Genomic DNA, 288,358 nt, shown 5'->3' with positions numbered 1-288,358 from the left:
TGACTGGGATGCTGTCAAGAGAAAGTGGAGTAAGAACAAGAGCTGCTTTGGGACAAGAGGAAATAGGATAGATCTGTTTCACAATCATGTGAATGTGCTTAACACTACTGAACCATACACTTAAAAATAGTTAAGATGGGAAATTTGATGTTATGTGTTTTTTACCACAATTTTTTTAAAAAAGAGGAAATAGGATAGAGGGAAGAGTATTAAAGGCAAGCCATTCTGTATCAGCGACAGCAATCTGTTAAAGGACAGGCTGGAGAGAAGACTGCCTTAGTTTGGTGAATTGTAGGGCAAGTCGAGGAGACAGATGGCAACCATTCAGCTTAAGTCTGCAAGAGTGAAACATGATGTCTAGTGACCACACGAGCCTCAAAGCCAGCCCTCCAAGAAACTCTCTGGGATTTTATTTTACTCTGGACTTCTGAAGAAATACGTTTCATATTTTTAAAAAATGAGCGCCAAGTAATACACAAAGTTGTTCCCACCCAACTGCTCATACCTCTGCTAATGTGCTAGGCGGCCAGTGATGAAATTACACCCCACTGATGGCTATAAAATGGCTTCTTGCCTGACCATTGTCTTTATTGTTTAGCCCCCTAGGTTTCCTGAGCACCAGCAGGGAAGGCTCCCTTTGCGGGTGTTTTATTGGGGTGTTTCCCACCAGGCACAGTTATCTATTCCTCATCAGTTGTTCTCTAGTCTCTTTTTTTTTTTTTCAATTTTATTGAGGTGTAATTGACAAGTAAAATTGTAAGGTATTTAAAATGTACATCCTGGGGCCGGCCCCGTGGCTTAGCGATTACGTGCACGCGCTCCGCTACTGGCAGCCCCGGGTTCGGATCCCAGGCACGCACCGACACACTGCTTCTCCGGCCATGCTGAGGCCGTGTCCCACATACAGCAACTAGAAGGATGTGCAATTATGACATGAAACTATCTACTGGGGCTTTGGGGAAAAAAAAAGAGGAGGATTGGCAATAGATGTTAGCTCAGAGCCGGTCTTCCTCAGCAAAAAGAGGAGGATTAGCATGGATGTTAGCTCAGGGCTGATCTTCCTCATAAATAAATAAATAAATAAATAAATAAATAAATAAATAAATAAAATGTACATCCTGACGATTTGATATATGTATACATTGTGAAAGTCTTCCTCCCATCTAAAGTAACACATCCATTGCCTCACACACATATTTATCTTTTTCCTTTTTCTTCTTCTTTTTTTTGGTGAGAACATTTAAGTTCTACTCTCTAGCAAATTTCAATTATACAGTACAGTGTTATCAACTTCTACCCCTCCCCAGTTTCCCATCCCATTTCCAAACAACCACTGATCTGCTTTCTATCTCTGTAGATTAGTTTGCATTTTCTAGAATTTTATGTAAATGGAACCATATAGTATATAGCCTTTTTGTGTGGGTTATTTCATTCAGTATAATGTTTTTTGAGATTCTTCCAAGTTGTTCATTTATCAACAGTTCATTTCTTTTTACTAGGGAGTAGTATTCCATTGCATGAATTTTGTTTACCCATTTACCTGTTGATGGTCATATGGATTGTTTCTAGTTTTTAGCTATTACAAAAAAAGCTGCTATGAACATTTGATATAAGTCTTTGTATGGACATATACTTTCATTTATTTGGGGTAAATATTTAGAAATGGAGTGGCTAGTTCATATGGTGGGTGTATGCTTAACATTTTAAGAAACTGCCAAACTTTTCCAAGGGGGTTATATCAATTTATGTTCCTATCAGCTGTGTACCATTTTACATTTCTTCTGGCTAACTGAAACACTGACAACACCAAATGCTGATGAAGATGTGGAGCAACAGGAACTCTCATTCATTGCTAGTGGGAATGCAAAATGGTACAGCCACTTTGGAAGACAATCTGGCAGTTTCTTAAACAAAACTAAACACGCTCTCCCATATGATCCAGTGATCATGCTCCTTGGTATTTACCCGAAGAAGTTGAAAACTTATGTCCACACAAAAACCTGCACACAAATGTTTTTAGAAACTTTATTCATAATTGCCAAAACTTGGAAGCAAACAAGATGTCCTTCATTGGTGAATGGATAAATAAACTGGTACATCCAGACAATGTAATATTATTTGGCACTAAAAAGAAATGAGCTATTAAGCCATGAAAAGACATGGAGGAAACTTAAATGAATATTACTGATTGAAAGAAGCCAATCCGAAAAGATTACTTACTGTATGCTTTTGGCTATGTGACATTCTGGAGAAGGGAAAACTATGGAGACTAAAATCAGTGGTTGCCAGGGCTTAGGAGGGAGGGATGAATAGATGGAGCACAGAGGACGTTTAGGGCAATGAAACTACACTACATTATGCCATAACGATGGATACATGTTATTATACATTTGTCCAAACCCAAAGAATGTACAACCCTCAGAGTGAACCCTAATGTAAAGTACGGACTTTGGGTGATTACGATGTGTCAATGTGGTTCATCAATTGTAACGAATGTACCACTCTGGTGAGGGATGTTGATAATGGGAGACACTATGCATATGTGGGGATGGGGAGTATATGAGAAATTTCTATATCTTCCTTGTAATTTTGTTATGAACCTAAAACTTCTCTAAAAACATAAAGTCTTGAAAAACAATCATTTAAAAAAAAAGGTAGAAGACAGACTATCCTGGTATTAGAAATAGATACGGGCAGAGATAGATTTCCCATAAGGCTAAATTTAGGGCCCCTTGAACTGCCGTATGTTTTTGTAAGATTTACAAAAATAAGACATTTTGTATTCTTTTTCTTAAAAAGGGCTCCCCCAATTGTATAAACTGTAGGACCCATAAAATCTGGGTCAGTTCAAGATATATAGGATCCTGACCCATGTTACTCTCTTCATCCGGAGTGTTCTTTTTTTTTTTTTTTTTGTGAGGAAGATCAGCCCTGAGCTAACATCCATGCTAATCCTCCTCTTTTTTTTTGCTGAGGAAGACTGGCTCTGAGCTAACATCTATTGCCAATCCTCCTCATTTTTTTCCCCAAAGCCCCAGTAGATAGTTGTATGTCATAGTTGCACATCCTTCTAGTTGCTGTATATGAGATGCGGCCTCAGCATGGCCAGAGAAGCGGTGCGTCTGTGCACACCCGGGATCTGAACCTGGGCCGCCAGTAGCGGAGCACACGCACTTAACCGCTAAGCCACAGGGCTGGCCCCTGAGTGTTCTTTTTTAAACCAGCTAGAGGAGACATTTCCGAGGAAAGGGGAATTTGGGTTCTAATCAGTGAAACAACTTCAAGATCACGGAGTGAACTTTTAATCTTTTTAGTTTAACTAAAAAGTTAAAAATTTACATAGTTGTGATCTCTCCCAACAATGAGAGTATAGAACTCTCATTATCTGTATGTTGGGATGTTCTTATTTTATCTTCAATATTTGTCACTTTCTCTTTAATCTCTTTTATTTCTTTTGGTTTTTAAAATTTCCCTCTTTTTCACCTTCTATTTCTCTCAAGTCATTATCCATTGTGTTTATTCACTCTGGTGTTCCTGGTCATTTGGTCTTTATTTCTGAATTTTTTCTTTTATTTTTAGTTCTTTCATGAGTTCTGTCACTTTATTTCTGAGTTTTTCTATTTCTGATTTCTATTATTCTTTTATGTCTTGTATCATTTAAAAACGTTTTTCAGGGGCTGGCCCCATAACATAGTAGTTAAGTTCGGCACACTCCATTTCATTGGCCCAGGTTCGTGGATTTGGATCCCAGGCACAGACCTGCACCACTCGTCAGCCATGCTGTGGCAGTGACCCATAGATAAAGTGGAGGAAGATTGGCATAGATATTAGCTCAGGGCTAATCTTCCTCAGCAGAAAAAAAAAAAAAGCTTTCCAGTTTGTTTTGAAGCAGAGTGTAATAGTTTTAATCTATTTCTGGTGTGCTTTCATTGTCTGTAAAAACGTTATTTTGCTTCTTATTCTCCTTTTCCTTATAATAACTTTTGTTGGATTTAACCTTGATACTTCTCTGTTTGCTTATTTTTGCGTGATGTTAGTTTCCTGAAATTTTAGGAGATGTGAGGGTAGTGTTTAAAAATGTGGTGGCTTGCTTTCTGCAACTTCCTGATGTTGTTCCCTCACTTGATCCGGACCTCCTCTCTTCTTGGCTCTTAATTTTGATCATACACTCGGAAGTTTCTCCTCGGTGTGTGGCCATGTCCTGGAATGGAGCTCTGGTTGGTCAGTTTTCAGAGTTTACAGGGGCTAGATTGCTCTAGCCACTTCACATTTTACCATGGGCCCCAGGTGCTCATCCACTAAGAGGATGAGGCCAAATTCCTCCAGTGTTACTTCTTGTTCTCTGATTGACTCGCCTCACTTTCCTGTTGGCTATTTTGGGGTTTTCCAGTTTGGGGTTCTGTCACACGTCCTGCTGTTTCCTCTGCTTTCTCCCACACAGATGCTGGAAGTATGCAGGTGCTGTGATTTGCTCTCGCCTGCTTGTATATGGGGTTTGTGGGGATATCCTGTCACCTAGTTTTGCAAAGTGTGGTCCATGGATTTTGGTTTTGCTATCTGTTGCTCTCTCAGTTTTTATGTGGGGATTTGCAGAGATTAAATAACTATGTCATCATCACTGCCATCTAATATCCGTATCTGATTTTTGAAAAAGAAGTGTACAAAAATGATACATCCTAGTTGTTTTAAAAAAATTCAGAGCTATATAAAATAACAAGGAAATGCTCTCCTCTCCCCGATTCCATCCTCCAGAGATATTTACTTTTAAGAGTTAGATATATATCTTTCTAAACATTTTTCTAACTTTCACTATATATATAATTTTTTTCTATCACTTTACTATCTACATTTTTCCTGCAATTTGGTTTTTCCACTTAGCGATATATTGGGGACATCTTTAAGAACTAATACAGTCTGATAGTTCTTGTTATTGATCACCATTACCAGGTGGATAGTTCTCTCAGGAAGGATACAAACTCCTTCTAGTTGCTTTGAAAATAAACATTTAAACAGGGTTAAGGTCCATCACAAAATAATTGATGGTACTTGTCTGTGGTTTGAGAGATCTTGGCACTTAGGACCACTGAGAGAAGACCTCCTCTGTGAACTCTAGACTGCTTTGCTCTAAGAAAATTCTGTTTGGGGGAATAGTCCAGACTAACATAACCCTCGGAGCTGGGCTCTTTCAATGCTGTTTTCCTTCTTCACCAACTGGGTATGAGATTTAGTCTTGAGCCAAAGAAGAAGGAGGCTGCTGACTTCCACTCGTGAGGCTGTAATGCGGCGTGGTAACCAGGGCATTCACAAAGCAAAGCTCTAGGCCCAACTCTACCGCTACTCAGTAACATCAAGCAAGTCATTTTACCTTTCTGGGCTCAAAGACAATTTTTTTTTTTTTTTTTTTTTGGTGAGGGAGATTGGCTCTAAGCTAACATCTGTGCCCATCTTCCTCTATTTTATATATGGGACACCACCACAGCATGGCTTGATGAGCAGTGCGTAGGTCTGCACCTGGGATCCGAACCCGCGAACCCCAGGCCACTGAAGTGGAGCGTGCAAACTTAACCACTATGCCACCAGGCCAACCCCTCAAAGGCAAATTTTATTTGTCTGTCAAAATGGTTCAAAATGCATTATAATTTAAATTTAAAAAGAAAAGAAGACATGCAGGTCGTGCACTTTCCAGTTCCCTTTGGTAAGCATCACTCCATTTTTATCTGCTTCCCTGCCCCTTCATACATGTGCGTGATCTGCTTGGGGCCTGAAAGCTTTTGAGGTTGGTATCCCGGGACTAGGTAATTTTTAAGGCCATATTTCTCAAAGTGTGATGTAGGGGTTTGTTCAAGTTAAGGTTCCAGGGCTCCACACGAAGTTTACTTCATCAGAATCCTGCAGAGTGGCCTAGGAAACTGCACTTGCAGTATGTGCTCCTGATGACTCTATTGCTCACCCAAGTTTGAAAGCTCCTGCTACAGTAAGTTCCAACTATGTCATTCTAACATTATAGCTAGAGAGAGGGGTGGGGAAGGGGAATTAAGGACTGATAAATATATTTATTTTATCTAATAAATAAAGTAAATTTATTTTATCTGCTACAATTCTGGGGAAAGAAGGACACTTTCCTTTCTTTTTTTTTGTTTTTGTTTTTTGGTGAGGAAGACTAGCCCTGAGCTAACAAACCTCCTCTTTTTTGCTGAGGAAGATTGGCCCTGGGCTAACATCTGTGCCCATCTTCCTCCACTTTATATGGAACGCCGCCACAGCATGGCTTGACAAGCGATGCGGCGGTCCGCGCCTGGCATCCGAACCTGCAAACCCTGGGCCACCGAAGCAGAGCGCGGGCACTTAACCACTGCGCCACCGGGCCAGCCCCGGACACTCTCCTTTCTTTACAGGTCATTGGAAGCAAGGCCAAGGAATTCTCCTCAAAGCAGGGCATTAGGACTTGGAAAGACCATGTGCATAGAGAGTCATTAGATTACACAGGTGCTGGAGAGAAGTTCTAGAGATCAAGGTGTAGAAAAGATGATAAGGCTAATGTTACTGCTATTAATAAATAACAGCTATTGAACATCAGGTGCCAGGCAGGATGCTAAGGACTTTAAATTACCTCATTTGAGTCTTATAACAGCCTTCAGAGGCAGGTATGATTATCTCCTATTGTAAATAAAGATTCAGAAAGGTTAGGTAATATTTTTATGTCCCATAATTGAGTCGTTAAGTTAGGATTCAAGCCTAGTTCTTTTACTTTTCCCCCTTTTTCTCCCCAAAGCCCCAGTAGATAGTTGTACGTCATAGTTGCACATCCTTCCAGCTGCTGCATGTGGGACGCCACCCCAGCGTGGCCGGACAAGCGATGCGCAGGTGCGCGCCCAGGATCCGAACCCCGGGCCGCCAGCAGCGGAGCGCGCGCACCCAACTGCTAAGCCGCGGGGCTGGCCCCCTCAAGCCTAGTTCTGAATGATGCCAAAGATAGCCTGATCACCCTGTTCCCTAACTGGGACAATCAGTACCCAGAGGGAAGATAGTGGGGTCTGGTACTAGGGAATCTGTCGGGTCACAAAGTCTTTGCCCAAAACGAGCAGGAGAAAACACTAAACAGAGGTCTGTTTAGTGAGCTCCTAAAGGATATAGATGGGCTTAATAAAATGTGCTCTTATTTCCTAGAGAACAAAATAGATTCTGACTACGTTCATTGTTATTGATTTGAGAAATGGAAGTTGATTTCACCAAGTCCTGCAAGGACTGAGCCCCCTTCAAATACTTTTTTCCTTCCAAATCATGTAGAAGCAAAACACTAATGATCTTTGGGAGAGATTTTAAAAAGACAGATAACTGGGTCTCTCCCTAAATTTACGAATCAGAGTTTCTTGGGGGTAGAATCTGGAAATCTGTATCTAAAAAAGTTCCCCTGGTGATTCTGTTGGTCAGCCAGGTTTGAGAACGATTGGATTAAATGATCCCAAAATGAATTACTTGGACTAGGGGGATAACTTCCCTAATTGCAATGGGTCTGATTTGGGGAGCTAGGGAAGCCCTATCTGGCAGAAAGAGCCGGCTTTCTTCCTTAACCTCTCCCTCCTCCTAATTCCCTTGCACCCCCTCCCTATAGCTTCTCCTTGCTGTCACCGTGTCTTTACCATCCTAACTGGCTGTAAAAATGACGTTTAGAACAGCAGTGCCACAGTGTGGAGAGAAACGATATAGTGCTACAAAAAGTCCAGGACACTGTTCTAACAGATCACTGGGGCTGCAGTGGCCGCTTTGTCCTGCAGAGTGCACCACTGCCTTATGTTTTTAGGTTGAGGAAGTGGCTGCTTTACCTACTTGGATGATCTTAGTAAACATTAAAAACCTCTATGCTGTGAAACTAGAATAAACTGGCGAAGAGACTAAGTGCTTAGGCATGCACAAGCCTGCTACAGAGGTTAAAAGCCAATCCCTGTGACAGTCTTGGTCAGGGTAAGACTATGGTGGTTCCCAGGTCAATGAGTGACCTTACGAAGACATCAATCTGGGGTAGTAGCTGCTGTCAGGGATGTCTTGGAAAGAGTTACTTTTTTATATGGTACTCATGAGTCAGGCATTAATTCATAGATCTGACCTCTCGTGTGGTGATATTTCTACCCAATGATGCATTGGTTTATGTTGGTGGAGCAGGTTGGGTCACTGTAGCATTGTTGTGATTATGCATCTTTTGATTGATTACCACCTGGCTAAGTCTCTCTCTCTCTCTCTCTCTCTCTCTGTCTCTCTCCCTCTCTCTCTCTCTGACACACACACACACACACACTCACACTTTTCTGATGTTTGTACCTGGACACCGTCTTCAATGGCCTAATCATGTTTAGTGATCCAGCTAAATTAACACAGCTAGAAAGATATATTCAAGTTTACATAAATCCACCAGTCTACCTGGTTGCATTCTCTTCTTGTTTTCTAATAGCTGCACATAGGCCCCTAAGTTGGGAGGCAGCACTGAGAAGGACGTACATCTCTGCAGATTTGCATAAGGTTTCCTGGCAGGTGGTTGCATGGCTTTGCTTCTCTGCTTTGAGTCTTCTAGCTGCTTGGTTTTCTGAACTCTGGAGTCACCCTGGTTGTCACAATCACATGGCAGTGTAATGGTTTCCTCGTGGTTTTGTTTGCTCTGACATGTTTGCCATCTCCCTAACTATGCTGTAAACCCTTTGATTGCTGCCTCTGACCCTAGATTACATCCCTCCAGCACTCACCTCACACTTTGTTGGACATGCACGACTTGCTCAATACAAATGTTTAGGTTGAATAAGGAGGAAATGTTTTTTAAAAGAATGAAGAGTAAAGGAGAGTCAGGAGAGAAAAAAGGATAAAAAATAATGTTTTTAAAAGACTGACTTAACTGACCAGTGAAAGGATGTAGTTGAGAAAAGCAGAATGGAAGAGAAGGTCTAATCAAAGGCAACATGAAGGGAGGAAATTAGAGTCTAGTTTTTTCAAAAAATGGAAATGCTATTTTGGACAATAATAACTTCTGAGGAGATATCCATGGTCAATATAGAAAGAAATAAAATTTCCTCTCTGATTGAAGATAAAAATGAATGGTACAAGGGGTATCCTGTGAAAGAAAGTTGTAATTTTGGAATGAGTTCAAATTGATGAATTAGTCTACAGATTTAAGACAATAGGCCAAGCTTAAAATTCTCCCTGAATGCCACAATCAAATAGTGAATACCAAAACCATTTTTAAGTTTTGCTTTATTACTCTATAGAGTTGAGCTAGTTTGTGTTTACTAAGATTTCAAAGAACCCTGCTTTAGCTTTAGCTTCTTAAATACGGTGAACAAAAGAGGAGTATAGCCTAGCTTTTCCAACACTCAGTCTCATCAGTGAGGTACATTTTTCAGAGACCCTTATTTAGCATATTTTAACGCTTATAGATATTTAGAATTTAGCAAGGATTAAGGTTTGTTGAAAGAAAAGTATACTTGGAAAATAGATGTTTTATTTCTTATTTTTTACTTGCTTTTTAATTGCCCGTATACTTAGTAGAATACATTTGGAGTGTTTTAAAGCAAAACTCAGAATTTTATCACTTCATTCCTATCTACTTCTTCCTTCTTCCCTTCCTTCCTTCCTTTCTTCCTTCCTTTCTTCCTTTCCAATGGAGGAGAGCAGGAGTGTATGTTTTTCCTTCCTAACCAGGCCGTTGACAAACGACTCCTTTATCCCTGCCTATTTACTAAACGTTCTCAAACTCCAGCCCATGCCTCTTTAAATGTCTTCTAAGCTTGCCTCTAGCCTCCTTAAAATGTCCTGCTCTTGAGCACCTACCATTTTAAGTGTCTTCTGTCTGCCGAGTTGTCTCCTCAAGTGTCTGCTCTGTCTTGGGCATCTATCCCTTTAAACCCATCTCTTGGGCACCTATCTCTTATCCTGGGCCTTGGCCTCTTCATTTCTTAAAAAGCAAAACTCAGAATTTTATCACTTCATTTATGTCTCTTTTTTTTAAAATAATTGCTTTTTCTCTCTCTGAAGTGATTGTTTTGGTGGTAGCATTTCATATTGTTTGAGGGAGAAATAATCCATTGATTTTGGTGGTGTAAATGTGAAATGGCTGGGATCTGGATCAGTGATTTGGTCATGGTTGTAAAGAAGAGTAAATAAGTCTAAAAACAGTAAAGTCTTGAAACAGAGCATACCAGTTAATTGGGTTTCTGATTAACTATGAATTAATGAAAAGACACTTTTCGTTTGAAATCTCTCTAAATTGCCTCAGTGCATTTTCCTGCTTTAATAAGTAGTCTAATGAACATAATTAAATCTTCTCTTACTGACTCAGCATTCTGTAATGCCTCAGGATCATTACTCTGAACGTAATATATAATTCTATATTGTATTGTAGCTACAGAAGGGATAGAAGTTTAAGATGACTTGTAGACATTTCTATACTTTTAAGAAATAAATCCCTATAATCTGTGCATTCATGGTATGTTTCTTTACCTTAATTAAGTAAATGCCTATCACATATCATAGAATAATAGACTGTTCAATCCAGAAGAAACTTTTGAGATTATGAAATTCAATGCCACTATTTAACAAATGAGAAAACTAAGACCCAGAAAATAACAAGGGGAATTAGCACAGCGAGACTACAATCAATGTCTCCTGATTGCAAAGCCAGTGGCCCTTTGACTCCAGCTTGCTGCAACCTTCAAATGATTTGGGATTCTTGTCATTTGTCTCCCTTCCCCCGTAAAAGTAAGAGTCCATTCTCAAAACTGGTTATTTGGAATTTTTGGTTGAATGTAAGCTCTACTAAAATGTAAGCTCCCTCGGGTCAGGGAATTTTATCTTTGTTGTTCATTGATGTATGCTCGATACCTAGAACAGTGCCTGCCCCTTAAGAGGGATATTTCTTGGAATATTTACTCTGTACCAGATAACTTGATTTTGAGCTCATGGGCTACCTACAGCTCTATGTTAATCTACTCAGCATTTGTTAAGACTGACAGTATACAGATTATGGGTTAGAATCGCTATTGTCAAAACGTTGAGTTCATAATTAGAAAACGAAAGGAAAAGGATAAATATTAAATAATTGTTGTGGTAAAACATGGTGAACTTTTGTCTCACTTTGACCATGTATCTCAGTTTCAAACACCAAATGTTTGAAGTGAGGAGCCCAGATATTAAATTTTAAAACGCTCTTCAGATAGTCAAATGAATCAGCAAAATAGAAAATGTCGGGGGCCAGCCGGTGGCATAGCAGTTAAGTTCGCGTTCTGCTTCGGCGGCCCTAGGTCCGCCAGTTTGGATCCCAGGCGTGGAGGTACTCACCACTCATCAAGCCATGTGGAGGCAGCGTCCCATATAGAAGAGCTACAGCTCTACAACTGTGATACACAACTATGTACTGGGGCATTGGGGAGAAAAAAGAAAAAAGAGGAAGATTGGTAACAGATGTTAGCGCAGGGCCAATCTTCCTCAAAAAAAAAAAGAGAGAGAGAGAGAAAGAAAATGTCACAACTCAGCTTTGCAAAGCTGTTTGTTAAATATGAATTCTATGTAATAATTAAACATGTCTCTTTAAACAAGGCAAACAAAGCCATCAAAACTAGGGAGAACAGAAAATTCTTGGACACTGTACCCTGTGCTTATTATCAGGTATGCCCTTTGACTCTCAAAATTGGTAGGTATGCTTAAATCGTCTGATAAGTGCTTCAGTATTAAGAAATACTCAGAAACAAACCCAAGAATGAATGAATTGCAAAAGCCCTCTACTTAAGGACCAGTTAAAAATTTAACAGTGTAAACATCTAAGGTTATATGCATACACAGGTGTATTTAGACTTGGAGTCATGGTTTCAGTAATACAGAATCAGAAGATGGTACTTATCTACAAAAGTAGACTCATGTATTATCACCTTTATATTCCAGAAAATGCTTTAGATCACCAGAATTCTTTGGATTTTTTTTTCTTGAATCACCACTAAACCATAAATTCCTTAAAGTTGAGGATCATGTCTAATTCACATTTGTATCTGCAGTGCTTGGTGCAATGGTGGAAAATAAAAGGAATTTAATAAGTATTTAGTAAGTATTTGTTGAATGAATGAATTTTAGGCACAGACTTAAGGGCCCTCTTCTAAATTGTAATGCTAGATGGAAATATTAATAGAAAAGAGTTTATAGTATCCAGGAAAACTTAAAACTGGAGTAAAAGAGATGGGTAAAGATTGAAGGAAATGAAGACTTGTCTTTTTGGAGCTCCAATCTTGGGTATTTTTGAGCTTTGCCTCTAAGCTCCTTAATCCCCATTGTGGCAAATGTCACTGGGAACAGAGCTTTGTGAGAAACACATACACAGAAAAACATGTTTGCTGTTACCAAAGTACATTGAAAGGACAGTTTTCCTATAATTTCTTTATTCTTAATTTTGCCTAATTTCTGAACTAACACCCCTATTAATAAGAGTCTTATATGTTCCATGGGGATGTTGTTTTCTGGGTAGAAATTTGACTTTCTGCACTCTCTGCACTCAGATTTCTATTCAAATCAACTTTTACCTCCTCTAAACAAGAAGTTATATGGTAGGAGAGATTACAAGGTGGTGAAAATGATTGGACGTAGAGAATTCAGGGAAGAGGAGACTCCTCCCAACCCCTTAAAGTGGGAAGATACAGGCTTTAGGAAGCAAAAGAGCTGGGAACTGGCTAGCCAGGCAAAGCACAAGCAGTGTGCATTCTCCTAACTGCAAGTGCTATTGGGATCCAATCTCACGTGGAGGTCAGTTTGAGACCTCAGAGGTCAGGGCTGCTGTGAGGGTCGTTTTCTGTACTTAAAGCTTGGAGAGGCATTTTTCATGCCAACTTTTCCTGATCTTGTAATTCTACAAATTTCAAGATCAGGGTCGGAATCTGTACTTCATCTTTCCATTTTTCTAGTTAGCAATTGGGCTGAATGTGTAAACCTCCAGTAGTAAATGGCACTTTAGGTTAATGTTTAATTTATTAACCCTTAAGAAAGGAAGTGTCACCTTGTATTTTTATTATTGACTTTAAGGTTTTAACCATTTCACACAAATGGTTTTATTAGTTCTCCCGACATACCTGTAACTAGATAGGGGGCAAGAATGATGATACACAACTGATCAAATCACTGAACTGAAAAAAGAAGTTAGCTAATTATTAATCCTGATTTCTCAGCTAAGAGAGGTTTTGTTGTTGTTTTTAAATATTCTTTATTATCTCCACTGGATAGCTTCTTTGCAGAGGAGAGCTTGAGAAGCTTAGAGAAATGTCCTAAAATTTCTCAACAGAGCTTTATCTTCTTGCTATTTGAGTGAGGGCCTTAACAAAGTCTGTGAGAGGTGGAGTTCCATTGGTTAACTGAATCCTGACAGCAAATCCTTGACCTTCTTTAAAGGTGATGATTAGGGCTGACCTAAGGCAAAATGATGAAATAAAGTTATTTACCCTACTGTCCTCCCATTTATAGGTACTCACCCTGGAGACCTCTTCCTTAGCCCTGGATCTCCATGTTACCTCCTCATCAAGAGCTTGACTTGGGCCAGCCCGGTGGCATAGTGGTTAAGTTCACATGCTCCACTTCAGTGGCCCAGGGTTTGCAGGTTTGGATCCCGGGTGCAGACCTACCCACCATTATCAAGCCATGCTGTGGCAAGTGTCCCACATATAAAGTAGAGGAAGATGGGCACGGATGTTAGCCCAGAGCTGATCTTCCTCAGCACAAAGAGGAGGATTGGCAACAGATGTTAGTTTAGGGCTAATCTTAAGAGCTGGACTACACTCAACGCTCTATGCTCTTTTTTTAAAATTCAAGTTCTCGGTTTTATCCTCTCTGGAGCAAACATTGTTTTTAAAGATGACAATTAACTAGTCTGATAAGTTAATTAGTGAGCTGCTTACATTTGCTCAATCCATTTTCTCTTTCCAGTTTCACCTTAATTCCTCTGGCTTTTGCCCATCACTATATAGAAGCTGGTTACCAATTACCTCCATTGTTTGAGTTCTCAGAAGCCTTGGACACTGTTGACTCCTCCTTCTTTCTTAAACATATCCTTTCCAGGCCGGCCCCGTGGCTTGGCAGTTAGGTGCGCGCGCTCCACTACTGGTGGCCCGGGTTCGGATCCCGGGCGTGCACCGATGCACCGCTTGTCCGGCCATGCTGAGGCTGCGTCCCGCATACAGCAACTAGAATGATGTGCAACTACGACATACAACTATCTACTGGGGCTTTGGGGAGAAAAAGGGGAAAAAAGGAGGAGGATTGGCAATAGATGTTAGCTCAGAGCCGGTCTTCCTCAGCATAAAGGGGAGGATTGGCATGGATGTTAGCTCAGGGCTGAGCTTCCTCACAAAAAAAAACACAAAAAACAAAAAACATTTCCGTTCAAACTCAGACTCCATGTTCTCCTGGTTTTCCTCCTCCCTAGACACTCTGGCCACTCCTCAAACCCCTTTGTTGGCTACTACTCCTCTGCACAACCCTGAAATGTCACTTCCTCAGAGTGCCCTCCTAGGTCTCTTTTCTTATTCTAAACCTTCTCATTAGGCAATCTCATACCCTCCATGGCTTTGATTGCCCTGTCTATGCTCATGACTCCCACATCTGTCCAGCCCATCTCTCTCCTGAGGTTTAAACTTGTATTTCCAATTGCTTCCAGGACATTTCCTCTTGGATGTTTCACAGGCACCTGCAACTCAGCATGGTCAAAACTCATCCTCCAAACTTCTCCTCCAAGTCTGTAACTCAGTGAATGATACCACTATTAACCCATTTGCTTATAACCAAAAACATAATTTAACCAACAAATAGTTTTTATTTTTAATTGTTTTTGCAAGGAAGGATTCGCCCTGAGCTAACATCTGTTGCTGATCCTCCTCTTTTCTTTTTCTTCTCCCCAAAGCCCCAGTGCATGGGTGTATATCCTAGTTGTAAGTCCTTCTAGTTTTTTTTTTGTGTGTGTGTGAGGAAGATCAGTCCATCCAATCAGCTAACATCCAATGCCAATCCTCCTCTTTTTTGCAGAGGAAGATTGGTCCTGAGCTAACATCCTGCCCATCTTCCTCTACTTTATATGGGACACCACCACAGCATGGCTTGACAAGTGGTGCATCGGTGCGCACCTGGGATCTGAACCTGTGAACCCTCGGGCAGCCGAAGTGGAGCGCATACACTTAACCGCTACACCACTGGGCCAGCCCCAGGTGAGTTCTGTGTGAGCCACTGCCACAGCATGGCAACTGACAGACAGGTGGTTTGGTTCCAAAACCAGGAAACGAACTCAAGCTGCCGAGGCGGAGAGCACGGAAGTTTAACCACTACACCATCAGGGCTGGCCCAACAAATAGTTTTTAAACACTGTTATGTACCACACACTGTGCTAGAGTATGTACACTAGGGATAAGGTATTGAATAAGATTGGTCTCCGTCCTTGGGTTGCTTATAATCCAGTGGGGAAGGCAGACATTAAATAAATAATTGCACAAATAATTAGTCGTAATTGTTATAAGCACTACCAAAGAAAGACAAAGAATCATCTTTGACTCTTCCTCCTTCCTACATTGTATCGCTTATCAATTCTATCTATCCTATCGATTCCAACTCCTAAATATCTCTTCTGTTTGTCGCCTTCTCTCCATGCCACTGTCACCAATATCTCTCACTTGGACTACTGAAGAGCTTCCTAACAGATTTCCCCGTGTCTACCCTTGCACCTGCAGTCTATTCACCACACTATATCCACAGTGATCTTTAAAAGGTGCCAATCTGCATGTCACTTCCCTGTTTAATACCCTTCAGTGGGATGAAGTCTATACTTCTTATCATGGATTACAAGGCCCTCTGTGCCTGGCCCTTCCCTGCTTATAAATTTACCTTATCTCTGGCCACCCTTCCTCCTTGCTCTCTAGCCCCATGATACTCTACTTTTTGAGCCCTAGCACATTTCTTCCCTCTGCCTAGAGCACTCTGCTGCCCCTCTCCCTTCTCCCATTAACCTTTCATTTAACTAATCCGCAGTTTCACTTTCCGAGGTTTCAGTTACACGCAGTCAACCACAGTCCAAAAATATAAAATGGAAAATTCTAGAAATAATTCATAAGTTTTAAATTGTGTGCCGTTCCAAGTAGCATGATGAAATGTCAGGCCATCCCACTCCGTCCCGCCAGGGGCGTGAATTATGCCTTTTTTTAAAAAAATTTTTTGTTTATTGCAATAACATTGGTTTATAACATTGTATAAATTTCAGGTGTACATCATTATACTTCTATTTCTGCATAGATTACATCATGTTCACCACCCAAATACTAAATACAACCCATCACCACACGCATGTGCCAAATTATCCCTTTCGCCCTCCTCCCTCCCCCCTTCCCCTCTGGTAACCACCAATCCAATCTCTGTTTCTATGTGTTTGTTTGTTGTTGTTATTACCTGCCACTTAATGAGTGAGATCGTACAGTATTTGACCTTCTCCCTCTGACTTATTTCACTTGAATTATGCCTTTGTCCTGCGTATCCACGGTGTATACGCTACCCGCCTGTTAGTCACTTAGTAACCCACTTAGTTATCAGATCAGCTGTCAGAGTATCACAGTGTTTATGTTCAAGTAACCCTTATTTTACTTACTAACGGCCCCAAAGTGCAAGAGCAGTGATGTTGGCAATTTGGATATGCCAAAGAGAAGCCTTGAAGTGCTTCTTTTAGGTGGAAAGGTGAAATTTCTTGACTTAATAAGGGAAGAAAAAAAATCGTTATGTTGAGATTGCTAAGATCTACACTAAGAATGAATCTCCTATCCACTAATTGTGAAGAAGGAAAATGAAATTTGTGCTTGTTTGGCTGTCGCACCTCAAATATGTATGTATAGGAAAAAACACAGTGTATACAGGGTTTGGTACTATCCACGATTTCAGGCATCCACTGGGGATCTTGGCTTTGTCCCTGGTGGATAAAGGGGACTACTGTAATTCCTATTTTCTTCAAGTCTCCAGAAAGTTTATTCAGGTTAGCTTTCCATATTATACCCTCTCCAAGCCCCCTGTGGTTTCTGTTTTTGTGACGTTCATCATTTTTGTACTGTGGTGCTCCCCAGCAGTACCTGGCCCCGGGGGTGTATTCAGTTGGTATTTGTTGCACTGAACTTTTGCATAAACAACAAATAGGAGATGTTTAAAGGACTGTCTCTTTAAAGTCTGCTGTTTCTTGGGCAATAAATGTGCATTTAAATGAAGACTTCCTGGAAGCTGCATCCTAGCCTTTTTTTTTTTTTTTTGTACTTCCCAAAATGTGTGACAAATCATGTGAATTTCACGTCACACAGAAAGGGAGAGTGGAGAATGACAGATCAGTGGGGAATATTTTTTCCGGTAGATATTTGGGACCTCACGGTAGCCCTCAAGTCACTCTGTATAGGACACTAACTCTACCTGTACTTTCTATACACAAGGCAGGAGCTAGCCAGGTGAAAGTAATAGAGATGAGGTGGTGATAGGCTTACTCTGCAAATTTTTTATCCTAGTTCAGTAAATGTTTGCCATATGACCTAGAGAAATCTCTTTCTCAGTTTTTCCACATTAAATGAATATCACCGTACAAGCTTACCTTGCCAATGAGGGAAAAAGAATAATAATTAAAAGTTAGTGTAAGAAGTAAGCACTTATCCTAAAAGAAGTATTTTCTAATGTTGAATTAATATTAATTCAGATTATTCTCATGCTTACCGTAATGAAAGTAAATCAGAATGGCTCTTTCTCTTCTCCCTCCTCTACTTGTTTTCCTCCCCTCTTCCTCCTTTCTCTTCACTTCCCTTCCTTCCCTTCGTAAACAATTTCAATCCAAAAGCCATTGGGTAAGCAAGTTAGGTGTCTTCATGGTGAGAGTAGTTGGGGGCAGTGGTGCCTAGAGTGGGGTGTTGGAGTCTAAGCAGGTGAGGGGGGCGTCCATGCAGGGGGCTGCCTGACACTGGATGTTGGATCCCAAGTGCAGTGAGGAAGGCATCCATTTGCTGAGAAATGGGATATTTAAATAGTCTCAAAGTATTTCCCCACAGAATAATTATTGAATACTACCTTTCCTTTGCCACCTTAACCAAAGGAACAAAATTAACATCCCTAATAATGGGACAGTTCTAAATCATGTGCCACCTGAAAGGGTGCAATGAGAACACAGCATAGGACTCTTGTGATACTCCTGCCAAAGGTGCATAACCTGAATCTAAGCATGAGGAAATATTAGACAAACCCAAATTGAAGGACATTCCAAAAAGTAAATGGCCTTTAATCTTCAAAAATGTCAAGATTATGAAAGTCAAGAAAAGAATGTTCCATGGGGCCAGCCCAGTGGCGCAGCAGTTTAGTGCGCACACTGCTGCGGTGGCCTGGGGTTCGCAAGTTCTGATCCCGGGCGCGCATCAACACACTGCTTGTCAAGCCATGCTGTGGCGGCGTCACATATAAAGTAGAGCAAGATGGGCAGGAATGTTAGCCCAGGGCCAATCTTCCTCAGCAAAAAGAGGAGGATTGGCATCGGATGTTAGCTCAGGACTGGTCTTCCTCACAAAAAAAATAAAAAAGAAAGAAAGAAGGAAAAGAATGTTCCTGACTGAATGAAACTAAAGAGACATGATCACTATATGCAATTCATGATGCTAAATTGGATTCTTCTGCTAAAAAGACATTATTGAGACACTTGAATGGGGTCTGAGGATTGATGATTGTGGTGTGGTTATTTAGGAGAATGCCCTTGCTTGTTGGAAATACACACTAAAAAAATGCAGGAGTGATGGGGTATCGTACTGGCAACTTACTTTCAAATGATTCGGGAAAAGAAAAAGTTCTTTATACTGTACTTGCAACTTTCCTGGAATTTAATATTGTTTATATAAAAAGGTAATGTCTAAAGTTGATAAATTAATAAATAGAGATGAAGCCATAATCTAGGTTTATTGAGGTAAATCCTAGAGGTGGTTCAAAGAGGCTGCCTCTGACGAGTGGTTGCAAAGAGGGAGGGAGAGTTGACTTCCCATTATAAACTAGTCTTTACTATATGAACTGTTTTACATACATATATTACTTTAATAAAAATAAAAGAAAAAAATCGAAAGTTAGTATACCCCTGGACCCAGGCAAGAGGAGCCCCTACCCTGAGCACCAGGCTTTAGGGCCCCCTTTGACCTTCTTTCGGCATGTGGAAGCATCCGTAGGACCAAGGGGATGTGTGCACCCTGAATCTGTTTTCACCCCCTAAGCTCTGGGGACCTGGAACCCCAGCATTTCTTGCTCAGATGGCCCCAAGCCCTCTTCCAGAGCTTGCTTGGGCCTCTTCCCTGGGTCTGGCCTCCAAGGGTGGACTGCACCACCTGTACACACAACGCCAGCCCCCATGGGTGTCTCTTTGAAGGGTGTGTGAGTTACAGAGTTCACCTGAATGAACATGAGGACCCTCCCTCCCAGTGTGGAACAGAGCTAGGGTAGGGAGAGAAAAGAGCTAGAGGCTGGGGTCTGGGTGCGGCTCTTCCCGCACCATCACTTCCTTGTGTGGAACTCCGAGGCGTTTGAGAATTCTAAATCCAAATCTAGCCTTCTAGAATATAAAGGCATATGTGTCAAGGCAAATGGAAAGAATCCATCTTTATCCTATTTTATTTAACAGTTTGTTAGTGTGATAGCATGATTTATAAATTTAAATATTTAAACACAATGTGTGGACCTTCATTTGTTCTCTTGCCATAGCTCTGCAAATGTTAGGGGCAAACCCGTTGAAAATCCTCCCAGTAACCTTTGTTTCTATCTCATCATTTTTAAAAAAGAAATTAGGAAAGTGTGGTTTCAAAGCTCTCTGGACCTGTCTGTGCCGTTCATCACAATATTTTAAACTGCTTGTAAACACTTCATAAGCCAAGTTGGCATGGGAATAATTCAGCTATGGGAAAGCCAGATGTGCCAAGCAGCCACTTTAGAGAACCCAAAGGTCAGTGACTGGAGATGACCTGACCCTGTTAGACGAGCCACAACTCCTTCTAACATTTCAGGGTGAGCAGGTCACTGGCTTAACTCTATTCAGATTGAACCTAACTGCTCTGGTTGTATGTGACCTTTGAAATGATTTACCTTGTTCTACAAAAACAAAGATATCATGTTCACTTTACTGAAGATTCATATTTTCAAACTGGACCAAGTTTGTATTTTTGTATAAGGTTTGAATGTGAAACTACTCTGATTCTCTCTCTCTCCTTTCCTTCTTTCCTTTCTTCCTGAAGACAAGGTCCATACACATTTGTTCCCACAAAAAGAATGTTACTGAGAATTTCTTTTCTTCTGGAAAATAGATAAGCTGTTTATAGGGAAGAAAGCAAACTAATCTATGGACCCAGAGTCCAGAACTTTGACTTTTCATCCTACACCCAAGAAAGTCCCCTCATGTGCTCTTAAGCACGTTCTAGAGCTTCCTCATGCCTCTTTTTATTAATCTTTAGCTACACAGAGCTGACACTTCTCTCCTACTGCCCAAAGGAGGTGGTTATCTGCATAAACTGAATAAGGAAAGAAAGTACAAAATGTCATGTGAATATGTTTTATTCATGAGAAACAGTATGAAAGCAGAATACAGTGAAGAAAGAACTATTGGTCACAGAGGGTATTTTTTTCTAGCCACACCCACGTACTGACACAATCTCAGCCAGTTGTGTTTTCTCTGATTACAAAGAGGTAATAGACAAAAAACTCTGGCTGCACCAGAGTCCCACTTCACATAAGAGACATTTTTGGAGGCAAGACTCATGGGTAGCAAGACTGAGGGGTAGTCACAAGGACAAAGGTCCCTTCCAGTTCTAAGATTCTAGAACTTTAATTTTTTTGAGAGTTTGGGAGTAGGGATGCTCAGCTGAACAGTAAAAGCTCCACTTTTCTATGTCAGTGTCAAAATTCTGGCAGAGCCCAGTCTATCTGAGGTTGAATTTGACACTTTATCTTAATCCGGGCTTAAGTCAATTGTGGCTTCACTGGATTACAAGTATAGGATTTTTAAAAATTTCTTAGCTTTGTTGGAGGAGTACAAAAGATGAGAAGGTGTACCTTTTACTGACATTGATAAAACCTTGACCAGCAGCTTTTTCTTTTATTGAATCATTCATTTAATTACCAGGCTGGGGAGAAGGAAGTATAGATTTCCAAAGTCAAAAATAATTGAAGGTAAGCTCTTCGGTGTTATACCAATAACAGGGCTGTGAGGCGTCCGGTGTCCATTTCTTTCCAGACAGAGGGTGGAGAGGGGTGAATATACTGAATACTGACAGAGATGTTGATGTCTTACAAAATGGAAAGGAAGAAGGACTGACAGCAGGAGCAGAGGCAGCTGCCATTCATTCCTGCCCTAAGCAGTTATTCTGCCCTCTGGCCGGCACCAGCCTATCACCACTGAATCTTAGAGCCTACACCTGGCTGAAGAGAGTCACCATCCTCTTTATCGCACGCTACATCCTTATAAAGTCCCTGAGTGAATAAAATGTGAAGAGGTTCACTTTCTTCATACAAGTCCAGTAACTGACGGAAGTGTTATACTCATCTTGAAGTTTGGAAACATATTTGTAGATCGTGTATACTGGTCCTCCATCAGCCGAGTGAAATGAGTGAATTCCTGTGTGTTACCTCCTAATTCTTGTGGTAACAAAATCATTGCAAAAATAGCTTTTTCTGTGATATGTTTAAAGAAAATAAAAAATATTGCAGTTGTTATTGCAAATGTCTTCATGAAAAGAATCTGTTTTTCCTAGAGTCTCCTATCTCGGTCCTAAGACTAGATGCAAATGGAATTTTCCTCATGAAGGAAATCTAAAGATTCTTACTACCATATGCAAGTACTTGCCTCTTATCTTCCTTGGTGAAAGATCACCATTTCCCATTGCAATTCTTTGTAAGGGCTCCTAGGGAGACTTGTTAGTAGATTTTGACTCCAAATCCAGCTTTCTCAGATACATCCAAGTGACTAGTGTTGCTCAGCTGGCAACAAAGAATCTAAGGGACATCTTTGGTGTCTGCTCTATCTCTCTGCCAACCTAAAATCTGGGAAGGATGCAGGTTAGTTTTTAACACAGAGGACTTATAAGCCAATATGGAAATATTTTCACCTAAGTTTCCATAGCTTTCTGATTTCACCTATATAGGTAATATCATTAGGTAGATATGTATAAAAAGCTATGAAAAAAACTTATTTCATAAAGATCTGTTAGTTGATGGCTAGTATGTCTTTCTCACAAAATCCTGGAGCAGAATCACACTCCCTACTTCCATATGGAGTGGGAGCTCAGTTTGGAAAAGAAGGAGGAAGCCTCATTATAGAGAAAGCATAAAAGCCAGCAGCTCTCTGGGCCGGCCAGGTGGCACAAGCGGTTAAGTGCTTGCGCTCTGCTGAGACCGCCCAGGGTTCGCCGGTTTGGATCCCGGGCGCGCACTGACACACCGCTTAGCAAGCCATGCTGTGGCGGCATCTCGTATAAAGTGGAGGAAGATGGGCACGGATGTTAGCCCAGGGCCAGTCTTCCTCAGCAAAAAAAGAGGAGGATTGGCAGATGTTAGCACAGGGCTGATGTTCCTCACACACACACACAAAAAAGCCAACAGCTTTCAACCTGAATTGCTTCCAACCTCATTTCCCCATTGCTTTACCAAAGAGACATGCAAATATTTTTCATTCTGCTGATGGGTACAGTGGCAATGAATTAATGTCGCCAAGATCTTTTGAAATGAGAATGTAGAGTTTACTAAAGAAGCAAGAAACAGAAGACTAGATAAAGCTCTCTTCACTGGCCGGATTTTACAATGTTACATAACATGTTTTTTGCACCAAAGGAATAGGGCAGATGACTTTAAAAAGAGTTTGTTTGTTTTTAAGTCTTCCTCTTACTTTGACAATAGCAAAAAGCAGTCCAATTTATACTTAAAATGTTTGAAGGGTCAGGCATCTGGGAGAATGGGAGCCAAATGTTGGAGCCCCTACTGCTTTGTTTTAATCTTTCGTTCAGCAAGCACTTACTGAATACACAGTATGTGTCAGTGATATTCTAGGCTTTATGAAAGATATAAACATGTCTAAGAGGGCAACACCTTCCACTAATGAGTTTATAATTTAGTAGAGGAGGTAAGATATACATATACAAATACGTGTAATACAAGACAATGTAATATAGGCTATCAGAAAAGTGCAAAGTACTTTCCTGGGGTGATTGGGACATTTCGTGGGGAGTTGGTCTTTGAGCTGGCCACGAATATTATGAGATCTTCCAGGCAGAGATAACTGCCTGGGTGAAAATCTGGTCAAACTACCTCCTCTGTGAAGTCTTCTCTGACCCTCTCCCCACTCCTTTTCCCTTCGCTGTACCAAATGGAGGTAGATTTGTGTGCTCTTTCTGCCTTACTGCATACTGTCACTTGTATAGACTTTCATTGTGACAATTATATTTGAATTGTTTGCAAGTCTGTCTCTCCAGGAAACTATAAAGTCCTTTAGGACAGGAACCATGTCTTTCATATTTGTTTTCCTAACATTTAGCAGGGTTTCTGACATAGGGTACCTACTCAATAAATACTGAGGGAGAAGGGAAATAAATTACAGAATACATTTGGGGATCAGTAAGTACTACAATTTGGCTGGAATCATAGATTCATGAAGGAGAGCAGTGGGAATTAAAGGTACAAAAGCTGGGTGGAAAGCAGGTCTGATGCTATCAAGGGTTTGTGAGTAAGGGGAGCAACAGGGACTCTTCTATGCTGCTGGTGAGACTGTAGGTTGGTGCAACCATTTTGGAGAACAATTTATCAGCATCTATTAAAGTCAAAGATGTTCATATCTTGTGACCCAGGAATTCTAGTTCTAGAGAAACTCTTGCTCGTGTATACAAGGAGACAGATATAGAATATTCATAGCAAAAATTGGAAACAAACTCAATGTCCATCAGCATGAGAATGGATTAATAACTATAGATATATCAATAATGAATAATAAATAACTATAATATTAGTTATATATAATGAATAATAATGAATAACTATAAATATACCAACATGGGTGAATATTATAGATACAATGTTGAGTGGAGAAAAAACCTAAGGCTGCAGGAGAATTCCTACATTATCTTTTATGTAAAGATTAAAATACTGTAGAACAGTATTATGTGTTATTTAGGGGCATATATATGTATATACAAATGCCTGGGCAGGATGAATACCAAATTCAGGACAGTAGGGAAGGAGATGTGATCAGGGAAGTCTATGTAAGGTTTTCAACTCTGTTGACCATGTGCCATTTCTTAAATTTGATGTAAGATGTATGGATGTTTTGTTGTATTGTTTTTAATATAGTCTGAATATCTTAAATATTGCATAAAACATTTTTTAAAAGTTAACTGGACTCATAGGGCTGGAATATCATGCTAAGAAGTTTAGATATTGTTTGATAATTAACAGAGAACTCTTGCAGGCTCTTGAGAAGGAAAGAGATATCATCATAGGTACTCTTCGAGTCAGCATAGACTAGATAGATAGGTGATAGAAAGATAGATAGATAGATAGATAGATAGATAGATAGATAGATAGATAGATAGATAGATAAAATAGATATCCTGTTGGTTCTTTCTCTGGAGAACCCATACTAATACACCTACTAAATAAAATGGGATTTTATTTTCATAAGCTTAATTTGCTCACATTTCAAAAATGCTTCAATTTACTATCTCTGTGTTGGATGAATCATAAAATGTTCTCAAATGCAACTCTCGGAGAGTATCCTAAGAAGGCAGTGTGGTGTGCAGAAAGGGCTTGTTCTTGGGAGTCAGACTGACGTGAATTGAATTCTGGTCATGCCACTTATTAGCAGTGTGACTTTAGACAAGTCATTAAATCTTTGAGATTCAGGTTCCTTATTTGAAAATGGGGCTAGAAACGTATGTCTCATCGGGTTGTTGTGAACATCAACAGGTAAAGCATAGTGCTGGGCACATAGTACTCACTTAAAGTTAGTTCCTTTGATTATGACCCTGAACAAACGAGCATTACCTGGGCATCTGATTATGAAGCCAGCCTGCAAGAATGTGGGATGGGGCTGGAGGAATGGGTGAGTGGGAATAGTAGGTCAAACCAGCTTCCCTCAGTATACCCCAAAGTAAATCTAAAGTCCAGAATAAGTTGAGTATTTTCTCCTTGCCAAAAAAATGTGGGCTGCGTCACTCATTTATCGTTAAAAATGTCATGATAATACCATGATTTTCATTGTACTTTTAGTAATCTTAGAAGCTCATGGGTACTAGCTTCCAGAAAGAAAATGAGGTCCAGCAGTTTACCATTATTCCCACATAAAATGAAGAAACTGAGATTTGGGAATGACGTCTCACCCAAAAGAATATGGCAAGTCAGCCCCTACGTTCAAATATCTCTCCAGGCACACAGGCAGTCAGTGATGTCAGGTTCTTTGTAGAGTTACATGCCAGGTGCAGTGAGAGTAGGTAAAATAAAGAGAAGACATTGGTCTACCTTCAATGGAAGAATAAAGAGAGGATAAAACTTGTGGAAAACACGTAGAAAAACATCCTATTAGGAATATATGTATTGGGCCGGCCCCGTGGCTTAGCGGTTAAGTGCGTGCGCTCTGCTGCTGGCAGCCCAGGTTCGGATCCCGGGCGCGCACTGATGCACCGCTTCTCTGGCCATGCTGAGGCCGCGTCCCACATACAGCAACTAGAAGGATGTGCAGCTATGACATACAACTATCTACTGGGGCTTTGGGGGAAAAAATAAATAAATAAAATTATTAAAAAAAAAGGAATATATGTATTTATGATCGCAATTCCTTGAAGTCTTTGCTCAGATTTTACTTTCTCAATGCCAACTACCTTGATCACTCTATTAAATACTTCAGCCTACCTCCCTGCCCATTACTTCTGATTCTCCATTTCCTGCTGCACTTTTTACCTTACCTGTATAATACCTATGATATAATCTACATATTTAGATTTATTTTTTATTATCTCTCCCTCCAAACACACTCTAGAATATAAACTCCATACATGCAAGGATATTCTGTTTTGTTCACTGATGTATGCCAAGTGTTTAAATGGTACCTAACATAGATGAGGCAGTCGATAAATATGTGTAGGCTAAACAGGTTCTGAGAAACAACAGGGGAGTTTCAAGATAAAGAAGACATTTTGAGGGCCGGCCCCGTGGCTTAGCGGTTAAGTGTGCGCACTCCACTGCTGGGGGCCTGGGTTCGGATCCCGGGTGCGCACCGACGCACCGCTTCTCTGGCCATGCTGAGGCCGCGTCCCACATACAGCAACTAGAAGAATGTGCAACTATAACATACAACTATCTGCTGGGGCTTTGGGGAAAAAAAAAAGGAGGAGGACTGGCAATAGATGTTAGCTCAGGGCCGGTCTTCCTCAGCAAAAAGAGGAGGATTAGCATGGATGTTACCTCAGGGCTGATCTTCCTCAAAAAAAAAAAAAAGACATTTTGAACACATGCATTTGCTCCCTCCCAAACCCTAGTAAAATAATAGTAAAGGGATTTTTTTTAAGAGACATAATCCCACAATAACAAAAAGAATGGGGGAAGAGACCATGGTAAGACTTTGGAAGCTGGAAAACAGATGGATGAATGATAACTGTCATAGTAGAACCTGGGAAGCTGAAACTTATGCAGGCAGTGGGGATAGCCAGGAAACAATGTGATTTACACTGAAGAACCCACAAAGGTTCTAGATTTGGTGGCACCAGCTACCTTTTTGGAATGGGGGGATGAGGGTATGGCTAAGAACAGATAAACTATTCTGTTGTGAGGAGATCCCTCCAACTAGAAAGACACTAAACACTGGAGGTTTATTCATCGGAAGAAGTAAAATCAAAGATCTCTCTCTTTTTTTTTTTTGGTGAGGAAGATTAGCCCTGAGCTAACATCTGTTGCCAATCCTCCTCTTTTTGCTGAGGAAGACTGGCCCTGGGCTAACATCTGTGCCATCTTCCTCTACTTTATATGTGGGACACCTGCCACAACATGGTTTGATAAGCAGCACATAAGTCTGCGCTTGGGATCCGAACCCGCGAACCCAGGGCCGCCAAAGCAGAGTGTGCAAACTTAACCACTATGCCACCAGGCCAGCCCCCCAAAATCAAAGATCTCTTGACTGAGGAAAACCAGATTCAGTTAAGGGCAGAGTTATTGTATCAGTTTGAGTCCAACCAGGAGACAGAAACTACACAGTATTATACAAAAAGTGGAGGTTAAGTAGAATATTTACATACTGAAGCTTAGACCCTTCTCTTTCAACTTCTAAAATGCTGGCAGCCAGGACTGAACTATTCAAGCAGGAGATTGGAGGAAGCTTCTTTGCAGACTCTGATAGCCTAAAAGGAAAAACCTATGATACTGACAACATATGTCCCACTATTATATATGAACAGACAGCCAAGGATCTTCAGTTATCTGTGAAAACAAATCTGCCAAAACAGAAAACAGGGGGAAAAAACTTGGAGAACAAGAAACTATGCAGAGATAAGAAAAATATTCCCTCAAGCTATCATTAATATTCTTAAAGGAATAAGAGAAAATATTGCATCCATGAAACAAGACAAGATGCAATAAAAAGGAAAATTCCAAAGGAACTTTTAGAAATTAAAGTATGATAGCAGATCTTAAAAACTCAATAGAAAGTTTGTAAGATGGCGTTGAGGACACCTCCTAGAAAATCAAGCAAAAGAAAAAGACATGGAAAACAAAAGAGAAAGATTTAAAAAATAGAGGATCAATTCTGGAGATTCTAGACAGAGAGAGAAAACCAAGAAAATGGAGGGGAGGAAATTATTAATTAATCCAAAAAACATTCTCAGAACTGAAGGACAAGCATTTCTACATTGAAAGAGTCAATCAAATGTTCTTGATACTGGATAAAAATGGATCCATACCAAGGCACATCATCATGAAATTTTGGAAAACTGAGGACAAAGAGAATATCTTATGAACACTCTTTTGCATGAGACTAATAGAGAATGAGTTTCTTCAAAACATGGAGAAACACCAAGGATCTAGAAGCAGGGAATCCAACCTAGGAGAGAAGAAAAGGGAATCTCTAGAATGATGCTGAAGAGAATTCCCAGGACAAGAGCTACGCAGCAGGCTTACAGAGCGACCAGTCCAGCTTGGAGCAGGTGAGAAGGCTCCAGGAGAGATTTCTTCCAGAAGATGAAATTGATAGAATACCCAATGTGAACAAATGTATTGAGAAGAGATATAGACAACTGGTGGGGAGGTTGGGTGGAATTAATGATTAGTACACAGAAAACTAAAAGAAAAAAAAAGACAATCATGAGGTCCAGAGAAAACAAAAAGTTGTGCAAGAGAGAAATCGTGGGTATATTATATGGCTATGTGTGAGCAATATTTATATAGTCAGAGTAATATAAACACTGAATATTGCTATAACCAAAAATTACAACACAACTGTATTGGGAGGACAGGGAAAGTAAAGCATGCACATGCCCGAATGAGTGAGCATGTGGTAGTGGTGGTGGTGGTGATGGTGAAGAAGATGAAATTCTCACAGTGGAAAGTCAATAAATAGTGCATAAAAATTTTAAAATCAATAAGTAGTCATATAGGCATATCATTTAGAGATATAGAGGTAAATGCCAAAAGAGTCAGCTAAAAAGAGTTGAAAATGGTTACCTCTGAGCAGTATGAAAATGGGGAGCAGAGGTGGATGGGGTGTTGCTATTTTCAAAAAAGCCTTATAGGGCCGGCCCCGTAGCTTAGCGGTTAAGTGCGTGCGCTCCGCTACTGGCGGCCCGGGTTCGGATCCCGGGTGTGCACCGACGCACCGCTTCTCCGGCCATGCTGAGGCCGCGTCCCACATACAGCAACTAGAAGGATGTGCAACTATGACATACAACTATCTACTGGGGCTTTGGGGAAAAAAAAAAAAGGAGGAGGATTGGCAATCGATGTTAGCTCAGAGCCAGTCTTCCTCAGCAAAAAAAGAGGAGGATTAGCATGGATGTTAGCTCAGGGCTGATCTTCTTCACCAAAAAAAAAAAAAAGCCTTATAAAACTATTTGACTCTTTAAACTGTGTCCAAGTATAACTTAGGTATAAAATAAAAACAAAATGCAAAGAAACTATAAAAGACTTTTCAAGTGAAAGAGCCCATTGCGACATTCCCCCTGCCCTCCCAATCTATTACCACGACATGGTCTTATCTCATGTCTCAGCAACCTCCCCTCTATCCCACAACCACCTCAACACCCAAGCCAGGTTACTGAGAGAGGAAAGGGAGACACTGGCTGAGTGTAGGATTTGCTCTGCCAGGATCTAGTTAGGAGCCTTGGGTCTTTAGTCCATTATCAGTAGATAACTTCTCCCTAGGCAATTTAAAGCTTTTCTACTGAAGTTACAAATATCAAAACCAGATCATCTCTCCTAATGTATTTCCTCTTCCTTAGATTTCACTGAATATCTTGATTTCAAAACCTGTGACTCTTTTTTTTTTTTTTTTTGTGAGGAAGATCAGCCCTGAGCTAACATCCATTGGGTAATCCTCCTCTTTTTGCTAAGGAAGACCAGCTCTGAGCTAACATCTATTACCAATCCTCCTCCTTTTTTCCCCCCCCAAAGCCCCAGTAGATAGTTGTATGTCATAGTTGCACTTCCTTCTAGTTGCTGTATGTGGGATGCGGCCTCACCATGGCCGGAGAAGCGGTGCGTCTGTGCACGCCCGGGATCCGAACCCGGACCGCCAGTAGCAGAGCGCATGCACTTAACCGCTAAGCCACGGGGCCAGCCCAAAAACCCTTGATTCTAAATGCACATTCTACTTCTTTCCTTGGATTCTCCTGCTTTAGAGGCAGGAATGGCCTCAGGGTCCATCTGCTTTAGGCAGGTACTCACACTTGCCAAGTTTTTAACATTGGGTAACAGATTAATTATGTTACCTTTCCACCTCGCTGTGTTGCCTTCACCAGGGATAAAAGATGGAGGTACTATTAGCTGTGGGGTTTTTTTTTTATACAGAATATTGCCCTTAACCTACCAAATTCTAGAATATTTTTCCTTTCTCTTTCACTGGCTATTCTACTGGCTCTGACTCTAAGGCTGATCCATAACATAAATAAGGGAACTGTTTAGAGGACACACATACCAGCGACCCTGGTAGATCAGGTGAGGTCATCCATTCACTGCATAGTACTCAGAGGAGAAGAATGTCTCCTTTTAGATTAGTGGAAAACAAAACAAAACATTTCTCACTGTCCTTGACTCTGACCTAGACAGCCCTCTTATCTGCATAGAAGAAGGCGTGCTTATCCTATTTTCAACTAAACAAAGCTAGAAGAGATACCTTGGAAGAAAGAACTGGGATGCAAAAAGCTCTCAATAGCTTCCAAGGTCAAGATTAACAAATAAATGAAATTTACCTGGCATACTTTTAAAGTCCCATGCTTCTTGCCTGAACTCTGCAGGAGTTACGATGCTGGGGATGATGTGTTCAATAAAAAAAATGCCCTTGAGGAACTTAAAATCTGGTTAAGGAAATCATTATATTTTTTAAAAATGTTTTCTGTTTACAAAGATGACATATATTTATTGCAGGAAATTTGGAAGACATGTAAAAATACAAGGAAGAAAATTTAAATCACCCATATACAACCACTCAGAGATAAACTAAAACTAAAGAGTCTAAACTGGGGCCAGCCCCATGGCGTAGCGATTAAGTGCGAGCGCCCCGCTTCGGTGGCCTGGGGATCCCCGGCGCACACCGTCGCACCGCTTGTCAAGCCATGCTGTGGCGGCGTCCCATATAAAGTAGAGGAAGATGGACACGGATGTTAGCTCAGGGACAATCTTCCTCAGCAAAAAAGAGGAGGATTGGCATCCGATGTCAGCTCAGGGCTGATCTTCCTCACAAAAAAAGAAAAAAAGGAAAAAAAAAATGCCGCTCCCAAAGTCATGCATCTAGTAAGTAGTGAAACCACTGCTTGAAACTAAGGCCTACTGACCCCCAGTCTAACAGTTTCTCCATTGACCATAGAATGCCAAAATGAGTGACACAGATATGAAGGATAATGTGAACTCATATTAAAACCAAATAATTAAATTTCTACCAGAGGCCTAGTTAGAAATGCAATTAGTGGTTATCAGCCAGATATGATCATTTTAAGCTCATCCATTCCAGGTCATAAAAATAGCTTAAATGGATGTGCTCAGAACCGTGAAGAGATGGGATATAGCTAGACAATCAAAAGAGACAAGGTTGACATCCATACCGTAGACTGAAAATAACAAAACTTAACTCTTTATCACCTTTGGAAAGGGCTTTCATGTACTTGGAATCATCGAGTCTTAAAACTAGTTGGAACCTAAGAGGTAATCTAGTCCATTATCTCATCCCATACAGGAACCTCCTCACAACATCTGGGACAGGTTGAATAAATATGGTGAGAGGTGGCTTACCCCTCCCAACAGCTCAGGTTATTTTGGCTTAAAATCAGTCCCAGCCCCGGCCCCAGCCACAGTCTCATTCCCATAGTTTCACTCCTTTATTCAGCCCTCCAGAGCGGTAAAGAATAGGTCTATTTCCTTTTCTGTGGCATATTTTAAGTCAGCTACCAAGTCCCCTCTTACATCTTCCCCTTTTCAGTCTAAAAGTACTCCTACTTACAACTAAAATATACAACTATGTACTGGGACTTTGGGGAGAAAGAAATTTAAAAATAAATAAAAATACTTAGTTTCTCTCATTTTCTTTTTTGTCTGGACCCACTACAGGGTTTTTTGTTAGTTTATTTTTGGTTTTGTTTTGGAGGGCTGGATGTGGTCTTCACTCATCCCTCCAGGCCTTGCTTCCAGTCTCACCTCCTCCCTGCAGTGGTCCTGGGTTACCCTTCCTTTCTCCACTGATTGAGCTCTTCTTGTGTTCCAGGCACTGTGCCATTTAATTCCTGGAACAACCTTATGAAGTAGGTACCATCAGCTGTGCCTGTCCTTTTTTTTAAAGCATCACAGTGTGAGGATTTCTGGTAATTGTATACAGCTATGTACCTACTACCCCAATCAAGATATAGAACAATTCCCTCACCCTAAAATTTCCCTTATGCCCTTTTGCAGTCACATATGTAATTTTTTTAAAATGGAATAATTTTGTACCTTCTATTTTTTAACCTGAATGTTTCTCTCAACAAGATGTATTAGGGCCGGCCTGGTGGCGTAGTGGTTAAGTTCTCACGCTCCACTTTGGTGGCCCGGGGTTCGCCGATTCAGATCCTGGCCGTGGACCTAGGCACCGCTTATCAAGCCATGCTGTGGTGGCGCCCTACATATAAAATAGAGGAAGATGGGCACAGATGTTAGCTCAAGGCCAATCTTTCAATACATCTTTTGTTTTGTTTTTGTTTTGGTGAGGAAGAGTAGCCCTGAGCTAACATCTGTTGCCAATCCTCTTCTTTTTGTTGAGGAAGATTGGCCCTGGGCTAACATCTGTACCTATCTTCCTCTACTTTATATGTGGGACACCTGCCACAGCATGGCTTGATAAGCAGTGCGTGGGTCCATGCCCAGGATCTGAATCCACGAACCCAGGGCCGCTGAAGTGGAGTGTGCAAACTTAACCACTACGCCACTGGGCTGGCCCCATGTATTGAACAACTTTTGATGGCAATTAATGTAGTTTTACAAAATAATTTTGGGCTGGCCCCGTGGCATAGCAGTTAAGTGCACGTGCTCCGCTGCTGGCAGCCTGGGTTCGGATCCCAGGCGTGCACCAACGCACCGCTTGTCAGACCACGCTGTGGCGGTCTCCCATATCAAGTGGAGGAAGATCGGCACGGATGTTAGCCCAGGGCCAGTCTTCCTCAGCAAAAAGAGGAGGATTGGCATGGATGTTAGCTCAGGGCTGATCTTCCTCACACAAAAAAATAATAAGAATTTTAATGTCTGCATAGTAGTCCATTAAATGAATGTTTCATAATTTATTTACCAATGTCCTTTTGTCAGATATCTGTTTTTTTAGATACCTGCTCCCTCTTCCTGGAATTCTTTTTTTCCTTCTATTACACCACTCTAGTTTGTTTGTTTGTTTCATATCTGACACTTCTTAGTCTGTCCTCCTTCTTCCTAAGTGTTGGTACTTCCCAAAGTTCTGTCATTGAAACTTCTTACTCTGTAATCCCTTGCTAGGTGATCAATCTTCTTTCCAGTTTCACTATTAACTCCGGATCTCACATCTATTTCTCTTCTGAACACCAAGATCCTTATTCCCTACTGTGGACTGGGTATTATTTCCATGTGGATAGTCTTCGCGTAACTCCAACTCCACATGTCAAAAATTGAACTCCTATTCCAAAATCTGCTTCTCTCTCTCTTTTTTTTTTCCCCTCTCCCTATTTCTGTTAGTGGAGGTGCTACCCTTCTGATCACTCAGAAGAGAAACCTCAAGGCCATCTTTGACTCCTCTCCTCCCTCATCTCACGTATCCAATCAACAAAGTGCTATTGATTTGACTTCAAAATGCCTCTCAGCCTGTGCCCTTCCTTTCATTTCCACCATTGCTATCCTAGATTTTAGGTCCTCTGACCTTCTAACTGATCTTCCAATCCCTCATCTGGGCCTTCTTTGATCTGCTCTTTATGTTGCCACCAGAGTTAACCTTCCGACACACAGAGGAGATAATTTTCCTCTCCGAAAATACCTGATGGCTCCCTATTGCTTACACAGCAAGTCTAAACTTCCCAGGCCGGCTTTCAAGGCCTGCTTTCCACTTTTCCCTCCTACTCCTTCATGCTCAGGTTACATCAGCCATGAACATTCCTGAACACGTTCCTGCCTCTGCTCTACCCTGTGACTCTCCAATCTTTAGGCTGTTTTGCTGATTCTTTGCTCTCTGCCTCTTACATGATAGGTGTTTGCACTACTGCAGATGAGAATAAAAATTAGCTCTGCCTACTGGCCTGTCCTGGTTAGCAACGTCTAACACCACCTGAAAGGCAGCTGTGGATTAAGAGCCCATATCAATAATCCTGAGTGAGGGAGAGGCTGGCAATGCGGGAGGCGAAAATCTCTTTACATTTCTGTGCAGCAGAAAAGCATCGGATCTGTACTGGGAAGGGACAGTGTTCTCCATTCCTATGTAAAATGTCTCCCCGACCGAACGGTATTTCAGTCTTTTCCTCATTCCAGAGAATGGCAGACCGACGTCTAAGAGAGCAGAGTCTGAGTCAGGCTCCCCTCCCCAGAAAAGGCGACAGCCGACCTGTGATTCAAAGAGAGACACGCTATAACGATAGCACCTCCTGATTGGAGCAGACGGATCAGACAAGCTTGGGGGCTGCTGATTGGCTCTGGCTCGGTCAGGCGCTGTTGGGCTGTTGTAAATGTAAATAGCTCTGTGACCGGCAGTAACCCCGTAAGAGGGGGTGGAGAGGGAGGCTCTTCCTCTTCATTCATGTCTGCTGCCAGCCAGGCCCAGACAGGCAGGCCGTTTTGCGGAGGGGGCTGGGCAGGACAAGGCTATGGGTTGTGTCTTTGGAGATCTTAAGCTTGAGCTGACAGTTAAACACCCGCCCGCAGGTCTGAGCCAAGGCTGGCAGCGTCCACACAGAGCTGCTTCCTTTCTGCACTCAGCTTTGACTGTTTAAGTGGGTTTAGTGGAATGTTCCGTGCGAGGACGGAGGTGTTGGAGGGCGCCAGGAGGGTAGTTTTATCGGGTAACATAAATGGCTGTAATGGGTGTGCCACAGGTCGATAGGAGCCTATCCTCGCCTGTTCCTGGTCACAGGATCCTATTTGTGGAGAAGGCAAGAGTGGTTGCAGAGGATAAGGCCAGAGGGATTCCTGCTGCTCAGCCATGCCTGATGATAGTCTTTCTACTAGAGGTGCAACTTCTCCCACCCTCTACTCCAAAGGAAAGGCAAGTCTAGGGGACTTGCTCTCTCAGACGTAGGGAGAAGGAAAGGAACAAATGGGACATGTTCAGAATAAAGGGTGACCCTCACACATTGCTGGTGGGAATGTAAAATACTGCAGCCACTGTGGAATGCAGTTTGGTGGTTCCACAAAAAGTTAAACATAGAATTGCCATATGTCCCAGCAACTTCACTCCTAGGTATATACCCAAATGAATGAAAACAGGTACTCAAATACTTATATACCAGTGTTCATAGCAACACTGTTCACAGTAGCCAAAAGGTAGAAATAACTCCAAAGTTCATCAGCAGATGAATAGAAAAACCAATTGTGGTATATACACACAAGGGAATATTATTCGTTAGGCAAAAAAAAAAAGAAATGAAGTACTGCTACATGCTACAATGTGGATGAACCTCGAAGGCATTAATTCTAAGAGAAGGAAGCCACAAAAAGTCACATATTGTATGATTCCATTTATATGAAATACCCTGAATAGGTAGATTTGTAGAGACAGAAAGCAGATTGGTGGTTGCCAGGGTCTGGGGGAAGGGAGAAGATGGAGTGTGACTGTTTAACAAGTACAAAGTCTCCTTTTGGGGTGATGAAAAGGTTTTGGAACCAGATGGAGGTGGTGGTTGCACAACATTGTGAATGAACTAAATGCCACTGAATTGTTCACTTTATTTAATTTTATGTTATGCAAATTTTAGTTCGATTAAATATATGTGTATATATGAAACAAACAAACAAAAAGACTAAGGGGTGAATCCTTACTGCTCTCCAGAATGCTCTAAGAAAGGAATAGGACTGTAGTAATGAGCAATTCTGTACCCTCCACTGCCTTTCATTTTCGCTTTCCTCTCATTGCTCATTTCCTCTAGCTGGTTACAAAGTTTTTTAAAGCCTGGCATGGCCCTGCCCCTATGGGAAACGGCCAGGAGGGAGAAGGCCCCTTTGGCCCCTCTGAGGCAGAGCTAGCCTGGACTGAGAACCTCTGTGAGTCAGCCCAGCAGACACTTCGCCTTTGTGAGCTCTCTGTGGCCTGGGTGTAACAGGCTGGGCAGGACTGGGTGGGGGAGGGGCAGGCCTGGGTCCCAAAAAGGGGAAGGCTCTGCCTCCAGCAACCTCCGTATAGAATCTCAGCTCCTTGGAGCCTGCAATTAAGGCTTCTGGCATTTGCCCCAAAGTCAGTGTATAAGAATCAGCGCTTTACTTGTGGCATAGAAAGTTAACTACAGGTCACAGAATACAATTCCCACTCCCTGTGACATTTCACACAGTTTGTCACAGAGACAGAATGTAAAACAAAACATGAGATCTTTCAATAATTTTATCAAGCACTGATTGTTTAGGTGCAGAGGACATTTGCAAAAGAAGATGCCCTTAAGGATCTCAAAATCTGAGGGGAGAGGAGGGTGCTGTATGGTTTGGAAAAGTATAGAGAAAATGTTAGGTATGTTTCCATGGTTTGAGAGGATAACTTAAAACTCAGGTGTGGTTGAAGGTTAAAATGGGTCACAAGGTGGAGTGAGTTGGGTTCTTCTGGAACAGAAGACGCATCTACAGTTTAACTTCGTATAAATTAAGCTCCCTGCCATTACAACCAGGCTTTGCCTCAGTCTAACTCAATATCACCAGGCATATACTTGAATATGTGAGAGATTTACGCACATTCTGGGTTTATCTGGGTTGTCATCTATTCCACGCCCAAGATAGAGAGCAGTTAATAATAACCATAGCTCTGGAGTCTGGATCACAGCACCATTATGCTCTTTCACGGCTTACCTTCTCTCCAAGTGAACTCAGTTATCTCATCAGTAAAATTGGGGTAATAATAACACTGGCTTCCGATACAATGAGATGATGCGCTGTCAAGTGCTCGGTATGATACCTGGCTAGAGTCAATGTTGTTGTTGTTATCATTGCATTCACAGGTCTGGTGGACTCAGAACTTGGATTTCCTGCATCAAAGGGTTGTTAGATTTGTGTTCATGTAGTGGCCTCAACCCCTCTAACTAATGTAGAACATGGTATATGGATTTTTCCAAGGAATTTGGTGTTGCGAGAATATCATCCTAGACTCTCTTGTTGATAGCAGCTGCCTTTTCTCCTGTGGCTGGTGTCTTTGTCTCCTTGCAGTTTAAGAATAAAGACCACATCACTATATAATTAGAGAATATGGATTGCTTCTTTTGATCATATTTGGGTTTGAATCTCAGATATTTACAATTAATGGTAAAAACATTAAAACAGAGGACAGTTTTTTCTCATGCATTTTTTATTGAGGTATAATTCATATACCATAAAATTACCCTTTAAAGTGTATGATTCAGTGCTTTTAGCATATTCACAGAGTTGTACAACCATCACTGTGATCTAATGTGAGAACATTTTCATCGTCCTCACAAAAAACTCATGCCTACTAGCAATCACTTCTCATTGCCTCCTCCCAGCCACTGGCAGCCACCAATCTGCTTTCTGTCTCTGGATTTGCCTGTTCTGGACGTTTCATGTAAATGGAATGAGCCAATATATGTGGTCTTTTGTGCCTGGCTTCCTTCCTTAGAATAATGTTTTCAAAGTTCATCCATATTGTAGAGATATCAGTACTTCATTCTTTTCTGTGGCTGAATTATATTCCACCATATGGCTACACCACATTGTGTTTATCTGTTCATCTCTTGATGGACATTTGGGTTGTTTCTATCTGTTGGCTATTATATTATATAGCATATAAGGCTGCCATGAACTTTCATGTACAAGTTTTTGTGTGGACATATGTTTTCAGTTCTCTTGGGTATATACCTGGGAGTAGAATTGCTGGGTCATATGGTAACTCTAGGTTTTAACCTTTTGAGGAACTGCCAAACTGTTTCCCGAAGCAGCTGCACAATTTTAGATTCCCCCCAGCAATGTATGAGGGTTCCAGTCTCTCTACCTCCTCACCAACACTTGTTATTAGCTGTCTTTTTGATTGTAGCCATCCTAGTGAGTGTGAAGTGTATCTCATTGTGGTTCTTTTTTTGTTTTTTTTAATAATTTTATTTATTTATTTATTTCCCCCCAAAGCCCCAGTAGATAGTTGTGTGTCATAGCTGCACATCCTTCTAGTTGCTGTATGTGGGACACGGCCCCAGCATAGCCAGAGAAGCGGTGCGTCGGTGCGCACCTGGGATCCTAACCCGGGCCGCCAGTAACGGAGCGCACGCACTTAACCACTAAACCACGGGGCCGGCCCTCATTGTGGTTCTAATTGGCATTTCCTTGAGAAGTAACAATCTTAAGCATCTTTTTGTGTGCTTATTGGTCATTTGTGTGAGAAATGTCTATTCAAATACTTTGCCTACTTTAAAATTGGGTTATTTTTTTATTGTTAAGTTGTAAAAGCTCCTTTTATATTTTGTACTAATCTCTTATCAGATATATGATACGCAAATATTTTTTCTCATTCTGTGAGTTGTCTTTTTACTTTCTTGACAGTAACTTTTGAAGCACAAATTTTTCAATTTTGATGAAGTCCAATTTATTTTTTTCTTTTGTTGCTTACACTTTTGGTGTCTTATCTAAGAAACCACTGCCTAACCCAAGGTTATAGAGATTTACACCTTTGTTTTTTCCTAAGAGTTTTACAGTTTTAGCTGATCCATTATGAGTTAATAATAGTATAGGATGTGAGGTAGTGGGCCAACTTCCTTCTTTTGCATGTGGATATCCAGTTGTCCCAGTACCATTTGTTGAAAAACTATTCTTTCCTCATTGAATTCTCTAGGCACCTTTGTCAAAGTCAATTGACTATAAATACATGCGTTTATTTCTACATTCTCAATTCTATTCCTTTGGTGGATGTGTCTGTCCTTATGCCGCTACTGCATTCTCTTGATTACTGACCCTTTGAAGTAATTTTGAAATCAGGAAATGTGAGTCCTCCAACTTTGCACTTCTTTTTCAGGTTTGTTTTGGCTATTCTGGGCCCCTTGAATTTCTGCATGAATTTTAGGATCAGCGTGTCAATCTCTGTAAAAAAAAAATGGCCGCTGGAATTTTGATAAGGATTGCATTGAATCTGTAGATCAATTTGGGGGGTATTACCAACTTAAGTCTTCCAATCCATGAACATGAGATTTCTTTCCATTTATTTAGGTCTTCTCTAATTTCTTTTAGTAATGTTTTGTAGTTTACAATGTACCATTCTTATGCACTTCTTTTGTTAGATTTATCCCTATTTATCTATTCTTTTAGATACTGTTATAAATAGAATTCTTTCCTTAACTTCATTTGCATATTAGTCATTGCTAGTTTATAGAAATACAATTGATTTTTGTATATTGATCTTGTATCATGCCACCTTGCTGAATTTATTAGCTCTAATAGTATTTTGTGTGAATTCTTTAGGATTTTTTAATATGCAAAATAGTGTCATCTGCATACAGAGATAGTTTCACTTCTTCCTTTCCTATCTGGATGCCTTTTCTTTCTTTTTCTGTCAGACATTTTTAGGGACTAGCCTGGTTTTTCCTCTAGCGAAGAGGGAGAAAACTGGTGTCCATTGGGCATCAGGAATTTTATTTCTATGCTCTTCTCCATTATTATCTTAAATTACTTTTTATCCTTTTGTCCCATGGTTAAATCTTGATCATTAAATAGAGCCTTAACCTCTCTCTTTTTTTTTTTTTTTGTGAGGAAGATCAGCTCTGAGCTAACATCCATGCCAGTCCTCCTCTTTTTGCTGAGGAAGACTGGCCCTGGGCTAACATCTGTGCCCATCTTCCTCCACTTTACATGGGACACTGCCACAGCACAGCCTGACAAGCGGTGCGTCGGTGCACTCCCGAGATCCCAACCGGGCCGCCAGCAGCAGAGGGTGCGCACTTAACTGCTATGCCACGGGGTCGGCCCGAACCTTAACGTCTTTAATACCTTCCCATACAAAACAAGTCAAAAACAAGAGTTCATTACTTTGCCCCTAGGAGCTCTTATTTTACAACTCATCCTTACAGGTAAGCTCACTACTTATTCTTGTTCTCTCTCAATCTTAAATTAAACTGAACCTATTGATCAGGCTCTGAGAGCTCTCCCCTTTCCTCTTCCTTCTTAGAACTTTCACAGATAGGAATAAGAAAACAGCCACAGGAGGAAATAATATACAAAATACAAATTGTTTGGAGGAAATATAGAAGTGTATATATATTATTTTGGGGAGGGGTGAGGAAGATTGGCCCTGAGATAACATCTATGCCCATCTTCCTCTATTTTATATATGGGACACTGCCACTGCATGGCTTGATGAGCAGTGCATAGGTCCACGCCTGGGATCTGAACCTGTGAACCCCAGGCCGCCAAAGTGGAGCGCACACACTTAACCACTACACCACTGGGCCGGCCCCTAGAAGTGTATTTAATCAGAGGGAGCACAGCCAGGTATAATACAGGAAGAAATGAAAAGTAACAGAGCTTACTGAGGATCAACTGTTTATTTATTTATTTTATTTATTTATTTTTGGTCAGGAAGATCAGCCCTGAGCTAACATGTTGCCAATCCTCCTCTTTTTGTTGAGGAAGATTGGCCCTGGGCTAACATCTGTACCTATCTTCCTCTACTTTATATGGGACGCCGCCACAGCACTGCTTGACAAGGGGTGCGTCTGTGTGCGCCCAGGATCTGAACCTGCGAATCCCGGGCCACCAAAGCAGAGCGCGGGCACTTAACCGCTGCGCCACCAGGCCGGCCCCTCAACTGTTTAAATTGGATGCCAGTTAATGGGAAACAAAGCAGAGACCTGAAAGGAGAGTGCAGTTATAGAACTGAAAAATAGTCCAGCTTGAACATTTTAAACAAAACAGAGGGAAAGGGGTGGAAAGCCAGATGTTAATTGATGCAGAAAATGCCACCATCAACTTGAATTATTAAGGTCTGGCAAGGCCTCAGTAAATATAGACTTGATTTTGGATGCTCAGAATTACTCCAAGAGAATCTTGCTTTTTGTTCAAGGTGAGGGCAACCTTACATGAGAAAGTGAGGTGAGCTGGTTCCAGGGAACTCTTAGAAGCCTAGGTACTGGTGGCTCCTGTTGGAAGATGGAGCTTTTTCAAGCTGTAAAAAGTCGGCCTTCTCCTTTACACTTGAGGATTCTCAGTAAAGCCTTTCCCACCTTAGGGTCATGAAGCCCTCTCTAGTCCAGGAATTTACAAACCTTCCCTGGGATTGTTTTTCCTTTCTTCCTGCTGTTGTTAATCAGCATTTTCAGAAAGCCACTTTACTCCTGGGAGGGACTACATTTCGGAGGAATGACCTGGACTGCCCAGGCTGGGTTGCAAGGTAAAGAACTGCTTTCTCAGAGTGCTTCTCCTGCTGCTCTCTACCTCTCGGTATCTCTCTCTTGGGTCCATGTGACCACGTGACACACAAGAGATCTGGCATTTCCCCAGGGCCAAGGTGCCAGCTGGTGTTAATGTGTTTGATTTAATGGCAGCAGACTCCCGGTTTCCTGCTGCCAAGGCTGAGTTTAACCTAAAGTTACCCTTAGGAAGGGCAGGGCGGGTTACTGGGGTATGAGTCAACCACTGTAGCTTCTACCCTTTTACTCTTAAAGGTGCAGGAACAGGACATAGATAGGGTGGTGGACCATAGAGATAAGTCCCAGGACACTGAATCACAGCCAAAACACTCCCAGACACAGTGCAATCAGATTCACTTCACTTTTATTATGAACAAACACAATTTCAGATCAGTACCACTAGCTTCAGAATTGATATTAATAGAAATTATTCCAAAATTACTCTTAGGTCACAAATAACTACTATCCCACATAAAAAGGGAAAAATCTCACCCAATCAAGGAAAAGTATCCTGTATGTTTCCATGGCAATGAGTTTATGCATTCTCAAATTTTGTCCAGCTAGTTATCCACCACTTATCCAATGGATTTACTCAATCTCTCAGAGCGAACCATACAGATTAATGATAGCATCCGGGACACATGGTTCATGGTGGACACAAGTTCATGGTGGATACTGCTACTATAAAAATATTCAGGACTTCAGAGAATTCCTCTGCTGAAGGATCCCCAGATGCTTTATAAAAAGCATTAGTCACGCCTCAAAACTGCCCTTTGAGGTAGGTCAGTATTATTAACCCCATTTTAACAGAAGGAAAACTGAGGCACATTATAGTTAAGTGACTTGCCCAGGGTCACATAGCAAGTCAGTGGCACAGTGGTAGGAGAGGCCCTGGCCTTAACCACCCGCGTAACATTCTTTAACCTTTCACACTGACCCATTTGAGCTACACTTACAGAGAATACACTCAGGATACTAGCAAACCAAGGAGAAAAAGGTTCCATTTTAAATGCTACAACCATTTTTTAATCTAAAAAATTACAAATCAAATACATTCAAATTATTTCCACCCTCCATCAAATGTGGGCACTTAATAAAAACAGCCCTAAGAAAAGTTTCCAAAATGAAGCCCGGAAGCGAATCCTGCAAATAGCTATACAGATAATTCTCCAGCCCGGCCCCCCCTTTCTACCAGCCACTGCTGTAGGCTCTCAGGTGCAAAGGGACTCCACAGTGGGAGTGAGAGCAGGCTCATATGCAACACAGATTAGGAAAGATGTAAGGCACCCACATAAGTTGTCAGCACACCCACAAAGCAAGGACTTTTAGAAATTCAGACTTGATCAGATCTGAGTTTCTGGATCATTAATGTATCATTTGAATTCAGCTTTAGAATCTTGAAAAAAGTGTTCCTTACTCAGCAAACACCCCTCCACCTATACCCAGGGGCCCTCAGCCTGAGGACCCCATCCAGTGTAGGGTCACGGTTTGGATCAAATCCATGGAACATGATTACAACAGAAAGATAAAGTTGTTTTTGATCATAAATTATAAAGCAGGCATCTGACGATCTGTGGAATTAAAACTACCCAACAGGACAACAGATCTAAACTACAGTGATCTTCCATTGGATTCTTTTCTACTGAGAAGAACAGCTCAAAAGACAAGGATGCCTTTAGTCCAACCTAGCCCCTGTAGCCTCTATTCAATTAATATAGGAAGAAAGGCCCTCTGCCCTTCCACCATTGGGGCTCAACAGTAGACAGAGCATTTGGTATTGTACATTTCCTATCTGAATAGAGTAAAGCCAGGCTTCAGCAGTGATAACTGAGGCACAGGGACAGGAGTGGTCCAAGGTCCTCAAAATACTTTTTCAGACTTCTTCTATACTATTGTCTGCCCTAGGCTGTGCTATGGGGAATGCTGGTTAGTTTGCTAAACAGAGACACTGTTCAGCAAAGTTCGTGGCATCTCAGATCCCAAGTCTCAGCCAAAGCTTTGCAGTGCACCCTGACTCCAGGGAATGGGGCCTCCTTTTGAGTGAGGCACTTTGGAACTTGCCTTTGCTTCTTGTGCTTCCCAGTAAAGACGAGGCTCCCTCCTACTTCTACAAGCATTGCACTGTCAGCTGGGAGCACTGACTCAGGCTGGGCAGGGTGACTGAGTAAGCAGGGGGCATCCGGCATGCTCTCTGGTTCTGACCCAGACAGAGGAGACTGAAAACCCTCTTTTGCTCCATGGCTGGCTCACTGGCACAGTGTGAGCATTTGGCTTGGCTGTGCCTCATGAGTGGGAGTACCTGTGCCAGGGATGTTTTCAGTAGGGTTTGCCAGCCGTGTCTTGAGTCATCAGTGTGGCAGGGGAGCACAAGGGTGTAGGTGGAGAGACTCTGGAGGCCAAGTGAAAGTGGCAGCTAGCTCAACTTTATAAAGAGAAACAGTGGTTCAATGACCCTGAGCATTCTGTCTGCAGGAGAGGGAGCTGCCTGGACAGCAATAGCCATCACTGCCTCTGAATACACACAAAGGAGGCTGCCTATCCACAGAAACAAGAAAACATCAGGGAGGAGATAGGACCAGCAGGAGAAAATGGACAGATAGGGTAGAGCCAGGAATCAATAACCAGGGTAGTTAAGAGATTCCCACCTCGCCCCCCAGGCAGTCCTATACTTTAGACTAGATGCTAACAGAGAAGGAATGAGTGAAGGGTTTTGACGCTCCGGAGAAGCCTTCTAGTTTTTACTGATTCCAAGGAAAAGTTGGAATTAATGAATGAACCTAACATCTAACTTGTGTGTGTAACCCGCTTCCACATTAGCATACCCAATAACTTACTCAGTAATCTCGGAATCCCCTGGCAATGTGTTCTCAGAGCGCTTCTTTTGTAAAGTGATCTCTTAGGAACTGCCTACGGACCCTGCCCCTCAACCTCTCCATCTCCTGTCCAGCAGTGAGGGGAAAGTAGACAACCCATCTAATCCTCCTCTTCTTCAAGCATCCCTTTTTCAGACAGAAATACTCTAAGTGAATTATTTTAATATTCCAAGCAAAGCATGTATGTATATATATATTTATGTTTGACACAACTCCATCTCCTAAAAGCCTTCCTTTTTTGGAAGGCAGCTATGCTCACCACTCTACCACCAACACATTCCTTTTTTCGATGTCTGGAAATGCTGCAGCCATCTTATTGCTATGAGAGGAGCTGACCAATATCCTGAAGATGGCAGAGCAGAAACTTGAAAGAATTTTAGAATTCTGATGATTCCATGAGCTGCTGGATTTACCAATTCTGGAAACACCAACCTCAAGACTTCTTGTTATTTGAAATAAGAAATTTTCCTGTTATGAAAGGAAAAATAAATCCTTCCCCAGCAGAGACCACTTTTCCTACAAACTAAATGCTTCTTTATCCCCAGCCTAAACTATATTGGGACACTGAGATTTGCTTTTGTGTTCTAGCATTGCCAAGGTCCATGGCCCTTCCCTACTCAGTGAGGAGAGAAAGGAAGCATGCTGTGTGGTGGGGCTCAAAGTCCTCAGTAGGCAGGCAGCTGTGTGTCTGATCACAGCAGGAGCTTCTTGCCTTGTTTCCCACCTCACTCCCCCCTTACTTGTCAGTCACACCATGCATGCTAACTCTCTCCCCTGGCAATTTACCTGCTTTAGAAGCTTCATGCCAAATAAAGTTATTTCTCCATTTCATCTAGCAAAAGCCTGGGCTGAAGGTAATTAACAGGGGCCTTCTCAGAAGATTTTGTCATATCTGGAGCTTGAGCCACCTTCCTTGAAGTTCAGAACAGCTCAAGGAAAGAGTCATCTGGGGCAAAGACCACTAGTTTTGGACTATAGAAAGGCTGTCGAAGCTTTGGAAGCTGCATACTCACCACTGAGTGACCAGCTGCTTGCCTGGGAGGCAATGGAGAGGGGAAGAGAAAGGAAGGTGATAGGAACAAAGCAAAGAGAAGAACAATGGGACCAGAAGAGAGAAGATACATGAAGAAATAAGAATATCAGCTTAGCATCATGAAGGCAGGGTTGTTGGCTTTCAATACTTTTGCATTTTAAAAGAATACTGTACTGGAATGGGTTAACGTCATCATCTTTAGCATCCTGGTAGCATTATTCAGTAGTTAATAAACAGAACATTAAACCTCTGCCCAGCTGGCTTTTGAAAAAGGAACCCAAGGGACCCAAAACTCAGCCACTCTTGTAGCTTTCATCTCCAGTTCTTTTAATCTTGGCCAAGATGGCAGCTTTGGATACTTTCTTCCGGTCATAAGCCAGACCGAGGGCAGCCATGCAATCGATGAAGAATGTGGTAAAGTTGATATGCCAGCGATACTCACTGGCAGAGTAGTCATAGGGGAAGGAGTGGTGGTAGTTGTGGAAGCCCTCACCTGGAAAAAAGCAAGGAGAAAAGTTATGGTGCTACATTGTGGATTGCTGTCTTCCTGATCTCAGCACACCAAGGTTATTTAGCAGAGTATTTCAAACCTAGTAAAAACTTGCTGTTGTTGAGTGAATGAATGAATCCAGTCTCTTCTACTCTGAACCAAATAGATCCCCTGAGAGGCGTCTTAAGAAACAATCAGGGAGGCCCTGGTCACCCATGGCTCTCTGGGGGCCTTTGTGGAGAGATTGGCAGTTTCTCCCAGAGGATGACTAGGAGAAACAGCTATGGCTGGGAATGGATTTCAGATTGGAAAATCCCAGAGCTTTAAGAAATACTGATCTGAGACCCTAAAGGCTCTGTGTGTATATGCATGTGTCAGTTAGGGTGGGGAGAGGAGAGAGTCCAGAATGAAGAACTTTTGCTGTGTTTCTTACAAAGGTGAGCAAAGGAGTACACCTTTCCCCACTGCACTGGTTCTGCCTCTAAGGGTGGAAGGTACCAAGAGAGTTGGGCAGCAACAGCCAACAGGCAGAAGAAAGCAGGCCTAGACCACTGGTCCGAGTTACCTCAGACACTACTGGTTCAGAGTGGATTGCTCTGACTTCGAATTCTTTGAGCTTTGACCCTGGTGTGGGGGTGATGCTGATAAAACAGAAGCTCTCTGAGGGAATAAACATCAAAATGCTTGGATGTTCCCTCTAACCTCTGATATTCTGAGATGAGCATTTCACTTTTGCTGGAGAGAGGAAAAACAAATTGCTGGATAGAGGAAAAACAAAGAAAGTCTGGATTCAAGATAATTTCTATAATGAGTAACGCTCTGTCAACTCCACAGATAGAGTTCTCCAACCCTTCGCAGGACTCGTCTTTCTGAACCGCATTCTATAATAACCATCCTAACCCTTGTGAGGCCGGGAGAAAGCTAGGTGAAGGATAGCTAATAAAAGAGTGCGTTGAAACACAGGGCCAGTGGCGCAATGGATAATGCGTCTGAGTACGGATCAGAAGAGTGCATTGAGCCCTTTGAAGATAAAAGAACCCCAGTAGAGGAGTAATGATATGAATAACAAGCAAGTGAAGGAAGTCCTGCAAAGTAAATGACACTATCCAGAGCACCGCAAGGTATGTCCTCTCTCTGTGACACCTGATTATCCTGTGTGAACTGAGTAGGAGGATGGGATATCCCCAAGGCTGAAGGTACTGACAGAGCATTACGAATTTCCATAAATGGCTCTGCAGCTAGGCTCTGTGTGACTACTAACCAGGCCTACGCTTATCAGATTTAAAACTGAATCAGGGCCGGCCCTGTGGCTTAGCGGTTAAGTGAGCGCGCTCAGCTGCTGGCGGCCTGGGTTCGGATCTGGGCGCGCACCGACGCACCACTTCTGCGGCCATGCTGAGGCCGCGTCCCACATACAGCAACTAGAAGGATGTGCAGCTATGACATACAACTATCTACTGGGGCTTTGGGGGAAAAAATAAATAAATAAAATTAAAAAATAAAAATAAAACTGAATCAGACACACACATAGCCAAGGGAGAAAAAAAGAGGAGAAAGGTCAATGGGTAGAAGAAGGACAAGACTTTGCAACTAGGGCAGCAAGATACAGCTCAAGAAAGGCTCCAGGGGGGAGGTCAGCTCTGGTAGACAGAAGATGAGCATGTGACTGTGGGGGAGGTAGTTCAAGCGGAAAAAGATTAGAATGGCAGGGAAGAGAGCTACAGGAGAACAAAGGGTGAGGTGAGAAGGAGCAGAGCAGCAGGTAAGGAGAAATGACTGAAACAAAGTAAGATTTTGGCAGCCACTTTGAACTGATGGTCACAAAGAAGCTGGAGTTGAGGAAGCCCACTATAGATCCATTTGCAGTAAGAGGACAAATCTCATTCCAGAAATTTCCATTTCTATGAAAATCTCCAACGTATACAGCCTAGGTGATTTATTTCAAATATGGCTCAGAATAAGAACATGCACAATGGTAGAAGATGCCTGAAAGGAGAGGGGAGATGCAGGAAAGTTAAAAAGAGATAGGGAAAAAGGCCTTTAGTACAGATAGTAAAGATGGTCAGAGTTGAGAATATAAAGGAAGATTTTAAAGAGGAAAAAGTGAGTGTTAGGCCATGGTGTGCATAAATATGCGGGACCATGAGGGTGCCTGCATACACTGGAATAGCAGTGGCACCGGTCGCTGGTGAGGAAGAAGGGGCACTGGGTCTGCTCAAGGAAAACTAATTCCAGGCCTTAGTCAAAGTCTATATTTAGTTGAAAAGAGTGACAGAAAAAAAATGGAGACAGATGGTAGAACCCTGTTGTCTTAGACTCTGGCTACTGGGACCAGAATAAGAGAGAGAAATAAATTCATGAATAGTCAGCATTAGATCAGCGAACAGGTACTTGTAATCAAACTAACTGCTTTCTTGGGGGTTCCCTAAGCCACTTTGGGGGTGAGGGTATTCCTATCACAGAATATAAGTAGAAGAGAGAAAAACAGGAGACAAAAGACAAGAGTGGTAGGTGGCAGTACAGGGCCACCAGCAGTGGCCTTGATGTCCTTCATATTGGCATAGCCAAGCAATAAGGCTTGGCATACACTTCAAGTATCGCCCATCTGATATGGTGAGGAGATAAAAGAAGTTTATTGAACTAAATTGTAATTACTTATTCTACATGTTATATAGTATGTTTAAATATAAAACACCAGGCTTATGGCCACCCAGATGACACTATCGTTCATTTATGCATTCCCTGCCCCAAGCAAGACTGTAGTTTAGCCCAGAGGTGCCCAGAAAAAGGAAAATTCAATGGGGCTCATTATACATAGCCTTTGGGAATTGTTTTAGAACCTGTAATCAAAGGGATTGTTAGTTTTCACCCTTTCATTTTTACGTAATACTTGTTGCCTGACTCTCAAACGTTTTCTAATATATTGCCCCTTAGTTTTAGAGTGGAAAAACAGATAGATAGAGGTCATAAAAACAGGTTACTCTGGTTTTTCTGGCCCCTAGCCTAATACCCTAACCAGCAGACCACTAGATGTGGTCTTCCCGTGGACTGCTGACTTACCCACAGCTCCCAGTGAAACCAGGATATTCTCTCGGGGGTTAATGTTCTTGTCATAAGGGCGATATCCGTAGAGGTGGGCAGCACTGTTCACCAGCCAAGTGGCATTTAGCACAGCAGCGTAACGCAATAAAGTGGCAACAAATAAGCTGTGTGGAAAAGTTTCACCCCAGAAATACCAGGGCACAAGTGTGGGCAGGATGAAGCACATCAACAGAATACCAGGTTTGTAGTACCTACGTGGAGAGATCATAGGCTGAGTCAGTGGAGAGGACTCTCAGACCTGCCTGCTTTTCCACCATCACTGGGTTGGGCTGTCTCTTTCCTTCTACAGTGTGAGTATAGTGTGGCAGAAGATAGAACAAAGAAAGGGGATGGGAAATCTTTTGAGAATGTAGTGTTATTATCTCACTTTTTAGTTGAGATAATAAGGAGTGAAATGACTTTTCTAGGATCACATCACCAGGAACAGGTGGAACGAGGATTGGACTGCTTGTCTCCTGACTCTAAATCCATTGCTCTTTTTCACTATAGCATCATACCCTGTTGGTGAAACAAGTGAGGTCCAAATTACAAACTAATAAACTGAGTTGTCCTTCCCAGGCTGGTTTTCCATTCTGCCTCTGGGCTCCTTTCTCTTTCCAGTCAGTGCTCTTTGCAGAGTTGATGTTTAGGGTCTTGCCTCCATTTCCTGCCAGCCACCCTCTAATTCTTCCTCTTCTCCTTCTTCAGAGAGGCATGCTGAGTGTCTTTGGTGCCTGCAGGTCTCTGTCCCTCTGGAGGCCCTGTTCTGTTCTTCATTCTCTCAAGTGTAGACCAGGCCATTGACTTTCCAAGGAAATTGATTTCCTATATCCCTTCAGCAGTCAAGTCTTATACTCCTATATCATTGATTTTCCCTGCATCCAACTCCTTTCCCTTCCTGCCACTGCTTTCCTAGCATGGAGCCTCATTACCTCCTAACTTGTGGTCCTGCCTCTCGTCTCTTTGGCTTGATGGTTTCTTTCACCTGTTCTGAGAATGACCTTTTTAAAGCATACCTCTGACCATGCCACATTCCTGCTCAAAAAACTTTTAATGGTTTCCTATTGCCTATTGAATTAAATCCTAAGACTGCTTTTAAGACTCTGCAAGAATGGCATCAATCTCCCTTTCTTGTCTTATTTCCCACCACACCCTATACTTCAAGCAAAAGTACTGTTGCTGAAACATGCTTCATGCTTTAGCTCATTCTGTTCTTTCTGTTTGCATAGTCCCTCCCCACACACACCTGTGAAAATCTCTATCCACCAGTGGATTCCAAAGCTTCTTTCTTCGTAAACCCTTCCTTGATATTCCCCACGATGCAATCTCCCTCCCCTTAGTGCCTCTCATTGGTATAGAAAATATTTTGCCTTGTTTCATAGTTATTTGGATACTTGGTTTTTCCCTCCACCCAACAGGCTACAAACTGTTGAAGGTAAGGGCTGTGACACATTCGTCTTTGTATCCATGACTGTCCTAGGTCACTAAACATTTGTTGAATTTAATTGGTTTATTTAAGATAGCTCAGGGAGAAAGAAAGAGTAATAATCTATGCTATGGGCTGTTAAAAATTAGGGTTTTAAATTATGATTTTGAACATGCAAACCCAGTAAGTTCTCAGCTTACATTTATAAGTCCTAGGAGAAAAAAGGGGGCTCCCCAGACACTGAGTACCCAGCTCCATCATGACTTCACTCACCTCCTCTGGAACATCACCAGCTTCTCAGCTTTTAGGTCAGACAACTCTAGCAAAGCACCTTTCTCTTTGACTGCTGGGTGTTTGCGCACAAGCAGCCAACCCACGTGAGAGAAGAAAAAGCCACGTTGGGCATTGTGGGGATCAGCATCTGTTTCTGAAAACTTGTGGTGGACACGGTGATCTCGGGCCCATTCAAAAACGTCATTCTGGAGGGACAGAGAAAAGGAATTGAGGCCTGAGGAGAGACGCCCTCTTAGGGGAATTCCAATGGATAGGCATTTTCAAGAGTCCATGGCTCTCAGCCCAACATCATAAAATACCCAGGAGTCAGGGCTCCAAAGGAGAAGCCATGGAGTTGCCTCCTCTTTTTCCCCAACTTGCCACTGAAGCTTAAGTGGAAAAGCAACTTAAAGTCCCAGGACCACATGAGTAGGACTGGCTGCCTCCTGAAGGTTACATGGTGGACAGAATGGAGGTAGATCATACAGAGCTCAGATAGTTTCATTAGGAAAGAACATTGCAATTCTTCAAGCAAGAAATGTTGGAAAAGGTCCTCAGGGGGTGCCTAATCCCTGGGCATGGAGAACATGAGGCAGGCAGCCTCGTGTTCTAGGGTCCTAGTTGGTGGGTGAAGCTGCAGGAAGCTCCATTCTGATGCCTTGGCAAAAGACAGCTCACACAACTCAAGGCCAGGCATGGAAACCATAATCTTGACCACATTTACAAATGACCTCTGGGTTCCTCTGGGACTCTTTCCATCCATTAAAGAATAAGCCAATATCTTTTCTTTCCCTTTGCCCTACAGGGACAACATCAGGAGGCTTCAAGGTATAAAGTACTATGGCAGAGATGATATGCTTCCCAGGAAGCACCTGGGATCATGCCATGAGGATGGGGACCAATTTGGTTTTCTTCTTGCTTCTTGCTCCAAGCTAAGCCCCACCCCACATGCTATCCTTTGCCCCTTGCTACCACTTAATAACTATGAATTCCTTTTCCCCAATTCCCTTCATTCTATCGCTGCTATAAACTTTCTGCCTCAACAAACCTCAATACTTAACTTAGCCAACCTGGCAGCCCATGATAGGACCACGGTGTCAGACCTCTCAGTGACACAATTTCCTCACCTATAAAATGGGGATAATCATAGTACCTACCTCCTAAGACTGTTGTGAGGATTTAAGGAGGTACTCTACGTCAAGTGCTTAGAACAGTGCCAGGCACACAGTCAGCACTATAAAAGTGTTTGCGCTTATTACCTGAAAACAACAGAGTTCATGAATCTGTAAAACATCAGCTTCAATCCCACTGTGGTGGAGTCCTAAGATATTCATCTAAAATAGTGAATTTATTGTCAAATGTCTGCCCAGGAAACCAGAGTCAGTTCCTGGCTCATGCTTTGTGGCCCTTTACGATGAAAGACCATGACAGCCGGACTGTGTGATAACAGAGGGACCTTAGGATCAAAAATAATCCTATGCACAGAGAGTATTTCCTATTTATCTCCTATGTCCCTTTTCCAGTGACTCAGAAGTATCCTCATGCTTTGTGGACTTAAGCACTGAGCCTGCACTTGAAGTGACCATACGGAGAGAGAACAGTGAAATGGCTGGACAGGTGTTGCTGCTCTTTAGGTGCTGACCGCTATTCTGCCCCCAGATCATTGATAGAGTGGAGAAAAAAGAGCCGATATCTTACCTGGAATGCCATCGTGTTGGCAATGATCAGGAAGAGTCGCAGGGGCAGCCGAGCTTTGTAAGTTCGGTGACTCCACAGGCGGTGGGCTCCTGCTGTTATGCCCAGGGCACTGATCAAATAGTAGAGAACCACTGCCAGGAGAAGACAGTTGGGGGGAGTCACTAATCTGGGGAAGCGTTCACGTGATGTTCTCATGTCAGAGTCTGTGTGTTCTTTAGGCTTTGAGTGAGGATCTGCTTTACCCTGAACTCCAGGGATACCTTGGTCCCTTAGGCCTCTTTGATTTTACCACTCGAAAAATATCATCGCCTCCCATCCTCTCAACCTAGGAACTGGAATAAGCTAAGGAGGCCCAGGAACTTCAGATAGGTAGGACATAGAAGAGGGCTCTCATCACAGAGCCATTTGTCATTCTCAATTGTGAGGGACGTTATTCCAGGTTCCACCTCCTTTGACCTTCAGCTAACCTTCTCCAAGGTTTTAAGGACCACAGACTACTCCTGTAGAGCTTAGGACCCATAAGCATGGGTGGTATTAAAATATTTAACAGCCGTGGGCCAGTCCCAGTGGCCTAGTGGTTAAGTGCAGCGTGCTCTGCCTCAGCAGCCCAGGTTCGGTTCCCAGGTACAGACCTACACCTCTCATCTGTCAGTGGTGAGTGGTGGCAGCTCACATACAAAAAAAAAAGACGAAGACTGGCAGCGGATGTTAGCTCAGGGTGAATCTTCCTCAGCAAAAAAAATAAATAAATAAAAATAAATAAATAAATAAAAATTTAACAGCCAGTATGGCCTGGGCACTGACCAATTCAAAGGGCCTTAGGTTCTAGGGGACACTCAGAGGGCTTGGAACTTTTTACCAACTGGTACAAAAGAATTCCAATATTTTAACAGGCAGTGTGGCTATATCAAGGGAAAATCCACCCTGTACGTAAGTCATAACTACACAATCTCTTAAGCTTTGACAAGGATTTTATATTCTGATTCACTGGATACCCTGAATGGGGTTTAATATCTTCACTTTGCAGTTGAAGAAATAGATGCGCAGAGAGGTTACGTGTTTATCTATGGTCACATGGCTAGTAAGGAATGGAGCCATGGTTTGAAACTAGGTGTTCTGTCAATAAGCAGTTCGTGTTCCGGCTATACGATCCACCTCCCGAAGATAGGCACACAGTTCCTGTCTCTCCTTTCCTCGTCTCTGTCCACCCAAACTCCCTCTGGTAAGGCCAGTTCTAGACAATGGCAGGATGGGCTCAGAGCTGCTGGTGGAACACCCCAACGTGTCCTGCCTCACCTTCCTGGAGGCCTGCAGGTTCAGGAGGTGCCAGATCTAATCTCTAACTGGGAAGTGGGTTGAGGAGTGTACTCATCTTCCTCTATTCCAGGAAGCAGGGCTGAGGCCTTGGTAGAGCAGCAACTATTGACAATGTTTCATAACTAGGGAAACAGCTAGAAACAAAGGATCCTTAGTGGCCACAGAACTTAGTTGCAGTTGGAGACACTACACATTGTAACAAATTGTCCTGTGTTTTTCTCTCCAGCCATAGATACCAGTTTCCTAAACAGCCCCCTCCTCTCCCCTACCCTGTCTTCCTCTACCCTATCCTATTCCTTCTACAGATCCCAAGGAGAGCCATGCAGCTGGAGTCTGTCCCAATGAAAGTTCTATCCATAGTCCCTCTGCGCTGGGATTAGCGCCCCAGGTGATTTGCTGGCCTCAAGCCATGTGGTGATATCTTCCCAGATGCAGTATCTGCCCGCATCTGCACCTGGAAAAATGACAGTTGAGCCACAGCCCACCAATCACCAATGAGGAAGAAAAATGGCTTTGGGCATGAAAGCAGAAGCACTCAGCTCAGAACCAAAGAAGTTTCTGGGGTTGTTTCATGCCACAGATGACTCTGGCAAGTTGACTCAGAAAGCACACAAGATTCTAGTGTTAACAGGGAATTGGGCAAAGAACCCAGGCACTCTGGTGCCTTTTTCTATCAACACCTCCAAGCCTATCAAATGGAAGGCCTTACGTCAGTTGGAAAGTCATTCTCTATTAATGTCCAAACTGATGGTTAAGCAAAATCTCATAGCTTTGGCCCTAAGAAAGAGACTTGAGAAGTTTTGTCCCCTGGCCCTCAGAGGTACCTGAGATATCTCTTCAGCCTTCCCCTAAGGGCTCTTCTGAGAGGCTCTCAAAAGTGCTCAGAGGCAGGAGAAATGCTGGAATCTCAACCAGTTGCTAATTTAACACTGTCCTTAGGGATAAAACAAGAAAACGTGAAGCCAAGCTCCTAAAATCTGAAGGTGGGGCCTCTGACCCTCCCCCTCCCCCTCTTGCTCCTTAAGACAGAGGAGTTCTGATAACCCCTTATCAAGCTGGTCATTCCATCAGCTAAGCCATCCGCCACAGGGCCCAAAGACAGGAGTGAAACAAGTCACCGTCCAGTCTCTGGGTGCCACGTTTCTCTGTCCAAAGGCACAGCACACACCCATGGGCAGGGCACCAAAAAGGTATGGGTGAGCCTTGGTTTGGGGATAGCTTTCTGCCCCTGCACTAGCAGCCGAGGGTGAGGAGCAAGCAGCAGCAGTCTGGCCAAACTCTGGGCTTCACGAGGCCTACAGGGAGTGCTGAGGCTGGAAAGGGCTTGCAGGTGACAAAACTACCTGTGAGGACTCCTCTATTTGGGAGAAGGGGTGGAGAGAGGAGCCCACAGTCTCCCTGGGGAATCCTTATCCTTGCTCTTGATTCTTCATGCTGCAGCTGAATTTCTGCTGGGTTCTCAGAGGAGCTAGAGAGCAGATGAACTGACTTCTGCACCTGGCCAGCTCCAGCAATGACACACATGTAACCTAAGGAGCACTAACTTTCTAATCCTAAAAAAGTACTGTTGTCCCCAGTTTGTACTTGGAAAAATGGAGATCACAGGAGAGGAGATCTACCCAGTTGCATTTCTCTGTCTGTGGCACCCAGAGGATTTCCCAAGACAAAGCTCCAGGCACCAGATCCCACCACCTTTAGACCAAAGAGATCCTGGGGGAATCAGCTAGAACTGGGCCTACCAGGCCTTCTACATAACTACCCTCCAAGAGTGTAGCTGTCAGCAAGCACCCCACACCCAAGACTGCTCTGAAAACTCACAAGTTGTTTTCTGGAGAGGGAGTTCTGGCTCACCCCTCTCAGAGAGTGGCAACGTGGGGCCCCTGGGTCTTTAGAGCTCCCTGCTCCCCCCCGTCCCAAGCCAGGATTATGGTGGCAGAGGTACAGATGCCTGCAAAGCGCATGTGTGTATCCAGGGGGCAGGGCCCTGCTATCAGCCCAGGCCCATGGATCTCTGCAAGAGCTGAGCTAGGGGCAGGTCAGGGACAAACTGGGAACTCTCTCCCTCACTGCAGCAGCATCAAGGCCAGGGCTGCTCAGGGCTCTCTTTTCTTGCCTGGCCTGGCTGTCCCTGGCAAGGATGGACTTCATGGCATCAGGAGAGAAGAGCTGGAGCAGGCTAGATGGGGAATGGGACATAAAACATTTCTTCAACCGTATTTCATTCTGAGAACATTTCGTTGAGTGGCATGTATGGTTCCTACATGGGGTCATAGAGCAGTACATCTGTGTAACTTGAGTTATCCAGGACCCTTCCTCATCGTTCTATATAACAAGGGAGCCAAGGGTCCGGCCAAAATAATTTTGTGGATCAGCACCTCTCCATTCCTCCCTCTTCTATTAACTCTCTTCTGGAGCAGTTTCTCCAGCTATCCCACGACTGTGCTCAGCATGTACCCCCTAAAGCCAGTGGTCTAGTACCATGATCCCATGCCTTCCAGGTAGGGGTCTTGATTCTTTTGTGGCTAACAGAGCTGGGACAAGCAGCCAAGCAAATAGCTAAACAGAAAAGCTCTTTCAGGGAAAGCTAACTCTCTGACACAGGTCTACTCACTTCAAAGCCCACAGCACGTGGTCTCAGGGCTCCCTCCCCAACACCCATGTTAAAGGACCCCCAGAATCGACACTCCTGCATCCCGCCCCCCCCCGCCCCCCCCTCCCCGGCCAGCTGTGTTCCTAGCCCACTCCTGTCAGGCAACCAGAGAGAGATGGCTAGGAAACCTGAGCCCAGAGGGGTTGGTGGGTGCCTCTGCTTTATGTAAGATCCTAGCTTGTTAAAAGAATGGAAGACCTGGGGTACTGGGTCAGGAGGACAAGGGAACATCTTACCCCAGAGCCAGGTGTAGACCTTGCAGGTGGGGATCAGTGTGATCCCATACAGGGCTCCCAAGTGTAGCAGAGACATGAGGATGATGTTTCTCCAAACATACTGAATCTTGGGCCTTGGGCCCTCCTTATCCTTGTAGCTTGGGTCATAGATGTCATCTTTTATTTCAGGGCGGATGTCTTCTTCCAAGTACAGCGACGTCTTCTCCAACTTGCCTCCTCCATTCTGCAGGACCCTGGAGGGAGGCGCTGTGATGGTGGTGGTGGTAGTGTAGGAGCTAGACATCTGGGAGGGAGAGGAAGCAGAGTCAGGAGAGAGGAGGCTGGAGAGGACACGTGGAGACAGCAGGGGCCACTTCACTCTCTCATCAAGCTGGGGGAAGGGTGGAATATGGGCACAGACCCTGCCTCAATACCCAGGCTACCTGAGGGCCGGATCTACCCCGGATGAAGAGAGGGACGTTCCCAGGAACTGTGCAGATAGACTGGGGAGGAGGGGGAAACCTCAAGGTGAAGAGGCAATAAGAAGGAGGAGTAAAATACCGGCACCCCTACCAACACACAAAGGAAAACCCACACGCATACGTACATAAAGGTACCGGCACGTCCGGATTTTTCCTTAAAGCTTAAGAAACAAAAGTTGGAGAACCAAGTCCCCAAATTACAATCCACATTCCCAAGAAACTGAAGGCAGTACAACTCGCAAAAGACGGCTATGTCCTCCGCGGAGCTCTCAACTCTCTCTTCCACCATCGGAGTCACCCAGAAGCCCAACCAGAGCCGGCGAACCCGCGGTCTGGGGGCCGTTGCTTGGAAGCTCACCTCCTCTTGCAGCAAATGGGCCGGCATCTGGGCTCTCTGAGGCTAGGATCACTTTCTCAGGGCTGAGGCTGCGGAGCAGAGTTCGGGACAGCCCGGACAGAGGGTAGACTTCAGTCTCCGAGCCCGCTTTTGCGCGGGGATCCGCGGCGCTGCGCTCGGCACCCTTCCCTCGCGGGTTGCGCTGGATCCGTGTCCAGACCCGACCCGCTGTGCGTGATCTTCCCAGGCTAGGGATTTAAATACTAGAGCTTTAGTGGGTGACCGTGTCCCGTATTTCTTCAGACCCCTTTTATCCGCTGCCAACAAGGGGCAAAGTGCTCAGAGTTGGCTCTCCGTGGTGGCCCCGCATGGGCGGGAGAGGGGAGGAGACAGAGAGCCGAGGCGTGCTCGAGCCCGAGACTCGGAAACTGGATGCTGCAGACACACCTCGGCTCCGCCGCCGCAGCCCCTGCCCCTGCCCCTGGGGAAATGCTAATGGGCTTCTGTAGACTCTGGCGCGTCATTGGCCGAAGGGAATTTGGTGCCACCTCGTCCTGCCGTTGCCATTGGCTCGGCGCAATCTGCTGTTCCCTCTGCCGCGAGCTCTTCGCTCCCCCTCCCCTCCCTTTCTCCTTCTCGGCTTCTCTTCCACCGGACGCTGGGTCTCTGCCCAGCACCCTGCGTCCTCGGAGGTGCTCGGGAGTCTTCTCTCTGGAAGAGGGAGAGGACTCGGTCCGGGAATGGGGGGTGGGTACCAGCCCAGGACTGGCCTCGGGCTCTTCGCGGACGGTTGGGCACTGGGGAAGTTGCACAGGAAACAGTGGGGAAGCCACGGGGGCGATCACTAGGCACAGCTCCATCCTGCCTCCCGTTTCCCAGAGACGCGTGGGAAGGGAGACGTGGCTTTAAACCTGGGGTCGGGAGCAGAGGGGGCTGGTGAAGCCGGGTCTCAGTCCCCAGCGAGCGCGGGTGGCTCGGTCAGCTGCGGAACAATGGCTCTGCCCCGCCCACCCCCTACGCTACACTAACCTGAGACTGCTGAACTCGCCGGGCCTCCAGGCGGACGGTCGCGCACCCGCACGTAGATCCACATATGTGTGCTCCTGCACGCGCGCACGGTGTTAAGCCGCTGGGCACGCCCAGCACAGGACGTTCACTGCCAGGCGCCAGTGGGTGATACCATCCCTAGGCCCACGCCTCCAGAACGTGTGTGGGATGTTTTGGATATTCAGATTGTCAGGTTGTAATTTTGGAATACCCTTCACGGAAAAATGCAGCAAGTACAGACATGTGCTTTCACCCAGAGGCAGGGGAAAGGACTTGTATGTGGCACAAGAATAGCTAACAGGTATTGAATTATTACTGCAAGCCATTTCACAAGAATCATTTTGTTTAATCCTTACTGTGACCCTATGAAGCGAGTAGTCCATTATTCCCTTTTGAAGACAGTGAGATATGGAGAGATTAAAAAGCTTGACTATGGTCACAGGAGCCAGTAAGTGGTGGAGCTGGGAGTTGAGCCCAGAAATGTGATGCTAGAGCCCAAACTCTTAACCCCTGCTCAGAACCCTGGCTCGTTGAGATGCTCTAGCCTGGCTGACCTGCCTCTCATGCCGCCTGTCTTTTCTGGGCCTGTGGGAGCCTTACCAAGAGAGTAAGCTCGGAACCAGGCAGGCTATGCATTCTCCCAGCCTCCTTCCACATCTCTGCCTCCCCAGCTATTCTCCCAGGAACCTTCCTCTGGGAAGAGGAGAAAATAAAAACTTCTGTGCCAACGACTGGCTTCTCAGGAAGAGAGGCACCTGGGATTGCCTGGGAGGAGGACCATGGAACTCCCTTATGGGCCATTGGTCTCAGGGTCAGTCCAACTCCCTAGACAGTACCAGGCACTTCCATTCCAGTCCCGGCTCCCTGTCCAGTGCAAGAGTTTGGAATGAGCCTAGATATTTTCAGATATGGACAACGTATCATGGCTCAGAAGCGCTCGGCTTGTGGAAGAGAAATCCATGCCCATGCTGCTCTTCAGGCTCTCTGTACAATGTCTGATTTGCTTAATTCCTCTGCCAACTACAAGGTTACTCTTCAAGGGAGCAGATTCAGGGTTTCTTTTGGGGTGTACCCTTAATTGTGGCCGAAGGTAGCTCTACCGTTGAGACCAGCTTTCTTTCTCTTTAACTGCCTAAGTATATTTGACCTTGTTTCCTCCAGATCCTGGGCTTCATCAGGGAGCAATCTGAAAAATCAGGGTCCCCTGGAAACTGCCCTCCTCTTCACTATTTCTGCTGGTATTACTTAGGGCTCGCATTACTACTTGGGCCAGGTGCGAGATCATTCGTTTTTTTGGCCAGAGAAAGGAGAGGCCTGCCAAGACAAAAATGTGGAACTGGAGTATCTTATTCCTCTCTAAAGACAAGATGCTACCCTGTGGAGGAACATTTGGGAATTTAGGGAAGGTCTGGATTAGGGAGAGAGTTTTAGGGAGAAATTGTCAGAGCCCATCTCATTATTGATAAGTATGTAGAAAGGTGACTGGTTCCCTAGCTTGGGCTTCCTCCCTGAAGTTCATCTGGGGCATATCGTGTGGTTATGAGTGTGTCACGCACTATTTTAAAACTCTCAGTAGCTTTCTGCTGCCCCGAAAACATGGCTGCATGGTAGGAGTAATATTATGGGAAAAGCATGAGCTTTGGTATCAAGAAGTATTAGGTCTGGGCTGGCCCTGTGGCTTAGCAGTTAAGTGCACACGCTCTGCTACTGGTGGCCCAGGTTCGGATCCCGGGCGCGCACCGACGCATTGCTTCTCGGCCATGCTGAGGCCGCGTCCCACGTACAGCAACTAGAAGGATGTGCAACTATGACATACAACTATCTACTGAGGCTTTGGGGGAAAAAAAAAGGAGGAAGATTGGCAATAGATGTTAGCTCAGAGCTGGTCCTCCTCAGCAAAAAAAGAGGAGGATTAGCATGGATGTTAGCTCAGGGCTGATCTTCCTCAAAAAAAAAAAAAAAAGAAGTATTAGGTCAGTGGCAAATTAGAAGTTATAAATAAGTATGTGATCAATATTTGTATACAATAGAGTTTACATATTGATTAAGATCATCGATATTTTAGCATATGAAAGGAAACTATAAAGTATGCTTGGGAGATGGAAATTGGAGCTATAAACCTTCGTCTGCGGAAAGGGGCACGAGGCACCACGGCAGTTTTTAAACTTCATTTCTGATTCTTCAACTCAAGAGAGCAAGAACAAACTCCTTTTAGCCATTTTAGGTAATAAGGTGTCGATAGCAAGCAGTCAAAGAAAACGATGTCCCTGTTTATTCAGCCCTTTTCAAGTGTTCCTGGATCTGGTTCTTAGAGGTAAGGAATTGTTCATATTCAGGACAGGGTTGAGAATGCAAATCTGTGCTTGGAAAGGCTCTCTGATTCACCCTCGTTTCTTTGGGTGTCCTGGTAGGAAATCCTGAGGTCCCTCTACCCAGCGCAGCCAGGTTACATAATGGACCCAGAGGGGTATTTCAATGCAATAATTCGGCAGAATTGTAATTGTCCCTCAGCCATGCCCTCGAGAAATTGTCAGTACTTTTGACATGACCCTGATGAGAACATAATTTAGAACCGAATGATACAGTGTTAGTGTCTATTTCAGCCACCACTCTATTCTCCTTTGTCAGCATAAAAAATTTAGAGATGCTTACACTAGAAAAAGAAAAAGAAAAAAAAGAAGCTACCTCAAATTAATCATCTGAGAACGTTTTTATTCTATTTCCCTAACTGGAAATTCATTTCCCCTTGGAGCAGAGAACACCTTCACTCCTGAGGCCCTGGTCATACTATGGCTGTCGAGTGGCAATGGCCAAACCAATACACTGACTTAGATTCTAAGTTTGTTTCTTGGTCAAGGGGGCCTAGTGCAACAAAAGAAACAAACTGTCTCAACAATTTTGACAGCGAAAAGTTAACAGCCTTTCTATATAAAGGGCTCATACGGACTGATAAACTTAACTGAAACTCAAAATGAGAAAGGAGCTGAACAGGTGTTTCGTAAGAGGAGACTTGAAAAATGTTACACTTTACTAAATATTCAATACAAAATAATAGTGATATATAATTTATCACTACCAAAGACTTAAGTATAAATTGATTCACAACCATATTCATCACAGTATTATTTATAATATTGAAAATAATGTTACTGGGGCCAGCCCAGTGGCTAGTGGTTAAGTTCGCGCACTCAGCTTTGGCGGCCCAGGTTCGCCCGTTCGGATACCGGGCGTGGCCTTGTTATGAGAGGTTCGGGGATTCGATCAGAGACGTAAAAGACACTTTCCACTCCAAACAAATGGACTGAAGGTATATTTTATTATATAGAGGATAGTAAAGGTGACAGTCTGCAAACAGATCCAAATAGGTCAAATATTAAGAGGGAAAAAACATCAGCCCGACTGGAAAGGGAAATCACCCACATCGGCTGAAGAGAAATGACACAAATCAACCAGAAAGAGAAACACCAGGTTGACCGAAAAGAGAACACATCAAATCAATTACTTCATATCAAATCAATTACTTCACATCAAATCAATTACTCACAACATCCACTCCCCACTGCCGGGAGAGCCCTGTCAATCAACGCGGCTGGGCAAGGATCACACGTCCTGGGCAAGGTGTCCCTTCCACAGGTGGAACTCTCACCGGGGCTCAGTTTCCAGCAGTTTTTATACCATCAGTAATTTTCAGAGTAAGCAATTACAGAGTTTGCAGAGCAAGCATTTAGTGTTCCCATGCACAAAATGGTTATCAGTGGCGTACGTGCACTGAGCTCCCTGGCTAACGTCCCAGCACAGTAGTTGTGTACGTGCATTGTTCTCTTTGGTTATCGTCCTAGCCCGGCACAGATGGCCAGTCCATCCCGTGCTACGACGCTCCAAGAGCCTTGAAATGTTACAACTTGCAACTCCCTCCGTGAGAGAAGGACCAGTTCCCACCACGCAGAAGGCAGCTTTTATATTTCTTTTTGTGCTGGTGGCTGTAGGTCAATGGAGCGGCCAAACATGGCTGTACTCATGTCAAGACAGACCTACACACCACTTATCAAGCCATGCTGTGGCAGGCATCCCACATATAAGGTAGAGGGCACAGATGTTAGCCCAGGGCTGATCTTCCTCAGCAAAAAGAAGATTGGCAACAGATGCTAGCTCAGAGCTAATCTTCCTCACCAAAAAAATAAATAAAATAAAAATAATGTTACAATACTATAATATTACAAAATATTATACAAATATTACAAAATAATATTACAAAAACTATAAACTGTGATAAGCATCATGCAGCCAACACCAATAAAAATATAGTGAAAGAGGCATTTCTAACGACTGGGAAAATGTTCATGCTGTAATGTTAACAAAGTAGGACAAAAACTTATATATTTATATGATCACAACTATGGAAAACAATGCTGTAGAGGGAGGAAGAAAAGGAAATATTAGGCCGAGACCCTTGTTCTGAAATTTACTGAGACAGTAGTTCACCTTGGGCAGTTTACTTTGTTCTGTGAGCTTCAATTTCCTCATTTGTAAAATGGGGATAATAATGTTTGTTTTGCAAAATTTTTGTGCATATTAAATAATGTAAGAAAGTGATTAATACATTCTTGGACACGTAGTAAGTTACTATTAGAATATTCAAAGTGCTCCATGATTTGACCCCGAGCTTCCTGTCCCAGCTTTAGTTCTCACGACCTGCTTGGTATAACTTACACCTTCATCAAACTGCATTCTTGCTGATTTCTAAACCTGCTCTATCTTCCCAACTTTTTCTTCCCCTCAACTCTGCCTGTCAAAATGTTACTCATTCTTCAAGCCCAAATTCAAGCTCCATCCCTTTTGGAAAGCCTCCCCTGATCTTCACGACTGCTAGATATGTTCTGTCTCTCAGCTGGGGCCTCCAGAGAGCTTACCCTGTTATTTATGGCACTTCTTACAAGGACTTAATAACCACCTCCGTGTATCTTATTTTTCTTATCAAACTCCAAGCCCCTTGAGATAGGGCCCTTGCTGCCTTCTTCCATGGGGCCTAGTAGGAGGTAAATGTATAGGAAGCCTTTGACTCTGAGCTGGTTGCTAAGAGTAAGGGAAGCAGCTCTGCATTTGGGTGATACTGATGTGGCAGAAGGAAACGCTAAGAGGGCTCAGCACTGTTGCTAAAGCCGAGGGGAAAATCTCTCAGATACAAAATAAAAATATCTTGGAAAACTAGGAATTGAAAGGAACCTCCCTAACCTGATGAAGAACATATACAAAAAGCCTGCAGCTAATATTATACTTAATGGTGAAATATTAAATCCCTTTTCCCTAAGATAAAGGAAAGCAGGACTGCTCTTACCACTTCTATTCAACATTCTAGCTAAAAATTCAACATAGCTAAAAATTCTAGCTAGCGCAATAGGCAAGAAAAATAAATGAAAGGCATAAAGACAGGAAACAATGAGGTAAAGCTGTCATTATTTGCAGAAAACATAATTGTGTATATGGAAAAACCCTCTGGAATCCATCAAAAAAATGTGAAAATTGGTAAGTGAGTTTAGAAAGTTCAAGGATCGGGGCTGGGCCGGCCCTGTGGCGTAGTGGTTAAGTTCCACATGCTGTGTTTCCACGGCCCAGGTTCACAGGTTCCTGTCCGGGGTGCGGACCTACATCACTCATCAGCCATGCTGTGGTGGCAACCCACATATGAGATAGAGGAAGAAGGAGCCACCCGGTGGCTCAGCGGTTACGTTTGTGCACTCCGCTTCAGCGGCCCCGGGTTCGCAGGTTCGGATCTCGGGCACAGACTGATGCACCCCCTGTCAAGCCAAGCTGTGGCAGCGTCCCATATAAAAGTAGAGGGAGATGGACACAGGTGTTAGCCCAGGGCCAATCTTCCTCAGCAAAAAGAGGAGGATTGGCAACAGATGTTAGCTCAGGGCTCATCTTCCTCACACATACACACACACACACACACACACACACACGTAATAATAATAATAAATTCAGTTATTTAAAAAAAAAGATAGAGGAAGAATGTTAGCTCAGGGTGAATCTTCCTCAGCAAAAGAAAAAAAAAAAAGAAGAAAGGTCACGGATACAAAATCAATATAAAAATTATTTTGTTCTCCATACTCTTAAAGAATGATTTGAGAATGAAACTTAAAAAATACTGTTCGAAATAGCATCAAAATATCACATACAAAGGAATAAATGTAACAAAACATTTGCAAGATCTCTACACTGAAAACTACAAAACATTGCTAAGAGAAATTTTAAAAATTCTTAAAGAAATGGAGATATACTATGTTCTTGGATGGGAAGACTCCATGTTGATCTATAGACTAATTTAAGCCCTATAAAAGTCCAACAGGTTTCTCTGAGGAAATAGACAAACTGATTCTAAAATTTCAATGGAAATGCAAAGGGTCTAGAATACCCAAAATCAATCTTGAAAAAGAAGAACAAAGTTGGAAGAATTAAACCATTTTATTTCAGAACTTACTGCAAAGTTAGAGTAGTCAAGACAGTGTGGTGTTAGCAAAAGTAGAGACAGATCAATGAAACAAATTAGAAATTTCAGAAATACACCAACACATACGTGATTAACTGATTTTTTTACAAAGTTCCCAGGTCAATACAATGTGGAAAGGAAAGTCTCTTTAACAAATATTGCTGAAACAACTGGATATCCATATAGAATATATGAACCTCAACCTCTAGCTCTCTCTATACCCAAAAATTAATTTGAGAGGGATCATAGAGCTGAATGTAAAACCCACAACCATAAAGCTTCTACGTAAAACCACAGGAAAGAATCTCTGTGACCTTGAGGTAGGCAAAGTTTCTTTGGACAGGACACAACAGCACTAATCACAAGAAAAAAGTGGATAAATTAGACTTCATGAAAGTTAAAGTTTCCTGCTAACAAAAGGAACAATTAAAAAAACAAATAGACAAGCCAGAGAATGGGAACATATGTCACAGCACATAAAAAGATAAACAACTCAATAAAAAAATGGCGAAAGATTTGAGCAGACACTTCACAAAAGAAGATACAAAAATGGCCCATAAGCACATGGAAAATTGCTCAACATCACTAGTGTTACATAGGATACCCAAAGAATAAGCCGCTGCAGAAAAAGTAGATAAATTGGACTTCATCAAAATAAAAAATTTTTGTGTTTCAGAGGATATTATCAAGAAAGTAAAAAGACAACATATAGAATGAGAGAAAATGTTTGCGTATCATATATCTGATAATGGACTTGTGTCTAAAACATACAAAGAACTCTTACAACTCAATAATAAAAAGACAACCTAGGGCCAGCCCGATGGCCAAGTGGTTAAAGTTCCATGTGCCCCACTTCAGCAGTCCAGGTTCACAGGTTCTGATCGGGGTGCAGACCTACTCCACTCATTGGTCATGCTATGGAGGCATCTTGCATACAAAGTAGGGGAAGATTGGCATAGACGTTAGCTCAGGAACAATCTTCCTTAAGCAAAAAAAAGAGGAAGATTGGCAATCGGTGTTACCTCAGGGCAAAACTTCTTCACCAAAAAATAAAAAGACTGAGAACACTGAATGTTGGTGAGCATGTGGAACAACTGAAACTCTCATACAATGCTAGTGGAAGCATGAAATGGTACAACCACTCTGGAAAGTTTGGCAGTTTCTTATAATCTTAAATGTTCATCTATCCTAAGATCCAGTAATTCTGCTCCTAGAAATTTCCTCCAGTGAAATTAAAATGGATGTCCACAAAAAGACTTGTACAAGAAAATTCATCATGTCTTCATTCATTTGGCCTCAAAAGGGGAAAATCCCAAAAGTTTGCCAATAGAAGAACGGACAAACAACTTATGGAATATTCATAAATGGACACTCAGAATCAAAAAGAATGAACTACAAATACACGCAACAGCATGGCTGAGTCTCAAAAACATACTTACCAAAGAAGTTAGACACCGAAAGTACATACTGACTGATTCCCTTTGTATGAAATCCAATAACAGAAAAAAACTAATCTATAGTGAGAGAAGTCAGAACATGGTTGCCCGGGAGAGAGGATTTCCACTTCCAGGAAAGGGGGTCCTAAAATTTGCTTCATTCATTCCTTCCTCCCTTCCTTCCTTCATGCAAAATTCAATAACTATTTCTTGAGCCCCTACCATGGAACAGGCACTGTCCTGGGAGCTGGGACACTGGTGAACAAGCTCCATGTTCTTGCCTTCACAGAGCTTACATTCTGGAGGGAGAGGCTGTTAACAAAATAAACAGACATATAATGTCAGTTGTAGAAAAAAAGGGTAAGGGGATTTACAGTAAATTATTCTACTAAATGCAGGAACTTTGGAGACTATGGGTAGCATCTTTGCTCAAGAGGAACCCAAAGCTCATTTCTTCTTCTTTTTTTTTAATTGCTATCCATTTGCCCTATAGGCCTGGTGCTTCAGTGTTTGTACCTAATAATATTCCTAGCTGAGTTCCCACTTGGTAACGACTTTTCTGGCTCCCTTGTGGAGCACAAATATTGTAGTCAGGACTTGCAGTCATGGATGGATGTTTCCAGGGCTGGGCCCAGAGCAGACAGAATCTCCCTCAGGTGAGGTTGATTTCTAGACTGCAGGTAGTTGCAGGTAGGGGACAACCTGAGGGCAGAGGGGCCTGTGTGTCTTCACCTGGCCTCTCCTCCCTTCCTGACCTCTGCCAGGGGTCAGGATCTTTCTGCAGGGGAATTCCATGCCATGGCTCTTATTTGATCTTGCTTCCCAACAGAGTCCTAGCAGCTGAACTATCACCAGCTGTTGCAGTTATCTGAACTTCGTCTCACAGGGACGCTTGACGAGCGGGAGGACAGTTCAGAGGATTTCTATGCCTCTTCCCACTGCTGAGAGGGCAAAGATGTCGATTGTCCTGTCAAATTTCCTTCTACCCACAAAGAAAGGACATGACCCCAAGCAGGTCACTGTCGAGAGAGATGAGAGAGAGTGCTATGTCTCTTGAATGAGTGGCATCAGCCCTTCCCCTCCGCTTGTGTGGAGGCCTCTCTTTAGTGACCTCGCTGTTCCAACGTGGCCTTGGGTCTCCCAGTCTAAGTAGCCCAGCCACAATGCAGTAAACTTCCCTGGGAAGCCATGATCTCCCTGGAAACGGAGTCCTCCAGGTGTGGGGTGTGGGCAAGGTGGCCCGCTCCCAGAGCTTTCCTGGGCTTTCAGGAAGAGGCAGACTTGTGGGGCGTTCTTGCTTCTCCATTTCTCACCTCCAGTGGCTGTGAGTTGTTGGCTGCAAAGTCAGCTGCCACTTCTGTTAAGACAGTCCCTCTGTGGATTTTGACATGGCTTGGACAAGGCTTTTGAAATGTATAGGCACACTCTGCGTCCTGGTTGTCCTGATAGTTATTAGCATCGCTGCTTCCTGGATTCGTATTCAAGGGCCCAGAGCCCTGGGCATTATGATACTGACTCGATAGTGCTTTCTGACCTACTAAAATCACACGCTTTGTAGGTTTCAGTTTCTTCCGCTACGTCACAGTAAGCAAGAGGGTGACACTGTAGCCCACCATGCTCGGAAAATAATCTGACACTTGGGAGGTTGGAAAATAACAAGATTCCAGAGCCTGCTTCTCTTCCAACTCTAGTCCCAGCTTCATCTCTGACTTGCTCTTTCAATGCTTTGTCTCTCAGTTTCTCTTCTGTGAAATGGGGACAAGCAGACTTAAAATAGCGTGTATCTAGTTCTGATATATCTAGTTCTGATCTCCCAGGTAGTTTGGGGAATGGATGAGGGTCACTGTGACAGGCTTTCTGTACATGGGTGACCTTTATCCCAGGAAATCATGTGATTCTCATGAATGCCTACTTATGATATGGACAGGCCCCAGCACTGGGGACAGGTTTGGCCTCCCTTTTATCTTTTCTTGACATGTTTAGGGAGAGGGAGCTTGGGGACACATGCCTAGGATTATGGCACATTAGGCTGCAGAAAAAAAGGAAGATGGATTTGTAGCTCAGTGGTAGGGACTGGTCATTGGGTAACACCTACCTTGAGAGTCTGTGACTGTCCTCTGCCAAATGTCAAACGGGGGCTGGGGGGTGGAGAGGGGAGGTATGTTCTCAGATCTTCATGCAACCTGGATAGCCCACTTGACATGCCCTTCCTTTTGCCCTTGGGGCTCCCTGCAAGGAGAGGCCAGCAACATCCATACAGCTCTGAGCCTGGGGAGGTAAGGCTTACAGAATGACTGCTGTGAGCCCCATAGGTGCTCGGGGACCTAAGCACTGCCTCCCACCCCAGCTGTCTTCGAACTCTGTCTTTCCTTACTGCCACTTTCCTCACTCTTTTACACTTTTTAACATATAGCTAAGCCAAACTTTGGGTGGACATAAGTACAGATAATACATTTTCTTGATCTAAGCCCTACCCCATGAGTGACGAAATTAGGCCCATCGCCTTCCCCATGACTGACAGGTACTGAACCCAAGCCTCCCCCCAGCCACTGTTGCTTCAGCCCCTCCAGATCCTGAGATTAAAGAGTCAGCTTGCCTAAAGAAATGAGCACACCGAGGCAAGTGGTGCCAACCAGCCCCATATATCCGCCCATTCACATAGCCCGTGGCATCCAGGCATCAGGGCAAGAGGCCAGAGCTGTACAAACTGTCCTCATAACTCTGACCTCAGGCTTTCCCATGGGACACAGGCAATATGGAGAAGGGACGGAAGCCAGCTCCCACCTCTGGCCCAGAGTTTGGCCCCAGCCAGTTCTCTGTGCCAAGAGAAGAGGGCAGGCCCCTCTCGGGCTGGGGGCTCCTGCCTGTCTCCTGGTCCAAGCTGAGTCACAGGTAGCAGACATCCAGGAGAGCTAGCACGAATGGACTCCTTTTCTCCTGCCCAGAGGAGAGGAGATGAGGCTGGTCTGCCCTTCTGAAGCCTGTCTGGACACTACTGGCTTTGGAGGAGATTGAGTAAAACAAGGGATGGGGCCCCTGCACCTCCCCTCCAGGAGTATATTGGTTCACTCATTCAGCAAACATTTATGGAACACCATGGGGTCCCAGGCACAGTGGTAAGTGCTGAGGCATGAGGAGGTCCTGACCTTGGGCAGTTCGCCATAGGGGAGGAGATCCTTAGGGCTCTGGATGGTAGAGCTTAGCACAGGGTGCTATGGACTGCAGAGGAGAAACGCACACCAGACAGCTTGGGAGGATCAGGGAAGACTTCCTGGAGGAGATGGTGGTCTAAATCCCAAGGGACCATCAAGGGAGGATGTGGAGATGGGCAGGTGACAAGTTTAGAGGCCCAGAAGAGACTCTAAACGGATGATCTGCTGACTAAGATCCTTGAACATGGCTCTTCCTGGGCCCTAGGCCAGAGAGATGGTGCTATAGGTCTTCTGCTGAGTGACCCTGGTGGAGAAGAGGCCAGTGCGCTTGTCCAGCCAGCTCCCTGTGTTACCAGACATCCGTGTGTCCACATTATCCATGACCTAGCTCTCTCCAGCCCTTCTCCCCCCGGTTCTCCCCTGTCAAGCACAGAGCAGCTGGACTGTGTATGCATGTGCAGGTGTGTGCGTGTGCACACATGCTTGTGTGCACAGGTGTGTGTACCAGAGGAGGGGCCTCTACCAGGTTATTACTACTTCTCTCTGGGACCTGGAGGTATGTCTGCAGATCAGATGGTGAGTGTGGCTGGGAACAGTTAATGCCTCAGGGCAGAGTGTGTGACCTGGGGACTGACAGTCTGGGTAGGTGAGACCTGGGGACAAAGGTCTCAGGACCTGGGCCAGGACCAGGGATTTCACTGATAGCCTGAGTGGGTGAGACCTGGGGACAGAGATCACAGGACCAGGGCAAGGCTGGAGATTTCTGTGGTGGCCTGACCCCCTGCAGGGGATCTTTCCCTAGCCTGGGAAGGCAGCCCTACACCCGAGCATTCCTTCTAGGATGGACAGCAGAGAGGACAGGCAGATACAGGCCCAGGGCCTCCAACAACAAGTAAATGAGCCAAAAGGAAAGCCTGTCTTGCCCTGACTCTGCGTGGAGCCAAAGTGGGGAGAGGGGCCCTGCCCCAGCCTTGCTTTTGTGATCAGAAAGGTATACCTCTATTTACTTCCTGTCTTTTCTAAGAGTGCCCCGAAGGAGGTCACAGCTGTTTCCCAGAATTCCAAACCAGGGCCTCCCTCTATCCCATAGGTGAAAGGTAGGGGACCTTAGCCATTCCTAGCCCTTCACCTCCTCTCTCTTGCTTCTCTCCTCCCCTCTTTCCCTCCCTCCCTCCCTACTGCTCCCAACAGGCCCGGCCAGAACTCCACCTCCACAAGGCAATCTTTCCCCAATGGATCTAGCCACCTCGTGATGGGAGTACAGACTGTCAGCCCACTCTCCCCTGGCCTTCCCTTTGCCTGACAGTAACCTCTTCCACAGCTGATGTCACCCCTGCTTTGCACTGACACAGCAGCTGAGTGGGCACAGCACAGCTGCAAGGTCCAGAGGGCAGTTGGCTGTGTCCAGAGCCAAGCTTCCCTCTGTATTCCACACCGCCCCCCCGCCCCCGCCCCAGCCTTTCCCAGCCAAGCGTCTGCTGCTCTCCCATTCCGTCCCTCTGAGCCAATGTGTCCACCTGCGGACTGAGTGTTGACTGAGCGTCCCTGTGCCCAGTGGAATGTCCATTCTCTGCTTTGTGGCAGAGAGAATGGAGCCAGAGTTCTGGTCCCACCCTGGGGAACTCACAGTTTTCTAAGAGAAACAGGACAAAGCACGATAGCCAACTGGGCAGGATAGTATCTGATGATGGCAGAATGTAAACATACCATATTAAGTGGGGTATGGGTTCAGGGAATGGAGAGGGGCCCTTCCTAATAGAAGTGCCCCTAGAATTGGTTAGGGGAAGAGAATGGGTTTAAAACAGACTCATTTAGCAATTTTTTTAGTATCTACTTGTGTGCATTGAGCTAAGTATTTTGATAATCTGTTAATAACTACCCACATATTTAACCTTATTTTGCAAGGCTTAGAAAAGTTGTGCTAGCCTGGGGTTATTGGGGTGGGACATGATGTGGTGGGACTATATCAGGTACATGTGCTAGGTGTGTGTCGGTTCTTCATAGATTTTGTCCAGCAAGTAGTTCTTTCCAAGCACAGAACAAATATGCTAAACAGAGAATTGGAAGGAGACTGGCTGGGTCCTGCTCCTCCCCTGTCCTCCCACCACCACTGCCCCCATGGTCCTATCCAGGCTCCATAAACCCTGGCACCTAGGGTCCTGACCACCGAGGAAGTTACAGTCTGGAAGGCCCCCTGGGTCATCTTCTTTTTACTCCACTCCCCAACTCCACCTTTCTTCTCCGTCTCTCCCTGCCTGAGAGGGAAAAGGGAAAATCCCACAGCTTGCCCTCAGCTTCGTCTTTGACATCTAAGTATAAAATAATGCAATCATGGTGGATTTCTAAGCTATTTCTCTGCTGCTCCCACCCCAGGGGTTGGCTGGATTCCTTCTAAAGCCCAGAGTTATTTCCTTCTATTTCTCTAGGGGATTCTGCGTTTGCAATGTCATCTGGCCCAGGCATGCTCTTGCAGAATCCACGGTTTCCCCATGTCCTTCTTCAAGCAGCAACCCCGAGAGCCAATTGTATTCATCCCATCCCTTCCAAGCCTGCTTTTCAGCTGAGAACCAGCCAGCGGGAGAGAGGCACCAAATCCAGAGCCGCATGCACAGCGGGCCCCTCAGGGAGGCCCACAGGGACTATTGACCCATTCAGTCCCTGCCATGCTGGGCACCCAGCAGTCTTGTCCCCTAACACCCTCCTTACAAAACCTCTGCTTCCCCCAGGCAAATGCCAACTTCTCCTTCTTGACCCTCAAAAGCTACCTGACCCTTTGCCACCTGGCAAAACTATGGCTGCCCTATCATGTGCTGTGCCTTGGCTGAGGCCAGAATCACACCACAGACTCTAGACTCTGGTGCCAGGGAAGAGTCACCCGAGATAGCAAGATACCAGGAAAGGGATGGGGCCTGGTCCTGGCCAGCTAGCTTCCCGCCAGGGCAGGCTGGCACCTGGGCCTGTGGCTGGGGCTGAAGCTAACACCCAGTTATTCCCATTACCTCCTTCATGTTTCAAGGTTTATAAGAAGGAGCCAAAGGCAGAGGCATGGAAAAAGTAGGTCTTGCTTGGGAAGGTGCTCATCCCTGGATTCATCTAGGAGAGCAGGAACAGAATCAGGTGCAGGGGATGGGAGGATGCTGCTCTCTGGTCACTGAAATCAGCACAGGAGGTGAGAAGTGGGAATTGAATTGTCCCCCTCAGAGGTGGGGAACACACATGGCACTTGGCAGAGACTCTTGAGGGCTGAGGCTGTCCCTTATGCAAATGAAGGTGTGGAGGCCATGAGAATGGGCCTCATAGATCTCCAACTACTGGTGGAATAATTGACCGAGAGCATTCCCCTGGGCCACACTTCCAGGTGAGCAGCCTGGGAACTTCTGCTCCCTAGGAGCAGCCCAGCCAATAATTGAGCTTAGTAGGGATACTAAAGTAGGCCCCTTCCTGGGAGACAGAACTCCCCCGATGGTTTACTTTGGCTCCCTGAAGGTCTTGGCAAAACTTTCTTAGACTAACTACACTGCAGAAATCCACCCAACCTTCCTACCCTCTCTCCTTCACTCAAGGTCAGACCTACATCATGGTCTGACAGCTCTTCCAGCCTTCCTTGACTCCCTCCCTATTTTCTCTCACAGGTGTACATACTCCCCCTCAAAAAGACTGGCACCATTATCCAGTCTGCTTCTCAGAGGACCCAGATTATCACAGAAGGCTACTAGGCCTCCAGAATGATAAATCCCTGTGGGTTAGGACTTGTTAGGAGGGCCAGACATGAACCTTTAGAGTTATCCAGAAGAAAAGAATAAGAAACAGGAAGGAGCTAGGGAGAGAAACGGTTCCTAGGTTGGGTACCCCCTGAGGGCGCAGCACTCAGAACTGGTTCGTCTGCTTTCACTGACAGTGACAGGGCAAGGGTCCTGCTGCCACCTGGTGGCCATTGTAGGTAAAGCATTATTGTTGCTTCCCACTTATGATTCTGCTCAAAAGAGGGGGAATGGAAAATTTATTCTGGTGTTTGTGGTCCTCTCTCTCCCTCATTTATAGCATAAATTATGGAAATTGATTTCCAAACTTTATGCCCAAACATTGCTCCTTTAAAATCAACACCATGGTTGCACATATCCGTGAATATACTAAAAACTATTTAATTGTACACTTTAAATGGATGAATTGTATAGTATGTGAATTATCTCTCAATAAATCTGTTTTACAAAGTCAGCACTAGTGACGTCAGCATCATGGCAGAGTGAGCTTTCCCCATAGACTCTCCCCAACTAAGATACAACCAAAAGGACGTTCGTATACCAACAGAGGATGTTCACACAACACAAAAGACGTCTGAGAGACCCACACAGCCATAAGTCTGAAGGTGGAGGTGCTGGAACCCCTGGAGGAAGTGGAAGGAGGTAAGGAGAACTCCTCTCCTTCCTAAACAATAGCAACCCTGGGACCAGGTCCACGCGGCTCTTGTGGGAGGAGGGAGGGGCAGCCCTCCACAGGAAAACCGTAGCTCTCCTAGTTCTGCACAGCCTGGGGGAAAGTCTCATATAGAGGAGACTGAACTATTGCAGGGCTGCCTTCATCAAGCTAGCACCTCAGGAGAGCAGATAGCAAGGGAAGCCTGAGAAGCCCCCTGGGATCAGGCAGGCAGAAGAAAGAGCCCCTCCCCCCGCCCAGTGCCCCAGCACAACCTGTCGGCCAGAGCACCCGTGGATCACAGCAGGCTCAGAATAAACAGCTGTTGACCCCCACCTAGTGGTGGCAGGCAGAAGCTATGACCAGATATTTTTCAGAATGAGGAAAAATAAGCCCATGCCCTCGAGGAGTATGCACAAATATATTAAATCTCCAGACCACAAGGAAAATGACAAGCACCCAGAAATCAATCCTGAAGGCACAGAAATTTATGACCTAAGAGACGGAGAATTCAAAATAGCTATCATATGGGCCGGCCCCGCGGCTTAGCAGTTGGGTGCATGTGCTCCGCTGGTGGCCCAGGTTCGGATCCCAGGCACGCACCGAGGCACCGCTTCTCCGGCCATGCTGAGGCTGCGTCCCACATACAGCAACTAGAAGGATGTGCAGCTATGACATACAACTATCTACTGAGGCTTTGGGGGAAAAATAAATAAATAAAATAAACAAAATAGCTATCATAAAAAAGCTCAATGAAATGCAAGAAAACACAGATAGACAATTCAATGAAATCAGGAACTTCTTCACCAAAGAGATTGAAACTATAAAGAAAAACCAATCAGAAATGTTGGAGATGAAAAACACAATGGAGGAGATAAAGAAAAATCTGGAACCTTTAAAGAACAGAGCTGACAATATGGAGGAAAGAATTAGCATTATTGAGGATAGGAATGCAGAAATGCTCCAGATGGAGGAGGAGAGAGAACTAAGACTAAAAACAAATAAAGACAATCTCCAAGAAATATCAGACTCAATTAGGAAATACAACATAAGGATTATAGGCATTCCAGAGGGAGAAGAAAGAGAAAAAGGAGCAGAGAGCTTGTTCAAAGAAATAATAGCTGAGAACTTCCCAAACCTGGGGAAGAAGCTGGAAATACAAGTGACTGAAGTCAATAGATCTCCTAAATATAGCTACATAAAAAGACCCTCTCCAAGTCATATAGTAGTAAAACTGGCAAAAGTCAATGACAAAGAAAAGATATTGAGGGTGGCAAGATAAAAAAAAAATAACGTACAAAGGAATCCCAATCAGGCTCTCAGCCAATTTCCTGGCAGAAACTCTACAGGCTAGGAGAGAGTGGAATGATGTATTCAAAATTCTGAAAGACAAAAACTTTTAGCCAAGAATACTCTATCCAGTGAAAATATCCTTCAGATATGATGGAGAAATAATAACTATCCCTGATAACAAAAGCTAAGGGAGTCTATCGCCACAAGACCCCCCACTACAATAAATGCTCAAGAAAGCCCTCATGCCTGGAAAAATAAAAATAAAAAGAGAAAGGGGATATAAAGCTTTGAGCAAGGAGAGAAATAGGTAGACAAAAATCAGAAAAATTGCAGCTATCAGAATAGGTTAGAAAACACTTAATTATAACATCAAAGATTAAGGGAAGGAAAACACCAAAAATAAATGTAACCTCATAACTTTAAACAGAAACTCACAACACAAGATGGAATAAATTGTGACAATAATAACTTAGAAGGGGAAGAGGAAAGGGATGGAATCAACTTAGTCTAAGGAAATAAGAGGCCATCAGAAAATGGATTATCTCATCTATGATATTTTTTATACAAACCTCATGGTAACCACTGAACCAATAAACAAAACAGAGACACACACAATAAATAAAGAGAAAGATAAGAAAACCATCATACAGAACTACCAAACTGAATTGGTAGTCTGAAACACACGGGACAAGAAACAAAACAAATGCAAAAGAACTGGAAAATGAGTGATAAAAGAGCAACATTAAGCCCTCATATATCAATAATCACTCTAAGTGTAAATGGATTGAATTCTCCAATCAAAAGACACAGAGTGGGGGGCCGGCCCGGTGGCGCAAGCGGTTAAGTGCGCGCGCTCCGCTGCAGCGGCCCGGGGTTCGCTGGTTCGGATCCCGGGCGCGCACCGACGCACTGCTTGGTAAGCCATGCTGTGGCGGCGTCCCATATAAAGTGGAGGAAGATAGGCACCGATGTTAGCCCAGGGCCGTCTTCCTCAGCAAAAAAAGAGGAGGATTGGCGGATGTTAGCTCAGGGCTGATCTCCTCACAAAAAAAAAAAAAAAAAAAAAAAAAAAAGACACAGAGTGGTGGGATGGGTTAAAAAACAAGATCCAACAGTATGCTGCCTCCAGGAAACACATCTCAGCTGTAAAGACAAACACAGGCTCAGAGGGAAAGGATGGAAGACAATACTTCAAGCTAATAGCAAACAAAAGAAAGCAGGTGTTGCCATACTTATGTCAGACAAAGTTGACTTCAAGATAAAACAGGTAATGAGAGACAAAGAGGGGCAATATATAGTGATAAAAGGGACACTCCACCAAGAAGACATATCACTTATATGCACCCCACACAGGAGCACCAAAGTACATAAAGCAACTATTAACAAACCTAAAAGGAGATATCAACAACAACACAATAATAGTAGGGACCTTAACACCCCGCTTATATCAATGGATAGATCATCCAGACAGAAAGTCGATAAGGAAATAGTGGACTTAAATAAAAAACTTGACAAGATGGACTTAATACATATATAGAGAGCACTCCATCCAAACACAGCAGATTACACATTCTTCTCAAGCACACATGGAACATTCTCAAGGATAGACCAAATGTTGGGAAACAAGGCAAGACTCTATAAATTTAGAAAGATTGAAATCGTTAACGAGCAACTTTTCCAACCATAATGCTATGAAACTAGAAATCAACTACAAGAAAAAAACCTGGAAAGTGACAAAGATCTGGAGACTAAACAACATGCTACCGAACAACAAATGGATCACTGAAGAAATTAAAGGAGAAATAAAAACATATCTGGAGACAAATGAAAATGAAAATACACCATACCAACTCATATGGGATGCAGCTAAAGTGGTCCTGAGAGAGAAACTCATAGCAATACAGGCCCACCTGAATACACAAGAAAAATCCCAAATAACCACCTTAAAGTACACCTAACAGAATTAGAAAAAGGAGAACAAACAAGGCCCAAAGTCAGCAGAAGGAGGGAAATAATAAAAATTAGAGCAGAGATAAATGAAATTGAAACCAAAAAAAAAAAAAACAGTAGAAAGGATCAATGAAACAAAGAGCTGGTTCTTTGAGAATATAAACAGACTTGACAAAACCTTAGCCAGACTCACTAAGGAAAAAAGAGAGAAGGCTCAAATAAGTAAAATTAGAAATGAAAGAGGAGAAATTACAATGGACACCACAGAAATACAAAAGATCATAAAAGAATACTATGAAAAACCATATGCAAACAAATTAGACAATCTAGAAGAAATTGATAAATTCTTAGACTCCTACAACCTCTTCAAACTGAATCAAGAAGAAATAAAGAATCTGAATAGATCAATCACAAGTAAAGAGATTGGAACAGTAATCAAAAACCTCCCAAAAAATAAAAGTCCGGGACCAGATGGCTTCTCTGGAGAATTTTACCAAACATTCAAAGAAGATTTAATACCTATCCTTCTCAAACTATTCCAAAAAATAGAGGAAGATGGAACACTTCCTAACACATTCTATGAGGCCAACATTACCCTGATACCAAAGCCAGACAAGGACAATACAAAGAAGGAAAATTACAGGCCAATATTGCTGATGAACATAGGTGCAAAAATCCTCAACAAAATATAGGCAAACCAAATACAGCAATACATTAAAAAGATCATACACCATGATCAAGAGGGATTTATACCATGGACACAGGGATGGTTCAACATCCACAAATCAGTCAATGTGATACACCACATTAACAAAATGAGAAGTAAAAACCTCATGATCATCTCAATAGATGCAGAGAAGGCATTTGACAAGATACAACATCCATTTATGACAAAAACTCTCAACAAAATGGGTATAGAAGGAAAGTACCTCAACATAATAAAGGCCGCATGTGACAAACTCAGAGCTAACATCACACTCAATAGGGAAAAACTGAAAGCCGTTAAGCTGAGAACAGGAACAAGACAAGTGTGCCCACTCTCACCACTCTTATTCAGCATAATTCTGGATGTTTTGGCCAGAGCAATTAGGCAAGAAAAAGGAATAAAAGGAATCCAAATAGGTAACGAAGAAGTGCAACGCTCACTGTTTGCAGAAGACATGATTTTATATATACAAAACCCTAAAGAATCCATCAGAAAACTATTAGAAATAATCAACAACTACAGCAAAGTTGCCAGGTACAAAATAAACTTACAAAAATCAGTTCCATTTCTATACTCTAATAACAAACTAACAGAAAGAGAACTCAAAGAAGACAATCCCATTTACAATCGCAATGAAAAGAATAAAATATCTAAGAATATTTTTTATTCCTGCATTTTTCAATTAATTTTTTAAATTGATGTCATAATAGTTTATAACATTGTGAGATTCCAGTTGTACGTTATTATTTGTCAGTCACCACATAAATGCATCCCTTCACCCCTTATGCCCACTCCACAATCCCCTTCCCCCGGTAACCACCAAACTGTTCTCTCTGTCCGTGTGTTAGGTTATATCCCATGTATGAGTGAAGTCATACAGTGTTTGCCTTTCTCTGTCTGGCTTATTTCACTTAACATAATACCCTCCAGGTCCATCCATGTTTTGGATGTCCCAATTGCAAATGGGACAATTTTGTCATTTTTTATGGCTGAGTAGTATTCCATTGTATATATATACCACATCTTCTTTATCCACTCATCAGTTGAGGGACACTTGGGTTGCTTCCACTTCTTGGCTATAGTGAATAATGCTGCAGTGAACATAGGGGTGCACAAGCATCTTTGGATTGTTGATTTCAGGTTCTTTGGATAGATTCCCAGTAGTGGGATAGCTGGATCATAAGGTATTTCTACTTTTAATTTTTTGAGGACTCTCCATACTGTTTTCCATAGAGGCTGCACGAGTTTGCATTCCCACCAGCAGTGAATGAGGGTTCCCTTTTCTCCACAACCTCTCCAACATTTATTATTTTTTGTCTTGGTGATTATAGCCATTCTCACGGGTGTAAGGTGATATCTTAGTGTTGTTTTGATTTGCATTTCCCTGATGATTAGTGATGTTGAACATCTTTTCATATGCCTATTGGCCATCTGTATATCTTTCTTGGAAAAATGTCTGTTCATACCCTCTGCCCATTTGTTGTTCAGTTGTGTGACTTCTTTATATATTATGGAGATTAACCCCTTGTCGGATATATGCTTTGCAAATATCTTCTCCCAGCTGGTGAGTTGTCTTTTCATTTTGATCCTGGTTTTCTAAGAATATATTTAACCAAGGAGGTGAAAGACCTATACAATGAAAATTATAAGACATTATTGAAAGAAATCAATGATGACATAAAGAAATGGAAAGACATCCCATGCACATGGATCGGAAGAATAAACATAGTTTAAAGTGCCCATACTACCTAAAGCAATCTACAGATTCAATGCAATCTCAATCAGAATCCCAATGACATTCATCACGGAAATAGAACAAAGAATACTAAAATTCATATGGGGCAACAAAAGACCCTGAATAGCCAAAGCAATCCTGAGAAAAAAGATCAAGGCTGGAGGCGTCACAGTCTCTGACTTCAAAATATACTACAAAGCTATAACAATTAAAACAGCATGGTACTCGTACAAAAACAGACACACAGATCAATAGAACAGAATTGAAAGCCCAGAAATAAAACCATACATCTACGGACAGCTAATCTTCAACAAAGAAGCTAAGAACATACAGTGGAGAAGGGAAAGTCTCTTCAATACATGGTGCTGGGAAAACTGGACGGCCACATGCAAAAGAATGAAAGTAGACCATCTTCTTTTGCCATACACAAAAATTTGGGCCAGCCCCGTGGCTTAGCGGTTAAGTGCGCGCACTCTGCTGCTGGCGGCCCAGGTTCGGATCCCGGGCGGGCACCGACGCACTGCTCCGGCCATGCTGAGGCCGCGTCCCACATACAGCAACTAGAAGGATGTGCAGCTATGACATACAACTATCTACTGGGGCTTTGGGGGGGAAATAAATAAATAAATAAAATCTTTAAAAAAATATTAACTCAAAATGGATCAAAGACTTTGAAGGTATGACCTGAAACTATAAAACTCCTAGAAGAAAATATAGGCAGTACACTCTTTGACATCGGTCATAGAGGGATCTTTTCGGATTCCATGTCTACAAAGACAAGGGAAACGAAAGAAAAAATAAACAAGTGGGACTTCGTCAGATTAAAGAGCTTCTGCAAGGCAAATGAAACCAGGATCAAAATGAAAAGACAACTCACCAGCTGGGAGAAGATATTTGCAAAGCATATATCCGACAAGGGGTTAATCTCCATAATATATAAAGAAGTCACACAACTGAACAACAAATGGGCAGAGGGTATGAACAGACATTTTTCCAAGAAAGATATACAGATGGCCAATAGGCATATGAAAAGATGTTCAACATCACTAATCATCAGGGAAATGCAAATCAAAACAACACTAAGATATCACCTTACACCCGTGAGAATGGCTATAATCACCAAGACAAAAAATAATAAATGTTGGAGAGGTTGTGGAGAAAAGGGAACCCTCATTCACTGCTGGTGGGAATGCAAACTCGTGCAGCCTCTATGGAAAACAGTATGGAGAGTCCTCAAAAAATTAAAAGTAGAAATACCTTATGATCCAGCTATCCCACTACTGGGAATCTATCCAAAGAACCTGAAATCAACAATCCAAAGACGCTTGTGCACCCCTATGTTCACTGCAGTATTATTCACCATAGCCAAGAAGTGGAAGCAACCCAAGTGTCCCTCAACTGATGAGTGGATAAAGAAGATGTGGTATATATATACAATGGAATACTACTCAGCCATATAAAATGACAAAATTGTCCCATTTGCAACAACAAGGATGGACCTGGAGGGTGAAATAAGCCAGACAGAGAAAGGCAAACACTGTATGACTTCACTCATACATGGGATATAACCTAACACACGGACAGAGAGAACAGTTTGGTGGTTACCAGGGGGAAGGGGGTTGTGGGGTGGGCACAAAGGGTGAAGGGATGCATTTATGTGGTGACTGACAAACAATAACATACAAGTAAAAGTTCACAATGTTATAAACTATTATGACATCAAGAAAAAAAGAAATCAGCACCATAAAAGGAGTTGGAATGGACTGAGGCTTTTAGAACACAAAGATGAGAATAGTTGGTTTCAGTTTCTTGGGACATCCTCAAACGGATATGCAAGAAGGTCACACAGAGGGCCGGCCCTGTGGCTTAGCAGTTAAGTGTGCACGCTCTGCTACTGACGGCCTGGGTTCGGATCCCGGGCACGCACCAACGCACCGTTTGTCCAGCCATGCTGAGGTGGTGTCCCAAATACAGCAACTAGAAGGATGTGCAACTATGACATACAACTATCTACTGGGGCCTTGGGGAGAAAAAGGGCAAAAAAGGAGGAAGATTGGCAATAGATGTTAGCACAGGGCCGGTCTTCCTCAGCAAAAAAGAGGAGGATTGGCATGGATGTTAGCGCAGGGCTGATCTTCCTCACACACACAAAAAAAAGGTCACACAGTAGGTGTTCAATAAATACTTACTAAGTTACTTGTGCAGTTAAATGGAGCCACTTCTTTCATTGCCTCACTACCCATGCTTTAACCTCTACACCTCACTCCCCCAAAATCAGGCATCGATAGCCTTCTCACTTTCCAAGGTCACCTGAGAGATTCTAGTCTAAGCATCCAAAGACTTTTATCAGAACCCTTGACCTTTCAGCACCATTTGATACTGTCGATCACCATCCCTTCTTAAAACACCCCTTCTCTGACTTTGGTGCTTTGAAAATCCTTGGTTCTTCTATCTCTTATGACTCTTTTTCTCTTTTTCTGGCTCCTTTTCCTTCTGCCAACTCCTTAAGCTCTTTTATCTCTTCGTTCAATCCTTTGACAATCTCAACTGTTCCTCTGGCTCCAATAAAACTACATGATCCCCACATCACTCTCCCCAGTCTTTGTTACTCTCTGAAGCTCTAGCCCAAATTGTCCAACGGCCTCTCAGATTTCATCATCTAAGTGTCTCATTAACAGTTTAGACTCAAACATACTGAAAGCTGAATTTATCACCTTTCTGCTGAAACCTACTTCTTTTGATCCTTCTCCCCTCCTCCACTTTTAATAGCATCATTACCCTTCCAGTTGCCCAGGTTTGAGAAGCTCTACCTTTGATTTCTCTCCACCTTGCACCCTACATCCAACCAGGTGCTAATCCCAGCAGGTTGTACCTATGAGGTGTCTCATGTATCTTTCCATTCCTTTCTATTCTTATTCAGGCTTATTTGCCACCATAATTCAGGCTTTCATTATCTGTCCCTGAAGTAGCACAGCAACCTTCCAACTAATTTCCTTGCTTCCAATTTCCCCCCAAACCAACCCATCCTATTGTTAGACTATTTTTCATAAATATAGCTTTGATTTCATTACTCTGTTCAGAAGCCTTCTTTGTCTTTCTATTGCCTCATAAATTAAATGTCTGGCATTTGAGGCTTTCCATATTTGCTCCCAACGCTATTTCCAGGCTTCCTTCCTATTTTCCAGCCAAAGTGGGATTGTTCTTCCAAATGAGCATACACTGTTCCCACTTGCCTGCCTTTGCACCTGCTGCTGTCCCTGCACGGATGACACACAGGAAGTCATTATCACTGTAGTCAGATAGACCTGATTCTGAAGCCTGGTTCCACCATTAGTTATCTCTCTGATCCTCAGTTTCCTCACCTGTAAAGTGGAGATAGTAAAAACCTACCTCATAGGATTGTATGAGAATTGACTGAAATAATCCAATCTGAGTGTCTCGCATGTGGGTGGTTAATAAAATATAGCCAGACTTTATTTCTGTCTCTTAAAATTTATCCATCCTTCTAAGTCCTTCTCAATACCATTCCTTTCAAAATTCCTTTCTTGGACTTCCCACTTCCAAACCCAATCACCTTCTTTCCTCTGAACCGCTGGATGCTATACTCCGCATTGCATTGCTTCTCGTTGTAGCTGTTTTCATACTTGTCACACGTTTCACCCATATTCTTTCCCAACTGTAACCTCCAAGGAACTAGCAAGTAATGCAATGCAAAGTCTAGAAGCAAGCAGGTGATGAGCAAATCTATTGCGTGGGCGACTCCCCCGTCAAGAAATGAACTGTAATGATTTCTTGCTGACGTAGGGAGCTGGTGTGCTGAACGTAATCAGCCAAGAGGTTCTCTCAATCTGAGACGAAAAGGAACCTCAAGTCTTTTTGAACATAACTACTGACTACTGGCTTTTTGAAATAGTTATTTTTCTGAATATGAAAGTACTCATAGTCATTGTAGAAAATTTTAACAAAAGTCATCTGTAATCACATGATCCAGAGGTATCACTACTAAATTTTTTATTCTTTAACATAGCCCTGTTTTTCTATGCATCTAAGTACAACATATACATAAAATTTGGATTCTCTAGATATACATGCCAGAATTTTTCACATAGCGTGTGGTGAGTGTTTTTTTATGACATTAAATATTATTCAGAAATATTGTTAATTTCTGCCCAATGACCCTTCATGTGAGTGTATCCTAATTTAGTTAATCTTTTTTTCTATTGTTGGATATCTGGGCTTCCTATTTTTCAGCTTTTTTTTTAGTCTGTTATCAGTTATGCAGATAGAAACATCAGGATAGTTGCTAGATTTGAGATTATAGGGCCAACAGAATAAAAGAAAATAAAACTCTTGGTTCTGAATTCCTGTTCAGGAAATTAAAAAATTTTTTTCAAATATGATTGACCTTTATTGAGGTATGATTGACATACAAAAAGCTGTACATATTTAATGTATACAACTTGGTGAGTTTGGAGATAAGTATGCACTTGTAAAACTATCACCTCAGGAAATTTTTAATCAATTTGCAGTTTCACCAGCTACTCCAGCTATTTTATTAACTTGTCTCTTTTTCAGGTTTTGAGGAGATAACCAATCTCAGGATTGAAAAAGTGGTTGGATTCCATGTCTTTGGAAAGAAGCTAATGTAATAGTTCAAGCCAAGCTCAAGTCACATTCCCGTGACCAGGAAGGATAAAGATTACTGTAATCTTAACATTTCTTGCAGTGTTGTAGCTTTCTGCTTGTTTGGTCTTTTAAATTAATCTGTTTCCTTGTGCATATTAGTGGTAAAATATTTTTGAATCTCAGAAAACCTTGTTTGCTGCAGGGACAAGAAGAGGGAAGGGAGATAGAAATCACCATTCTGTTCCTCATTAGCCTCAGAAAGTCGGGTCTCCTGCCATATACCCTCAGAGCAGCCTATGCTTCTCCCTTGCAGCACTTTTCATGATTATAAATCATAAATTATTTGTGTATTTGTTTAATGCCTATCTTCTTTTTTTTTTAAAGATTTTTTTATTTATTTAGTTATTTTTCCCCCAAAGCCCCAGTAGATAGTTGTACATCATAGCTGCACATCCCTCTAGTTGCTGTATGTGGGACGCGGCCTCAGCATGGCCGGAGAAGCGGCGCGTCAGTGCGCGCCCGGGATCCGAACCCCGGGCCGCCAGCAGTGGAGTGCGTGCACTTAACCGCTAAGCCACGGGGCAGCCCCTAATGCCTATCTTATTCACCAGAATGTAAGTTTCATGAGGTAGGGGCCCTGATGGTCTTATTTTGCCGCTTCGTCCCTAGAGTTAAGCACGGTTCCTACCATATAGTCGGCACTTAGTAAATATTTATGGAGTGAATTATAACTGCAATGAGGACGCAGAGTGTAAAAATATGTCTCCTGTAATGGGGTCCTCAGAGGCTGGGACAAGGAGGTGTCTTGGGTGATTGCCCTGAGACCCTGAAGTAATGCTGGAAGACTGAGCACCAGGAGGGTCTGCCAATCGTGGGACATTCAGGCTTGGGACATTCAGTCAGTCGTGTGTCATGTGAAATTTGGTGAGTGGCTCTGAGGGAGGGAAGAATTGTGTTCTCTCAGGTCCTCTTCCCCAAGCCTCTCTGTCATACATCCTCTTTCTCTCTCTTGCCTCTTTTTTTGTGTGAGGAAGATCAGCCCTGAGCTAACATCCATGCTAATCCTCCTCTTTTTGCTGAGGAAGATCGGCTCTGAGCTAACATCTATTGCCAATCCTCCTCCTTTCCCCCCCACCCCCAAAGCCCCAGTAGATAGTTGTATGTCATAGTTGCACATCCTTCTAGTTGCTGTATGTGGGATGCGGCCTCAGCATGGCCGGAGAAGCAGTGCGTCGGTGCCCGCCCGGGATTCGAACCCGGGCCGCCAGTAGTGGAGCACGCGCACTTAACCGCTAAGCCATGGGGCCGGCCCTCTCTCTTGCCTTTCTTTCTCTTCCTCTCCCCTTTCTTTCTAGCCTGGGGTCTCACACTCACATGGAGTTCTTTCCTTCCCCATTCCACCCCCTCCAGCAGGTGGCCTGACTAACACTCAACATTAGCTACAGAACTCAGCCTGCCACAGCTGGAGCTCTGCCTAGAAGCGATAATGTTGATGGGTTACTTCAGGACCACATGAGCATTCGACATCTGGACTATACTCAGCAAGGGAGCATGATCATGGCCTCAGACCAAATTTCCAGGGGCTTAGGCAACTGAAAATCAGCTTCCTTATTTTTATTGATGGCATTATCTGTCTCCTACCACCTCGGTTTGATTGGTTCCCTCCCTCTGTCCAATCTTCTGAAGAAGACATGGACAAATGGACGTAGATGTCCGGGAGGGTCCTCTAGAAATGAAAGGAAAGCTGAGGGTCTACTCAAAATGGTTCTCTTTGGAGAGATGGAAGATGCAAAATGTATTCCAGCAGGACTCGTGAAATCAGGGAGGCGATAGGAAGGAACCAAAGGCTAAAGTCGGTCGTTTTGATGAGGAGGTAGGTCACCTCCAGCTTCTCTGTAAGCCCCAGATGAAATAGAATAAAAGCTATTTTCTTGGTTTCCTGGGCTGGGAGAGCTGCAACAGGACTTTATATTTCTGAACCTTTCCATGGATCTGGCTTGTCTATTCTGATGTAGTGAGAAGCTTGTGGAGGCCCCTGGTGCAGTGCTGCAGTGTTTGTTACATAAAAACAGGTAGGCGAGGACTCCCTTGGGCTTAACCTACTCAGATCTGCTTGCTTGGTCCGCCATGTTTGTTACTGAAAACTTGAGCTACTCAAATTTCAGTATTTTTGCCACGCAGACGACTCTGGTGGTATATCGGTGAAGGTTAAACTCTTATACCCAGGGTTCTTTCTTATAGATAAGTGATTTCCAATGTCTTCCATTAAGAATCATTGCCATAGTAATCCACTGTTACTTATGGAATGTGTCCTACTATTTACGTTTATTGGGGTGAAAAATGTTGAGAGTCACTATGTAGGATACAGAAGGTGGTTTGCAGCTTGCTTCTCCCTGTAGAACCTGGACTATGCATCACCTCAGGGTTCTTTTCTCCAGAATATGAAAGGTGACTCATCCCAGGGGAACTTATATGGAGAACTTACAAGGAGATGGGCCCCAAGTTTCCATCCCATAGACTTTGATGCCCCTGGGCTCTTTGTAAAGGCCTGGTACTTCAGGGCAGCACTGAAGAAGCTGGCTGGGATGGGCATGTTGTGAAAAGGGAGCACACTGGTGGCAAAAATAAGGTAATCCTCCTCCTGGTGTCTGCACTAGGATAGCATGTGACCAAAAAATTTACCCCAGTGAAGCAACGAGACCAATTCACCAAGTGGCTAAGAGACATCATCATGAGGAGGTGCTTTTGGTTTTGATGAAACACAAGACTTGTTATGTGGCTATCAAACTCTTTTAAGAGGTGCATTCTTTCAAATACCACAGTTATAATCCTCTGCAGTTGAAATGCCATCATTCCATTTTGTTGGTGTCAGCTGAAATGGAATGGGACACAGAGAGTTCTGGGACCCTTGTCCCTCAGATGCAATGCCAATAGAGTCCTGGCTGAAGGTATCTATCTTAACAATGAAGTGCTGCATATGAGTGGAGTGCACAAGGATGGATGCTATGGTAAGATAATTAAATTTGTTTTGTGCTTTATAGTAGACAGTTTATAAAGACTTCTATATTCTACTATTTTAATCCCAAAACAGTCCTTAAGGTCAGCAGGGCAGGCCTCACTATCAACACTTTGCAGATAGGTAAACTAGGTCTCAAAAGGGACCCAGAACAGTACAGTTAGTAAGTTGCTGAGCCAAGAGTTAAACCCAGGAGTTTTGGTTTTGAGTTCGAGCTTCTTGGGTTTTGCTGAACTGGTAAGAGGCAGTCTGAGCTACAGGACTCCCCTGAAATTGGTTACCATTTTTGACAGGGTATGGTCACTCAGGAGAAGTCAAGTGCCAGTAGAAGCTTGAGGACATGGAGAACTCTTGGACACAAAAATCATCAGGAGATCCCACTTGATTACCACATTTGCAACTCCTCAAGAAAGATTAAACATCCTAGGTATGCAGAGTACCTGTTGAGAACATTTCTCAAGCTGTGTTGTATAACCTGTGCTCTTGTAGGGAGTGCTCAAGACTGAGCAGGAAAAAGCAATGTTGTCCAGGTAGGTGACCATGAATAAAGCAGTCCAGCTCTGACCTTAAACTCACAGGGATGTGGGACCTATCACGTGACGAACCTCCTAGAGTCTATCCAAGACCCTGCTGATAACAGGCCACCCTCAGAATACAAAATTACCCCTAAGGAATCAGAAACCATCTCCTGTTCCTCTCCCCGCTTCTCTGGACTATACCGCTAGCTTCTTGTTCATCACCTCTGTGCCAGTGTTCTGTTTTGCAAGCTGGGGGTCTTTTGGCAACTGTTTGAAAAGCTTGTGGGTGAGACAGCAGCTCCTGTTCCTTCACTCTCAGATGATTTCACACAAAATGGTCAATAGTGGCACAGTTCCGTCCTTATTCTTTGTCTTCTCAAAGAAAAGAAGCACCTTGGACTGTGTCTCACTAGCGAATAAAATGGAGAGATGGGAACTCCTCCAACTAGGAAGGTTCACAGAGAGGCCTTGGCTCCAGCACAGACACAGAGTTAATTCCCTTAACAACATCTGGGCCTGGGGCGGGAGATCCATGCAGCAGACCCAGGGGTAGGACAGCTGCTGCTTTTTCAACCCTGTCTCAAATGTTGGGGTACACTTGTTTGTGAAGGAGCTGAGCCCCACCCTGGGTTGTCTGGGGTCAAGATCTCTTTATGGGGACGCTCAAGACTGGTGACTTCTGCCAGGCTGATGTTTTAATGAGTGTGAATGTGGGCTTCAGGCCAGTGCAGGAACAGAGTAGCCCAGATGGGAAGCCAGGAGTTGGAGAGAGGGCAGCGCCCACTCCAGCCATCACAGAGGATGTAACCACTTGCACTTGTGAGGCCAGCCCAATTCTGGGCCACAGCACATGCCTATAGGTGAGCCAGGGCAGGTGATCAGAGACTGGAACTGGACATAGGCAGGGATGTGCTTGGAAGCCCATGGCAGGGTTTTACTTCAGAGACTGAGATTGGAAAGAAAGCAGATCAGTCTTGGTATATCTCATATTTTCATTTTGTGCTCATGCTTGCAGTGCTACGTCAAGTACTAAGCAGAGCCATAAGATGAGGTCAGCTGAACTGGGTCCAGATATCCACTCTCCTTAAGGAGTCCCAAGTTACGCTGTCCTGCCCTTTGCTCTGATGCATCCTCCCAATCGGGGCTTAGCATTTTCCCTAGGCCGAGCCCCATACCCTTAAGGAACACCTTGCTTTTGGTGTAGCTCACTCATAAGCCATGAGAGGGCAGACCTCAGAAAAAAGGACACAGACAATCTGGAACTCTGCATTCCTTCTCCCCTCTTCATCAGCAGTCAGAGACCCTGTCCCTTAAATATCTGAAACAGAGCTCCTCCCCACTATCCTTTTCCCCCAGCTATGGGGATGGAGTGAGCGACAGGAGCCCCCTTCTCCACCTCACCAGGGGACAGCTCAAGGTGAGACATTAGAGGAGCCTCAGACACCGTTGGCTGAACCTTGTAGGGAGGCAGCACTTTTCAGTCTCCATCCCTGGCCTTGGTCCCTACCCCAACCCATGTCAGCCCTTTGAGGAGCTTTTAGTGGAAATTAGCTCAGATCCGCAATGAAGTCCACCAGCCTCCCTCTTCTCCCAGCTCCTCCCATTGCTCTTTCATAATCTCTTCTTTCCAACTCAGGACTATCCCTCCATCAGGCCCCATCTGCAAGTCTCCCCCCAGCATTTGCCCCTTTCACGCCTCCTTCCTTCCACCCCCAATCTCCATATCTTCCTATATTCCCCTCACTCTCCTTGTCAAACCCCTGTCTCCCAGTTCCCTCCCAACTCCTTTTTTCTTGTCCCCTGGGACTTGCAGCAAGCAGGAGAGAGAGAGCTCCTGGCAGGATTGATGGCCGTTCACCACGCCCCTCCTCTCCATCTGCTCCCTCCCCAATGCAGGCGCAAATTTCCCCCTACAAAAGGCAGGAGGAGAGGCTGCGTGAGACCAGCTGCTCTCAGGCTCCCTTTCCTTTGCCCTCTGCTGGCTAGGCTGGGCTGGGCCTTTGCTCCCTCTTTCTCCAGGTGAGAGTGGGTACCTGAGGTGCCTGGTCCCACACCTCATTCCCCATGAATGCTGTGGAAAGTCCCGAGGGGCAGGAGCTGCAAAAACTGGGGAGCGGAGCCTGGGACAACCCCGCCTACAGTGGTCCCCCCTCCCCACATGGGACGCTGAAGATCTGCACCATCTCCAGTGCGGTCCCCCCTCAGCTCCAACCCAAGAAGCCTAAAGATGGACCCCAGGAGAAAGTACACAGGACCCTGGTGTCCAGCTGCTGCCTCCAGATCTGTCGTGGTATCAGAGGTACCTGGTGGAGGGATGGTTCTCCTGGGAAACAGGAGAAGGGGGTCACCAAAAGCTTTGTCGAAGGGGATGTGATCTGAAGAAGAGGTGGAATCTCAGTGTCTCTTTGGGGTTTGTGAATTGTCTGTTAGAGCTGAATGCCCCAGAACACAGAGGCCAGTCTAGTGGTCTCCCAGAGGGAGAGCCTGGCATGGCCATCTCTTGGGGGCCAGAAGGGTATGTGCGAGCTAGTTTGAGGGAGGACATGGATGTGATGATACCTTGGACTGCCCCACCTGGAACAAAGACCTCCTTTCCATGCATGCCTTCATTATGTATGACCTGAAGCAGTCAGTCCCGTCTACCTCAGGGTGCTGGATGGAGGAGGGCAGGCACGGGTGTGGTTAGAGTAGCCAGATTCAGCGAGGGATAAGGTGATGGGAGAGGAAAGGGGCTGGGGTGGAAATGGGAGTAAATTCCAGGGACTGATGGGTGGGGTAACTGAGAGGAATCTTGCTGCTGGGGATCCTGGGCATCTCTCCAATGCCCCTTAGGACTTTGGGGAACAACCCTGACTGAGAACACAGCTGAGAACCGGGAACTTTATGTCAAGACCACCCTGCGGGAGCTTTTGGTGTATGCCGTGTTCCTGGTGGACATTTGTCTTTGTGAGTAACATCTGTCTCTGTGTACATTTGTCTGAAAGAAGCATCTATGTGTACAACATCTGTGTACACATCTATCTACGGACAACATCTGTGGGGACAAGCATCCCTCTGTGTGAGCAGGCTGTGTCCTGGGATCTTTCAATATCAATAACAAAATTCTCTTATTACCTTTTCAGCTTAAGATATTTTGATGAAAAAGAATTTGTCTCTGAGTTTAGAAGAAGGCAGTAGATTGTTAGAAAGCTGTTAATAAAAGTTGCTTTGTCAAGAGTTACAAGGGGAATCCAGTTTTTAAGATCAAGTTCCCGACATCCACTCAGCAGCTACTGTTTTCTATTGGCAGGTGGAAGTTTTTACCCTTCTATAAAGAGTGGAAGACCACTCCTTTCTGTTCATAAAAAAATAGCTTGGTGGGTTTCATATAGTTACTATGCTATGTCTGATCCATGTTTCTTTAGAGTCAGGAATAAAAGGTTCAGCAGGCCTTAGAGCTTGGATCTCTGATAAAACAGTTAAAGATGCAAATGGTGCGGTGGTGGTCAATGCAGCTAAGTTTCCCCCAAGTGGGTGATCACATGTCACAGACACCAAGGGAAGATTATCTGAAGCTCTAGCTATAGACACAAACTGGGAAGTTTTGGCCTCTAAGTTGTGAGAAGGGAGTGAAAAGATAGAACAGTGAACCGTGGAAGCATGGACTTAAAGAATTGTAGATAATAATAAAGGTGGACCAACAGATGCTATAGGGCCTATAGATAAGGGTGCTTTGTACTTAGTTAATAGCTTCTTTAAAAACTTGTACAACAAGTGGATTTTGGCTAGTTTCACAGAGTTGTATATGTAAGTGTGTGTTGGTTAAAGCTGCAGCTTGGACCATACAGCTAAGGTGCTTCCATTACTAGGTGGCCTTATACCCCACAGAAGGCTCTGTTCTCTTTTGGATGCATGAATCTTTTGTAAGTAGAATCTGAAGGTCTGATAACATACGTGTTGATGGAAAATTTCATTATCTTTGTGAGCCACCCACGTTTGTGTGAGCCCTCTAGGCAAGCTGAGCAGAAAGCACTTGCTTCTGGCTGTACTGTGTTGGGACTCATTCTGTGTGGATAGAGGGAGCAGTTCTGAATGTTTACCATGGGCCGTCAGCATGGAGTGAAAATAGACAGTGAGTGTGGGGAACAACAGTCGACCCAGTGTACATTTTGTGAGGCCCATTTGATTCCTTTCAGCAAATGACTGTCAGAATTCATTTGTTGACATATTGATTTTTTGTCTTAACCATCTGCTAGGAAGGAGTGTTCCTCTCCTTTTTCAGATCCCATGACAGCCGCGGAAATCCGCAGGCAGAGCCTTTTTCTGTAAATGACTCAAATGTCTCTATTTCCACATTTGCCTTTGGAGCAATATTGGGAAGTTTCCAGCTTCCCAGAGTTATGGTGGACCATTTCTGACTCTTCTGTATGGAGCTGGAGGGAGCGGAATCTTGGATTCTGGAAGCCCAGAAGTCCCATCCACTCACGTTCTCCACTGTTTGAGATCTCAACGCACTGATGAATGCTAGATGGTCTATGACTTGCCAAAGTCTGAGTCATAGACTCAGTCAATTAATTGCAGAACGCTTGGGCAGCCAGGACCTTTAGAGGTCACCTAGTTCAAGGATGCAGAAATCTCTTCTCTATGATCCCTCCTGCAGTGCTCAGTCAGGTGACCACCCAGGCCCATCCTGGAGAGTATTCCTGGGGATTTCACTGTTTTGGGGGCAACCCATTCTACTATTGGGCAGCTCTATTTCCTTCCATCTGTGGTGCCCCCTCCTCTGTGCCAGACATTGGACTGAGGGATAGAGAGATGACTGATTCTTCGGCCTTTCAGGGGCTCACTTTCTCCTTTTTAGAACTTTCTTTCTACTGTTGAGCCATTTACTTCCCTAAAACTCTCTGAAGTGACAACCCTTCAGTTGTTTGAATGAACATGGCTATTGCATTTCTCATTGGTCATCTGTTCTCCAAATTAAATACCTAATTTCTCACTAAACCAGTCATTATAACACAGTTTCCAGAGGTGATATTATGCAGAGATTGAAGGCATGGGCTCTGAATTTACACAGACTTGGGTTCAAACACCAGGTTCTACCACCTACCAGTCCAGTTGAAGGACCTTGAGAAAGCTGCTTAACTTCTCTGGATTTCAATTTCCTCATCTGTACCTACCCAATCCAATAGAATTATGTGAGGTTTACATAAGATAATATCTAGGAAGCCATTACCTTAGTGCCTGGCATATAGTAAAAAATATTCCACAATGCTCACCATCCTGGTTACCTGTCTCCAGACCTCATCTATATGATGCCCAGTACCAGACAAAATAATCCTTGGGCGATCTGACTAGTGCTGAGCTCCGTGATGCTACTACTTCAGTTGTATCCAGATTTGGGGAATCTATGAGGACACGCAGAGAAAGTGATGTTTGAACTGAAACCTGAAAGATGAGGAGGATTTAGCTCCTTGAAAGAGAGATGGAGAGAAGGGAAGTTTCTGGGAAGTGGGAACAACATGTGCTAAGCCCCAAGAGGTGACAGAGGGCCCTGTTTAGTGAGAGTGTATCCTTGTGGCTGGAGCAGAGAGTTTGAAGAGCAAAGTGCAAAAAGATGATGTGGCTGGCCATATAAGCAGGAGCAGGTCATGAAGGGCCTTATAAGGTATAATAAGGAATTTGGATGTTATCCTGAGGGCTCTAGGGGAACCATTGTAGGGTCATAAGCATAGGACTGACATGATAAATTTTGAGTTCTTCTAATTCTTGGAAGAGGATAAAAGCCTGGATCTTGGGTCAGAGAATATCTCTGGGAAAGTTGAGTGGAGAAGATGATAGTCTTGTGCTAGGCGTATTAATGGAACATATTATTTAACCCACACAACCACCTTATCAGGGCCACTGAATCAATTTAGTGGCAGTATAGCATACTGGTTAAGCACTAGGGCTCTGAAACCCTAGCAGGTTCAAGGCCTGGCACTTCTAATTATCAGCTGTGTGATCTGGGTCAAATTTGCTATCCTCTCTTACTCTTGGATAATGATCATACCCACTTGATAAGATTGTTGTGAAGGTTAAATAAAATGGCCCACTAGTATGCTTAGCACAGTGCTTAGCACGTGACAAATAATACCTATTATTATTTTCAACTCACAACAGACACTATAAAACTATACTTCAGTGTCATGAATCCAACCAATAATGGAGGGTGAGGGAGAATTAACCTGATACCTTCAAACCTCTGAAATCCTCATGCTCCTATAGAGTTGGGCTTTTAGTAAAGATCTTAAAATCTTTAAATTACCTGAAGATGTGCCATTAATTGCCTTTGTCTTTGAGAATTGAAGTCCCTATCCAGAAAGTGCCAGCCCCCTCAAAGACTTTCTTATGAAAGAGAGTTTGGAGGCCTTCACATTCTGATGGTTCCTACAGCATGTAGTAAACTAGTAGTAATACTAGTTTCCTAGCCCTCATCCTCTCCCAGCCTCTTCCTTCTTTCAGGCAAAACTTCAGGCAACATTGAGCCTTGGACATTGTCTCAGGAGGGCTACTTTGGTGCTCTCCAAGGTCCTGACCTCACCTCCTTCGCATCTCAGCTCCCTGTCAGCCTCCCTGAGCTCTGGCCATCTGCAGCTAGACTGTGTATTCTCAGTGGGGATGATATAGCCTCCAAGGGGGTGGAAATGGTTTCTTAGAGGGCAAAAAAACCCCTTAGATATTGCAATAGCTTTTGGCCCTCCAAAAGGCCACACTACATAAGCAAATATAGAGTATATATATGGTATTAAAATTCAATTGGGGTGGGGGGCGATTAGGAAGAAAATGTCTAAAGAGGCTTCTGGGTTGGGGAATTATGCAAAAAACGTTAAGAAACACTGAACTAGACCTACCTAATTTTTCTAGTCAGTGTGCTAAGTAAGCTCTCCTGCAAGTCCTGGCCACAGAATCTGGTACAAAGCAGGATGGCTGTTGTGTTGTTCTATCAGGATGCTGTCTTCTAAGAACTGCAGTAACATGTGGTTGGATATGCACCTTTTTATTATTAGTGCCACCGAGCCGATTCCAACTCCTAGAAATCCTCTGTGCAGCAGAGCAGAACCCTGCCTGGTCTTTTTGTGCCATCCTTTCACCTTCCGGTGCTAGGTCAGACACTGCTCTGCTGCTATTTGTAGGGTTTACCTGGCCACTTTTTTCAGAAGTGATAGCCAGATCCTTCTTCCTAGTCTGTCTAGTCTGGAAGCTCCACTGAAACCTGTCCACCATGAGTGACCTTGCAGGTATTTGAAATACTGGTGGCATTGCTTTCAGCATCACAGCAACATACAGCCACCACAGTATAACAATCAAACGACGAGTGGTGTGGTTCCCTGACCAGGAAACAAACCTGGGCCACGGTGGTGAGAGCACCAAATCTTAACCACTGAACCACCAGGGCTGGATACACACCTTTACCAGTGTGCTCTTCCCTGTCAGTTCCTGTGACTGAGTTCAGATGCTCCAGGACCCATATTTGGCAGGGTAAATACCGTGCATAATGGAAAGACACGAACATTGGAGACAGACAACCTGGATTCAAATACCAGCTCTACTACTTACTGGTTTTGTGACCTTGGGCACTTCCTTGTTGATAGAACAAAGATAATAAGACTTATCTTATGGAGATAACATGTATAAAGAATCTAACACAGTCACTGGCAGTAATTATCTTCATATTATCTAGTGGCATTTCAAAATACTCACTTGATTCTCTAGATTGGCTGTAAAAAACACCTTTCAAGAAAGAAGCAAATCTGAAAAGGCTACGCACTGTATGATTCTAACTATATGACATTCTGGACAAGGCAAAACTATGGAGACAGTAAAAGGATCAGTGGTTGCCAGGATTCCAGTGGAGGGTAGGTAGGGGATGGGAGATGAATAGGCGGAGCACACAGAATGTTTAGGGCAGTGAAACTACTCTGTATGACACTATTATGGTAGATACAGGTCATTATACATTTGTCCAAACTCATAGAATGTACACCACCAAGAGTGAACCCTAATGTGAAGTATGGACTTTGGATGAGAATGACATGTCAATGTAGGTGCATTGATTATAACAAATGTACCCCTCTGGTGTGGGATTTTGATAGTAGAGGAGATTGTGGGCTATGTGGAGGCAAGTGGGATACGGGAAACCTCTGTACCTTCCACTCAATTTTGCTTTGAACCTAAAACTGCTCTAAAAAGTAAAGTCTATTTTTTTTTAAGAAGTCTATTAAAAAATACGTTTCAAGGTTTGCAGTTGGATCCACATATAGGAATAGTATCATTTGAGCAGCATCTACTTCTGATGTTAAACCTTTAAGTTAAGGCATTTTCTCCAGACCTCAGTTTATCACTACCACCACCACCATCATTATTATTAACAGCACAAACAACAAACCTTTATCGAATGATTTTTCAGTGTGCCTAGAACTACACTATGTGCATTATCTTATTGACTACTCCCAATGATTCTATGAAATTGATTGTGTTATCACTTCCATTTTACAAATCAGGAAAGGTTGTGATGTGTGTCCAATAGCTTGCCCAAGGCCACGCAGCAAGCAAGTGGCGGAAGCAAGAATCCAATTCAGCGACTGTTGGCCAGGCTCAAATTCTGAGACTTTTCACCACTAGAGTCTACTACAGCCTCTCTGCACGCAAATATGATATACTTTAATTTATTCACACCCATCAACATCTTAGCAAGGATAACTCCCTACCCTACCCCAATAGAAGCAGAGTCTTTTTTATTTATTTATTTATTTTCCCCCAAAGCCCCAGTAGATAGTTGTATGTCATAGCTGCACATCCTTCTAGTTGCTGTATATGGGACGCGGCCTCAGCATGGCCTGAGAAGCAGTGCGTCGGTGCATGCCTGGGATCCGCACCCCGGCCGCCAGCAGCGGAGCGCGCACACTTAACCACTAAGCCACGGGGCCGGCCCTAGAAGCAGAGTCTTGAGAGAATTCTACCAGCTGATTACTTTTCTTTCTTTTTATTGCTGTATTTAAAAAATGATATAAAAACATTTTGAAGTATAATTCACCACCACAACACCAAAGATATTTTCACTTTTTCACGTTATCAGTTCTTATCCATATATTTACATATTTTACCTAGTTGTATCATATGGTACATTTCCATTTACAATAACATTGTAAACATTTCCTCATGTTTTAAGTAGTCTTTATATTTTCATTTTAGTGACTGTAGTGACACCACAATTAACTAAAACATTTCTCTTATTATTTCAATATTTGCCTTTTATGGGTAAATATATCTATACTTGCTGCCTTTTTTCACTTATGTTGAATTATTTCCTTGAGAATGTCCAGGGAGGGAGATTACTAGGCCAAAATATAGGAAAATCTTCTTAGTACTTGCTATGTGTTGTCATTTTGCCTTTGTAAGGGACCATGCAAATTTATTATGCTTCTAGTACTGTAAGCTCACACCAATTTTGTCACAACCTCACCAACACTGGATATTCTCATTTATAATTTTTATTATTAAATAGGCATAAAATGGTACAATTTGTCTCAATTTGTTTGTCTTTGCTCACCAGTGAGGATGAACAGTTTTCTCATGTTTTGTTGTATGTATTTATTTCTGTGTAAATTGCCTAAGAAAGATATGTTTTAAGAGGGACACAGGAGGGGATCATGGGTGAAGTTTCAAGCATTAGACCCTAGGTGAGGGACTAACCCCCAGGGCGCTCATTTCTAGAATCTGGGTTCCTGGTGCTGGAAAGAATAGCCAACAAAATTAGGCATCACCTACCCGGCAATTTGGCTTGGGAATGGGCCCTAGAAAACTCTAGTGGTCATCCATAAGGACCACATTTCTTCTCCATTATGCTTTATTCTAGGAACTGGATGGAGCTAGACACCAGGGCTATTTGGAGTCTCATCTGGGTAAAATAGAGCTATCTTTTTTTGTCGTTGCTGCTGAGGAAGATTGGCCCTTGGCTAACATCCGTGCCCATCTTCTTCTACTTTTTATGTGGGACGGCTGCCACAGCATAGCTTGATAAGCAGTACGTAGGTCCACGTTTGGGATCCGAACCTGCAAACCCCAGGCCGCGGAAGCGGAGCACGCTAACTTAGCCACTATGCCACTGGGCCAGCCCTAGAGCTATCTTTTTTATGCAGGCAATGGAGTGAACCATCAATCTTCTCATAATAACCATATCAGTTGCGCAGCCCTTTAAACCTTACAAAGAGCTTTCACACCTATTATCTCATTTGATCCTGACAGCAATCCTGTAAGGGATAGATATTATTATTTCCATTCCACAGATTAGGAAGCCGTTATTATTGTCATTATGAATAGTTCAGGAATGATCAGTAATTCAGAATGGTCCCTGTCCCTGATGGGTGGAGTTGGTCCTATTCTTCAGCTGAGAAAGTGCTGGAGAATGATCGTCCTGCCTTCACCCCTCCCCTCCACCGTCATGATATCTATGAAAGGGCTTCCAGCCCTTTGTCTTCTTGGCGGGATGGCTGTAGCCTTTTGTTGATGGAGGAAACATTGAAGGTCTTTGTGTGGAAATAATGGCTGTTTGTTTTAGGAGACAGTATTGTTATCTCAAAGGTGCACCTGGAACTGGCCCTGTATAGGAGTGGCTCTGAGCCAGGCCCAGGTTGGGTCTGGTCACCATGGAGTTGGGGAGGAGGGCAGAGACCCTCAGCCTTTGGTGATTTGTGTCTACATGCCAAATAATGTCAACTGGATGCTCTTTATCCATCACTAGTTGTAAAGAATTGCCTGCCTCTGTTCGCTCTGCCTTCTTTTAGCGGCTTTCAAGGTTCTGTCCATAGATTGGTGAAATCTTGCATCAACAAGAGAGGTTGAAGTAAACTTGGAGATTGGGAAGAAGATGACTTGCCCTTTTTTTATTGAGATATAATTGACATATAACATTGTATTAATTTTAGGTGTGTAACACAATGATTTGATATATGTATATGTTGCAAAATGATTACCACAATAAGTTTAGTTAACATCTGTTGCCACAGTTACAATTTTTTTTCTTGTGATGAGAACTTTTAAGATTTAGTCTCGTAGCAACTTTCAAATATACAATACAGTGTTGTTAATTCTAGTCACCGTGCTGTACAGTATATCCCCAGGACTTATCTTATAATTGGAAGTCTGTCCCTTTTGACCACCTTCATTAATTTCACCCACTCCCTCACTCCCCCGCATGTGGCAATGATGCATCTGTTCTCTGTATCTATGAGTTTGGTCTTTTTTGTTTTAGATTTCATATATAAGTGAGATAATAAAATATTTGTCTTTCTCTCTCTGACTTATTTCTCTTAGCATGATGCCTTCAAGTTCCATCCACGTTGCTGCAAACGGCAGGCTTTCCTTTTTTATGGCTGAGTAATATTCCGTTGTATATATACCATCTTTGCTTTATCCATTTCTTTGTCAGTGGACACTTCAGTTGTTTTCATGTCTTGGCTACTGTAAATAATACTGCAATGAACATAGAAGTGCAGATATATTTTTGAGATAGTGATTTCATTTTCTTCAGATAAATACCCAGAAGTGGAATTGCTGGATCATATGGTAGTTCTATTTTTAATTTTTTGAGGAACCTCCACAGAAGATGTCTTTGCAATACATTGGAAGTTCAGGAAATGTCTGTGGGTGAGCTCCTATACCATATGTGGCTATAACAATGGCAGAAGATAACTGATCACACAGAACCATGACATTAGTGAACACACAGTGGTAATGGAGACAGCATGAGACCTGGAATAAGATTCAAATGATGGTGCAACCAGTTGTTAGCCATGCACCTTTGGCAAGATAGGTCAAGATACTTAAATCTCTAGAAGCCTCGATTTCCTTATGTATTGAATGAGAATAATATCTGCCTTTGTGAGATTGGTGGAAAACAAATAAGGTACTTAGTACAGTGCCTGGCATATAGTGGGCTTTCAACAAATATCAATTTCCATTCCACATCAAGGTATAAATTAGGAAAACATTGAAATGTAAAGTTTAACCTGCTGTAAGACAGATCTGTTTGAAAGCATCAGGATAATGCTTATCAAGGATCAGAAAGATGAGGCCCTCTAGAAGTGGTTGCCAGGGATTAAGAATGGCCATGGGATGATGATTTTATGCCTTTCCTAGCATGCTTAGTTGTCCATGGCCCATCCCGACACAGAGAGTTACAAAGTCTTTTTAGTACTAGGGCGAGGTGATCTGAGCCAGGTCAACCTAAATAATAGGGATTTAGGCTCTGCCAGCAGGCTTTGGCCTGTACTTGCTGTGCAGAATTCCCTCGTGCTCTAGAATTCCAGGGCCTGGAACGCTGTTACAAGACTGGTGGGCCTGAACATATCCTGTTGTCCAATGCTGAGTGACAGTCTGTCATTTAGTTTTCCCCGTTGTGGGGCTATCATTGGTCTCTAGAAATATAGTAGTACCTTTAAGTGCCAGATCTCGGGATCAAGGAAAGGCTCTTTACCAATACCTGTGCTTCGATCAAGTACAGAAGAGCAGGCAGCACTAGCTGATGAAATCTAGATACTCTGGATTTTTTTAAAATAACATCAGGCCAAGGCACCTCTGGTGTAAGTGGCTAGAGAAAGAACACATAGCTTGTATCCATAAGGCGTGAGTCTAAGCACTGACTCTGCCTCTTGCCAGCAGAATGCCCCTGAGCAAATCATGTAAACTGAACATTATGATTCACAGGAAACTGCTCATGGATAAGGTGAAATAATCAGACCATGTCTGACAGGCTGTTGGGAAACATTACATAGGAAAGCTCTTTGAAACCTGTGAAATGTGCTACACAGGTAAGGGATCATAATAATATTGACAATAACCTCTTTATGCTATTGGGTGGTGGCAGCAGGAGTCTAGGGTTTTATGCTCAGGCAGATCCTCAGGACTGGGTGGAGGTTCTAGTCATGGAAATAGGGCAATGTTCTCAAAGATGTGCTCTAAGTTTACCCGGGGTTTCCTGAGACTCTTTCAGGGAGTTTGTGAGGTCCTCCCTGACCCAATTCCACATTTGTGAGAGGTCATATTTTCTTCATATACTTCAACCAAAACAACGTATTGCAACAGATTGAATGCTGAAGCAAATACGGGAATCCAGCTGTCTTCTTTAAGCCAGACATTGGAGAAACTTGCAAAAATGTAAAACAATGCCACTCTTCTCACTAAACTTTTGTTTTGTTTTAGAAAATATAGATTTTTCATAAAAATATGTTATTATGTTTACATGTATTGGGTTTTTTATCATTATTTTTAAATGAATGTATTAATAAACATTTAAATTTTTCTCCAGTTTTAATTTCTGTAAGGTAATTATTGTTAGATGTAACCCAAATAAACAAAAACTTTTTGGAGTCCTCAATAATTTTTAAGAGTTACAAAGGGGTCCTGAGAACAAAATGTTTGAGAACCACTGGCTTAGAGAATGAGTCTGAGCTGGCCAAATCAGATTATTTCACAGCATGGAGGAAGAGGACAAATGAAATGTTGAGAGCTTATTAGCAAAAGATCCAAACTAAGGATAAGATCCTGGGTATCCACACATTCATTCATTCAAACATTTATGAGGTTCTCCTACGTGTCAGACCCTAGGCCAACTGTTAAAGGCACATGAGACACATCCTCTGCCTTCAAGGAGCAAAGGAGGCTGACGTGTGATGAGTGCTATGGTGGAGGGGTGCTCTGGAGTGTGGCAAGATGTGGGGAGCAAAATGGTCAAAGAGACCTGGGAACTCTTGCAGGTCCCCGAGGCAGGCAACCATTTACATCTGAGGAGGTCCAAAGACATTGCTGTTTGCTTGCTTTTTTGTTTTAACACTATTGGCTCTCAGCCTGGAGGAGGCAGGGGTTGGAGGAGGTAGCAAGAGCCAACTAAGGCCTCAGGCTATGAATGTGCAAGAACTTTGCTGTAGTGCAAGTCTGGCAGGGCGAGTATGAGAGGAAAATGTGAAAACAGTTTTTCTCCTCATTCTGTTATGAAAGAATTCTATCTCCTCTCCAAAAAACCCTGAGAATATCTTTATTAAAATTTTAACTAATACATAGTCCTTGTTAAAAGAAAGTCAAATAATTTCAAGAATGTTAAAGGCCACTGTTATTAACCACTGTTTATAGTCTGGTGTATAATTTCAGCTGCTTTCTAGGCACATATAAATATGTATGAATTTTAGATAAGGGGCTTTGGTTGGTTTACACTAGAAGGCTGATGTGAAGTCATACAAATGCCGTCTGGGAGATGAAATGTCTGGTGCTGATGATTAAACCAGTATAGGAGGCTCTCTTGATGCACGCTGTGGAAAATAACATACTTCAATATTGCTGCAAGGAACTGCTGGCTTGCAAGGAAGACCAGCATCAGGAACAGTGCTTCTTGCTGGGTGTTTCTAAGTCCTAGACTGCCTTTCCCAGCACCTCCTTTCTTCTCTTTCTCTCTCCCCGGGAACCGGTCCACTTGGCTTTCTTCTCAGCTACATCTGCCCACAGTTTTGGACTCTTCTTTACTCCCCGGTCCACCGTCTCAAAGCCGTTTCCCTGTCCTCCTGCCCCTGACACAGATTCTTGAGAGTTTTTTATGGGCTCTCCCTGCTAGGAACTTCGGAGAAACATTTTTGACTTTTGAACCCCAGGGAAAGTTAGATAATGTGTTTCAAGGAGTTCATGTCCTTCAAAGTGGTAATGACATCGCTTCTATTTAAATTATTTAAAAATCAATCAATATGTTGTTAAAAATAAAAATTCAACCGAGCAAATTTAGAGATCTAATTGGCTTTATTCAACCACTCATGAATCAGGCAGCATCCCATCTAGCAAATAGAAAAGAGCTCTGAAGAACTGTACAAAATGGGAGACTCTTACAGGCACAAGGAGGCAGGACAAAGAAGTTATTCTAGAAAAGAGCTGATTGTTTCAGACAAGGCAACCTTTGGGGGATAGCAGGAGTCTATCCAGAGGATTAACACACTTGTGCAGACCAGGAAATTCTAGGCTGATTGGTTAAGATTACATTCCTGGGAGAGGCTGAAACTGCAATTAGGATAGGTATTAAGCCTTGGTTTGGTGACTCTATTTTGGGCCTATTATCTCTTCTTTAACAATGTTAATTACTTAAATTACTTAAATAGGTCTTCCCTACATATAGCATGGTCATCGCCAAAAGGAGTCCTCTATTTGCTGCAAAGACAAGCCAACAGGCAAGAGGCAAGGTAGTAGGAGAGAAAGGGTCTTTTTATTACAGCTTGCTAGCAAGGGGTAAGATGGCGGATTAGTGTCCTAAAGAATCATCTTAAAACTACAAAATTTTGAAGCAGTTATGTAGGGCAAATGGGCTGAAAGAAAGGGGTCTCAGAATGTGACCATCTGGTGTTGTAGTCCTTGAAATGCTGAATCATCCCTTTTTCTTCTCATTGGTGATGGATACCAGCATAGGGCTCCTTTCTGGAGGTTGTTACACTCCTGGGAAAACTTAAAGAGTAAAGTTACTGCCGTATCGCAATAGGGAGTTCTACGTATAAACCAGGGCTAAGGAAATAGCAGAGTATGTATATTTCTAACAGGCAGATGTGTACTTATCTAGGCTGCGTGCAAACTAAAGCATTGCTGACAAGCAAAGGGAGTGTCTTGTGGATCAAGGGCATTTATAATTCCAACATGGTTCCCCTCTACAAGATGGCTTCCCTTATGCTAACCTATGCTAACCTTTGGCTGTATTTATCTTACCTATTTAGGCAGTGCTAACAGAATGATTTGAGAGCTTCCTGTTGTGTGTTGAGTAAGCATGCCTTATAGTAAAGGAGGTGATGCATTTATTTAGGTGACTAATGCTGTCTTAGCACATTCTTCCAGGGACTGCCTTTATTTTGCAATATCTCATGGGCCAATCAATGATAAGGCTACCCTTAACAGACCCTGTAACTCCAGAGAGAATTGATTCTTGGCTTCGGATGAACATATGGTTTGGTCATGGTATTGATGATTCTATAATCTTCACAGAATCATTGATGCATGTAGCTCGGGCTGCAAAATTACAGGTAAAGTCCAGGCCTTCTATATAGTGAAATTGCTCATTACCAACTCTACTACTTTAGTCACTTTTCTCTGATCATTTAAGACAGTGCATGAAATGGTGGCATCATAATTAGGTAATCCCTATATATATATATGCAGTTTTAGGTCTGTCTTGCCTGGTTTCCTATCTTTCCTGGGTCCACATTTTCAAGGACTCTAGCCATGGCACTCTTTAACATCAAAGGCTTTTCTTCTGATGCTTCCTTAGTTTCTAGTAGTAAATATCTCTTTGGCGCAGCTAGATATAGGCAGCAAAATTCTTTAAACCTCAGCTCTAAACTACTCACCTTGACCTTAGTTTTTCCAAGATGATCAGTCTCTGGGAGATCTCAGGCAAATCATTCAAGGAAACATAAACAGAGCAAGTGCACTCTTCCTCTGTAACCTTCTACAGGAACATGTGTAGAACCACTTCTGACTCATCAGCCAGGAAAAACCCCCCTACTGAGGGAGATCTCTGTGTTGTATTCCAGTTGGCATCTTCAGCTATTTTTAAACAGTGTGCCCTTTTTCTTAGAGACCAAAGCTATATTCTATGTCTCATATATCTCTCATGACATTGGCTGAAGTTCACGCTATGTCTTGAGGTTTCGGGACAACATGAGAACTCAGGTATTTGGAGGGTAGTACTCTTCTTTCCAGGATGGCTCTGAAGAAGACCATCCATTTTCCTCAGGACCTTTGACCTCCTCGTTTGACTGCTGTCTTAATAAATTCTTCAAGTAGGTCTGAAACCATATAATAGTTTATAAACCATCAGCTAAGATTATACTAAATCTATAAGAATCAATTGCTTTGCTCTTTTTTGCATCTGCACTAGGAATTGAATAGAATAAAGAATTCCAGCAGCTAATCACAGGTGTATCCTTGTGGCCTGTTCCCTTGCCCCATCTCCAATCATCTAGGTATCTGATTTTAGTATTTTATCCTGTAAGATAATCTGTTTCATTGATTCAGGTGGACAAGTATTTATAGGCCTTTTCTTTCTCCTGTCCTAAGATCTCAGAGCTACCAGAAACTTCAGGGGGATCGCTAAACAGTTCTTGGATTCGTTTTCCATTTCTCAGAGTAATCACCTTTAGCCTGATTGAATTCTCTTCAATAGCAACTCAAAATTCTTTGGCCCTGAATCTTATTTCCTAAGAAGAAATTGGTCACATATAGTCATATATGGTTTTCTAGAATCCTCCAGTGAACGCTCTGAGAATTTAACTTTTCTCTCATTTCCAGGTCCCAACTTTCTTCTGCCAGTTGTCCATCTTAAGAAACATGCATTTGGAATCCAACTTTGAATGACTCAGTAACGTTAATCAGAATGTGTGGGTGGGATAGCAAGGAGAGAAGAGACTGGAAGGAGGAACTGCCCAAGAAGAAAAACAAAACAAAAGAATTTCTTAATAGGGGACTTTCTACTAAGAAAAGGAAAAGGGTTCTGTATATCCAGTAAATGGTTTTAACCAAGACATCTGTGATTAGACTTGACATTTCTTAGGATAGGAATTTTGTGTTATCAGTTTGTTGATTTCAACTCTATCTTTTTTCCCTCTATGACTATCCTAATTTTCTTAGAAAAATTCCTTTTGCAAAGTACATATCTGACATGGATGTATTCATAAGAAATGCTTCAGTTGGGATATTGATTTAGTTGCAATAACAGTGGCTTAAATAAGATAGTTTATTTCTCTCGCATAACAAACTGAGGTATAAGAAGCCCTGGAATAATATGGGGCTCCACAATCACGTGGGGCCCAGGCTCCTTCTACCTTATTGCTTTGCCGTCCTCAACTATCACATGCTCCAGCTCCTGCTATTATGTCCATACTCCAGCTAGCAGGAAGTAGGAAAGTGGAAAGGGAAAGAAGATTCTTTCCTTTTAAGGACATGAGCTGGAAGTTGTAAGTGGAAGCATATCACTCCACTCATATTCCATTGGCCAGAACTTACTCAAATGGTCACCATACCTAGCTGCAAGGGAGGCTGGGTAATGTGGTGTTTAATTGGGCAGCCATGTGCCCCTAGATAAAATTACATTATTATGTAACAAGGGGAGGAAAGGTGTTGGGGAATAACTAGCAGTCTATGCCAGATAGGGGGAGAAGAAATCTTGTCCATAGTTTGGCATGGGAGCAGCAACAATTAATGGAATCTGGAGAAATCAAGATACTTATAACCTGCCTGATACAAGATCACTGGGGAGGCTGATGATACCTGATTCTTTTCCACAAGGAGTGGGTATTAAAGTGTTTAGCTAAGCTATTGTGAAACTATTATCAGAAGTTGTTGGGGAGAGGTTGGGGGGAATTATCCCATAAGAAGGGATAATTTCATGACGTATTTTATTTCACAAGAAAGTAGAATCACCATGTGAGGATAACCATAGAACTTCCCTTCCCCCCAAATTATTTATATGACCAAAGCCAAACTGGATGCAGTGTGTCAAGAAGTAGGTAGTGATGTTTCAAAGAGTTTCTCAGCGAGCCAGGGGATAAGAGGTGCGCAGGAAGAGGCCATCAGAGGAGCTGCATGGTATATTTACAGAATTGGTAAAGCCCAAGGAACTTTCAACTCTTCAACAGTTGAAGGACTGATAGAATGGTGGAAGTTCTATCGACATAATGACTGTCAGAGCTGGGAGTGGGGGTGGAAGAGACCCCTAGGTTTCTAGAGAAGTATCTTCATTGCTCTTCCTCAGAGCTATCCAGCTTAGGATGAAGCAGTTGCTTTTGAGTTTCAAAAACTTGAAGGCACAGTTTTTAACAGAGGAGTAGTGTAGACACATAGAGGAATTAAATACTTGCTGGCAGAAGCACCCCAGCTCTTCAAGGCTCTTTGTCAATTAGTTGAGAGACGAGATCTCATTCCTGCCCAAGGAGAGTGCTGTTAGAAAAGGACAGCTATGTTTCCTTAAACAGTAATTAGGAACAGAGAAGGAGCTCAGTAGCATACTGATGGCCTATATGGCAATCACCTGGGAAGGGGGAAGCACAAAGCAACTACTGACTTCTTCTTATTGCTCTGAGCTGGGGAGGTCTTCCAGCAGTTCAAGAGAAGACAAGAATATTCAGCCTCTACTATTAACATTGGGATAGATAAAATCAAGTTATTATCCAAGATCACAACAATGGTGATGATGATTAATAATAATTATTACAGTCATGATTCTTATCACAATATGTTTATGCCCCACCTATGTCTAAAAGGGATCTGAGCTAGCTTACATTAAAAAGCACAGATACACTAAAATACAGCCAATTCGAACTATAATAAAGAAAACTTAGCTAGAGAAGTGGGAAAAGATAGGGGAGGAAGATAACTTGTAGCAGAAAACTTAAGATAAACAAAAGTACTGCCAATGAGAACAAAGCTTGAGGTTCCTGGCAGCCAAAGCAAAGAAGAAAACACAAATAGATTACATAGTTCTCATTGCTGAGTAAGAAAAAACACACCAGTTAGTAAGGAGAGGCTAACTCTGTGAAGAATTGGCTTTGTTGGATTTTATTTGAGACATGGAATATCATAATGGATAAAAGCAATGTTAAAAATTGAAGCTACTTTTCTTTTGACTGTTTCTTTATCTACCGTCCTTAAAATCCATATTAAATCTTCATTTTATAAGGGCAATTTTTAGGAGTAGGGATATATATGTGTGAGTATACATACATATATACATACATATATGTGTCTATGCATACAAAAATACATATATATGTGTGTGCATATATACATATATATGTTTATAAACATATATATATATATGTATGTGTGTATATATATAAATTTTCATTATATTCTAGAGATCTGGCTTTACCCAGAAATAAAGCTTGGAGAGCCTTGAGAAATTAGTGGTAAGTATGTTCCTAGAATATCATCATCAGTTGGCTTGGTTAGCAAGCCCCCCCCCTTTTTTTTTTTTGTGAGGAAGATCAGTCTTGTGCCAACATCTGCCAATCCTCCTCTTTTTTTTTTTGCTGAGGAAGACTGGCCCTGGGCTAACATCCGTGCCCATCTTCCTCCACTTTTATATGGGACACTGCCACAGCATGGCTAGACAAGCCGTGCGTTGGTGCGCGCCCGGGATCCGAACCGGCGAACCCTGGGCCGCTGCAGCAGAGTGCATGCACTTAACCACTTGCGCCACTGGGCTGGCCCCTAGCAAGCCCCCTTTAATATAGGATAATAATGTATTTTAATTAATATAGACTTTGGTACAGATATACTAAAGTCACTACTGCCCTCTAGAGATGTTCAGATAGTAGCAGAAGCTTTTCTAGCTCTATTTTCCTCAGAAATAATGCAATCTTTTTGAAAATGTCATGGTTTTCATATAACTAAAGACCATGTTACCATGAAGTAAAACCCAAGAAAAACTGACTTAAACCATAATGGATTTATTGTCTAGGTAATGAAAGTCCAAAGGAGGGCAGGGTTCAGGGCTGATCAATCCAGTGGCTTAATGACATCATTGAAGACCCATCTGTTTCTGTTATTCAGTTCTGCCAGCTGCACACAATCAGTTTCATCCTAAAGCTGGATCCTCTAGAGAGAGAAGGTCCTAAAAGGTTCCAGAAATCTCTCTTCATGACTCCTTGGTCTGAAGTGGGTTAAACGCTCTTCCCTGAACTTGTAATGTTGTGGGGCGGGTGGGTCATTTGTGGGTTAGCTTAGGTCTAAGCTTCCTGTCCAAGTCTTAGAGCCAGGATTGGATTCAGCTTCTAGCAACATAGGTGAGATGATCTGGAGAGGCGTGACACCTCAAATAAAATCACGGTATTAACCAAGAGAGGATCTTAGGGAAGTGGTCACAAAGTCAAGCGCAGCATCCAGCACCTGGAAATTTCAGCCTGTAACTTGGACACAAATAGGTGGAAAGATTTTTTTAAATGATTTTAGTATTTTTATATTCTATTATTATTATAGCATTAATTGAACTCCATGAGAATGAAGAGAAATAAAATCCACCTATTATACTACACATTCATAAAAAAGTCCATTTTTCCTTCAAGTTTTTACACACTTAGTATTTTTTAAAAATATTTAATTGTGATAATAGCATGCAAACAATTTTGCATTCTGTTTTTATTACCATTTCAATGGCTGTATTATACTCCATTAAATGAATCGATGATATTGTAATTTACTTCACCATTGCCTCTCTGTAGGATATTTAGGTTGTTTGCAATTGTTTGATATTATAAATAACCCAGGTGACATTTTTATGCATGTGATTTTTGCCTTCTTTGGGACTCATCTATGTCAGAGTATGATCCTTGATACAGATTTATATACAATTACCTATTTACACAAGAATGAAGAAACTTGAAGCTTCTTTTAAGATGGTGGCCTTTTGAGTTTATCAAAAGCTTTTGCAATTCACCTCCTGACTCAGATATTAAACTCTTCAAATAGAGTTTTCTTATAAAGACATCTTATAAACTTGCACAATCCTAATTGTGTGGATTAATTTTTGGAAAGAGAGTCAGAGTCCCTAATCAGAAGGATTTTGAGTGGGAGAGTGGTATATTAGTATAATGTAGAGTGGTGGCTAAATTCCTGGTCTTTGGAGTAAGGCAGACCTGAGTTTGAATCCAAGTTCTATATGATCTTTGAACAAGTTACTTAATAACATTCGGGATCTCAGTAATCTGCATAAAATGCAGATGGTACTTCCTACTTGATGAGGTTTTTTCAGGATTATGGGAGACAATGTACGAAAAGCCTGGTGAATTATAAGTGTCAGTAATGGTGGTGGTTATTATTATTCAGCAACTGTGAATTTGATCTGAGACCAAGGTTAAAAGGCATGATATAGTATGTGTAGGAGAACTTAATTTCTGTTTAAGAGAAAAAAAAAATCAGATATTCTGTTTTGGATGGTGAAACCATCACCTGGTCTCTGAATCCCCTTCATTGCATTCTCATGCAGTCATCGTCCAGTGCCTGAAAATTTCCTGGGATGAGGCCCTCACTCCATCAAAAACGTAGTAACTGACATACTGATATCTGATATACTAACTCAAATTCTGACTCCTTTCAGCTCCCACCCATTCTCTGGTCTAATGTCACCTTTTGAAACACACAGAGCAATTCCACTCCTTCACTGCATCTTAAAGGAAGGAATCAAAAGGCCAGCCAGGGCAGGAATCCCTGCCACGTGATCCTCAGCAGGCAGTCCTTTGCTGACACGCTCAGAGGTGAAATGGATGTTTGTGAAATGGTCCATTTCATAACTGAAAGCACTAGGAAGGTCTGCCTTTTATGGAGCTTAAGTTTCCCCCCTATAACTTCTACCCCTTGGATATAGTTCTGTCCTTGGAGATGAACAGAATTAGTTTACTGTGGAGGCCAACAGATTTGCATTTGAATCCTGGTTCCATTAGTTGTTCACCTTGGGCAAGTTACTTCAGCTCTCTGAGACTGGAAAATAGGGCTAATAATAGCACCGAACACTTAGGGTTGTTGTAAGACTAAATGAAACTGGCATATCAAGCAATTAGCACAGGGCGTATAACAGGTGTTCTGAGGTAATAAATGGCTCCTCTGGTTGTTTCTTTCTGAGATGGAGAAAGTTGATGGTGGAATGGATAGGCTGAGTCCCTGTCAGATTCAGAAATCTCTGAACCAGGTGTTCCAGTTAGATAAGCTGGTTCTTCCTAGTAAAGTCCAATGATGATCCTTAATACCTGAAAAGAAATTAATAGGATGGAATGAGGGGAGGGAGACACCAGGAAAGACTAAGTCATTTTCAATCTTCTTCCACCATAATACGCCTGAGGAATGTGATCCCCTCCATGAGTGCCAGTGGTTCACGAGGGTAATGAATTCAGTGATTTTCCCCTGGGGTGAGAAGGGGTGCTCTAAGAGGTCTTTGTAGTTTGTAAAGCTCTACCAATCCCAGGGAGGTTCTGAGAGCCCCTTGGGAGAGATGTTATTCCTTCTTCCCCACTCCCAATCTTGAGAATCACTGAAATAGATGCTGAAAAATCCCCTGCCTTCTTGACAACTCTATCCAAGACAGGTAGGATGATATTGCGACAGATAAAGGCAGTGGTTCTAAGTGTGGTCCCACGGGCTGGCCCCGTGGCTTAGCGGTTAAGTGCGCGCACTCCGCTGCTGGTGGCCCGGGTTCGGATCCCGGGCGCGCACCGATGCACCGCTTCTCCGGTCATGCTGAGGCTGCGTCCCACGTACAGCAACTAGAAGGATGTGCAGCTATGACATACAACTATCTACTGGGGCTTTGGGGAGAAAATAAATAAATTAATTAATTAAGTGTGGTCCCAAGACCACTAGCACCAGCATTACATGTGAACTCATCAGAAATGCAAATTATTGAGCTTCATCTAGACCTACAACAGTGTTGTAACAAGCCTCCCAGGTGATTCTGATGCATGCTAAAGTTTGCATATCAGTGGGCTTATGAAAGGAGAGAGAGACGTAGGAGCTGGAATCATCACCCCATCTAGCAATCTCAGGTTTCCTCCACTCTGCTTTTAGATTCAGACTGCTGCAGCCTCCAAGCCTGATACCCATCTGATGTACTGGATAGATGACTTGTTAGGGAGATTCAGTTCTGCCAGCACCATTTCTGCCCTCACACTGTGTAAGGGTTACTGGTTGACCGTGCTTGCTCCTTAGGCAAGCCAAGGATTAGCTTTGTTTCTCTTACCCAAGGCCTATATAAACTTGTTGTTCTCCTCTTTGGACTAGGGAATATTCCAGCCTCTTTCCAACATCTACTAGGTAGAAGTTGTCCTTGACTATTTTGATGACATTGCTGTTATGGGTCAAATATGGAGTCATACCACTCTGCTCAGTTTGAAAATGATTCACTTATTTCATTCCACCCTGTATCAGTTTTTTATCTTTCCACTTTTGGTTCAGCCCAACGAACCAACTGAGAACCTATTAAATACCAGGCACTATGCTAAATGAATAAAACACAGTCCCTGTCCCTTGAGGAGCATACAATGGGATGACTAGGACTACTTGTTGAGCATCTACTGTGTTCAATGCATTCTAAAGACATCATCTTTAATCTTCACAATATCACAAGAAAGGTATTGTATTCCCCACTTAACAGATGCGAAATCAGAGACTCAGAGCCCAAGTCTATACTATAAGTGGCAGAGCTGGGATTTGAACCTTGGTCAGTCTGGCTTCAAAGCTCGTGCTCATTCTACAACAATAAGTTCATTCTGGGACATCTCTTCCTCAATAGAAGTTTTTGAGAATAGAAACCAATGACACCTAGGAAAGTGTTTTGCACATAATAGGCTTTGAGTAATGTTTATTTAATGAATATAAAATGTGTCTTTAGAATAATCAGGTTGATAGACTGATAATATGGCCTACTAAGTGTCAATTTGGGATATGAGAAATAGTCGATTTTCATAGAATGGTGGGAGAAAGCACCCCTCATTTCGTGAGACAAAGTATAAAATTCACAGAAGTAAAAATTAAGAAGGAAGAGAGGGTATTTGGATGGAAAGGAAGTATTAAATACGAACCAAACCAGGTTTAGACCCTAACTTAGAAGGTTTTTAAGGTGGCTTTTTGGTTTTTCTGTATGTATGTACTTCAATTAAAAAGTTACAAAGAACAGTGAATATTGAATTTCTGAGTGTCAGCAGACATTTGAGAAGGTGAAGCCATTTTTCTCAGAATACATAGTCCTTACTGTCTTGGATAATAATCAGAGATGTTATGCCTCCATAAAGGGTTAACAACGAGTTTGAGCAATGTTAACTCTGGGCAGTAACTTAGAATTGGAAGATTGGAGAAGAGAAAAAGCTATAGCAACGAGTTCCACCTAGTGGCCATTTAGAAGAAGTCAGCCTGTCATTAGGAAAAGTTCTGCTCACTGGCCATCAGTTCTGTGTGATGGGCTCTCAACAGTTAGAAGTTTGATTTCCAGCCCGTTTTCCAGATCCAGAAAAGTTGAGCCTGAAACCTCCAGATACTAAGGACAGGTAATCACAGATTTGAGTTAGAGAGAATTAAAGTCGTTTCTTGGACTTAAGAGAGTAGGATGGAGAAATGTAAATAATGCTTCCTTCTTTGCTGATTTCTCTCCTGGAAAAGTATGATGTTGCTTGGGCCTAATATGGGACTACTCATCGGCCCCTCTTTCCTCTAAGACCACGGACATGCTCCAGTCCACCCCAAGCCATTCCCTCTCCGGATGGGTGGTGGAAGAAAACATGGCCCAAGATCTGAAAAAGGAAAATTCTTAAAAGGAATTGCTCTCAAGAGGCTGACAAATCCTACTTAAAATTTGTTTTCATTTGTTTGTTTGTTTTTTGAAGAAGGGTGGCCCTGCGCTAACATCTGTTGCCAATCTTCCTCTTTTTCTTTTTTCTCCCCAAAGCCCCAGTACATAGTTGTGTATCATAGTTGTAGAGTTGTAGTTCTTCTATGTGGGACACTGCCTCAGCATGGCTTGATGAGCGGTGAGTAGGTGCGTGCCCAGGATCTGAACTGGTGAACCCCGGGCCGCTGAAGCAGAACATGCGAACTTAACCACTACGCCACCGGGCTGGCCCCTACTCAAAACTTTTATGTAATTACAGACTTACAGAAAAGTTGCAAGAATAATACAAAGAATTCTTATATACATTTCACTCAGGTTTCCCAAATATGAACATTTTACCATGCTTAATTTTCCTCTATCACTCTCTCCCTCTCTATCTCCACACACACACTACTGTTGGAGAGTAAATTGCAGGCATAATTCTCCATTACTCTTAAATAGTTTAACGCGTATTTTCTTTTTTTTTTTTAATAATTTTATTTATTTATTTATTTTTCCCCCAAAGCCCCAGTAGATAGTTGTATGTCATAGTTGCACATCCTTCTAGTTGCTGTATGTGGGACGCGGCCTCAGCATGGCCGGAGAAGCGGTGCGTCGGTGGGCACCCGGGATCCGAACCCGGGCCGCCAGCATCGGAACGCAAGCACTTAACTGCTAAGCCACGGGGCCGGCCCCTAATGCGTATTTTCTAAAAACATTGATCCAGTACTATCATCTAATAAACAGACCTTATTATAATTTCACCAATTATTCCATTAATAACCTGTATAGTAAAAGAAAAAGAAAAAAATTACAGTCCAGGATTCAATCCTAACTGCGCATATTGCACTGAGTTTTCATGTCTCTTTAGTCTCTTTTAATCTGGAACAATTCTTTAGTCTGTCTTTATTTTTCATGACCTGGCTAAAATTTTGAGTAACAAAATAAATCATAACATTAACAAGTCATAACCTATAGAAAAAAAACAAGAATTCATACTGACATACATAAATTAATAAATAAATGAGAAAAAAAGGAGAGCTCTTGCTGAAGAGAATGCCAACTAATAAATGCAGAAGAAAGAATGGAATGAGAAAAATCACCACTTGATAACCATAATAGTAATAATTATAGGCAAAAAGTCATCAATGGATGCTAAAACTAGTAGGTGAAAGATTGATGAGTAACAGGATGTTTACATAGCTTCAAAGTATCTCCCCACAATATACGTATTAATTACAAAGAGAAAAATAATAATTTTACATTGAAGAAAGCTGGAAAACACCACCTTAACAAGGGATCTGAGTTAACATCACGAGTAATGATGCAATTAGACAATATGTGCCTCCTGCTAGCATGCCCTGAAACGGACATACATCACTTCTTTGGTATTCCTCACCAAAATGCATAACCTGAATTTAAAACAAGGAAACATCAGGCAAATCTGAATTGAGGGACAATCTATAAAATAAATGGCTTATACTCTTCAAATTCTGCCTTTTAACTAGAAAACGTATAGCTTCCCTTGACAGCCCTACTTTAGACTAGATGTGTATGTTAGAGTGGTTGAGGGAGATCCAGTTCTTCAAGGCAAAGGCCAGGTCTTTTTTGATCTGGGGATGCTCTGAATCCCTCTCAGGAGACAATGGTGCCCATCAGGATGCACCAAGGCCAGAGATGCCACCCTTACCTCTTACTCCCATGGCTGCAGAGTCACTGATTTTAGGGTCCAAGACATCACATCTCCATTACAAAGTGTTTGGCCAGGGCCTTGGAGTACTCTTTGGAGGCGTTTTCCCAGAGGCATAAATATAGGACAAATAAAAGGAAGCACTACCTGATGCACAAGGCAGAAATTTCTTGGCTCTGGGGAGTAAAAACTAGGAAGTTAAGCTGATTCAGGAAGAGGAAAGTGGATTTTCAGAACGAGAATGTCAAGAGACAATTACTGGGTAGAGTTCAGGTGGTGTCAGGAGGTGAGGAGGAGACGTTGTAGCTAGAACTCTTCCATAATGCATCCTCTGGTTTCCCCAGTGCCACCATCAGCCTCCCCAGCAAACTCTAGGGGGTAGGTCTAATGGGATCCCATCTAGATAGTACCTCTGGCCCCAGGGCAATGTGCTTTCCTGTGTCCTCTGGAGAATGGAGATGGGAACAGTGAACAGGACACAGCCTCTGGTGTTGGTTTCTAGTGACCTATGGAATGACAAGCTCCAGTGCCTATTACTACACCAAAGTGATGTCTGAGCTCTTCTTACATACTCCATCAGACACCGGAGTCTCCTTCCAGTCCATCAGCAGCATGGCAGACTTCTGGGATGTGAGTATGAGATCTCTTCTATTCCTCCCTTCCCCTTCTCAATGGGCTGAAGCCACAGGCCAGGGATCAGAGATGTCAGACAGTGGATCAGGCTGTATCCAGAGACCAGGTCAGTCTAGGATCAAGATGAGTCAAAGGGGTCAGACTAGAGTTCAAGTGGAGGAAGGTGAGTGATCAGGATTTTGATCAGGGAGTCAAGCCAGTAGTTAGACTAGTACTGGGAGTTGGAGCTCAGGCTGAACTTCCAAATGTATTTTAAATAAAGAGGTCAAGATCAAGATATGGTCAAGGTTCATGGGTCAGCTGAGGAGCCCAACAGAAATAGACTGGAGATAAACTGGGGGTGGGGGGGCGGTCAGGGAATGAGGGCAAAGCTCATTCTAAGGGTAGGGGTCAGGATAAGGCTGGGTCAGGCCCAACCCAGCTCGTGGTCCAGTTTGCCCAGGGGCCACTACTGGACAGTTTGTATTGGACCAAATGGTACAACAACCAGAGCCTGGGTCGCGGCTCCCACTCCTTCATCTACCATGAGAACCTGCTACTGGGGGTTCCGAGACTGCGGCAACTGAGGGTCCGCAATGACTCCTGCGTGGTGCATGAGGACTTCCGCGAAGATATTTTGAACTGCTACGACGTCTACTCTCCGGACAAGGAAGAACAGCTCCCCTTTGGGCGCCTCAATGGCACAGCGTGAGTGAGTCCCCCCACCAATGTCGCAAGGCTTGCCCCTCTGAACCTGACACCATCCCAATGATTAGGAACCACTTCCACTGAGCCTTAAAGAGCCATGGAGGCACTCAGGGGGCTGGGTGGGGACATCTCTCCAAGTCTTATCTATGACTGTTTGGAGATCTCAGTCTGGGTCACTCAGGAACACAGAAGGTACAGAGCCATAGCCTCTGGACTTGTTTCCACACACAGGTCATAGTCACATTTGCCCAATCTGGAGATAGTCCTGCCAGAGAAAGCATTCTTTCTTGCCCAGAAGTCCCTCAGGGGTATGGAGAATGGACGAAGCATTGATGCTGCCACATGAGTCATGGTTGGAAGAGTCTGACCCTTGGAACTTATTTGGGGAGCAGCAAGGGGTCGAGGATGGATGAGAAGTTAGGGAAGAAAGAGAAAGAGGGTAGATAGGATAGGAAAGAAGGGGAAGGAAATAAGGGTCCAGGGAGGAGAGTATGTGGACAGAACAGAGAATCAAGGGGTTTAGCAGCTAGGTGCACAACCACAAGAGCAGAAAGGGTCTCTTCTGGATTGTGTGGGCCAGGTGCTTCCCTCATCGGGACTACTCAGACTGGGGTCAAAAGTGGGGCTTTGGTTTCTCATCCATAGTCTTGGGTGACATCGTGAACAATTAGGATATTTACATTTGAGTTTCAGTTCTGCCACTAACTAGCTGGATTATCTCAGACATCTGAGTCTTAGTTTTCTCATCTGCAAAATGTGGATAATATTTAACCTCCCTTCTCAAACAGTTGGTAGTATCAAACAAGATAATATATGTGAAATATATACTGTATGTGATAGGTATAGATAATATATGTGAAACTGTAAAGCCCAGACGATCATAAAGTGTTGCCATTGCCTTGGGAGATCAGCTTTTGGGTTGGCTCAGACCTCTCTGTTCAAATGACTTCTTCCGTGGCAGGTGGACATACCACTCACAGGATGAGCTGAGGGGCTCCTCTCACTGGGGCCGGCTCACAAGCTACAGTGGAGGTGGCTACTACCTGGACCTTCCAGGATCCCGACAGGCCAGTGCAGAGGCACTCCAGGACCTTCAGGAGGGCCTGTGGCTAGACAGGGGCACTCGGGTGGTCTTCATTGACTTTTCAGTCTACAATGCCAACATCAATCTTTTCTGTGTTTTGAGGTAGGTCTCCTTTCCTTACTGCATCCCTCCATCCATGGTTCCTGGTTCCCTTCTCCTCTGCTTGAACAATTCTTTTTTTTTTTTTTTTTGCTGAGGAAGATTGGCCCTGGGCTAACATCCGTGTCCATCTTCCTCTACTTTTATATGTGGGATGCCTGCCATAGCATGGCTTGATAAGTGGTGCTTAGGTCCGTGCCCAGGATCCAAACCTGCGAACCCTGGGCTGTCGAAGCAGAGCACAAACTTAACCACTTTGCCACCGGGCCAGGCCCTTCTCCTCTGCTTGAGACCCTTCCCTAAACTTGTGCCCTATGGCAGGGGTGGAGAGCGGAGGGAAAGGGAGGAACTGTTCCAGCCCAACCCCACCAGACATCTCCCCCTCCTCCCACAGACTGGTGGTGGAGTTTCCAGCTACAGGAGGTGCCATCCCATCCTGGCAAATCCGCACGGTTAAGTTGATCCGATACGTCAGCAACTGGGACTTCTTTATCATTGGCTGTGAGATCATCTTCTGCATCTTCATCTTCTACTATGTGGTGGAGGAGATCCTGGAGCTCTACATCCACCGGCTTCACTACCTCAGCGGCATCTGGAACATTCTGGACCTCGTAGTCATCTTGGTGAGGGACAGATATCTTGGACTTGGGACATTTTGGGAGGAGGAGGGTGATCCATCCTGATAGGTGCTCCAAGTTCTTCCTTCTGGAGTCCCAAGTCCTCCTTATGACTTCTGGTCAAATTACTGTGTAATTTGCTCCCTAAGCAAGAGGCTATGTTCCCTTGGGAAACATAGGGAAGCTGTGGGAAAACACTGTCTCCCAGATCCCCTCTCCCTCTGGCCTGTAATCCAGGCTCTGCTCTTTTCCTTATGTACTTGATATTCTGTTCCTCTCTGTCTCATGCCTTTATGACCCGTCCCCTTGAAATTCTTGCCTTTTCTCTTCTCTTCTAAAATATTCTGCCTCTTCATCTTCATCTCCTTCCTATTAACAGGACACATTAATTTCCTGACCAAGGCTGGGAAGTGGTGGGGGAAAGAAAATTACTTGGCTCCAGTTCTCTATAGTCCTTCACAACCTACATATTTACCACTTCAAAGCCCTCTCTTGGGCTTTAAGACGTTCCCCAAACATCCTATCCAGTTTCATTTGAATGTGAGATAGTCAACAACTCAGCAGGGAAGGATATTTTTCTCACTTGTCTTACCTACCCCAGCTCTCCCCTGGGACCTCATTGTTGAACTTCCCATGAGATCCCCTTGACTTCTCTGACACCCCTGTGTTGACAGCTCTCCATTGTGGCTGTGGGCTTCCACATATTCCGAACTTTAGAGGTGAATCGGCTGATGGGGAAGCTCCTGCAGCAACCTGACATATATGCTGACTTTGAGTTCCTTGCCTTCTGGCAGACACAATACAACAATATGAACGCCGTCAACCTCTTCTTTGCCTGGATCAAGGTACTCTGGGACTCCTCACCCCCAGCTCCACCTCAGGGCACTCATTCTCTCTTCCTCACTTGTCTCATTTTCCTTGTCTGGTCTGGCAACTCCTGTGGCCTCCATAGGCCCCTGGAGTGGACTGTTCAAAGCTTTTCTTTTTTCTTACTTCATCACTTGTTTCAACATGGCCCTTCCAGATATTCAAGTACATCAGCTTCAACAAAACCATGACCCAGCTCTCCTCCACACTGGCCCGCTGTGCCAAGGACATCCTGGGCTTTGCCATCATGTTCTTCGTCATCTTTTTTGCCTACGCTCAGCTCGGCTACCTGCTTTTCGGGACCCAAGTGGAAAACTTTAGCACTTTCATCAAGTGCATGTGTGTGTCCTGCCCCCTTCACTCCTCCCTGGCCCCTCACCCTCCAGCTCCATGGGTGTATGTATCCTTAGGGAAGTTGGGCATATGCGTGCGTGCATGTCTGTGCTTAAAGCGTTGGTGTGAGAGTCTCCTGAAGCCCTGGTGTGTGTGTTCAAGTATCTGTGCACTTCACTCTGTATCAGATTGAGTTGAAGGTGCAGTGAGGGGTCTGCCTGACTTCACTGAAGAGCGGTAGTTAGGAAAGTGGGGTGGGGGTGTGGATTGGGGTCAGGGTTATGGTTAGGCTTTGGGCGAAGCCAGATCCTGGTCTCTCAGTTTCACTCAGTTCCGGATCATCCTTGGAGACTTTGACTACAATGCTATCGACAATGCCAACCGCATCCTGGGACCTACCTACTTTGTCACTTATGTCTTCTTCGTCTTCTTCGTGCTCCTGGTGAGCTTCCCTCTGTGGGGTGGAAATTGAGGAACCTGAGGGATGGAGATTTGGAGGGCCTGCAGGGTGGGGTTTTGATGCCCACCTCTCCACCATGTTCTAGATTATGATGGGTTTCTCAAATCAAGGATGGAGAGTGACGGAGGGTGCTTCTGGACCTTCTGAGAGCTGGCTACTGTGGTCAGTGTGGTCAGCACAGTTGGGCAGTTTGCAGAGTATAGGGGAATCTGTAGGCTCCCTCACTAAAATCAACCCCTATCCTCCGAGGATGGAAAGGGAGAGAAAAGTGCCCCATGAGGACAAGTAGCTGCACCTGGAAGCTTCTGCACTTGTTCTCCAAGACTCCCCTTCCTCTGGGGATCCCTGGCTGTTTCTACTACCACTGCTTTGTATTTTCTCTCTCCTTGCCAACCATGAAAGATTGGGTTTGATTTTTATTAACAAAGCCAGCAGGTTTCCTTATTTGCTCAATGGATGCGGTTGCAGACAGGGATGAAAGATAGATGGTAAAGAAAGCACAATTATACTCTCACCTTGAAAAGTTTCTGGCTTCAGTGATTGCTGGGCCCCTACATGAAGGAGATCTGTGGCATACATTGCGGTATCTTTGTGGTCAGGTTACTGCAGCAACTGAGTGAGGACACCAGGTTGATGAGGGAGCATAACTCATTCCTAACAGGATTGTGCTGAAAGGCTGGGCCCTGGGGACCCTGAGATATGGGGGTTAGCGAGCTGCAGAGCTGGGGTTGAAAGCACTGGCCGCTTTAGAACATGTGTCTGGGACATTAATAGGGTCAGTAGGCTCCATGCTGCTAGTGGGTCTGGGGGTAAGCACCCAGGTCCCTGCTTTATCCTCCAGAACATGTTCCTGGCCATCATCAATGACACATACTCAGAGGTCAAGGAGGAGTTGGCCGGACAGAAGGATGAGCTGCAGCTTTCCGACCTCCTGAAACAGGTGACTAATCAGTATCCTTGAGCTGTACATCTGCATCAGGGCCCAGGTCCAAGGCTCTGTGCCCTGGTCTGTTCCTGACTGGTATAGAGGCCTGTGCCCTTGTGTGCCTTCAACTTATCCTTGGATGCCTGGCACCCCGTGGGTGGCGGTGGAAGCAAGGGATGATGAGGAGACTGTGGGAACTGGTGCCTGTTTCCTTCCTCCTTCCAGGGCTACAATAAGACCCTACTGAGGCTGCGTCTGAGGAAGGAGCGGGTTTCAGATGTAAAGAAGGTCCTGCAGGGTGGGGAGCAGGAGATCCAGCTCGAGGATTTCACCAACACCTTGAGACAGTGAGCAATCAGAGATCCAACTTTCTCTGACATTGGTCTATAAGCCCTTGGCCCTCAACCATATACCTTTTTCCGATAACCCTCTGACCTTGGCTTACGGGCCCCTGATCTTGGCTAATAGGCCTTTGACCTTGGCCTGTAGGTCTCTGATCCTGACCTTCAGAATTGTGCCCGTGGTTTAATGGTCTCTGACCATGTTCTATAACGTTCTGGACCTTGTTGAACAACTCTTAGGACAAATGTAATAATATAATTCCCTAATCATTGTATACATCCCTCACCCCCACAAAACTCTGATCTTGGTTCTATGCTCCCCCACAAACACTGGTCTATTCCTTTATCTATTCTCTCCTTGCTTGCCAGTTAAACATATTAACAAATATTGAACAAATATATTGTGATACCAGCTGGGGGCCAGGCAACGAGTAGGACACACAATTAAATGAGACAAAGTCTTTGTCCTCCAAGAGTTCATAGACATGTAAGCAAATAAACTGAATCATAGAACAAGTTCAACAAAAGAAGTGACTGGAAGACAGAGCATGGAGTAAAAAGAGTGATCAGTTCTATCTCTGAGCTTAAGGGAAGGCTTCCTGGAAGAGGTGATGTCTGAATAGGGTTTTGGAGGATGATAACTTACACATGGAGGAGCAGCAAAAGTCCATTCCAAGAGAGATAAAAGCATATACAAAGGCATAGAAGTCCAAAATTGAGCAACATATACAGAAGTAAAAAGTAGTTAAGCATCGTTAAGGTATCAAATGAAAGGTGGGTCATAGCAGGAGATGAGGCCAGAGAAACAGGCAAGGGCAACATTGGGAAAGACCTCAAACACCACTACTCTATCCAAAGAATAGGGTGCCTGGGAGGAATTTTAAGCAGGGAAGGGGTATATTTAGACCAGCACTTTAGAAAGATTAATTACTCTAGTTGCATTATGCAGGATGGATTTCAGGGGGAGGAAGTGAAGGGGAAGCTGGGTGAGGGGCAGGTTATTTAGAGGCAAAAAGATTTTTCAATAATCCCTGTAGGAGATCACGAGGGCCTGAACCTAATCAGCAGGAGTCAGTGGGGGAAGAAATAGATTCAAGTGATTTCTTGGCGGTAACATTGCTAGACCTTAGAGATTCTGGCTTTCCTATGTGGTCCCCTTCTTCCTCAGAGAGCAAGACTCTTGCAGAGTCTAGCAAAAGGGGGGGTCCATAATTGAGAGATCACAGCCACGGCATGCCAGAAGTCATTTCATCATCCTGTTCTCCTCAGACTGGGGCATGCAGAGCATCTCACTGAGCTCATGGCCACCTTCTCCAGATTTGACCAAGATGGGAATCGCATCCCAGATGAGAAGGAGCAGGAACAAATGCAACAGGACCTGGAAGGGGAGAGGGTGAGCCCAGCTGGTTGGTGGAGAGGCAGCATAAAGAAATTACTCACCCTCCCCTCCCTGCAACACACCCAGGACACAAACCCAAACTGAAAATCCTCTTATAGATGGGCAGGAAAGAGCTCTCTAGAATAGTGGTTCTCAAACGCCTGTACGTTATAACACCTTGGTGGGGTTTTTTAAAATCCTCATCACAAGTCACATACCCTAGACCAGAACTGCTGGGGGTTTGGGGCATCCAGACGGCAGTACTTTAAAAAACTCCCCAGGTGATTCCAATGCATAGCCAAGGTTGAGAACCATTGCTCTCAAACAGTCTTAGGGGTAAAGGATCAACTGCCCAAGAAACCATGACAATTCCTCCTGAGGACTTGCCTTCTCCTTTGAATTTTTAACTCTGATCCTTAGCTGCCTTTGCTATGCGTGCTTCATCCCTATCCAGTGTAGACCAAGAAGTCAAGGGCAGGAGGGAACGTGCCGGGAATTCTGGTACTGTCCCTCTTCTCCCAAACTGAGTTGGCTTCTAGTGAGTGCCTCACTAGCGAAGACTTCAAGGGGCTCGTGTTTTGTTTCCTTGGGAGGTGATTCCCTCCCAGAGGTTGGGCCAGCTTTGTGTCCAACACCACCACTTTGATCCCTTTGTCCCCTGAGTTTCAGAGGGAAGGGGAATAGCAAGAATTGGAGCACAAGGCCTAGACCCGAGAGCCCATTAGAGCAGGTGATGGAACAGGAGCTGATGGCTTCTCAGAGTCATCTTCTTCTCTCTGACTTCTGACTTCCTAATCAGGTGGCCCTCAACACTGACATTGAGCACCTGGGCCGGTCCATTGTGAGTAGCCCACCAGGCGAGTCAGGTCCAGAGGCTGCCAGAGCAGGTGGCTGTGTTTCAGGAGAAGAATTCTATACGTATGTGCCACCAGGGGCCCAAGGCTGATTGTGTTTATAATACCCTACCTTGAGCTTTTTTCCACAACCTTCCAATTCCCTATCCTTATCCCAGGGAGAACCTCTGCCCCCGCTTTAATTCTCCCTACAAGGCTAGGCCTTACCTTCCTTGCTCCCATCCGGACACACATCATTCTACCCTCCCTGCCCCTATAGATCCCTAGCCCCTCAGACACATATTTCTGCTCCCTTGGTCTCTCTCAAATTCTGCACAGGCTCACAAGGAGAGTTCTGCAGCTGGAGACTATCTTAGAAGGAGTCGTGTCCCAGGTTGATGCTGTGGGCTCAAAGCTGAAGATGCTGGAGAAGAAGGGGCAGCTGGCTCCTTCCCCAGGCATGGTGACTAGTCCTTCACCTGGGTCCTCTTGGCTCCCCACAGCTGAACTCTACCATCTTTTCCACTCAGTGGGTAGAGGCAAAACATGTTTTCAGGCTCCTGAAGCAACATGTTCTTCACAATAGTCAGTGTATCAGGGGAGATGGGAGGTGGAGGGAAGGCCTGGGGTTAGTTGCTTTGGCCTGAGGGCTGCCTTGGCCTCTAGGAGATGGTCTAAGGTTGGTGAATCAGATCCAGATTTTCCAGGTAAAAGGAAAGTGGGGCACGAACTCTTCCTTCAAATGACCTGTCCCTTTTTCTTCCAACAGGGGGAACAAGGCATTTGGGAGCACATGCAGCCGGTTCCAGCTGTGACTCCAGCCCCCTGGGGAGTCCAGGGTTGGCAGGACAGTGGTAGGGGAAGGGTCCTAAAGCATCAGGCAGCAGACTCCTCTCTCACTGCCTCCCCAGAAACTCCCTTGGCACATGCCCTCCACTTCTAGGGTAGTAGATCCCACCACTGCTGCTGTTGAGTCCCACCCTATGTCTGGCCTTTTGAGCCAATGTTTCTGTGTGTCGCTGGGCATCACACTTAGGCTTGTGACTCAGTGTTTCTGTGTGTAGCCATGTAGCTCTGTGAAATAACATTTCCCACTGGGCCTCTCACTCCCTGTGCTCCTAGCTCTGCAGTGATGTTTAAAAGAAAAAAAGGTCAATAAACAGAATAAAGGAAGGAAGGGAGGGTAATGACTTTCTCTAAGCACCTGGATAGTCATGATTTGTGAAAAAAGTAGAAGCCGAGAGAGTAGCATAATCTAGATGTCTTCCTACTTGCCAGTGAAACCTATTCTTTGTGCATCTAGAGATCTGCTACTAGCACCCCTGGGATTCTTGTCTTTCCCACAGAGTTTCCCTGTGAAAGAGAAGGGGAAGCCTTAGAGGAGAGGAGACTTTCTCCTGCCGGAAGGTTACAATGTTGCAGAGGAGTTGGAGTGACACCCCCCCAGGGCAAAGTTCATGAAGGCTCAGTGGAGGGGCTGCTCTGGACATTCCACTGAACGCTGGGAACTGGGGGGCCTGAAAACCAGGAGATGAAGATGGAGCCTGAGGAGAATCCAGCAAAGAAATGACCTCAGGATTCAGAGATCTTTGGACTAAAATGTGGTGGGCTCTGAATCTACCCTTCCATACCAAAATGTGGGTTTCCCTGGTGACGATCAATAAAAATCCTTGGGAGAACCAGGACTTTGCACTTGCTTCTGGGACTGTAGGGGGAAAAAGAGAGGCTGGAACTGTGAGCCATCCTTGTACTTGGGCTGGGAAAAGCTCATCCCCACTAGGAGGTGTAGAGTGAGGGCAGTGACAATGTGAAGGAGCTGGGCTGCCCCAGGAGTCCTGAAGTAAGAATTCCTGGCTGGTAAGAACGGTTTGAAATGGTGAGTGCTATGATTGTACCATTGGAGAGAGTGGAGACAGTGACCTAGGAGATTTGGTCCTCAGGGTGAAGAGAGTAAGGTAGTCCTTACTCTGGGGTGGTGGGTAGCTGTTTTGTGTGTGTGTGTGTGTGTGTGGTGTAGGGTGTGGGAAGTGAGAAAGTGCAGATGGAGGATAACCAGAGATAAGTCAAAAAACTCCTACACCAAGATTTTTGGTGTACAGGTCTGCATCCGGAGTCCTGCTATATATTCCCTCTCCCTTCCCCTGTGACCTTTATCCCTTCCTCATTTTGCACCTTCCGTTGCTTCCCAGTCGCCTTTTCTCCTCCATTCCCTTCAGCCACCTCTGTTCTCCCACCCCATGAAGTACACTCTATACACCTAGGGGACTTGTGAAACAGCTGAGTGCAATTAAGATAACCAGAGTGTATCCTAGCCCTAAAAAAGTTATCATCTAAGCTTTCTCAACAAAGGCTGTATCAATCGAAGAGAAGTAGGTGCCAGCCTACAGTTTAAGAAAAAGGGGCCAATATGTTGGTCTTAATCTAGGACATTGGAAGGGAGAGTATTTCTGCTCAAAGATCAATGCCTGAAGGTTTCCCAAAGCCTGGATGAGACTATCTTCGAAAGCATGGATTCACTCAGCAGTCTTTTGGCCACTTATACCTGCCGGGGTGCGGATTCTCTGGGGAGGGTGTGAGCTGTTTCCGGTGACTGTGGTCAGCAGGCAACCCCGGGCTCAACCCGGACAAGTCCTGGGTCTTACTAGACTAGTGACCCCTCCAGTGAACGGCCGCAGGAAAGAGCGCATTCTCAGTTTCAGACGTTGAGACTCTTGGCGGCGACTCACGATAGCCAATCTTAGCTTGGATGTCGGCTTCGTGCTCACACTCTGCTGTTACTCAACATCTGCGACAGGATTTCGCCTAGAGGCGGAGGATCCCTGGTTGCGAATCCAGGGCAGGGAGGGCGGGGCGCATCCGGTGCGCATGCGCAGGCATCCCAGAACAGGAAGCCGCGCAGTACCAGGCATGGCGGCGGCTGCCGAGGGTGTCCTCTCCACCCAGCGGGAGGAGCCGGTTCGAGGTACGCTGAGTGGGTGGGGATGAAGTGTCCAGTGGGAGGACTGGGGCTCCGGGATGCCGGGGCTCACCTGGCAGGAGTAGGCAGGTCAAAGGGGCGCGCCTGTGTGTGCGCGAGTGTTTGTCCTGTCAGGATGTCTGAGATGGTTTGGCTGCGGGATCGGGTGTGAGCCAGGGGCCGGGGCCAGAAAGCAGAGCTGGCGTGCCAGTTGGGGCAAGGACGAAGTGAGGGACTTGAAATTATGGCACATGGAGAATGGAGCCGACTTGGTGGAATGAAGACAGGTGGAGGGAAGTAGGGAGAGGCTGCTGTGGCTGTATTGGGACCGGGTATAGGGCAGGACACTTACTCGTTCTTCCTTGTCCCAGACGATGCCGCGGTGGAGACAGCTGAGGAAGCAAAGGAGCCCGCTGAGGCTGACATCACTGAGCTCTGCCGGGACATGTTCTCCAAAATGGCAACTTACCTGACTGGGGAACTGACGGGTGAGGATTCCGGCAGGGCTGTGCACCACTCGCTGGAGCTCCGGGAGACCAGTGAGATGCTTTAGCAGCATCAGTCTGCGGCTCCCTCCCTAACCCCGCGTGCCCTGAAATAAACTTGTCTCTTAGAAGTTTGGGGAGGTCGTGAATGGGAAGGACAGAGGTCCATTCCTCTCTGGAGAAATTCAGGAACTGCTTTCAGAAACACATAAGAATACTTAATACAACTCTGCAGGCCTCCGTAGTGTAGACTATTGCAGAGAGAACAACAACAAAAAATTCATCAAGAAGTGCTTCCTTGGGCGAGGTGTGTTTTGAGCAGGGTTGTGAAGCGAATAGTTGGCTGAAAAGGGGGAAACGACTGGTAAGTGAGGTGGTATAAGCAAGCAGTTTGTTTGGCTAAAGCAGATGTATTTACTGAGGCAAAGAGAAATGAAATTGGGGAATGGGCAGTGACCTGCAGATTTAGGGACCTGTTAGGTTGGTCTGAGGGTTTGGTGACCCATCCTTTGGGACACAATTAATTTTATGGTCTAGCGTGTGTTTCCGGGTGAACACATGACCTACGTGTGGAGGAGGGTCTAAAAAGTGAAGTTGATCCAGTGTGGCCTCTTAGAAGCATTTATTACATTGTTTCACTTCCCCAGGAAATTGCTGTGAGCTAAATTGGGAACTAGAATCTATAAGAAAAGGCTTGAGGCAGAATAGGAGTGGTTGTGAGTCTCTAATTTATTTACTTATTTATTTATTTCGGAGCAAGAGACACCAAGTAACAAAATCTAGATTTTTGGCTTCTCTTTAAAAATTCCAAAGATTTGGCAATACTAGCCCCTGTTCTTGCAAAGCTATAATTGACTATAGTTGAGCAGCTGTCTCTTTTAAATAGACTAGTGCTACACAGTTTGTCCCCAGCACTCGGTTTTCTCCCTTTTATTTAGACCTGGTGTCAGTTGCCATTTATCACTATTCCTATACTCTTGCTTTTTTCGTAGTGGTACATAAATGGTTTTTTGTACCAATATTTCAAAATTGGTCAAGTAAATAATAGATTAAGAGCACTGCATGTGCCAAGAAGTGGGAAAAACCATATTTCTTTGTGGAAGTGAATAATTTTCTTGTATGTCTAATCTGCGTACACCTGGCTTGCTTCACTCATTTACATTATCTTGCTGGCTCATAAGTATTTGAGTGTGTGACCTTTGTTTTAGAGAGATTAATTTTTTTTTTTTTTTTTTTTGATGAGAAAGATTAGCCCTCAGCTAACATCTGTTGCCAATCCTCCTCTTTTTACTGGGGAAGATGGGCCCTGGGCTAACATCCATGCCCATCTTCCTCTACTTTATATGTGGGACGCCTGCCACAGTATGGCTTGATGAGTGGTTCGTAGGTCTGCGCCTGGGATCCGAACCTGCAAACCCCGGGCCGCTGAAGCGGAGCGCATGAACTTAACCCCTACACCACTGGGCCAGCCCCTAGAGAGATTAATTTGATAGCAGTGAGAGTATGGATATGGAGGAGAGAGACCAGAGACAAATGAGCAATATTTCAGATGAAAAATAATGATAGTCTGTGACAGACTGATGAGAAAAAGAGTGGGAAGGAGAGCATGGGTGCAAGAACATTACAGATGTGGAATTTATAGGACTTGTTGAAGTGGGTATTAAGTGATAGAGCAGCCTAAGACGTGTCTGAGGTTTTAAGCTTGGGTGGTGCCATCAGCCAAAATAGGGAAGTTGGAAAGAGGAACCAGGTTTAGTGTCAAAATAATATTTTCAGTTTTGGCTAGGCTGATTTTAGAGATTACCAGAACATGTGACTTGTACATGTGAGTCTAGAGCTCAGAAAGGGATCAGAGCAGGAGAAACAGATTTGGGAGTTACCCGCATGATGGTGTGAGTTGAGGCTGTGCAGGAGGAGATTGCCAAGAGAGAGCTTAGAGGTAGATAAGTGGGCCTAGACTAAAATCTCAGGGAATGCCTGTATAGGACAATTAATTTTTCTTTAATAACAGTACTTAAAGAACCTAGGCTTCCAAATGATTTATTTATTATAAAATTAATTTTAACAAGATTGTAATTTCCCTATAATTGTCATTCTTACTTGCACAAATGCTTTTTTCAGTTTGAGAAGAAGCTAGCATAACGCTGGGAATGCCGATGGGAATGTGCCACCTAGGTAAACTTCAGTCATGTGTCACAGCTGAAGAAAAGTTGAAAACTGATAGTTAAGGGGGTTGGATGAGAAAGGATCTGGCATAGAAACCTAAAAAGAGCAGTTTGAGAGAGATTAGAAAATGCTATAGCAGCTAAGGGAAATGAACATTTCATGAAGAGAGGGAGATTAGTAGTGTCAGATACAATGGAGAGGTTCAAGAGGATAGAAATTGAGAAAATGCCAAGGATTTGGTGGTTAAGAGAGCACTGATAATTTTGGAGCATGTAATTTCTCTGGATGGTGAGGGCAGAGGCCAGACTGCCAGGGTTTACATGAGTGAATGGTGAGGAAGAGGAAGTGGTGAGCGTAACCTACTCTTTCAAAAGGTTTAGCAGTGAAGCGCCTTTGCTTTACTGAGCAGAAGATGTAGGTGTAGCAGAATAGATGGAGTACTTTGGGGCTGGAGGAAACCTGAGTATATTTCTAGATAGAGAGGAGGGTGCCAGGATGGAGAAAGTTTGGAAATTCAAGAGAAAGAAGATGATTGAAGAGAGGCTCTGAAGAGGTGGAAGGGTTTGGGATCCAGAGCACGGTAGGAGGAGTTGTCTTGGCAAGAGTAGGAACACTTCTGCCTCTTGGGAAGATATTAAGGTACAGAGGAGTTTAGAAGTGAGGCAGAAAGGTTGAGCTTATGTAAGTGGACTTGGCTTTCAGGAAAATTGGAGTAGGGGCCATTTGCTTTGAGTAGGGCTAGGGAAGGGAATAGAGTATATGAGAAGGTGGCAAATGGTTTGGAAAAGTCAGTGCATAAAATGTAATATAGAATCACACAGTAATAAATGAGATACTAAGAAGTGGTGAGGTCCTAGTTGATTTTATATATATATATATTTTGATATATATATATATTTATGATGCCATCTCCCAAATTACGTGTTTTCATGCTGTAGAGGTACCAAGACTATTTCACCTTTCTTTTCTTGGGACATGAGGTTATCATTTCCCTTTCCGACTAAGCTCCTGGTGCTTCTAGATCTTATTTGGTTTACATAGTTTGCTAATTGTTGCCTGAGTTTCTACTTAGACATTCAGAGTCCACAGGCTGAATATAAATGTCGTAAATCAAAAGTGGCCCGCTCCTTTAACATTCCCTAGGCCCTGCCTTGAACTGCCATTTGGCCTGTAATTCCACATTCCACTGATCTAATACAAGTCTTAAAGGCATCACATCTTCTGTTTGTTTTAAAGCCACCAGTGAAGACTATAAGCTCCTGGAAAATATGAATAAACTAACCAGCCTGAAGTATCTTGAAATGAAAGATATTGCTATAAACATTAGTAGAAACTTAAAGGACTTAAACCAGAAGTGTAAGTAATAATTTTTATAATTAAACATGTTTTATTTAATGTTCTTTTGTGCTTGGGGCCGTGGAGAAGGGAAGGGAACATGGCCCCTGTCCTCAATGAGCTCATTTTCTGAAAGTGAATTACAAAGTTCAAGTGACTTTCTTTCATTCTGAGGATTAGCATGCTTTGGTGATATGGTTATTTCTGCTTCTGAATCTTGATTTGATCAGAATCAAATTCCTGGAAAGAGATGGGGCTGAGGAAGGGTGGCCAGATTCTGGTGAATTGATTTAACAGTGAAATCCGTAAAGGACCACTCTGTAAACAGGAAACTAGAACATCTATAAATGGAAAATGCTAATTTAGAATATATGTTGCATCGACTTATATTTGTGTTCCCTGTCTTGAGGGCCCTCTTTCTTGGTCTGGGAGTACCCAAGAAACTGAATCAGTAATGGAAAGGTTGCTTGAGGAGCAAGGAATTTAAAAGAGAGGAAAATTAGTAGATGAGAGAGACTTAACTTTGTCTAGGTCATGGTGAAGCCTGATCAGCCAGCTGCTGTCTTCTAAAGCATCTGCCCTGTTGGTGATCAGAATCACGTCACCCTACCTAGTCTGTCTTAGGCAGAGCTGGAGAGACACTAGCATTCTTCCTTTTCCGCTCTTATATATACTCCTTGTTGATGCCATATAAACCTGTGGTCTGTCTTTGTTTTTAAAGATGCTGGACTGCAGCCTTATCTGGATCAGATCAATGTAATTGAGGAGCAGGTAGCAGCTCTAGAGCAGGCAGCCTACAAGCTGGATGCATATTCAAAAAAACTGGGTAAGCATTTTTATTGCTGTTTTGATTTGATAAGAGTACCTCCCTGCCAATATAACCTTATCTAATATGATAGTTCATATTTATGGTGTGTGTACAATGATCTATTTTAATCTTCACAAAAACCTCTTGAGAGTAATTTTTTATTAGTAGTAGTAGTAATAAAAATAACATTTCCTGAGTACTTAAAGATATATCAGGCACTGTTCTTAGTGTTTTGCATGTACTGTGTTTTTTATCCTCCCAATAATCTATGAGGTAAGTACACGATTTTTATCCTCATTCTATAGAAGAGGAAACTGGATGAACGGGTTAAGTAACTTACTTAAGGACACAAAGCTAGTATGTGGAAGAGTTATATTCCAAACCAGGTCTGATTGATTACAAAGCCCAAGCTCATAATTGTGGTTCAATAGGCTGAAGCATCTTTAATAACGTAGATATATGTCTTGAAAAACAGAATAGTCAATCAAGGGTTTTCTTGAAGGGTTACTTTTCCTTTAAGGAGGAAACTGGTACTTTTAGTGTTAATTCCTTGCTAACTGGCTCTGGCTTTTATATCTATGGTTAAAAATAATGAAGCTGTTTTTATCCTAAGTATAATTTACAGATTACTTTATTTTCATCACTGACAGTTGTTGACTACTTCATGAGAGTGGTTTGTAGCACACTGAGATTTGACATGGGTGGTGATTAACAGTTTCATCGTCCACAGTTAAATTTACTAAATGGTGACTGTGAACCTTATGTAGAAGGCATTGTACTAGGCGCCTTCAAAGTTTTAAAGAAAAAGGGAATGTGTAACATTAAGAGGCTTATCTGATGGTTTTTTAAATTTCTGTATCTTTCAAAATTGCTTTCCTAGAGTGAGGGGTAGGGATAAGAAAATAAAAGGTGAAACATACATTTACACTTACTGAGAGTTCCAGTATGGCTGGGTGCCTGGGACAGTGCCTGGACAGGCAATTTCCTGTGCTTAGTAAGGCTCTTGTTGGCTCAAGTGCCCATAGATCTACTTAATCCTGGTGGACCCAGTGAGCAGGTGCTGATGACAGGGTTAGAATTTAGTGAACTTGTGTTGGGTTCTTAATTCTGTGTTTGTTTGTGTTTGATTCCAATCCTAAGTTGTGCACATCGATGATATCTGGACAGATATCCAAATATCTGTTCTTAGCTAATATGATAGTTAACATTTATGGTGTGCATACAGTTTGGGCACAATTTGGACAGCTGATGAGATTGAAGCTAATAGAATTTTTTGTTGTTGTTTTTGAGGAAGATTGGCCCCTGAGCTAACATCCATTGCCCGTCTTCCTCTCTTTGCTGAGGAAGATTAGCCCTGAGCTAACAGCTGTGCCCATCTTCCTCTATTTTATGTGTGGCACGCTGCCACAGCGTGGCTTGATGAGTGGTGTGTAGGTCCACGCCCAGGATCCAAATCTGTGAACCCTGGGCCGCTGAAGCAGAGTGTGTGAACTTAACCACCGCGCCAGTGGGCTGGCCGTGCTAATAGATTTTTTAAAAAATATAATACAGACATTTTTGAATTTGCCTGGAAATGCTGACTAAAAAGTATCTTTGTAAGAGCTAGTTTTAAAAAATATAACTTCCTCTCTCTCTCCCCCCTGCAGAAGCCAAGTATAAGAAGCTGGAGAAGCGATGAAAAATTGATTCCTGTGGGACCAAGTTTTTTTTAATGTGGAAGAATGTTTTATAAGACCTGAATCCTGAGGTTGATGAATTGTCAAAACTCCTCAAAAGGAAACTATGCTGGTCGTCCCAGAAACATCACCACATTGGAGTAAACTGGAGGACTATGGCTACTCCTGAACTTTTTTGAGGCAGTATCCGTTGGAAACTCACACTTATAGCTCCTTACATTTTACTTGAATGCTTCATCATCCATTCAGGACAGAGAGTCTCTCAAAGTTTGGGATAAACCTGGGCTTGCCAATAGAATCAAATGAGAGGACCTATTTTCTCTGGTCATAGTTGATCACTACATTATTTTCTTAAATGGCTGGATTTTGAGTTACTCTGTACATGGTTGTTTTTTTCTATTAATGACACTAATGTATTGCTAACAAGATTCTAAATTAAAAAAGGAAAACAAAACAAACTTGTTCTTTACAGTCTATCACCTTGTGAATGTCAGTAATTTACTTTTCCATAACATTGCAAACTACAAAAAATCTTAATTTCAGGCGGAATCTTCTAGACTGAGCAAAAACAGAGAAAGAAGTGTGATAGCTTGGTGTATCTGATGGGCCCCTCCTGTCTCTTCTCTGTGTGAGTCAGATGTCTGGGGATGGATGACATTTTGACATGTACTCCCTTTTGGAAATGTGGTCAAGATAAAGACAGGATGTGTATGTGTATGTATGTGTTAGGTGGGGAAGTGAGGCTGCCACTCATAAGCATTTTCTAAAATATCTTCCTACTTGTGCCTGCAGAGTCAGGGTGGCTCCTGGGGAACTGATCATCTTCCTTTCAGACTAAAGATATTAGTGGATGGAGGATACTAACTGATCAGTCTAGTTTGGAAGACAGGCAACCTTATCCAGAGTTGAGTGTTAACAGCTAGGAAGGTGCCTGAGGTCCCCAATTCCATCTCCAAAAGAGTTCTTAACTCTGTTTTTGTCATTTCCCACTGTCTCTGTTCCACACCACCATTGTTTATCCTCTGCTCCTTTGGACTATTGCTGTGGTCTCTTCTCATCTTACCCATCCCTCCAACTTAACCTCCAAACCGCTGCCAGAGCAATCTTTCTAAAATGTGAGCTGGCCACATTACTCCTCCTACTTAGAATCCTTTAGTGCCTTCTCATGGCCTCTTTGAAAAAGCCAGACTCTTTTTTTACTTAGAAACCAAAATTTTAATGAAATATTTCAATTCACTTTTGTGTTTCTAAGGATGAAGTACTCTAATATAATTCCCTTTGGTTCTTTATTAAACTTTCTGTAACTGTTTTTCATACAAGATTTGAAATATTTGGCCAGATATAGATCCTGACACAGAAACTAGCATTTTGAAATTGATATATTTATATATATATAGTGGACAACCTCCCCAATTACATTTGGATATAGGTTTCTCCCAAGATAGAGCTGAAAATACCATAGCTTTTTCTGAGTATATGTGTGGGGAGGGGGTGTAGTTATTTTATTTTTTTCAAGCTTTATTGAAATATAATTGACATATAACATTGTATAAGTTTAAGGTATATAATGTGATGATTTGATATATATTGTGAAATTACCACAATATGGTTGGTTAACACATCCATCAACTCACATAGTTATCTTTTGTGTGTGTGTGGTAAGAACATTTAAGATCTATTCTCCTAGCAACTTTCACATATACAATACAGTATTGTTAACTATAGTCACCACACCGTACGTTAGATCCCCAGAGCTTATTCATCTTATGACTTGAAGTTTGTATACTTTGACCTGCATCACCCCATTTTCACCTGGCAACCACCAATCCGCTCTCTGTTTCTATGAGTTCAGCTTTTTCAGATTCCACATATAAGTGGGATCATATAGTATTTGTCTTTCTCTGTCTGATTTATTCTACTTAGCATAATGCCCGTAAGGTTCATCCATGTTGTTGTAGATGGTAAGATTTCTGTATTTTTTATGGCTGAATGATATTCCATTGTATATATAGGCCACCTTTTCTTTATCCATTCATCCATCTGTGGACACTTAGGTTGTTTCCGTGTGTTGGCTACTGTGAATAATGCTGAAATGAACATGGGGGTGCAGATATCTCTTTGAGATAGTGATTTCATTTCCTTTGGGTATACACCCAGAGTGGGATTTCTGGATCATATTGTTATTCTTTTTTTTTTTTAATTTTTTTTCTTTTTTTTGTGAGGAAGATCAGCCTTGAGCTAACATCCAATGCCAATCCTCCTCTTTTTGCCAAGGAAGATTGGCCCCGGGCTAACATGCATGCCCATCTTCCTCTACTTTATATGGGACGCTGCCACAGCATGGCTTGACAAGTGGTGCGTCAGCATGCGCCCAGGATCCGAACCTGTGAACCCTCGGGCCACAGAAGCAGAGTGCACGCACTTAACCGCTATGCCACCGGGCTGGCCCCCTCATATTGTTATTCTATTTTTAACTTTTTGAGGAATCTCCATACTGTTTTCCATAGTGGCTGTACCAACTTACATTCCCACCAACGAACATTCCCAGTGCACGAACGAAGGTTCCCTTTTCTCCTGGCCAGCACTTGTTATCTCTTGTCTTTTTGATAACAGCCATTCTAACAGGTGTGAGGTGATAACTCATTGTGGTTTTGATTTTCATTTCCCTGATGATTAGTGATGTTGAGCACATTTTCAGGTACTTATCGGCCAATTGTATGTCTTTAGAAAAATATCTGTTCAGGTTCTTTGCCCATTTTTAAATTGGATTGTTTGCTTTTTTGCTATTGAGTTGTTTGAGTTTCTTATATATTTTGGATATTAACCCTTTATCAGATAGATGGTTTGCAAATATTTTCTTCCATTCTGTAGGTTGCCTTTCCATTTTGCTGATTGTTTCTTTTTTTTTTTTTTGTGAGGAGATCAGCCCTGTGCTGACATCTGCCAATCCTCATTTTTTGCTGAGGAAGACTGGCCCTGGGCTAACATCCGTGTCCATATTCCTCCACTTTATATGGGACACCGCCACAGCATGGCTTGCCAAGCAGTGCGTCCGTGCACGCTTGGGATCCAAACTGGCAAACCCCGGGGCTGCCGCAGTGGAGCGCGCGCACTTAACCGCTTGTATCACTGGGCTGGCCGCTTGTTGATTGTTTCTTTTGCTGTACACCTTTATAGTTTGATGTAGTCCCATTTGATGTTTTTGCTTTTGTTGCTTGTACTTTTGGTGTCATATCCAAAAAATCATTGCCAAGACCAACGTCAAGGAGCATTTTCCCTGTTTTCTTCTAGAAGTTTTACAGTTTCAGGTCTTACATTTAAGTCTTTAATCCATTTTGAGTTAATTTTCATGAGTGGTATAAGATAGGGATCCAATTTCATTCTTTTGCATGTGACTATCCAGTTTTCCCAATACCATTTATTGAAAAGACTATCCTTTCTCCATTGAGTATTCTTGGCTTCCTTGTCAAATATTAGTTGACTGTATATCATGGGTTTATTTCTGGGCTCTAGATTCTGTTCCATTGGTCTATGTATCTGTTTTTATGTCAGTACCGCACTGTTTTGATTACTATCACTTTGTAATATAGTTTAAAATCAGGAAGTGTGATACCTCCAGCTTTGTTTTTCTTTCTCAAGATTGCTTTGTCTATTCAGGGTCTTTTGTGGTTCCATATGAATTTTAGGATTGTTTCTCTATTTCTGTGAAAAATGCCATTGGAATTTTGATAGAGATTGCATTGAATCTATAGATGGCTTTGGGTAGTATGGACATTTTAACAATACTAATTCTTCTGGTCCTTGAACATGGGATGTCTTTCCATTTGTTTGTGTCTTCTACAATTTCTTTCATCAATAGCTTATAGTTTTCGGTGTACAGATCTTTCACCTTTTTGGTTAAGTTTATTCCTAAGTATTTTATTGTTTTTGATGCTATTGTAAACAGGATTGTTTTCATTATTTCTTTTTCAGATAGTTCGTTGTTAGTGTATAGAAACACAACTGATTTTTATATGTTGATTTTTGTATCCAGCAACTTTACTGAATACATATATTAGTTCTAACTGTTTCTTGGTAGAGTCTTTAGGATTTTCTATATAAAAGAACATGTCATCTGCAAACAGACAGTTTGCAGTTTACAAAGAGACAATTTTACCTCTTCCTTTACAATTTGGATGCCTTTCATTATTTTTTTTCTTACCTAATTGCTCTGGCTAGGACTTCCAGTACTATGTTGAATATACGTTGTGAGAATGGGCACACTTGTCTTGTTCCTGATCTTAGAGGAAAAGCTTTCAACCTTTCACTGTTGAGTATGATGTTAGTTGTGGGCTTGTCATATATGGCCTTTATTATGTTGAGGTACATTCCTTCTATATACAATTTGTTGAGAGTTCTTTTGTCGTGAAAGGATGTTGAATTTTGTCAAATGCTTTTTCTGCATTTATTGAGATGATCATACAATTTTTATCTTTCATTCTATTAATGTGGTGTATTACATTTATTGATTTGCATATGTTGAAGAATCCTTGCATCCTAAGGATAAATCTCACATGATCATGGTGTATGATCCTTTTAATGTGCTGTTGAATTCAGTTTGCTAGTATTTTGTTGAGAATTTTTACATCTATATTCATCAGAGATATTGGCCTGTAGTTTTCTTTTTTTGTAGTATCCTTATCTGGCTTTGGTATCATGGTATTGCTGGCCTCATAAAGTGAGTTTGGAAGTGTTCCCTCCTCCTTAATTTTTTGGAAGAGTTTGAGGAAAATTGGCATTAAATCTTCTGTAAATGTTTGGTAGAATAAACCAGTAAAACCATCTGGTCCCAGGCTTTTCTATGTTGGGAGGTTTTTGATTACTGATTCAAACTCCTTACTTATTATTGGTCTGTTCAGATTTTCTATTTCTTCATGACTCAGTCTTGGTAGATTGTATGTTTCTAAGAATTTATCAGTTCCTTCTAGGTTGTCCAATTTGTTGGCATATAATTGTTCATAGTACTCTCTTATGATCCTTTGTATTTCTGTGGTATCAGTCATAATGACTCTTCTTTCATTTATAATTTTATTTATGAGAGCTCTCTCTTTTTTTCTTGGTTAGTCTAGCTAATAAAGTTTTGTTAATTTTGTTTTTCTTTTCCAAAAACCAACTCTTAGTTTCATTGATCTTTTCTATTGTTTTATTATTCTCTATTTCATTTATTTCTGTGCTAATCTTTATTATTTCTTGCCTTCTGCTAACTTTGGGCCTAGTTTTTTTTGTTTTTGTTTTTTTTTTAGTTCTTTTAGTGTAATGTTAGGTTGTTTATTTGAGATCTTTCTTTTTTCTTAGTATAGGCATTTATAGCTATAAACTTTCCTCTTAGAACTGCTTTTGCTGCATCCCATAAGTTTTGGTATGTTGTGTTTCCATTTTCATTTGTCTCAATAATTTTTGATTTTCCTTTTCATTTCTTCTTTGGTCCATTGGTTGCTCAGGAGTGCGTGGTTTAGTTTCCATATATTTGTGAATTTTCTAATTTTCCTCCTGTTATTGAATTCCAGTTTCATACCATTGTGTTGCAAAGATACTTGATATAATTTCTATCTTCTTGAATTTGTTGAGACTTGTTTTGTGGCCTAACCTATGATCTGTTCTGGAGAATGTTCCATGTGCACTTGAGAAGAACGTGTATTCTAAAACCAGACTTCTTAGCATGCATCTTCACCCCTATTTTTTTTCCTTTTTTCAATTTCATTTCCTGTTACTCTGACACTTAAACTGTGTTCAGCTATCTTGAGCTAACTTAAATTCCCATGGATAGGTTTTCTTTTCATAAACTTTATATTTTAGAATAGATTTAGATTTGCAAGAAAGTTGTAAAAACAATACAGAATTCCACTGATGAGTTTTCATATCTTACTGTTGTTTCTTCTTCCTGAAATTATTACCTGCATGTTTGGCAAAACTCTACTCTCCTTCAAGATTTAGTCTTGATCTTCACTCCTGGGCTGTGCCGTATTACCCAAAAAGTAGAAAACACCTGTTCTTAGTGTGCCAGCAAAGCAGGGGCATCATTGAGGCAAAGAACTTAATATTTCCCCAAAAAGCATTGCAGAAGTTGTGAAAAAACCCAGAGCTTTGTGGTTCTTCCTTAAAATTATTTATATTTTAGTTAATTTTTAATTACTTGACTGCCCTTAGTGAGTCTTCCCTCCCCCTCAGTTGTCAGGAACTCTCTCCTTTGTTTCCATTTCGTTATACACTGTTGTCTCCTACCAATTGGCCTGAACGCTCCAAAAAAGTCAATATCATGAAAAACAAAACCAAAAATGAGGTGGACTATTGCAGATCAAAACAAACTAGAGACTGAACAGAATGCCAGGGTGAAACTTGATTGGATCCTGAATGAAAACAAACCCCAAGTATAAGATAAATTTTGGGGGACAAAAGGAGAACTTTAAATATGGATGTGTATTAGGTGATATTACTGAGTTAATGTTAATTTTCTTAGGTTTGTTAGTGGTACTTTGCTTATACAGGGGGATGTCCTTAGTCTTAGGAAATGCATGCTGAGGTATTCCTGAAGTCTGCGATTTACTTTTAAATGATTCAGTGAGAATAAAAGCGCTTGTGCACCTTGAAGGAGAGAGAAGGAGCGCACGAGTAAATCTGGCAGCATGTTGGAACTCATTGAATCAGGTGATAGCAACTATTCTTTTAATTTTTTGATAGGTTCAAAACTTAGAAAAAGCATGTGTGGAGGAGTCTGCCTTGCCCACTAGAGTGATATAGTTAGGTTAGGGCCCAACATTGTACCGGGAACTTTCTAGCAGCTCTTCTATTGCTCCGAAATAAAAAATCATAATTGGAATCCTTTTGTTATTTCCCCCTCTTCCCTCCACTGCTCTCATTCCTTGATTCCTTCTTGAGGCGAAGCAACCTGAGAGAGGTTTCTGTCCCTCGGCGCTCTCCGTAGATAACTGAACTCTTATTGGCTGGCGTGCGCTGACGTCTTATTGTAGCGCGGCCGCAGTTTACCTAGGAGCGCGGGTGGGAATCCTAGTATTTGGTGGTCCTCACAACCCAGGCTGTTGAGAGTGATGGCGCAGAAACCGCTGCGCCTGTGAGTGAGCCTTGAAGGGGAAGTCTCTCTGTCTCTCTCTCTCTCTGCGCGCGTGCACTGGCGGGGGTGTTTCTCCTGACTAGAATGGAAGAGGAAAAGGCGGGGGTCGGAGCTGGGGCAGCGGCTGGTGAACTCGGATCACGTCTTTGCCTAGCCGGAGCCGGCCGCTTTTCCCAGCTGTTTTCGCTTCTGAGCGCGGAGTCTCTTGGCGACACTCGCTGGGAGAGGCGGAAGCTCACAGCGTCAGGCCTCCTCCATCTTAGGCTGGCCGGGCCTCTGACGCGTAATTTCCCCTTCATTTCTCCCCGCACCCCATTTATTTACTAACGAACATTTCCAGGTATGGGGCCCATTGATTGGCCCTGGTCACTGGTGGACAGGATGGATAGGGCTCCTGCGCTGGCTCACGTTCTTGGGAGGAGGGGGCGCTGGGGTGGTGAATAGAGGACTTCCATTCATTTCGTTCACCAGATATTTATTGAACAGTTGCGGTGTGTCATGCACTGTGCAAGGCGTTGCACAGATGGAGTTGCTGCCTTAATGGAGCTTATAGTCTAGAGGAACAGATATTAATCAAAGAATCCCAGTAAATGTAAAATCATAGTAGTGATGAATGTCAGTAAGAAAAGGTTTGTGGTTCTGGGACGGTGTACAGTAGGGGTGTTTGGCTTAATGTGAGGAATCAGCGGAGTGAGGATTGAGCCTTGATTAATGTTTTTGTTTTTATTCTAAAAAAGTCACTGAAATGTTTAAGAAAGGCTTGGCATGATCAAATTTTCATTTTGGAAGGTGACTTGGGCTACAATGTGGAGAACAAATTAGAGCCAAAGTAGAGGACAGCTGGGATTAGGTAAAGTGACAGCAGAAGAAAAGAGCAGGGATTCAAGGTTTATTAAGGAGATGAAATCAATAGGTGCTTGGAGGTGATTTGATTGTGAGTGAGAAGGAATCCGGCACTGTCAGGGTCCTAGATTTGTATCTTTCTTCAGTGAAATAGGAAACACTTGAAAACGGCCTAGATGAGGAGATGATGAATTTTGAGGTGCCCTATGAAGTACAAACTGGACGATGGCACGCCCAGAAACAATTAAAATTCCATGTGATAGCTGCTATGATTGAGGAAGAGCAGGATCCTGTGGGAGCACCAGGGATTGGTGACTGATAGGACTCGAGAGCTTTCTAGAAGAGGTAGTGCTCAGAAGATAAATAAAAATGCTTGATAGTTTATTACAGCGCTTGCTCTGAAATGCTATATGGGTTTCTGAAGTTTTGAAAAGAGAGTGACTTTCAGAGCCAGTCAGGAAAGCTTTAGAGATGTGCTAGGCCTTTAAGGATGGGAAAAATTTAGACTCAGGATGGGTAGGGTGGGATTGTTAGAAGTAACTACCCAGGGAATGGCAGAGGCAGAGAGTGATCCTACTGACAGTAGGGAAGGTTTCTGTTAGGGAAACTTGGAGAAAGCACTGGGAAGAGAGATCAGGGACTTGTGGAAGGCTTGGTTCTGCCACTAGTGGGGTTCTCTTAATGTTTTTGAGGAAAGAACATTAAACTGTTGGCTTTATGTAGGATGGATAGGAAGAAGAGAAGGCATTAGAGGAACTGTAAGCATATTCTCTACTTTGTATCCAACACCAGATTCCTTATATTTGTCTCTGATTCTGTCTCCCTGGGACCCTCAGTTGCTCAGCCTTGCAGCTATCCTTCATTCCTCCTTCTCCCTCATTTCCCCTTCTACTTCCCCACTCCAATTTGTGTTCAAGTGTTCAGAATTCTAAATTTCTCATCTGTTTCTTTCCTCACCATCTTCATTTGACATTGCCCTTCTTTGCTGATATTTTTGCTTATAGTCACTTATTCATCCAGACCGTCTTTCACTCTGTTACTAAAATGATCTTTCTAAAACAGATATGATCATGTCACTACCCTGCTTAAGAACGTTCAGTGGTATGGACAATAACAGCACTCCAGAGAGACATACTGACAAAAATATAAGACCTGTAATATTTCCAGATAGGTTAAAAGACATTCAGAAAATGATGTGAAAAGTGGAAAAACCATATAAGTCAAAATTATAAAAATTCAGCAGTGAGAGGCTAGAACAAATTACTTCACAATTTGAGGCCGGTCTGCCTTACGAACCTCAGCTCTTGCCACTTTCCATCTCTCTGCCCCATGACACTTTATACGTACCTCTTATTTAGTCCTTTTCATATGAATTTATAACTAACAGGTTGATTGTTCTTTCCCTGATTGTAAACTCTTCAAGGCTTAAACTGAGTCTTTGTCTTCTTCGTGCTCCTAACATGTTCTTAGCACGGGACTCAGCATGTTGCACCTAGCATATTGTAGGTGTCCAGTACATGTTTGTTGAATGGATGATTGAAGCCCTATACTAAGAGAATGACAGTAGAAGTAAAAAGGATGGAATGGATGGATAAGATGTTTGGATTGATGGGACTTGGTGACTGGATGGGGGAGTTTTGACTCTTGGTGACCAAGTTGGTGATAGACCCATCCACAAAACTTGGAAAGTGAGGAAAAGAAGTTGGTTCAATTTTGGAGGAAATGGTAAGTTGAATTTTAGATATGGTGAGTTGACGGTGTTGGTAAGACCTTCAGGTGGAGATACCTGGTGGTCAGCCATAGTTCACATGCACTGAACCTCTCAGGTAACCTCAGAAAGACTGGCCACACAGCTACCTCATTCAGGAAGACTAGTATGTACCAAACCCGGCAGGCCGGTTCGTGTTTCCTAAATTGCCTTAATGCTTATTTCTTGCCTACAGCTTGGCTTGTGGAGATGTTGAAGGAAAGTTTGATGTTTTATTCAATCGAGTTCGAGCAATTCAGAAGAAAAGTGGAAACTTTGATGTAAGATGTTTGTTTTTACTAAATTTAATTTTACTGTTATAGTCAAACATACTGAAATAAAGTTTGGGCTCCTTTATTCATTTCTTGATTGAACACATACTCTCCTTTTTTGTTAGATTGAGTTCCTTTTGTGAGCCTAGGAACTTAGGAGCTGCGGAGTGGTGAGGGAAGGGAGACGTGTTTACCTTTTTATAGTTGTTGAATTTGAATTTTCTTTATTGCTGTACACAAAACTGAAAACAGACTAGCAAAACCTCCGTAAGTGATTCTGACCACAGGATTTGGAAACTGCAGATCTGTTTCATGGGCGTATGGTATTGATTAAGTCAGATAACATATGTGCAAATGCTTCAACTAAAGAGCCCTATATAAATGTTATGTGTGGGGGCCAGCTCCGTGGCTTAGCAGTTAAGTGCATGCGCTCTGCTACTGGTGGTCTGGGTTCGGATCCTGGGCGCGCACCGACGCACCGCTTGTCTGACCGTGCTGAGGCGGCGTCCCACATACAGCAACTAGAAGGATGTGCAACTATGACATACAACTATCTACTGGGGCTTTGGGGAGAAAAAGGGGAAAAAAAAAGGAGGAAGGTTGGCAATAGATGTTAGCTCAGGGCTGGTCTTCCTCAGCAAAAAGAGGAGGATTGGCATGGATGTTAGCTCAGGGCTGATCTCCCTCACAAAAAAAAAACAAGTTATGTGTGGTTGCCACCTAGACTGTGAACTCCTAGAGTACAGAAGGGTATTCTAGGTATGGGGATAATTTGTTCACTGGGTGAAAGGTTGAGTAAAGACAACAGGCAGGAAATGTGTCTTTTATGCGCTGTATCTCTCAGGGTATCTAATATTTAAAGTTTTGTATTTCACAGAAGTGCTCTCCAAGGTCCATTTCTCCATCTTTCCCTGACCTCCTCTTCCCTATCCCCAACTTGAGTTTGACAGCCAGTGAGCCAAAATTTAGTAATTATAGAATCAGAGTAACCACTACAATTGCTGTTAAAGAATTATGTATTGAAATTCTGCAAATTGATTAAGGAAAAAACCTGGTTTGAGACGGTTAAGTAGGATAATTAACTGAATAATGTTACTATCAATTATGCACTGTTTGATATAAAAACAAAACTCATATCTGTTTAAAAAACTCATTTTAGCTGCTGTTGTGTGTAGGAAATTTCTTTGGCTCCACTCCAGATGCTGAATGGGAGGAGTATAAAACTGGCATCAAGAAAGGTACAGATATTATTTTTATTTAACAAATAATGACTTCTAACAAAGTTTCAAGGCTACACAGAGTTTGCTGGGTTGTTTTTTACCCATGTTAATTACTTAAGAATTTCTCTTTTGGCTCTATATTAAGCTGGAAAGAATGCCTATGCATCTAAATGTTCACATTCTGAATTTGGTTGGATTTAGTTCCAGAAAAATAATTCTCTTCTAAGTAGGCAGGAAGTGAATAAATGCAACCATATGTGTTGTTTCCTTTTTCCAGTTTCGGTGTTTTTTAATAAGCTCTTTAGGGTCTGTGTTTTCCTAATTATACATTGAACATCCTCTTTAAGATGTCGCTTCTTCAGCCTAGTGATACCATTTAATAGTTAGGCCACAAGGTTGGGTGTGGTATATCCTAAGTGGTGAGCATGTCCACATATAGAATTGCAGACTCTTTACTTTTGCTGTGAGTATTTTTCTTATGGGGAAGCATTTTTCAAGTTCCAAAGCAGATCTGGTAACTATACAGTGTCATGTCTGTTTCTCTCACTAGTTCCTATTCAGACATATGTCCTGGGTGCCAATAACCAGGAAACAGTAGAGTATTTCCAAGATGCTGATGGGTGTGAATTAGCGGAAAACATTACTTATCTGGGTAAGTTGATATTTTTTGTGTTTGTAATGCTCATAATAAAGTGTCCTCAGGAATTAGTCTCCCAGGATGTTTGTGGCTGGATTCTTCTGCCATTACTGCCTGAGAGAATGGGGGTCAGGGGGTTCTTTTCTAAAATCTATGTCTATACCCTTAAGATGATGGTATTTTTTCCTTTGTTGTGTCCACCTCCTCCCCAATCTACTTGTATTTCCACAACCCAGTATATACTCTTTTAGCCAACTAGAGGAGTAAATTACTTGACTACAGTGTATGGAATACTTAAAGTATAAATTATGTTAAAGAAAAAATTCCATGTATGTGGTTTCACCATATAGCATTGCTGGATGTATACAGCTTACTTATTAGTTAGACTCCTAACTAGCTATAGCTCTAGGTTTCGCTAAGGTTTTGGAAACTTGTTTTTAGTACTGATACTTGAATTTTTCATTCCCTTTGTCCTTTTTCTGGTTCCAGGTCCACTTGTCAATTCTGGGTTAAAGTTGTTTCCTCCACAATGCCCTGAATCTCTTTTAGTGGTTCTTTCACTGTCTGGCCGTTTTAAAAGCCAGTATCAAATCTTGCTTTTGTTGCCCCTGCACCCCCTGCTGTCAGTCTGCTGCTTCTTGGATATTCAACTCATTTTTTTCTAAAATGGCTCTTCTGCTCTCACATTTCCTCTCTTGTTCTTTCATTTGTCTAGAAAGCTTCTGCATTTCCTTTGCTGTAAATGCCCTCCCTACCTTAGTCCATCTTGGCCTTTATTCTCTACATCTGGCTGTGGTCCTCATGTAAGCAATCTCATCTCATCTTGCTTCAGTCATGTGGGACTCCTTTAGGCAAAAAACTGAGGGATGGATTTTTGTTTTTTGTTTTTAACCACAGTTGCGAGATATAGATTTTGAAATCCTCTTCTTATAGATCTTAACATGGGCCTGACTTGTGGCAGTTCTCATTGTAGTTATTAGACTTGGATTAAGACCACTGCTGTAGATATTTGACAGCCATTTTACCATATGAATTTAGTGCCAGGAGTGGAAAGAGCAGCCAAGGTATTGGGGTTATTTCTATGAAAGAGATTTTTTGAGATCCAGTAGGAAGAGCAAACAAGGAACTTGATAGTGAACATGTGATAGTGAGCTTGAAGTGCTGGCAGAAAATCCTACATATAGACGGAAGTGATAGTTCTTTCTAGAGTATATAACTATCTAGAGTATATAAAGGAGGTCAGTGTTGAAGAGTGTGGGTTTTGGGGAGTTGGTTCCATAAAGATGAAAAATAAAGCTGAGGATCAAGGGCAGAAGTATGAGAAGGGCAGCAGACAGATGATAGTACCCTGGGGTGGGGGCGTATATCTTCATCTAGAGGGTTGGCAGAGAGAGGTGAAAGTGATTAGAGGAGTGTTTGGAGATGTAAAGATATTGTCAAATTCATAGAACCTAAGTGAAGAGAGCATAGTTTCAGGAGAAGAGACCTTGGGCAATTATCGGGTGATTAGTGACCTTTAAGAGAATAGTGGAGAGGGAAACTAGGTTGCAGTGGGTTAAGGAACTAATTAAGAGTGAAAACACAGCATGGACTGCTCTTTTGAGAAGTTCAAAACTGAAGAGGATGTTTCTGTGTTAGTTAGTATGTGTGTGACTCTACTGCTCTTCACATATTCTCTTGGCTTGTTATTTGTCTAGAAAGCTTCTACATTTCCTTTGCAGTAAATGTTCCTTTATTAGTTTTTTATTAGTATATGCATTCTTCTTTATTAGTATGTATATTCCTTTATTACTTTATTTTTCTTTGTTAGTATGTGTTCCTTTATTAGTTAATATGTGTGTTTGTTTATTAGTTACTATGTGTGTTTATTTATTAATTAGTATGTGGAAAGAGTCATTTGAGAAGAAGAGACTCAGTAGATGAAAAGGAGGTGAAAAAATCTTTTTTTTCTTTTCCCTTTTTCTCCCCAAAGCCCCAGGAGATAGTTGTATGTCATAGTTGCACATCCTTCTAGTTGTGTTTGTGGGACGCCGCCTCAGCATGGCCTGACAAGCGGTGCGTCGGTGCGCGCCAGGGATCCAAATCCGGGTCGCCAGTAGCGGAGTGCACACACTTAACCGCTAAGCCACGGGGCCGGCCCCAAGGAGGTGAAAATTGATGGAGCAAGGTGTTGGAGACAACCAGAAGGAACAGAATAAAGGGCACAAGCCAGGAATAAATTGAGAAGAGGGTGGAGTCTCTTAATTTTTCCCAAGCAGTTGCTCTTTCCAGTTGTTTTCCTTTTTTTTGGAAGCTGCTACCTGCCTGAAGTGTACATCTTTTCTAGACTATAGCTTCCTCAGAACTACAACTATTTTTTTTTCTCATTGCCTCTTCCTGTGTTCAGGTGTCTTGATTTCTTTGAGTCCATGTAGAGTCTCCTCTAGAAGGCAGAAAGCCCTTTTCTTAATCAGGGCTTCCCAATTTTTTTCATTTGTATGGCACCTGGGGTAAACAGACTCGCCCGTGGGCTCCAGCAGCCTCCACATGTGGGCTGCTCTTACTGCACAGGAATACTGTTGTAGCCATCCACCACTGAGACCTAGCAGCCAGAAGTGGGGCTCTAGGAGAGTTTTCACTCATTCAGGCATGTAGAATGGCAAGGAGGTAGGAGAGTTGTGGCACGGGGAGAGAGATTCATCACCATGATGACATTTCATTTTGCAGTTTTAACTACAACTTATCCATTTTTCTTTGAACCCAGGTCGTAAAGGTATCTTCACTGGAAGTTCGGGGCTGCAGATTGTGTACCTCAGTGGGACAGAGTCCTTAAATGAGCCGGTCCCAGGTTACAGTTTTAGTCCCAAGGATGTGTCTTCCCTGAGAACAATGCTGTGTTCAACATCCCAGTTTAAAGGTGTTGATATCTTGCTCACATCCCCATGGCCCAAGTATGTGGGGAACTTTGGGAATTCTTCTGTGAGTAGTGCTTGTTCAGTTGGAATTTCTAAAAGCAAATTATACTGGCTTAATTTGGGCTTTCTTTGCTCTTTATATTGAGCATTTTAGTTCTTAGTACCTTGCAGTAGAAGTCTTTTGTGAATTTTTTCCAGAATACTTAAAGTCATATCAACTGACCAAAGCAAAAGTTGATTTTAAGAGAGCACAATTCACAGATGAGATTGCTAAAATCTTAATTATAAATGAATGGTTCTTTAAATTATATTCTCTGCTTCAAGTGCCCTCTGTCAAGCTTCCTTTTAATATGTTTTGACTGTTCACTAATTTTCAGTGGAAAGATTTATAGCTAGCAGCAGTGCTGCAATTATATTTTGCCCCTTCCATTCCAGATTATAGCTTTTTGGATCAGAATATTTTTTTTATGGAATCGTTATGGGATCAAAGATAGTGATCTAGAGATCTAAAGATGTAAAGATGGGAAATGAGATGTTGAAAACTTGGTACTTCTCTAATATGAAAAGTTTAGTTGGAGTGCATTGGAGCTCACCATTGCCTTTGATCTGAATATTTTTATAAGCAATCTAGAAGATGTACACCCGGTTGATGAGTGACAGCTATTGTGGGTTGTGAAATACTACATTGGTGGAAATAAGCCTAGTGAAGATCTTGAAAGGTTGCATGTGAGGGCAGAACGCATCAGCTAAGCTTCAGTGAAGGGAAATGTAAGAATGTGTTTAGGGACAAATATCAATGAATAGTTGTAGAAGTATCAGCAATGATCCAGAAGGGCCTTGTAGACCACTCTCTGTCAACTTCAGCACAATGTGTCTATGACCAAAAGGGCCAAGAAGATACCACACATTGTCAGGGAGGATGTTGAAAGGAAGAGGGACAGTGCTCTCTTCTCCTTCCACAAACCCATGGTTCTTCATCTAGAGCAAAAGGGGCAATGCTGGTTACAGCGTAGAGAAGATAGAGCAAAGCAAGGGAAGATCCAGAGGACTTTTAAGGTGATGATGGAAGGGAGAGACACATGTGATGCTCTGTAAGGAAGGATGAGAAGAATTAGGCCTCTTCATTTTGGGGGGGGCTAAAAAAGGATTTTGATTAAAGTTTATAAATAACTATACAAAATATTTGTAGGAGAGAAAACATATAGTTCACCAGTCCCTAAAATACTACAACTGACCTCAAGGCCAATTCCCTGCCCTTGAGCAGAAACCTGAAGGAGACAAGCATAAGACAAAAGGAAGTTCTTGCTTTACTTAGTGGGAAATTAACTTTGGTAATTTCTTTATTTCCAGCTAATACGTTCTCTTAGAATAGAGTACATAAGTAATGTTATGGCTGAGAGGTCACACAATTTGTTGTTAATGGAAGCTGGGGATGTTCTGGGAACAGGCCTAACTTTTGACAAACTTTATGTTACAGACTTTGTGACAAGCGTGTGGTTATGCCCTTCCACAAACCACGCCTTCCTTTACTGAAGCAAAATAAAGGATTGCATGCTTATGTGAGGAAGTCCTTGAGTATTCCATAGCAAATATGCTTTGGAGCCCAGAGGCCCTGAAAGTTAGCTTTTTTTTTTGCTTTCCACATGGACTTTGTCTGCATTGTCAGAACTGTAGGCGGACAACAGAGCAAATTATAGAAGCACAGTTTGTGGGCTCCAGAGAGAGAGCTTACTTTCCAAAAAAGATTTTAATAAACCCTGTTTTTGGTATTAGTGGGGAAGACTTACCTTACCTTTTAACCTCTGGCTTCCAGCAACTGTTCCTATTTCTGCATTCATAATACCCCAGTTCTCCTTATGTGTTTGAGATTTCTCTGATTGCCTTAAGTATGGAATTCACTCTGCTAAATGCTACTACCCACGTTTGTATCCACGTTTTAGGGACAAAGATCAATTCAAAGTGTCTTGTTATTTCTTTGCATTTCTTAGTAACTCTTAGATCTGTTATGATGACTGAGTTTCTGTTTACTAGGGAGAAGTGGATAGCAAAAAATGTGGCTCTGCTTTGATCTCCAGTCTTGCCACAGGCTTGAAACCAAGATACCATTTTGCTGCTTTGGAAAAGACCTATTATGAGAGGCTTCCATATCGGTGAGTAGCATTTTGTCCTTTTGGCGTTTTGAAGACTTTACCTTGCATCTTCTGTGTAAACTTCTCATGTTCATTTTAGCGGTATAATATCTTGGTTCCTTTTAGTTACTCAGGCACTGAAATTAGTGACTCTCAAATCATTCAACTTCTCTGAATTTGTTTCGTAATTTGGAATACAAGGGATTGGACTATATAGAGCCCCTTAACGGTTGAGGGTCTGAGGTGACAGTACTTTTTAATCATCATAACTTAAGGTAGCACAGTAAGTCCTGTTTTGATCAAGTCAAACAATACTCTGTGTATAGTCTTGAAAACTCAGTATAATCACTTCAGAAGTATTTCAGTTTGGGAATTAAGAACTTGTATCAATTTTTTTTGTTTTTTTTTTTTTTTTGAGTTTAGAAGTAGAATTTTTAAAGGATGTATTACAGAGAAAAAGAGAAAACCAGTGTTTCGTAAGTGGTAGAGTTAACTCTGAATTATCTTCACTGATAAAAGGCATGGATAATCCCTAAAATAATATATAAAAACTTTTTTTTTTTTACACAGAAGTAATATATGTGTTGTTGAAAGTTCAAAAAATATAGGTGAGCAAAAAGAAAACAACTTGCCCTTCCCTCATAATCCCATGGCCTAAGATACAACCATAAGTAATACAGATTTTTCTGTTGTATCTCCATATACACATTCCAGAAATACCTGTTGTTCTCTTAAAACCATGCGCTAAAAAACAGAGGTTATAGAAACAAGCCGCTCAAAACCTGTTTAACTTTTAAGGATCTGAATACATATTTCTCTGAAGAACGTATATCAGTAGCCAATAGGTACATGAAAAGAAGCTCATTAACATGATCATTATTAGCCATTAGGGTAATTCAAATCAAAACCACAATGAGATACCACTTCATACCCATTAGGATAGCTGTAATCAAAAAGAAATTATAACAGGTGTTGGCGAGAATGTGAAGGAATTGGAACCCTCATACGTTGCTGGTGGGAGTGTAAAATGGTACAGCCACTTTGCAAAACTGGCAGTTCCTCAAAAGGTTAAACGTAGAGTTACCATTTGACTCAGCAATGCCACTCCTGTTCCAAGTGAAATGAAAATAGCTCCAAACAAAACTTGTACACAAATGGTCATAACAGCATTATTCATAATAGCCAAAAAGTGGAAACAACTCAAATGTCCATCACCTGATGAATAGATAAATAAAATGGTATATCCATGCTATGCAACGTTATTCAGCAAGACAAAGGAATGAAGTACTGATACATGCTACAACATGGGTGAACCTTGAAAACATTATGCTGAATGAAAGAAGCCAGACACAAAAGATTATATACTGTATGATTCCATTTATATGAAATGTTCAGAATAGGCAAATCCATAGAGATAGAAAGTAGATTAGTGGTTGCCAGGGGTTAGTTGGAAGGAAATGGGGAATGACTGCTAATAGGTATAGGATTTCTTTTTCAGGTGATGAAGTTGTTATAAAATTAGATTGTGGTGGTGGTTGCACAACTCTATGAATATACAACTATTGAATTGTATGCTTTAAGTAGGTGAATTGTTTGGTATTTGAATTAGATCTTAATAGAGCTTTTAAAAAACAAAAAACCCTGTGCAACTTTTTAACTAGAGCTGTAACAAAAACTCTGTCATAATAAAAATACTAGCATAATTAAATCTCTACTAATGTATGCACCTAGATTTACAGTCAGTCTATGCTTTGCATCCCTACACTGTGAGTCTTATGCTTTCTCTTTTGGGGAGTAATTTATCATAGTTAAAAACACCATTCAGGGGTAGCATTCTTCACCAGTCATTTTTATTTTAAAATGAATGTGGGAAACATCTTCACAGTGTCTTTATCTATACATGCGGTTTCCCTGTGGTATTACTGTTCTATTGCTACTGTAACAAATTACCACAAACTTTGTAGGTTAAAACAATACAAATTTGTTATCTTACAGTTTTGTAAGTTAGAATTTTGACACAGATCTCACTGAGCTAAAATGAAAGTATAGGTCAGATTCTGTTTGTTTCTGGAGGCTCTACGGGAGAATCTGTTTTCTTGCCTTTTTCAGCTTCTAGAGGCCACCTGTTTGGCTCCCTTGGTTCATGGCCCCGCTTGCTCCATCTTAAAGCCAGCAACTCGAGTTGAATCCTTTTCACCACAGTGACCTTATTCCATTGTCACGTTTCCCTCTGACTCTCTTCTCCTTCCCTTCTCCACTTTTAAGGACTCTTGTGATTATGTTGAGTCTACCTAGGTAATCCAAGAGCATCTCCCTATCTTAAGGTCAGTTGAGTAACCTGTCACCTTAATTCCCCTTTGCTGTAGCTAACATTCACAGGTTATGGAGATTAGGACATGGATGTCTTTGGGGGGGGGGGCATTATTTTGCCTACCACACCTGAATAGCTTAAGAGTGGAAAGTGTTAGCAATTCTTGAGGCCACCGCACTGGTCACTAGCATTAAAGAGAGACATTTCTACAGGCTATTCAACTGTTTTTCCTTAATGTCTTCATATATTGTTAAAGCTTCCTTTTAATTATGAGTAAACTTGTTTCATTCATTTTAAAAGTTGGAGAAAGTTGCATGTGAAATGGCACGACTTTCACCTTATACTGATGTCAGTCCCATTTACCAACTATGAATGTACTTACTCTCTTTAAAAAGTCAGGTTGTAGGGGCTGGCCCCGTGGTGTAATGAAGTTTGCTCTCTCTGCTTCAGTGGCCTGGGGTTCGCAGGTTTGGATCCCAGGTGCGGACCTACACAGCACTTATCAAGCCGTGCTGTGGCAGGCATCCCACATATAGAGTAGAGGAGGATGGGTATGGGTGTTAGCCTGGGGCTGGTCTTGCTCAGCAAAAGGAAGAAGCTTGGCAACCCATGTTAGCTTAGGGCTAATCTTCCTCACCAAAAAAAAAAAAAAAAAAAATCAGGTTGTAGCAGACAGACTATATTTTGGTTTATTTCCTCAATATGAATGTAAAATATGTATTTGTGTATTTGTTTATATAAAATGGTATACTAGATTTTATAAAAATAAAATTATATTTTGTGGCAGATTCAGGAAATTTTTGTAGCATAAGGATAGTAAAGAACTCTAAGGATTGGTTTCTGTATCTGGTCAAGTCACTAAAAATGAAAAATATGTATAATGCCATAACTTTTTTTTTTAATTACAAATAATAGTTGCTCAATGTAAAATACTTGTAAAACACAGAAGAGCTCAAAAGAGTATTTTGGTATATGTAGTTCCCATATTTTTTTATATGAACTATAGACATTCATATATTTTTACATTTTTCTTAGAAAAATGAAATCATTTGTTTTTCCACTTAAAACGAATTTCTTTTTTGTTTTCATTATTTAGATTTTTATTACACAAGAGAGGATAGTATAACGAACACTCCTGTACCCATCACCTAGCTTCAGCAATTATCAACATTTTGCCAATCATACAACTCTTTTAAAACCGAAAGTTGAAGTTTTTGTGCTTTTCAGATATGTGATCTCGTTTTTTCCTAACAACAGCCATGTGAGGTAGGGATGATTATCCTGCTAGATGGACAGGTAACATCTGAGATTGTTACTTGTGGTGATGGACTCAGGATCTGTGCTCTTTTTGTGGTCTCATAGAGTCTACGTATTTCATAATTGTACATCAGAAGTAGACTTTGTTGGTAACCCATTATCTCTCAAATATGTTATAGAAACCACATCGTTCTGCAGGAAAATGCACAGCATGCCACCAGGTTCATAGCTCTGGCAAATGTTGGAAATCCAGAAAAGAAAAAGGTAAAGATTTGAGTATTTGGTGGTAGGTTAATATTTGTTATCTGCCTGATAAATGTTTGTCTTGCTCACTTTAGCGTTCAGATCTTCTCTTTTACCCAATTGCAAGGTCCCGGCATCTCAGTGACTTTTTTGTAAAGGTATGGTAACGAAAGGTCAGGTTTCCTTGGGTCCTTTGTAGGAGGTTTTAGAGAAGGGTTTGGGAAAATAGGCCCAGTGGAACAAAGGCAAAATTTCAAATGAAGGATATTCCTTTCTTCCCACATCTGTGTGGTTGTCTCTGTGGGTACGCATGAGGTTGCTGTCAGAAGGTATTCTTGCTTTGCTTCTTTTAATAACTTCATTTAGCAGAAATAATGAAATCCTCCCAAGGATTTACCTAAGCCCTCCTTGGCTTTGGGAAATCTTAGCGATAGCTGGAATCTGTCTTTGTACTGGAAAACAGTGCAGCTGAATGAAAGAGTATATATTAGAAAAGTGCATTATTTTTCTCACTTCCCTGAGAGCATTCCTTATTCGCTAGGGCCAAAAGCAGGATATGGTGGATTGAGACAGCTAAAGTCTGAACAATCAAGTGGGAAAACAGGCAGATAAATAATCTGAAGATTATTCTACTTTAACATGCCATAAACAGTGTACATTGTTAGCCTCAGCCCTAAGCAACTCATACTTCAAAGAGTATGCACATTATTAAATTTGGCAAAATTCATCTCAAAGTTTTGTTCCAATTTATACCCCCACCAGCAGTGTGGGTGTATGAGGTTTTTTTTTTTTTCTATCCACATTCTCAAGTAGGTAGTGTCAAATTTTTATTCAAGTTTTTGCCAATCTGATAGATGAAAGATGGTGTGTCATTGTTAATTAGTTGCATTTCCCTAATCAGTAGTGAGGTTAAGCATCTATTCACATCTCATCTGATGTTTTCAATATCTGTGCCATTAGTCTGAGCTTCTAGATACTTTATGAATATTTACTTCTTTGCTACTAGTCCCTAAGAAAATTTATCAGCATGTACAGCAGAAATTGTATAATATCAGAGAGTAACACTAAGTTGTCCAATTTAGTTTTCATTAGGAAAAAAAGAATGGCAGTGCCGTGATTCTTTTGACAGAGTACACAAAGATAAAGGACTCAGAGACAGAAGCAGTTTGTGTTCAACGGTTAAGGAGCAAGTCTCTCTGGGCCTTGTATTGATGGTTGTTATGTTTTTTTTTAAATTTCAAGTGTACATCATTATATTTCGATTTCTGTGTAGATTACCTCATGTTCACCATCCAGTGGTTGTTTTGTGTAAGGGCTGATTTTTTGGGGGGACTGGGGCTTTGATCTGTTGCTTGTTACTTCATCAGCCCTTGGTTAGCCACCGCAGAGATCACTGAATTGGCTTTTGATTTACTGTGTGTTCTCTGAGCACAGACAGGCCAGTTGCTGCTCTTTTAATTTGGCTCAGTTTCTGAAACTTTCTGTGAAATCATTGCAGAAAATAGGTTGAGTACATTTGGATAAATGGTATTTCCCCTAATGTTATTATGTTGTTTTTTTCCAAAGTATCTTTATGCATTCAGTATTGTTCCTATGAAACTAATGGATGCAGCAGAACTGGTAAAACAGCCTCCAGATGTCACTGAAAACCCTTACAGAAAATCTGGGAAGGAAGCATCCGTAGGAAAGCAAATTCCTGCCCCTGAGGTATGTTCTGATTGAGAGGTGGCATTTTCTGGGCAAGATTGCCCAGGTATACTTTTCCTGGTTATAGTTTAGTTCATAAGACAAGTTTAATCCTTAGAATCTAAATCTTTTTTTTTCCTTGGGAAATCATGGTGATGTTTATTTTTAGAAAGCCTTAGTAGATTTCAAGTAAGCTCTGTGTTTTTTATTGTAGTTTGGGGTTAATAGTTTCATATGTTATGTTTTGCTTTGTCTAAACTTGATTCATGTGTTGGGGTTATCGTATCATATGTTAAGTCATCTAAAGTTGATTATCTATTCTTAGCTTTTCAGGCAAGGATCCAACTACTTGGTGGCAATGTAGTTTGTGATTTTATAATGAGTGCTAGTAGGTGAATAAGACTTATTCTGAAGAAATTTCTTAATAGCAGACTTTTCTGAAGTTAATTTTTCCTTCACTAAAGCAAGGACTATCAGGTTCTCTTACTAGTATGCATGGTCTGCTTTCTCAGACTTGTTTTTCTTTATGAGCAACCTTCTCATCTTTTTAATTAAAGCTCAGTTAGACTTGTTTGACCTGTGAAACTGTAGGACTGTGCTATGGCCCTATTGAGAGAGAAAGGAAAAGGAATTTGAGTGAGTTCATGTTGTTCTGTTTTAGGCAAGAATTGCTCTATAACTTTCATTTTAGCTTGCTTTTCCAAAGAGATGAATTTGGTAGCTTGGATAAGTGTTGAGAAGTAAGACTGAGTCTTGGCTTCAGGACTGGGAAGATATTTTTCTTCTCTAGAATAGGCAGAAAGGGCTGGGAGGAAAGATAGATATGACCTGGCAGGAGTGTTCCCTTGTATGTGAATGGTGGGCTACTTGTCTAAAGGTTAGTTTAATTACATTTACTCTTCTACCTTTGGCCATTCCAGGAAGAAGCAGCCTGTCAGTTTTTCTTTGATTTAAATGAAAAGCAAGGAAGGAAGCGTTCATCTACAGGCAGAGATAGCAAGTCTTCTCCTCTCCCAAAGCAGCCTCGCAAACCTCGTAAGTACCTTGGTTCCAGAGGTCTCCTGTGTGAGTAATAACTGTTACTTCAGGTCTTGTTTGGGAAGTGGCATTGCTAAGACAGCCTCTTCTGACAGAGGGAAATTGTACAATGAGTCATTAGGACCAATAATAAAAATACGATAATACAAAGATGGCCTGACTTTGAGGCTGTCTGAGGCTATTCCTGTAAGAACTATGGAAAAAGCTCCTTTCCTTCATATCTGCAAAACATATGAGGTAAAGAGCCTACAAAACCAATGAGGGTTCATAAAATAATAGAAAAATCAAACTGGTGGAAAGGACTTTAGGGCTATTTCATTGAGATCCTCTTCTCCATCTCTTTGTTTCAAAGATGAGGAAGCTGACCTTGGGAGGGTAAACTTCTTACCCAGGGTCATGTGGCTAGCTAGTGGCATAGCTGGGACTAGAATTAGGGCTCCTGACACCTGGTTCAGCGTTCTTTTGTTGCAGCCTGTTGCCAGTTACATGCTACTTTAGTCAATGTGTGGTTATCTACTTGTGGATCAGCTACCTGTGGATTGGTTACAAATTCAGAACTTTTCGAATAGAGGGTTTAGTTTCATTGATAATGGTGATTTGGGGGTGGTGAGGGGGGGTCACAGTGGGAGCACAACAGGCCTAGCCCATTGTGGCAGTGCTGTATACCAGTCTTTGCAGGATATAAATATCAGACAAGGCTGAGTTCTGTTGGGTGATTATATGCTAGAGTGCTTGGACCATAGTAACATCTGCTTTCTTCCATGTGAAGCTCAGCCTCCAGGACCCTGCTGGTTTTGCCTTGCCAGCCCTGAAGTGGAAAAGCATTTGGTGGTCAACATTGGCACACATGTGAGTTATTTCCATGAACCTTTTACAGAGAAGGAGATATCTGTTTGTTTTCTATTAACTTTATTGAGTCATAATTTACATATCATAAAATTTACCCACTTAAAGTGTACAATTCAGTGATTTTTAGTAATCTTACTGAGTTATACAACCATCACATAATACAGGTTTAGAACATGTCCGTCACTCCAGTAAGATCCCTCATGCCCAGTTACGGTTAATCCGTGTTCCCACCTTCAGCCCCAGGCAACCACTAGGCTACTTTCTGTCTCCATAGTTTTGCCTTTTCTGGACATTTCATATAAATGGAATCATATAATATGTGGTGTTTTGTGTCTGGCTTCTTTTACTTCGCTTAATATTCTTGAGGCTCATCTGTGTTGTAGCATGTATCAGTATTCCATTCCTTTTTATTGTCAGATAGTATTCCATTGTATGGATATGCCACATTTTGTCTGTACATTCATCAGTTGATGGAATTTGGGTTGTTTCCACTTTATGGCTATTAGGAATAATGCTGCTGTGAACATTTGCTTGCAAGTTTTTGTGTGGACATATGTTTTCATTTCTTTTGGATAGATACCTAGGAATGGAATTGCTGGTAAATTTATGTTTAACTTTTTAAGAAACTGCTAAACTGTTTTCCAAAATGGCTGTACCATATTATATTCCCACCAGTAATATACGAGGGTTTCTGTTTTTCCACATCTTCACCAACATTTGTTAATGTCTGTCTTTTTGCTTGTAGCAATTCTCCTGTGGTTTCGTAGAGCCAGTTTCATAAGATTGCTCCCCCCTTCCCTCCCTCTTTGTCAAATAGGTATGGATCTCCTATGGTGATGCTTTTATATGCTTCTTGAACTCTCTATTTTTACTCCATACTACTTGGAGGTGATGAGTTGCTTTTATTACTCACTATTTAAAACGGATTTTCTTTGTCCTAAAAAGGGAGACCTCTGTTGCCTGTTTACCTATATTGGGTTAAAAATGTTGATATTCTTTTTTTATATCTTTAGATTCAGAAACTTGAGCTTATTAATTAATTTTTATGTAGAATTATGTGATGCTGGGAACTGATTTGCACAAATTATATGAAAAACTAAAGTGATAAATTCTCAGTTTTGCCTAATAGTAGAGGATATAGCTTCCTAATGACAGGAATACCCATATCCACATTCCTAGTGTGGGGATCTGGGAAGCCAGGATAATAATTAGAAGTTTGCTTGGTAAGCACTGAATCAGACTGTGAGAACTGGATGATCTTGTGGGTGATTTTATTCAAGCTTTTGGAAAACCATTATGAACTATGTGTGTCTCACAGTAAAGTCATCCTATTCCAGATTTCCCCAGACGCTTTTCCTTGGGCAAGGCTCAATTAGGCACTAAATAATACTGCTCTTTGATCCTCAGTTTTTTTTTGGCTCCATATAGACCATTATCCTTCTTTGTCATTCACTTAGAATGAAAAAAAAAACTTAATTTTCAGGGTTATAGTTTCACCCTAGTCACCTGTGACTAGAATTAGCTGTTTCCTAAGGCTCCTGAGGGAAATATTTATAAACCATTTCTTAACGTGTGGTGCTTCTGCAGACAGCAACTTTCATCCATTTTCATTGATTTGTTATAATTTTGGTTTCTAAGGGTGACCTTTTCCTTAACTTCTGACAATCTGAGGGCCCTTTACTGTGGCCTCCTATAGACTGTCTAGAGTCTCAGTTTCATCTTAGATTTTAAGTCACATCCTTCTTCTGCCTTTGTTGTTTCAGACTGAAGAGTCCCCGTCTTTTACATTTATTTTTATGTCTTGATTGTTGGCACACTCATGTCTCTAGAGGGAGCACTCCTGTCTCTAATGGGGTCAAGGCCTGTGACACAATTGAGCCATGGAGCCTGTGGATCAACTCTTCAGTGGGAAGAAGAGCAAACTTGAAACGCTCTTGCTTTTATAGGAATGCCCTTTTGGGATTATCTCTCTTGGACCTTGTTTTCATCTTTGGGTTAGTTTATGCCATTCTTCTCTCCCATACAACTTGTGTCGTAAGGCAGACTTTGGACTGCCTTCTGTTCGGGAAGCTTCAACAGGTTCAAGAATGCCATGCAGGGGAGAAGAGATTTGGAATGGGTGACTTAGCTCAGTGCTGCTCTAGGCCTCTGGGAGAAATGACCTTTTCTTTCCATTTACCCTTCTATTGCCCAGGGTATGTAGCTCAGGGTATGGGCCTAGAGGATGATCAAGGAAGCCTGTTTGTTTCTCATCTAGGCCTGAAGCTAGAAGGGCAGAAAGCATCTCAGGTCCTGTTTATGGCCCAACCCCAAGTAGGAGGCCACATGAGGATTTTAGCCTAGAGCCTGCCTAATAATCAAGTCTGTGCTTACCTGCACTGTCCTTTTTCTGGTAGAAATCTCTTGGGATCGTCTGGTGACCTTTGGATGTCTTGCAAAGGGTTTGGAATCCTCCTTGCAACCATTCCTCATGATCTCCTTTTATTACTTTTTTTTCCTGGCTTTCTCTGTCTTTGCCATGCCTTCCTCAAGGGATATACATAGAACTATGCTGATGGCCCATGGCCACAAATTGGTAAAAGGAGAGAAAGACTGCTAAGAGTCCAAAATAACTTGCAAATCCATGCATTTTACTTAAGGGGAAACATTCATTCCAGTCCTTTTTATACATTGTTAGAGATAATTCAAGTATAGAACAGATTAGAAGGTGAGAGTTTGAAAGGATTTGGCAAGTGGATTTGGGCATTTCCATGAAGAACTGGAAGGTACTGCATTGAGGGGGGGTGCTACTTAGTCCAGACTAGAAACCTTCAGTAGCCTCAGTGCACATCACAGTATAAAAACTGATGTTTGTGGTGGTGACTCTCTGCCATAAAGAAAAGGCTGGAAGACTCAGGTTTCTAGAGTAACTTTTTAAAACAAATATGGTCCAGAATGGTTATTGTGTGTGGGGGGGGAAGTTATTGTAAAAATTTAAAAAATGTTTTAGTGCTTATGTGGTTTTGATGAACTTGAGTCTCCTGGAAAATTAACTTTGTAGATGTGCTCGGTCCTCTATGCCAAGTAAATCAAGGATGATCATCCTTTAGTTTGTTTCCAGTACCTATCCTGTCATTCTGTTGGACTTTTTCATTGTAGATGAGAAATAAACGACTCCTTCCTTCAGCCTTAACTTTGAACCCACAACACTAAACGTATACTTTGGGTTGTGTTTTTTCTAAAGCTCTTGTGCCTTCATTTGCCTGCTTTTGATATTCATTGGCCCTTTCTCTACTCACTCATAGTGTTTTCCCTTCAAAGAGTATCTTGAGTGTAGCGGTCTTGCATGTTTTGGTTTTGATGGCAATATTTTTAGTTGCTATTTAGCTGCTGACTTCCATTGTTGGGAACCATAGTTTTCTACCTCTTTGGATGTATCTGAGTTTGAGGTTTCTCCTTCCTTCCACCCCATTAGGTTTTATGTTTACTTTCATTTTGTAGAGGTTAGTCAGCCGCTTAGGGCTGTAGGGACATTGGATGCTAATCAGGTCACCTTAACTTTTTTTTGTGAACCCAGGGGGTGTATTTAGGGGTGGGATTGGATGTTACTGTAGGGAAAGTGGTCATTTTTGAAATCAGGAGTAGTATCTTTCTGTGGCTGAAGGTGATAGTAACTGAAAAATTGTTTTCAAGTTTGGAGCCTGGGAGGGAAAACCAATTGTTATTCCAGTCTCCTTTAGTTCCGATGTGTGTGAAGCCAAAAGACTGTTTATATGCTGCTCATTTGCTCCCAGTTCATTTGATACTTACATAGAAATTTGTTGCATCTAATGTCCTTCAGCAGGTACTTGAGAACATTGTTGTTATAACCTCTAGAATCATATTTTTAAAAGTCAGAGAATTTCTATTGATAGCCTCTTGAGCACTTTTTTAACCCCCTCAGGCTCACTCTTTGTATGGGCTTTTCTCCCTGAAAAACCATAGTGCAGTATTGATGTCTCAATTCTGTGTGCTTCCTCTTCAGTGCTACCTTGCCCTGGCCAAAGGAGGCTTATCTGATGACCATGTCCTCATCCTGCCCATTGGACACTACCAGTCAGTGGTGGAGCTTTCAGCAGAGGTGGTAGAAGAGGTGGAGAAGTATAAGGCTACACTGAGGCGGTTCTTTAAGAGTCGAGGGAAACGGTGTGTTCTATTTGAGAGAAATTATAAGAGCCATCACCTCCAGCTACAGGTAGGTGGTCTCTGCCCAAGAACTTAGAAAGGCCCTATGGGGACCTGGATATTAATATTCAAATAATGTTCATTTCAAAGGTTAAAGAGTCTCTGGTAATAACTCCAGAGAGTTCACAGGGAAGTGCGTGGTCAGTACAAGTGAACAGCACAGACCGGAAGTGCCTTACTTAGAAAAGGAATGGATAGTTGAGGAAGGTTCCAAGAAGGATTTGGGCCTTGATCGGTAGAGTTTGGAAAAGTGGGTATTTTGTGTGGAGGCCCAGCGTGAGTGAAGGCTCAGAGGTAGGAAATAGTCCCAGAGCCTGCATGGGGCTAGCAGCTCAGAAATTCAGAGGTTGTTTATGGTTGATTTGTTTGTAGTTGTGGTGGTTTTCTTTCTGGCGCATTTGTTAAGTTTTCAAATGGGCCTGACTCTGCCACATACATTATATAGGAGCTGGCAAAGGCTTGATGACAGAGATCTCTCTCTAACCTTTCTCGCATCAGAGATTGGCTCTCACATGTGGCAGGCTATCTCGTAAGTTTAAGTCCTTACAGACAGGCAACATAGGCCTGTCTGGCCTGAGGAGAATCTCTGCTGAGGGGTGTTTCTTCACCCCTGTGATGGATTTGCTACTTCTCAGGAACTGTGCAGGAAGCCTGATCTCTCTGGGACCTGCACAAAGAATTTCTCCTATCTTCCTACCCCCAACCCCCACTCCCAGGTCATTCCTGTGCCACTCAGCTGCTGCACTACTGATGACATTAAAGACGCCTTCATTACCCAGGCACAGGAGCAACAGATAGAGCTGTTGGAAATCCCAGAGCACTCTGACATCAAGCAGGTAAAACAGGAGGGGAAGGTGATGTTCAGGGAGAAGTAAAGACCTGGTTTCTGACATGTTGAGCCTGAGGTACTATCAAGGCATTCTAAAAATGTTAAATAGGCAGGTGACTGTTTGGAACTAGAACATGATGTGTTGATTAGACTGAGATGAAGATGGCATTACAATAATGCCTTAGTGCTTTCCTAGGAAGAGAAAGAAATTAGAAACTTTCTAAGGCAGGAACTTAGAAAGACAGGTGCCACTGGGAGGTGCCACTTGTAGTATCTGCCAGTTTGGCTTTTTAAACTTTAATTCCACTAAGTAGCTTGGGATCTCTAGCTGCTCACATCCTTTTTCTTATGCTTCTAGACCGAATCCTTTGCCAAATTAATTAAGAGATGATCTAGGATTTTAGATTTTTAAAGCACTATTGTATGTCCTCATACAATTCTGTTTACTTTAGATTGCACAGCCAGGAGCAGCGTATTTTTATGTTGAACTTGACACAGGAGAGAAGCTTTTCCACAGAATTAAAAAGAATTTTCCTTTGCAGTTTGGAAGGTTTGTATATATTTCTTATTTTAAATGTGTTTTCACTAGACCTACTGTGAACAAAGTAGTGGGCTGCATGGACAGTTGAATAAAAAGCCAAACAAGAAACAGTCCTTGCCCCAAGGAACTGATACTCTTAGGGCAAGGCAGATATTTACATACATGACAATAATGAAATGTAGACTGTGAAAAGTACCATAACAAGGTTTTGAGGAACAATGTACTTTAGAAATTCAGAGAAGGGAGAGCTCATTTCTACTTGGTGAAAGGCTTCATGAAAGGGTTGAAGTTGAGCCTGAGAGATAGATTCGAGGGTAAACATTGGGGTGTGGACATTCTAGCTTGAGGGAGTAGAGTGCTACCAGTAATTGAACATATGCTCTATGCCAGGCACTGTGCCAAGAACTTTACGCGCGTTGCCTCATTTAATATTCCGAACTCTAAGGTAGGTACTGTCATCCCAATTTACCATTGTGGAGGATCAGGCTCTAGAGCAGTGCCCAACAGAACTTTCCACGATGATAGACATGCTCTATAAATCTGCACTGTCCTATTTGGTAATCACTAGCCACATGTGGCTACTGAGCACTTGAAATGTGGCTAATGTGACTAAGGAACTGAATTTTTAAATTTAATTCAATTTTAATTAGGATTAAAATTTAAATAGCTATATCTGGCTAGTGGCTCCTATAGTGGACAGCATGGCTCTAGAGGGGTTAGGTAGTTTGTCCATGGTCACAAAGTAGTAGGTTCAAACCCAGGCCTGTTGGATCCCAAAACGTGAAGTCTTAACCTCGTTATTCTGCAGTATCCTAAAGGTCTGGATAAGGCTTCATTTCTGCTCTTCATATCAGGCAGAACATGACTACGAAACCATACAGAGAGTGGTATAAATTAGGCAAAGACTGAAGACAGGAAGTTACTAGCAAAAAGAGATAATAGTGTGGAGGAGAGTTAAAAATGGGCAGAACAGATTATATGATGCTGTGTCTGTGATTTGCAGCTGTTTTTTTCCCCAGTTAGAACTGAGCTTTGAAGCAACCTTGAACCCTTCTTCAACTAATTTGGAAAGCCTCCCAAGAGATTGCCACCATTGGATAAGTCCAGTTGTCTACATTTTCAAAAAGATAATTGATAAATGAGAACAAGTGTATTAGGAGCTTCAAAAATCTGACATTATCTTTTTGTTGTTGCCTCAGCAATAGGTGCAGATGTGGACAGTGATGACGTAGGCACATGATCGCAGATACACACTGGCACATAAGCCCACAAAAGAGAGATTCTCTGAATGATTTTGTGCTCAACATTGAGTATTTTTTAAAATACTAATTTATAGTTATACAGTATTTTATAGTTAACAAAATACTTAAAAAGTATTTTTTGAAATACTTGAAAAGACATTTTTTCCCCACTGTACAAGAAAGGGGGTTCTATCTTCATTTTATGGATGAAGAAGTAGGCTCAAGTTTTGCCCAGTGAGCTAGAACTTGAGCTCAGGTGCTGTGACTTTTAGAAGACTCGTGTGTTTTGTTTTCAACTTTTCCATTTATTGTAGCTTCAAAGTGGAAAATGAACCATGTAGATGTGCAGATAGAGTTATTTTTAATATATCAAAATAAGTACAAATAAATAAAAATATAAAGCAGTGGCAATTAGAAGGTAGCTTGCATGTATGTGTCTGTCTCTGTGTCTGTATGTAGTTATTCTTTAGTTCTGAGAGCCAAGATAAGTTGTTTTGTTGACACTGAGCTTGTGTTGTTATGCCTATGTAGGCCTGAGTCTCCTAGAAGGAGAGGTAGAAGAATTTTAAGTCAGAGTGGCGCCTGACTGTGTACCATGACCTCAGCAAACCCATGGTCTAGTTGGTGACAAAGCTCCATTTTAAGGCAGGATGTAATCACAGCTAGTTTGGTGCTTTGATTGTGTTATCTGTATACCTCACAAAACCTTATTTTGCATTTCATAGGTAAGGAAATCAAGATTTGGAGGTGGAGTAATCTGTTCAAGTCATAGACAGCACGTGGCAGAGCTAGGGATGGAATTCGGTCTCTGATCTTTCTGACACCAGGGTCTGCCCTCTGGCCTCTACTATGCCGTGTTACTTCCCTGAGTACCAATAAGTTCTGAGTTGTTCAAGAGAGAGCGAGAAAATTGGGTTTGAGGGGTTAGGAAAGAGATAGGACCTGAGCTGGTCAAATGGGTATGATTTTGGCAGAGATGGCACTCAGGGCAAGAGAATGGTATGAGCAAAGTCAGAGGAATTTGCATACCTTCTTGGGGTGATGGCAGGAGAGGAATGGGTGGGAGGGGATTTTGGGCTGATACTGTCCATTTTGACTTCTTTGTGTTCTTTCTGCAGGGAGGTCTTGGCCAGTGAAGCCATCCTTAATATTCCTGACAAGTCTGACTGGAGGCAGTGTCAGATCAGCAAGGAAGAGGAGGAGACCCTGGCTCGCTGCTTCCGGAAAGACTTTGAGCCCTTTGACTTCACTCTGGATGACTAAGCAAAGGGCAAAACACTTTATGAACTTGACAGGAAACAGTAGCAGTCTGTTTTTTTAAGAAACTGCAGTCTCCCATGGGGACTGTTTCCCTGCCTCTTTTTTGTGCATTCCCATGGAAGCTGCCTGCAGCAAGAAGCCTCAGATTGAATATTTTTTTGGAAAAAATCACATTCTAGGATGATAATCCTATGTCTGTCATCCAGCTCCAAGTACAGCTTGTGTTTATCAACATTTTCAAAAACATTTAAACTATCAAATAAAATCCAAATGCTTTTCCCTGGGTGGGGAAAGTATCTTGTGTTCATGTTACCTGTAACCATTGAAATGAAATAGTATGTGTGTGTAAAAGGAGGGGCGGGGCCTTAGGCCCAGCTGTTATCCCAGGATCTCACAGGTGGCTTCTCCTTGAGCAAGGTGCAGCTGGAGCACCCCAAGGCCTTTGCCGTTTTTCTCTTATAGCATTCATCTTATTTATATAAAAGAGCTCATTCAGTCCTTCAGCAAATACTTAACTCTCCTATATGCCAGGCATTTTTCTAGGCTCTAGGAGTATAGCCATGTTCCAACATGGTCCCTGTTGTCCCAGAGTTTGCAGTTTAATTGAGAAGAGAAGGGGCAGATTTAAGAAAAGATGAGTTCTGCTCTGGATATGTTGAGTTTTCGTGTGCTGTTAGATAGTTCTAAACACATGGAGATCTGGGTTGGTGATAGGGCTTTAGGGATCATCAGGGTATAGGCCATAGGTGAGATTATGAGAATGGATGAAAACAAGGGTGAATACAGTCCTAAGCTGAAGATGACTACCTGAGAAATATCAGTATTTAAGCAGTGCTTGGAAATAGAATGATCCATCAAGTACATGAAGGACTGGAGAGAAAGCTCACAGGAGAATGCCGTATCTTAGAAGCCAAAAGAAAGAGATTTGCTGCTATATAATGGGCACTTATGACACAGACACTTTTTCACTTAATCCTCACAAAACGTTTATGAGGTAGGTATTACCTCCATTTTACACATGAAAAAACCAAGAATGGCAAACTTGAAGATCGTTGAGCCTGAGGTCAACTGGCCCTGGATTTTTAAAAAAAAAAGCTACACAGTGACCTTGAGTATGGGGATGTCTAAAGAGTGAACTAGGGGAAACAACCCACTTCCTGCAAGGACAGCTACTTCAGCATCAGCCCAATCATCAGTATCCTCAAGTCCTCAGCATCCTTCCCTAGCTCTTCCAAGTGAGAATTAGATTTCAGCCCCACCTGTGGAGATCAGACATGCTCCATTGCTAGCTATGCTGTACATCTAACAAACAAGAGGGCTTCATACTATTAGGACAATCTGCACCACAATCTGTGCAGTATGCCCAGCTTTAAGGGACATGTTCTTAGACTATTTGCCATCACCTCAAAGTCTGATACTCCAACTCCATGGCTACCAAGCACCTATGTGAAATCAGAATCTCTGATACTGAGCACACATTACTGACAACCTACAACATGACTTGGTTTGTATGATGCAGTGCTCTACATTCTGGTTGAACTGTTCAGGGATTCTGGTGACAGCAGACACATTTGCTTTGCCAAAGGCTGATTCAGTGCTTTCAAAGCAGTTAGCTTTGATGGCGTGCTGTGGTGTACGTGCCATATCCACCTTCAGACATCTGAGCATGTTACATCTGTCATGGCACAACCATGTGTCACAAAACGTTGGTTGGAATTCTAAGTACTGAGTTAACAGGCCAGGCTGTGCAAATGATAGTCCAAGTGCACATGATCTCAAAGGAGGCTCAAATGACTGTGCTTATGGCAGCTGACACATTTCATCAGAGATTTTGATTCTAGCTGATTGTTACACCTGGAGCGATTGATGAAATCCCCAAGTTCCATGTAGCGTCTGACACTCAAAGCGAAAAGCAGAAAAGCGGGAGCTGGTTTCTCTAGGCTAGGGCAATCTGGCACTCAGAAGCACTTCTTGTTGCAGCAACAGTATTTCCCAAGCTTGCCTCTGTAGCCCTGTATCACGCATCAGAAACAATCCCCACAATGAATAACTACCGCACCGGCAAACCCCATAACTGGAGGACTATTTGACCGCAAGCTCCGTGAGGAATTTAGGGAGAAACTCCCGAAGTCAGGAGGAACATTCTTTACTCTGGAACAGCGTCACATCCTTGAGTCATTTGGTTACATACAGGTGAGATCCTGGAACAGGTGTATAGGAAGTCAAGCAAAAGAAGAGCTGAGCCTGACTCGTCTATGCAAGATGATTAATCATTAAGGGAAAAAAAAGTGAACTATGAAAGCTAATGCATCAGTGGGCCTGTTAGCGCAGGATTCTTTCTAGTTCTTCGCATTCCTCAATATTTAAATCATTGGTGGCCTTTGCCAGTGCCAGCTCAGCGGGTGATGAGGTTGGAGGATAGACGGCAGAAGTCTGAAAGGTGAAGTGTAGGTAGGGGTGGGGACGATGTAAAGTCTAGAAAAGACGAATACTGGAGAGACTGGTTTGGAAAGTGATTTGAAGGGAATGTAGGGTCTGGAGAGATCTTATATTCTTGAAGACCAGAAAAACACATGAGGGAACAGGGCTGGTTCTCTCAGCCAGGAAAATGCACAGGGGACTTAGAGAGCGGGCAGAAAACGCCACTCTCCTCACACGATTCTCTCACCTGCAGGGCTCCTGCGGCGCCCCTGGAGAACTTGGGGCGGGCTTTTCCTCCAGCAGTTACCGGAAGTGACGCATACATCTCGCGAGAAGACAGACGCGGGAGCTGTGGCGGCCCGGAACCGGCCTGGGAACGGTGGCGAAGCTTGAGGCCGCTTGCCCTCCCGCCCCATGGAGCGGCCCCCGGGGCTGCGGCCGGGCGCGGGCGGGCCCTGGGAGATGCGGGAGCGGCTGGGCACCGGTGGCTTCGGGAACGTCTGCCTATACCAGCATCGGGTGAGGCGGGGCGCGCGAGGGAGCGGCCGTGGGTGTTTGTCAGAGCGTCTGTGGAACACAGTGATTGTCAGTATGTGAGAGATTGTCGGGGAGATCTTGGGCAGTATTGTGGGCCACTGTGTGTGTGTGTGAGAGAGAGAGAGACAGACAGACGGATTGTGCTTGTGAGCCTGGTGACTGAGTCCGAGGTTGTATCTGAGGTCTGGGTCAGTGTGTTTGAGATAGAGCTGTTAGGGGGAGCTCTTGGTATGAGTGTCAAGGTGTGACGAAGTGTTTACTGAGTGTGACATTACGTATGTCACTCTCTGAATATGGAGAGTGTCAGGGAGTGTGAGGCAGATGCACATCAGAGTGTGTATGTGTGAGCACGAATGGGTGAAGAGGGGGGGCTGCCTGTTGCAATGTGTGTGTGTGCTTGGAGGTCGTATTATCAGTAGGGGCTGGGGTAGACAAGGAAGGTTTTACGGTGAGTCCACAGCTAAGCTTTTGGAAGCACTGGGTGGGCTTTGGAGTTGGCGATGCGTTCCAGGTAGGGAACAGCATGAGGATCAGCTGGTGACAATGATAATGATTTCACAAGGAAAGAAGATAGATCGGGGTGAGGTGCTCTAATCAGTGAAGACACCTAACATCAGACTCCGGAATTTTGCTTTGATTTAATTGAGAACATTTAACCATTGTTAAAGCAGCAGTTAATAATCATATTTGAGCTCTGTGTCTTTTGATATACCAATAAAAGCTGTGAACCCTTTCCCCATAAAAATGCACAGATGCACATCCTCACAACCTTATGCATTGTCATTTGAGGGGGTTCATGCTCTCTTGAAGGACTTTCACAGACCTTTTAGATGTATAGACCTTGGACTAATAATCCCTGCAGTATAGTCTTTGTTTTGTCATCTGTAAAATGGTTATATTAATGTGATTAATATACATCTTGGGTCTGTTCGGGAATTAAATAACATAATAATGTATGTAAAGCTAAGAACAGTAGCTTGCCCATGGTAAGCCCTCAAATGTTAGCTCCTGCTACTGCTGTATTGTTGCTGTTATCATCTTCTTCATCATTAATTGGGCTTAAAAAAGGAAACAAGATAAAAGTAGTGTTCTAGGAAGATTTTTTGTAAAAGATAAATCCAAATGGAAAAACATATGGGACAAAATGAGCAGTTTAAGATATTACTAAAGTGTTTGCAATTGGCCTGTGAATGGAGAAATGAATTCAAGAGGGAAAAACATCATTTGCTGACTTAAGGAATATGGGTGTGGGTAGAGAGACCATAATATAGGGTGGGAGGTAGGGGATATGGCAGTCTACCTGGGAGGAATAGGTATGTTTGGCAGTTACAAAGACGAATATCACTGAAGAAATTTTGTGAAACAGGTTTCTAGATAGAGCATAGGAGGAAATTTTGGAGAGAGGGGGAATGGAAGGTGAAGGACTAAGGCATTAAGTACTTTGACAGGCAGACAAGTAGTAAATTTAATAATTCTCACCATCAGAGAGGATGTAAGGCACTCAAAGAGAAAAGAGAGGGAGCCAAGTAGTTGTAGCGGAATGTTGCCTGTGGTCTTGTTATCTAAGCCTGCCCATCAGCCTGGTCATAAGAAAAAAAGTATGCATGCTGGCATGCTTTTGTGACTGCTTTTCTTGGCCTCTGGCTGGAGATGGATGAATACATCACTTTTTTGTTAAATGTGGTAAAGTATATATATCATAAAATTTACCATTTTAACCATTTTTAAGTGTATAGTCTGTGGCATTTAAGTACATTCACATTGTTTTGCAACCATCACCACCATCCATTTCCAGAACTTTTTCATCTTCCCAAACTGACGGTCTGTACCCATTAAACAATAACTTTTCATTTCCTCCTCCCCCAGCCTCTGGCAACCACTGTTCTACTTTCTGTCTCTGTGGAATTCATCATTTTTTAAATGGAAGAGATTTGGGTTCCTCTAGAATCTTAGAAATCTCTCAGGAACTTTCCAGTTGTCGAGTGGCCCTTCCTCCAAACTGGGACATTTGACAACTGAGCCTGTAGTGAGAAGAGAAGAAATACTCTGTTATAAGGCTTGGGAACAGCATCATTCCTTTTCCAAGCCTGACTTAGGGTTTGCATTTACAGCTTTCAAGCTCTTTGTGTTTTGATGGAAGCCACGTCCCAGTGTTTCATTTACGCTTCTTAAAGCACAATGAGGAAGAGAAAAGGACGTGAGCTGGTTTATTTAGCTGATTACTGTGCTGGGTGCTGATAGTGCCCAAATCAACAAAAACAGTATTTTCTGGCCTTAAGGCGATTTCAAGTGTAGTGGGTGAGGGAGACACAGAAGCACTTTAAGTACAGTGTGATAACCTGTATAACCAAGTTATTTGTAAAGTGACATGGAAGAATGGCAAAATAACCAAAGAAGTCTTCCTAGGGAACAGGGTAGCACTTCTCAAAGTGTGTTTGGAAAAACAAATCCCATGAAATGCTTTGATAAAAGGATACTATGGTCAAATACATTGGGTAAATGCTGCATATAATATTTCTTCATTTGGAGATTCATAACCCATGTAGCATATTAAAAGCCCTGAGAAGTCCTGTAGTAAAGAAATTAACTTAGTATTTTCCAATTTTTAAAATTGTGGTAAAATACACGTAACTTAACATTTACCGTTTTAACCATTTTTAAGGGTACAGTTCTGTGGTGTTGGGTACATTCACATTGTTGTGCGACCATCACCACTGTCCATCTCCAGAATATTATCATTTTTTTAAACATAGAACTCTTTTTTTTTTGGCCAGACATGTATAAACTTTCCATGGAACATTCTTTTTGAAAAGGTAGAGTAAGGAAGGCCTTCACAGAGTAGGTGAAATCCAAACTGAGGAGTTGAAGGATCTGATAGGGTGCGGTCTTTTTGAAATAGATAGCTTCTTGCCTCATTCATATGAGAATTTAGGACTTAATGTTGTTCATGGTTGTACCAGATTGTCTCCATGGTGGTAAAAGCTTACATGGGACCTAGCTACAACCAGGTATCTGCTCAAAAAAAAACAAAGGGTGAAGGGAGTGAGGACTGTGGTTAGGCTAGATTGTAGTCTGTCCTTTCTTCTCTCCCTGTACTTCCACTATCTTATTTCTAGCTTCTTCTCCCATACCCCCATTTAGACTATCCCATAGAAGTTATGTCTTGCTTCCTGGACTATGTATTTTTTTTTCCTCCTGTTTGGTCCTGACTGCTGTCCTGGGCTGCATTATTACTGTTGCCAGAATGTGATGAGGTCTGGCTATTTCCTGTAATGTGCGTCAGGTTGTGTTTGATTTCAGGCAGAATTGGCTAAATTACTAGTCATAGGCAAAAGCTGCTAGGTTCATTTTATAGGTATGGAAACAGAAGTACAATCATTGTTAGGATTTTTTTTATGTCATTTGAAATGACATAAGGATTAGGAACTAATTTTGGAGTTTTTTTGTGTTAGATTTGGTCATATTAAAACTATTTCTTGCTGTTGAGGCCAGGGAGCCCTGAGTTATCCTCTTCATTCTGGTTATGCTGGAAGATGGGGCCCTTGTTAGCTTCTTGACTAAACTCAGAAAAGGGTTTGTTGGGGAGATGTTTTTCTAGCAATATATATATGAGACAGTGTTCTAAAGAGACCTGTTATGGGATCAGCCTCAGTCACTTTTTGCTTGTGTGCTTTGGTGTATTTGAAGGTTAGTTTTAAAGCATTGGTTTAGTAGTCTCATGGTTTATCTAGCAAAAGCTTTGGCTCAAGAGAGCTGTAGATAAATACAGTCATGCACCACATAATATTTCGATCAACAACAGACCGCATATACGATAGTGGTCCCATATGATTAGCACTATATAGCCCAGATGTGGAGTAGGCTACACCATCTAGGTTTGTGTAAGTACACTCTATGATGTTCGCACGACGACGAAATCGCCTAACGACACGTTTCTCAGAATGTGTCTCCTGTTGTTAAGTGACAACATGACTGTTTAATTAATAAAGCTAAGGAGTTTTGTTTCCCCATTCTTTGATAGCAAGTAAATATGCACAAGAACCTAATTTATATTTTTTTTCTGTTGATTTTCTATTTTGCCAGGAACTTGATCTCAAAATAGCAATTAAGTCTTGTCGCCTAGAGCTAAGTACCAAAAACAGAGAACGGTGGTGCCATGAAATCCAGATCATGAAGAAGTAAGTGTGCTTGATGACTTATATTTCCCCAGTTCTGCAGCCCAGCCAGATGTCAGTATAGGGAAGGAGGCCAGCAATCCACTCTTCTGAGGATCTTTTTGGGAACATATTTTTCTCTTTCTCATTAAATATATGTTCTATTTCAAATAACATCATATTACTAAGTAAGTTTAGTTTAAAGAGTCAGCTAGGTATTATCAGACTCTTCTTCTGGATCTTGGGCAATGCTCATCTGTTACACTTTCTAGTTAACAATCACTACTCATTTCTTTACTCTCAGCTATTGTTTAATGGTATATCTATTGCTGTGTAAAAAATTACCCCAAAACTTAGTGGCTTAAACCAACAAACATTTAGTATCTCACAGTTTCTGTGGTTTAGGAATTTGGGAGTGACTTAGCTGGGTGGTTCTGACTTGGGAGATCCCTTCTGAAACATCCCAAAATGTTAACTGGAGCTTCAGTCATCCAAAGGTTTGAGTGGGGCTGGGGTATCCACTTCCAAGTTCATAAATATGACTGTTGGCTCGAGGCACCAGTTTCTCACCCCATGGGCCTCTCCACAGGGAAGCTTGAAAGTCTTCATGACATGGCAGCTAGCTTTCTCCAAAGTGGGTGATCTGAGAGAGAGCAAGATGAAAGCTGACATATCTTTTATGATCTTTCCTCGGAAGTCACACTCCATCCTTTCTATCACATTCTGTTTGTTAGAAATGAGTCACTAAGTACGGCCTACACTCAAGGGGAGGAGAATTAAGCTCTTGAAGGGAGAAGTGGACATGTTTAAAAATCTCCACAGGTAGTGTGCTAAGTGCTTTGCAAATAATTCTTCTAGTTGTCACAGCAACCCTGTATTTAGGTATTATCCCTATTTTATAAATGAGGAAGTTGAGGCTCATACAGTCATACATCTGGTAGGTAATAGAGTCTGGATTTGAAATAAGCACTTTCTGACTTCAGTGTCTGTTTCAGTTCACTTTAGTGGTTCTCAAACTTGGCTATGTGGCAGAATCACCAGGAAAGCTTGTTAGCAGTATAAATTCTCAGGCCCTACTAATGGAGATTCTGTTTCTTTAGGTGCCTAATACCTGGGAATCTGTTCCAGTTTTAAGAACCACTGAGCATGATGATGATGATGGCTAGGATGATATATTGTTAAGATAAAAAAAAGATGTTAGAAAACAATGTATAGTGTGATTCAGTATTTATTGAAAAAAATGTATTTGTGCACAGATTAAAAACTGGAAGGAATTATGCTAAAATTTTAATAGTGTTCACCTCTGGGTGATGTTGTAAGTGATTATGGGAGAGGCAGTATGATATAGGCTTTAGAGCCAGACTGCCAGATTTGAATCCTTACTTGACCACCTACTTGCTGTGTGATCTTATGTTACTTAACCAATTCGTGCTTCAGTTATCTCCTGTGTGATGAGACTATTAATAAATCTACCTATAGTAGGATTATTGTGACAAGTAAATGAGTTAGTGTATGTAAATTGCTTACTACTTGCCACAAAGACATGTAATAGTAGTAATAGTATTTTTATCTATATTTTCTTTTTAAAAATTATTAATTTTTAATTATACATATGAGAAATTAGAATATTATAAGTAATGCCAGCTTTTCTTCCCCACACTGCCCCCTAATTAACTACCATTTCAAACCCAGTTTCTTTTCATTGGAAAAAATTTTTGATTATAAATTTTTCCCCTTCTTGTTAGGTTGAACCACGCCAATGTTGTAAAGGCCTGTGATGTTCCTGAGGAATTGAATTTTTTGATTAATGATGTGCCTCTTCTGGCAATGGAATACTGTTCGGGAGGAGACCTTCGGAAGGTAGTGTGGTTGTCTTGAAATGACGACATATTGAATCATGAACTTTAGCAGTGTTTGAATGACATTCAAGGTGATAATCTTGAATAAGGGTCAATAAACTATGGCCTGTTACCTATTTTTATGGATGTTTTCTTACTACAGCGGTAGAGCTGAATAGTTGTGACAGAGACTGTATGGCCTGCAAAGCCTGATGTATTTACTGCCTGGTCCTTTACAGGGAATGTTTTCTGACCCCTGATTTATTTATTTATTTGTTTATTTATTTTTTGTGAGGAAGATCAGCCCTGAGCTAACATCCATGCTAATCCTCCTCTTTTTGCTGAGGAAGACCAGCTCTGAGCTAACATCTATTGCCAATCCTCCTCCTTTTTTTTTCCCCCAAAGCCCCAGTAGATAGTTGTATGTCATAGTTGCACATCCTTCTAGTTGCTGTATGTGGGACGCAGCCTCTGCACGGCCGGAGAAGCGGTCCGTCGGTGCGTGCCCGGGATCCGAACCTGGGCCGCCAGTAGCGGAGCGTGCACACTTAACCGCTAAGCCACTGGGCTGGCCCATGACCCCTGATTTAGAGCGTGCGTTTTTTTTTTTGTTAGTGGTAGTGGTTGTAGGGACTATATTGATGGTGTTAGATCAAAATATCAATGTTTAAGGTGTTTATAAAAAAGTTGTTTTCTCTATTTCAAATCTTTCTTTCCTATCTCATTTTAAATCTGCTGTAGGCTATTTTTATATATATCTGTGAGATTTTTCAACATTTTTCAATTTCAAACACTTTCCCCCTTTATCTTTACTTGAATAAGCCTTGTCATGAAATTTACATGTCCTCAGTATGGATTTGGTAATTTCCTCTTATATTTTCTTAATTTTATTTTATTGTTATTTTTTTCTGGTGAGGAAGATTGGCTCTCAGCTAACATCTCTTGCCCATCTTCCTCTTTTTGCTTGAGGAAGATTGTTCCTGAACTAATATCCGTGCCAATCTTCCTCTGTTTTGTGTGTGGGATGCTGCCACAGCATGGCTTGATGTAGGTCTGTGCCGGGATCTGAACCCGTGAACCTGAGCCTGCCAAAGCAGAGAGCACGAACGTAACCACTATGCCACTGGGCCGGCCCCCTATATTTTCTTAATCATGACTTATTTTCTTATTTGAATATTCTATTAGAATATAGTGATTAATGTGTTGCTATTATTGCCCAGCAATATTGGCAGTATACATTTTTAGACTTCTTTTTTTTTTTTTCAGCTACTCAACAAACCAGAAAATTGCTGTGGACTTAAAGAAAGCCAGATACTTTCTTTACTGAGTGATATAGGTATGTAATCAATATGAAAATACCATCATAATTTAATGCCCCTTTGGTCTATAAAAGATTCTGTTACTACTTGGGAATTAAGGAAAATTGCCAATGTACTATACAAAGCATAGATTTTTAACATCTATAAGAAATTATTAGAAAAATTTATTACTGTTGATGCTAAGTTAAAACTAGGATATTTTGTTATTTATTTTTTGGTTTTGGCTAGAAGTCCATTTTTGACTAATAGATGTTCCAATTGCTGACAAAAAAATGGTGTCATTTTTCCTAGGTCATGGAGGCCAAAATCTAGTTGAAGAGGGTGATTTAGGTGGGAGGAAAAGGCTACTAGGGTAAATATAGGGATTTTCTCAATTGCTTGTTCCATTTCTTTTTAATGTTAATTCTCATAAGTTAAATGAGCATGTATTATAATTCTGCAGTACTTGTTTAATGTTACTGGATTTTCTGTGGAGAAAATCTGAACTGCTACAATATCGTTAATTGAGTAGTTATGATGGTTCATATAAGTTTGAGCATCAGGGCACATCTGTACAAAATGTGAGATGAATTTTTTTTTAATTTAGTGTTTTCTATTACTTCAAAATACATTTTAAACTTTATTTAGGGTCTGGAATCCGATATTTGCATGAAAACAAAATTATACATCGTGATCTAAAACCTGAAAACATAGTTCTTCAGGATGTTGGTGGAAAGGTAGGTGAAACCTGAAGAAATGTTCCATGCCAATGAGTACAGTCTCCCTGATGTAGTTAGTCTTTGAGGTTTGGTGCCCTTCCTGTATACTCACAGCACTCTATACTTTTTCTATCCCAGCCCTCACTACACTGAACTGTGGTTTTGTGTTTAGTTATTGGTCTCCTCTGCTAACACAGTGGCTCCATTAGAGAAGGAACAGCACCTGTCTGGTTCACTTCTGTTTTTCTAGCATAGGATCTAGCAGAGAGTAGGCAGTGAGTAAATAATTTGTTAATCCTTATAAAGCACATCCAAAAAACACACACATCCTGGGTCTGCTTTATTTCAAGAAAAAAAGGTATGTTTACTTAAGTATATTTCTTATTTAAGGAAAAAAGCCTCATTTTCCTCCCCAAAGTCCTAAGTTCCATATTTAATTAAAATTCAAAACCTTGATTTCTTAGATTCCTAAATGAATCATCTTGAGAAGAACCAGAAATTGTGAATTGACTCCTGAAATATTTGTTTTTATCGGAATAATTTGAGAGTTTTCTTGCTGCTAGCACCCAAGTTCCATTCCAGTAAAGACGTAAAGCCAAGAGTCTGAACCTTGAATTGGGTTGTGTCCTGTTTAGTTAGTGAAGATGGTGGTCAGCTGGAGGTGATGAAACCTTGATGATGATGCTTCTGTTAGGAGCTCTTCATGTATGCTTGGCACCAACTATCTCTGCTTTTTCTGTGTGTCCAAAGACTTCAGGATATTCTTGAAGTTAGGTGTTTATTCACATTGATCTACTTTAAGATGATATGATGCTTCTTCTAAGTCACACCTACCTTTGCCTTGATCCTTAATGGATCAAGCTTATTGTGAATATACCAAAATAAAAATTAATAGCCAATCTATATTTAGTTTTTACCATGTCCCAAGCACTGTGTTAAATTCTTTTCTTTTACTGTTTCATTGAATCGTAATAACAATTCTGTGAAGTAGGGATTGTTAGTATTACTGCTATATGGGAAACTGAGTGCAGGTAAGTAACTTGACCAAGATCACAAGGTTAGTTAAGTGATAGAGCTCAGGCTTGAAATACGTTTGTGTTACTCCAGAGCCCAAGCTCTTCACCACCAGCCTTAGAAGGACATTGTTGTCTTTCCTTTTCAAAATTCTCAACCATTTAATACTTATTATTTTGCAGATTTTGCATAAAATAATTGATCTGGGATATGCCAAAGATGTTGATCAGGGAAGCCTGTGTACATCTTTTGTGGGAACATTGCAGTATCTGGTAAGACATGTATTATTTCTTTGAATTTAAGGGTACAAGATTCTCGTTCTTATTTCTGAAGGTCATAAATATAGTAGTTCAAAAATAAAGTAGCTTTTCTCTGGTAGTGTTGACGTTTAAAGCGTTTTCCCTTTTTAAGGCCCCAGAACTCTTTGAGAATAAGCCTTACACAGCCACTGTTGATTATTGGAGCTTTGGGACCATGGTGTTTGAATGTATTGCTGGATATAGGCCTTTTTTGCATCATCTGCAGCCGTTTACCTGGTAAGAAATGGAAGAGAAGTTTGTTGTCCTTAATGGGAATGGAAATTTTCAGTTGCCTGCATTCCCCCCCCCCCCCGCCCCCTTTAAATGGTATAATTGCTTTTTAAACATGTGATTGAATAAAATTAAATGGCAAAAAATCTTAGAGTGTTTATGAGAATCAGGTTGTCAACTGAGGTAGTTTTTGTTTTTGTAGGCATGAGAAGATTAAGAAGAAGGATCCAAAATGTATATTTGCATGTGAAGAGATGACAGGAGAAGTTCAGTTTAGTAGCCATTTACCTCAACCAAATAGCCTTTGTAGGTAAGTATATTTTAGTTGAGGAAGTTCACCTCAGTTTCTTTAGGGTTGTAAAAGTAACAGTAGAGTTGTCTGTTTTAAGTAGCATTATCCAGTAGAACTTTCTGTGATGATAGAAACATTTTATGTCTGTGCTGGCCACATGAAGCTATTGAGCACTTGAAAGGTGGGTAGTGTCACTGATGAACTGAATTTTAAATTTTAATTAACTTAAGTGTACATGCCAATAGCCACTTGTTTTTTATGGAAAAAAGTTTGTCCCCTGTCATTTTATAAATTATTTTAAAATAAGATACAAAATGGTACAGACAAGTAATGAGAAAGGACATGGACAACCTATAAAATTACCTTTTTTATAACACTGAAGGAAAATTGGAACATAATGATTTTCGCCCTATTTTTGTATGTTTTCTAGTTTAATAGTAGAACCCATGGAACACTGGCTACAGTTGATGCTGAATTGGGATCCTCAGCAGAGAGGAGGACCTGTTGATCTAACTTTGAAGCAGCCAAGATGTTTTTTATTAATGGATCACATTCTGAATTTGAAGGTTAGTTTGAATGGGGTCAACTTCATAAGACTTGCATTGAAGTTAACAAGTTTATTTGGAAAATGAGCATAAATATATTTTAATAATCTTTTCCTGATACTTATTTGAAAAAGACAATTATATTCTTAGAGCTGATGCGTTTTTATTTCTTTAGTAAGCCTTCTCAGTTTTGTTTCTGTGTTGTCTTCGTTGACTACTCCTTTGAAGCATCTTTAGGATTTCCCTTTTCTCGTACTGGTGCCATTATCACCTCATAAATTTAAGTCAAATCATACTGGATTTGTTTTGGTGAGGAAGGTTCCCTACCCGGCTTTCATGCCTCAATACTTCCTCCCCATCCTACAGTCCATGCAGCATGAACTGCCCATCTCATCTTCTGAAAATGCTTTTTTATTCTCCTGTCCAACAAACTAACATAGTTCTTTCTTGCCTACCAAGTCAAGTCTAAACTGATCTGCTTGGCTTTTTTGGGCTTTCCTAATGCAGGTCTACCCCAACCAAGTGCTTGCCTTGTTACCCTTGACTGCTTCTCTTACCCTTCACTCGGGACCAGCTTGTCACTGCTCCTTATGCCATCAAGCCCATTATCTATTTTTATTCTTTGACAAGTGCTATCTTTCTACCCAGAATGATCTCTATCTCTGTGTATCTCCTCACCTACACTGGCACATATTCAACTTCCTTTCTCTCCGAATGGTCTCTGCCACACAGTTTGTCATTTAATCATATTTACTATATTCCCTAATTGTTTCTCATCTTCCACTCATGCGTCCATATAGATTATCTTCTTCAATGCTGGGTTCGTTTTTACTACTTTTATTAACAATCACCCACCCTACCACCATGCCACCCCTACCCCAGCATTCTGTATAAAGCAGGGATGTACCAGGTTCTCAGTAAATATTCACTGATATGAACGAGAGGTTCTATTATGCTGTATACCCAGAAACAACTCTCATCTGTTGTCTTTTCCATATTGATTGCTTGTAGTAGATACGGTTTCTAAAATTGAAATGAGAAAGTATAATCATATAAGGTTTTGCTCTAATCTTGGCATACTTTATTAAATGGGAACTTGAGGCCGTATTGATGTCGTTCTTCGCTAACATTGAAAAGATATCTGGCTTCTTGATTTGGTTTTCTTCCACTGTGACAAGGAATAAATCATCCCTCAATGTGTCAGCCAAACAGGACTTGGTGACACCTTTTAGTTCTTTGTTGCCTCCAAAAATTTTTGGTTGTTTATCTCGGATTTTTTTCAGACTTGTCATGGTAATTGTAGCGTCATTACTGCTTTGAAGGAGTCTGTGAGCATCTGCTTGTCATAGGGCATGGGGAAAGAATCTTCGTTACGTGTTTTGTGGTCTATAGATTTTAGTAACAGTTTGTGGCACCGCTGTTTACCTATCTGTGAATCTGGACAAATGTATTTATTTATTTATCTTTTTTTCTTTTTAGCTCAAGTACAAGTAATATGTTCTTTAAAGGATCAATATTATTGTGAGGTTGTGCAGAATAAGGTGTCTGTAGGGTACTATTCATAGTAGTTCAGGGATGCTTCCTAGGCATGATAATAGGACTGAATTTTGAAGGATAAGTAAGAGTTAATAAGGGGAATGGGCAAGGGGGAAAGATTTACAGGTGGGAGACTGTCATGAACACAGAAGCCTGAAATACTTGGTATCATTGTAGGATATGTTTCTAAGGTGTTTATTATATTGTTTGGGGAGGGAATGATGTCTGTTTGATTTTCATTTAAAAAAGAAATCAACAAAACAGTTACTGAAATATTTCTTTCCCTTAAAAAAAACAGTGTAGAGAGTCTGATTGCATATTTTTCCAAGTATTTATTATGAAAAACTGTAAATATGTAGAAAACTTGAAAAAGTATACTGAACTTGCCACTGAAGATAATGGTGAAACAGGAGTATTGAATTAATCCTTTTTTGCCTCCTCGTTCATGACCTTAAGTGTAACTATATCCTAAGAGTCACTCCTTGGTTTTCTCTTTTTCCATAGTAGTTTTCTTCCTTTTCTTTGGCAGTCTCTTCAGTTGTATAACTTTAACTATAACCTAGATACGGATGACTCCCAAATTTATCTCCTCCTTTGTGACTTTTCTGCAGAGTATTTATAACTGCTATATAACTATACCTGGTGACCCCATTGGCACCCAAGACTTAATTTATTAAATACTGAACACATTTGCTCCATTAAATCCACTTCTGCAGCTTTTCCTGTGCCTGTTACTTGCACTATTGCCTTTCCACCTACCTGGGTGAGAAACTTTGACTATCTGACTATTCCTTCTCCTTCAATCTACATATCCAAATTATTTTGTCAGATTTATCTGTTGAATGTTTTAACAATTCAGATTCTCAATTTAGAAAGCCTTCCATAGTTCCTTTTTGCTTGTTGAATAAAGTCCAAACCCTTACACTGGTATTCAGAATCTATCTTGTTTTTTTTTCATCCTACACTTCCAGCTTTATCTCCTATTATGCCCTAAGGGGGCATCATCATTTTATGTACATTTGAACTGGATTACTTATATCCTCTGATTATGCTCATTTCTTTCTACCCCTCTGCCTCTGCCTGCCTAGTTGTTTTCTGCCTAGAAGAACCTTTCTTCTTTCATTCTTTTCTTGTTCTAATCCTTTTTCTTTTTCAAAGTTTAGCTCAAATAGTGCCTTCTTATAAAGCGCCCCTTTCCTCCCACCAAGAAGTCTCCTTTGGAATCTGCACGATACATTATTATAGTACCTATTGCATTTTGCCTTGTGTTTTAGTTCTCTTAATGTTTCTTAATATCTTCTATTTGCCTATTATCCTATGGAGGGCAAGGATCATAAATTACTCAATTTGCATACCCACTACCACCACAACTCAATAGTATGTACCACAGTAGGCACTCATTAAATATTTGAGTGAACAAAAAGTTTAATTGAAGTTGTATTTCCTCTCCCTTTCTTTTTTTTTTTTTTTTAAAGATTTTATTTATTTATTTTTTCCCCCCAAAGCCCCAGTAGATAGTTGTGTGTCATAGCTGCACATCTTCTAGTTGCTGTATGTGGGACGCGGCCTCAGCATGGCCAGAGAAGCAGCGCGTCGGTGCGAGCCCGGGATCCGAACCCGGGTCGCCAGCAGTGGAGCGCGCTCACTTAACCACTAAGCCACGGGGCCGGCCCATCCTCTCCCTTTCTTTTGCTTCCTTCTGGCTCAGCTTTGGTAGTGGGATGCCATGATCACGTACCCTAGTTTGACATATACTTGTGTAAAAGTAAATGTCTACCTTAGGATTTTCATCCTAAGTTTCTGCTGTTGCTATTAGTGGCAGGTGTCATAGTGTGAAATCTGCCTAGACTGGGAAGGAATGGAAGGTCTCACTTGGTATACTTGTATTGTAAATCCGTGTCAACTTGAAGATTCCCTTCTCATCCCCCCACCTTTTTTAAACATAAAAGATTGTCGTATATTAAAGGAAAGTTAATGCTTTACTTGTGTAATAAGCATTTCCAGCAGAGATAGTTTTAATCATTTGCATGTAATGATGTAAGGCATTGGAGAAACATAAGTATTAATTTTGTATGGCTTATCTAAGGACAGTGGAAGGAAAAGGATTTAAAATCATGTTGTGTTCAAAAGACTGACCTCTAACTCTGTGGCTGTCCTTAGTTACCTGGGTAGAGCCCTACCTAACTCAGTCTCATACTCAGGTGGCCTGTAAATAGGCTGCTTTCGGTGGGGCTTTAGGTGAGAGTAATAAGACTGTTTTCTTATCTAACTTTGGGCTCTTAGGCAGATCAATGCTCTGAGATTTGGTTGCCGTATCTGAAAAATGAGGATAACAATGCTTTTTCCTGTTTAAAGAGAGGCCTTGCTTTCCTATCACATGATTATTTCTTGAGATGATCTAAGAAGTCAGACAGATATGAGTTCAGATCTAAGCTCTACCAGTTATCAGCCATGTGATCCCTAACAAGTTAATGTCTCAGAACTCTGATTTCTCTCTTTGCCAAAATAGACATTAGAAGATCTAATTAACAGGGTGTTATGTGAAAGCACCTAACTCTGTGGTTGGCATATATTAGGCACTTCATAAATGGGAACCTTTACTTCCAGGTCTATGATATGTTTCTCAGAATAAATAAGTGTTGCCTTTTTAAATTGGGGTTTTTATTTCTTGATTTTGTGCATCCTTAGAACTAGAAAGAATAACCTTTGAAACTCTGTTCCTTGGAAATAACATCTGTTGTGGTAGAAAAGCAAACTCTGCTCTTCATTTTTCAGAATATTATTTTATAATTATAGAAGATCTCATCTTGGAAAATGATTAAACCTTGTTTAGTGCAGAGATAATGCCTTTTGCTCGTATACCCTTTAGTATCTAGCACTGACTCTTTTATGTAGCAAATGATCCATAATCATTTCTCTTTTTTCTTATTTATACAGATAGTACACATCCTAAATATGACTTCTGCAAAGATAATTTCTTTTCTGTTACCACCCGATGAAAGTCTTCATTCACTGCAGTCTCGTATTGAGCGTGAAACTGGAATAAATACTGGTTCTCAAGAGCTTCTTTCAGAGACAGGAATTTCTCTGGATCCTCGGAAACCAGCCTCTCAATGTGTTCTAGATGGAGTGGTAAGAGAATTCTCATATACCTAGAGTATAAGAAATCTGTTTGCATAGAGGGAGTGCATGCCCTGCATTTTTTGATGCGTACTTGGAATCCCTTGGGGGTGGTACACATCTTATGATTCTTCTTTTAGTTTTATCTTACTGATTAGTCTTATCATTGCTTTGCAAGGTGAACAAGGAAAAAATGAAACATTTGTTGTTTTAAACTTTGTATGACTTTCTCTTTCGTGCTAGTTCTCTCCTGCCTCTTTCTTTCCCTTTTTGTTCTTAAATCCTAGAACCTTCAAATTAGACCAGTAGTCTCATAGGTCCTGCCAGAGGTAGATGGCTGGTAAAATATGATTGTGGTCATGACTCTTTTTTCTTTTTCTTTCTTTCTTTCTTTTTTTTTTTTTTTTGTGAGGAAGATCAGCCTTGAGCTAACGTCCATGCTAATCCTCCTCTTTTTGCTGAGGAAGACCGGCTCTGAGCTAACATCTATTCCCAATCCTCCTCCTTTTTTTTTCCCCAAAGCCCCAGTAGATAGTTGTATGTCATAGTTGCACATCCTTCTAGTTGCTGTATGTGGGACGCGGCCTCAGCATGGCCGGAGAAGTGGTACATCGGTGCGCGCCCGGGATCCAAATCCGGGCTGCCAGTAGCGGAGCGCGCGCTCTTAACTACTAAGCCACAGGGCTGGCCCCATAAATCAATTTTAAAACACTTTCCCTTCAGTAAAATCCTTCATGTCCATTAACTGTTAATTTCCATTTTGCTCGCCCCAGGCAACAAATTTACTTTCTATCTCTATAGATTTGCCTTTTCTGAACGTTTCCTGTAAATGGAATCATACAATCTGTAGTCTCGTGTCTGACTTCTTTCACTTAGCATTATGTTTTTGAGGTTCATTCATATCATAGCATGTATCAGTACTTCATTCCGTTTGATTGCTGAAAATTATTCGCATTGTATGGATATATATTGTTATGACTTTTTGCTTTTGTCCTTTTGAGTCTGGTGATTGTTTTTCACTTTAGCTCATACTACAGTTATTTATTTATTTTTCCTAAATAAAAGTTTAGACCTTAAATCTATAAGATGTATGCTAATGAACATTGACTTCATTCATTTGCATTTCATAGTAGGAAATCTGATGCTTAAGTGCTTGGAGAACCTAGAATTTTCGAAGGTCTTTTTTTTTAATTGTTTCTTTTTCAGAGAGGCTGTGATAGCTATATGGTTTATTTGTTTGATAAAAGTAAGACTGTATATGAAGGACCATTTGCTTCCAGAAGTTTATCTGACTGTGTAAATTATATTGGTAAGTATAGTCAATTTACTGACTGAGCTTTAAACCTGAAATAATTTTGACTCCACATGATTACTAGAAATGGTCTTTTGATGTTTCTGTTCTGTATCTCATACTTCAGGTTTCTATATGTGGTGAAAAATGGATTTATATAGTTTGTAAGGTGAAAAGGTAGATTTTAAATCACTACCAGATCCCTCATTTGGGAGAAAACTTACTTTCCTGAGGGTCGGGCTCTCCCAGAAGAATGAATCTCCACTGTTAATTAAGTCTACATTTTAGTTGCTTCTTCATTATTTAACCGTGTTCAGATATTTCCTCTTATCCCATGAATACTGCTTAATGTTCAAATGTTTTCATCTATCCTGTGAGACTTATTCTTTTCTTTCGAAGAAGTTAAGTGATCAATTTCTGTCTACCCCAAACTAAAATCAAGCGCAAAATTGTAAAATCAAGAACAGAATTGAGGGTCAGCCCCCATGGCCTAGTGGTTAAGTTCGGCAGGCTCTGCTTTGGCAGCCTGTGTTCAGTTCCTGGGCGTGGACCTACCCCACTTGTCTGTCAGTGGCCATGTTGTTGCAGCAGCCCACATACGAAATAGAGGAAGATTGGCAACCAATGTTAGCTCAGGGTGAATCTTCCTCAGCAAAAAATAAAATAAAAAACAACCCAGAATTGAGCATAAGGGCTAAAATTATGTAATCTTTCCTTTCTGTTACCTTTTTATTAGTTTTTTTTAAGAACAGTTTTAGATTTACTGAAAAATTGAGCAGATAGTACAGAGTTCTCATGTTACTCCCCTCCCCCCACATATATAGTTTCCCTTAACATCTTACATTTGTATGGTACATTTGTTACAATTAATGAACCAATATATTATTATTAACTAAAGTCCATACTTTATTCAGATTTTCTTAGTTTTTATCTGGTGTCCTTTTTCTGTTTCAGGATACCCCATTACATTTAGTTGTCATGTCTCCTTAGGCTCCTCTTGGCTTTGACAGTTTCTCAGACTTTCCTTAAGGCTTTATGATGACCTTGACAGTTTTGAGGAGTACTGGTCAAGTATTTTGTAGGATGCCCCTCTGTTCCAATTTGTCTGATTTTTTTTTTTCTCGTGATTAGGTTAGGATTATGGGTTTTGAGAGAAAGATCACAGAAGTAAAGTGCCATTTTCACACAGTATAAAAGGGTACATACTGTCAGCATGATTTATGACTGTTGGTGTTGACCTTAATCACGTGGCTGAAGTAGTGTTTGTCAGGTTTCTCCACTGTAAAGTTTAGGTCTTTTCCCCCCCTTTCCATACTGTACTATTTGGAAGGAAATCACTATGCAGAACCCACGGTTAAGGAGTAGGGAGTTATGTTCTCCTTCCTTTCGGGTAGAGTATCTATATAATTTATTTGGAATTCTGCACACGAGATCTATCTCTTCTCTCTCATTAATTAATTTATTCAACCATTCTATCAATATGGATTCATAGATATTTATTTTATACTTTGGATTATAATCTAATACTAGTTTATTTTGTTGTTCAAATCCTTGCAGCTTTGGCCATTAGGAGCTCTTTCCGTTGGCTTCCTGTGCTGCTTTTACTTGCTCTATCATTGAGAGGGTTTTGTTTTGCTTTTAGCACTTCCTTTCTTTCTGGCACTACAAGGGGCTCCAGGCCCATCTTGTATATTTCCTGCTCCAGTCCTAGAATCAGCCATTTCTCCAAGGAGTCCTGGTTCCTTTAATTGAAGAATAGTATTAGAAACCAAGATCTGGACACTAGGTGTGCTTCCTGCTACTGGGGTATCATTTCTTAGGCCTTTTCAGACTTTATTTTTTTAAGTATATGATTTTTTTTTTTTTTTTTTTTTGGTCTATTATAGGAAGCCTCCGGAGTAAGTGTAGGTATATAAGAATAGAAGAAAGGTTAATTGAGGCTAGTAATAATTATTAGGGGAGGCAAAGATTTTTCCAGATACAAAGCTTTATTTTGTTAAAATCTGCTTCAGATAATGTGTTTTCTCAATATGAACCCTAATATAGCAACCTTTCTCTGAAGGTTTTCATTGGAAAAAAGTAACAAAGAATATAATTGCTACCTTAAAATATAGGATGAATCTCTTTCAATCTTGGAGAATTTCATAATGTTAAAATGGAATTTCATTGAACTTAACACATACCTTCCATGGTTTTAGAAAGTAGCATTCCCTTTACCAAAGAAAGGGTAAGAGATAATCATAAATAGATAATTTCATAAGTCTGGCATTGAAGAAAGCATAATTTATTAGAATTCCATTTAGCCTGTATGTTTTCCTGAAGCTGGTTGGTAGTCCAGGAGATGAAGCTTATTATTCAGAGGCAGGAAAGACGGTGGCAGATTGTGAAGGAGATGGGACTTGATTTAGAACTTGAAAGAAATAATTTGGATTATTGTAGAGAAAATAAGAGTATTCCAAGTTGGAGAGAAGCAAGGGAAAAAAAAGACAAGATACAGGAATAATAGCAAGCTTTGTGATTATGTAGTGATTATGTCTTATTCATTTTTATTTCCCCTTGTATCTGGAGCAGGGCTTTTGTGGTGCAGGTGCTCAGTAAACCTATATTGAACTGAAACAGTAACAAGTGGTTCTTTTTAGCATCAGTTTCCAGCATCTATTGGAATGATATTTGTGTGGACAGGAAATCACAAAGAATGATAAATGAACTCTAAAATCTTAAAAAGTAACTCCCCTGTCCTTTTTCCCATCGTCTTACATATAGTACAGGACAGCAAAATACAGCTTCCAATTATACAGCTGCGTAAAGTATGGGCTGAAGCAGTACACTATGTGTCTGGGCTAAAAGAAGACTACAGCAGGCTCTTTCAGGGACAAAGAGCAGCAATGTAAGTGGATTCTGTTGTTTATAGGCACAATGTCAAGTGCATTAATGCTCGAGAATTAATCTTGCCAGTTTTCACTAATCAGTATTCCACGCAATACTAAAATACTGGGCCAGTTTGAAATGTAATATTCTGATAAGACTTGTAGAATTCTTACTAACGGTCTGAAACCATCCAGTTGCAATGGCTTGAGAGTAGTTCCTGAATGGTTCTAGAGTAAGAAGATTGTTTTATCATAGAATATCACAGGCAGGAAGTCTTTAGAGACCAGATTTTAGAGATCAGCTGTTTCTCATGGATTGATAATAGAAACTTAGGCTTTGGGCTTATGGCAATTTAAGATTTTAAATTTTTGTCCAGTGTTTCTGAAATGCTAATATCTTTTTTTGTTGTTATGGTTTAGGTTAAGTCTTCTTAGATATAATGCTAACTTGACAAAAATGAAGAACACTTTGATCTCAGCATCTCAGCAACTGAAAGCTAAATTGGAGTTTTTCCACAAAAGCATTCAGCTTGACTTGGAAAGATATAGTGAGCAGATGACTTATGGGATATGTAAGTGTTTGAGTAATATATTCTAGCCTCTGGAAGCCATCTGCGATTTTGCCTTCTTGTCTCATAGGCAGATGTTTCACGTACATTCACATTAGAACAAGAGACAGGACATCTCAAATCATCATAAACCATGTTTGTTTTGAATGTTAGCGCTCTCTCTTTTTTTTTAACCTTTAGTTGAGCCACTTTACAGGGATTTTTTTTCCCCCACAATTGGGCTAAAATTGTTCAACTCCAGAAAAATACAAAAGTGATACAAGAACTTGTGATTTTCAAACCTCATTTTTAAAATAGATACAAAGTCTGTATTGGGGTGACTTCTTACCCAGGGAAGTGTCTTAAATTACTTATCTTTCTGTAAATAATAACACAAATAATTCCAGGGTTTTTTTTCTAAACCACCTACTGTGGAGTCCCACTGTGTTTTTATTGTACACAGCTTTCAATTTTTCAGTATTTGACTCCAAGCTTATTCCCCTTCAGATATACTAAGGAAATATAAAAAGCAGAGTTAAAATTCAAATAATAAACTGAAGGGATCACCATCAGCATTTCTGTTTTCTTTCATGAAACAATCCTTTTTTGGGAAACAAATCCTGTGTTTGTATACTTGTCCTGAGCAAGATATGTATATCTCAGAATAAATGATTAGCAGTGTCCAGTTGGGTGAGTAAGTTTACACACTAGAGCTGGTTCTGTGATTGATGTTTTATTTGTGTATTATAGGCATTCTGGTGAATAGCAAAACATTATAATTATTTCGTCAAATTATCTTTGGTTTGGCTTGCCAGTTTTATATCTTATATAACTTTAAAAAAATGAGGTATACTTTTGTGTGCTGATATTAAAAGATCACCTGGGTCTTTAATGGCAGCAGTGTTTTAAGTTGGGGGAAAAAGCAAAGAAAGAAAAGTATGGATAGGTGGTCTCTCTTGTGAGGGAAAAGGGTATGTGTCTGTGTAACAAATGATTAATGATAAGATCCCTTAGGGTGGAGGGGAGGAAGAGAGTCTTTTGTTTTTATATCCTTTCATAGTGTCTAATGTTTTTAAAAAAAATCATGTTTCTGTATTACTTAAAATTTTTTTTTAAGACAAAACCATCTGTATTAGTTTCCTAGGGCTGCCATAACAAATTACCATAAACTGGGTGGTTTAAAACAAGAGAAATTTATCATCTTATAGTTCCAGAAGCTAGAAGTCCAAAATCAAGGTGTTGGCAGGGCCGTGATCCCTCTGAATCTGTGGAGGAGAGTCCTTCCTGGCCTCTTCGTAGCTTCTGGTGGTTTGCCAGCAATCCTTGGCGCTCCTTGGCTTGCAGCTGCAGCACTTTAATCTCGGCCTCCGTCATCAAATGCTACTCTCCCCTGATGTCTGTGTCTTTGTGTCTCTTCTCCTCTTCTTATTAGGACCCTAGTCAGACTAGGTTAAGGGGCCTCCCTACTCCAGTATGACCTCATCTTAACTTAGCTAATTGCATCTGCAAAGACCCTATTTCCAAATAAGGTCACATTTTGAGTTACTGTGGGTTAGGACTTCAACATATCTTTTGAGGGGACATTTCGACCGATAACACCATTTTTGATGTTGCTGAGGTAAGAAGGTGGGCAGGTTAGTAATTAAAGCTGTGGCTATTTCTGAGATAACCAATTTAGACTTTTTTTTTAGCTTCAGAAAAAATGTTAAAAGCTTGGAAGGAAATGGAAGAAAAGGCTATCCATTATGCTGAGGTAAAATCACTGAGCTCATTCTGTGTGCTTATTCATTCCTGAGTCTCCCTTAGAAATTATCTTTGGTTTTGATATGTAGAGTATTTTTCATGTCATTCCTGAATATCAGATAAATATGTAGTAGATGCTTTGTGTATATAGAGGGAGGTACCATAGTGGATAAAAACAAGGGCTTTGGGCAAATGAGAGTAAACTGAAGTCTCACTAAGCTTCAGTTTCCATATTATATTATGGGACTGTACCTTTTTTAGTACGGTTATGCAGATTAAATGAGAGTAAATAATAAATGGTAGTTATCATTGTTACTGTTATGACTGTTTAGATAGAGTGGCTGCACGTCCTGGTTTACCTGGGACAGTCTTAGTTTATATCTGTCTTGCCATAATTCTCAATAGTACTTCCTTTAACTCTCAAAATTATGCTGTTTTGGACAATAAATTATATGGTCACCGTAGGTATAGATTATTCTATAGGTGGCAGATTCCTTCCTTACCATGTACATCTGTCCATAGTCCCACTAAATTGTTGTTCTCCTTGATATCAGTACTTACCCTGAGGACAGGGGTGGGGCAGTTGGTATCCTGGGGTGGGAAATCCAGTGTCTGTCTTTCTGCATCCTTATTTAAGGCAGTCAGGAACAAGAGGCAATGAAAACCATAGAGCTGAAAACCACAGGGTAATGAAAACCATAACAATGGTTTTGGTGGCCACTTTTTCTCTGTCTTGTTAGTGACACTTCTATCTTTTTGCTTCTCAGGAGGAGAAAGCAAATGCTAGTAGTTTCCTCTTGTCAAGAGAGAAAAGAGAGAAGCATAGGAATAAGTATGTTCTCATGTGAAAGATTAAGTGTCAGAATCTGAAAGATAAAAAGGCTTGAACAAAATCAGTGTTTCATCTTAAATCATTTAGTTCTCCTACTGTAGCAGCAAGTCATTCTCTCAGTTCTGAGTTCTTTTCTGTGTTGTCTGGTGGTGAGCTTGTCACTTCCTTTGTGTTTCATCATATTTTAGGTGGGTATCATTGGATACCTGGAGGATCAGATCATGTCCCTGCACACTGAAATCATGGAGCTACAGAAGAGCCCTTATGGAAGACGTCAGGGAGACTTGATGGAATCTCTGTAAGGATGTGCTCATGTTGTTGGTATTGGTGTCTATAAGTTTTGTAGCAGGTTGTTCTTTCTGCATACATCTGGCAGATTAAGCCTGTATGTTGTTCTTTTCTATAGTTTTCCTTTCCTCAAATACATCGGCATCATATGTAAAAAAGGAAGTTTTTTCTTAGTCACAGGAAATTTTGGAAATAACTCTTTGCGTTGACTTTTGCTTTTTGAATCAAAGCATCTTTTCATGTGAGTGTTAAAAAGAATTTTTAAAGTATTCTGAGTTACAAGCAATTTCCATGCTTACCAAACTTCTGGTCCAAGATATTGTGTATTAAATACTCTAAATGAGGTTAACTTCCTAAGTGTTTGGATTAGAAACTTCAGATTCTTTCTTTAGTCACAGGCCATAATTTTTGCCCATTTAAGTGTTTCTGGTGCACGGATGTTGTATATGTGGTAGTAGATCAGAGCAGATATGAAGTATATTCAACTTTGCATTTTAAGGTCTTGCTTATTACTCAACAAAATGCTCTGTAAAATATTCGTTGGCAAATGTACTTTAAAATGGAATCATTACTCTATTCAAATAATGTTATTCATTTCAAGTTGTGGATTATTAGAGTCATTAAATTATCTTCACATATGGAAGCATTTTTTCTCTTTCATAGGGAACAGCGTGCTATCGATCTATATAAGCAGCTAAAGCACAGACCTTCAGGTAAGACACTTTTATCACAGTACACAAAGGCATTTTAGGAAACCATCACTAGCTTAAGAAATCCAAGGGATTGGATTTTAAACAAGCTGCAGAATAAATTCCAGTTTTGGTATTGCCATTGAGATGTTTATGGTACAACAGCTGTTTGTGAGAATTTAAGATATTAGAAACGCAAAGTAATAAGAAAATTGAGATGGAAAAATTTTAAAAGGGAAGTGAAAGGAAGGAATGAAAAAGAAAAAAGGAACTCAAAGAAGGGGAAGAGGAAGCAAGAAAATGTGCGGAAAGATGGAAAAAATAAATGCTGCTTAAGATTATAGAGGTTGGAAAGAATTTGACTTGGGTTCAGGTGTGGAATGGTCAGAGGGAAGGCCCATGTGCTAGGCCAGAGCAATTTACCTTGAAAATGATGCATTCATCTGCACTGGTCACTGATTACTTGTTTCCTTCACAAAACAATTCCTGTTGAACATCTGCTAAATGTTTGTGAAAATGCTTTGAAAACTGTAAAGTATTGTGTACGTGCAAGATATTATCCTTCAGTTAAAAACTGATTTGTTTTGAAGGGTTACAGAATAAATAAAAGGTGAAGTCTGTGCCCTAATTTGCTATATACCTAAATTGTAAAAAAGATAAGTTTTACACTTTAAAATTTGCAAACATATGCAAATTACTATACATGTGAAATTGTATTTAACAAATAACATGATCTCTTCTACATTGGTTTTTATTGTAGTGGAATTTTTTCAGTTTATTTCTACAAACATTTGTGAGGTATTTATAAGATAGGCACCTAACCCTGACTGGCAGTCAGGGATGGTTAGAGGAGGTTCCTGCAGGAGATGACATCTGAAATGAGCCTTAAAGGATAAGTAGCAGTAACTGGGAGAAAGGAGATGGGCTCTTGTGTATATGAGTATAGTTGGTAAAGACATGTACGTGTAGCACTTAGCATGTTTGAGGAAATGCAGCGTGACTGGAGTGTAGAGTTTCAGGAGGAGAGCAGTGTGGCTGGATCATAAAGAATCTGGTATGTCATGGTAATGAGTTTGGATTTCATCATGATGGCAAGGAGAAACCCTAAAAAGTTTTCAGCAGGGGAATGGCATGATCAGATTAGCATTTTAGAAATACTGCTCTAGTACCATTGTGGATAATGGATTAAAGTGTGGCTAGGCTAGAGACAGAGACATTAGTTATGAGGTTGTTGAAATAAGCATAGCTCAGTACATAGTGGGCCATGAGCTAAGACGGAGAGCCTGAACTGTGGCAGTGGGGTGAAAAGGAGAGTAAGGGCAAGAGAGATATTTAGAAGGTAAAACTGATAGTGTTGGGTGATGGATTGAATGTGAGTGGCTGGAGATAGAGTAGGTAGTCGTGGATGCCTCCCAAGTTTCTGGCTAGGGCAGCTGGGTACATTATACTTTCCACCACCATGCATTCAGGGTGAAAAAAAAAAAAGCCAGTTTCACTTAAGAGTCCTTGATAAAGCAGTAAAAATTGTATTTAAATCTCCACCCTCAAGTACATGTCTTTTTCATATTCTGTGTGATGAAGTGGGCAGTACTTATAAAGTGCTTCTGCTACCTACTGCAGTATGATGGTTGTCTTAAGGAAAACCACTTTAGCGGTTGTTTACCTTGCTTGTTGACTGGCCTCTTATTTAATGGAACACCATTTTTACTTGAAAGAAAGACTGTCTGACAAACTATGATTATTCAGATTTGGGTATGTGGCAGATATTTTCTCAAAAATTAATGAAGCATGCCTGTCACTCTAAGGACAAAAAACAACAGTATTTGTTGTCAATCATAAAATTACATGTTTGAAGCAAAAAATTAGAGTTTGGGAAAACTTGTATCCATCAACTGAAATTTGTCAACTTCTCAATCCTTAAAGACTTTTCTGATGAGATCGGTGGTGATATTAAAAAGATCTGCAAAATTGTGAAACAATTGCCAGTTTTCTCACTAAAATTTTTTTGTTTTAGAAAATATAGTTACTTTTAATAAAAATACATTAACAGGTAATGAGTTTGTTGTTAGTTTTAAATGAATAAATAAATATTTAAAATTTTTTCAGTTTAATTACTAAAAAACTCTTTGGGGTTCTTAAGAATTTTTGAGTGTAAAGGAGTCTTGAGACCAAAAAGTTTGAGAACTGTTTATCTAGGCTATTCTTTTCAGAAGCTTGGCTGTTAAGGAAAGAAGAGAGGTGAGCGTTTAGGAGGAGATGTAGAATAAGGGAGGTCAATTTTCAGAAGGAAGACTTGAGTGTATTTATGTGCTCGGGATCAAAAGCCGTGGAGAGGGAGGTCCCTGAACAGCTTGAGAGGCTGACTCCAGAGAATAGTGGGAGAGATTAGGCTTGTGGCCACTGGTATTGGAGGGAGGATAGGTGTGGAAACAGACACTTGTGGGCATAGGGGTTGCAAGGTGAGCGTCTTACTGCTTTATGGCCTCCTATCCTGAAGTAAGAAGCAGGGTTAACTATAATGGAAGAGGTGATAACTTCATAGATTTAAGGAGTATGCTTAAAGATTTTTAAAAGCTGGTATGTTGCTGACCCAGAACATTTATTAAGACTCCAGAGCAGAAGTGAAAACCTGTGAATCAGTAGTGACAACAGAGTGCATGGTCATATAATTTTTTTTGTTGGTAGTATTTAGTAGCTTGGATATAGGAACTGATAGAGCAGATGGTTAGACTGATCCAGGGTTAGGATTTTGCTCGTAGAATAAGAGGACAGAAAAGTCGAAGATATTCACAAAAAGTGATGGAAGTGGTAGAAGTTGTAGTTAGAGTAAAATATTGAAATTTAAGATTTCAACTAGAGCAAGTCTAATTCTTTTTTTTTTTTTCTTTAATCAATATTCATTACTCCCAGTCTTCTGGCCAGTGAATCAGATATTGCAGATGAAGATACACAAAAGTCCATCCATTGACTCAGTCAAATTAACTTTCCACAGTCAAGGACAGCATTTGTTTGGATTATTTTTATAAAAACTTGGCAGTATCCATGTCAGCATGTCAGCATATCATGGGGCCTAGGAATAAATTTTCTATCCAGGTAGCTTCTTTGAAATGATAGTCACCTTGCCTGATAAACTAGTTGGTAACAAGAAATTTTGTGTATTGTTACAGCTTATATAATTACACTTCATATATAGTCTCTGGTGTCCTTTCTAGCTTAGAGTTGACTTGAGACTCTTGTTCAGCTGAAAATGGTGAAAACCAACTTTCTTCATTCTCTATGTGGAGAAGGTTAAAGTTCTGAAGTCTTGGACCATCTAAAAGAGCTAGTTATCTGGGAAAGCTGTTGGGCCTGGTCTGTGGGATTTAGGAAGGGGAGTGCTGTTTGGAGAGGAGCCTTTTTGGAGCCTCTATCTGGTTGTTGAAGAAGAGACAAAGAGAGAAATGTATGGAGAATAAAGTTGAGCTGGGGAAAGGTCTTTGCAGTGATAACAAAGAACACTGAAATTTTTTTTAAATACTATTTTCATAGTAAAATGTGGGTAACAACAATAGCCATCTCATAGGACTCCTGTAAGGGTTAAATGAGAAAACCGTAATAATCTTATTTTTGCATTTGAGATCAGTTATTTCCCAAGGAAATAGCAGCATGATCCATGAGCAATCTTCCAGTTTTTTAAAAGTTAAATAGCCATTTTCTGAAATGTAACAATTAATGCTAGTTTTTTTTTTTTTTTTAATTGAAGTAGCATCTACTATAAACTGTAGAACTCACTGTGACCACACAACCTTCCCATTTGAGGACATATGTCAGCTGCCAGTTTGCTTTAAGATGTCATACTACTTTCAAACTGAACTTTGAAGGTGTCTAGAGGTCCTTTTATTAGTGCATCAGTCAGCTTTTTTCAGAGTTTTCATGGGCTATAAACAGATGGATAAACATGAAATGCCAAGCAACCTAGTTGAGGCAAGGGCCTCCTTCCTTTGAGGCAAAGTTTGATGAATTGTCCTACTGTTTCTAAATAAGTGATGGTAATCATCCAAGAAAAATTGATATGTTGGCCAGAACGCTGCATATGTATCTAGGGCTTGGGTTAGTATGGATTACAGACAGCCAAGACTATTCTTGAAAACAGGCAACTAGTGGGCCGGCCCTGTGGCTTAGTGGTTAGGTGTGCACGCTGCGCTTCTGGCGGCCCGGGTTCGGATCCCAGGCGCGCACCGACGCACTACTTCTCCGGCATAGGCCGTGTCCCACATACAGCAACTAGAAGGATGTGCAGCTATGACATACAACTATCTACTGGGGCTTTGGGGGAAAAAAAAAAAGAGGAGGATTGGCAATAGATGTTAGCTCAGAGCCGGTCTTCCTCAGCAAAAAGAGGAGGATTAGCATGGATGTTAGCTCAGGGCTGATCTTCCTCACAAAAAAAAAAAAAAACAGGCAACTAGGGTCTCTGAAGATTCAGTGATAAATTTATATATACATTATACACATACAAACACATATAACATTGTTTTTAGATATATAATTATAATTTATATATATTATATAATCTTAAAATCTTTCATCTTAATCCAATTTTGAATTTAAATGGAGATGTGTATTAATTAAAACTAGTTTCAGATTTTTAGGAATTTTTTGTTTGGAGGCTATGTTCATGCAGAGGAGAGGTTCTGCCTACTGACTGAGGTATTTTATAGATCACTCCTACAGCGACAGCACAGAGATGGTGAAGATCATTGTGCATACTGTGCAGAGTCAGGACCGGGTTCTCAAGGAGCTGTTTGGTCATCTGAGGTAGAAAAATTGTTTTATTTCCTACTGAAAAGCCAGGGTATTTTTATCATGTTCCTTTCAAAGTGTAATACGCCTTTTTGGTAAATATGCTAGACCCAGGAAGAGTTCTGGTAGTACCCTGGGTAGCTTGACCACAGTTGCATGCATGTATGTGTCCTGTTTGGGTGACTGCTTTGGAGATCATTCATTAAATCTGAAGCTGATTGTGGTTCGTTTCCTCAGCGGGGTTTGGGAGTATGGTGTACTGTCTTGGGGGATGTTTAAGTATCTGACACTGATTTAATCTCTCCAGCAAGTTGTTGGGCTGTAAGCAGAAGATTATCGATCTACTGCCCAAGGTGGAAATGGCCCTCAGTAACATCAAAGAAGCTGACAATACTGTCATGTTTATGCAGGGAAAGAGGCAGAAAGAAATATGGCATCTCCTTAAAATTGCCTGTGTAAGTAACTATTAATGAATTATTCACGTGACATTGATTTGCTGTTATGACCTAGAAAAGGGATTTTTATGAGCATGATCTGGGTCCTCCTGAAGACGTGTATTTTGTGTTGGGTTGATGCTCATGTTCCTTGCGTGGTGTCTGACTAGCAATTCAGATGCAGGTCTTCTTGATCATCCTTCATTACCACTCTCCTTTTCAGTCTCTTGTTTTTATATTCCTCCAGCCCTAGACCACTGTGGTATCCCAACCTGATTTGGGGATAGATGTATCTGACTAGTCAATGAAACCAACCCTTTGTTCAACTTTTTTTTTTTCCTCCAACTAAAGTGGAATTGGATGGGTAGGTACATTTGGTTTTAGCCAATAAAGGGGCCACAGACATGATACTTAGTAGTGGTGTGTAAAGGTGGGGATAGTTTTATACAGAAATACTCTAGCCGTGCAAAAAAGTAGTGATTGAAATATAGGTCCTAGGAATATGGTAGGAAATTGTATGAATCAGTGGAGGTGCTTTCCTATAATCTTCTGATTTTTTCTTTTCTTTCAGACACAGAGTTCTGCCCGGTCCCTTGTAGGATCCAGTCTAGAAGGTGCAGTAACCCCTCAGGCATCAGCATGGCTACCCCCAACTTCAGCAGAACGTGAACATCCTCTGTCATGCGTGGTAACTCCTCAAGATGGGTGGGTTCACTTTGTAACAACAGATAGTTGTGTTTTCAAGAGCAGTGGTAGGAATGAGGCAGTAGAGTAGAGTGGTTAAGGCATAGTCTTCAGTGCCTTATAGACCAGGGTTGAGCTCTGGACTGTCCCTTTGTAATAGCCTTGTGCAATTAACTTGACTTTTTTAATGTTCACATTTCTTCACCTGCAAAATGGGAACTGAAAATTCAATTAGACAATGTATGTAAAGTGCTTGGGAAGTAAATATTCATCACGTTACTTTTTATTAGCTTAGTCCAAGTTCTGAGTCCTTTCTCTGTTACTGGCTTATCAATTCTTTTACCCAAACTTTATTCCTTCCTTAACCATTTATGTCTATGAGAAATTATGCTATCTTTTTGCATTTATCATTTTGGGATCCTTGATTACCCCTCTGATGAATTGTTGAGTTTAATCTACTCTATTTTACAACTTAGTATTTCTAAAATCAGACTTTTTTCAATGCCTTAAATCAGTTTTGCAAATATTAACTCAAGTTTGAAGCCCTATATTTTCTTTTATTAATTCCTACTCTTCTGCTAAAAGCTGAATGACTATCCATTTCTGTTATTTTCTCAGCATACGATGTGCCGTATCCAGAGCCAGTGGCTCTTTGCTAGCTTGTGTATTGTCACTTTTCTCACAACTCATGGAGACCTCTACAGCACCAGCATTTCCTGGAAGCTCTGCCCATAATTAGTTTTGCAGAAGTGCAGCCATATTACATCACTGCTCAGGAGGTCATGCACTTGCACATTCTGTACTCTACTTTTATAAGAGAAAAGCAGATGGCAGGAAGGCAAGCTGATATCAGGTATTTTATCTTTTTAAAGAAAGCAAGTTCTAGGGTATATCTTGGGGTCGTTATAGATTTGGCCCAATGTAATACATCCACAGCTATAGCACAGGCTATAGTTAATTATATAGATTTTAGGAAATATTTCATTAATCAGAGTTGAAGCAAATAAAATTCAATACATTACTAACCTTTTTGCTTTCATTAAAGGCATTTAGGTTTGTTAAGGGATGCTAGTGGTTGCAAATGTCACCTCTATACAGGTAATTTCCAGTTTGAGGTTGAGGTGGTTTGCAAAAGTGTATCTGACAGGAATTTTAAATATATTTTCTAGTAGGAATAAATACATTGAAAACTGATTTCAATTATAAGGTACCCATGGTACTTAACCACCAAGGATTGGGAACTGTTGGCCTCAATTTTTCCATCTGTTGAATAAGAGCTGAATTAGAATTTAGTTCTAAGCTAATACAGTCACGTGTTGCTTAACGATGGGGATAACGTTCTGAAAAATGTGTCATTAGGCGATTTTGTCATTGTGTGAACATCATAGAGTGTACTTACACAAACCTATATGGTATAGCCTACTACCTAGGCTATATGGTACCAGTCTTATGGGACCACCATCGTGTATGTGGTCCATGTTGACTGAAACGCTGTTATGCAGCCCATGGCTGTAGTGGCTATCATCCATTGCCTAGAACTGATTCTAGTAGGGTAGGGACTGAGAGTTGGTAAAAGGTGAGGATCCAGGTCATATGGAAAAGGAAAGCATGGAAGGCGGAAACCAGAATCAGAATTTCCTTCAAATATAAACTTCCACTGATATTTCTTGGTTCTGGGCAGCTCCCCTGTCACACAGTTTTCTTTTGCTGTCCTCAGGAATCAGCTTGCTTGTTTTCTTTTGCATTGCTATAATCTGTAGTTTCCATCCAGAGTTTTTCACCTTCCCTGATCTTTGCAGACAGATTGTACTTTTGTATCTTCTCCCCTACATTTGTGTCGCTGAAGTAAGCATGCTGGTGTTTTTACTACTTGTAAGGAAAAGGAAATAATCCAGAAACAAAAAGAGATCTTTCATCCGTCTATGCCACAAGGATTCCCCCCCACCTCCGTTAGCATTTTCAGGGGAAAAATGTTGTATATAAGTGCCACTTATATTTCAGAGGAAAATCAGATTGGAGTTATGGTGAACTTCTTATCATTAGGGCTGGTAGAGACAACAGCTTGGAGTAACAAGCAGGACTCTGCCTCTGGGTGGGAGGGATGAGGAAACTGAAGACCACAGGAGTCAGCTGCATTGGGGTGCTGGGTTGCACGAAGGGCAGTGATCATCTTGACCCTGAAGACCAGAAAGTAGAGGAAATTCATATGCCCCTTTGCTGAATTTGTAAAGGCTTGTTTTTTCATCCCACAGGGAGACTTTAGCACAAATGATAGAAGAAAATTTGAACTGTCTTGGCCATTTAAGCACTATTATTCGTGAAGCAAATGAGGAACAGGGCAGTAGTATGATGGTAAGTTTTATATGGATATGGGTGTTTATTTTAGGCATGTTGGGTGCAAAGGGTTTAACTTTTCCTGCTAGCCTTATGTGGCATTTGGGATGCATATGGGGAATAGAAGAATTCAGAGGAAAGAGCATTTGAGGAATATCTTCCACCTCAAATTCCCATCTTCCCTTACTCAGTGATGTACTAGGATTATGTCATCAATAATCTTCAACAGTAGCATTTTTGGTCAAATTAAACAGTGAGCTTTCTTTGCAATGTGACTACTGAAATTGAATGGTTTGTATTTTTTTGCTTCAGCAGTCAATTTTCTCCAGTAAGATGGAGCAGGATTTGTACTGTAATTCAAATATAGTAACTGCTGTATGTAAAATAAATAATGTTAATATAGTTGTAGTTAACAGAAGTGTTTATATTAAGATTTGGTTACTGTGAATTATTGATTTGTTAAAACTTGGAGAAACTATAATAAAATGTTTACTGAATTAACTTTTACTACATTTAGTCTCAGTGCCAACTCTTTGTATTTCCTCTTTCATTAACAATAATTGCTTCAAATATTTATGAAAACTCTTTGAAATAGTTTTAATTAACAAAAAATAAGGTAAACTGAATTCTCTAATTATAACTTATTTATACTTTTGATTTTTCAACTTTTGATTATAAAATGTCCAAACTATAGAAAATTTGCAAAAATGAACACCCATAATACCTAACACTTATAGTCAGCATCTAATTGTAACTTTTTCATGCCTGGTTTTAGAATCTTGATTGGAGTTGGTTAACAGAATGACTTGCCACTTGTTCACTGTCCCCAAACCTATCGAAGTTGTCACAGCACATACTGGAAATTTTTCTCTCATGAAACCATTCTTCAGACACCAGTCAATGGAAGAAATTATGTCAAATGATCAGAAATTATGCATGATTTTACAAGCACAATATTTTGATTTTGGGTAATTTTAACCTCTATACAGATAGAGTTTTAGAAGTCCATAGACGTCTTTAAATACTACAGCTACTTAGAAGCATCATTGCAATCCATTTGTCTTCAAACTTGGTAAAACATTACTTATTTAACTGACTAAAAATATCTTAACATTTAACTTTTGGGCAGAAGGCCAAAGGTAATATACACAGAGAAGAAAACCTCAACTAACATGTGTTCTAAGTAAAAGCTGTCTGCCTGTGTTTTTATGGAAGAGACTGCTCACAAGTAAAATTACTTCTTGAAGAATAAACCCTACCTCCTTGGGTTGCACTCAACAGTGCTCTTCCCTGGCATCATAAGGAGATGGCTCAATTCTCTTTTCAATTTTACTGCACATTTGACAGTATCCCTTTCCTACAGAAGGGCTTGTGCATCTGTGCCTATAATATCAGTGGAGACTCATGAGTCTTCAGTGTGCTATGTGTATACGTATTTAAGATGTACATTTAATAATATCAAAGAGAAGACACCTGTTAATTTATAATGTATTTGAAAGCTTATCTGTTTTTTCATTTGTAAAAATTTGTTGTTTAAGGAATTTTTCATGTGTTGTCATACAGATTTATAAAGGTCGGCACTCCCTTATCTGTAATTCCAAAATCCAAAATCTGAAAACAAGATTTTTCATAAGCTTGGTGACAAAACTTATTTGCTTGCAAATCTAACCTGAACTGACATTGAATCTATTTATCCCATTTAGTGTGACTATTCATTTATTTTGTTGCAGAAATATGAATGTTTGATTAGGGGGGGAAGGGGTACTGCCAAAGACCCTGCTGAGGGTTTTTGTAGTATGGTATATACACTGAATTACCTTTCTAAAATCTGAAAATTTCATAATTCTGAAACATGTGGCCCGAAGGGTTTCAGATAAAGGATTGTGGATCTCTGTTAAGTAATTTAGAAGATATTATTTGTTAAAAAAAAAATGTGAAATGCTTTTGTATTCTAGACAGTTTTTCATTTTGTGTATTAAATGATTTTTAAATTACTTTTTGAATCTCTATTCATTAAAATCAGATTATAATAGAACAGTTGAAAAGGTTTGGGAAAATGTGAAGGTTCCATGAAGTGGAATTGGAGCACAGAAGAACATAATGGGCTCTCACTGTACTTTCCTTAGGAATTTTTTTTTTTGGTGAGGAAGATTGGCCCTCAGCTAACATCTGTGCCAGTCTTCCTCTATTTTGTATGTGGGACGCTGCCACAGCATGGCTTGATGAGTGGTGTGTAGGTCCGTGCCTGGGATCCAAACCCATGAACCCTGGGCCGCCAAAGCGAAGCATGTGAACTTAACCCCTATGCCACCGGGCCAGTCCCTCCTTAGGAATTAAACAGGACTTACGATAAAGATAGAATTGGGTAGCTTCTTTAATACAGTCTTTTCTCCTGAGGAGTCCTGTCACCACTATCCTTGTCTGAAAACCATGCTCATATCTTGCCCTATAAACTGATGTCTTAGTCACAGCATCCCCATTTTGCTGGTAGTGTCATTTTCCCAGTCATCTAAGTTTGAAAGCTTGAGGTTGTCTTCTTTTTAGTCATCTGGTTGTACCATTTCTCTAAATATGGAAATTCTGATTGTCACCTGTTGTAACAGGCAGTCTCTCTCTTCTCTAGTTCTAGAAGGTTTTCATCAGTACACATTATTTGGGTTCCTTTTGCTTGGAAGATATTGAGCTGGATGGCAAGATCAGAAACAGTTAACACAGGCAGTATAGTAAGAATCCTTATCTGGGAGTCTGAACATTGCAAGCCATCCAAGCATTGAAATTATTGTTAAAAGATTCTGTATATGATCGTGCATTTTCTAAATATCATTGTAATAACTGATAAAAGATCTGCTATAGGGTGGGGCCATTTTTATGGTGTATGGCTGTAGTGACGTCAGAGTAGGCTGATCTACATGAGATCACCTCATACTTGATTTTGATGCATGAGTTGACCACTATTTTTTGTTGGGTGATAGCTTTTCAGAGTTGAATGGCAGTTGTGAATTGTATACATTTCATTCTCTAATTCAAGCAATATTATGAAAAACTAAGAGAATTCATCCAGAGAACAGGGCCTGGAACAAGTTATTTTTTTATTCTTTTTGCTTTTTGGAAGTTCAAATAGCTAAGCTCTGCAAATATCATTTATCTGGAACAGACAAGGTCCCACACAGTCCTAGATAATAAAAATCGAATGATATGGTAAGTGCATTTATTGAAGGGAGGGGGTAAAGTGATCTGGGAGGACTTGCTTTAATCAAGACTTGAATTGATTCTACTTACCCTTCCCATTTCCACTGTTACTACCATTGTAACCTTGGGCCTGCAGTTTCCTAACTACTTGGCTTCCCTGCCTTCAGTCTGTCTCCACTCTAAGCCATTTTGCGGACTAACTGGCCCTAAAGCAATGCTTTCCCATATTTTCCTGCCCAAGAGGTTACAGGGCCCTCTAACCCTAGTCTGCCTTGTCCAGTTGTGGTCCCACTGCTAGCCTTTCACAGTTTACACCATTACTGTCCAACCTACTCTAATATGCTGCCCTATTTGCCTTGTATTCATCCATCTCCCACCTCTACTCTGTAACTTTGTCCTTTTTGTTTTTAGTAATATATACACATAATGCATATTTAAAAAAAAAAAACAAAAGAATATGCAATGAAAAGAAAGTCTGTCTGTCTCTCTTCTCTAGCCATCCAGTTCTCCCTCCCTACAGAAAAAGTACATTGGAGCCTTTCAAAGTCTGGGCCTATTCTAGCCTACCATCCACTCCTTCCATCACACTGGCTTCAAGGAAGCTCAAATGCTCACTGTTCTTTTTAGTTTTCCTGGAGGACCCCCCAACACACATACACTTGTGCTTAGCTCATTCTGTTCCTATTGCTTGGATGGCCTTCATAATGCCCTCACTGGATCAGCATTCTGGCACATAATAGATGCTCAGAAAAATACTTGGTGAGTGAACGATGCAGTTTGATCAAATATCTTCCTCTTCAGAATTTCCACAACACTTTACTTGCAACAAGTCTGGTTGCTCCTGTAGGGGAGGAAGAACTATTCCTCTACCTCTACTTAAATTGACATGAGACAATAACAGGAGAAAATCAAACTAAGTCTAATAACTTGTATACATGAGCAAAACCTAGGAAAACTGATAACTCGCCAAAATGGCAGAAGTCACCACCTTAAATACCATCTTCAGCTAAAGACAAAGGAGGATGTTGGGGGTAGTGATTTGGGACTTCAAAGGGAAGGAAGGCAATTCACATGGAGATGGAAAAGCAAATGTTTGGTAAACAATTGTTTGTGGTGCCTTGTAAAGACAGTGAGAGATGGAGAGGACTTTGATTAAATGGCCCTTGCTAGGTTCCTCCCTGTCTATCACACCTGGTTTATATTATACTATAGTTATCTTATGATATTAGCTACTTCCTGGAACAGGCCTTCTATCAAATTCTTTTAGGCAGTTAGGGGGAAGGTCAAAGTTTCTTCCTCTTTTGTTCTTTAATCAAGCCACAGAGACACCTTTTGGGGTGGCACATTCTGATCCCCCACACGCCTGAATTCAGTGCAGAACCCATACCTGAAGCACGTGCTTGCTCCACAGTGGGGGTCAGTATAAACCACAAAAGGACAAATTAACAGAACTACCACACTGAAGAGTGAGGGAGTGGATCTCTGCACAAGAACCAACCAACCAGTTCCTTATCCCACAGGCCCTCTCCTTTCCTCTGCATCCCTGCTTACTCTGGATTGCCAATTTCCCTTCTCTTCCGGAGCAGGAAACCAGCAGTGCGCAGAGATAAGCCCACGTACCTTCGCGGGAGATTGTGCGACGGACAGCTGGGAGAATTTTGTCCCCTCCGCTCCCCGTCTCTCCGGTCGCGAAGCGAGCGATGCGTCGGCGTGCGTGCCCGCGCAGCCGCAGTGCTGGGGGAGTGGGCGGGGCCGGCTGTTGGCGGTTGGCGCGGCCCCGGAGTCGGCTGCACGTGTGGGCGGGGGCGATGCGTCACTGATCCGTGAGGCACGGCCGAGGGGTCGTGCTCTGAGCGGAGTGTGCGGCTGGCCCGTTTCTCAGTTTGTGCCTTCCGCCTGGCTCTTTTGTCAGTTAGTGCTTTTCGCCCGGGGGGAGCGGCCGTTGGGAGACGGGGTGTCGCGACACTCACCGAGCAGGGGCGACCCGCGGGCCACCTCGGGCGGAGGGGTTGGCGAGGGGAAAGCAGGCTCCGAGAAGAGGGAAGAATGAGAAGAGGGGCACAGGACTCCCCGGCTCGACTGGCGGGAGGGCGCCAGGTTTCCGGAGGGAGAGGGTGGAAACTGGCGGAGGTGGGCCTGTCACTCACGGGGTGGGCGTCCTTTCCACCCTCATCCAGGAGGAACAAGGATGAATATGACTCAAGCTCGGGTTCTGGTGGCTGCAGTGGTGGGTCTGGTGGTTGTCCTCCTCTACGCCTCCATCCACAAGATCGAGGAAGGACACCTGGCTGTGTACTACAGGTGAGCAGCATGTGGAGTCAGCTCAGGTTGTAGAGCAGGTAGAAAGGGGACTCCCGGTAGAGTGCACTCTAGGAAGTTGTTCGCTCTGCAGCGTCCGGGGAAGCTCTCTCCAGTCTTAGGAAGCGGTTTTCGTCCCAGCCCTTGAGAGAGTATGGGGGCCGAGGCAGGCTTTTGCAGAGCACTGTCCAGGTGTTGGACACTTTTAGTGCTATGTACATTTTGTGCAGAGGTTAAGACTCCCTACAGTTATTCTTAGTAGACAGCAAACTTAATTTATTTGTAGAAAAAATGAAGAAAGCAGGCAGTGGTCACTCCACTTGTAGCTGAAGAGATGGACAAATCGTTGTATTCCATATAACTACACAGGCGTTTAGTTTGCAGTTATAGATGCTATTTAGAAACTCTGGTGGTGTTTGTGGTTGTTCTTTAGATTTTTTTTCTTCAAAAACTGGTGTCTGGTTTTGGCCTAGAAGGCCACGATGACCATGACAATTGTTATATCCCTGGAACTTGAGAGACGGAAGCACAGCATTGATGGGCCACCCTCTTCCCACCCTATCCTTTCTTTTCAAGCTGAGGAAAGGAATGGTGTGGAATGTGTTGCTCTCTAGTTGAGCTCAAATTGCTTTTCCCTGAACATAGTTTCCACTAGTTCCTTTTGATATAGACATGGAGAGGACAATTTGGAGAAATTGAGATAATGATGTATTTGAGAGAGCTTCAACTTTTTGCTTGTTTTCATCATCCCCCCAAACTGATGTTTCTACTTTTAGATCCATCCTGAGTCTTAGAAACGGTCTTCCCTGTGAAGCGCTAGTTTCAAATACAATTTTAGTAGTATATTTTAGCAGATGGAGGTCTAGCATAAAAATTGACAGATTAGTCTGTATTTCCATCTAGTTCGGCATTGTCTTCCTGACAGTAAAACCAAGGAAGGAACATCTCAAGATATGGCTCTCAAAGAACTAGGGATGGACCCCAAGCAGTTCATCTTTTCTTAATTATTTGTTATGAATTCTTTGCAAGCCTGTTTATATTTTTGAGATAGGAAGCTAAGTTCTATGAATTTAGTATTCACTATGTAAAATAGGACTTTTTATATTTGCCCCCAAAATACCTCCTTTTTGTAATTTCCAAGATGTGCTTTCGTATTTCTCATGTTCAGAATTTGGTGAACAAGTCCACTCTTATATCTTATCTATTAATAGTCTTATCCCCTCACCCTTCATCTTTCCTTGCTAATTTGTTGTTATTGTTGTTTTTATAGAGACTTTATGCCCCCAGGATTTTAATTGTCCTATAGGTAAATTAAAAGAATTTCGAGCCTCAGAAATTTTCTCCTTCCTTCAAAGTTTGCCTTATCTTCTTTTTTCAACTTGGTGATTAAATGTATTATGTTTTGATCTGGCTTGGTTTATGTACAGTTAAAGTACACCAACTGAGAGCCATTAGAATTTTTTTCGCAAGTATTTCTCAGAAGAGGGTTAAAGACCAAGGAGAATCCTTTGTACCAGAGAGTGGTGCTGGAGACCCAGAGGTGTAGTTGGTCGAGCTTATGAAACAAGGTGTAACGTCAGCAGTTTAATTTGATCTTTTCACCTTTTGAGGTGTGGCAGATATTTTAGGGACCAGCAGTTGTTCATCATGAGTAACTCATTAGGAAGGCTTTAGTAGGTCAGTAGCAAGAGTAAGAGTGAATATTTATTACAGCATTTTAGATTTGGAAAGAGAATTTCTCTCTTTATAATCTTGTCAAATTGAAACATCTTTTTGCAGGGGAGGAGCTTTACTAACTAGCCCCAGTGGACCAGGCTATCATATCATGTTGCCTTTCATTACCACGTTCAGATCTGTGCAGGTGAGTGATTCCTAGGGAAGCTCCCACACTGGATAGACAGGTGTGACAGGAACAGTTACCACATTTGTGGGTGGAGATGGATTTCCTTATTGCCTAAGCAAATGGTGGTATTTACTTAAATGCAGGAGTTAAAGTTCTTAGTACAGTTGTCAGAACACAAGTTACAATTTTGAACCACCTCACTCTCTTGAAGTGTATTAGAGGTATGAGCTAGGCAGCTTGGAAGGACTGACTTCTCCCATCTTTATAGTGGTATGCAGCAGCTTTTCTGTTGCTGTTGTCAGAATAAAAGCAGAACTTCAGAATGTAACTAGAAATACACACCAGTGATTACTTGGTTTAGAATGATGTTTGGTTTCCATAGAGGCAAGCTCCTGGGCTACTGCTAACATGGAGGATCTGAGTTTTTATACACAGCTTTGTTGCCTCACATTTTTGCCTGGGATATTAAGCACAATTTTATGTGGAACCTTAGTGAATGTTCTATTTTGACAGCATCCCAGAATGTTTGAAATAAGTGTCTGGTCATTGAGAACAATGTCTTGGCCATGGGAGACACTTAGTAAATATCTCTTGACATAAAGGATGACAAGACAGGATTGGATTGTGACTACTTTTGCAAGCTCAGTGTGATCTTAAATCTTTGGATTCAGAAATTTGTCTACTACCTGACGCTAATTTTTCAGGACTCTGGAAAATCCGCTGTGTTTAGTCTTGTAATTTAAGTCTTGGCTTCCTGCTAAGTGCGAGTTTCGTTATGAATACTTCAATCCTTCAGGTTTCCTTCTAATTCCCTTTTAAATGGCTTAGAGCAAGAATTTGTCTTTTGAAGTGAAATGTAGTGTTTTTCCTCTAGTCAGACTGATTTCCATATTATTTTCCCATATTTATTTTATTCACTCTTGCCTTGGTTCATGCTGTTACCTCTTCTCTCACCATCTCTCCCTTCATTCCTTCTCTCCTGTCTAAATCTTGCCAGCCTTTTTAAGGCTCATCGCAAATCTCTCTTCTTCTGTGTTATAAAGTCTATTATAAATTTTGGCCCTTGGTCTTATTTCCTTTGATAATGTTCTCTTGTATGGTTTTCTAAGTTTTTGTGTGTATTTTCTTTCCAGAAGGTCTCCAAGCTTCTTGAAGGCAGGGGTTGTAACACATTTATGTTTCCGACCTTTCTATTTGTGGTAAAAGTTGTTAAATTGAGCTGATTTCTCAGGAAGCAATATGGTGTAGTGAACATGGGGCCAGAAACCTGGAGCCTTAGGTTCTGACTCAGGCTCTGCCACCAGTTGGTTACATGACTTTGCAAAAATCACTTGACTGTTGTAGACTTCAGTTATTCCTCCATGAAAGAGAGGGGGTTTTAATTACATGACCTCACTGACAGCTCATACAGTCTATAATGATGTTATCAGTGGTGTCATGAGACCCTTAGAGATCAGGGGCTTTTTTAGATCTTGTTCAAAGCCAGGCAAATCTGTCTGTGCCTTCTTGGAGCTTAGTATGTTGAGTCGTACTGATGCATAGATGTATAAAAGAGATGCAAGCAATGAACATTAAAATAGATTTTAGAGTTTAATTGCATATATAACAAATATACAGTGTGTATGTATATACACACATATATAGTGATAAACTATCATACTTAGAAGAAATAAAAATGAAATTAGTAAAAAGATTTCAGTATAAACTAACGTACTTTGCATCTGTAAAAAAATTAAATACTCGAGCCAGTGTGACTAAATAGGAATGTTCTTTCTATATATATGAAACAGTGATATTCTAGGAAAGAATTGTATTAATAAAACGCCTTTGAGAAATTCTCCTTATGAGACATAAATTTTAGGAATTTTTGGAACTCATTAGAAGACATAGCCTAGGGCCGGCCCCGTGGCTTAGCGGTTAAGTGCGCGCACTCCGATGCTGGCGGTCCAGGTTCGGATCCCTGGCGCGCACCGACGCATCGCTTCTCCGGCCATGCTGAGGCCGCGTCCCACATGCAGCAGCTAGAGGGATGTGCAGCTATGACATACAACTATCTACTGGGGCTTTGGGGGGAAAATGAATAAATAAAAAAATTAAAAAAAAAAAAAAGAAGACATAGCCTATGTAAACAAATGGCTTAACAAACCTGGCAATTGAAAGGAGTATATAAGAAGCATATTGGGAAATGTGAGATCCCATATATGATGTAAAGAAAAAAAACTATGCTTAAAGAAATATGTACATTTTCAGCCTTTAAAGTATATATAACATAACCAAAGACTTAAAAAAAATATTCATACTGGGAAAATAATTTTTGAGATAATATAAAAGAAGTATAAAAGTACATGAGGATAGGATGTTAAATTGAAGATTTAACATTTGAACTCTTTCCTAGTTCTTGGTTTGAAAATTGGCTAGAGAATATCCATCCTATAGGTTTAAGTAGGAATGTATATTTTATTTAAAGTTGATGTGGAATGTGGAAATTGAATTTGGTTAATGTTTTGAAGGAAATAAAATAAATTGAAATCTCTTCATTAATTCCCCTCACTTTACCTAGAACCTGTCACTCATGTTTACCATTACCCTAATCTCTCAACCCTAGAGTTATAGTCTCTTCTTTTCCCTCCTGGAATTTCATATGCAACCAGTTATCAAATCCTTCATCTATTATGTCTCCTGGGTTGACAGCTTTCGGTTTCCATGGCCTTTACTAAATTAACCTAAATAAATAATACTTTAGCTTCCCAGCTGTTTTCTTGCCTCCAGATATGATGGATAATGAGAACTGCATCACATATGAGCAAAGGAACTAAGGAAAAAACATATTTTTGAAAGGTTCATTTTGTGGCTATATATAAGATGGACTAGGGAGAGCCCAGGCCCCCCAGCGGACACTCAGGGCCCTCTACCTAATATCACCATATTCTCTTCTCAATTTCAGCTCTCATCTGTATCGCCCCTCCTATCTGCCACATCTGTCTGCTCCAGGCAAGCCGGTCTACTTCCTGTCACCTATATGCAGTTTGTCCTCAACTTTGTGTATTTGAATAGGATAGTTATTGAACCTAAGGTGTTCCTGTACCCCATATGTTATTATATCTACCCCTCTAGACTTCGCTTATAAATATTTCATCTCAGAGAGCTTTTCAAACTTATTTTACTCTCTGTCACTTAATACGTATAACAATTCAGTTTATACTCTATTGTTTTGTACCTGTTATGGATTGCTTTGTAAGGATTTTATCTCCTCTGTTGGATTGTGAGCTCTTTGGAAACAAGGACCATGCTTCCTTTTTCTTTTGTATTCCATGAAGTAATATGTTGCTGGGTGCTTAATAAGGTGCATTGTGTCCAGAATACACTCATTAGGTGCTCACCTGTTGGAAGCCTTAGAGTGCAATAGAGAATCATTCTGGATCTGAACAAAGGTGTGACAGGGGCAGAGTAACTAAGTACCATATTGTTGGTTCACTAGGAGGCAGCAATGCTGGTGGTGGCACTTCTGTTAAAAAGGAAATTGAGTAGACCATTTGAGAGATCTCTAGGGCATGAACTAAAATATTGACTGTAGCTCTGGAGAAAAAGGTTGCTGTTGAGTTCAGTGGCACGTTTAGAGTTGTAGACTACTTGCATGCATGTAATAAGTATCTTTTACCTTCCTTGTAAACAATAATATTAGCAGTGGAATCAAAGTTCAGAGCACAAGTCCTAACAGTAGTATCCTGGTGGGTAAACCATGTAGTTTGCAATCCCAGGCCAGCTTCAGGCAAATAAGGGACTCTGAGAGATTGAACACTGGAACTTTCCTACTGCATCTTGATTCAAACATTAGCTATAAAATATTTTGTCTTAAGTCCTTCATATGTATTAGGATACAAAAAGAAATTACTCTGATAGGTAATCTTTGGGGACTGAAATTGTGATGGAGCTCTCCTATACTTACCGCTCAGCAGTTCTCGAGAGGTTTTCCTCTGGGACCAGTAGTTCTTTGACAATATGTGACCTGAGTATTGAGGAGATTTTTTTCCTCCCCAGACAACACTGCAAACTGATGAAGTTAAAAATGTGCCGTGTGGAACAAGGTAAGCTTTCCCCTTGCTTATCAACCTCCCTTTAGTTCAGGTGGAGTTTCTGTTCATAAGCTGTGATCACTTAAACATCTTTCAAATAGGCAAATAGGGGGATTTCTCTTCTGAGCATTATTTGAGTAAAGCCCTTTCTCAAATAGGACCTTTCCACCTTGGGAGCCATTAGGATGTCATTGATAAAGGTAGGCAGACCTAACTTCATATATGAGCACTGCCACATCTTTTTATTGACTTTTTAAAAAATAGACTTTATTTTATTTTATTTTTTTGTGAGGAAGACTAGCTCTGAGCTAACATCCAATGCCAATCCTCCTCTTTTTTCCTGAGGAAGATTGGGCCTGGGCTAACATTCTGCCCATCTTCCTCCACTTTATATGGGACGCCACCACAGCATGGCTTGATAAACGGTGCATTGGTGCGCGTCTGGGATCCCAACCTGTGAACCCTGGGCCACCGAAGTGGAGCACGCGCGCTTAACTGCTGCGCCACTGGGCCGGCCCCTAGACTTTATATTTTAGAGCACTTTTAGGTTCATAGCTAAATTGAGCAGAAAAGCACAGAGAGTTCCCATATACTCCTTGCCCTGACACATGCCTTTATTGACTTTTCTAAGCTTAGTTTCCTCTTAAAAATCAAGTAATAAGACCTCCCGTGCAGAGTTATTGTAAGGGTTAGAATTAGTATATATAAAGTGCCTAACCCAGCGCTTGACCCAGAGTAGGTGCTCAATAACAGTTTACAATGAAATCATCTCACCTTCTTGTCATCTGTAGTATTAAATGCTATCTAATTTAGAGTTTCTGATTCAGTAGGTCTGGAATGAGGCTCAAGAATTTGCATTTTTAGCAGAAGTTCCAGGTGATGCTGTGGCTGCTGGTCTGAGGACCTTACTTTGAAAATCACTGCCCTAAAGAGTTGTAGCGAGAGACAGGCAAGCAAGGCCCAAATTATTTCTAGAGCATAGTCAATACGTTGAATTTAATCAAAAGAAGAATGTAAAGTTCAAGGTATTTTTTAAGTGCTCTGTTTTAAATGACTAAAATATCAATATTACAAGCTTATGAAAGAGGCTTTGACATCTTATGGAAGGACAGAAATGCTTTTAAAAAGGAAGCAAATTCCCTCTAAGTTAACATATTTGATGTCAAGTGCTCCCTAGGTCTATCTGTAACTCTTTTATGGATTCTCTTTTGAGATGACTCAAAATTGGCAGCTGATGAGAGTTGGGTAAATTTTATTTTCATCTTCATGCTTTCCTATGTTTCTCAGATTTTTTTCAGTGAGCAGATATTACCCTTTTTAATCAGAAAAAATGTCATTTTAAGTTGGTAGGAAGGCTTAGTTGTTTAGTTTCAAAATCTCTGACTTCTTGTATCTTAAACTGAGGTTCACATACCCTTCAGGGTCTGTACTGATAGGCCAGGATGTATAGGAAGCCATTAATTAACAAGACTTGTTTTTATGGAGTGTCAATTTTACTTGAAGGTTTGGGAGGAAATTCTTTTTTCCATATTGGAATAAATACAGATAAAAAGTAGATTAAAATTCTTGATGAATTATTAAGATAAGGAAGAAAACCAGAAGAATTTCAGCCTGTGGCTGACGTCCATACCTCTCCATTTTACTTGGTTTCTTGATGGAAAAGTTTGAGAAATGTACTGCTTTAGCTGTTGGTTTCAGTTAATAAGGGCAAAGTGCTAAGTAACTCTAGGTTATAGGTTTAGTCTTCATGTCAGCTCATTTGATGACAGTAGTTACAGAGGTGAGCCTTTGGTTATGAGAGGAGCCAGGTGTGTGTGTGTAGGGTCATTTGAGTAGTGAATAGTGGGGTCATTTTTTGTGTGTGTGAAGGGGATTCGCTCTGAGCTAACATCACTTGCCAATCTTCCTCTTTTTTTCTTTTTTTTTTTTTTTTTTTTACTTGGGGAAGATCAGCCCTGAGCTAACATCTCTGCCAATCTTCCTGTATTTTATATGTGGGTTGCCACCATAGCATGGCTCAGTGAGTGGTACGGTGAGTGGTGTAGGTCCGTGCCCGAGATCTGAACCTGAGAACCCTGGCCGCCCAAGTGGAGCGTGCCAGACTTAACCACTACGCCATGGGGCCAGCCCCTAGTGGAGTCATTTTAATCAGTAGTATATGTCTTTAGATTTTCCTTCTAAATTTCTATCAGATGGGATATGTTTGATGCTGTGGGATTAGTCTGAGATTATAGTAGGTTTGTATTTGGCTCATACTTTTTCCATTTCTTTGTTTTTAGTGGTGGGGTCATGATCTATATTGACCGAATAGAAGTGGTTAATGTGTTGGCCCCTTGTGCAGGTATGGTACCCATCTATTCTGTTGTTTTTATAGTTATAATGAGGGTATTTATAATTGAGAGATTCCCTGAGGAATAGAAAGGTACTTTTAAAGTTTTATGACCTCATTCATTTCTGGTATATATAAAAAAATAATCACTGGAATATTTTCCATTTCTAGAGGGTGGTGGCAGAAATAGGTCACAAGTCCTGGAAAGAGTTGACTTTTTGCAACTGTATGGGTTACTCTTCTCTGAGCTGAGTGTTTCTAAAGAACAAGATGGTCATTGATTATTTCTAGAAAGTTACATTTTTATCCAGTCAGGATGAGAGATGATTTCCTTACATGCTAAAAATCTATTACTGATCAGTTCCTGGGCCACACTGATTTGTGACCATAGAAAAATCTTTTTTAGTTGAGATTTGCTGTAACTTGCAAAGCGATTTGAAAGTCCTCAGTTTGGGGAAAACATTTTCTTGGTAAAAGCTGAAAACCCACCGAGATGGAGTGGGTACTATTCAAATCAAAAACTTAATTAGAAGTTCTGAAGAAATATCTGCCTTTTGTTTGTTTGATTTTTTTTCCCAATTATTTTTAATGTGGTAAAATACACATAACATAAAATTTACCATCTTAATCATTTTTAAGTATATGGTTCAGTGGTGTTAAATACATTCACATTGTTAATGCACCCATCACCAATATCTGTCTCCAGAACTCTTTTCATTTTGCACAACTGAAACTCTGTACCCTTTAAATAACTCCCTATTCTCCCCTCTTCCCGGACCGTGGCAATCACAATTCTACTTTCTGTCTCTGATTTTGACTATGCTTAAGTACATTATGTAAGTGGAATCGTACAGTATTTTTTTTTTTGTGACTGGCTTATTTCACTTAGCATAATGTCTTCAAGGTTCATCTATGTTGTAGCATATGTCAGAATTTCCTTCCTTTTTAAGGCTGAATAATATTCCATTGTATGTATATACCACACTTTGTTTAGCCATTCATCCGTTGATGGACACTTGGGTTGCTTCCATATTTTAGCTAGTGTGAGTAGTGCTGCTCTGAACATGGGTGTACTTGAATCTCTTCGAGACCCTGCTTTCAGTTGAAAGATCTGCTATTTTATCTTTATCCTTATTATTAAAATTGGCAAGCTTAGTATGTACAGAATACTGTTTTCAGCAAAAACAATTCAAAAAGGTGAAGTTAGAGCCTTGCCCTAAGGGGTTTTTATTTTATTTGAAAAGGCACGATACCAATCTGAAAAAATGTATATTGAAATGTAAGGTCATGCTATGTATTTCATGTCATTGGTACAGGCACAAACAGCAAAAGGATTTCAGAGCACAGAGCAAGCTGTGTTACTGTCAAGTGGTCACAAATCAGTAGAATGGATTATGATTGGAAAAATAGAAGAAGGGGAGAGATTGCTGGTTCTCTAGCTAGAGATAAAGAGAAACTACTGGATCACCAATTCATTTGGAAATGACCAAGCAAATGAGTTAGTCAGCAAGTATTTATTGTTGGCCTGTCCAACAGCTGTGATCTGGAATCCAGTTACATCTAATATCCTCCATGAAAGGCCAGTAGAGCAAGTCCTTGGGTCTGAAAAGAGAAACCAGCATGTTTTAATAAGTAGAGCACGTGCTTTTAGGTAGAGCACAGGTTCTGGCATGATCTAGTATGTGCCCTTAGGCACATTTCTGAAATTCTCTGTTTCTCAGTTTCCTATTGCGCAAAATTAGGAGATTTTTTGTGAGAATTAAGTGCTAGTATATGTAAATTGCCTGACATAAGCCTGGCCCAGTAAATGTTAGCTTCTTTCCCTTCTAGCTTGGTGTCTTTTTTTTTTCTTTTTCTGCTGAAGAAGATTCACCCTAAGCTAACATCTGTTGCCAGTCTTCCTCTTTTTTTGCTTGAGGAAGATTTGCCCTGAGCTAACATCTGTGCCAGTCTTCCTCTATTTTGTATGTGGGTCACCCCCACAGCATGGCTGACAAGTGGTGCAGGTGCGCACCTGGAATCCAAACCTGCAAACCTGGGCTGCTTAAGTGGAGTGCACTGAACTTAACCACTAAGCCATGGGGCTGGCCCCCCTTGATGTCTTTTTTTAAAGTCTTTAAAATTTGCCTTTTTGGAAATGGTCTTTCGCAGCTGCTTCCTTCTTTTATTCTCACTGTTCCTCACTTAGTTCAGGCACTCTTTACCTCTTAGCTAAACTTTTGCTTTGCAGTAATTGCCTTATACTTTCTTGCCTCTGATCTCTATGACTCACAATTCATCTTCACACTGCTGCCAAAGTACAAATCTAATTGATTGTGCCCTTGTTTGAAAGCTTTGACAGCTCCTTATTACTTCCAAGATAATGTATACTCTCCTTAGTATGGAATTCCAAGTTTGCCCATTAGAATTGCATATGTAGTAATATATGGAATATCGAGCACGAGGAGCACATCAAGGTTTGTGAGTTGTGTTTCATGTTTTCACTATTTCGTTGGCACTTTTCCTCATGTATATTATGTCACTGTAACTTCTACATTGGCTGAATTAGAAGATACACAGGTAAACATGGATTATCCTGTCCTTCAGTGTTTGATATTGTGAGGAACTACACAGCAGATTATGACAAGACCTTAATCTTCAATAAAATCCACCATGAACTGAACCAGTTTTGCAGTGCCCACACACTTCAAGAAGTTTACATTGAATTGTTTGGTAAGTGTCTTATTTGTTTTAGATATGTAAATAACCACTATACTATAGTGTCCATAAACAACACTATAATATTATTAATAAAAATTATGCTATTTGAGCATTTCTTATGAATTTATAATAGAACAGTTGTCTTGAGAATATTCTGTATCTTAAGTTTTAAATTTCTTATGATTAAATTAAGCAGATAGTTACTCAGATAAGATATTTTAAGAATGATAACCATTTTCTGAAATGCACAATATATAACTTGGTAGAGATTGGGAAAAGGTCATTACTTACAGACTATATTCTGTTTTTACTATGATAACTTACTGAAAATTAGCTTTGTTGCTATTTTAATAGATAATTTGGGGAAATTTAGAAGTCTGTGTCTTGGAGTTTCCCAAGACCCACCCCCATGTTTGAAGATTTGCTAGGAGGACTGATAGGACTCAGTTTGTAAGTTGTACTCACAGCTAAGATGTGTTATAGCAAAAGGAAAAGGCATGTGGGTGAAGTCGGAAGGCAACCAGCCACAAGTTTCCAAGAGTCTTCTCCCAGGGGAGTCATGCAGGATACACTTAATTACTCCAGCATTGAATTGTGACAACACATGTGAAATGTTATCTACTGGGGAAGCTCATTAGAGACTCACTGCTCAGGGTTTTTATTGGGGGCTGGTCATGTAGGCACCCTCTGCCTAGCACATACGAAAATTCCAGACTCCCAGAAGGAAAGCAGGAGTTTAGTATAAACCACGTTGTTTGTATAAACAGTTTAGGTACAGTGAGTCATTCTTATCAGTTCTGGAGATAGTGGGAATCCTCTCCAAGTTCCCAGGTGACAGCCAAGGGCCAGCTTGCAAACAGGCATTTCTAAGGATCACAGCTTCAGGCCTGCTATGTTAACTCTTTTCTGTACAAGTTACTTTTCATTTATGACAGTGAAAGCTCTGACCAAGGTTTGGGTTGTTGCTAATGGTTGCTTACTTCTCCCTCCTCGGATTCCTAGTGAATTTCTTAGAGATAGGCATAGGGTTGGTTAATCAGTTTAGAAATCTTGATTCCTCATTGGTGTTTGACATACTGGGGTGGTGCATGAGGAAACTGATCTGTCCTGATTTATTACGTCACTGGTCATTTTAATAATGGTGAAAGTACTGTTGAGGTGGATAGAAAATTCATGAGTTACAAAGCCAAGTGAAGTGACATCTTTATTGTCGATTCTTGTGTGCTTCAAAAACCTTCCTATGAGCCTTTTTTTTTTCTTTTTCCCCTCTCTCTCTTTTTAAATCCAAAATAATAGGCAGAGGTCCATGGAAGTGAAATTAGTTATTTGGGGATTTGGATAAAAATTGACTGAAGATAGAAACTTTTTTTTTAATGAGGATCAAGACATTTTAAGTAACAACACTGAATTAAGATATTAGAGACCTAACTTCTCCGTTTATTGGATAAACTTAGCCTAGCTGCTTGTCATCTTTCTTAATTTCTTTGATAATTCGTCATATTTTCTCTCATACAAAAGGAAAACTAAGTACATATATATTTGTTTTCATATATAGGTGAAGCAGTTTAAGCTCTGTAAAAGAATAGTACCAAGGAAACTTTAGGTCTAATAATGATTGGTTTTGTTTCAATATTAATACAATGTAAAAAAAATTTTTGAGTATCACAAGAGCTGTTGTTCTTGGCTTTAAAAACAGATCAAATAGATGAAAATCTGAAGCAAGCTCTGCAGAAAGATTTAAACGTCATGGCCCCAGGCCTCACCATACAGGTAAGCCCTTTTCCTAGGAAATTCTCTGGGAATTTTGAGAGCTTTGAATTTAATTGTCCTTTCATTGGACTAATTCATTAATTATTTAATTAAAGTGCTATGGTGATTTATAGAATACCTTTCTCAGTTTGACTTTAGGTGTCTGCCAAAATAGAATACTCTTCTAACTTACCATGGGTGACATTTTCTTCTGAACTCTTAGAGGGAGCAGATAAGCTGAGGCTCTTACCAGGAAATAAAATCGTTGTACTGCTGTGTGTGAGGCATTATTAAGATACAGTAATGGTTATAAATCAGTGTAAGAGTAATCCTGCCTTCAGTAAGATTATGAAAAAGGATTTCAGGTATAAGATTTGAACAGTAATTCAAGATAAAATAGATGTCACAAAGTATTAATTGACAGATGAATTGATTGGATGATTATTACTATAAGAGTTTAGAGTTAGAGAACATTTCAAGAGAGTCTGCGTGGAAACGACGATGATTGAGTTGGGATTTTAGGTAGGTCTGGAAGAATTAATAGGATTTATAGGGGGGAAAGGAGTAAGGAAGATATTTCTAGTGGATGGGATGGCCTAAGTAAAAGCAAGGTAGCAGATGAATTTAGTGGTGGTGGTGGTGGTGGTGGTGGCATTGAGAGATGGAAGGGTGAGAGATTCTATGCCTGCTTTTTTGGGTCAATATTTTTTCAGATTGGGTTGAAATCCATTAGTGCATTCTAAAATCAATGTTAGTGGATCATGACCAGCATTTTAAATAAAATGAATTGAATAGGAAAAGAAATCTGAGTGCATGGCGTGTGGTCAGTTTAAGTATCATTCTGTGAAACTTTTGTTTGTTTTACATGGGTGTGTTAGGTGTTTACATTGGGTGTCACTGTAAAATGCGTTTCTTACTGTGATTGTGGTCAGTGACTTTTGAAAGCCATGGTTCTGGATCTGGATTACCTGAGAAGTGGTAATGTGGCTTCTGTAGTGTCCTTTCTCAGAATTTCTATATCGGTTGGTTGATTTGATGAACATTACTGCAGTTAAAGGTAAAGCTTTCTTTGGTGTCACCTGTCTCAAGTGTTGCACTGCTGCTGAGAGTGTGCATTCACTGTGAGTGATCATGTGTGATCTCAAACAAGACGGGAAAGATGGCAAAGGTTTTCTGCTGTCCTTGTTCAAGCTGTGCCATTATCTCTGACTGGTGCCTGAAGGGGAGCCACCAAAGTTAAGTGGACATTTGAAATGTCCAGAGCTAACTTGGTAAAATCTCTTTATTGTCCATTCAGCTGTGGCTGAAGTAGCTTTTCAATTTTAAAGTTATTAAATGTGGGGGCCGGCCCCGTGGCGCAAGGAGTTAAGTGGGCACACTCCGCAGCAGTGGCCTGGGGTTCATCCAGTTCGGATCCTGGGCACGCACCAACGCACCGCTTGTTAAGCCACGCTGTGGCAGTGTCCCATATAAAGTAGAGGAAGGTGGGCACGGATGTTAGCCCAGGGCCAGTCTTCTTAAGCAAAAAAGAAGAGGATTGGCATCAGATGTTAGCTCAGGGCTGGTCTTCCTCACAAAATAAATAAATAAATAAATAAAGATATTAAATGTGAATGTCATAGATTCTTAGATTCTGCCCAGGTTGTTACTTGGAGATCTAGCTCATTCTTAACAGCTCCCTAGAATTCCTTGCCTTATATTATGTAACTATTTCCCTATTGTTAACAGTTTTCTGCTATTAATAAATGATAGTTATTGAACATTCCTGACGCATCTCCTTGTATGTATAAGGTATCTTTTGAAGTGTCTGTGCAAATCTACATTCTTTTTTTTTGTGAGGAAGATGAGCCCTGAGCTAACATCCAATGCCAATCCTCCTCTTTTTGCTGAGGAAGATTGGCCCTGGGGTAACATCTGTGCCCATCTTCCTCTACTTTATATGGGATGCCGCAGCAGCGTGGCTTGACAAGTGGTGCATCGGCATGCGCCCGGGATCCGAACCTGTGAACCCCGGGCTGCCACAGCAGAGGGCGTGCACTTAACTGCTATGCCACCGGGCCAGCCCCAAATCTACGTTCTCACCAGCAGTATATGTGAATACTTGTTTCTCCACAACCTCACCAGCATTTGAAGCAATCAGACATGCTAATTTTTGCCATATGGATAAGTATGAAGTTATATCTCTCTTTGATTTGCATTTTCTTAGTTATTAATGAGGTTGAGCATCTTTTGATTTTTTTTTTTTTTGGCAGTTTGTACTCTCTTCTGTCGATTGCCTGTTCATATCCTTTGCCCATTTGTCTGTTGGATTGTTTTTCTTTTTCTTACTGATTTGTGGTAGTACTTTGTATATCCTGGATATTTTTATACCCACGTGTTATATATGTTGTTTAAAAAATTAGATATTAGGAAAAAGATGAATAACAAAGTCACATTCACCAGGAATCTTACTATGCGGAGATAACATATTTCATAGTTTATTATATCTTTCCAGACTCTTCTTAATAGAAGAGTAGAGGAACATATGTTTATATATAGATATAAATACTGCAAACTACAGTGGAGTCACACCATAGCTGCTTTTTTCACTAACAGTATATATAAGCATCTTTTCAAGTTTAAGTAAAGATTTGCTGCATCATCACTTTTAATGGTTTTATTTAATTAATCTCTGTGGCTTCCAGTTTTCCTATTACATGCATGTTGCGATGACCAAGCTTATACATGCATTGTTTAAAATCTTTCCCTTAGGATAAATTCTTAAATGTAGGATTGATGAATCAAAGTGTATGCCCCGTTTGGGGGCTTTATGTACATATCGCCCAATTGCCTTTCAAAAAAGTTTTTAGCAGCTTATGCTGTCTCATCAGCAGTGTGGGTGAGCTATAGTTCCTACACATTTGATTGAGTGATTGTACCGAAATAATCAGCAGGTGCACACCTGCTCTTCCCATTCTTTTGGAGAAAATCTGGTGTTTTGTATTAATTATTGAGGTTGAATGCCCTAGGATATTTATTGGCCATTTGTATTTCATTTGTGAATTGTTTATTGTGTTTGCTCATTTTTTAGTTGTCGTTTGTTTGTTTTTCTCATTGATTTAAATAAGCTATTTTTTAATATGTTAATTATTGCAACTTTTTTTTAAATGCATAGGAAACATTTTATCCTAGTTTTTTCTTTGCCATTTAAGTTTTCTCCCCCCTGACAATTCTGGAGTTTTAAACTTTTATGTAGTAATTTTAGTATTTTTTCTTTATGGTGTTTTGCTGTGCTGGCATGCTTCAATAGCCTTTCACCACTTTAAAATCTAGAAATTTAAATTAAATCAGAAATTACGCCATCTTTCTCTACTTTTACAGTTGTATTTTTAGGTTTAAGTCTTGAATTCATCTAGAATCTATTTTGATGTCAGTTGTGAGGTAGGGCTCCAATCCTCCTTCTCCCCAATTTGGTAGCAGCAATAATTACTGAATAATTTATGCCCCCATCTCCCCCCTTGTTTGAAATGCCATTTATATTGTATGCCAAATTCCATTATGTAGTAGAGTCTTTTTTGGAGTTTGTTCTGTTCTGTTGCTCTTTCTATTTCGTATTCTTTCGTTAGTTATCGAGCCCTTGGTCTTTCCCCGTCAAATGTACTTCTCTCCTGGTTTTTCCTTCTTGTTAGTAAATGTCACTTCTCCTCAGACCAATCTAGATGTGTCGGGGGGCATCTTCAGTAACCCCTCACTCTTAACATTTAATCAGTCCCCATATCCTGCTGATTCTACAGCCAAAATCCATCTAAAACTGTCACCACCTCCATCTTCACTGTCACCTCTTTAAGCCAAGCCACCATCTCTTGCCTGGACTTCTACAGTAACCTCCTTTCTCGTTTCCTCACTTCCACTTTTACCCTTGTCACGTCATTTTCTGCACAGCAGCAAGAAGGATCTTTTAAATTTAGTTATGTTTATTTGTTGTTTTTATAAAAAGTTATTGAATAAAAAAATTTCACTTTATAATACATTTTTAAACTGGTTGATCAAGATCTCCATTGTTTTGGTTGCATTAGTCTTGTTATAAAATAGTTTCTTAATGATAGTTGGAATGCATTTTTAGAACTTCGTCTATTTTTCAGCCTTCCTATTTTCACATTACCATATGGTTATGATAATTCAACTTTTTATTCACTTTTAAAATCTGGTAAGACACATTGTCTTTTCACAAATGCCTTTGATATTTTTACCAGCATATTCTTCCAATGAGTTTTCGTTATTGATATTTTTAAGCTGTATCAGATACTTAAATTGGCATATAAGTTTTAAAATTAGAAACATAGTTTATGGCTTAACTTAATCATATCATTGTCATTTTTGTTTCTTTTAGAATTTCTGACCTAGGTGAGAAGCTCATATCCCAAATTAAATTAATACTCATGGATTTAATGTTTTAATGCTGTTAAATATGTAGTCTTTTTTTTTTTAAGCATTGAGGAATGCAAGTGATTCTTGGTGAATTTATTGTACATTAACAAGTTTTCTGAAATCACTGTCGCTAGTAATTTTTTTGGTTAATTTCCTTAAATTTGTGTGTGTGTGTGTGTGTGCGTGTGTGTGGTCAAAACACTTAACATGAGATCTACCCTCTTAACAAACTTTAAAAGTGTACAGTACGTTATTATTGACTACAGGTACAATGTTGTACAGCAGTTGTACTATTTATCTTGCTTGACTGAAACTTCATGAATTTCCTTAGATTTTTTAGTTATATAATTATGCCAAAATAAAAATCTTGGTTTCCCCCTCCACAACCTAGTATTTCCCAGTCCCCAAATTATCCTATTTTAATTCTTCACATAACACTTAATAACTGAAATTCTCTTGTTCATATTTTTGCTTTTTGTTGTTGTCTGTTTTCTCCCTTTAAAATTTTAAATTCCTTGAGAGCACCCTTGCCTTGTTCATAGCTGTATCCACAGTGCCTAGAATAAACAGCACTTGCTACAGACTAGGCACCCAATTAATATTTGTTGTTGAATGAACATTCTCTGTAACAATCACTATTTTAATTTTTCCCTTCTCTATGTTTATGCCCCATTTTTCCTCTTGAACAACTACAGTGGCAAATTAAAGTGGTGAAAATAGGCTTCCTTGGTAATTTTTTTCTATGTTATTTAAGGGAGTGACTATATTATGTGCGGGCTTTTTTGGTTTAAAATATATGCTTATGACCCAAGGGTCAGTTTCAACAAATACGTGTTTCATCCTTATTTTTCCCTTTCTCCACCCACTGTGTGTGTGTGTGTGTGTGTGTGTGTGTGTGTGTGTGTGTGTCTTTTGGCCATTGTTTTTGGATATGTTGTCATTTTATTTCTTAAATCTCTTATGGTGCAACTTATTCATGGTATCTGTTACAGTGGGTGTTTATATTTTCACGTATTTGAAAATTATGAGATTTCCCAAGATTGGCAAGTGTGTAGTATGTTCTTCAGCCTCATACAGCAAGATTGAAGTCTTAAGAAGACAGTCCTATTTTGTGCATCTTTTTATAAGACTAAAAAGATATATGGCCAGTCTTTCTAATTAAATGCAATATGACAGTGCTTCCTTCTGAATCATATTAAAACATATTGGAAGTCATCTGTATTTCTGGGAGTCAACATAGTGAAATCTGGCATCTCTCAACAAATTCTGGTTCTGAATTTTTGTCTTGTGGATATCTCCATGTGTTGTTCCTTTTGGCCTCACATGCGTCACCTTCAGCATGTAATGAGTTTTTTACCGCAGTTCCCCAGCTTCTTATTCCATTTCACTCTAATTCTTGTATTTAGTTATGATAGTCCTCAAAATTGTGTACAGATTTGACTGTTCTCTTTTACGTAGGGAAAGGTATGTTGCTTAAAAGTTTAGCCGGTTTGCAGGGGGGTAAATTATAACTTTCTTCAGATCAGCAAGGTTTGTGTGCTTTTGCAGTGTAGGTGGGTGGTGAGGGATGTGTAGTAAAATGAGAAGCTTTTGAGAGATCAAGTCCTAATGTAGAAAAGTTAGCCTTCAAAAAACTATTGCACTTTTCAAGTAGATAATCTTAATTATGTCCAAGTACACTCTGGTTAGGGAAACAAAGTGTCTAGTAAACAAGGTGTGCAGAGACAAGTAGACGTTGTTCTAAGTGAGATTCTAGGAAGAAAGAATGTAAACTGTTAATAGATACTTGTTTTCCTTCAGTGTTAGGCTGATTATTTACAGCTAGTACTGAGTGATTGCAGGTTAGGAAGTGGTAAATTCAGTTACTGCCCACTGTGCTAAGTTGCTTTACTGACCTGGGTTTTTTGTTTGTTTTTATTTTTGTTTTTAACTGTTTCCTACTTTACAATTTAAATCTTGGAATTTTGCCTTCTTTCTGTTTCTTTGGTTTGCAGGTTTGAAAAGGAAACAAAAGTATCCAACTAAAGAGCTTTGTGAAAGGTCTTTTAAGGGAGAACCTTGGAGTTTATTTCCGCAGTGGGTAGAGTGGTTTTTCCTGTAGCCAGGCATTTTTTTAAGGAAACAAGAAGCAGCTTATCTTTGATTCCTGGTGTGATGGCATGAAAAGTAGATTTTCTAGTGGAATTCCCACACGTTAGTAGGCAGCTGTGTCATAGTTGTTTTATTAGTTTCATTTGAGGAGCTCTTCTGTAGATTTAGTTTGAGGATTTATTTTTCAAATATACTTTGGCTTTTTCACTTTTATTTTTTAGGCTGTGCGTGTTACAAAACCCAAAATCCCAGAAGCCATAAGAAGAAATTTTGAGTTAATGTGAGTAATATGCATGGGATCCCAATATTTTTATTTAGGGCTGTCTACACATTAATATACATTCTAGAGGAGACTTATGTGTGAGAGATTGCACTCTGGGGTGGAGTCTGTATCTGTCTTCCATACTTTATTTCTAGTAATATTGCCTATTCTGGTATCTTATTTCCCACTACACTCTTATTAGTATTCTCTTTATGTATAGACATTTCAGGAGCACCTTCGGTGGCTAAGGATGCAGTTTGCTGTAGAACTATTGTTGAAGCCTAACGAGCTATAATTTGGATGTGAATAATACCTTGAATTAAATATTAGTATAGGAGAGAAAGAGTCCTAGCTGTTAAGGTTGAAGAGAGTGCCTGTACTCTGTTAGTGTGTTATAATGGTAAGACGCCTTGTTGGTATAAAGTTTGGTTTTCCATTGTATGTGACTGTGTATCTAAAATTAGACCTGGATCTTTATAATTTGCCTCTGGGGAAGCTTTGCCTGAGTTGCCTTCTGGTTGTCTTCTCTTTTATGTGTCCAGGACTGACTGGGAATGAGAAGTTACTTGCTTGACATGAAATTAGTTTCTAAGTATTTTAGAAAATCCCTTTTAGGGGAATACCCATTGCAGTTGAAATGGCAATATTATTCTTGTGTGGCAGGTACTGAAAAGTAGAAACAAAAGTCTTGAGGAAATTTGGGTGATATGTTAAGAGGAAAAATATGAAATGCTGGAAAAATAACTTTGCAAAAGTCAAGAATACAACAGATGTATAAATACAGGCAGCACAAGAAGTAATAGTACTTCTTTATGGAGTGATACACTTCTGAATCCTTATCGTTCCCAAGTCTGTATCTTCTATTATGCAGAGTTTTATTTTCTCTTTTTCATTGTAGAAAAGGAACTCTTCTTTTAAAACTATAAAGCACAGAGTGCCAGGCTGGATAGATCATGGGTCTGATCCATTTACAGAAAAAATTTTTATTGAAGGCTCAGGATGTCTTAGGCTTTAAATATGATAGCTTCTGGTGATGGAAAGATGAATACTCTGTGTTCTCTGCCGTCAAATAACTCAGAGTATCCAGAATATCATTTTATGCCTTTATCACTGTTGGCAGGAGGAAAGGGGAGAGTCTGGGGGAAAATGTTTTGGGGAAACTATTGGAGTTACTTTGCAGATAATTCTGGATCTTTGCTAATTTTGTAGACTTTTGGAATTCCAGAATTAAAAGCCACCTTGGGATCATCCAATCTAACCTCCTACCCAATAGTTATCTGTTTTTATACCATTTCTGCCATGTGGTCACCCAGTCGTCATTTGTACATGCTTAGTGATAGGCCAGCCATTTCCATTATTAGAAAGTTCAGATTCTTAGAAGATTCTTCTTTACATTGAACCCCAGTTCACCATCTAATAACTGCCGCCTAGATATATCTTCTGTACCACAAATAGAGCCACTACACGAGAGTGTCTGCTTGAGGAGGGGCTGAAATCCAGCTCCCTTCTACTTGCCAAACCATGCGCCTGAGGGACTGCATCTTCCCAGAGGTTGGTGCCTTATGCTAATTGGTCCAGAGGTGCTGTATGGGCTAGTTGGAGGCCTAAAAGCAAAGGAAGCATTTTTATACTCCAGATACTTCCAGATCACAGGCCTTTCCATGATACAATTAGAGGAAGAGGTCAGACTAAAATTCAGATGTACTAAATTTGATTCCTATGTCTGAGTGACTTTGGGCAAATCATTTAATCTTTCAGCCTCAGATTCATTGTAAGTAAAATAGGGTAACGCTCCTCTTGCCTACCTTAATGGGTCAGAAAGTTCTTATTGAAAATGGTTCTCTGACTCACTATAGAGTCAGAATTACTGTCTGTGATGCACATCATTTCTAATTTTTGTAATATTTTGCTCCACAGGGAGGCTGAGAAGACAAAACTTCTTATAGCTGCACAGAAACAAAAGGTTGTGGAGAAAGAAGCTGAGACAGAGAGAAAAAAGGCTGTTATAGGTACTTGAATTTCTTTCTGAAATGGACGTCTCTAAGTACATGTGTTAGGAGTTTGTCCTATATTGGATACTGATGGGACTCAAATAAGATTGCATCATACATAGTGGAGAACTCTGGAAACTCCTCTGTATGTTCTGATGTCCTAAAGCCTTTAAAAGTAGATGAGGCTGGTACTTAATGAAGTGCTTTGGTTCTCCACCATGGTGTTGGCTCCCACTGCTGTCTTTTTCAAGGAGGGGGAGAGTGGATAAGGTTTGGGGGCAGCTTTAGCCTCTGTGGAGTAGGGTTTTTGTTTATACAGATTGAGAATAGGAAGTTTTCTGGCCAAAGCTCAGGATTATAGTATGCATCCTTGCTATTGACATGCGTCTAGTTTTATCTGGATAGTTAGATGTTGCCTGGATAGATAGATAGATGTCTTCGAAAATACAGCAGGAGTGCTTATAGCACATTTTGTATCACAGTGGCTTCCCTAACACTCCAGGTACCGTATATTAAACTGCCATCTTAGGCTCTCATTTGTTTGTTCCTTGGGATACTGAAAGTTTAAGAAGTTTTTTATTAAATATTTCAAATATGCAAGAATGTATAGAGAACAATATAATGAAAGCTTAACATTTTGCCATATTTCCTTCAGATCATATTTTCTTTTAAGAAAAAATTTGTGTATCTGTTTGAAGCCTCCTTTGTACCCTTCCATTGTCTTATTTCTTACCTGTCTTCTCAGAGTAGCTTCTATTCTAAAGTTGATGTATATCTTTTCTGTCCATATTTTTATACCTTTACTATCAGTACGGAGCAATAAATAATTCATAGAATTATTTTAAACTACAAAAATGGTATCAAACTTTACCTTTTATTTCACAGCTTGCCTTTTTTACTGACATTGTTTTGAGTTTTATTTATATTGATACATGTAGATCTAGTTCATTTTTAACTGCTGTATATTTCATTCTATGAGTGAACCTCAGTTAATTCTGATGGATTACTGATGAAGAGTTAGGTGGTTTCTAGTTTTTCCTTACTACAAACAGTGCTGCAGTGATTCCCTTATCCGTGTCTTTTTGTGCACATGCAAGAGTTTTCCTAGACTAGTGCTACTCAACATGTGGTGGGAGTTGGTGCTCTATCACCAGCTTTTTGTTTTTGATCCACAATGAGATGAGTACAGAAATTGGGAATAAGTGTTTAGAAGTTCTTACCGCATTTTAACACAATAATTTTGTCTGTTGAATCTATAATAAAAAACTGGAGCTTATGGTTTTGTTTTTTGATATTTTTCCTAGTAATTCATTTTTATTGTAATTTACAAAATTGGTTCCTAACAGATTGAAATAGCGAAAAAAAGAAAAGAAAAGCTTTCCCACAGGTAGTTTGAGAAGCACTGCTCTAGAATACATATCTCAAAGTAGAATTGCTGAGTCATAGGGTGCACACATCTTTAAATTTACAACATATTGCCAAATTGCTCTCCAAAGTTTTCTTCCATTTTACCCTCTCTTCAGCAGTGTTTGAGTTCCAGTTTCTGTGTTGCGATATTGAGTTTCCATTTCTGTACATACTCCTCAAGCCTTGGAGTTATCAGACTTTTTAGAATGTATGCCAGTTTGATGGTGGACTTGATATCACGTAATTTCAATTTGAATTTCCCTGGTTACTAGTAAAGTTGAATATTGTTTATTGGTCATTAAGATTTCCTTTTTTTATATGTGAATTGCCTATTGATATCCTTAGCCCATTATTTGATTACTTTTTCTGAACTGATTAGTAGAAGTTCTTTATATCTTCTAGATATTAATCCTTTCCCAGGTTTGTGCATTGCAGCATCTTCTCTCAATTTGTGGCTTGTCTGAACTTTATGATGTCTTGGATGTACGTATATACAGTCATGCCTTGCTTAACGGAATGTGTTCTGAGAAATGTGTTGTTAGGCGACTTTGTCATTGTGCGAACATCATAGAGTGTACTTACACCAACCTAGATGGTATAGCCTCCTACACACTCAGGCTATATGGTACTAATCTTGTGGGACTACCCTTGTATATGTGGTCTGTCGTTGACTGAAATGTCGTTATGCGGTGCATGACTATATTTAATTTTCATGTAATCAAATTCATCAATATTTTCCTTTCTGGGTTGTACTTTTCCTGTCTTGTTTAAGAATTCTTTCTCATGCTCGCTTCGGCAGCACATATACTAAAGTTGGAACGATACAGAGACGATTAGCATGGCCCCTGCGCAAGGATGACACGCAAATTCATGAAGCATTCCATATTTAAAAAAAAAAAAAAGAATTCTTTCTCAACTCCGAAGTAATAACTTTTATTCTGAAAGTTTAAAGTTTTGCTGTTCATATTCAGGTCTTGAATCCATCTGGCATTATTTTAGAGTTTAGTGTGACATAGGAGTTCAATTTTCTTTTTTCCAAATGGCAAGCCAGTTGTCTTAGACTCTTTATTGAATAGTTTATTATTTCCTTTACTTATTTCTAATGCCACATCTGTCATATAACAAGATCCTATGTATAATTTGTTCTGTTGCTAGGTCTCTGTTTTGTTTCAATTTCTTGGTCCATCCTTCTCCAGTATTACCTTGTTTGAATTACTGGAACTTTTATCTTGAGCCTTGCTATCTGGGAAAGCAGCAAGTTTCTCCTTAACTTTTCCTCTTAACTGTTCCTAACTATTCCTAAAATTGTTTTGGATTATCCTAAGCCATTTATTCCTCCATATAAATTTTAGACCCAGCTCTTGTCAAGTTCTGTAAAATACTGTGGTGGGGTTTTGATTGGAATTGCATTACTTGTATACATCAATTTGGAGAGAATTATAATATTTATGATATTGAGTCTTATGAATCTATTTCTCCATTTATGAGAAATATCTTTCCAAAAAGTGTCATAGTTTTCTTCTTCAAGTTCTTGCACATTCTTTGTTAGAGATTTATTCCTGTATATTCCTCAAGAGTTTTGCTATTATAAATAGGCTCTTTTTTGAAGGCACATTTTCTAACTGATTTTTGCTTTTGTATAGGTATGCTGTTGAGTTTTTTTTTTAGCGGTCTTGCTGAAAATGCTATTATTTCTAATAGTCTCTTGGATTTCCCATGTGAGCAATCATGTTGTCTTCAGATGAGCACAGTTCTGGTTTTTCTTGGTAGTCCCAAACCTTTTAGTTCTTCTTATCTTACTGCTTTAGGCTGTGACTTCCAGTGCAGTGTTGGAAAGAAAGGTGGTGACAGGCATTCTTGTCTTATTCCTAAGTTTAATAGTCCTGATGATGTTTGCTGTATTTAACTTTTATCAGGTTAATGAAGTTTTCTTCTGTTTCTTGCTTGCCAAGAGTTTTTATCATGAATGGCTGTTGAAAATGTATCTGTTGAGATGACCATATAATTTTTCTTTTTAAAGCTATTGTTGTGGTGAATTATATTAATAGATTTTCTATTACTGAATTATTTTGTCTTCCTGGGATGAACCCACTTGGTCATGATGTCAGAGGTTCACCACAGTACATTTCTCTATATGGCTTGCTGATAGTTTCTTCAGAATTTTTACTTTTATTTTCATAAGTGAAGTCAGCTTATAATTGGTTTTTCTTGTACTCTTACTGTCGGGTGTTTTTTTTGTATCGTGGTTACACTAGCTTCAAAGTGAGTTGAAGAGCATTACTTTTTTTTTCTGTGTTCCGGAACATTTTGTATAAAATATGTTTTATCTCCTCTTTGTAGGTTTGATGGAACTCACTTGTAAAAACCATCTTGATCTACTGGGGTGTGTGCTTCTTGGTATACTTGTTTGTTTTTGTGATAAAATTTAACCTACTGATTTAATTTTTATCTTAAGTATAGGTCTGTTGGGTATTTGTTTCTTTTTAAGTCTGTTTTGGTAGTTATGCTTTTTTAGAAAATTGTCCATTTCATCTGATATTTCAAATTTGGGGGCATAAATTTGTAGAATTCTCTTATGATTTTTATTTTTTATTTTATTTTTATTTTTTTTAAAAGATTTTATTTATTTATTTATTTTTCCCCCCAAAGCCCCAGCAGATTGTTATATGTCATGGCTGCACATCCTTCTAGTTGCTGTATGTGGGACGCGGCCTCAGCATGGCCAGAGAAGCTGTGCGTCCGTGTGCGCCCGGGATCCGAACCCAGGCCGCCAGCAGCGGAGCACGCGCACTTAACCGCTGAGCCATGGGGCCGGCCCTCTCTTGATTTTTAAAACCCTCTACCAAATCTGTATGCCCCCTTTTCATTCCTAAAATTATTTATGCCTTCTCTTTTGCTGGATCAGTTTTGCCAGAGGTCTGTCTTATTTTATTCACTTTTTCAGAGTGCTGGATTTTGATTTGGTTGATGCTATTGTCAATTTCTTTTCAATTATATTATTTACACTTTGTTTTTTTTGTGAGGAAGACCAGCCCTAAGCTAACATCTGATGCCCATCCTCCTCTTTTTGCTGAGGAAGATTGGCCCTGGGCTAACATCTATGCCCATCTTTCTCCACTTTATATGGGACACTGCTACAGCATGGCTTGACGAGCAGTGTGTCGGTGCGTGCCCGGGCTCCGAACCTGCAAACCCTGGGCCGCTGAAGTGGAGCGTGCACACTTAACTGCTATGCCACCGGGCGCCCCCTACACTTTATTTTTATTATTTCTTTCCTTCTGCTTTTTTTGAGTTTACTCATTGGTTCTTTTCTAACTTTTTGAGTTACTTAATTCTTTAGTTTTCAGTCTTTCCTCATGAAAACATGTAAGATTATAAATTTTCTTCTAAGTTCTGCTTTAGTTAACATCTCAAGTTTTGAAATGTAGTGTATTGGTATTCAGTTTTAATTTTTTAAAAAACATTTTCATTATGATTTCTTCTTTGGCTCATGATTATTAAAAGTATATTTTTCAATTTCTCATGGAATGGGTTTTCAAGGGGCTACCTTTTTGTTGTTGATTTCCAATGTTATTGCATTGTAGTCAGAAAATATGATGTTACGTGAATTCTTAAATGTTTGTTGAAATTTGCTTTGTGGCCTGTCAGTGCATGGTCCTTTTTCTGGTAAATGTTCTGTGTGTGCTTGAAAAGATTGAATGTATGTACTCTATTTGTTGGATCCATTGGGTCAGGTTTATGAATTGTGTTGTTTACATCTTCTGTATTCTTCTAATTTTTGCCTTCTTGAGCTATCAATTACTGAGAGAGGTGTGTTAAAATCTCTCACTATAACCATGGATTTGTTGACTTGTAATGTTTTTTCTTTATGTATCTTGGGGCTGTATCATTAAGAGCATTCAGGTTCAGGATGGTTACATCTCCCTGCAGAATTGCTCCTTTTATATAATAACCCTCCTTATCCCAAACATGCTTTTTGGCTTAAGGTCTATATTGTCTGATGATAATATAGCTATGCCAGATTTCTCTTGGTTAGTTATTTTCTTGATGTATCTTTTCCCATCCTTTTACTTTCAACTTTTCTGTGTCATTATGTTTTAGGTGTGTCTCTTGTAAACAGCATATAGGTGGATTTTGTTATCTTATCCAATGTGAGAATCTGTCTTTTAACTGGTGAGTTTAGTCTTTTTATATTTATTGTGGTTACTGCTATATTTGGATTTGTTTGTATTGTTTTGTTTTGTGCTATTTACCATGCATTTATTTTTCTGCTTCTTTTTTCCCTCTTTTCTGATTGGTATTGAGTTGATTGAATTTTCTTTATTCTTTTCTTCGTTTCACTTGATTGGAAGTTTTACATTCTATTTCTAGAATGTATAACTAGTTATTATCTATAAAATGTTAACAAGCATACCTGACTTGACAAAGTCTAAAGTAATCATTCTTTCCATCCTCTTCTTGAACAATACCTTAGAATGCTTTAATTCTTATCACTGTCCCCCAATTTTACATATTATTGTTGCCTAGTATTTTACTTTCATGTTGTTTTTATTCCCTCTTTGATTATCATCATCATTGATTCTTACAGTTAACATTTGTTTTGATTTACATGTGTTATAATTTTTTCCTCTCCACTGCTTCTGACAATTCATTCTTTATTCTGCTTTTTTTTTTTTCAGTGAAGGCTAAGGAGTGGAAAACTTACTGTCTTCCTTGGTCTGAAATGCTTTTATTTCATTCTTGAATGGTAATTTAGCCTACAGTGTTAAGCCCAAATAAACTTATTTTTGTCACTTGGCAGTATTATTTCATTTTGGGGGGCGCTCTTCTTCTCTTTTTACTTTTAAAATTTTTCTCTCTGTCTTTGGATGTTCTCCAGTTTCACTGTTTTGTGGCTAGGTAGAGAAAAGCTTGCTTCTCACTGGCCTGGTAGGGAGAGTGTTTTAGTGTCATTGGAGTTATAGCCCTTTAGTGGTCTTGGTTTTATACAGAAGTCTCAGTTCTAACATCTCAAGGCCTCATCTCCTGGCCCTGCATGGGCGATAGTCCCTCTCTCTCTCCCTCCCAAGTCCCTCTCCCTTGTCTAATAACCACCCCCAGGGCTGCCACCAGGCAGGCTCTCAGCTCTCCCTTTGCTTATGTTTCTTGAGGATCTTCCATTCTTTCTAATGATCTCAGCCATGTGTTAAAAGACAAACTTATGTTTTATCTAGCACTTTAAGGTGTTGTTAGCTAAAAGTTTTTCTCATTGGCCTACTCCACCATTTTTCTAGAACTAGAAATCTGGTCATGCTCTTTTTTATCCCCACATGTCAGAGAACAGTGTTACATGGGATTACCTCAGCGGTTCCCCTGTGTTGAGACACTCTTCTCTGGGTTCTAGCTGCAAGCTTCAGATCCCTCATCTTTTATTCAAGTTTTAGCTTGAGTTTCTGCTTATAGCTAAATTTCTAGCCCAGCTGAACACAGTAGTCTATTTTTAGTATGGTATGTTATAGATTGATTTTAATCTGATGACAAAATAGGGAAGTATGCCCTGGGGTTGTTGATAAAGGATACTCTCTTCTAGATGGAAGAAACCACTTGAAAATTTTCATTCCATTATGCACTTCTCCAAGGGCCAGAGATATGTTAAAATACTCACCTTCTTTGGCTGAAAAGGAGAATTGAGAATGTTCTTCAAGAATTGCACTGATTAAGTTGAAAGTGTAATTAGAGTCTTTCTTCCCTGGTCCTGGATCCTTTGGTTAGGCCAAAGGTTTATGAAGGGTATTTCATTTTCGCTGCCTGTAATTGCCTGCTGCCACTGACTTGTTCACTCACAACACTTGTTTTCACATTCTCAGATGAATTATCCTGCTTTCTCTTTTATCTTCTACAGCAGTCAGAATACTCCTCCTGTGATACTATTTTCATCATGTCATTTTCCTGATGGTAACTTAACAGTTAATCTTGAGTATATTAAAGCTAAATTCCTTAGCCTGTCACTCAAGACAGGGGTCTTCTAACCCTCTATTATTTTTTGTTGTCTTCTCTTATAGACTGGCTTCGTATCACCTCTTCATTGTGACTTGCTCCTTCATACCTTCTTGTCTTTGTTTACGCTTTCTGCTGTGTCCTCCTAGGTCATGTCCATTATTTTCTTTAAGGTTTCTTCCAGAAGGCCTTCCTTGGTTTAACTTATCTTCCTTCTTCTTTCTTTCTCCTCCCACCTTATATAAACTGTCCTGTGTTGCCATGCATTTATGTTGCTCTGTTTTTGTTCTGAGTACTTTCATGAAGTATCTTTTTTTCCACATTAGCTTGTGGACCATTGCTATTTAATCCCATGAAGGACTGGAATTGTTGCATTTTGTACTCCCCCTTCCCACAAAACTAGCACTGTCAAAATAGAACGTGACATAGGAAATAAATTCCCTTTTTTCTGTTGAATTATTTATAGTCTGGTAGATAAAACTTAATGAACAATTAGCCCATAAAACCTTATGTAGTTAAATGTTAGACTGCGTGCTGCTGATTCTAAGTAGCTCTGGAACTAGAGAAATGTTTTTGAATGTGTCTTCTTTTGTGTGTAATTATAGAAGCAGAGAAGATTGCACAAGTGGCAAAAATTCGGTTTCAGCAAAAGGTGATGGAGAAAGAAACTGAAAAGCGCATTTCTGAAATTGAAGGTACATCAGGGAGAAGAGAGGCTCTGACTGTCCTGAACTGCTCAGGAATCAGGCTCTTGATTATGAGGATGGGAAGGCCAGAGACAGAATAATCTGGTCTGGAGGAAGTGGGCTGGCCTGATACTCTAGACAGATTTTTTAAAATTGCCATTACATATCTAGCTCTTGGTTTGGTTTGTGACTCTGGGTAACCCAGCCTTATTTTCTGTCCTTAAATTGAGGCCTATTTGCTACCACTTTGTTCTCAGGCAGACAAAGTATGAGAATTACCCATCATCAGTTATAAAGAATGTACAAAAAAAAGAAACTCCACCCTCACCAGTTTGTTTTCTACCTGTCAACCCAAAAAATAACAAAAAAATTACCTGGGAAAAAAAGAAGCCCCAGTTTTCACAGAGGCTCTTAAACTCCTTGATTTCACATAGTGAGATGTGGATGTTCTTAGCTCACAGTCTTGAAAACCAAGCATTCAACCTCTTTTGCTTATATGCTGCTGCTTTCTGTCATTCTGCTGACATCACTGATTCTGGATCAAATTTAGAGGGGATGGAGACAGTGCAATGAACAGAGCAGAGGTTTCATATGAGTCTGGACCTATTTATTTTAGCTGAAGCCTAGAGCCTGGGAGGGGTGTGAGGCTTTGGGTGATGGGCCTAGAGGAAAGAAAGAGCAATTTTAGGTGGAAAATGAATTGGGCTCAGATGAGCTGAGAGTTATTCGACATTGGCAAGAGTTTCCCGTTTGAGAAAGAGCTGTCTGGGGACTGGGATTTGAAAACTGCTGATGTTGTTACATGCCTTTAATAAGTAAAGTAAGTGATGGAAATATCAGGCAATGGAGAAAGAGACACCTACTTAAGGTAGAGTCTGAACTCTCACCCAGCTGAGGAAACGGATTGCAACTTTCCTTTGTTTTAAACACCTTGACTCTGTTTTGCTTTCTAGATGCCGCGTTCCTGGCCCGAGAGAAGGCGAAAGCAGATGCCGAATATTATGCTGCACACAAATATGCCACTTCAAACAAGGTGACTGGCTCTCCAAGCCACTCTCCTAATAATACACTTGGGGGCTTTGCTTTCTCTGGTAGGGGGCCCTAATGTGATAGAGGCGATTTTATCCAGCGTCAAGGAAGGGTAGTTGCCATCACACCCTCTAGAATCAGCCAGTCACTTAGCAAGACATACTCCACACTCACTGGGTAGGGAACTTTGTATAGTTCCTTGTAAAGGTGGGGAGCTGGGACAAAGCCAGGCAGATATACAAACACAGGCCAAATGCCATCAGTCCATTCATTTGTACTGCTGTGTGAGGGCTCAATAATCAGGAAAGTTGAGGGTCTTCTCCTGAAATGACAAGAGTGACAGGAGAAGAGTAAAGTTCATTTAGAATTGCTTCCCAGATAAGGAAGCTGTTTTGGATAGATGCTAAGCTTGTTTAGAGCGGTGTGTCTCATCAGAGACATTCTTGGCATTTTGGGGTGAGATACTTTTTATTGTGGAAGACTATTTCATGCATTATGGGATATTTTGCATCCCTGGCCCTCACCTACTAAACGTCAGTAGTGCTCACCAGTTATTTTAACAGTCAACATCCCGTCCCAACACACGTTTCCAGATGTCCCCAGCCGAGTACTGCTTGTTTATTGGATTTAAAAAGTGTTCTAGTCATGAGGAATTTCATGTGTCATAACTTGAGAAAGGAGGTTGGGTAACGTATGGGTGAACAATTTTTGTGTAAGGACTAGGGTAAATTTATGTCTAGAGAGTACAGGCCTGGTTAGCAGTAATTATTTAATTAAGAGGCAGCTAGAACCTCTATGGTATTCTGAGAAAGGAAGGATCTGACCAAGGTTTATAAGGTTATCAATTGTAGAGTAGACTGGAACAGAGAAAGAGGTTGCTAAGGTGTATGATCCAGTTTGAAGGATTAGGGTCAAGATTTAAGGTATAGATAGTGCTTAAACTCTTTCGATTTAGAAAGAAACAATACAATCTGTATTCAGAAGAAATGATAAGACATGATAGGTGACAGAATGAGAGTTGTCAGTACTTTGAAATCCAGTATAAATTTAGAAATAAACTTAACATATTGGAGGACACAGCTCTATACAAACAGAATAGGATTTGGTCAAGATGAAGGCAAGATGAGAAACTTCAGTTTACAAAACTAGCAATCCAAATCTGTCGTGGGAGAAGCTGGTCAGCCACAAGTATCAAGACCTTGTCCCTGAGGTCGGCCTTATGCTAAAAGGGGCAGTAGTTTTATGCTATTTTGAAAAATACTATTCAGATATTAAGCTATATTAATAAGGCTTTAGGAAGTAAGTTGGTTGTGCACTGTCACCAGATTTGATGGCAGTGTTTCAGCAGAGGATATGAATCAGTTGGATAGGATATAGATCCAGGGAGTGGAAGATATTGGAGGGCTGTGAAGACAAGATGGACTTTTGCCTGGAGGGTAGGCTGGGCCTTGAGATGAGGAGAGGACACTAAGGAAGGTTTTGAGGGGCTTGTGGAGGAGTATATTGCAGGGAACATTGGAAATGAGTTTTAATCAAACCTAGAGAGATTTTGGTTGGATATGTCTTGGCATCATAATTTAAACAAACAAAACACTGTAACAGGGAGAGAGATCTGGTGATTGACAACCATCTGTCCATCACAAACAGTTTAAACATCTAGCTTCTGGGTAGAAACAAGAGGCCAAACCAGGTGATTTATTGAGATCTTCTCCAGTTCTAGAATGTGGTCAAGAAAAGCAGAATCACAGATGGTTGAATATAAGGTTATGAGCCCAGGCCCTTCCTTTGAAGCTCTGCCACTTTCGTCCATTGACCCGTTCACCTCTCAAGAGAACCAACAGAAATGCCAGACTGATTCCAGGTTGAATTCAGCTAGATGAAATGAGAAAGCCTATACTAAAATACTTTATAGGCCCCAAGTCACTATAGAAATGTTAGTTATTATCATTGCTTAGTGAGTTATCATTTATTGTTCCCCAAAACCCCCCTCCCCAATCCTTTTTTTATTAAAAAAGGAACAGCTTCTCCTACATTAGGACAGGAGCTTGTTGAAGGAACTTCAAGCCTGGAATATAGCCGTTAATGTGATAGTCACACTTCCAAGTGAGAGAGGGTCATTGGCATTGATTCAGAGTTGAGTAGTAATATTCAAGAGAGCAATAGGGAAAATGTGTGTAAAGAAACAGAGAGATGACTATTGCACCAAAGTGTCTTGATGCCTTTGCTCTTATTTGCCCCCATACAGCACAAATTGACCCCGGAATATCTGGAGCTCAAAAGGTACCAGGCGATTGCTTCTAATAGTAAGATCTACTTTGGCAGCAACATCCCTAGCATGTTCGTGGACTCCACTTGTGCTTTGAAATATTCAGATGTTAGGACTGGAAGAAAAAGCTCTCTCCCCTCTACGGAGGCTCTTGAATCCTCTGGAGAGAGCCCCATCCAAAACAAGGAGAGCACAGGTTGATGCAAGAGGTGGAAATGTTCTCCCATATCAAGATACGGCCCAAGGGGTTAAGTGGAAACAATGGTTATACGACTCTTCAGATTTACAGAGAACTCGTGCTCCGTGCTCCATCTGTTCTGCCTCTCCTGTGGTAGTCCTGGTTTGTCACCTGTTTGCAGGATAGAGCCAGCTGTCTGGCACTCACGTGGTCTTTTCAGCCACAGTTTGATCAAGTATCCTGTGTTCCTTCCTGAACTGGTCCTCATGAATGAGGGAAAGTCTGATGCTAAGATACTGCCTGCACTGGAATGTTAAACACTAAATACGTAACAAGCTGTGTTTTTCTAAGCTGAGGTCTATTGAATAATGTTTACATTGGTCCCCAGAGAAATGTGTGCTCAGCCATTCAAGAAATAAGAGACCAGAGAGAAGACAACCAGGACGTGGTAAGTGTAAAGAAGACTGATTACACCTGGGACCGAGGCGCTCTCTTTGGGGTCCAGTCCCAGCGTTTATCTGTGTGATTAGCAACCAGTCCACTGAAGTTCCCCGGGAAATGATCTTCCACTTCAGCAACTTGATACAGTTTGTACCTTTTTGTTTTCCTACAGTGGAATTGATGGCCTGCTGGGACATGCATCTTGCCACCCAACCAGAGATTCCTCGTAGAGATTCCTAATCACTAGTTTTTTGCATTAGTAGGCTCAGAGATAGAGCTTGGTTTGAAGTTTTGGATGAAATGAAACCTTTGCTTTGATCCAGAGCTCTGGGGCCCTGCATCCCCTTCCACTGGGTGATGACTGACTGCGTCACTGTCCCAGGCCATGTGTGACTAAGGTGCCTGGTTTTTAGCCATAGACAGCTCCTTATATGTCACCTCTCAGCTCTGGCTGGCCAAGAGCAGGACAGGGCTTTAACCGGAAATAGGAGCAGCATACAATTCCTAGTTTTTTACTGCACAGTATTGTATCATAACTGCAGGAAGTTTTTCTTTTTAGAACTGGATTTGGGGTACATTCATTTGCCCCAGTACCTCTGCCTAAAGGCCAAATCCTAGGGCTGCCTTGGTTATTAGCACACTGATTCTCCTTCTCAACGTTGTTCGTTAGGAGCCCACATTTCTAAGAGTAACTTGGAAAGCATCCTTGATCATCTTTGTCTCCTTCCCTCCTCGCCCTGAGATGCTGAAATCAAAGTTGTTCTCCAACTTTCACCTTCCCTAGGAGATCAGGACTCCACTGACTTCCTAAGCAGCCAGTGGATTTAACCTTCCATGAGAGGATGACAGAGTTAACCTATTGCTATGGGAGACCTGTTTCATCTGGGCCTTTTTTCCATTAAGATTGACTTTCCTGAAACAGTGTGCCCCATAGTTAAGCCTGAGTTTGTGCAGCTTGTTAAGACACCTTTTGTATACACTATGTTCAAGCCAGACAGAGGAGTCGTGGGACCACTTCCAGACACCTTTCAGCTGTCAGTCCGGTCAGTCTCATAACAGCTTGTCGGTGGTGCCAAACACTATATGGGAAAGAAATCCCAGATTTGAGTGAGTCTTTTCCCTGGGCCTTATATTATAGAGGCATTTGTAATATGGAGAGAATCATTTTTTCATTTTTGCTCATTTAATGATATATACATTCTCTTTATGAATGAATTTTGTGTTCTCCAACCCTCCTTAGAAGAACTTCTGAACTGTAAAAGTAAACTTTTCACCTGTCATATTGTTGCTGCAGATAAATAATGATTGTGGTGGGAAATCTGGATCATTGACCTTTGTGCTTTCATTCCTAGAGATGTTTGCTATTCCCATGAGCTAAAAGCTGTTTCCTCAAAGTGATGGATGTGGGTTTTCTTACAAGCCACAGGCCCTGATGGCAGAGTTGAAGAACAAGGAAATAGCATTGTGAAATTTTAAAGAAAGTCCTTCCACTTAAACTCCCCACGGAGTGTGCTTCCCTTTGCTCACTCGAGCTCTAAGTCTATCCCTCCTTCAGGGATGTTCCTTTTGGTAAATATACACTGTAATCTTGAGGTCTAAATTTATATGTGAATTGCTACCTTTTTTAAAAAAAGAAACTAAATAAAATTATTTTACTATCAATGATTTGTGTTTTTTCCATATCTCCCCCTTCTTTCCTGTTGTCTTAACATGCTCCTAAGACTCTTGCCCATTTCAACTAGGTAGCCAGTTTATTTACAGTTTAACTGTAGAGGCTTTTTTAATACGCTTCCCAGAATACTTCCTCCCTGGTATAAGAATTTTAAAAGCAGCGTTTCCACTGTTTCCTGACTCAGGGAATTTAACAAGGGATGTTCTGATTCTTTTGGGATGCAGCCAGCAGCAGGGGAGGGAAGGGAGAAGACAGAGCATTGTGCCCCTTGAAGACTTCCTGAGAGCTGAAATACCCTGAGGAAGGGAAGAGGCAGTTATCCCTAGGCAGAGCAGGGACAAATTGTGTAAATTATAACTGGCAATGGTACAATATAACTAACTTTGCTAATTCAGATGTTAGCCCAAGAGCCAGGGTTGGGCCTGCTCTTCCCAAGCTCTCAACATTTCCTCCTGGGGACAATTTCACAGTGATGTTGGGGCAACAGGGCCTGGTAATTGGGAGTTTTGGGGAAAGCAACCCTTTACTCAGGTTCCTGTGGGATCCAACCCCATGGTATCCTACATCTGCTGCTGCAGACCAGGGAAGTTGAATTAATTTGAACCAGTAATCCTGTAGGATTTTGGTAGGTATTAAAATGAAATGATTTAGAATTGAGCGATTTCTGCCTCTTGCTGTGGGTAGGGAATTTCGTGAATTAGAAGTTGTGGCTTCTAATTGCTTTAGGATTAAGTCCCAAATGCCGTGCATACACGGCTCTTCGTGATCTGGCCCCCACTGCCTTCTCTGCCCAGGTCCTTGAATGTACCTTCTCTCTGTTTCTGTGCATATATTGTTCCATCCCCACTTTTCCTCCATTATAGCTCCAACTTTCCTTTGCTGACTCCTAATGAGTCTTCATCTCTTCAGCGAGGTCCCCCTGAACTGTTTGCTCATGTCAGCATCTCATGCTTCCCCCTTTGCAAAACTCCATGTGCTTCACATTAGCTGATGTCTGTTCTCACAAATGTTCAGCTCTCTGGGGGCAGGGAGTGTGACTGCTCTTCCCTGGGGTGGTATCTACTGCTCATGCCTAACGGTGCCTGGCCCATATGACTTGGTCTGTTTTCTTGCGTGAAAGAACAAAAGGATGCGTGTGAAATGCAAGTGAGTGAGTAGTGGGAAAAAGGACACGGAGGTTAGGCTGGAGTGTCCATGTCGGGACTTAATGTGTAACCATGGGAAGTTACCTAATGTCTCTGAATCTGTTTATGCATCCTTGCAGGGCTCTTCAGTGGGTTCAGCAAGATATGTTTATGCACCTTTCAGTGATTTGTGCATGGTAATTGTTGGGGTGCGTTAGTTTACCCAGGCTATAGGAGTCAATGTATGTAAGTTCCTGTAGTGGAGAGAGTGGGCACAGTGCCTGATACCTACAAGTGCATCATAAAGCGCACGTTGAATTATGTCTTCAGCAGCTGTGAGCTAAGCTAGCTGGATTTTAAACTTTGAGATGTTAAGGAACATCTCAAACTGGGCCAGCTTCTCAGCTTTGTCCTGGTCTCTTGTCTTTGTATAAGCATTTAGAACTAATTTACTTTTGACTCATTGCTCACTCTTAAGTGTCCATTATTACATGGGCCATAACTCAGAATGACAGTTTACTTGTTTTCCTTAGTATGCTTTTTGGAATTAGTACCTTTCTTTCCATCTTTTTTTCCTATTATCTCTTTTTCATTTTTCTTCATTCCATCTGCTGCAAACTAAATGCTTGTGTCCCCCTAAAATTCGTATGTTGAAGCCCTAATCCCCAATGTGATGGTATTTGGAGGTCAGGCCTGTGGAAGGTAATTAGATTGTGAGGGTGGACCCCTCATAAATGGAATTAGTGCCCTTATAAGAAGAGACAAAAGAAAGATGTCTTTCTCAGCCATGTGAGGACCCAGAAAGAAGGCAGCTGTCTTCAAACCAGGAAGAGGGCTCTCACCAGACAACCAAATCTGCTAGCCCCTTGTTCTTGGACTTCCCAGCCTCCAGAACTGAGAGAAATGAGTGTTGTCACCCAATTTATGGTGTTTTATTATGGAACCCCAAGCAGCCTAAGACACCATCTATTTCTATTTTTTTTTAATCTTTCCTTCCTTCCTATATTTCTTCCTATATTTATTGCGCATATAGTATGTGCTAGCTGCTGAAGCAACAAAAAGGCTTATAGCCTTGTGTAGAGGGTGGGGTGGTATCGCAAATAAATAGGCAAGTATAATAGTGTGGTAAGTACCACAGCAGGGTGGACACTTGTGCAAGGGGCACAAAGAGAGTCAGCCCAGCCTGGTGGTTTCTAGGTGGCAATGTCAGATCTGGGCCAAATTTTTAAATATGGGCAGGAGGGAGCCAGCCAGCTGAAGAGAGGGGTGGTGATGGTGGAATGTGTTCCAGGCAGTGAGAGCACCAGATGCTATTGTATTTTAAAATGCAATTTACTGGGTCCCCTTGCCTCGACAGTGCCATGCATGCACCTCACATGTTTTTCACTGCAGGGATCCTCCCACACTATGGAAGCTGCAGTCATTCTGCACATGTGCTCAAGTCAGATATACACAAGAATTAATATCCCCAGGGACAACCCTCAACCAGGTAGAGACAGGAGAGCAAATGGTCAGAGAGAAGGTGACTCCTAAAGCCTTTTCAGTGGAGACAGCAACCCTCCTGACACAACAGGGGAAACAATGTGAACATCAAATGAATACAGTTCAACAAACATTTGTGCCAGGAAACCTAACGTATAAAGTATTGGACCAACAGTGAACAAAATAGTGAATATGACAGGTATAGTCCCTGCTCTCTTAGAATCAACAGCTTCATGGGCAGGTAGACCTTAATCAAAGAATTCCAACTATAATAAGACTGTATAATGGGAGAAATGTAGTGCTAGGAGTGTGTAAAAAAAAGAAAGGGGAGATAAAGAATGAGCAAGTGTGATAGCTAGTTAAAAATCTGGGGATAACAGCAATACAAATACAGCCCAATTTTAAAATAGACAAAAGATAGATCTCAATAGACATGTCTTCAGAGAAGATATACAAATGGCCAAGAAGAACATGAAAGATGTTCAATATCATTAGTCATTAGGGAAATGCCAATCAAAACCACAATGAGATACCACTTCATACCCACTAGAATGGCTATAACAAAGACAGGCAATAACAAGCATTGGCAAGGATATGGAGAAATTGGAATCCTCATACATTGCTAGTAGAAATGTAAAATGGTGCAGCCTACTTCGGAATACGTTTTGACAGTTCCTCAAAATGTTAAACATAGAGTTACCATATAACCCAGCCATTCCACTTTTAGGTATCTACCAAAAGAATTAAAACATGTCCACACAAACTGAAATGTATATTTTAAAAGGGTGAATTGTATGCTATGTGAATTATACCTCAATAAAGCTGTTATAAAAGAATCAAGTCTCCAGTGATAGTGTGAAGACCTCAGTTCAAGAACATTCCAGAAATGAAACAAAGTTTAGTATAGGCACAACGCTATTAGTAAGAATGGGAGCACCAAAAGATGAGACTGGTGAGGTAGGTGTCAAGAGAGGGAAAAGTAGAAGTAGATCATGGTGGATCTTCTAAGTCATTACATATCAGTGACTTTTTTCCAAAGGCTAGAAACAAATCTTTTGAGCAAAACCTTTCAGAATTTAAAATTAAAAACACAATACCATTTATGTTAGCACCCAAAAATATGAAAAACTTAGGTATAAATCTGACAAAATATGTACAAGATCTATATGAGAAAAACTGCAAAACTTTGATGAAAGAAATCAAGAACTAAATGAATGAAGAGATATTCCATCTTCATGGATAAGAAGACTCAATATTGTCAAGATGTTACTTCTTTCTAACTTGATCTATGGGTCCAATGCAATCCCAACAAGTTATTTTGTGGATATCAACAAACTGATTCTAAAGTTTATGTGGAGAGGCAAGAGAGCCAAAATAGCCAACACAATAGAGAAGCAGAGGAACAAAGTTGGAGGACTGACATGACCTGACTTCAAGACTTAATATAAAACTGTAGTGATCAAGATAGTGTGGTATTGGCAAAAGAGTAGACAAGTATTATCAGTGGGACAAAACAGCCCAGAAATAGACCCACATAAATATAGTCAACTGATCTTTGACAAAGGAACAAAGGTGATACAATGGAGAAAAGATAGTCTTTTCAACAAATAGTAGTGGAACAACTGGACATCCACATGCAAAAAAATGAATCTAGACACTGATCTTACACCCTTCACAAATATTAACTCAAAATGGATCATAGACCTACACATAAAACACAAAACTATAAAACTCCTAAAAGATAACAAAGGAGAAAACCTAGATGAGCTTTTAGATACACCACCAAATGCATGACCCATGAAATAAAGAATTTATAAGCTGAACTTCATTAAAATTAAATTTTTCTGCTCTGCAAAGACATTGTCAAGAGAATAAAAAGACAAACCACAGACTGGGAGAAAATATTTGCAAAAGACACATCTGATAAAGGACTGTTATCCAAAATATACAAAGGACTCTTAAAACTCAACAATAAAAACATAACCCAATTAAAAATAAGCCAAAGACCTTAGCAGACGCCTCACCAAAGAAGATACACAGATGACAAATGAAAAAATGCTCCACATCAAATGTCATCAAGGCAATGCAAATTAAAGCAATAATGAGATACTAACACACACCTATTACAATGGCCAAAATCCAGAACACTGACAATACCAAATGCTGGTGAGGATGTGGAGCAACAGGAACTCTCATTCATTGCTGGTCAGGATGCAAAATGGTACAGCCACTTTTGCAAACTAAACGTACTCTTACCATATAATCCACTAATTGCACTCCTTGGTATTTGCTCAAGTAAGTGAAAACTTACATCCACAAAAAAACCTGCACACAGATGTTTATAGCAGCTTTATTCATATTTGCTCAAACTTGGAAGCAACCAAAATAAAATGTCCTTCAGTACATGAATGGAGAAATAAACTGTGGTACATCCAGACAATGGAATATGATTCAGTGCTAAAAGAAATGAGCTATCAAGCCATGAAGAGATATGAAGGAAACTTAAATGCATATTACTAAGTGAAAGAAGCCAGTGTGAAGCCTACATACTATATGGTTCCAACTCTACGGCATTCTGGAAAAGGCAAAACTATGGATACAGTTAAAAGATCAGTGGTTGGGGGCCGGCCCAGTGGCATAGTGATTAAGTGCGCGCGCTCCGCTGCAGCGGCCCGGGGTTCTCAGGTTCAGATTCCCGGTGCGCACCGATGCACCGCTTGTCAAGCCATGCTGTGACGGCGTCCCATATAAAGTAGAGGAAGATGGGCACAGATGTTAGCCCAGGGCCAATCTTCCTCGGGAAAAAGAGGAGGATTGGCAACAGGTGTTAGCTCAGGGCTGGTCTTCCTCACACACACACAAAATATCAGTGGTTGCCAGAGGTTAGGGAGAGGGAGGGATGAATAGGTGGAGCATAGGGGATTTTTAGGGCAGTGAAAATACTCTGTATGATACTATAATGGTGGATACATGTCATTATACATTTGTTAAATCCCATAGAATACACAACACCAAGAGTGAACAGTAATGTCAGCTATGGGCTTTGGTTCATAAGGATGTGTCAGTGTTGGTTCATTGACTGTGACAGACATACCACTCTGGTGCAGGATCTTGATGGTGGGAGGCATGGAGTATAGGGGAACTCTCTGGATCTTCTTCTCAATTTTGCTGTGAACCTAAAACTACTCTAAAAACATAAAGAAAAGAAAAAGTCCATTAGAAAACAAAACCTTTCCAGATTTTTAAGCAGGGGGGTAACATGATTAGGTAGTTTTAAGACTGCTGTTTCTCAGTATGTTTACCAATCCATTCTATTTATTCACTCACTTTCAACATCAAAAACACTAAAGTTCTAAGTTTTCAAGCATTTCAAAGTCAATAATTTACCTCACTGTGAAATGTTTGCAAACGAATACTTGCAAAAAACTCAGCAAAAGCATCAGTGGACCTGGTTCCACAGAAGGTGCTGGAAGGAACACAAAAATGTATATGAGGTCCCTAAGCTGATGACTTCTAGCTGGGTTTTTCTCCATGCACAAACCCATCATTAACCGTGGCTTCATCCCAGCGTACTGGCCCCAAGGCTAATGAATGTATGAATGCAGGCTAATAAACAATTTTGTTTAATGAAAGTAAATAGTCTGCTGTGGAAAATACAGAGAGATGGCTCTGAAATGAATGAAAATAGTAAAGTTGAAACCATTTAATGAAGAATTTTAGGGCTTAATAGATTTTTAATGTTTGCTATAGTAATAGGAAATCACAGTAGACTTTTTTTTAGATTTTTAAAAAGATTTGTTATAGTAAAAATTCCCCCAAAATAGTATATAAACTGAGACATTACTATTAGTAGTAAGATTTATTGAAAGAATAAATCAATAAGAGCAATAACTATTTTAAATGCAAATACAAATGAGATATCATTTTTCAAATACCAACTTAGTGAACTTTCTCTTTATTGTAAAATATATATAAAATTTACCATTTTAACCATTTATAATGTACACTTTAGTGGCATTAAGTATATTCAAAATTTTGTGCAATCATCACCATTATCCATTTCCAGAACTTTTTCAACATCCCAAACAGAAACTCTGTACCCATTAAACATTAACTTCCCATTCCCTCTTCCTCCCAGCCCCTGACAACATCTACTTTCCATAGCCATGACTTTGACTACCTAGAGTACTTCATATAAGTGGAATTGTACTTTATTTGTACTTTTGTGTCTGGCTTAATTCACTTACCGTAATGTTTTCAAGGTTCATTCATCTTGTAGCAAATATTAGAATTTCATTCCTTTTCAAAGGTAACAAATTCTATTGTATGTACATACTACCTTTTGTTTATCCATTACGTTGTTGATGGACACAGTAGACTTTTAACTGAGAGAGATATGATAAAAATGATGTTTGAGGAAGACTGCTCTGAGAGCTGTGTTTTTCCAAATCAGGTTACCTGATTTTTTTTTTCAAATTTGTGAATTTAATTATTTGAACAGTTTCAGAAAGTTATGAAAAATAAAATGCAGCTTTATATTTAATGAATCTTTAGTGATGAAAGGAAAAAGTACATGTAATGGAGATGCTTAGAAAATCAAAAGTTGCAGATTTGTGATTGAGAGGGAGGAAAGATGTGAATCCTTCTTAATCGTAAGCTTTACCAAAGGAAATAAAGCCAAAACCAATGCCCGTTTTTTCCCCAAGTCCAAGAACTCAGACCCAACTTTGGCTGGCAGGTCACATTCCCTGCACAAGACTTGGTTTTCTAACAAGCAATCCAGACAGTTCCTAATGTCGAGTAGCTGAGATGGAGCTTCTGGAAATCCCTACTTCTCTTGCTCTTGTGGTTTGTGTCACTTTCTGGTTTTTTTCTGTGAGTGGAAGAAGAGTCACAGAGGGGGAAGGCTTCCCCCTGGCCCAACTCCCCTTCCCATCATTGGAAATCTGATGCAGCTGAACCTCAAGGACATGCCTGCATCTCTCTCCGAGGTAAGGAGGTCTCACTCTGGGGCTGGTCATCTCCAGGTAAGAGGGATCATCTTCAGGTTCTTCAGGGCATCTTCAATCTTTCTGAGTTTTACTCACCATTGAGGGGCTCTTGGGTTTCTATTTCTGTATTACAAGACATATCCTCTTTCTTTCTGGACTGCCCCACTTTAGAGCAGATAGTGAGGTATATTGACTTGACCTGAAATATGTGTTGAAGTCTAGTGAATGAGAAAATTCTGGGGTCAGAATATATTTTAATTAAAAGCCTTCCCATCCCCTCTGCATGTAACACCTACCAAAAGGCAAGCCCAGCAAATGTAAAAATGTAATAAATGTCCTTTTATTATATTATTATTACTATTTTGACACTAAATGGTCTGTGGGATGCTTTGTGATCCTCCTTCTAAAGAGTGATCCCCACATCCTGCTCTGACACAGCCCAGCTCTGCTACCCTGACTGACGTTCACTTCCTTGGAAATATTCTTTGGGGAAAAGATATTATCTCCATGAGTTCATTGTGTAAGAATATATTCTCCAGAACAACCTAAATGTCCATCAATGAATGAATAAAGAAAATTTGGTACACACACACAGGAATATTATTTCATCTTTAAAAAGAAGGGGATTCTACCATTTACAACAACAAGGATGAACCTGGAGGACATTATCCTAAGTGATATAAGCCAGACACAGAAGGACAAATACTGCATGATCTCATTTACATTTGGAATCTAAAATAGTCAAACGTATAGAAGTAGAGAGCAGACTGGTGGTTGCCAAGGACTGGGGAGGGGGAAATGGGGTGATGTTGGTCAATTTTGCTGTAAAGAGGAATGTCATGTCACAGTAGCTGGAAGGGAATAGAAACCAGTGCACACGTTGGGGAATTGGGTCTTTTTTAGAAACATGGACAGATGTTTATATTTACAGAAAACTGTGCGCACAGATGCAGGTAAACGAGTAGATACTATGGCAGAAGCATATGGAAATTTTCTTCCAATTATTTCTATTATCTCTGTGAAATAGGGAGCAAAGTCATCAGCTGAAGTTGGGTGAGGGTGAAGTTGGGAGAGGAAGACTTGGTAGTTTGTGCCGCAAGTAGAGAGACACTCATTCACAGGAACGAAGGAAGAAAGTTTCATTTTTCTGGAGTAGAGAAAAGAGGTACAAAGTGCCAAAATTCTCCACCATTTAAGTGGAAGTAGAAAAAAAAAAAGGCAGAAAAAAAAACAGATGGTGAGTTCAATAAGTTTTGCCTCTTAGAAGTAATCATTATAAACAAAAAATGGGGGAATCATAATATACAAATGTATTTTTTTTAAATGGATTTTTAAATATAATTTTATCTTTCAAAAGTTTGTTTAGAACTTGGACATGTTTCCATACCATTACATATCCTCTTATGACTAATTTCAAATGGCTGCTTTGAATTCAATTGCATGGATGCAAAATAAGTTTGAAAACCAACTCCCACTTGTTAGCTGTTTTAGTAGTTACTCTATTTTTCCTCTTGGAACAATGCTATCGTAAATACATAGACTTCATCCTTTTTTATACCTGCTTCGTGGGCTCTCCCCCAAGCCCTTATCCTGGTTGCTTTCTTCTCATCTTTAGTTTTACTTTAAATGTTGCCTCCTCATAGATTCTATTTTTTTAAACATTGATTTATAAAATCATATAAATTTCAGGTGTACATCATTGTATTTCAATTTTTGTGTAGATTAGATTATTTTCACCACTCAAAGACTAGTTACCATCCATCAACATACACATGTGCCTAATCACCCCTTTCGCCCTCTCTCCTCTCCGCTTCCCCTCTGGTAACCACGAATCCAATCTCTGTCTCTATGTTTGGTGTTGTTTTTATCTTCTATTTATGAGTGAGATCATACAGTATTTGACTTTCTCCCTCTGACTTATTTCTCTTAGCATAATACCCTCAAGGTCCATTCATATTGTTGCAAATGGCAAGATTTCATCTTTTTATGGCTGAGTAGTATTCCATTGTGTACGTATACCACATCTTCTTTATGCATTCATCCCTTGTTGGGCACGTGGGTTGCTTCCAAATCTTGGCTAATGTGAATAATGCTGCAATGAACATAGGGATGCGTATATCTTTATGCGTTTGTGTTTTCACGTTCTTTGGATAAATACCCAGCAGTGGAATAGCTGGATCCTATGGTAGTTCTATTCTTAACTTTTTGAGGAATCTCCATGCTGTTTTCCATAGTGGCTGCACCAGTTTGCGCTCCCACCAGCAGTGTATGAGAATTCCTTTTTCTCCACATCCTCTCCAACACTTGTTATTTCTTGTCTTGTTAATTATAGCCATACTGACGGGCGTGAGGTGATCTCTCATCGTAGTTTTGATTTGCAGTTCCCTAATAATTAGTGATATTGAATGTCTTTTCATGTGCCTGTTGGCCATCTGTATATCTTCTTTGGAAAAAAGGTTGTTCAGATCTGTTGCCCATTTTTTAATTGGCTTGTTAGCTTTTTGTTGTTGAGATGTATGAGCTCTTTATATATTTTGGATATTAACCTCTTATCAGGTATATGGTTTGCAAATATCTTCTCCCAATTGTTAGGTTGTCTTTTTATTTCATTGATGGTTTCTTTTGCTGTGCAAAAGCTTTTTAGTTTGATTTATTTATTTTTAATTATTTCTATTATTTCCCTTGCCTGGTCAGACACGGTACGTGAAAATATGCTGCTAAGACTGATGTTGAAGACCATACTGCCTATGTTTTCTTCTAGAAGTTTTATGGTTTCAGGTCTTACATTCAAGTCTAATCCATTTTGAGTTAATTTTTGTGTATGGCAAAAGATAATGGTCTACTTTCATTCTTTTACATGTGGCCAATTTTCCCAACACCATTTATTAGAGACTTTCCTTTCTCCATTGTATGTTCTTGGCTCCCTTGTCGAAAATTAGCTGTCTGTAGATGTGTGGTTTTATTTCTGGGCTCTCGATGCTGTTCCATCGATCTGTGTGTCTGTTTTTGTGCCAGTACCATGCTGTTTTGATTACTATAGCTTTGTAGTATATTTTGAAATCAGGGAGTGTCATACCTCCAGGTTTGCTCTTTTTCTGAGGATTCCTTTGGCTATTCAGGGTCTTTTGTTTTGCCATATAAATTTTAGGATTTTTTGTTCTATTTCTGTGAAAAATATTGTTGGAACTTTGATAGGTATTGCATTGAATCTTTAGATTGCTTTAGGAAGTATGGAAATTTTAACTATGTTAATTCTTCCAATCCAAGAGTACAGAATATCTTTCCATTTCTTTGTGACTCCTTCAATTTCTTTCAACAATATTTTATAGTTTTCAGTGTACAGGTCTTTCACCTCTTTGGTTAAATTTATTCCTAGGTATTTTATTCTTTTTGTTGCAATTGTAAATGGGATTGTATTCTTAATTTCTCTTTCTGCTACTACATTGTTAGTGTATAGAAATGCAACTGAGATTTGTATGTTGATTTTGTACCCTGCAACTTTACTATATTCATTTATTATCTCTAGTAGTTTTTTAGTGGATTCTTTAGGGTTTTCCATAAAAAAAAATCATGTCATCTGCAAATAATGACAGTTTCACTTCTTCCTTTCCAACTTGGATCCCTCTTATTTTTCTGTCTTGCCTGAGTGCTCTGGCTAGGACTTCCAATACTAAGTTAAAGTAGAGTGGCGAAAGTGGGAATCCTTGGCTGGTTCCTGTTCTTAGAGGGATAGCTTTCAGTTTTTCTCCATTGAGTATGATATTAGCTATGGATTTGTCATATATGGCCTTCATTGTGTTAAGGTACTTTCCTTCTATACCCATTTTATTCAGAGTTTTTATCATAAATGTATAATGTATATCTTGTCAAATGCTTTCTCTGCATCTATTGAGATGATCATGTGATTTTTTTTTTTTTTTGCAGGGGAAGATTCACCCTAAGCTAACATCTGTTGCCAATCTTCCTCCTTTTTTGTTCCTTTTTACCCCCACAAAGCCCCAGTATGTAGTTGTGTATAGTGTTAAGTTCTTCTGGATCTTCTATGTGAGCCGCCACCACAGCATGGCTACCGACAGACAGGTGGTGTGGTCCCACGCCCAGGAGCTGAACCTGGGCCGCTGAAGTGGAGCGCACCAAACTTTAACCACTAGGCCATCAGGGTTAGCTTGATCATGTGATTTTTATTCTTCATTTCATTAATGTGGTATATCACATTGATTGATTTGCGGATGTTAAACCATCCCTGCATACCTGGAATAAACCCCACTTGATCATGGTGTATGATCTTTTTAATGTATTGCTGTATTCGATTTGCTAGCATTATGTTGAGGATTTTTCCATCGATGTTCATCAGTGATATTGCCCTGTAGTTTTCTTTTTTTGTGTTGTCCTTGTCTGGTTTTGGTATCAGGGTAATATTGGCTTCGTAGAATGAGTTAGGAAGCTCCCCTTTATCTTCAATTTTTTGGAAGAGTGTGAGAAGGATGGGTATTAAATCTCCTTTGAATGTTTGGTAGAATTCACCAAGGAAGTCATCAGGTCCTGCACTTTCATTTTTTGGGAGGTTTTCGATTACTGTTTTGGTCTCCTTACTGGTGATTGGTCTATTCAAATTCACTATTTCTTCTTGATTCAGTTTTGGAAGGTTGTATGATTCTAAGAACTATCCATTTCTTCTAGATTATCCAGTTTGTTGGCGTGTAGCTTTTCATAGTATTCTCTTACAATCTTTTGTATTTCTGAGGTGTCCGTTGTAATTTCTCCTCTTTCATTTCTGATTTTATTTATTTGAGCCTTCTCTCTTTTTTTCTTGGTGAATCTACCTAAAGGTTTGTCAACTTTGTTTACCTTTTCAAAGAACCAGCTCTTTGTTCCATTGATTTATTTTCTATTTTTTTGTCTCTATTTCATTTATTTCTGCTCTGATTTTTATTATTTCCTTCCTTCTACTGATTTTGGGCTTTGTTCTTCTTTTTCCAGTTCCTTTAGGTGCATTGTTAGATAGTTTGTTTGAGATTTTTCTTGTTTGTTGAGGTAGGCCTGTATTGCTATAAAATTCCCTCTTAGAACTGCTTTTGCTGTATCCCATAAATTTTGGTATGTCATATTTTCATTTTCATTTGTCTCCAGGTATTTTTTGATTTGTCCTTTGATTTCTTTGTTGACCCAGTTGTTGTTCAGTAGCATTTTGTTTAATCTCCACATATTTGTGGCTTTTCCAATTTTCTTCTTTTAGTTGATTCTAGTTTCATACCCTTCTGCTCAGAAAAGATGCTTAATATTAGTTCAATCTTCTTAAATTTATTGACACTTGTTTTGTGGCCTAATATGTGATCTATCCTAGAGAATGTTCTATGTGCAATGGAAAAAAATGTGTATTCTGTGGTTTTTGAATGGAATGTCCTGTATCTACTAAGTCCATCTGGTCTAATGTGTCATTTAAGGACAATGTTTCCTTATTGATCTTCTGTTTGGATGACCTGTCCATTGGTGTAAGTGGAGTGTCTTGCTGTCTATTTCTCCTTTTATATCTGTCAATAATTGCTTTATATATTTAAGTGCTCCTATGTTGGGTGCATAGATATTTACAAGTGTCATATCCTCTTGTTGGATTGTTTCCTGCATCATTTTGTAGTGCCCTTCTTTGTATCTTGTCACAGTTTTTGTTTTAAAATCTATTTTGTCTGGTATAATTATTGCTACCCCAGCTTTCTTTTCACTGCCATTTGCATGGAGTATCTTTTTCCATCCCTTCACTTTCAGTTTGTGAGTGTCTTTAAGTATGAAGTGTATCTCTTGTATGCAGCATATATATGGGCTTTTTAAAATCTAATCAGCTACCCTATGCCTTTTGATTCCAGCATTTAGTTCATTGACATTTAAAGTAGCTATTGATAAGAATGTACTTATGGCCATTTTGTTACTTTTTTCCTGGGTGTTTTGGTAGTTGTTCTCTATTCCTTTCTTCTTCTCTTGCTCTTTTCCCTTGGGTTTGATGGCTTTCTTTAGCATTATGTTTGGGTTCTTTTCTCTTAATTTTTTGTGTGTTTATTATAGGTTTCTGGTTTGTGATTACCATGAGGTTCATATATAGTAACCTATAGCAATCTATAATAAGTTGATGGTCTCTTAAGTTTGACCTCTTGCTAAAAGCTCTACTCTTTTACTCTCCTCCTCCCACATTTTGTGTTTTTGATATCATACCTATCATGCCCACCATGAGTCACCTTGTTATCATAAACTCAAGCATGGCCCCAGGGGCTCACCATGAATAACAAAGACACTTTCAACACTTGAAAAATTCCAAGAGTTTATAACCTACCTCCCAGGAACCTGGGACAAAGACCAGACAAATTCTTTTACTATACAACAGGTGTTCTGAGAGCTCTATTGAGATGAACATCAAAAACAGACTCCAGGTTCCCTGTAAGGTAAATCTGCAAATATAATGCAGTAGAAACAATCTGAGAACCTTTTGAAACAAAAGTTGTTACCCAGAGGTCTTAGGGTTGAGGGAGCTGGAGAAGCTACTCTTGGGGTGTTGTCACATGGTACAAAGGCTGCAGTGGCACAGTGGCAGCAACAATAAACGAATAACTAGGTATAGAAATGACTGTTTTTAGATGACAGCCTGGTTTGGTTGGGGGAAGTGTTGGTAGGATCAGGGAACCAGCACAGAGGGAGCTACAGTGGTATTCGTCGTGTTCTAGGTCTTCAATTGGACAATAGGCTCACAGATAATTTATTTAATTATTATGTTTCAAAACCTAGACAATAAAAAAAATCTAGGACAGCCTGAAAGTCTCCTCCAAACCACTTAAAATTATAAAATTGCAAGTCCCAGAGAAATAGAAACTTAATTCTTTTCAAAGCATGTTTATGAATAATTAATTAAAAATAATACAATGTACTAAGTGATAAAAGAGAAGCGATTTTTGGTCAATGAGGTTGGTGCCTTCTAAGAGCTTGAGGGAGAATCTGTTTCATCTCTCTCTCCTGGCTTCTAGTGGTTTGCTGGCAATCTTTGGTGTTCCTTGGCTTGTAGATGCATCACCCTGCTCTCTGCCTTCATGTTCACATTCTCCCTGTGTGCTCTTCTGTCTCTGTGTCCTCATTTCCCCTTTTTATAAGGACACAGTTATATTGGATTGGGCCCACCCTAATGATCTTGTTTTAACTTGGTTATCTCTGTAAAGACCCTATTTCCTAATAAGGTCACATTCACAGATACTGGGGAGGAAGACATCAACACATTTCGAGGGGAAACAATTCAACCCGTAACACTATTCTAAGTGAAATATCTGCTAAAATACTAAACAGCTTTCAGAACTTTGAACTCTGAACACTGGAATATAGCACTGCAGTTCCTGCAATTTCTGTCTACGTAATCACGTTGTTGAAGCATTCCTGTTAACTATCAACTCAACATTTTGCCTGGTTTCTTAATCTTTAAACATGTGTCTCACAGACAGATTGCAACAACTCAAACCTTTACTTTATTTTATTCATTCAATCCACACACCAGTACTGGATGCCATTGTTCACTCACTAAAATGCAAAAATTAAAATAACTTAGTGTTCTTAAAAGTATAAATGAACAACCACTCATTCCTCACCTGGAGGATACGATAATATTTTTGGAAAATAATCTAGTATATCTCTGGACATACAAACTGTAGAGACCTATTGAGGAATCTAGTTTACATAAACAGGAACAACCCACTATGCAATTATACAACCCACCCACACACTCACACCGACATAGTGGGGTGTGGGGAAGGTATTGCTTCCTTGGAACACTCTAGGCCAGCAAGGCTGCAGGTGTGGTAGAGATAAATAAATATATTTTAAAGTATATATTTACGTAACAAGTATAGATTATGAACAAAGTGAGTAAACATAGGAAAGCATTTCAGTTAACAAACCTTCCCTGACTCAGGGATGTAAAACAACAATGATTTTTTTTATGCTCATGGATTCTGTGGATCAGGAATGTGAACAGGGCACAGTAGAAGTGGCTTTTCTCTGATCCACAAGGCCTGAGGCCTGAGCAGACCTCTAATTTTTTCCAAATAGAGCAGCTGAGGGTGATTCAAATAGCTAAGGGCTGGAATCATCTGGAGGCTTCTTTATTTACAAGTCTTGCTTCTGGGCCAAGGATGACCCAAAGGCTGAGCTCAGCTTCGACTGTCAACAGAACATCTCCACATGCCTTGGGCTTCTGACTGGTGCCCAAAGTCTAGGGGGGGCATCCTGAGGGGGAGCATCTGAAGAGCGAGCATTCCAAGAGAGATAGTGGAAGCTGCAAAGCTTCCTCAGACTAAATCTCAGATTATATAACCATGTTTTGTTCATTGTGAGCAATTCCCAAAAGCCAACCCAAATCCAAATAGAGAGGAATTAGACTTCCCATCAAGAAGGGAAGTCTAATTCTCCTTGAGGGATGGGAGATATTGTTGTGGTCCACTTCGGAAAACGTGATCTGCCCGCAAGGAGTAGGTTGGAGAGAAAAACACCTTTGTACTGATAAGGGAAAACTTGAAGAATATGGATTTAAGTGGGAGCCACAAGGTCCTGAAATGGAAGCAAGAATTAGAGAGTCTTCTGCACTGAGTCACAGACAACCCTGGACCAAAGTTGAACTCCCCTAGTAGAAAAGAAGAGACTGCCTACTCCGTGTGAGATTCTTGTGTATATTCCCAGATTTGGACTCCCAAAAAGCATTTGAATTTGGGGATAGGGCAATAGAAGACATCAAATTTTCCTCTGAAATAGATATTGTTAAGAGCCTTGACCATAAACTTTTAACTGACAGCATTAGTGAATCAAAGCACCCTTCACATAGCTCATTATTATCATCAGTCCCTAGAAAATATATCGGCCTGCCCTCCCTCCATCATATTTGCCTGGCGTATACTCCAACCCCACAAGAATTCAACCGTCTTCTTCTCTGTGCTTGTGCACAGAAGATAAACACTGCTAGAGGAATTCTCACTTTTAAATTAATTCTTCCTTTTAAATTAATACCTTTAAACCTCAGTTAGAATCTCAATACCACACGATCCTCTATTCGGCTTCTTTTCCACTCTCAGAGACTCCTCATTCCTCCTTGTAGCACGCCCATTGTGCATTTCCACTCTCAGAACCATGGTATCATAACTTATTGTGAAAACACAAGCATCAGAAAGGAACTCGCTCACCTTCTTAAATTTTATCTATAGGTCTCTCTGCCTCTACACCCATATTCTCCTTTTTTTCTCTGTTACAATTGAAAATGTGTCCCTTCTCTCGATAGGGAAAATTTCCCCATGTGCCCTAGGACTACAGCATATCACCTTGCCAGGGATTTTACCTCTTTGGCAATACCTTCTCCATCCTGGGTTTTCCATTTCTCTCTGTGCTTGTCCTGAGAGCTCTCCCTCTTCCCTTATTGGCCCTGGTCCACAGTGTTACAGATGCTGCAGGCTACATTTCCCATCCTCCCATGCTTGACAGCTGGCTCTGACTGGGGTCAGCCAAAGGGAGGCCTTGACAAGAGGTTGGAGAGTGGAAGGAGAGGAGAAGCCAGAGATTCCCCCACCAGCCCCCAGCTGCCCCGCCTCAGATGGCATCTCTCCCACGAGCTACAGGTCCTCTGTGGCTCTAGCTCCTTTAGAACAGGCTCACTTTGGTTCCAGCTCTGGCCAAGTAACCCAGCCACTGAGCTCAGGTGATACCAACTCTTCCCTTTGTCCCTTCCCCTGGATGTTGGTAGCAGCTTTCTACTCTTGATAATTCCCATTGTCTCACTGTCTCTGGTTTGGCATCTCAGCATTTCCATCACCTTAAAACCAATTCCCTGGATTAAGTTTCCTCTGTTTTAAATATTTAGAGAGGCTTCTGTTTTCCCAGTTGGACGCTGACTGATAAACTCTCTCTCCACTGGATCATTCCCGAAGCATGCAGATATTCCACAGTGCCCCCTCACAACGGTCTTCAGTTACTGTCCCAGGTTTCTTTCCCCTTAACAGCCAAACTTCTCTAAAGAGACATCTACAATGACTGAGCAATTCCCCATTAGAAACCTATCTTGAGAAATAATCAAAGATGTGGAAAAAAATTATAAACAAGAATGTTAACAGTGGTAATATATTTAGAATCCTACCTGGTATATAGAAGATCAATTAAAGTTTATTAACTAAATGTAAGAATAAATGAATAGCAAAAAAATATAGCGATATTCAAATGTCCAACTTAGGATTAAATATTTTACCAAATTTATAACTGCCCTTTGATTTAAGGTAATGTGAAAACAGAACTAAAAATTTGAAAAGATAAAAATACTTTTAAAATTCAATATTGTAGAATCCAACATATTATTATAATATAGTAATTATGATGATGATAATAATTATTATTATTATCACGAGTAACATTTATTGAGTACTTCTCGTGTGCCAGCTACTAAGAGTTTTATAGATATCACCATATTTAGTCAACACAATGGTCCCATGAGGAAGATATTTTTTATTTTCATTCTACAGACGAAAAAGCTGAGGCAATAGAAGTTAAATAATTTGCCCAAGTTAGAAAATGTTGGAGCAAAGATTTGAATTCAGACAGCCTAGTTCCAGGGCCTGTAACCACGAAGTGTACTGTCTCAACACACTGACATATTTATCTTTATTTTTCTGTACTATCTCCCAGATGTCGTCCATATGCACACATACTTTACTAGTTGTAATTATAGTATACAGAAATATTTGTGTACTGATTTTTTCTTTTAAAACATTATTAGCGGGCCAGCCCGGTGGTGCAAGCAGGTAAGCGCGCGTGCTCCCCTTCGGCGGCCCGGGGTTCGCAGGTTCGGATCCCGGGTGCGCACCAACCCAACACTTGTCAGGCCATGCTGTGGAGGCATCCCATATAAAGTGGAGGAAGATGGGCACAGATATTAGCCCAGGGCCAGTCTTCCTCAGCAAAAAGAGGAGGATTGGCATGGATGTTAGCTCAGGGCTGATCTTCCTCACACACAAAAAATATATATATGTATATATTATTAGCATTTCTGATATTTCTACACAGTTCTCATAATCATCATTTTAACAGTTGCTTAACTATCCATAATATAGGTTTACTATAATTGCATAATTGTGCAATTATCCTATTGTTAGCGTTTAGACTGTTGACAAATTTCTTAAATTACTATAGATGACATTGAAGTTTACATCTTTTTACCTTTTGTTGAATTATTTCTTTGTAGAAATTCTTAGGAGAGCAATTAATGGATCAAACAATTTTAGTAGTTTTTGCTGTAAGTATTGCTTTAATTTCCAAAATATGTCATGAGGTGCAAAGTGGCTAAATGAATGCACTGAATTTGGCACAAGCTTGATTGCTGTAGGTACAACAATTTTTAAGTGCTTGCTAATTTGGTAGACGTGAAATGAATATTTAAATTATTATGTATTGCACATCTTCTATCTGCAAGGTAAGAGATGATCATGTGTCACAGGAAATATTTGGAGGAGTGAGCCAGTCACTTTAAGTAAAATCTAGTATAGGAAATCATACAAGTAAACAAATTATTGTAATACAAGGTAGAAAAGATAAATTGTATCAGAGCACTACAACCGGCAGCTCAAGTTAAAGGAAGGAGACATTACCTCCAGTAGAGGAGTACCGGAAAGACTTCAAGGAGAAGGTTTTTGAATGGCTCTTAAAAGATAGCTAGAAATTCAAAGAAGCAAATAGGATGGGGGCAGACTTGTAAGCAAAAGGGAGAAAATGAGCAAAATGAAGGTGTCAAACAATGTAGGAGGATTTAGTGAACAGCTCTGATTGGTCCATAAGCTTCCAAAGTTAGATCCCGGAAAAAATGGTGGGAAGGTTGAGAGTTTAAAGGTGTCACAATGAAACCTTGGGGATCCATTGAATTCTTTTTGAGTATTTGCTTTTGAGTAATCCGGAAACTGAAGATTTAAAAGAATGTGAGAGGAAAATGGTTTGAAGATGATTATAACTTTTTAGATTTCTAAAAATGTTAGAACCTGAAATGTGGTAGTATAGTATGAATTGACAAAAAGGGGCAGATGAGAAAGACATTTTGGAGATGGAATCGACAGGGCTTACCAAATGCCAAGGCACAGGGTGAAGGCCAAGAGGGATGTGAAGATGCCCTGAGACTCGGATTTGGGGCAGTAGGACACTGATGTTGCATTAAGAGAAACAGGAAATTCAGAATACGTAGCTGGTGTTGTACAGAGGAAGAAATTAAGAAGCATTGGTGTGGATCACACTGAGTTCCTTTGCTCCTTAGTTTCTTTTTCTTCAGATTAGGCCAACATTAGCTGTAGTAAATTTGGAAAAGAATAGAAACATAAATCCCATATTGATCTGCTTTGAAGTTGCTTCAAAGCTTATCCTCTAACGGAGAAAATCACATATAGAACTAAACCACAAGTTAGGGGGATGTTAAATGTGAAAACAGACACTCAGGAAAGGGGTGTGTGAGCACACATGCCATTTTTGACCATTTTTAACAAAACCAGACAGAGGGCCTTTCCCATACTTGGGAATATTCTCCACCTGCCAATGATTCCCGCCTGCCCAATTCCATCATCTCTGTGGACCAGAGCTTGGGTTTTATTTTCTTTGTGACAAATATTTCACCCAAACCACAGAATATGTTATGCTCTTAAATTGCCAGTTGCTGAATCCCCAATAGGGGGCACTGGAAACAGTTGAGTGTAGACACAAGAAATCAGCTTTAGGGAAACTCTGACTCCATGATACAAACTACTTTCCTACTCTTTGCTTCTTCCCCTAGGAATCCTCTTCAGTAATGGAGAGACATGGAAGCAAATGCAGCGCTTCTCCCACATGACCCTGAGGAACTTTGGGATGGGGAAGAGAAGCATCGAAGATAGGATCCAGGAGGAAGCCCAGTGCCTGGTGGAGGAGCTCAGAAAAATGGAGGGTGAATTCCATTGACCATACCTTTGGGGGCAAGAGGATGTCCTGCACACACCACCCCCAATCAGAGCTCCTCCTTTGGGAGTCACTCTATGGTCCACGATCTGCTCTATTAATCAGAGAGTTGCCTAGGAAAAAGCGGGTAGGAAAAAAATGACCCAAAGCTATTAGTTAGGACTCTCAAATCCTTTTGTTTGGATCCTTTTCCCAACTTCAGCATTTACTGGGTGTGTAAATTTGGACAAGTCCCTTAACTTCTCTAAGATGCAGTTTCCTCATCTGAAAAATGAGGCTAAAAATCAAACCTCAGCTTGAGGGTTAAATAACATATTTTGCAAAACATTTACACAGTATCCAAATGCTCCATAAAGTTACTTGTTCCTCTTATGACTATTATAGTGTTCATATAATAACATAATAAATATTATTAGGAACATAATATAATACTATATAGCATAGAGTATTAGTATTATTAGAAGATGCTCACATCCTAATTTGGGAAAGTTTTGAGGAATTAAACTATATGTATAAATCTGGGCAGGAGGGAGGCCTTGTTCTTGAAATCCTGATGCAGGCTGATGATAAATCTAAATGTTAGAGTTGTTCTGTTCTCACGTCAGCTCAGCCCTTGGACCCTATCTTCATCCTCACCTGTGCTCCCTGCAATGTGATCTGCACCATCCTCTTCAGTGAGCGTTTCCAGTACAAGAATGAGATGTTCCTCTCCCTGATATATTTGGTAATTGAAAGTTTTAAGCGAATAAGCTCTCTGTGGAACCAGGTATGGCCATTTGCACTTGCAGTTGATCTCATTGGTCCACTGGTAGCGTGCAGGTAGGGTAAAGGGCTATGAGCTCCCCTGACTACTCCATCAGCAGAGTGCCAATGTGAGCAATATCACCTTCCCTCCGTGTTTGTCGAGTGAATAAGTTCAATGTCACTTATTCCAGCACCTGTGGAAGGTTGTCCTCTGCTTGCCTCCATGGGATAACTCACACAAAAGAGACAGAACATTCCCAGTTGCCTCTGTTTCTTTTAAGGCCGTTATGCACATTTCTCCCTCTATGACTCCAGGGTTGGCTGAAGACGGGATGAGCAAGGAGATGGGGAGGGGCTGCTCTCCTGTATGTGACGATCATACTCCCTTCTCTTCTCTTTGGAAGCTGGAGGAAGGGATTCTCCCTGGCCAGACCACACAGAGAGTTAGGCGCTCCACTCAGAAACTCTGGTCTCTCTTCACAAACTGAATTTCCGGTGTATTTTTGCCCCATTTTTAGATTTACAATCTATGGCCAACACTCATATAGCATATCTCTGGAGAGCACAAAGCATTTGCCAAAAGGCTTAATGGTGTTAAAAATTTCATTCTGGAAAAAGTGAAGGAGCAACAAGAGTCCTTGGATCATAATAACCCTCAAGACTACGTTGTTTCCTCAGCAAGATGGAGCAGGCACTGCATTCAGTGTCTTCCCCTGAAACTATATTTTGTCATTCCGTGGAAATGCATGAAAGCATAATCACACTACATAGGTAATTCTTGATATTTTATGACAATGGGGTACACTATTAATAAGAGAAATTCAAAAATAGTCCAAAGCCCTCTTTTCCTTTGTATTTCTATATACTCTCTACACTTGGACAGTAATACTTAAATGTTCCCAATATGTATTTAAGATGAGCTACATTATATATATATGTAAATTATATATATAAATTTACATGTAAATTTATATATATATTTACATGTAAATTTATATATATAAATTCCTGTTTCTTAACATATATTTATCTTGGGGTGGATAAAACACACATGCATTTTCTCTACACATCATTTACACATACATAGCCATTTTTGCCACAATGCTTCCCAGATAGCATGTCATAGACCAATACATTGTAAAAAACTGACTATATTTTCCCATAGAAACAATTTTGTTATTTGAAATTGGTGGTAGATAAAGATTCTAAAGCAAATACATTATATATTAACCATAGGTGGTATTAAAAATATTGAATAGCGAATATTCACACAGCCACCCATCCTCAGAATGTCATGGAACATAAATACCAGCATGACTGTCCATGAGCACATCAGTAGAAAAACAGTCACGACTGTGACTAGCAGTAGATTGTAAAAAAGATATTTAAATGCCAAAACATATATAACAACTTAAAATATGAAAATTATTCTTTCAGCCCTATAAAATTAACATTATTTATGCAAAGGTCCCCTAAATACATATAAATGAAAGAAAAATGCCACTCACCTATATCATAAATGTATAAATTATAGCAAACATTTAATTAATAATAACTTGTTCAGTCTTCTTAAGCCCTGGGAGGTCTGATTTGGATAGCCTGGTTTCCTTAGAAAATATGTCTAAAGAAGGCATGTTCATGCCCCTTTTACTTCCAGCAATTTCCCTGGAATAGTAGAGGCATTTAAACTCATTCCACTCACCAATGATGTGCATCAAAACATCCTCTTCATTCCGAAGGAAAAGTTCTTTGTTGACTCTCAGAGGACTAGATGTTTGTCTGGGAAAGAGAAAGAAAATGTAGCCAGGCTATTAATTCAACCATTCAAAATTTGTATTTTGTACTACTGTATATCAGACGTAGTGCTTGGGAAAAGGAATAAAATGATGAATCAGATAATATCCTGCAATTTTCCTTCATAGTGCTTGTCACAGTTTAAGGAAATATTTGTTTAATTTACTTCTACATTCTCCACTGCATATACCCCGAGAGGGCCAGGGCAGTGTCGATTTTCCACACTTTGTATCACAAGCAACTAGCACAATGCTTAGGGTAGCATAGGTGTACAATAAATATTTGTTGAATAAATTTACTTATTGATTAATAAAGATACAGTCCTTGACTTAACGGAGCTTACAGTCTAGTGCAAAGATCATCAAAACAAGCAGTAACAATGAAGTGCTAATAGGGAAGTACAAGTCGCTATGGAAGAATGTGGCAGGAACACTAATGCTAGTCTAATGTGAGTCAAGAAGGGACTTCTTAGAAGTCATCCATGGTACATAGGTGACACCCATGCATACATAGGTGACAATTGAGCTGAGAGCTGAAGGGTAAGTAGGGATTATCTGTGTAAAGGTAGCAGAAAAAATATACCAAGCAGGAAAGGAAGATATGCAAAGGCCCTGAGGCAGAAGGAAGCTTGGAAATATGAGAGGTAGAAAGAAAGCCAGTGTGACTGGCAGGCAACGAGCAGGGGAGAGTAGTGAGAGAGAAGCTGAAGCAGCAGTAGGTCAGCAGGCAGATCACTCACGGAGGGCCTGGCAGGCCATATTAATTAGTTTAGTTTTTATCATTTTATCAGTAAAAGTCATTTGCAGGGTGGAAGCACTGTGTTAAGAATGATCGTATTGGTAATGTGGAGGACAGATTGGAGAGTCAACAGTGGATACAGAGAGAACAGCTAGGAGTTGACTTAGGGTGAGTTTCCTGGTAGCAGAGCCTATAAAATAGGGATGTGTATGAAAGTGATTTATTAAGAGAGCACCATCAGGAGAAATTTGTTTGTGAATGCGAGAAACAGGATAGGGAAGGGGAAAAAGTTAAACATAGGTGTGGTTTCATGTAAAGTCTAGTCTCTGCTTGATCCTACAGAGGGCTGTAGAGTATAAATTGCAGTGTGGAGTCTGTCATGTCCTAAGGCAAGGGACTGGACTTTTGTACCCCTGTACCCATTAGTCACTGGCTATAGGCAGCCCCTGAGGGTGACGTGGCAGCTGATCAACTCCCAGGCATCTCTTGGCAATGTGGCTCCAGTGCCCAAGGGACTCCTCCAGAGAAAGTTGCAGGTTGGGCCATAGCAGCTGGGAGATAGGTGACCTGAACCAGTAAAAGGGATCCTGGCAGGGATCTTCTATACAAGACTATTGTAGTAGCCCAAGGCAGAGATGGTAGCCATGGGTGCTGGCGGTGGAAATGAAGAGAAATGGGTAGATTTGAGAGATATTCAGGAGGTAAAATTAATAGTATTGGTGATGAGTTGGGAAATGGTGATGAGTTGGGGAATGCAAGAGATAGGTTCCTGGTTTGCCTAACTGGATGGAGGTTGGGGCTATTCACCACTACAGGAAACACTGGAAGGGGACCATGGGCGGTTGTTAACATATATTTCAAAGCCTTGAGATCTACTGAACTAGGCTAGAGGAAGGAACAAAAGGAAAGTTGCAATGCCAATGTCCGGATTTTAACCATTCCTCCTTCTCCTACTCTCCATGTCTATTTTCCTGTAAGACAGCTATCAGTAGAAGATGGGTAGAAATTTCTGAAGTGTTTCTGCTTTCCTATAAGTTTTGTTCCATTCTGTTTTAATATTAAATCTCTATAACCTTACTTGATAATAGATTTGGGTTGTGTTAAGAATTAAATAAAATGGTGGAGTCCATCCTTTAGTTAAATTACAGAGTTAGAACATAAATAAAACATATGTTAACATTTCCATTTTCTCCCTAAGTCTCTTCACAAGCAAAGACTTTTAAAAATTAACTAAACTTTCTGTTGTGAGAGAGTTATTTACAATGCTCAATATTCTTGATTCCCTATAAACTCAGTAAGGACTATACATAGGAAGTGACAATGTGCCTAAAAATTTGGACATCTATACACAGAAATCGTCCCATTTTGAAATGAACAGGAGAGACATGGTATAAAGAACCTGAGTGAAGAAAAACTTGATTCAAAGCTTTAAAAATGAAGGTAGTTTTAAAAACAAGCATCCTAATACTTTCCTCAAATTTAAAAACCAATGGTATTAAAAGCCCACCAAAAAATAATCAGCAATGAAAATAATTTAACTATAGCAAAATATAGAACTTAACTAGTGTTATTTCATTAAACATTCATTTATTCAACAAATTCTTAGTGCCAGTTATTATGCCAAGGGCTGGGGATATATCAACAAAGAAGACTTAATCTCTATTATTTTTGGTATAATTATTTTAAAAGAGAAAGCTCACTCACTATTTTTAAGCCCTGGATCAATTTATTTTCTAAACATTTTGTAGATCCCCTGTAAAAAATTGAGTCAAAATGTCTGACATCTACAAGGACAGTCTTCATATTAGACATGGCATTAATAATGATGAATGTCATATGTGAGTGGGTGGGGCTACGAGTGTCTAAGTCTGTGTGAGTGAAGGAAACAGACCAGTCATGAACCAGTGATTTCTCTACATTGTGCTCACATAGAGCTGATCATCTAGTCGTTTTTATTAAATATAATAAAAAAAGATACCATTCACTGAGTCTTTGTATATATGAGGCATTGTTCCAAGAGCTTCCACCCATTTGCTCTTTTAGTCTATATAATAACCCTATGGGGTATGTTCTATTTTTTTAATCCCAATTTCACAGGTGATGAAACTGACTAAAGAGGTAAAGTAACTTGCCAGGGGCACACCTCTGTTCATTGAATAACCAGGGATTTGAACCCAGAAGTTTTGATTCCATGACCAGTTTTTTTATCCACTATACTACCATACAAAAAATGGAGCCTATTACTAGTGAAGGAGTGTGATTGTGGAGCTCCCATAAGCCATTGCCTTCTTTTTAACTCGTGTACCATTAACTCTACCATCTACAGGAGAAACACAACCCAGAGTCTGAATTTGACTTGGACAACTTGGCAACCTGTGGATCAAATTTGTTTACAGCAGGAACAGAGACAACCAGTAGCAGCCTAAGATATGGACTCCTTCTCCTAATGAAACACCCAGAGGTGGGAGGTACTGCAAAGATCCTGGCATTAGATGAGGGTGGGAAGATACTGCTGACAGTGACTGCTTTGCTTTCTCTGGGCTGCCTTGTACAGCATCAAGCAAAGGGTCATCCATGTGGTTTTGCTTTTGTAGGTCAGAATTGTATCTAACGATGCTAATAAGGAAGAGAAAACTTTAAGAACTCAAAGGCTATCATTTAAGTTTAAAAACAGAGGTGCTTCTGAATCCCAACTCATATATGAGATGCAATGCCAAAGAGTGAGCCCTATTTAGACGAGGGACACGTGAGTTCCCATTCTGAATTCTTGTCCTGGGCCTGCCAATACCTGGCTGTGTGACCTCAACAAGCTATTTCATCTTCAAAGCCTCTGTTTTCCTATCTTGAAAATGGACCAGACTCCCCAAAGGGGATTTTTAGCTCTGGTATAATTTAAAATTCAAAAGTGAAATTGAAGTAGCTCAGTTTTCTCAAGCACATTCTCAGAGCATAGGCCTTAGTAAGCCAGTGTTTATATTGCTCAACAAAATGGTGTTTGCCGTTCCCGTGTAGGAGAAGGGATGAAGTTGACAAAGGAGATGCTCCACTAGAGTGAAGATTAAACGTTTTCCCTCTATCGCTGCTTTGCCAGGAATCACAGGATAAGCCATAACCCCTGCCACAAAGGTCCTCTCGTCACCTGTACACAAGAAGAAACCAATTAAGGCAGGAGGCTGAGGACATAGTTAACCCAGCCTTTATGTTTCCTGCAGCAAAGTCTCTAGTATTTGCAGCAAAACAGCAGGAACAGAGCAATGGGCTGTTTAGCAACATGTCTTTGACCTTGGAAGCCTTTTCTAGATCACTTTCCATTGCACGTTGCAAGCAGGTCATCTCCAGTTCTCCAGGGAACACATCTCTTGAGTAGCATTCATGATTCATGTCTCTGCAGCCAAAGTTCATGAAGAAATGTGATTGGAAGCAACCAAAGCCCCTGCACGAAGGACAAGATGAAGCTGCCCTATACGGAGGCCGTGTTCCATGAGATACAAAGATACGTCACCCTCCTTCCTTCTGATTTACCCCATGCTGTGACCCGGGACACAAAATTCAGGCAATACGTCATCCCCGAGGTTAGATGTGTCAGGGAAAGCTGCCTGAGATAGAAGGGGCAGCATGGTACCTCAGTGGGGCCTGTGAGAGGTTTCTCAGTTGTGTTTCAGGAAGAGATGCAGTTGAGAGTCATGGAAAGAACATAAGGTTAGAGTCACATGGCCTGGGTTTGAAATCTGTCACTGCCATGCAGTGCACCCTCAGGCCATTCTCTCACCTCTGTGGCTCTGTCTCTGCCTTGGTAGAACAGGGAGGCTGACTTGGGCTTCCAAGGCCTCCTTCCACTCTCATATAGAATGGATTAAGGGAGCAGTGATTTCCATTAGTGATAATCTTGTAGGAACTGAAATCTGATTTTTCATGGTGAATTAAAAAAAGGAGGAAGAGATGGCAAATGTGTCTTCAGCTCTAAAGTAAGCAAGTCAAGTGTCAACCTTCTTTAACCCAATTTCTCTCCTCCCATGACCTCACATACCAGGACCGTTGGGATATTGCTGCCCCTAACAGTTAACATTTGTAGAGCACTTAGCATTTGCCAAAACGTTTACATGCACACTGGGGACGCAGTCAGTCTTCTGTAGTGATTAAGGGCTTGAGCTGTACATTTAAACAGTTCCAGAGCATAGAAGAGGAAACTAAGGTGCCAAACCTGATTAAAATACTACAAAACAGAATTGAAATACTGTTTTGTAGTATTTCAATCTTACTTACAAATATCAATGCAAAAGTCTATTAACACATAAATCTAGCATCATATTAAAAACACTACACCACCACCCACTGAAGATAATCAGGAACACAGGAATGGTCTAACACTAGGAAATCTAGATTAATAAAATTCACCATATAAATAGAATTGAGGGGAAAATCACATCATAATATCATTTGTACAGAAAATGCTTTTGGTAACATTCAACATCCATTTTTATTTTTTTACTGTTGATAAAATAGGAGTAGATGAATACCTCTTTAGCCATAGAAAACACATTTCCCAAATCATGTTTATTGATGAAAGACCAAAAGCATTCCCATAAACAACAGGAATAAAACAAGGCCATCCACCATTACTAGTATTATTCAAGAAGAATTAGAAAAAGATCATAAGAGATAAAAAATTTAAAAGGAGGAGGCAAATCTACAGAAGATATAATTGTACCTGGAAAATAGAAGACAATTAACTGAAGCACCATTGCAAAAATAGAATTATTCAGTGGTTAGGTACAAATTTATTATTTTTACAAAATCAATTGCCACCCTATATAAAATAAAAACTTTTTTTGTGTGCGTGTGAGGAAGATTAGCCTTGAGGTAACATCCGATGCCAATCTTCCTCTTTTTGCTGAGGAAGATTGGCCCTGGGCTAACATCCATGCCCATCTTCCTCTGCTTTACATGGGATGCCGTGACAGCACGGCTTGACAAGTGGTGCGTAAGTGTGTGCCTGGGATCCGAACCCATGAACCCCGGGCCCCTGAAGCAGAGCACGCACACTTAACCACTAAGCCTCCAGGCCGGCCCCAAAAACTATTTTTAAAAATATAATGAAGGCACGTTTTCATTAATAAAAACAAGGATAAAATACTTAGGAGTAAATACCTAAAAATAAACTTGCAAGATCTATAGAAAGAAAACTTTAAAATGTTAATGAGAGAAAATTTTTGAATAAATTAAAAGAATTATTTTGTGTTTGGGTAGGAAGACAGCAGTTATCCCCAAATCAATCTATACATTTATGAGATCTCAATGAAAATATCAACCAGATTTTTTTTTTGGAACTAAAGTAACAGATCCCAAATTTGATATGGAAAATTAAAAACTAAAGTATAGTCAGGGAGAGGTCCTAACAAATATTAAAATATAATATAAAGTCACTTTATTAAAGTAGTATAATATAGCTTCTTTTTTTTTTATTGGTGTCATAATAGTTTATAACATTGTGAAATTTCAGTTGTACATCATTATTTGTCAGTCACATGTATATGTGCTCCTTTACCCCTTATGCCCACCCCCAAACCCCCTTCCCCTCTGGTAACCTCTAATTTGTTCTCTTTGTCCAGGTAATACAGCTTCTTGAATAGATGGATCAATTGAATAAAGCCTAGAAATAAACTTAATTATACATGAAAACTTAGTACATGATAAAGATGACTTTTTCCTTGTAACCTAGAGGGAAAATATGGTCTATTCAATAGAGGTTGGCAGACTCACAAGGGAGTTGGAAAAAAATAATAATAGATCCCTACCTCACACCTTACATGAAAATTTATTCTTGGTGGGTCAAATATATACACGTAAAATATTAAACTGTAAAAGCACTAGGGATAAAAGCAATAATTTTTTTTGAGAATTTCAGAGGGACAAAAGACTTTCTAACATTGACCAAAGAAAAGAGGAACAGGAGGGCCATAAATTTAAAAATAGATAAATTTGGTTACATGCAAATAAGAAAAATCTGCCTAGAAAGAGAAACAAAGACAAATGACAAACTGAGAGGAAGTTTTACATAGTTCATTAGAGCAAAAGACTACTGAAAAATAAAATGAACTCTTACAGTCAGTATGAACAAACTCAAAAATCAGCAGATATGTGCAAGGGAAACAAAACTAAAATTTAAGTAAAAGTAATTATAAGTGGTTTTTAAATGTATAAAAATAGGGGATGGCCTGGTGGCTCAAGCAGTTAAGTGCGCGCACTTGGCTGCAGCGGCCCGGGATTCGCCGGTTTGGATCCCGGGCGTGCACTGACGCACTGCTTGGCAAGCCATGCTGTGGCGGCGTTCCATATAAAGTGGAGGAAGATGGGCATGGATGTTAGCCCAGGGCCAGTCTTCCTCACCAAAAAAAAAAAAAAAGGAGGGTTGGCAGATGTTAGCACAGGGCTGATTTCCTCACAAATAAATAAATAAATAAATAAATGTAAAAAAAATATACTCACACAATAAAATATATTGAAAATAAAAATTATAAAGAAACATATTTTTAGTTGTCATAATATGTTGGTGGGATATAAAAAAGCATCTATTTTAGCTAGGAGTAAAAATTAGTGTAATGTCTATGGAAGGCAATGTGGCAATATCTATCAAAATTTTAAAAAACACATATACAATTTGAAGAGCAGTTCCACTACTAGGAATTTATCCTTTATGTATATTTTCACAAAAGTAAGAATATTCATTGCAGCAATATTTGTGATATTTGAAAATTGGAAAATCCCTGGATGTTCGTGTAAAAGGACTTTTAAAAATTCCTTTATTTCTATAAATTGGAATAGTAAGCAAGCTACAAAATGCTATAGGATGCTACTATTTGTGTGAAAATAGTGGGGGATATAGATGTGTATCTTTTTTTTTTTCAATCTGTAAGATATCTCCCCAAGGATATAGCTTAAGCTGGTAACAGTGATTTACATCAAAAAGGGAACTAGGGGGGCCAGCTCGATGGCCAACTGGTTCAAGTTCCGCGCTCTCCACTTCCACGGCCAGGGTTCTCAGGTTTTGGATCCCAGGTGCGGACCTACCTCCACTCCTCAGCCATGCTGTGGCAGTGACCCACATACAAAATGGAGGAAGACTGGCAAAGATGTTAGCTCAGGGCTAGTCTTCCTCAAGAAAAAAAAAAAGAGGAAGATTGCCAATGGATGTTAGCTCAGGGTGAATCTTCCTCACCAAAAAAAATAAAATAAAAGGGAAGCAGGGGACTTGAATATGTGAAGAGAGATTTACTTTCACTTTATACCTTGTACACTTTTCGGTATTTTATACCACTTGCATATATTGCCTACTCCAATAATTATAAAATAATGTTTAAGGAAATACAGAATAAAGTAAAAATGAAAAAGGAAGCTTTCACTTAAACAGGAGCTTATGTGATTAGAAAGAACTTGAATCTAATTCTAACTATGCCACTTGCTAACAGTATAACCTCAAGTGAGTTATTTCTCCTCTCTGAATCGCAATTTCCTCATTATACAATATGAACAAAAAGAGAGCCTACTGGATATGGCTGAAGTGAGAATTCAATGAGATTTATAAATAGCTAAGCACAGTGTCAGGTAAACGTGAAGTGTCCAACATAAATGGTAGTTATCCATATTATTTTGTCATTTAAGCTTCATAAAAATCTTTTATGAAAAAGGAGGAAAGACTGTGTTTTTTTTACCCCACTCAATTTTACAAGTGAGAGAAGTGGGGTTTGATTCAATACATTCAAGGTTTCATATCTCATTTTCTTCCATTCATACTTGAATTCAGAAAGAAAAAAATTGTGAAAAAGTAAGCTCTTCCAATTTGAGGCAGCAATTCCAGTAAAGCTCATGTCTAGAGAAATAAGTTGCAAACCCCATTTTATCAACAACAGTTGATTATCACACATTGGCCATAACATCACTCTTCCCAAAGAGAACCATATTATTATTCGATAAAAGATATTGTATGATAGTGTAAATAAAGTAGCCATAACTGGAGACAATCACTCACCAGGCAAGCTTAAGAGTGCTCAGTCCTATTAAATCCACTATCATTGTTAGACTTGTTTATGAACCAAGGATAAGCATGTTAAAGTACGACTCCACTCTCCATTTCTTGGTTCCAGGGCACTACTGTATTGCCATTACTGTCTTCGGTCTTGTTCGATTGCAAGGAGTTTCCTAGCTCAGAGAAGATTGACCCAGACCACTTTTTGGATAAAAATGGCAGCTTCAGGAAAACAGAATACTTCATGCCTTTTTCCCTTGGTAAGTGCCAGTAAATCCATCCAAACCATACTCATGCACATTTTGGACAACTTTCAGCTTCACTGAATTTATGGCATAACTAAGTAATCCACTAATGATAGCAAAGTCAATCAAATCAAACTGTCACAAACCCCCGAATCTGGATGGAGCCATTTAAGTCTGTATACCAGTAGGATTGGGTAAGTCATCCAGGGACGATTTCGTTGTTTTGTGATTGAGTATAATGTCAGGATTTTTTTGTGTGTGAGGAAGATCAGCCCTGAGCTAACATCCATGCCAATCCTCCTCTTTTTGCTGAGGAATACTGGCCCTGGGCTAACATCTGTGCCCATCTTCCTCCACTTTATCTGGGAGGCCGCCACAGCATGGCTTGACAAGCGGTGCATCCGTGCACGCCCAGGATCCAAACCCTGGGCCACCAGCAGTGGAGCGCGCGCACTTAACCAATATGCCACAGGGCCAGCCCTGGGTATAATGTCAGTTTTTAAAGAAACCAAAGCAAGTCAATCCAACTCAGAAGTCACACATTACCGGATGACAAGAGGACTTGCTTTTGCAAACTTTTGTCTGTTGAGCTCCCCTTTGTAATACTGACTTTTCCAAAACAAAATGTATAACTTTCTTTCTTCTTTTTAAATTACCAACCATTATTAATTTTCTGATTCTTAGAGCTGGAGGCCATCAAAGAGTCCTTGGCCACTTCATTCTCTTTCTCCCATCTGAAATTCATAACCCACATACCCTTGCCTCTGTACAGTAGCTCATTGGCTCCCAGTGACTATTTCCTATAAGGTCATAAAGACAACTTAGGATGGGTCAGACACATTCTTTTTCCTTGTTATCCTATCCAATCATTTGATTAGTGTTTTCAAAAATAACAGTTAATATGTTTTGTTTCTAATGACTATGGTAATAAGTGTTCAACACAAAAAATAGAAAATTCAGAAAAGCAAAAAAAGAAAACAAAATAAAAATTATCAGCAATTTTACCTTACAGAGATAATCACTGTTAATATTTTATTGTATATACTTCAAACAATCGTCTAGGTATACATAATAGATGTGTATTTTAAAATAAAATTTGGTTCATTCTGTACAATTTCTTTGATAACCTGCTTTCACTTAGTATGTTGTGATAAAAGACAGCTTGTGATATTAAATAATCTTCCATATAAACACTTTTAGATTGCATTGTATGATAGATTCATTTGAGGATTTATTTAATTAATCCATTGTAGATGGATGTCTAGTTTTCATCTAACTCTTCCATGTCGTAAATAACGATGCAAGTGACATCCTCAGAGGTGAGTCTCTAGTGCCTACAGATGAATACCCAGAAGGAGAATTCCTGAATTAAAGAGTGAAAATTTGGGCTGGCCCCGTGGCTTAGTGGTTAAGTGCACGCGCTCCGCTACTGGCGGCCCGGGTTCGGATCCCAGGCGCCCACTGATGCACCACTTGTCTGGCCATGCTGAGGCGGCGTCCCACATACAGCAACTAGAAGGATGTGCAACTATGACATACAACTATCTACTGGGGCCTTGGGGAGAAAAAGGAAAAAAAAAACAGGAGGATTGGCAATAGATGTTAGCTCAGGGCCGGTCTTCCTCAGCAAAAAGAGGAGGATTTACATGGATGTTAGCGCAGGGCTGATCTTCCTCACCAAAAAAAAAAAGAAAAACTGAAAATTTCTTTAGAGAATTTTGATATGTATTGACAAATATCTCTCTAGAAAAACTGTGCCAATTTATTGTCCTACAGCAGTTTATGAGCATTCCCTTTTCTGATCAGTGTTTTCAATAACTTTTAGTGGCATATTGTATTTGACCATTGAGTGAGCTAATGGAAATGTTTCCTCCTTCCAGGGAAACGGGCCTGTATTGGAGAGGGCCTGGCCCGCATGGAGCTGTTCCTGTCCTTCACCACCATGCTACAAAACTTTTCCCTGAAGCCCCTGGCGGAGCCAAAGAAAATAAAGATCAAACCCATTGTTACTGGGCTTATCAACATCCCACCACCTTACAAGCTGTGCCTTATCCCTAGATAAAAGAAGAACTTTTCTCTGTTAAAATTTAAATCAAAGTAATTGCTTTTTTCTCATGCCCTGCCCAGTCCCCCCCCCAATCATCTCTCTGTTAATTTAAAATACTGCCTAGAACAGAAACACTACTCACTAAAATATTTGTCGATTTTGTTGTTTTTTTTTTTGAGGAAGATTAGCCCTGAGCTAACATCTGTTGCCAAACCTCCTCTTTTTTTGCTGAGGAAGACTGGCGCTGGGCTAATACCCATGCCCATCCTCCTCCACCTTATATGGGGCACCCCCACAACAGGGCTTGATAACCAGTGCGTAGGTCCACGCCTGGGATCCGAACCCGCAAACCCTGGGCCACTAAAGCGGAGCGCACGAACTTAACTGCTACGCCACCGGGCTGGCCCCCTGGACATTTGTTTTAATCTACTAATCCCTTGACAAAAAGGAACTGGGTCCTGAGAACTCCAAGGGTACAAACAATGTACCTTTTGTAGTACCTTATAAACCATGCTCCAGCAGAACCAAGCCCAGGTCCACAGAAGGCTTTTATCAGAACAATCAGCAAGTAGTAGAGCCTTCACTTTCTGTGTTTTTGGATATATGCCGATTTTCTGTAGGTTTTCATTAATATAATGCCCTATGCATATTTTTTCTATTTCCAATTGAAAGCACTTATGTGATTTCTGCCACCTTCACAAAATAAATCCTTATTTCCACAATAGATTTTCTTTGTATGTTTGACTTTATTTCAAGTCTCAAAAATCCCCTTCCTTGAGTTGTGGGTACTCTGTAATTAGGATATGATAAATAGATGAAATTAAATGACAACCTCCTATCACAAATCTCTCCCTGCCCCACCCCCTATTTGCAACAATTGATTTACATGGGGCCCAAGGAGCCTCCTGGGATAAGAAGTCAAACCCATGTCCACAGCAAGGATTCAGTCATATGTAGCTGCATCCTATTCAGAAAGTGGTGAGAGGCAGGGCTGGGGGTTGGAGAGCAAGAGGGCGAGTTGCAAGGAAGTGTTACTCCCCAAGGGGGAGGGGTCATCTGCCTACCACAAGACATGCCGATAGTCAAGAGGCAAGGAGGTAGGAGAGAAAGGACTTTATTACAGCTTTCTAGCAAGAGGGAAGATGGCTGAGTAACGTCTGAAAGCACTATCTTACAGCACAAAGCCACTTATATGGGGGCTGGTCTTTGGGTGAGGGAGGCAACAAGGGTCTGGGTGGGAGCAGACATCTGGTCTTAGTTCCTGATAGTCTTTTGTGTTACTGGATATGTATCAGAGACTGGAACAAGGACCTATACCCTGATCTTTCAGTTGTCATTGATGATGACTATCAGCACAGACTTGCTGCCCAGGGGTCATCACATCCCTAAGGAACTCAAAAGAACAAAGTTATCAACTTATAGCAGCTGGGAGGGACCATAAAATCTACAGACCACATCTGGGTTAGCTAATCAGAGGTCATTCAAAGTTACAATATGTTTTTTTCCTACAATATGGCTTCCCTTATGTCAACCTTGTGTTGAGTCCATATCAGAAGGACTGAGCATTCTCAAGAGAACCATGACCCAGAAGAAAAGAGCTGCAACAACTGCCCAGCAGCGGCCCTGTGGGGTGCTGTGAGCAGCCACTGCCACAAAAGGATGATGCAAATACCAGTAGGCAGCCTAGCCTCCAGGGACACTGGGAGGGAAAGGAGTTTTAAAAGTAGAGCTGGGCTTCTGGTTATATACCCAAAAGAATTAAAAGCAGGGACTCAAACAATATTTGTACACCCATGTCCCTAGCAGCATTATTCACAATAGCTTAAAGGTAGAAACAACCCAAATGTCCACTGATGGATGAATGGATAATCAAAATGTGATATATGTTACTGAGCAAGAAGGCCCACTGCTCATTGCACATAAAAAGCCAAAATCACAGCACCAGCTTTTGAGAAAAGAAAATGCTTTATTGCCAGGTCGACTGGCAAGGAGACAGGAGGCAAGGCTCTCAAATCTGTCTTCCCAATCCAGGATTTGAGGTAAATTTTAAGGGATTAGTGAGAGCCAGCTGGCAGAAGTACTGGTAGGATGAGTTTTGATTGGCAGGTCAAAATTTTCTCTTCTGCTCATGCTCAGTTTTTGGCTTGCTGCCCCTGAAAAACAGCTTTAACATTCTGTTAATATAGGGTCAGTTATGGGAGCTTACCAGGAAAAACACAGTAAACAAGGGTAAAGTCGTTATGCAAATTTAAGTCATTGCATTCTCCATTGATAAGAGTTTCTTGTGATGTAGAGTCATCCTTCTCTTCTTGGCACAGAGAAGGAGACACCCTTATGAATGGAGATTTCCCTTACAAATGTAAATGTCTTTCAGAGAGGGTAACTTTCACTAGGTTTACACAGCTTTTCCTGTGTCTACTGTTTCTTAATAATCAATAGCTCAAAATAATCCTTATGCCAAAGAGGCATATTTTGCTGTGGCAAATTGTGTTTCTGTTCCTGTGGTTACAAATATACATACAATGGAATATCACTCAGCCTTAAAATGGAAGGAAATTCCAAGCTATGATGTGGATGAACCTTGAAGACATTATGCAAAGTGAAATAAGCCAATCATAAAAGGACAAATATAGTATTGTAACCATGGGCCTTCCAGGACCAGTTCAACTGACCCCATCTCATCAACAGAGTAATGAAAAGTGGTTTTTCAGGAACTGAGAACCCTTGTCCAGTTCAGGCTGGCTAAGACCACCAACTCATCAACTGGGCATGCAAATGCTCGACAAGTTACGTTTTGGCGTCAAGGAGCTAAAAACTCCACCTTCAGATCATGGTAACACTGCCATTTTGTGACCATGCTTCCTATGAAGAGGCATGAATCCGACTATGCTTGTGCAAATCATTAGTTACCTTGCTTCGCCTTACCTTCAGTTGAAACCTAGAACAAAGGAGTTAAAAAATCTTCCCTAGAGCAAAAACTTTAAGATAAGCTTTGCTAACTGTAGATGTGCATATTCAATATAATCAACTGTTGTTCAAAGCTAACCAGGACTTTTTGTTCCTCCTTAGTATAGGAGTAAGCTGTCTTTCCCAGGAAGTCAAGGTCCAAACATCAAGATTCAGCCTCACTAGGCCAAATGCAAGCTGGTGGGAAGGCAGCAATTAGCAAGGCCACATACCCCCAACCCTCTACCTAAATCCCCAGCACATGCTCTCCCTCTCCTACTATACTCCCTCTCCCCCGATAAAAACCCCTACCATTTTCCCTTTGAGAAGGTGGATCTGAGTTCTTTCATCTCCTTATCTGGCTGCCTTTCAATGGTAAACTTCTTTCTTTGCCACAAGCCTGACTTTTCAGGTATTGGCCCTACTGCATGGTGGGTAAAATATCCCGTGTTTGTGTTCAGTAACAATTCGGCCAGCAAGGAGGTTCTTTGCCCGTGGCTCCATGGACTTGAGCTGACTGTGATTTCCTGGGAAACAGTCCAGCAGCTGCCTAGGTGATTCACCCTAGGGACTGTCCCCAGTATTTTCCATCTGACCCGGCTCCACTGGCTCTAGGTGCATTTTTCTTGTGGCAAGGAAACAGGCTCTAGATTTCTTTGTTTGTTTTTGCTTCTGTTGAGTTAATGAGCTCAAGCTGGAGTAGGGTAAGTCACCTTGGCAAAGCCTGCCATGAGCTCCCTGTCATTTGCAGGAGAAATCTTGGAGGGATATCCCCATCTGAGTCTGGGCAATGGCTAACAAGAGACTAGCAAGATGACCCCAGATCTGTTGGGTGTACCTGTCTGTTCTCTTTGGGATCCCACCTGTGTCTGAGTGTCTATATGTTTATAATTCTGAAAAGGGGGGATCTCCATCTGTCCCCAAGAAAAGCCCTCTGGTCTGCTTCTTGACTAAATGGGCTGACTTCAACTATAAGCCCATGTCCAAGGAGAAGATGGCTTTCTTTTGTAACACCACATGGCCACAATATATTCCTTAGACTCCAGACAGAAAAGGGCCCAAATGCGGCAATTTCAGCTTACTCAAACTGGTGTATTTGCATATACAATTGGAAAAAGCTGGCTATAATATTAAACAACTAATGGGAAGCCCATTTTAATATTTTGAGGCTTCTAAATGAAATCAGGAATACTTTAGAGCCTCTCTAAAGAAAAAAATAATAATGAAACACGCCAGATTGGGAGATGTCCGTGGCCCTGCTAGTGAAATGAAACCTCTCACAATGGAATGCAGTCTTTGGTTAATATGCAGAAACTTCTAAAAGACAAAATTATTTAATATAATATAAAACGGTCTTTGGTAAATAAAAGCTTGTTTTAATTTGTTGGTTTGCTTAAAATAAACATGTTTTCGGAACTATTAACATCAGATATGGTACAAACATGTTTTCTCTGTTACAAAATTTGTCAACAAAAAAATAACTTAGAACAATAGCTGATTTTATCTGATGTCTCATGAGGGTTTTATAGACAATCTAAATATAATTATTGGGAACAAGTAAATTAAATAAATGTGAAAAGGATGAAAGTTTTGAGGAAAATTTTTTAACAATAATTGTATGTTATGGCGTATGTACATAAAACAACTTAAGATCATGACTAACTTCTTTTAATGTCACATGAAGTTTCTATGTGTAATCTAAACATAATTGTTGGGCACAAATGATTTAAATAGATAAAAATGGAAGAGAGTTTTGGGGTGCAATAATTATGTTTTATGTTTTATATACTTGAAAAACAGCTTCCAAAATTTTTTTGGTAACTTGAAACTTTAGAGTTTTGCTAAATTAAGTTAAAAGATAAAAATTTGGTCAGTATCTAGGTCATTTCCACATAAGATAAAATTTTAGAAATTGATTTCTAAGAGTAGACTTGTCTGCCTTTGGTTTCTTATCTCAGAGAAACTAAAAGACGCTCCAGTTTATTGATAAACATGTTTTGTGCATGCTGAAAAATTTTCTGTGAAAACACTTATATTTCCAAAAAGTTTGTATTCAAGAAAAGTAAGATGTATGTTTCCAGTAAAAAAGACATAAAAAATGAAAATATTTTTGCTTGTTTTGTTATAAAAGGTAGATTTGTCCTAAAGTACTAGCAAAGGAAAAAAGAAAAAAGGCATGAGACAAATTCTGAATGTAAAAAGTAAGTGACAGAAGGTTTGTGGAAGTAAAACCCTGAGGAGTTTTGTGCATGGTCAAGTTGCTAAGATTGAAATAAATCCAACTGAGTAAATAAGTTTCAATATCAAAAGTAAGCTGGTGAAAAATTAGAATTTGGCTTTCTCTCCCTTGAAAGGATGATTTTCTTAAACTTTTGGTTTGCTCTTGATAAAGAGAATATAGAGGGTTTTTCTTTGCCTTTGAGTAAGTCTACCTAAAGGACAGAAAATGTGTGTTTTGTTAAAATAATTTCCTATGTTCAAAAAGACTGAGGTCTCTCTATTGAGGTTTTTTAAAACTGTTTAACTCTCTGTTTGCCTTTGACATCTTCTGTTGTCACCTTGATTGAATGGATAACTAAGAATTGTTTCCTATTTGAACAATGTTTTTAAACTTTTTGATGTTTTTGACAAACTTCCCCCAAAATTAAAGTCTTTCTTTTGACTTAGAAACATTACAAATTTCCAATTGGGGGGTGTTACGTCAGCATCATGGCAGAGTGAGCTCTTTCCTTAGTCTCTCCCGGCAAGACACAAAGAAAAGGACATTTATAAACCAACAGAGACATTCACACAACACAATAGATGTCTGAGAGATTCATGCAGCCATACTTCTGAAGGTGGGGATGCTGGACCCCCCAGGTGGCAGAGGAAGGAGGTAAGAGGATCTCCTCTCCCTCGCCAGAAACAGCAATCTAGGGCATGGGATCTCATGCAGAGGCTTGCACACAACTCTGAGAGGAGAAGGGGGAAAAGCCAGCCCTCCACAGGAATGCTTTCACTCTTGGAGTTGCCTCCCAGCCCGTGGGAATGCTCCATACCAAGGTGGCTATGCAACTGTGGGGCATCCCCACCAAGCCAAGCAGCCCAGGCAGGCAGACAGTGAGTGCAGAGTGGGAGCATTGATGGGAAAGAAGACGCCCCATCCCCTCCATCCCTCCTGGCACATCAGCTCAGCCAGTCAGCCAGAGCAGGGGATCCCCGCTGGAGCACCTGCACCTACATATGTAAAGTAGCAGCAGACAGACAAAGACATTGCTAGGGGTCACAGCAGGCTCAGAAAACACAGCTCCTGCCCCCCCCAGTGGTGACAGGTGGAATCTGCAACAAGATACTACCACTACCCCATGGCAAAACTCCACCTCATAAAACAGCATGAAGAATAATATTAATGCTCCAGACAAGAAGGAAAATGACAAGTAATCAGAAACCAATCCTGAAGTCAAAGAAATTTACAACCTAAATGACAGAGAATTCAAAATAGTTACCATAAAGGAACACAACAAGGTACAAGAAAACTCAGAAAGACAGTTCAATCAACTCAGAAATAAAATTAATGAACAGAGGGAATTCTTCACAAAAGAGATTGAAACTATAAAAAAAAAGAAACCAATCAGAAATGTTGGAGATGAAGAACACAATGAATGAGATTAAAAAAAAATGGAATCCTTAAAAAACAGAGCTGATGTTATGGAAGACAGAATTAGTAATTTAGAGGACAGAAATATAGAAGTGCTTCAGGTGGAGGAGGAAAGAGAACTAAGACTAAAAAGAAATGAAGAAATTCTCCAAGAAATAGCCAACTCAATTAGGAAATGCAGCACAAGGATTATATATATTCCAGAGGGAGAAGGGAGGGGGAAAGGAGCATAGAGTTTGTTCAAAGAAATAATAGCTAAGAACTTCCCAAACCTGGGGAAGGAGCTGGAATTATGTGTAAATGAAGTTAATAAAATCCTAATTACATCAATGTAAAAAGACCTTCTCCAAGGCATATATTAGTAAAACTGGCAAAAGTTAATGACAAAGAAAAAATATTAAGGGCAGTGAGGCAGAGGAACCCCCATCAGGCTTTCAGTGGATTTCTCAGCAGAAACCTTACAGGCTAGGAGAGAGTGGAATGATATATTCAAAATTCTGAAAGACAAAAACTTTCAGCCATGAATACTCTATCCAGAGAAACTATCCTTTAGATACCAATGAGAAATAAAAACTTTCCCAGATAAACAAAAGCTGAGGGAGTTCATTACCACAAGACTCCCCCTACAAGAAATGATCAAGAAGTCCCTCATACCTGATTTTAAAAAAAGAAAGGATTTACAAAGCCTTGAGTAAAGAGACAGATAGACAGACAGAATCAGAAAATTGCAGCTCTCTATCAGAACAAGTTAGTAAACACTTAATTATAACATTAAAGATAAGTTGAAGAAAAGCATCAAAAATAACTATAATCACTTCATCTTAATCACAAACTCACAACACAAAAAATTGTGACAATGATAACTTAGGGAAGAGGAAAGAGATGGAAACTGTTTAGACTAAGAAAATAAGAGGCTATCAGAAAATGGACTATCTCATACACGAGATCTTTATACAAACCTCACAGTAACCAGTAAACAAAAAATCAGAGCAGATACACAAATGATAAATAAAGAGAAAACCATCATAGAGAATCACCAAACTGAATTAACAGTTGAAAATACAGAGGACGAGAAACGAAGGAAATATGAACAACTGGAAAACAAGTGATAAAATGGCAATATTAAGCCCTCATATATAAATTATCACTCTAAATGTCAATGGATTGAATTCTGCAATCAAAAGACACAGAGTGGTTTGATGGATTAAAATACAAGACCCAACAATATGCTGCCTCCAGGAAACACACCTCAGCTCTAAAGACAAACACAGGCTCAGAGTGAAGGGATGGAAGACAATACTCAAAGCTAATGGCAAACAAAAGAAAGCAGGTGTTGTCATAATTCTATCAGACAAAGTAGACTTCAAGATAAAAAAGGAAATGAGAGACAAAGAGGGATAGTATATAATGATGAAAGGGACCCTCCTCTAAGAGGACATAACACTTATAAATACATATGCACCTAACACAGGAGCATCAAAGTACATAAAGTAACTATTAACAGACCTAAAAGGAGAAATTAACAGCAACACAATAACAGTAGGGAACCTGAACACCCCACTTACATCAATGAATAGATCATCCAGACAGAAAGTTAACAAGTAAATAGTGGAATTAAATGAAAAACTAGACCAGATGGACTTAATAGATATATATAGAACGCTCCATCCAAAAACAGCAGAATACACACTCTTCTCAAGTGCACATGGAACATTCTCAAAGATAGACTATATGACAGGAAACAAGGCAAGCTTCAATAAATTTAAGAAGACTGAAATTATAGCAAGCATCATTTCCAACCACAATGCTATGAAACTAGAAATCAAGTACAAGAAAAAAGCTGAGAAAGTGACAAATATGTGGATACTAAACAACATGTTACTGAAGAACCAATGAATCAATGAAGAAATTAAAGGAGAAATCAAAAAATATCTGGAGACAAATGAAAATGAAAATACACCATACTGACTCATATGGGATGCAGCAAAAGCGGTCCTAAAGGGAAATGCATAGCAATACAGGCCCACCTTAACAAACAAGAAAAATCTCAAATAAGTAGTCTTAAACTACACCTAACAGAACTAGAAAAAGAAGAACAAGCAAAGCCCAAAGTCAGCAGAAGGAGGGAAATATTAAAAATTAGAGTAGAAATAAATGAAATTGAAACCAAAAAAAAAAAACAGTAGAAAGGAGCTGGTTCTAACAGCTTGTTCTTTGAGAAGATAAACAAAATTGACAAACCTTTAGCAAGATGCACTAAGAAAAAAAGAGAGAAGTCTCAAATAAATAAAATTAGAAATGAAAGACAAGAAATTACAATGGATATCACAGAAATACAAAGGATTATAAGAGAATACTATGAGAAACTAAATGCCAAAAAATTGGACAATCTAGAAGAAATGGATAAATTCTTAGACTCATACAACCTCCCAAAACTGAATCAAGAAGAAATAGAGAATCTGAACCGACCAATCACAAGAAAAGAGGTTGAAACAGTAATCAAAAACCTCCCAAAAAATAAAAGTCCAGGACCAGATGGCTTCTCTGGAGAGTTCTACCAAACATTCAAAAAGATTTAATACCTATCCTTCTCAAAAGTTTCCAAAAAAATGAAGAAGATGGAGCACTTCCTAACTCATTGTATGAGGCCAACATCACCCTGATCCCAAAGCCAGACAATGACAACACAAAGAAGAAAAATTACAGGTCAATATCACTGATGAACATAAATGCAAAAATCTTCATCAAAATATTGGCAAACTGAATACAGCAATACATTAAAAGGATAATTCATACACCATGATCAAGTGGGATTTATACCCGGGGTGCAGGGATGGTTCACATCCATCAATCAATCAATACACCACATTAACAAAATGAGAAATAAAAACTACATGATCATCTCAATAGATGCAGAGAAAGCATTTGACAAGATACAACATCCATTTGTGATAAAAATTCTCAATAAACTGAGTATAGAAGGAAAGTACCTCAACATAATAAAAGCCATATATGACAAACCCACAGCCAACATCATAGTCAATGGGGAAAACCTTAAAGCCATCCCTCTGAGAACTGGAATGAGAAAAGGGTGCCCACTCTCAACACTCTTGTTCAACATAGTACTGGAGGTTTTGGCCAGAGCAATTAGGCAAGAAAAACAAATAAAAGGTATCCAAATTGGCGAGGAGAAGTGAAACTCTTACTGTTTGTAGATGACATGATTCTATATATAGAAAACCCTAAAGAATCCATCAGAAAACTATTAGAAATAGTCAACAACTACAGCAAAGTGGCAGGGTACAAAATCAGCTTACAGAAATCAATTCCATTTCTATAGTCTAATAACGAACTAACAGAAAGAGAACTGAAGAATACAATCCCGTTTACAATCAGAAAAAAAAAGAATAAAATACCTAGGAATAAATTTAACCAAGGAGGAGAAACACCTATACAATGAAAACTATAAGACATTATTGAAAGAAATTGATCACGACATAAAGAAATGGAAAGATATCTCATGCACATGGATTGGAAGAATAAATATAGTTAACATGTCCTTATTACCTAAAGCAAGCTACAGATTCAATGCAATCCCACTCAGAATCCCAATGACATTCTTCACAGAAATAGGACAAAGAATCTTAAAATTCATATGGGGCAACAAAAAACCCTGAATAGCTAAAGCAATCCTGAGAAAAAAGAACAAAGCTGGAGGCATCACAATCTCTGAATTCAAAATATACTACAGGGGCCAGACCTGTGGCTTGGCGGTTGAGTGCGGGCGCTCTGCTGCTGGTCACGGGTTCGGATCCTGGGCGTGCACGACGCACTGCTTCTCCAGCCATGCTGGGGCCGCATCCCACATACAGCAACTGGAAGGATGTGTAACTGTGACATGCAACTATCTACCGGGGATTTGGGGAGAAGAAGGAGGAGGATTGACATGGATGTTAGCTCAGGGCTGATGTTCCTCACACACACACAAAAATATATACTACAATGCTATAGTAATCAAAACAGCATGGCACTGGTACAAAAACAGGTGCACAGATCAATGGAACAGTATTGAAAGCTCAGAAATAAAACCACACATATATGGACAGCTAATCTTTCTTTTTTTTTTTTTTTAATTTTATTTATTTATTTATTTTTCCTCCAAAGCCCCAGTAGATAGTTGTATGTCATAGTTGCTCATTCTTCTAGTTGCTGTATGCGGGACGCGGCCTCAGCGTGGCTGGAGAAGCAGTGCGTCTATGCGCACCCGGGATCTGAACCCGGGCCACCTGCATCAGAGTGCACGCACTTAACCGCTAAGCCACGGGGCCGGCCCTGGACAGCTAATCTTTCACAAAGGATCTAAGAATGGAGAAAGGAAAGTCTCTTCAATAAATGGTGTTGGGAAACCTGGACAGCCACATGCAAAAGAATGAAAGTAGATCATTATCTTTTGCCATACACAAAAATTAACTCAAAATGGATTAAAGACGTGAAGGTAAGAAGTGAAACCATAAAACTCCTAAAACAAAAAATAGGCAGTACGCTCTTTGACATCAGTCTTAGAAGCATCTTGTCAAATATCATGTCTATTCAGGCAAGGGACACAAAAGAAAAAATAAACAAGTGGGACCCCATCAGACTAAGGAGCTTCTGCAAGGCAAAGGAAACCAGGAACAAACAAAAAGACAACCCACCAACTGGGAGAAAATATTTGCAAATCATATATCCAACAAGGGGTTAATCTCCAAAGTGCATAAAGAACTCATACAACTCAACAAAAAAAAAACTAAACAACCCGATCGAAAAATGGGCAGAGGATATGAACAGACATTTTTCCAAAGAAGATATACAGACGGCCAACAGGCACATGAAAAGATGTTCAACATCACTAATTATTAGGGAAATGCAAATCAAAACTACAATGAGATATCACCTTACACCTGTTAGACTGCTATAATTACCAAGACAAAAAATAACAAATGTTGGAGGCAATGTGGAGAAAAGGGAACCCTCATACCCTGCTGGTGGGAATGCAAACAGGTGCAGCCAATGTGGAAAACAGTATGGAGATGTCTCAAAAAATTAAAAATAGAAATACCATATGACCCAACTATCCCACTACTAGGTATTTATCTAAAGAACTTGAAATCAACAATTTGAAGAGACTTATGCACCCCTATGTTCATTGCAGCATTATTCGCAATAGCCAAGATGTGGAAGCAACCCAAGTGCCCATCATCTGACGAATGGATAAAGAAGATGTGATATACATACATACATATATATATATATATAACGGAATATTACTCAGCCATAAAAAATACAAAATTGTCCCATTTGCAACAACATGGACCTATAAAGATCTATCTTTCTATAAAGAAAGAGATATTAAAATAATTAGGCTTATTTGGTATGTTAAATTACATGGGAAACATTATCAAATAAATGATGATAAACCTTCCTAGGTTATATGTATGGGTAAATAGTATTAATATATGTTTAAAATATTATATAACATTCCAAAAATTCTGATCTGTCTTGGTTGTCATCATAATTCTGGTTGTTATCTCAAAGTGTTATATGTCACACAAATAGCCAAAAGTCTTTGTCAATTGCCATTTTGAGTGTTTTCTGTAGGCAGTTCTTGTTTTACTCTGATGTTTTTACAAATGTGTTTCATCTTCATAGAGATTCATGAAAAGGACTCTGACACTTGCTCTAGAACACAAGTTTCTGATAAACTTTTACATTATGAAACTGAGCTGGGTAAGAAATTACAGAACTGTAACACAAAACTGATGGCCTCATGAAACTGCTAACAGAAGATCAAGAGTTGACATCATGGGATTGAATAAATTGATGAGGTTGATTATAATTTTTATGACTTTTCACTTGAAATATTGCTGATTTTTAAATGTTTTATTTTTCCAGATTTCTAGAAACATTTTTTTTCTTTTCTCTTAAGAAACTGCGACTTATAACAACTTGTAAACAAAATTGAAACATTAATCTTTTTCTCCCTATTTGATCCCTCCAGGATTTGGAAACTCTTAGTAAGTACTATTTTCATGGCAATATAGGTATTTGCATAAATTCATTAAGAATCTGTTTTCCTTATAGCAGGACACAATTGGAAACACTGGTTATATTACCAAGGCTTTGACTGGAATGTCATATTTAAAAAAACATACTCAGATATGACCGGGCAGCTTTTGAGGAACAAAGATTGGACTTTGTAAAATAGAGCCACTTGGAGATATTGTCCTGGTATCTTGCTTACAGAGTTCCCAGCAACCTTACCAGGTAAGTAAAGAAGATCACTTCTCTGGCAGGTGCAGAAAACCCTAGGATATTTTGGGAACCTCGAAAAGAGAAAAATTCACCCAAATCTGTAGGTATTGTAGGCAGAGTCTGATGACAAGTCCTTGGCTTGGCTTTCTTGGCCTGCAGAGGCCTTTAAAGTTCAATCTGAGATTCTTTATAACAAGTTCCAGCAAATCAGATTTAAAAGAGCCTATACGATCAACTGCTATTCTTGCTGTACTTATATAAATAATTGGGCCAAGTTTATTAAAACTAGATTTATTTATAAAACTAGATTTATAAAACTATGATTTATTAAATCAATGAGTCTTAATTTGGCTATCTTGGGTAAAAATGAGGGTAAAAATGAGAGTAATTTTAGAGAGAAAAGTTATGTTTCCATAGAAACTATAATACACATATGTAGATATTGGATTTTGGATTTGTTAATTGTCTTTGAGGTTTTTGTTTTCTCAAAACAAAACAGATGTAAACGGCTAGACCCTGAATTCTTCTAGTTTCCTCAAATATCTGATACAGATCTCCAAATTAATGGTTTCAATTTTTTTCCATCATTTTCATTTGAAATCATTAAAAGTTGAAACCACCCTTGTTCCTGAAGCTCTGCAAACTGAGGCTGGACAACTTGATATAAACTTAAGAGAGATCACCATGATAACATGCGTGTTGCTATGTGAGCCACTCAAAAGATACCTGAACACCTGATGACATCATCAGAGCTTCCTGGATTGGAGGTTCAAGGATGACCTGATGGGAAAAAACTTACTGATAATTCTTTTTTTTTTTTTCAGTTCCTTTTCTTCAACATGTTTCAAAAGACAACTTTATTTTTTTATTTTTTTGTGAGGAAGATCAGCCCTGAGCTAACATCTGCCAATCCTCCTCTTTTTGCTGAGGAAGACTGGCCCTGAGCTAACATCCGTGCCCATCTTCCTTCACTTTCTATGGGATGCTGTCACAGCATGGCTTGACAAGTGGTGCGTCAGTGCGTGCCCGGGATCCAAACCCAGGCCGCCAGCTGCAGAGCGCACGCGCTTAACCACTATGCCACCGGGCCGGCCCCTGACAATTCTAATTACTATAATCTTTGTTGGTATTTGCCTCTGTTTTAATGTCTATTGTTGTTACAACTTATACATAAATTTGCAAGATAGGTTACCACAGTGCCTTATAAAACTCCTACCAAAAAAGACACTAGAAGTCATTTTACCAGACAGATCAAGTTGTTCCACTCCACAGCCCCCTTACGATGCCCCCATTCAGCAGGAAGTAGCCAGATTTGAGATGACATCCTCAATCCCACAAGATTGTGGAATGAACAACTGACAGCGGAGTATTGAAACCAAAAACTAAGGAGTTAAAAAATCTTCCCTAGAGCAAAAACTTCAAGATAAGCTTTGCTAACTGCAGCTGTGCATATTCAACATAATTAGCTGTTGTCCAAAACTAACCGGGTCTTTCTGTCCCTCCTTACTATATGAGTGAGCTGTCTTTTCCAGGAAGTCAAGGCCCAAAGGTCAAGATTCAGCCTCACAAGGTCAAATGCAGGCTGGTGGGAAGGCACCAACCAGCAAAGCTACATCCTCCCCGTCCTCTACCTAAAACCC

General features: G+C 40.8%; 6 protein-coding genes, 2 non-coding genes and 1 pseudogene across 19 annotated transcripts; 8 read left to right on the top strand and 1 right to left on the bottom strand.

The window, feature by feature from the left end:
* Nucleotides 1-41,629: 41,629 nt before the first annotated feature.
* SCD (stearoyl-CoA desaturase) lies at nt 41,630-57,549 on the bottom strand. Its single transcript, XM_058543774.1, has 6 exons — nt 57,179-57,549; nt 56,360-56,642; nt 52,157-52,287; nt 50,459-50,664; nt 48,739-48,971; nt 41,630-45,681 (listed from the first exon to the last, which is right to left on the bottom strand). Exons 1-6 carry the CDS (start codon nt 57,203-57,205, stop codon nt 45,482-45,484), a joined length of 1,080 nt encoding a protein of 359 aa, XP_058399757.1. The 5' UTR covers nt 57,206-57,549; the 3' UTR covers nt 41,630-45,481.
* A 32,054-nt stretch (nt 57,550-89,603) lies between these two features.
* PKD2L1 (polycystin 2 like 1, transient receptor potential cation channel) lies at nt 89,604-124,428 on the top strand. 2 transcript variants are annotated; one of them, XM_058543759.1, is made up of 16 exons: nt 89,604-89,838; nt 90,372-90,485; nt 115,116-115,243; nt 115,680-115,933; nt 116,895-117,119; nt 117,511-117,739; nt 118,408-118,578; nt 118,758-118,939; nt 119,255-119,375; nt 120,235-120,333; nt 120,544-120,665; nt 121,929-122,052; nt 122,837-122,955; nt 123,210-123,333; nt 123,640-123,724; nt 124,217-124,428. In XM_058543759.1, the coding sequence occupies exons 1-16, from the start codon at nt 89,604-89,606 to the stop codon at nt 124,366-124,368; spliced, it is 2,484 nt and encodes an 827-aa protein (XP_058399742.1). In that variant the 3' UTR covers nt 124,369-124,428. The 2 variants fall into 2 exon arrangements, with proteins under 2 accessions (XP_058399742.1, XP_058399743.1); XM_058543760.1 differs by having other exon boundaries at nt 89,767-89,838; nt 90,326-90,485.
* A 1,304-nt stretch (nt 124,429-125,732) lies between these two features.
* BLOC1S2 (biogenesis of lysosomal organelles complex 1 subunit 2) lies at nt 125,733-132,774 on the top strand. The gene is made up of 5 exons (XM_058543773.1): nt 125,733-125,832; nt 126,198-126,314; nt 129,714-129,833; nt 130,534-130,638; nt 132,267-132,774. Exons 1-5 carry the CDS (start codon nt 125,736-125,738, stop codon nt 132,296-132,298), a joined length of 471 nt encoding a protein of 156 aa, XP_058399756.1. The 5' UTR covers nt 125,733-125,735; the 3' UTR covers nt 132,299-132,774.
* A 6,540-nt stretch (nt 132,775-139,314) lies between these two features.
* Nucleotides 139,315-164,916, top strand: CWF19L1 (CWF19 like cell cycle control factor 1). Of its 4 annotated transcripts, none has more exons than XM_058543761.1 (14): nt 139,315-139,404; nt 142,191-142,275; nt 143,426-143,504; nt 144,037-144,138; nt 146,867-147,081; nt 149,049-149,167; nt 152,894-152,978; nt 154,524-154,664; nt 155,564-155,678; nt 156,451-156,530; nt 160,534-160,743; nt 161,450-161,569; nt 162,015-162,112; nt 164,463-164,916. In XM_058543761.1, exons 1-14 carry the CDS (start codon nt 139,382-139,384, stop codon nt 164,605-164,607), a joined length of 1,617 nt encoding a protein of 538 aa, XP_058399744.1. In that variant the 5' UTR covers nt 139,315-139,381; the 3' UTR covers nt 164,608-164,916. The 4 variants fall into 4 exon arrangements, with proteins under 4 accessions (XP_058399744.1, XP_058399748.1, XP_058399747.1 ...); XM_058543765.1 differs by lacking the exon at nt 139,315-139,404 and adding an exon at nt 139,699-139,744; XM_058543764.1 differs by lacking the exon at nt 139,315-139,404 and adding an exon at nt 141,924-141,972.
* Nucleotides 161,104-161,249, top strand: LOC131407771 (small nucleolar RNA SNORA12). The gene has a single exon (XR_009220636.1). It is a non-coding gene; the product is annotated as a small nucleolar RNA SNORA12 (small nucleolar RNA).
* Nucleotides 164,917-167,400: 2,484 nt separating the features above from the next.
* CHUK (component of inhibitor of nuclear factor kappa B kinase complex) lies at nt 167,401-201,094 on the top strand. 3 transcript variants are annotated; one of them, XM_058543757.1, is made up of 21 exons: nt 167,401-167,544; nt 171,646-171,740; nt 173,462-173,576; nt 174,821-174,890; nt 175,501-175,589; nt 176,768-176,857; nt 176,997-177,121; nt 177,318-177,425; nt 177,838-177,973; nt 182,426-182,620; nt 183,815-183,917; nt 186,663-186,786; nt 187,187-187,338; nt 189,006-189,067; nt 190,078-190,187; nt 190,841-190,890; nt 195,567-195,663; nt 195,956-196,103; nt 196,654-196,770; nt 199,019-199,118; nt 199,876-201,094. In XM_058543757.1, the coding sequence occupies exons 1-20, from the start codon at nt 167,440-167,442 to the stop codon at nt 199,085-199,087; spliced, it is 2,160 nt and encodes a 719-aa protein (XP_058399740.1). In that variant the 5' UTR covers nt 167,401-167,439; the 3' UTR covers nt 199,088-199,118; nt 199,876-201,094. The 3 variants fall into 3 exon arrangements, with proteins under 3 accessions (XP_058399740.1, XP_058399739.1, XP_058399741.1); XM_058543756.1 differs by having other exon boundaries at nt 196,654-196,787; XM_058543758.1 differs by lacking the exon at nt 167,401-167,544 and adding an exon at nt 172,451-172,538 and having other exon boundaries at nt 171,677-171,740; nt 196,654-196,787.
* A 2,977-nt stretch (nt 201,095-204,071) lies between these two features.
* On the top strand, nt 204,072-239,677 carry ERLIN1 (ER lipid raft associated 1). 6 transcript variants are annotated; one of them, XM_058543772.1, is made up of 14 exons: nt 204,074-204,200; nt 204,467-204,590; nt 206,367-206,448; nt 210,469-210,515; nt 212,783-212,844; nt 215,419-215,544; nt 217,229-217,302; nt 224,001-224,059; nt 225,959-226,050; nt 234,021-234,110; nt 235,055-235,134; nt 237,376-237,410; nt 237,963-238,022; nt 238,188-239,677. In XM_058543772.1, exons 2-13 carry the CDS (start codon nt 204,478-204,480, stop codon nt 237,991-237,993), a joined length of 891 nt encoding a protein of 296 aa, XP_058399755.1. In that variant the 5' UTR covers nt 204,074-204,200; nt 204,467-204,477; the 3' UTR covers nt 237,994-238,022; nt 238,188-239,677. The 6 variants fall into 6 exon arrangements, with proteins under 6 accessions (XP_058399754.1, XP_058399753.1, XP_058399752.1 ...); XM_058543771.1 differs by lacking the exon at nt 237,376-237,410 and having other exon boundaries at nt 204,072-204,200; XM_058543770.1 differs by lacking the exon at nt 237,376-237,410 and having other exon boundaries at nt 204,072-204,200; nt 237,963-239,677.
* Nucleotides 228,223-228,329, top strand: LOC131407748 (U6 spliceosomal RNA). Its single transcript, XR_009220616.1, has one exon. It is a non-coding gene; the product is annotated as a U6 spliceosomal RNA (small nuclear RNA).
* A 7,425-nt stretch (nt 239,678-247,102) lies between the features above and the next one.
* Nucleotides 247,103-273,859, top strand: LOC131407616 (cytochrome P450 2C44-like; annotated as a pseudogene).
* Nucleotides 273,860-288,358: the final 14,499 nt, after the last annotated feature.

Source organism: Diceros bicornis, chromosome 6, assembly GCF_020826845.1.
Source record: "Diceros bicornis minor isolate mBicDic1 chromosome 6, mDicBic1.mat.cur, whole genome shotgun sequence".
Lineage (NCBI taxonomy): Eukaryota > Metazoa > Chordata > Mammalia > Perissodactyla > Rhinocerotidae > Diceros > Diceros bicornis.
The sequence above is the reverse complement of the archived record's forward strand: the minus strand, read 5'-3'. Positions and strand labels throughout refer to the sequence as shown.

Excerpts from the sequence above, each read along its gene's own strand:
- SCD (XM_058543774.1), bottom strand. The coding sequence starts at position 57,205 with ATGCCGGCCCATTTGCTGCAAGAGGAG. Across the intron at positions 56,643-57,178 it reads CCCATTTGCTGCAAGAGGAG|ATGTCTAGCTCCTACACTAC; the intron begins GTGAGCTTCCAA and ends TCTCCCTCCCAG. Across the intron at positions 50,665-52,156 it reads CCAACACGATGGCATTCCAG|AATGACGTTTTTGAATGGGC; the intron begins GTAAGATATCGG and ends CTGTCCCTCCAG.
- CHUK (XM_058543756.1), top strand. The coding sequence starts at position 167,440 with ATGGAGCGGCCCCCGGGGCTGCGGCCGGGCGCGGGCGGGCCCTGGGAG. Across the intron at positions 167,545-171,645 it reads TCTGCCTATACCAGCATCGG|GAACTTGATCTCAAAATAGC; the intron begins GTGAGGCGGGGC and ends CTATTTTGCCAG. Across the intron at positions 199,119-199,875 it reads AACAGGGCAGTAGTATGATG|AATCTTGATTGGAGTTGGTT; the intron begins GTAAGTTTTATA and ends GCCTGGTTTTAG.
- CWF19L1 (XM_058543761.1), top strand. The coding sequence starts at position 139,382 with ATGGCGCAGAAACCGCTGCGCCT. Across the intron at positions 143,505-144,036 it reads TAAAACTGGCATCAAGAAAG|TTCCTATTCAGACATATGTC; the intron begins GTACAGATATTA and ends TTCTCTCACTAG. Across the intron at positions 147,082-149,048 it reads GGAACTTTGGGAATTCTTCT|GGAGAAGTGGATAGCAAAAA; the intron begins GTGAGTAGTGCT and ends TCTGTTTACTAG.
- PKD2L1 (XM_058543759.1), top strand. The coding sequence starts at position 89,604 with ATGAATGCTGTGGAAAGTCCCGAGGGGCAGGAGCTGCAAAAACTGGGG. Across the intron at positions 119,376-120,234 it reads TCGTCTTCTTCGTGCTCCTG|AACATGTTCCTGGCCATCAT; the intron begins GTGAGCTTCCCT and ends TTTATCCTCCAG. Across the intron at positions 120,666-121,928 it reads TTCACCAACACCTTGAGACA|ACTGGGGCATGCAGAGCATC; the intron begins GTGAGCAATCAG and ends TGTTCTCCTCAG.
- ERLIN1 (XM_058543769.1), top strand. The coding sequence starts at position 204,478 with ATGAATATGACTCAAGCTCGGGTTCTGGTGGCTGCAGTGGTGGGTCTG. Across the intron at positions 206,449-210,468 it reads CCACGTTCAGATCTGTGCAG|ACAACACTGCAAACTGATGA; the intron begins GTGAGTGATTCC and ends TTTCCTCCCCAG. Across the intron at positions 210,516-212,782 it reads AATGTGCCGTGTGGAACAAG|TGGTGGGGTCATGATCTATA; the intron begins GTAAGCTTTCCC and ends CTTTGTTTTTAG.
- BLOC1S2 (XM_058543773.1), top strand. The coding sequence starts at position 125,736 with ATGCGCAGGCATCCCAGAACAGGAAGCCGCGCAGTACCAGGCATGGCG. Across the intron at positions 125,833-126,197 it reads GCGGGAGGAGCCGGTTCGAG|ACGATGCCGCGGTGGAGACA; the intron begins GTACGCTGAGTG and ends TCCTTGTCCCAG. Across the intron at positions 129,834-130,533 it reads AAAGGACTTAAACCAGAAGT|ATGCTGGACTGCAGCCTTAT; the intron begins GTAAGTAATAAT and ends TTGTTTTTAAAG.